Below are 251,600 nucleotides of genomic sequence, written 5' to 3' on the forward strand. Positions count from 1 at the left end.
ATATTATACGAGGTATGTCAAAAAGTTTGAATTTCACTCAAGAGTAAAGTAGCTTTATTTTTCGTAATATTGGAAATTGCTATTATGAAAAGTTGTTTGGAATTAAAAACTATATTCTAATATGCAATTACATCCTTCTAATTGAAAAATTTTATTTTGAAAAATTATGGATAACTATCATTATTTTTTCAGTTATTTCAATTCTGATAAATCTTTTATTATTAATTTTACGAAAAAAAGTGATTCTTTTGTTGCCTCAGTTGCCTGTCACCTGTTGTAACATAATGACCTAAAGTTACCTTTTGACCCACTTACCACGTGTGGGAGTCATATGTTGCCCTAGGGCCGTAGCCATAGGAATTTTATCCATCCTTTGGATTTTGCAATGTTAGCAACTATATAAGACTTTTAGTCTGTTTTTGAAAGGCTTTGACCTTTGTATTTTTTGGTTGGCTCACCATGTTCTTGTAACACTGATGATGCTCTTGTTACAGAGCGAAAACGTTTTGTTTCTATGTTTGTAGCCCTATAGGAGCTTTTTAAACTAATATACCTTTTACCAAGCCAAACATTTTTTATTAAATTTTAAATGAAATACCTTTTAAACTATTTGATCAATTGCTTTGAAATTTAGGGTATGATTTAAGCACCAGAAGTCTCAGCATTCCGTGTAATAAGAACGTTCTAGGTCCTAAGTTAATTTTTACATAAGTTATGAATATTTATAAAAACTCAAAATTTATAATTTATTGTGCAATTTTCTAAGCAACCAATCAGAATAGACATATTCAGCGAACGCCATATTCAAGTTTTTTATACGATTTATGAGTTTCTCACTCCCAAATTTGTTTAAAATACTTAACTTTTTGGTTATAGACGAAAAAAGCGAAAATTTAGCGTTTTTGATCTTCATTTGTTTATAACTATGTATATCATCAAAATCGGCTGCATGAAACATATAGGTTATTAATATAGATGTCCATACTACTCAAAAAATTTGGTTTCGGCCTGGAGGGGGTTGTGTCACCAACAGGATATTTTTTTTCCTTATTTCTCTGAACTAGTAGCGACCATAGCTTAGTATTATGTAAAATAGGAATCATTATGAAATATTTCACACCCAAGAGGGCAGCACCAACACAAACAAAAGTCGAAGACGAAATCCACGGAATACTTATACAGGAAAAGATTATCAGAGAAGATTGTTGACAATGGAATATTAGAAAACGATAACATCGATGAAAGCTGGCAAAAACTCAAAGATAACATAATCAACGCTGCAACAGAATCACTTGAAGAGAGAAAAGTAACGAATACTCACATATTAAAGAAGGAAACCCCGTGGTTTAGAGAGGAAGTTAAGGTAAAATGTGAAAAAAATGAGAAAGCCTTTTTACAATACAGAACGAAACAAACACAACAGGCATACAACCACTACAAACGAATCAGAAACAAAACGAATACTTTAGTGAGGCAAATAAAAAGGGAGCACTGGCAGAGTTTCTCAAAACAGATGGAACACGACTTCTACGGAACACAAAAAGAAGTATGGAGAATGATCAGAGGGCAAAGAAAGGAGATGAACGAATTAATAAAAGCGTAACACATTCAGAAAGAAACGTGTGCAGACTACTTCCGATCTCTATTTGCTAAAGGCGACGATAATGAACCACCAAAACCTAAAGTTACAAAAAACGAAGAAATAAACATCGAGGAGGGAGAGGTAAAGGAAGCATTAAGAAAATTAAAAAATAGAAAATCTCCAGGAGAGGACAGAATATCTAACGAACTCCTAAAGTACGGAGGACAAGATCTAACTAAACAACTATTAAAACTAATACAAAAAATAATAGAACAAAATAGAACAAGAACGGAGATCAAACATCCTAATACAGTCGAACCTTCTTATTGGAATAGCCTTCGGTGCCAAGCAAAAATATTCCTATAACCGGGATATTCTAATACCCGATCATTGATGTTTTAGATTTGATGATTGACGATTGACCAAAGATGTTTTAGATTTTTGATATTTGGCAGTAGTTATACGATTTTAAGAAAATGCCGAAACAGGTAGATTTTTATATTGCAATTTTTTGGCATATATTTCATGCCAGTGACGTCATCCATCTGAGCGTGATGACGTAATCGATGGTTTTTTTTAATGGGGATAGGGGTCGTGTGGTAGCTAATTTGAAAGGGTGTTCAATTCTCTATTCAGTAATATAAACATTGACATAATTATTTATACAGGGTGGCCCAATTTTTTTAATTAAATTAATTGACAAAAAAGAAGAATATATATAATTTATTTAATTTAAAATACATTTTACTGCTGTCAGAAATCAGAAAAAATGTTTATTTCAGAAGTAAACATTGTTCTTCGCTTAAAATAAATGTTCAAACTTCCTAGAGGCAGGTGGATGGCAGGAGCTGGCTTAAACATTGAATTTAAGCGAAAAACAATGTTTATTTGTGAAATAAACATTTATTTCTGTTTTCTGACAACAGTAAAATTTAATTTAAAATTTTTTTTGGACACCCTGGATAAATAATTATGTTAATAAAAAGACTAAGTTTTCAATCTAACAGCACATAAAACAAGATCAAAAATGTTACTCTACATCCTACCAGATTGAAAACAATGGGAACCTTCTCTGGTTACACCTCCGAGGCTTCTACAATTTGCAAGCCATAACGGTTGCTGAGACTAAAGAAGATGAGGGAATTTTACAATTTATAATTCACGTCCCATCTGCTCAGCGCGGTAAAGTTCCAACGAGAATGGTTCCCTTCGTACTCCAATCAGAGTAAACATGTAAATCAAAAATGAATAACCATTTTCAATTTCGTTGCAACACGAAACTACAGCCGCATCATATTCTAGTTCAATCAAAACCGATTTCGAAACTTATTAGTCTCTCATCAGGAGGCACATATGCTGCTCTCTCTGACCCAACCAGGCCAAACCCCGGCGTGCAGTTACGAATTGCAACGAACGAAATGGCAGGGATGCCCTAACGGCAACTGCTAACTGCTTCTTTAGTCTCAGCATCCGTTATGGCTTGCAAATTGTAGAAGCCTCGGAGGTGTAACCAGAAAATGTTCCCATTTTTTTTTTTCAATCTGGTAGGATGTAGAGTAACATTTTTGATCTTGTTTTATGTCCTATTAGATTGAAAACTTAGTCTTTTGTTAGCAGTTGCCCCTAGGGCATCCCTGCCATTTCGTTCGTTGCAATTCGTAACTGCACGCCGCTATTTATCATGGTTGGGTCAGAGAGAGCAGCATATGTACCTCCTGATGATAGACTAATCAGCAGGTTTCGAAACCGGTGGAGGTGCTTGCAGCACTCTGATTGAACTAGAATTTGATGCGGCTGTAGTTTCGTGTTGCAACGAAATTGAAAATGGTTATTCATTTTTGATTTATGTTAATGTTTACGTTACTGAATAGAGAATTGAATACCCTTTCAAATGAGCTACCACTATTCTCATTTAAAAAAATCATCGATTACGTCATCACGCCCTGATGGATAACGTCACTAGTATGAAATATATGTATATCAAAAAATTGGAATTTAAAAATGTTTCGACATTTCCTTAAGATCTAGTAACTACATACATACTGCCAAATATCGAGGTGGACTCTTTTCTGTGGCCCACCCTGTTAATAAAGATATTTTATTGTTTTCACCAAATTTTGAAAAAAATGTGAAAACGTTGAATTATTATCCACATTCGTCTGTCTATCCGTAAACTCAACTCCTACGTCATTATAGCAAGTAGAATGACAAATGAAGTGTCGAATGAAAGCTTATAATCCAAATAAAGGCGCTAAAAGTGAGTAATTTAACCTAGGACTTCCGGTTTTAGAAATGCAACCGGAAGTGTTGTTTTAAAGTCACCGGAATAGTACAAGCGATATATTATTCGACGTGCCTTAGTAGGATAAGAACAAATGTATTCTTTTGGTTTTTATATAATTTCCGGTTAAAAAGTTATAACCGGAAGTACCATATTATAGTCACAGAAATAGTACATGTGACATATCAATCGAAGAGTATTGAAAAGTCAAACTTGGACTCTTTAGTCCCGGTTTTGAAATAATTATCGTTTAGACAATTATAACCAAAAGTTTGGTAAAAATGACTCAAAATTAGTGAAATCGTATATGAATCGACGCAAAGTTACACGAAGAGTTCAAGTATCGATTTCTGGTTCTACTTTCGAATACTTCGGGTGAAAACCTAAAACTTACGAAGTCCAATTACTTGTTAAAAATGTTACTTATTCCAGGTTCCTGTTGAAGACCTCAATGAGTTTTCATATAAATTGCTTCTTTTTCTAATTTTACATTTTCCAATATAACAGCGTATCCCTTTCGCATATTTTCACATTGCCTCTGAAGTTTATCATCCAATTATTCGATTACCACATTCTAAGCTGCTTCTTGGAGCACAGATAAAACTTGTAATGTGGAATTGAAGATTATACTCACTTTATATAATTATTGAAGGAAGTGACGTTAAGATGAAATAAAACTAAATTTATAAAAAATATGTTTTGTATCTTTGTATATTATAAGATTATGGTATTCATCCTGTATGGATGAATATTACAGGATGTAAAAGTCTCAACGAAATAAAAATAATTAAGTATATAGGGTCAATCCAAGCCAAGTGGTCCAAAGGTGGTTGCTTGACTATTTTTTAATATTTTTTATTTTTCTACCTTTTAAACTCCAGTCTATAGAGAGTACAAAATTGCATTAATTTTATTTATATAAAATTTAGTTTGCCGATGACGGCCATTTTTGTTAAAGCGTGTCGATCATTTTCACGGAAAACATGGCTTCGCTCTTTAGCCAATATTTTTACTGAGGTTTGTTCTAGAACAATAAATCAAAAACCAAACTTTTTAGAAAAGTATGCTCTAAATAAATTGCCTGGAGCATTATTTAATTTCAAACTACCCTTAAAGCCTTATGTGAACCTTAAAGTTTGAAAAGGCTGATAAAATTTCATTTTCAGCATTTTTTTAACAGCATAAGGCAAGCCGATAATGGTTTTTAATTTTTTTTCTGGAAAGGACATATGTACATTCTTTAAATAGAAAAAGTTTGAGCTTTGAGACTTGGGTAAATTTTTTCAAAAAAAATCTCAAAAATGTAATTTTTTAAAAAATCTCAATGTTTGACCCCTTATATCCCTGATGGGCACGGATGAAAAAAATTGAAATTTGGCTGAATGTTAGCCCCTAGCAAGTAGACTAAGAAGTAAAAATTTGGAGTTGCAGACTTACGTCATGTAGGAGTTACAGGCCTGAAAAAATGGTCAAAATTTGAGCGTTTGCGGGCAGGATAATTAGAATTCAAATAAACTGTCTAATGAAATCAAAATTAATGTATTTTCACCAGATTTCACAATGAATACAAATTTATACAGCGTGGGCCAAATAAAAGAGTCCACCTCGATATTTGGCAATAGTTACCTATTAGATTTTAAGGAAATGCTGAAATAGATCCATTTCTATTTTTATTATATTGCAACTTTTTGGGATATATTTCATACTACGTGACGTCATCCATCAGAGCGTGATGACGTAATCGATGATTTTTTAAATGGGAATAGGGGTCTTGTGGCAACTAAAAATACATTGTATGTACTGCTATCAGAAAATAAAATAAAATGTTTATTTCACAAATAAACATTTCTTTTCGCTTAAATTAAACCACAAACAGCCTCCCACCTACCTCTTGACAGTTTGAACATTTAATTTAAGCGAAAAGCAATGTTTATTTGCCAAATATTTTTTTTTCTCTTTTACGACAGCCATAAAATGTATTTTGATTTAAATAAATTACATACATTCTTCTTTTTGTGTCAACTAATTTAATTCAAAAATTATTTTTTGGCCACCCTGTATAAATAATTATATTATTAAGATAAAGGCAGTTTTGTTTTTATTTTATTTTAATTATATTATCGTTTATACTACTGAACAGAGAATTGAACACTCTTTCAAATGAGATAACATACGACCCCTATTCCCATTAAAAAATCATCGATTGCGTCATCACGCCCAGATGGATGACGTCACTGACGATGACACGTCATGGAAACGTATGAAATATAATATATAAAAAAATTGTAATTTAAAAATAAAAATCGACCTGTTTCGGCATTCCCTTAAAATATAATAACTGCCAAATATCAAGGTGAACTCTTTTCTTTGGCCCACTCTGTATAAATTTGTATTCATTGTGAAATCTGGTGAAAATAGATTAATTTTCATTTCATTAGTCAGTTTATTTGAATTTTAATTAGCCTGCCTGCAAACGCTCAAATTTTTACAATTTTTATTTTTGACCATTTTTTCAAGGCCTGTAACTCCTATATGAGGTAAGTCTGCAACTCCAAATTTCTACTCCTTATTCTACTTGTTAGGGGCTAACATTCAGCCAAATTTTAAATTTTTTCATCAGTGCCCATCAGGGATATAAGGGGTCAAACTTTGAGATGTTTCAAAAAATTACATTTTTGAGATTTTCTTTTGAAAAAATTTACTCAAATCTCAAAGCTCAAACTTTTTTTACTTAAAGTATATACGTATGTCTTTTGTTAAAAAAATGCTGAAAATGGAATTTTATCAGTTTACCTATTCAAACTTTGAGCTTCATTTAAGGCCTTAATGGTACTTTGAAATTAAATAATGCTATAGGCCGTTTTTTAGAGCATACTTTTCTAAAAAGCTTGGTTTTTGATTTATTGTTCTAGGGCAAACCTCAGTGAAAATATTGGCTAAAGAGCGAAGCCATGTTTTCCGTGAAAATGATCGATACGCTTTAACAAAAATGGCCGTCATCGGCAAACTAAATTTTTGAAGTTATACTTCTTTAGGCGCGATTGAGAGTAAAATTTTTCATAAATCTGCGCGCATGCGCACACAGACAGTATGACGTTTAGTTGCTAATCTTTCAAATTATGTATCAGCGCAAATAAGCCATTAAAATAATATATTCGTGTTTTTTAGTAAATGTATTATTTATTATAATTTTGTGTCTTTGGATTTGTTTTCCTTGGGCGTAAAATAATAAAACATCTATTTTTATATTTCTCTTGTCACCGTGATGTGTAATTATGTATATCTGAAACGTCAGTAATATGCGCCTTGACGGCCTGGTTGGTAGAGCATTGGACCAGAGATCGAGAAATCGCGAGATTGCGGGTTCAAATCCCGGACGATTCATACTTTTTTCTTTTTTTAATATTTGGCATTGTTAAGTTTTGGTTAATTTTTGGTATTGTTAATTTTTTGTATTGTAACTGTTAAGTATATTTATTTCGTTAAAATTATATAATAGAAGTATAACTTCTTACGTGCGTACAAAGTACACACACACATTCTTTTTTAAAAATAAAATGAATACAATTTTGTACTCTCTATAGGCTGAAGTTTAAAAGGTAGAAAAATAAAAAAGAATGTGTGTGTAATTTGTACGCACGTAAGAAGTTATACTTCTATTATAATACAATTTCAACGAAATAAATATACCTACTTAACAGTTACAATACAAAAAAATAACAATAATTACCAAATAGAACCAAAACTTAACAATGCCAAATATTAAAAAAAAAAGAAAAAAGTATGAATCGTCCGGGATTTGAACCCGCAATCTCGCGATTTTTTGATCTCTGGTCCAATGCTCTACCAACAAGGCCATCAAGCCGCATGCTACTTACCTTTCAGATATACATAATTATACATCACGGTGACAAGTGAAATATAAAAATAGATGTTTTATTATTTTACGCCCAAGGAAGACAAATCCAAAGACACAAAATTATAATAAAAAACCTTTTAAACCACCTTTTTCAAATTGCGCAAGTTGTATTATTAATATTAATGTTAATAAATGAAATATAAATATTGTGACGTTTCACAATTTGACAATTCACTTTTAACTGCAGTGCCTTAAAAATTTTAAAGCACTAGTGCCTTAAAGTAGCATTTTTAACGCTCCTATGGATTCCTAGAAATTGCATTTTTAACACGTTTGTAGAAAAATATATTTAAAAACACTAATATATTCTTTCCACACCTTTTCTGGACTGATACATACATAAATTAAAACATTTTGAAGTATAACTTCAAAAATATAATATGAAAACTATTTAAAAAGGCAGTATAACTATTAACTAACCTTTGTTGTTTCTCTTCCCACAAATTTTAAAACGCAACAACCATACATAACCAAACCGTCAACCGTCCAAACCACAGCTGCGCTACAGCTGCCATATTGGATAATTTTTGACATGTCATTTGAACATCCAATCAGAACAAAGTTATAATGCGCATGCGCCCGGATCATAGGTTTTAACATATAAAAATTCACGGTCAAAGGTCACCAAATATAGTTTTTAGCGATTTTCAGCGAAACGGTAAGTTTCATCATAAAATTAGTTCTAACAAAAAAATTTAGATTAGATAATCATCTATAAAAAATGTCTTATTACTTTTTTCCTAAGAGCCACCGTTTTTGAGATATAACGATTCAAAAAGTTGTAATCGTCATATAGGGCTTTTCATTCACAGTCATTTGTTTCGAGCTTCTGTCATGTGTCACATAATATTAATATATCTACGTCATACGTTCTTGGCATATACCAATATACAAACCAAAGACGTATGACGTAGACATATTAATATTATGTGACACATGACAGAAGCTCGAAACAAATGACAATCGATGAAAAGCCCTATTATGCGCACACGTTTCCACACCATCTTTGAGGTAGTGTACTTAGCGCGTTTTTTAACGCGGTTTCCGCAGTAGGCCTATTCCACGGATCTGTTGTGATTCTGTTTAATTTGAAGCTATTAAATAATTGATATTGGCAAGGGTTAAAAATGATAAAAGTCATAAAAAGCGGTATAAATTAAAAAAAGGGAAATTTATCCAACTGGTTCACAATTTTCTAATATTTCTGCTTCCTCTTCTCCTTGTTTTTCTTTTTTTTCTTCACCTTCTAGTTTTTCTTCTTCTTGTTCTTCTTATTCATCCTGGGTGCAAGTAAATTGCCCCAATAATGACACATCGCATAGCTCCTCGATAGAATCAAATGAATCATCAATTGTTGGTGATTCAACATTGGAGCATGACCGGTTTTGACAATTAATGCATTGAGAAGAAAGCTTATTCCGTTGGAAATAACTTATTGTGGAGTTGAATTAGTTTTTTTAAAACTTCAGCACATTCAAGTAATATTATGTTTAACGGCTATTTTCACTCCGGAATAGTACCGAAGGCTAATTAATACCTCGAGGGTGTCATCTACCTGAAGGATTTCGCCACCCAGGAAGATAACGGTGTAATTTGCATAATAGTAAACAAACTAAATTTGCATTAAGTTTATTGTATATTGAAATGTTTATTAGTACTTAGCAATAAACATTTTGCCTAGAAAATTTAGCTTTCATTATTATGTTGAAACCCTTCTGAGAAAAGAATAGGTAGGGTGATTAGATAAGCCGACGTACCGATAGAACGTGTTTATTCCGACAAAACCCATCTTTACAAATTGAATAAGACGCATATGTAAGAAGAATTATTAACCTCAAATGGTCACTTCATATCGATTCGTTAAGTAAGAAACTCGCCTCAGCTTGCTATGCAATAAGATCTGTCTCAAGGGAATCAATTTAGCATCTTCTAAAATAACATATTTTTCGTTGTTCCAGTCTCATCTTCGATATGGTCTTCCTTTTTGGGGTTCTAGTACAGCTGCTCAATTTGATGTTATTTTTAAATTGCAAAAAAGAGCAATAAGATATCTGTTTTGCCTCAGAAGATCTACACATTGCAAAAGTTACTTCAGAGATCACGGAATATTAACACTTCCATCTTTATATATTCTCGGAACGGTTTGTTTAATTCTTAAACACCTTCATGTCTTTCCAGCAAGGCCCAATCATCTTTACTCCACCAGAAATTCAATCTTTGACATTTATTTACCGATTCCATCCACTGAGTTAGTAAAGAAATCTATATTATATTCCGCAAAGAAACTGTACAACCATCTCCCGTTACAACTTAAATCTGCAACATCTTTCCCAAAGTTCCGTAAAATGACAAAAGCCTATCTATCTAAAAGACCATACTATTCAATAGAAGAATTTCTTAATGAATAACTAAGAAAATTGGGTTTTATACGCAGTAGCATAAACTTTAAATAATAAAAACATAAGTTCCTTATGTATTTTATTTTATTTGTTGTAAGTATGTTCAATTTGAAATTTATATAAATTTTGCAATAAATTGTTTTTGTCTTGGCTTTTATATCTTATATTATACTGTATATATATTGACGATTTATCTAATTTTAGTAAATTGTAGTTGTTATTTGTTATTGATATTATGTTTTCTTTTGACTGTATGTAAGCTTTGTCCATAAAATTGTAAAAATTTTCAGGGACAATAAAGCATATTTCTATTCTATTATAAGTTAATATTTTGTCAAATCAATTTACTATTTTTGTTGTGAATAAGCCGTAAAATTGAAATATTAATTCTTATTATTTTCGCGTTACATTCACTTTGTAAAGATTTGTTTGTTGCAGGGCCGTAACTACGATGTTGGGGTCCCGGGGCAAATGTGATCTGGGGGCCCCCTACCGGGAGATCTGGGGAATTTACCCCCAGCGCAAGGGGGTCCGGAAAAATGTTTGATATTTAACCCCTTAAAAGCGCATTTTACCTCTTTTGTGAACACCACACTCTCTTCTTTCTTTTTTTTCAGCGTGTCCTGCAATAACTATAAAATTAGCAGCGCTAATGATTACAGCTTCATCTGAATCTGACATTGCGGACGGATTATCAACGAATGCGTTCGTTCGCTACAATGTAAATGGTCTTACTTTGTACCAACGAATAACCAAGCGAACACCTACGAATTCGTTCCTTCGTTCGTGTTCACTTTGATTTAAAAGCACCTTAAGGTGCCTTAACCCTCGCAGAACCAACCTTTTAGTAGAAACACCGAGGACCAAGGAGGGTCAATAAATGTCCACACATAAATTAATCGCCAGGTGTTGGAAAAAAACTGGGAATTCAACCGCGATGTACTGTACATCGGTGTAACACCAAATCTTCGTGGACTTCAAACAAACTTACGTTCTGTTAGCAGAGAAGCATTGTGGGAGACTATGGTAGAAATGGGAGCACCTGGAAAGCAGGTACGATTAGCAAAGGTGAGCACGGAGAACGCTTCCGCACGAATCAGAATTGGCAGCACCACGTCGGAGGAATTTCTCATTGACACCGGACTTAGACAAGGAGATCCTCTCCTGCTGTTTAACTTCGCACTGGAACATGCAGTGAGGAAAGCTCAGCCACAACTGACAAACGGATTTTCCGCCCAAGGATCAAAAATACTATTAGCCTTTGCGGATGACGTGGACACAATTGCACAATCCACCAGAGATGCAAAAGAAGTTTTCACCCTATTCGAGAACGGAGCCAAGGAAGTTGGTCTTAAGGCCAACGAGGACAAAACCAAGTACATGGTGGTTACGAAGAACCCAAGACCAAGGGTTGGTCAAAACGTAACAATTAATGAATACAATTTTGAAGTCTTCAAAGAATTTAAGTACCTGGGAGCGATCATAACGTCTGAAAATAACTATGAAAAGGACGTGGCAGCCAGGATCATTGCAGGAAACAGGGCATATATTTAAGGACCCTACTTAAATCAAAAATACTCTCAAGACCAGCCAAAATAAGAGTATATAAGACAATAATTCGTCCCACAATAACGTATGGAAGCGAAACATAGACCGCAAGCTGTATAGTAGAAACATTATCATATTTATAATATCTTATATTATTATGTGTAATATAAGTTAAGTTGACCGATAGAATAGAATATTATGTTTACTTGTATTACAGCTTCAGTGACGTACATATATACGTGGTGTACTAATACATATTATGACGATTAGAACTCTTTCAACTCTTTGAATGGTTGTATCTCAAAAACGGCGGCTCTTACTAAAAAAAGTATTAAGATATTTTTTATAGATAATTATCTAATCAACATTTTTTGTTAGAACTAATTTTATGATAAAAGTTTACCGTTTAAAAGATACCGTTTCGCTGAAAATCACTAAAAACCATATTTGGTGACCTTATTTAGCTCGGGTCGGATTTATGAGGACTTTTTAGATTTCATTTATGGATGGTATTTTGAACAATCCTGACAATTTTCAGCTTGATGGTAATTATTGTAACCTCACTCCTATTTTTGAGTCTAACTAGACCGGTCTATTAATGATATATTTGAAATTAAAAATCACACTAAATTTTCTCTTTTTTCAACTCTGTAAAGGGTGTTAACTTATTAAAATAAACATTATAGAAGTTCTTATGGACTTTCGACCCTCGGTAATACTGTATTCTTTCATTCTGCCTTTAAGTTTTTCAAAAATAAGTATTAGTTTTCTCATGATTCGAAAAAAATTAATGAGTTTAAAAAGAATTCGACCAAAATTTTGCGCCTACCTTCTCAAAAAGGATTAAAGTATTATACATTTTTGTAATCAGTATTTCAAAAGCTTTTAAATGAGGTGTCACATGATTTACTTACCCATTTAAAAAAATCAAATTTATGACTGTCACCTGAAGAGGGATCGCGTAAAGTTCGAAACATTGATACGATAATATACTATGATTGTTTTAAAAATCGATCTGTCCGAGCGTTTTGCTTGTGTGCTAAAAATAAATAAGTTAATAGGTAGGAGTAACACTTACTCCAGTGCACTGTTTATAACCTCGATATACATATGGAAAAATACTGAAAGAAAAACTGGAAAAATCTATCTCAAATAAAATCGGAGATCAGGCGGGGTTCACGGCAGAAAGGTCTTGCATAGACCACATATATACACTCCATCAATTAAATGAGAAAAATATAGCAAAAAATAGACCAGTACACATGGCATTCATCGATTTAAAAAAAGCATATGACACGGTAACCAGAAAACAACTATGGAACACGATGGAAGAAATCGGAATAACTCAGAGGTTAATAGAAGCAAAAAATACTGGATCCTTTGAAAATGGAAAGTTAATAGAAGTCGTAAAAAACCTATACAACAACAATAGGGTAAGAGTTTAAACCGACAATAAATATTCTAACGAATATAATACCACAAAAGGCTTATGTGGAGGGTTGATTGGCAAGGTTAGCAACCTACCAATCGGAAAAACGAATACTGCTCAAAGAAACAATGTGAAGCCTCGGAACCGGATTAATCATATGAAGACGACCATGGCGAGAAGTAAGGACAAAAGAAAGACATTGATGAGAATTACCACATGGAACATCAGATCAAGAAATCACCCAAGTATTAAAAGAGAAACAAATAGATATATGATTCTCGTTCTGACCTCCGTCAAGCAAACATATCGTATCGATAGCATAGCTATAATTACGGTGATAATTAATAACCAATTTTGATAAAGTTTAAAGTTTTTACCGCAAAAGTAAAACTTACTGTAGTGAATAAAAACAGTGATTTAATCAAGTTCATCCAGATCAACGTTTGATTCTACAAAAGCTGTAAGTAAACAAAGTTTGTTTACATATATTTAAACAATTATTGTCGAAACTATTATTTCCCAACCTTGATAAGTTGAGATATTAAGTTCTTCAAGGGACAGGACCGTACTTGCCCAATACATATATTATCAATGTGGATTTTAAATAATGGATAACGAAAAACAAGGGGACTATGTCCCTAATTCCCATCTGAGTCTCTCCATACCACATCCAACCCAACAAAATTCCCAATCATATGCATCAATTACAACAAAAAATCAAACATCTTCAAAATTCCCTGATAAACAACAAGCCGTCTTATTTACTTCCATTGACGAAGACTATCTAATAGCCTTGGGTAGTATTGTAAATCCTAAAGATATCATCTTCGCTTCACGAATTTCAGAAAATAGAGTATGCATTTACTTCTACTCAAAAGAACTTGTAGGTAACTTTTTAAAAAATTATGCTTCAATTAAAATCAACAATCAAATCCTCACTGCCCGCAAACTAATCACTCCAAGTCAGAGAATTGTTTTATCCAATTTGTGCCCTAGCATACCATATTCTATTTTAGAAGCCGAGCTGATAAAGCTAGGTCTAAATCTGTTATGTCCTCTCAACTTTCTTAGACTAAATGCCTCTCGTCCAGAATTTAGTCATATTCTTAGTTTTCGCCGACAAACGTATATTACTCCATTAGAAAATATTGCAACATTACCAGCTTCTTTTCTCATAAATTTTGACAATACATCATACAGAATTTTCCTAGCAACCGACAATCTCGAATGTTTTTCTTGTAAACAATCGGGTCACTTAGCTGCAGTATGCCCACTTCCACCACATAACGAGCCAACTTCATCAGATATTCTTACCCAATGCACAGAAGCCATTAACACTATAGGGTCCAATGATGAATCTCACCAAAACATAAGCACAACTCCAGCCAATCAAGATGTCAGTGTACATTCCAAAGAGCAAAACAAAGAGAATACTGAATCCACGAAAACATCTGAAACGTTACCCCAAGAAACTCCAACGGAAAAACCCAAAGCTAAGAAAATAAAACCGGACACATCCATTCACGATGAAATGCAACCATTACAACGAATGTTTGAAGACAATAAAAACAATTTTACACTGAACTTTAACCAGACTTTAAATTTCTTTGAAGCAGCTCCACAAAATGCGAACATACTGGATCTTCTTAAAACATATACAGACAATGTACCAGGTTTCCTGAATGATCTTCACACTATATACCCTCAATGCTCAAAAAAGTTAAAAACAAAAATCACAAACATTAAAAGGAAATTACACCATCAAATTTATCAACCCGATAAACCGACACCAACGGACAACGAACTCTCATCTTCACAAGAATCCTTAAATACTTAACATTCACATCTATAATACAATGGAACCTTAACGGGTACCATACCCGTTGCGAAATGTTACAAAAGCTAATTGCTCAACAAAAACCGTCAGTTATTTGCCTCCAAGAAACTCATTTCAAAGATTCTTACCATGCTAGGTTAAAAGGTTTTAAATGCTTTTACAAAAACAGGACCAATAGAGATAAAGCAAGTGGTGGAGTAGCAATCTATATCAACCAAATTTACGAAGCAGAACCAATACATTTAAATACATCTTTAGAAGCTGTTGCAGTCACTATTAATAGTGATATAAAAATTTCAATATGGCGATATTTGAGATACAACGATTCAAAGAGTTGAAAGAGTTCTAATCGTCATAATATGTATTAGTACACCATCACGTATATATGTACGTCACTGAAGCTGTAATACAAGTAAACATAATATTCTATTCTATCGGTCAACTTAACTTATATTACACATAATAATATAAGATATTATAAATATGATAATGTTTCTACTATACAGCTTGCGGTCTACCGAAGGATGCAATGTATAAGCTGTATTATATTACAGTGCCAACAAACCAGGGCCGTAACTACCATTGGGGCAACCGGGGCAGTGCCCCGGGGCCCCCGACCAAGGGGGGCCCCGTGCATAGATTTTAATGAGGAAAATAAAAATATGTTATTTAAAAGCCGATCCCAAGGAAATATTTTCAAATGACACAATTTTGAAAAGACCGCAACATAGTTTTAATTTTTCACTGGGGAAATTAGTCTTTTAGTAAACTAAAATGCAATTGGAACAGAACAGGGCCCCTGAGGCCTGAGCTAAGCTGGGTCCCCCGAGACCTTAACATAAAAATTTAAATTATTACTCAAGAAATTAGTTATTTCGGCGTAATAAAACCTAAAATGCCATTGGAAGAGGGGGCCCGGGCTAAGCTGGGGCCCCCGAGACCTTTCGTAAACATATAAATTGTGACAGGAAATAGTTATTTTGGCGAAATAAAAACTAAAATGCAACCGGAATAGTGACCCCAGGTCCCAGCTACTTTGTCTTAATCCATTTACCCCAAACCACATCTTGGTCCATCCATCCATCCATCCAATGGCACTACAGCCCAAATCGAGCCTTGGCCTCCTTCAATAAGCTTCTCCAATCATTTCGATTTACCGCTGTTCTTTTCCATGAACGCGTTCCCAGAAAGTTCCTGGCATCCTCATCGACTTCGTCTTCCCATCTCTTTTTAGGTCTTCCAACAGGTCTTCTTCCCTGCATTCTTGCATTCAGCAATTTTCTGGGGATTCTACTCTCATGCATGCGGACCACGTGCCCTGCCCACCGTAATCTCTGCAGTTTAGTGTGTTGTGCTAGAGTTGGTTCGCTATCTTGGTACGTGACAGGAACCACATATTGAAAACAAAGGTATACATTAGATAAAATGAGCACATTAGGATCAGTCCCACCAGTACACTGACCAGCTTCACTGAGTGTGCTTGGCTCACACTGCAGTAGCTTAACCCTAGAAGGACCGGGGAGGGTTAAAAAGTATCCACAACATTGCATTACATCCGATTTTATAAATACCTTTGTTCCTAAAAATCTCAAATAATTAGTAGTTGTCGGCGTACTACTGCTGATTAGATGGCATAATTAGCATTTCTATAATTTAATTCATTTCCTCATACTTTTATACGAACTTGACAGTGGACTATAAATAATCCCCTTGAATACCTTCAACACCATCCCAAAATGGAAAGGGACGATATAATTCATGTGTCAAATTAGCAAAATCTAAAAGAAAAAAGGCCAATAAGTGGGCAAAAACAACCATAGTTTGTTCAAAATGCAAGTATGTATGCGGTAATTACAGCAAGAAGTCAAAAATGTTTCTGTATCCTACGCAGATGCCAATTCCACTGAAGCCGAAGACTCCGGGTAAATTATAAATTCGTATCTTTTAATTGTTCGATTAATGTCTAGGAATAATATAAAAGTGTTATTTTTAAATTAGTTTAAATAAAGAAGCACGTTTTTGATTAATTTATGTCATCATCATCATTTGGCTCTACAACTCTATGTGAGTCTTGGCCGCGTTTACCATTTCCCTCCATTGTTGTCGGTCCTGAGCAGCTATTTTCCATTGCTGTACTCCCATTTTGCGTAGATCACTGGCTACTGCGTCCTTCCATCTCTTTCTTGGGCGACCAACTGACCTTTTTCCATCGGGCCTTTCCCAGAATGTGGCGTTTAGAAGTCTTTCGTCACTTGATCTTAGTACGTGACCCGCCCATCGTATTCTGTTTGCTTTGATGTAGCGTACTATGTTTTCATCTCCGTATATTGTCTGGAGTTCATCATTGTGTCTTCTTCTCCATTCTCCTGTTGTCTCTTCTCTGCAAGGCCCATAGATAGTCCGCAGTATCTTTCTTTCAAGTACCAGTAATTTCGTTGTTTCCCGCTGATTCAGAGTCTATGTTTCGCTTCCATACGTTATTGTGGGACGAATTATTGTCTTATATACTCTTATTTTGGCTGGTCTTGAGAGTATTTTTGATTTAAGTAGGGTCCTTAATGAGTAATATGCCCTGTTTCCTGCAATGATCCTGGCTGCCACGTCCTTTTCATAGTTACTTTCAGACGTTATGATCGCTCCCAGGTACTTAAATTCTTTGAAGACTTCAAAATTGTATTCATTAATTGTTACGTTTTGACCAACCCTTGGTCTTTGGTTCTTCGTAACCACCATGTACTTGGTCTTGTCCTCGTTGGCCTTAAGACCAACTTCCTTGGCTCCGTTCTCGAATAGGGTGAAAACTTCTTTTGCATCTCTGGTGGATTGTGCAATTGTGTCCACGTCATCCGCAAAGGCTAATAGTATTTTTGATCCTTGGGCGGAAAATCCGTTTGTCAGTTGTGGCTGAGCTTTCCTCACTGCATGTTCCAGTGCGAAGTTAAACAGCAGGAGAGGATCTCCTTGTCTAAGTCCGGTGTCAATGAGGAATTCCTCCGACGTGGTGCTGCCAATTCTGATTCGTGCGGAAGCGTTCTCCGTGCTCACCTTTGCTAATCGTACCTGCTTTCCAGGTGCTCCCATTTCTACCATAGTCTCCCACAATGCTTCTCTGCTAACAGAACGTAAGTTTGTTTGAAGTCCACGAAGATTTGGTGTTACACCGATGTACAGTACATCGCGGTTGAATTCCCAGTTTTTTTCCAACACCTGGCGATTAATTTATGTGTGGACATTTATTGACCCTCCTTGGTCCTCGGTGTTTCTACTAAAAGGTTGGTTCTGCGAGGGTTAAGGCACCTTAAGGTGCTTTTAAATCAAAGTGAACACGAACGAAGGAACGAATTCGTAGGTGTTCGCTTGGTTATTCGTTGGTACAAAGTAAGACCATTTACATTGTAGCGAACGAACGCATTCGTTGATAATCCGTCCGCAATGTCAGATTCAGATGAAGCTGTAATCATTAGCGCTGCTAATTTTATAGTTATTGCAGGACACGCTGAAAAAAAAGAAAGAAGAGAGTGTGGTGTTCACAAAAGAGGTAAAATGCGCTTTTAAGGGGTTAAATATCAAACATTTTTCCGGACCCCCTTGCGCTGGGGGTAAATTCCCCAGATCTCCCGGTAGGGGGCCCCCAGATCACATTTGCTCCGGGACCCCAACATCGTAGTTACGGCCCTGCAACAAACAAATCTTTACAAAGTGAATGTAACGCGAAAATAATAAGAATTAATATTTCAATTTTACGGCTTATTCCCAACAAAAATAGTAAATTGATTTGACAAAGTATTAACTTATAATAGAATAGAAATATGCTTTATTGTCCCTGAAAATTTTTACAATTTTATGGACAAAGCTTACATACAGTCAAAAGAAAACATAATATCAATAACAAATAACAACTACAATTTACTAAAATTAGATAAATCGTCAATATATATACAGTATAATATAAGATATAAAAGCCAAGACAAAAACAATTTATTGCAAAATTTATATAAATTTCAAATTGAACATACTTACAACAAATAAAATAAAATACATAAGGAACTTATGTTTTTATTATTTAAAGTTTATGCTACTGCGTATAAAACCCAATTTTCTTAGTTATTCATTAAGAAATTCTTCTATTGAATAGTATGGTCTTTTAGATAGATAGGCTTTTGTCATTTTACGGAACTTTGGGAAAGATGTTGCAGATTTAAGTTGTAACGGGAGATGGTTGTACAGTTTCTTTGCGGAATATAATATAGATTTCTTTACTAACTTAGTGGATGGAATCGGTAAATAAATGTCAAAGATTGAATTTCTGGTGGAGTAAAGATGATTGGGCCTTGCTGGAAAGACATGAAGGTGTTTAAGAATTAAACAAACCGTTCCGAGAATATATAAAGATGGAAGTGTTAATATTCCGTGATCTCTGAAGTAACTTTTGCAATGTGTAGATCTTCTGAGGCAAAACAGATATCTTATTGCTCTTTTTTGCAATTTAAAAATAACATCAAATTGAGCAGCTGTACTAGAACCCCAAAAAGGAAGACCATATCGAAGATGAGACTCGAACAACGAAAAATATGTTATTTTAGAAGATGCTAAATTGAGTTCCCTTGAGACAGATATTATTGCATAGCAAGCTGAGGCGAGTTTCTTACTTAATTAATCGATATGAAGTGACCATTTGAGGTTAATAATTCTTCTTACATATGCGTCTTATTCAATTTGTAAAGATGGGTTTTGTCGGAATAAACACGTTCTATCGGTACGTCGGCTAATCTAATCACCCTACCTATTCTTTTCTCAGAAGGGTTTCAACATAATAATGAAAGCTAAACTTTCTAGGCAAAATGTTTATTGCTAAGTACTAATAAACATTTCAATATACAATAAACTTAATGCAAATTTAGTTTGTTTACTATTATGCAAATTACACCGTTATCTTCCTGGGTGGCGAAATCCTTCAGGTAGATGACACCCTCGAGGTATTAATTAGCCTTCGGTACTACTCCGGAGTGAAAATAGGCGTTAAACATAATATTACTTGAATGTGCTGAAGTTTTAAAAAAACTAATTAAACTCCACAATAAGTTATTTCCAACGGAATAAGCTTTCTTCTCAATGCATTAATTGTCAAAACCGGTCATGCTCCAATGTTGAATCACCAACAATTGAGGATTCATTTGATTCTATCGAGGAGCTATGCGATGTGTCATTATTGGCGCAATTTACTTGCACCCAGGATGAATAAGAAGAACAAGAAGAAGAAAAACTAGAAGGTGAAGAAAAAAAAAAGAAAAACAAGGAGAAGAGGAAGCAGAAATATTAGAAAATTGTGAACCAGTTGGATAAATTTCCCTTTTTTTAATTTATACCGCTTTTTATGACTTTTATCATTTTTAACCCTTGCCAATATCAATTATTTAATAGCTTCAAATTAAACAGAATCACAACAGATCCGTGGAATAGGCCTACTGCGGAAACCGCGTTAAAAAACGCGCTAAGTACACTACCTCAAAGATGGTGTGGAAACGTGTGCGCATAATATGACGATTACAACTTTTTGAATCGTTATATCTCAAAAACGGTGGCTCTTAGGAAAAAAGTAATAAGACATTTTTTATAGATAATTATCTAATCTAAATTTTTTTAATGTTGTTCTGAAGCTATTTTCTTGTGGCATTTTTATAATCAAGTATATTCAAATGGGAAATAAGCCACAATTTTACCTAAAAATGATTTTATTAACGTTTCGACGCCCAAATCGGGTGTCGTTGTCAAAATACAAAATAATACTGAATAAACAAAAATGTTGTTGCTTAGTAAAAAATTCTTCTAATAATTTATTTAATCTGACTCATTTATATCGGCAATTCAGACACATATTATACATTTTAAAGTAGACGACTTTAAAATGATATTGCCAATATTGATGAGTTGCGTTCCTGGGACGACTTTACTAAAAGATAGTTCATTCGATTACATGAAATCAATCCCAACTCACGAATATCCGCCACAAAAAATCATAGCATGTGATCTGTCTTTAAAAAGACAACCAACTGCAACGGTGGCACTGAAATTCTCGCGTTAGAGATTCCATAGTAAATCACGAGGGAAAACCAGGAAAAACCTCGTGATACTATCCCGACATCGTAAGTATTTGGGTTTACATTTAGTTTACTCTCAAAACTAATACCAAATTCTGACTTGATATTTTAAATTTTAAATAATACTAAAATACTAAATATGTACTAATTCTATATGTTACTGATTTACTAATTGTGGTATTTTCTTTCTATTGACTTCCTCCTTTAATATGGGTAACCACATCCTACTGCATTCTACCGAGGAATTTGCGACACAATTGGTTTCATTTAGCATAATTAGAGCCGCTTCTTTGATTTTTCTCTTTTTACTATCTGCTTCTTTTAGGACTATACTTGAATCTCTCCACTGAACTCTATGTTCATTATCCCATGCGTGTTGACATATTTGAGATCTATCAAATTCTGTATTTTTTATATAAGACTGATGTTCATTTAGTCTAACGTCTAATGGTCTTGACGTTTCACCTATATAAAATTGTTCGCATTCACAAGGTATTTTATAAATACAATTCTTTGTTCTTTCTTGTTCACTGTTAGGTTTAGTTTTAGATAGAATAGATCTCAATGTGTTTGTTGTTTTGAATGTTGTTGATATGTTGAATTTATTTCCTATTGTTTTAAGTTTCTCGGATAGTCATAATATAAATGAGTCAGATTAAATAAATTATTAGAAGAATTTTTTGCTAAGCAACAACATTTTTGTTTATTTAGTATTATTTTGTATTTTGACAACGACACCCTATTTGGGCGTCGAAACGTTAATAAAATCATTTTTAGGTAAAATTGTGGCTTATTTCCCATTTGAATATACTTGATTATAAATTTTTTTGTTAGAACTAATTTTATGATGAAACTTACCGTTTCGCTGAAAATCGCTAAAAACTATATTTGGTGACCTTTGACCCCGCGTAAATTTTTTAGCTCGGGACGGATTTATGAGGACTTCTTAGATTTCATTTATGATGGTATTTTGAACAATCCTGCCAATTTTCAGCTTGATGGTAATTTTTGTAACCTCGGATGTGTAAGTTGACCGAAGTATAAAAAGAAACTTTTTTTTCTTTCTCTCTGCGTTTAAATTTTTTAAAAATATTTATTAGTTTTCTCAGGATTCGAAAAAAAAATGAATGCAATTAAGAATTTGATTGAAATTTTGCGCCTACGCTCTCAAAAAGGATTAAAGTGTTATTAGACGAAGCAACGAAGCACTAAAAAGCCCAAAACCTAGGAATTTTGTGCAGTAAGATGAATCGTCATGGAACTTTTTGCATTCGACTAGAGAGAGTGTCAGGCAACTATGTGAACTAAATTCATCTAGGGCAAAAAATTTTGTGCATAAGAAAATGCATTTTAAAGGTGCATCTCGAAAAGGTGAAAATGAAAAATTTAGAACTTGGGAAATATTGATGGAAATGAGTTGACTTTTTATATTCGGGGGTTTTGGGGATCGCTGAGTACGAATTTCATATTGGCGATGGTCTCCAAGGTACCTGGTGCCTAGAGTTTTATGTTATAATCATTAAAAATCAGTCAATATCCATTTGTCGGGGGGTTTTTGGGGTCGTCGGCCACGAATTTAATGTTGGCGATAGCATCCAAGATACCTGGTGCCCAGGGTGGAACTCGTCGCCTAGAGTTATTAGTTATAATTATCCAAGATCAGTCAAAAACTATTACCCTGGGGGTTTTGGGGGTCGCTGAGTACGAATTTTATGTAGGCGTCGGTCTCCAAGGTACCTGGTGCCCAGTATGGAGCTCGTCGCCTGGAGTTTTATGTTATAATAATCAAAAATCAATCAATATCCATTACACGGCTGTTTTTGGGGTCGCTGACCACGAATTTAATGTCAGCGATGGTCTCCAAGATACCTAGTGCCTAAAGTGGAACTGGTCGCCAGGAGTTTTTAGTTATAATTATTCAAAATTAGACAAAAACTATTACTCTGGTGGTTCTGAGGGTCCCTGAGTACGAATTTCATGTCGGCGATGGTGCCCAATGTACCTGGTGCCAAGGGTTGAAACTCGTTGCCTAGCGTTTTATGTTATAACCATTCAAAATCAGTCAATAACCATTACTCGGGGGTTTTTGGAGTCACTAAGCACAATTTAATGTTGGCGGTGGTCTCCAAGGTACCTGGTTCCCAGGGTGCAACTCGTCGCCTGGAGTTTTATGTCATAATTATTCAAAATCAGTGAAAAACCATTAATCTTGGGGTTTTGGGAGGACGAAGCTTAGTACGAATTTCATGTCTTCGATGGTCTCTAAGTTACCTGGTGCCCAGGGTGAAATTCGTCGCCTGGAGTTTTATGTTGTAACCATTCAAAACCAGTCAATAACCATTACTCGGGGGTTTTTGGGGTCTCTGAGTACGAATTTCATGTCGGCGATGGTCTCCAAAGTACCTGGTGCCTAGGGTGGGACTGGCACTGGTGGAACTGACGTCGCCTGCAGTTTTATGTTATATTCATTCAAAATCAGTCAATATCCATTACTTCGCTGTTTTGGGGGTCGCTAAATATATTTTTCATTAATAATTTTTCTTAAAACACTTTTATATTATATCCTAAAAAATTAGCTATTTAAAAATTATTTTAAAATTTTGTCGCTTTTAAAGCAGTCGTCGTTAAATTTTGACACTAATGACATTTATGAAATTTTGACATAATTGGCATTTCAGGGTTAATTAAGTTATATCAGCGATTTTTTGTGTTTTCTGCGGTATTATTTTAATTTTTAGATTTCTAGTCTGCTTTTATATAAAAAAACAGTGGTTTTTAGAACTCTTTAGCGACGTGTTAGTATAATATAATGTTGATGGATTACCGTCGAAGGCCGATATGATCAACCAAAAAAGAAGATGTATATGGTGATTTTTCTATTGACTTTCTTGGGTGTGAATCTGTCTTTTTATTTTACTGCTCCTGGTTTAAAAACAAAGCATAGTATATATGTGAATACCTCCAAGCTACACTTTTATGTAGTTTTGTTCCTTTAAAAATTTTTAATTAATTATAATAAAACATCTAAAAAGTGATACCGTATTTAAAGCAAAGTAAGTTTTTAATGTTGGTGTTTTGAAAAAATCATATATTTTATACTTATTAGTTTTGTTAATTACAGAATAAATAATATTATAATAAAAATACGTTTAAGATTGGTATTAAAGGAATTTTCATAATCTACAGTCTATTGCTGCGCTGTTTTATAATTTTGGTTTTCGAAATTACGGAAGAGAGAAATTTGTGTAACTTCAAGTAAGTAAATATATTTTTTTATTTTATTTTACTTTTTTATTAATTTTTTCATTATATTATACAAATAAATTGATTATGAATACGTGCACTAACATTTAATTTAACACGTATTTTTTAGATTATTGTATACCTACCTTGAAGACCATTGCCAACATGAAATTGGTGCCCAGCGACCCCTAAAACCTTCATAGTAATGGTTATTGACTGATTTTGTATGATTATACCATAAAACTCAAGGCGACGAGTTCCACCCTGGGCACCAGGTACCTTGGAGACCATCACCGTCATAAAATTCGTGTTCAGCGACCCCCAAAACTCCCCGAGTAATGGTTTTAAATGATTTGTAATAATTATAACATAAAACTGCAGACGACGAGTTCCACTTTGGGCACCAAGTACCTTGGAGACCATCGAACACACGAAATTATTGTTCAGCGACCCCCAAAATCCTCAGAGTAATGGTTATTGACTGATTTTGAATGATTATAAAATAAAACTCCAGGCGACGAGCTCCACCCTGGGCACCAGGTACACAGGAGACCATCGCCGTTATGAAATTCGTGCTCAGCGACCCCCAAAACCTCCCGCGTAATGGTTTTAAATGATTTGGAATAATTATAACATAATACTCCAGACGACGAGCTCCACCCTGGGCACCAGGTATCTTGGAGGCCATTGACCACATGAAACTCTTGTTCAGCGACCCCCAAAACCCTCAGAATAATGGTTATTGACTGATTTTGAATGATTATAAGATAAAACTCCAGGCGACGAGTTCCACCCTGGGCACCAGGTATCTTGGAGACCATCGCCAACACTAAATTCGTGGCCGGCGACCCCAAAAACCCCCCAAGTAATGGATATTGACGGGTTTTTAATGATTATAACGTAAAACTCTAGGCGACGAGTTCCACCCTGAGCACCAGGTACCTTGGAGACCATCACCGTCATGAAATTCGTGTTCAGCGACCCCCAAAACTCCCCGAGTAATGGTTTTAAATGATTTGTAATAATTATAACATAAAACTCCAGACGACGAGTTCCACTTTGGGCACCAGGTACCTTGGAGACCATCGAACACATGAAATTATTGTTCAGCGAGCCCCAAAATCCTCAGAGTAATGGTTATCGACTGATTTTGAATGATTATAACGTAAAACTCCAGGCGACGAGCTCCACCCTGGGCACCAGGTACACAGGAGACCATCGCCGTCATGAAATTCGTGCTCAGCGACCCCCAAAACCTCCCGCGTAATGGTTTTAAATGATTTGGAATAATTATAACATAATACTCCAGACGACGAGCTCCACCCTGGGCACCAGGTATCTTGGAGGCCATTGACCACATGAAACTCTTGGTCAGCGACCCCCAAAACCCTCAGAATAATGGTTATTGACTGATTTTGAATGATTATAACATAAAACTCCAGGCGACGAGTTCCACCCTGGGCCCAAGGTATCTTGGAGACCATCGCCAACACTAAATTCGTGGCCGGCGACCCCAAAAACCCCCCGAGTAACGGATATTGACTGATTTTTAGTGATTATAACCTAAATCTCTAGGCGACGAGTTCCACCGTGGGCACCAGGTACCTTGGAGACCATCGCCGATATGAAAATCGTGCTCAGCGATCCCCAAAACCCCCGATTATAAAAATTCAACTCATTTCCATCAATATTGCCCGAGTTCTAAATTTTTCATTTTCACCTCTTCGAGATGCACTTTTAAAATGCATTTTCTTATGCACAAAAATTTTTGCCCTCGATGAATTTAGTTCACAAAGTTGCCTGACACTCTCTCTCTAATCGAATGCAAAAAGTTGCATGACGATTCATCTTACTGCACAAAATTCCTAGGTTTATTGCTTCGTTGCTTCGTCTATATATATTTTTGTAATCAGTGTTTCAAAATCTTTTAAATGAGGTATCGCATGATGTATTTTCCCATTTAAAAAAATCAAAGTTATGACTGTCGCCTGAAGAGGGATCGCGTAAAGTTCGAAACGTTGATGCTATCATATACTATGATAGTTTTAAAAATCGATCTGTCCGAGCGTTTTGCTTATGTGCTAAAAATAAATAAGTTAATAGGGGGGGGATAACACTTATTCCAGCATACTGTATGTGCTTTGGACCATTCATCTCGTATTTCGTTCAGGTTTATAGCGTTACTGAACATTTCGTGTATAATTCTGTGTACTTTGCCTGTTTCGTACTTAATTAGTTCATTAACGATTCCTCCTAGTTCCCTTGATCTTTTGTTCTTTACAGTTCTTATGGCATTTTTACTTCGATTGATGTTATCTCAATATTATGTTCTTCATTCTGATTTCGTTGTTGTTCATGTTCTGTGTCTGTTTCTATGAAATCTGGGCGGTTTGCTGTGAGTAGTTCTTTATAGTAGTCTTCCCACTCTTCTTCTGATACGGATTGTATTTTACCCCAGGCTGTGGGTGAAAAAACGTGATATAATTCAGGAATTTTTGAAACCTATCAGGTGTTGTAAAGGACGATACCAGGAATAACTTCTACTAAAATGTAACCAAAAATATTGTGCGCTTTTTTTATTGCGATTTTCATTTGTTATATTTGCAATTTTTAATGATTTTTAATTTTGCAGCTTAGGATGTTGATTTTAGAGAAAAACTTTTTAATAGAAAGTTGTAGTAAATTAAAAAAACCTACAATTTGAGCTACGGTAAGTTTAATTTCGTTAATTGGTTATTGCAAAACAGCCTGCGAAAGGTCCAAAATGGCCGTTTTTTACAATTGCATTATTTATTGTACAAATATTTTTTTTATTTTTTAAAGCTTTAAAATGAAGATCTTTCAATTCCAAACATAAAAAAAATTGTAAAGCCAGATTAACGAATTTGTTGCTTAGATATTATAAATTGTTTATCCCAAGAGGTCAAATGTCGAAGGCTATAACTTTTTGAAAAAAAATCGTAGAGTTGGTGAAACATCCCATCTCCTTCTAAAGAGTTATATTTTCATATTCTGATGTAAATAAATGCGTAAAACATTTTTAAACCTCTAATTTTTGGGTTTGAAAATAAGGGGGCAAATTTCGTTATAAACATTTAGAGCTGAAGCGGCCCTGTACATCCTATGAGTTTTTAACTTACAGATTATTGTTGCTGAAGATGAAACGCAGATTTATAAAAAAAGAATGTGTGTGTACTTTGTACGCACGTAAGAAGTTATACTTCTATTATATGATTATAAACGAAATTAATATACTTTTTATTTATATTTTATTTAAATATTAAACTAATTTATACTTACTAATTCTCAGACATTTTTATTAAAACAGTGCCAAAAATTAAAATAATAAAAGAATAAAACACACACAAACACATTAAAAATGCCACAAATGATTTCTGAACATTAATTGTCGGAAAATTTTTTAACTAAATACGTATTTTCTGAAAATAAAATTATATAATAAATATACTTACAATCATAAAATGTATAAAAAAAATAAAAAAATAAAAGTTTCTATTGGGATTCGAACCAACTTACCAGCGCGGCTGGTATTGGCGTTGTATTGGGGTTCACTCGCATTAAACGCTTCGCCACGGTGACAGTGTGTCATTATGTGCGAAGATCGACTAACTAAACGGATTAAACTTTTGACATTTTTGAATTATGTAAATCAAATCATTTTGATTTTGAATTGAAATGATTTAGAACTGAAAAAATACAACAAAACATAGAGTAAGAAAACAATATATTAGGTGAATATTGATAGAAATTTTGATGGTAATCAAATTATGTAAATAAAAGTATTACATACTATGTATTTTGGTAGGTTCAAATAGGTACATAGGTGAATAGGAATAAGAAATAGAAATAAGAAAACAATATATTAGGTGAATATTGATAGAAATTTTGATGGTAATCAAATTATGTAAATAAAAGTATTACATACTATGTATTTTGGTAGGTTCAAATAGGTACATAGGTACCTATGATACATTTACAATTATTACGTACCTGTTGCTTTAAAAACTATTTAAAAATCACTACAATTATAAACTTTTTTGTTTCTGTCCTCATAACAATAAAACTAATATATTATACATTTGTTTACCTTCATATTGAACAATTATTTATTATTGACAGATCATTTCAACACCCAATCAGAGCCCGTATAACGACTAATAAATTTCGCAATCACTTGCATCGTGCAAAGTGGCTATGTTCAAATATCATAACAAAATTTTATCAACTATAAAACACTTACCAGTGTAAGATTCTTTAGCTTTGAATAAGCGAGATCGTAGATCGTCCCGGTTGATTGTTGTTATCCACAGTTCTCTACGCCTTCGAGCTAATAGGTTTTTTATCAGTAATTTTGCGGCACTCATACTAGTCACAGTTTGATGGGCTTTCACATTGGCATGCAACAATCATCTCTTCTATGTTAATAAGTCCAAAAATATAATATGAAAACTATTTAAAAAGGCAGTATAACCATTAACTAACTTTTTGTTTGTTGTTTCTCTTCCTACAAATTTTAAAACGCAACAACCATACATAACCAAACCACAGTCCCACAGCTGCCATATTGGATAATTTTTGTCATGTCATTTGAACATCCAATCAGAACAAAGTTGTAATACGACTGCGCCGGGATCAAAGGTTTTAATCCTATTAAAATTCAGCCTCATATCGCGCGTAAAGAAGTATAACTTCAAAAATAAAAAATTTCTACGACCAACTGAAGCCGAGATAATTTTTGGGTTTGAAAATAAGGGGGCATTTTCGTTATAAACATTTAAAGCTGAAGCAGCCCTGTATATCCTATGAGTTTCTAACTTACAGATTATTGTTGCTGAAGACGAAACGAAGATTTATAAAAAAAATTAAAATTTTCTACAACCAACTGAAGCTGAGATAATTGTTTTTTTTTTCTTAATTCGTAGTGCCTTTATTTATAACAATTAAGAAATTATTTTACAGTCATTGACTAAAGAAAGACTTATATTATCTTAAAATAAAAATTATTATAAAATATAATTACACTTAATTATTAAAAATTATTTTTTAAATCGGTGCTTTTGCAAGCGGCCGAATTTTGCAAATCGCCCGGCTCGCTTCAAATCCGCGCGCTCGGAAAATTTTTACGTAACTTGTATTAAATTTTGACAGAAAACAATTTAATAATATTACCATTATAATATACAGTCTATTTACCAATGTATTTGTTTTTCTTGATAAACTTTTATATGTGAAATCCAAAAAGAATAGTCACTACAAGAAGAAAAAGTTTTATATTGTATATTATAGTAAGAAGTAACATTATTATTATATTTATATAACAATGAAAAAATTAAAAATATAGTTATATATTTCATATATACTTTTTGTAATATTATTTCTTCAGAAATGAAATTTCACATATAAAAGTTTATCAAGAAAAACAAATACAGTGGTAAATAGACTGTATATTATAATGGTAATATTATTAAATTGTTTTCTGTCAAAATTTAATACAAGTTACGTAAAAATTTTCCGACCGCGCGGATTTGAAGCGAGCCTAGCGATTTGCAAAATTCGGCCGCTCGCAAAAGCACCGATTTTAAAAATAATTTTTAATAATTAAATATAATTATATTTTATAATAATTTTTATTTTAAGATAATATAAGTCTTTCTTTAGTCAATGACTGTAAAATAATTTCTTAATTGTTATAAATAAAGAAAAAAAAACAATTATCTCGGCTTCAGTTGGTTGTAGAAAATATTTATTTTTTTATAAATCTTCGTTTTGTCTTCAGCAACAATAATCTGTAAGTTAGAAACTCATAGGATGTACAGGGCCGCTTTAGCTCTAAATGTTTATAACGAAATTTGCCCCCTTATTTTCAAACCCAAAAATTAGAGGTTTAAAAATGTTTTACGCATTTATTTACATCAGAATATGAAAATATAACTCTTTAGAAGGAGATTAGATGTTTCACCAACTCTCTACGATTTTTTTTTAAAAGTTATAGCCTTCGACATTTGACCTCTTGGGATAAACAATTTATAATATCTAAGCAACAAATTCGTTAATCTGGCTTTACAATTTTTTTATGTTTGGAATTGAAAGATCTTCATTTTAAAGCTTTAAAAAATAAAAAAAATTATTTGTACAATAAATAATGCAATTGTAAAAAACGGCCATTTTGGACCTTTCGCAGGCTGTTTTGCAATAACCAATTAACCAAATTAAACTTACCGTACCTCAAATTGTAGGTTTTTTAATTTACTACAACTTTCTATCAAAAAGTTTTTCTCTAAAATCAATATCCTAAGCTGCCAAATTATTAATCTTTAAAAATTGCAAATTTAACAAATGAAAATCGCAATAAAAAAAAGCGCATAATATTTTTGGTTACATTTTAGTAGAAGTTATTCCTGGCATCGTCCTTTACAACACCTGATAGGTTTCAAAAATTCCTGAATTATATCCTGAAATCGACCTATTTTTCACCCACAGCCTGGGGTATTTGGACTTTTTCGTTTGTATTTTTCCTCAAAGATTTCCGTATTTTCCAGGATTCCGATTTCCTTGTTCCTCCTATGTATTGTTCAATTTGTGCACATGTTTCTTTCCATTCTTCATTTTTTCTTTTGCCCTTCTTCGTTTTACTTCTCTTTTTCTCTGGTGACACCACTGTAATACAAAATTAAAAATCATGATGTAATTGTTTCTCAGATAGTCCTTTATTTCCGTTTATTTTACATTATTTAAATGGTACAAGAATTTGTTCACCTGAGGAATAAGTTTAGTTTCCATATGATTAATCAAATATGACTACATTTCTCTGCTAATTACAAAAACTTTTATTTAATAACAAATCATAGGTACAGTCACTGGCATATGTTCCATATTTAACAAACAAAAACAAAAATATTTTTAAGTTGTAAGATAAATTATATAGTTCTGAGGTACTCTTTAATGGCAGCCGAGTCTCTATTTAGCCAAGTTGTGTTCAAATTAATTGTCTCGATGGACTGCTGTACAGTTCTCTCTGTACCTGGGGGTTTGTGTTCGGCGAAGAAAGCTTCAACTTCTTTGGCTCTTTCGTCACTGGCGAAATTCTCTGTCAGATACTTGACTAATCTTGTAAGAAGAGAACCGTAGAATCGTTCCCTGATTTGAGGCCAGTTGTCTTTAAAGAATTGCCAAGCGATATCTCTTCCAGTACTGTTCAATCCCACCGAAGCTATTACAAATACTGTGTCTTGAGATCTAACTTCATCCTAAAAACAAAACATAAACTGTTATTAAGATTTTCAGTCTTTTAAAAGACCTATCGTTATCGATAATCGTTAAAGTTAAAAAGTGTACTTATGCGAAATAAAAATAAACTTTAAAGTGTATATAATAATATTTATATTAGTGCTGAGGATAACACCTAACATTTAATGTAAAATGGCCAGTGGCGGAACAATTCGAAAGGAAACCAATAGAAGGAACGAAGATAGTAGAGACAAAGAATCTAAGAATAAAAAATATAAAGGAGATGAATTGTATTTTGGAAAGAGTAACATGACGAGACGGACACCGAATAAAAGCAACGACACAAATGAAGAGATGTTAAAAATGATGAAAGTTATTTGGAAAAATGATGAAATAATGATGGCAGAAATAAGAACCATACGGAAAGACCAAAAGGAAACGATGGAATATATTAAGGAGCTAAAAGAAAAAAACGAAAAATTGGAAGAAGGTTTAAAAATGACAAACAAAAGAATAGAGCAATTGGAAAAAATAGACGGAGAAATAATATAGTATTAAAGGGCCTAACACTGGATCCTAACGACGGAAAGCCAGTAAAGGAGTCAGTAGAACACTTCATAGAAAGAAATCTGAAATTACAGGTCAAACTGAGAGGAGTGGTGAAGATCGGAGACCAAATCTTTGTAGCAGAAATGGAAAACCTTAACGGATAAGCTAAGTGTACTAAAAAACAAAGGAAAACTGAAGAATCTACAGGGACAAAAGGTGTATATAGAATCAGATTTAACAAGAAAGGAAAGGGAAATACAAGCAAAAATTAGGAAAATGGCAAAACAAGAAAAAGACAAAGGTAAGATAGGATATATGAAACTGGAGATTAATGGGAAGGAGTGGAAATGGGACCATAATAATGAGAAAATTATACAAATTCATAGAAATATCGGGGAAAGGACTTCAAAAAAGTAATAGAAAATAATGAGACCGGACCCACAACAATGACGACCAAGGATGAAAATAAGAAGAAGGGGAAAGCTAGATTGCAGAAAAAATGAGAGATAAAAATGGGAACATGGAATGTGAGAAGCATCAATGGAAAAGAGGAACAACTGGTAGAAGAAATGATAAAACAAAAAATAGAAATACAAGGAATAACGGAAACGAAGATGAAAGGAAAAGGTCTTAAGAAAATACACAAGAATATTGGTTACTTTGGGTAGGAGCGGATACAAAAGAGAGAGCAAAAGAAAGAGTCGGGATAATAATTGCACCGAATAGACTACAACACGTTATAGAAGAAACATATGTTAACCAGAGAATATTATCGGTGAAAATGAAACTGATGGACGAAGAAATATGGACAATAATAACAGCCTACGGAGTAAATGAAAATGCAAGAAAGGAAGAGAAAGATAAATTTTTCAAGGAGCTCCAAATGCAAATTGATAATGGGGAAGAAAACATAATTGTAATGGGAGATATAAACGGTAGAGTCGGAAACAACAACAGCGGAATAGAGAAGTGCATGGGAAAAGAAGGAGAAGAAATACTAAACAGAAATGGTGAAAGAATAATAGAAATATGTATGGAGAACAAACTAGTTATAACAAATACAAAATTTAAACATAAAGAAGTACACAAATACACGAGAGTACAAGACAGCAGAAACGAAAAATCAATCATAGATTACTTTTTGGTAAGCAGACGAGTATTCGAAACGAGAGTGCAGGGGAAAAACAAAAGAGGAAGACCAAGAGTTATGTGGGTAGATGAAATCAGAAAAGAAGTCGAGAAGACGGGATTGACATTGGAAAGTGCAAGAAATCTAACGCAAAATCGGAAAGTATGGAGACTACAATGCCAAACTCAACTCCACCAGCCTTACACCTAAAGGTAGAAAGGCTTTTAGGACCAAGTAAGTAAGTAAGTAAGTAAGTAAGATTTTCAGTATACTGACAAAAAAGTATTATACTTGGTTTACCTTTGACGAGAAATTTAAACGAGTATGTATTTTGAAAATTATGGGTTATGTAATAAAGTTTATCCCTTCGTTGGTCGCGCATGAGACTGGCAGTTCCATTGCTTACAATTCTTTTGTTTAAATACAAATGATGTTTAAATACAGATATGGGACATCTTTAAGTGATCTATTGGGAACCCTTTACCTGAGTTTTACACAAAATGCTGGTTTCATTCATTTTGTGTAAAACTGAAGTAGTGGGACACTAATTAGACTTTTTATAGACCTACAAATTTGAGACTAAACCATGGAATTAAACAATATGCAGAGAACAAAATAATTACTTCTTCTTTCTCATAATCCTTAGTGTCCTTCATGGCGTCGTATGTAATAATTACTTAAGAAGGACATATTTAACGACAAACCACAAAGCAAAATTAAAACGATATAAAAATATAACACAAGGTACAATGAGAAATAAGAACAGAAAACAAATGCACCCAAATGCTACCAAAATCTGACGCACAGGAATTGGTAGAAAACAGGCCTCTTAATTGAAGACTATCAGGGAGTGGGCAGGAATAAAGAAAGCAGAACAACTATGTATTTAGAATAGCTCGAGACAGAGACAGTCTCGCCATGTTAATCGCCAACGTCAAGGGGACTTGATAGGGCACGTTACGCAGAAACTGAACAGACACAAATACACAATTACATTTAACAAAAAATCGCCAAATTGATTTACAATTAGAATTAAAAAAGGTAAAAAATTAATGGTTAGACAATTCTCTGTTTTACTTTAATACAAGTCCACATCAATCAATACTTACCGACATAGCAAATTCCAGAACTTTCTTTAACAATTTCGGATCTTTGGTGGCTCCAAATGCTCTGCTAATTCTATCCTTTTCTTCGTGGAGATCGCTAGACCTATACAGCTGCAATAAAGTGTCGTATTCAGCTTCACCACCAGCTCTCAAAATTGTTTTATAACAAGCGCTTCTCAGATCGGCAGGTAGCACTTGCTCAGATTTGACGTGGGTATCAAATATGTTCCTGGCCTCAGATATGGTATGTTCGTGATCTAACCACGCCAATCGACCTAATACTAACCCTCTTAATAGGGTATCGAGATGTGTTTCGCCTGATTTTTGTGTCCATCCCAATCTGCTATACACTTTGCTCAAGAGTCTCTTTTGGAACTAAAAACAAATTTATCATATAAAAAATAAATAATGGAAATTTATATTATAATAATTAGTCAGTATATATGTGAATATACCAGATGGAATATTGCATCATCATATTATGTAGATCATGATGAAATAATATGATCTAATCTAATAGATAGAGATGAAAACAATCAAAATTCTTAAAAACAAACGTGAGATACATTTAGTTAAAAGAATATTTAGATGTGTATAACCCTTTTTACTACAAAAACACGCTTACATCAGTCAAAATTTCTGACGTCAGACCACTGCGAAAACATTAGAATGTGACGTTTCATCATGGCCATATTTTTTGTACAGTAATAAGATGTACAAGGAATTTCATTATTGAAATTCATATCACGTGACTGGAAATTACTGCACAACCAAACATACCTGCTCATAGCCAATGTTATTAATAGTGTGTGTTTGTGTGTTTATGTTTTATTGGCACTGGTTTAAGCAACCAACTGGCCAGTCAATGTGTTTTGAATTCTCTCTTTTACAAAATATATGCTTAGTATCTAAATTTAAAACTATTACTACTACTAAGTTTTTTTTTCTCTGTTTTTTTTTATTATTATTTTAATATATTTTTTAACATTTTTTTTATATTTTTTATTTTTTTTATTTAGTTTTTTTTTTCTTTTGTTTTTATGTATTTTTTTGTATATTTTTTTTACTACGCTAAGACCTAAACCCGATTCAACCTCGCGGAGGTTTAGATCTTCTTAGTAACTTTTTATTTTATTTAATTAATATTTTTTTTATTCTTTTTTTTTTCAGAGCTTTAATTTTAAACAATTAACATGGTTGTATAAAATTTTATAAACATCTAGATTGTTTGATTGTAAAAGGTATATAAGATTAAAAGGAAATTGTACATTAACTTAAACTAGATTGGTAAAAAAGTTTGATATTTCAATAAAACGTAAAGGACATTCTAACAGCATATGTTGTAGATCAGCTAGCTCTCCACATTCATCATTATCTACAAGCCCTATTTCTCTTTTGTGGACTGGAGTCAGACAGTGATTACTTCTTATTCGACAAATAGTTTTGATAAAGTCTCTGTTGGAAACTTGATTAAACCATGTCTTGATGGAAAGTGTAGGCTGGATTTTTTTGTAATAATTTCCTTTGTCTGAATTATTGTATTGTTCCTGCCATTTCGTCCGTTTGATAGATCTCATAATAGAAATTATGTCTCCCATAGGAAGTTGATAGGTATGCAGAGCGGATTCCTTCCGTTGTTGCTTTTTTAGCCAGATCATCTACTATTTCGTTGTTTTTTATACCAATGTGTGCTTTTATCCAACACAATATTATATTTTTGCCCGATTTCAAAGCTTCACTGTTCATTGCTATGATGTCACTAATGATATAATTTTCTGCAAAATTATGTACATTATATTTCAATTTCTTTACAATGCTTTGGCAGTCTGTAAATATAACATAATTGAGTTCTTTTTGATTAATACATATTTTGTATGCTTCTTTGATTGCAATGAGATCAGCTGTGAAAATTGTCATTTTATCAGGTAATCTGTTGTTTATTTTTATACTTTTTTGTGGGTAATATATAGCATATCCAACTTTTCCTTCCATTTTTGAACCATCCGTATATAATTTCTGATAACTCCCCAGTTTTTTTGTACACACTGAAGGTGGTCTATTTTAGTAAGGAAGTCTGTCGCACGAATATTACTTAAATGACAGTTAACTGGAGATAAATAATCTTCATAATTTAGCTTTCGAGACGAGCTTTGTTCTATTTGGTGTATGTCGCCAATGGAATTAGAAACGTTGAGGAAGCTTTCCACAACTAAAAGCAGTTTCTTTTTTTCCCAGTAATAATGAGTTAGGTATGAGGTGGTTAAATGAACAATTTTATTTAATAGCAGGTTATCGTTAACCGCTATTTTAACTATAAATTTCTCACTTAGGTATTCCCTGCGTAATGAAAGTGGAGGTTCATTAAGCTCACATTCCACGACCAATATAGGTGTGCTACGAAGATAACCAGTGCATAACCTAAGTGCCTTATTTTTATTATTGCCTTATTATTAAAAGTAAACAGACATAAGTAACATAAACCTTACGCCTATCAATAATTATTTATTTACACTGAATTTTACAATTTAAGAACTTTTTAAATTTTAGAGCTGTTAATAATTTCATGACAGTGATGACAGATGACTTTTGCAAGATGGCCGCCTTCGATTTTTAATCGATAGTTATCAATATTGAATAATTACTAAATCGGTAAAGTTTTAATTTATTTTATATGAGTATAATTACAAAATACTACAGAATTTCACTTACGAATTAATTTTATTAATAATATCGCAAATTTTGCACAATATCTATATAAATAAAAATGAATGTTTGTATGTATTATTGTATAATTTTTTTGGGAAAAATTTAGTAAATTAATTTATATCAGATACCACGAAATTATAGATTTTCATCGCCCTGTATATGACCAAAAATTGTAATAGGATAATTTAGTTGGTAATCAGTGTTTTCGCGGAAAAGTGAAATCGTTAAGAAGGTGGTTTTCTTAATAAGTTTTTGAACGGACTTAAACAATGGTGCGGTCAGATTAGACAATACCGTTTATTTCGCTTTGCAATGGACAATAAGACATTTTATAAAAAATTCGAAGAAGGTTAAGCGGTAAACAAATTTATTGAGTTTAGAATGTAAGGTTTTTTGTTTAGCAGTTTGAAACAACGAAAGTAATTTGATGTCTCCGGGAATTTAACAAAATGGAAAGTTGTATACAAATTAAATTGGTTCTTGAGAAATGATAATATTGATAGTGGATAGAGAGGATGTTTTGTGATTGGTGGAAAATGATGGATGGAAGGGATGAGAGTGTTGAGTCTGATTTTGACGAGAGAAAAAAATGAGCACCGTGTAATGAATATCTGGAGACAGCAGTCCAGTTTTTGAAAAGTGAGAAGTCAGTGTAAAGTGGTGAAGTTGGCCTTTGCGAGCAGAATCAAGTTGAAACGAAATCGTTGACCGAGTTGAGAAGTTAATTTTCCTGGGACCGAGGAAGATTCCTGTTTCTGTCTAGAACGAGTAGCCGATTGGTATCCATTTGCACAAGATATAGAGCAGAAAGAAAACTGAGTCGAGAATTCGAGCGAGTCCTGTTTGTTTGTTTGTGAAGCAGTTTGGACGAGAGGGACCTTTAGCAACATCCTGAGAGTAGGTGTGGGAGAATCGAGGACGACGCAATCAGGGAAAAGAAGAAAAGAGAAGAAACAAAAAGGTTAGTCAAATCAGTTGTGAAACGGAGAGAGTTTGTTTATATCCACACCATATTTGCTTAATTTTTGTATTGAACAGTTCTACAACATAATTAGTCATTCCAAATTTTAAAGAAGAAATAAGTAATCAATTCAGAAGGAAAAAAGTAAAATTTATTAAATTTTGTAAGAATAAATAACGAATTATTTAAATATTTTTTTTTGTTAAAACAGAGGAGATATCAGAATTAAAGCTTATTTTATTAGAGGAGAAATAGTTGCAACAAATCTAAATTTTAGCATATTTTAAAATCTTATGTTTATGGTATATTGGATAAAAATAATATTTTTTAACATTTATATGACATTGAGTGTGTTTAATTTCCCTGTTTTGTCCTGGATGGAGTAAGCAACTAGAGATACCAGAAGCCACAAACCAAAGGTAAAGCATCAAAAATAAAGTAGTCCTGAGAATAAAGTTTATTAGAAAATTTAATTTAAATTTGGTTTTGTTTTACATAAGCAGTAATTAAAATGTAATGGGGTGTAATGCTAGTTCGCCTCCATGTGGTGCACCCTGGGTAACGCTAAATGAACTAGCAAAAATTTGGCGGCAGACGAACGAAAAACAAAAACAATATCCTGCCAACATCACAGATCACAAACAGAAATCTTATCTATACGTAAACATACGATGGGAACAAATAAAGGTTCTTCTCAGAACCAACTGACTAGAGATCTCGGACCGTGTATCCGAGTCTGTCACCTTAACATCGAGGGCATAAGCCAGGCAAAATGCCAAGTGTTGCAAAAAATCCTACACGATAACGACATTGACCTGGTTGCCATACAAGAGACCCATACTGAAGACAAAGTCCAGCTTGATTTAAGGGGAAAGATACCTGGCTACGATTTACTGGGAGCCACCTATGATAAACATTACGGCGTCGCAACCTACATTCGCTGCAATATAGAAAATGGTTTCCTACTTTCTGCTTCCAATGAAAATAATATACATGAAGTAGTCACCAAGATTGGAGATATTACCGTAGTTAACATATACAAACCTCCAGCCACTACATGGAACCCAGAAGTGCTAAAGACTCATCCACATCCTACTATATACATCGGCGACTTCAACAGCCACCACGAAATGTGGAAGTACACCACGAATGATGAAAATGGGGAGGCACTAGTAGAATGGTCCGAAGAGCAAAACACATACCTAGTTTTTGATGCCAAAGACAGAGGAACATTTAAATCAGCTGCATGGAGAAAAGAATATAACCCAGACCTATGTTTTGTCTCAAAAGATACCAATGACAGACCACTAACAACTGCGAGAAGTGTCCTTGCAGACTTCCCACATACTCAACATCGTCCGGTGCTTATCACCATCGGAATATCAATTCCAATAATTAGATCATATCCTCGACCCAGGTGGAATCTTAGAAAAGCAAACTGGAAGAAATTCTCTGAACAACTAGACCGGACCTTGAGCTGGGTCCCTCCAACCAGCAAACATTATGAGAGGTTTGTGGGCGCAGTAATAAGCACTGCCAAGAAAACCATCCCTAGGGGGTATCGCAAAGAATATGTGCCTGGATGGACTGAAACATGTGAAGACTTATACACGAAGTTTCTCGAAAGTGGTGACCGAGAAATAGCCGATGAGCTTTTACACAACATCGATACAGCTAGACGCCAAAAATGGATAAAGACTGTCGAAAACCTTGACTTCAAAAAATCAAGCCGGCAGGCATGGTCCTTGTTGCGGAAAATTGGAGGAGCTAACCAGCTGGAATCCAGAGAGTCTAAAATGTCTCCTAACAAGGTTGCCTCCCATATAGTATCTCTATCCAGAGCTCCACGAGATCGAACACATACTACCAACGTGAAAAGAGACTTAAGGGCATTAAAACAAATGAACAGAACGAACTCCGAATATTCAGCAAGAATACTTATTTCTGAAATCACACATGCGCTGAAAGAAATGAAATCAGGTAAAGCACCTGGGTTTGATGGTATCCATCCAGAGTTCTTGATACACAGTGGTGCATACACGAAACAGTGGCTTGCAATGTTCTTTAATGATATACTTCAGTCAGGTAACATTCCTTTCTCACTTAAGCGAACAAAGATAATTGCAATTCCGAAACCGGGCAAATCAAACGATAAGCCAGAAAACTACCGCCCCATAGCTCTACTCAGCATGGTATATAAACTATTAGAAAAGCTTCTCCTCAACAGAATTAGTCACAGGATACTAGAAAATGTCCCCATTGAACAAGCTGGCTTCCGCCCTCATCGAAGCTGTACGGACCAAGTGCTGTCATTAACAACTTTTATAGAAGCTAGTTTTCAAAAGAAACAAAAGACAGCAACAGTATTTATAGATCTAACAGCAGCATATGATACTGTTTGGAGACAGGGATTAATATATAAACTGGCCCGCATTATCCCCTGCAGAAAGATAATTAACCTCATTGACAACATGCTGACCAACAGAGCCTTCCAGGTTATAATGGGAAAGGAGACGAGTAGACAGATGAAACTTAACAATGGTCTTCCACAGGGTTCTGTCCTTGCCCCTTTACTTTTCAGCCTCTATATTGCTGACATGCCTGAAACCGAATCTCGGAAGTTTGGATATGCTGACGACTGGACCCTTGCAACAAGCCACCAATCTTTAGAAACTACAGAAATCACTCTCACGAATGACTTATCCATCCTCAGCGAATACCTTAAGAAATGGAGACTACAGCCAAGTACTACAAAAACTGAAGTATCAGCTTTTCATCTAAACAACAAGTTGGCAAACAGAGAATTGCGAGTGTATTTTAATAACAAGCTGTTAAAACACAATAAATACCCGAAATACCTTGGGGTTACTCTAGACAGAACGCTCACATTCAGAGAACACCTGACGAAAACAGCAGCAAAATTGAAAACACGCAACAATATAATACAGAAACTCTGCGGCACTACATGGGGGTCCACAGCATCAACATTAAGATCCTCTGCTCTTGGCCTGATATATCCGGTGGCAGAATACTGTGCTCCAGTGTGGCTAAATAGCAGGCATACCCACCTGGTCGACACCCAACTAAACCGTACTATGCGTATGATAACAGGCACAATTAAGCCCACCCCTACAATGTGGCTACCTACCCTTAGTAATATAGCACCACCCAACCTACGCCGCGAACATGCATTGGTTAAAGAATATAACAAAATAATGGACAGTCGACAGCTTCTAGTCCACAACGACATCCCCGATATTCTTGGAAACCGTCTCCGATCCAGGTTACCCCCTCTACAATCTGCTCAAGCGCTGCAGCAATCCAACTTTGACTTAAATACCCGATGGAGAGAAGATTGGGAAAGTAGGACAGATCCGCATTACCATAGTCTACCGGACATCATAGGGAAACCTGGCGAATTTGAACGTCCCCGTAAGATTTGGGCAGCCCTTAATCGAATTCGAACAAACTGTGGAAGATGCGCCGACTCCCTCCACAGATGGGGTAAACTCCCCTCGCCTTCTTGTGACTGCGGCGCTGCAAGACAGACGATCAGTCACATTGTTCAGGACTGCCCACGCAGAGCATACACAGGCGACCCTATAGACTTTGTAATGGCAACCGAAGGGTCAATCGAATATATAAAAAAATTGGACATCTGTTTGTGATGCATTGTATAATGCATAAATCTAACTATATTCTGTGATATACTTAAGCCATACGCTAAATAAATAAATAAATAGTAATTAAAATAATTGAGTAATTAATTAAATTAAGAATTTGCTCATCAATCTCATACAAGAGAGAAATACCGAGCATAACAGTATGTATGTATGTATGTATGTATGTATGTATGTACAGTAGAGCGTCGATAATCCGAACTAATTGGCACAGCGGTAGTTCGGATTATCAAATTGTTCGGATTATCGAACATATGTTCAAAATACATACAAAGCTCATTAAACATAGTACATATGTACCTGTATTTTACGAGGAATAAAACAGGCATAATAAACAAAAAATATATTGTATGTATTTCCACAGATTAACATAACATGTTATGTTAATCTGTGGTATTTCTGCATAAACAAAACAAAAATCCGCGGTCATATTTTGCCCATATTGTCATATTAAATCCAAAAATTCGGTCCGCGATCATATTTTTTAATTTTATATTTTTTTTTGCGTTCGGATTAGCGAACGTTCGGATTATCGACGCTCTACTGTATGTACCTTAGCGTGTGCTCACTACGGAGACCAAAGGATGGTATCCTAGCCTAGAGCATAGTATCCTACTCTTCATATTCGTGAATTCTGGCATTCAAAATAATGCACTTATTTTACATAGCGATCGATAATATAGTTTCAATCGCCAGGTAAAATAAATACATTATTTTAAATGCGAGAATTCACGAATATGAAGAGTACGATACCATGCTCTAGGCTAGGATACCATCCTTTGATCTCCGTAGTGAGCAAACCCTTATAGACTCACAATCTATGCATTTCATCATATCGCACCCTCAGTGCAAGACTGCAGTAACTCAAAAATTTTACGAAAATGAAGTAATCATGGAATTCGATTGTAAACATGCATATCTATCCCCTGTAAAACTTTAGTAACTTTCAAATGCTTAACCAGCTAAATATTACAACAACAACAGTTTAACTTTTTTGCGTTTTTGAATATAAGTTCCGTGCAAAACTGTTGTAACTCTAATGTAACAGAATTACAACAGTTTTGCACGGAACATTGCAATCGCTTCGATAACAAGCAATGAAAGGCACAAAAAAAGTAAGGTATTTGTTATTATAATATCTATATCTGTGGTGTTTAATTTTAATATACAGCATGTCTACGTAATCCATTAACGGCCGAGGCAATAAAAAAGATTTACGAGACCAAACTATTCATGTAAGTTTTATGTCCTTTGTGTGACATTATATTTTCCATAAGATGTGTGCGATGTCGTTTGACCATTTATTTGTTAGATTGAATTAAAAACACATAAATTTAGACTAATTATTTACGACCAAAAAGTATTTTTCTCATGAAAGGAAAACAGTTATCTTAAAACTTGTGTATTGACAATACTGACAGGTCAAAAATATCTATTCTCAGAAAACTTGCCAAGGAACAGCCAAAAATTCAAATGGCCAAAAAGAAAGATTTGGTATACTTATGCCATTCGGGTATGATACCAGAAGCCCACCATAGTTTTTATAAAAATATTTTGGCACAAGATGATGTACGAGAAGAGGACAACAACTACGGGAAAACCTGTCAGTAACGGCCACTAAAAATGAAAGAACTATTGGCCGATATAAAAAGGTGGCCGGTATTGCCAGTTTTTGTAGTCTAGATATACATAATTGGTTTGTTGAATTTTTAAACTGGCCGTTAGTACAGGTGTCCGATGTTGGCAGGTGGCCGGTAACACAGGTTTTACTGTAAAAGTAAATGGGTCTACACTTTTTACAATTTTCTCCGTGCAAAACTGTTGTAACTTTGAAATTCTAATACTAAATGAGTAGTGATTAACAATTTTTTCCGTGCAAAAGTGTTGTAACTTTGAAATTCCTAATTTGTTTTGCATTAATATTATTTCATTTAAATTTCTATTTTTGGTTAATGTAATATAGGCTGAAAAGCATGCAAAATCATAATTAAATGTTAATTTTTCTTAAAACTTGTGTCTTATTTCACCGATATTAGCACTAAAATAAACAAAATCGTCTTTATCTCGAAACTTACTTATTTTTACTTACTGCAGTCTTGCACTGAGGGTGCGATATGATGATCTTAATGAAAGTTGTTGTGCATGAACCCGGGAAGGTTTTTGAGTTGGTACGACCAACCTAAGTGAAAATGGGGCTTGCCCCCCGATAATTAATTTTTATTTTTTTGGACAAACTGTTCTTTTTTAATTTTATATGATGTATAACAAAAATATACATTCAACCGTAAATTTTCACTTTTCTAGCACCAACCGTTATTTTTTAATAGCCATCTAAATATTAACTCGTCTATATAAATAAAAATGAATGTTTGTATGTAAGTACCTTATAGACTCGCAAACTATGCATTTCATCATATGATGCCATTAATGAAAGTTGTTGTGCATGAAGCCGGGAAGGTTTCTGAGTTAGTACGACCAACCTAAGTGAAAAGGGGGCTTGCCCCCCGATAATTATTTTTTATTATTTTTTACAAACTGTTCTTTTTTAATTTTATATGATGTAGAACAAAAATATACATTCAACCCTAAATTTTCACTTTTCTATCCAGGGGCGTCATTTGGGCGTCCAGGGGGGGCATTTGCCCCCCCCTGGCCCTAAAAAATGACTGAAATTTACAAAAAATACATCAATATTCATCATAACATCATATATAATGTATAACATATATAGTGCTTGCCCCCCCCAAACAAAATTTCAAATGACGCTCCTGTTTCTATCACCAACCGTTATTTTTTAATAGCCATCTAAATATTACCTCTTCTATATAAATAAAAATGAATGTATGTATGTATGTATGTATGTATGTATGTACCTTATAGACTCGCAAACTATGCAGTTCATCATATGATGACCTTAATGAAAGTTGTTGTGCATGAACCCGGGAAGGTTTCTAAGTAGGTACGACCAACCCAAGTGAAAAGGGGGTTTGCCCCCCGATAATTATTTTTTATTTTTTTAAACAAACTGTTCTTTTTTAATTTTATATGACGTAGAACAAAAATATACATTCAATCCTAAATTTTCACTTTTCTATTATCAACCGTTATTTTTTAATAGCCATCTAAATATTACCTCTTCTATATAAATAAAAATGAATGTTTGTAATGTATGTATGCATGTATGTATGTATGTATGTATGTATATACATACCTAATAGATTCGCAAACTATGCATTTCATCATATGATGATGACCTAAGCAAATTTGTCATTGTTGCGAGGCGGGAGCGGGAGGAAATTAACGAATTACAATTAAATAAAGTGTGCGATATTGTAAGATTTGTTAAAAGTCTAAGACTGCCATAGCTGTCATATGTCTAGAGACAAGAAGATACAAAAACACTAACGAAAATATTACAATAGACGCTGACAAACTGACAAAAAAAGGAAGGTCCAAAACGAGGTGGTTGTTTGATGTAGAAGACGACCTGAAAACTATGAATGTAAGACAATGGATAAGAAGAACATAAAGGAGGTCTAAATGGAAGGACATAGTCAGGCAGTCAAAGTCCATTCATGGTTAAGATGTCAAAAGGAGAAGAATCGTGTTCGATAATTGACCAATTATTACTAGACCAGTTATCCCCGCCAGGCGTCTACCGGTGGCACTTCTTACTCAGTAAACAATAATATATTTTGTTTATGTATGTATGAAGCGTAGTAGTGACGTTTATAATCGCAAGTTTGTTGGGAGTTTGTGGAAAACTTTGAGTGTCCATGTTTCTGACAAGGAAAATTAATCGTGACTTGAAAAACCGCCATCGTTTTAGATTTACGCACCACAAAAAATATTACCTATCAGAATGAATTAAATTGATACTTTTACATTATTAGGTAATACATAATATTTTTTAAGTATTTTTTGATTTTCTGTTAATTTTTATATATTGAACTTTGACACATTTTATTTTATTTATTTAGGTTTATTTCTAAGGCGGTACGAAGTTCGCCGGGTCAGCAGTTTTTAATAATTATTATTAAAGTAAATAAATGTTAAGTTAATCCAAATACATAATCGATTACTGCCATCGACCACTTTACATTCAATCTCGGTTAATTTGATTAATAATCGCGGCAGGTAAAGTAAAATTCGTCTTTCAGTACAATAAAGTGTTACTTTACTGTCGCAAATGAGTACAATAATGAATGACGTTAGTAACGTTGGCGACAAAAATATTTTGTAGAAATAAACTCCACAAAATTTTATGAGTTTAGTATAGACTCCCACTATTTCCAATAATTCTTCTTTTTTGAATGAAAGATTAAGTTGATTTGAGTAGTTAATAGTGTGAGGTAGGAATTTTTGTGTTGTATGTTTCCTATTCCGAATGTGTCAAAATGAATCTCGGCTGAGCGAATTCAGTTTAATTAGATTTACACAAATTATCTTATATTAATATTTTTTAGTTTGACTTTGACAACATATGACGGTTCTGTCAAAATAAACAAGTGCTTTATTCATACGTTAGCAGATGGCGTTAGGAGTTTATTGAATTATTTTAAATTATTAATGAAAAATAAATATTATTTAATATTAAGGTTTAATTATTATATAAAATAACTACGATGTTTAAAAATACAATTTAAGTATAGTTTGAAAGGAATTACTAACATCTAACGTTAAAAAGGTTGGTAGAAATATATTGTTTTTGTATTTGCTGCTCCATTAGTATATAAAATAAATAAATCTTTCGCATAATTGAAAAATATATTGGTTACTCTATTAAGAAAAATTATTTTAGATCATTATGTTGCCTAATATTTATTTGGTTTACATGCAATACTTTTATTATTTTAAAAATGTATTTTTTAATTCTTTTGAAAGTTAATTAATTTTAAAATTTTGAAGAAATTGAGTGGAGTGACTATAGACGGCCAGTGATTGGATCCCCCGACGCATAGCGACGGGTAAACTTACTAGTGTATAATATAAAGATAAAAAGAAGTACAGCTAAAATAATTATAAGCATGTGTCACATGAACCCATTCGCCATTAAAAAAAAAAATGAGGATACGGTCTTCACATAATGGGACTAATCGAAATTCTGAAACGTTTGATACCATTAGAAAATTAAAACAAATTTAAAAATCGAATTTTATTTCCGAGCGATTTTATTTTATCTTTAAAATAAACGAGTTGACAGGAGAGGGGTAAGATTTTATCCTTTCACTATATGTTTGTTCGAACCCGTCACAAAAACCGTTCTTGAACGGTTACGAGTATGCGTAGTAACGAAAAAGGTTTTTACTGCACATAATTATTCGTTATTGCGCATGCGCGTAACGATTCAAGAACAGCTTTGTATCGAGTTGGAACAAACCTAATATACTCGTATTTGGCACTTGTTTAACCTAGAATTAACAGTTTACGTACAAATATGACTTACCTTGTTGTAGTCTGCTTCATATTCTGTATGGCCCAAAAGTTGTCCTAAGCGTCCGAGAACATTTACAATCGAACACCAAACGTTGTAATCGGGTTCGTCTTCGTATGCGTTAAGAAGCTTTAAAACTTCAACAGTACTTGTATGTCCAGCTTTAACCATAGCAAATAAGTCGTCTAATAAACCTAACCTAAAAGCATAGTGAATTAAAATCAAGAAGTCTACAATAACTATGATAACAAAAGTTAACCCTTTAAGTAAAAGTTAAAGTAATACGAGTCCCTCCTTGGTTAAGCTAGCGAAGTGCTAGTGGAAACCAACTGGGATGAGACGTAGTGAGTCGAAGTCAGCCGCGGAGCAATTCTGAATTGAAGAATTGCTGACTCCGTTTGTAATCGCGTATTGAGCGATTGCTCCCATCTCCGGTGTGGGGTTTAGTAGTTGTATGTGTGTATGTAAATATTAATATCTTGATTTCGGATTGACGAGTTATTGTTATTGATACATTGTTACCCCGTTTCGATATTAGTAAATACAACTTTGTTTTTCTTTTACAGAGAACCGCCAAGGGGGCTCTCTTCCTTTCTTCGAAGCGGAACGAAGACTAAAATATTGTTTTTATTTTGTTATTTTTGATTTTATTTTATACTGGGATAATAAGAATATATTGTAATTTTAAGTGAACCTGTGTCTTACTGAGTTTGTTGTCCGAAAGAACTTCCCGTTACAATGGAAAACTAATTGATATCCAAATAATATCAGGAGTCGATGATAAGGATAAGACTAATCTGAAACTTACATCTCCAACAAAAAGCAACAGTACTGTCACGATCCCAGGCCGACCCTGTCAACACCAGAAGCTTCTGGCGACGAACTGTCTGAGACCCTTTCCGTGGGCGAGACACTTGTTTACAATCGGCGTATCTAGAAGGCCATCGAATAAACCTTTTTTTTTTGCTCTGTAAATAATATTTACCTTTAGATATTTTTGGAAATCAGTAGACTAATTGTACATAACTATATAAATAGACATTTTTGGAATTACGAGTTTAGTTGTGAATTTGAATACGTCGGTGTACTTGATATGTGTCGGGCGCGATATTTTTGAACTTGTAATTATGTAAATAAATTATTAGATTTGGTGTAATAAATAAATTAGATATCGTAGTTTGTGAAATAAAAGATATAAAAAAATAAAAAATGAATAACCACTTTCAATTTCGTTGCAAAACAAAAACACAGCCGAACCATATTCTAGTCCAACCAGAGAGTGCCGCAAGCACCCCTACCGGTTTCGAAACTTATTAGTCTCTCATCAGGAGGCACATATGCTGCTCTCCCTGATCCAACCCAAACAAACCCCAGCGTGCAGTCCCGGATTGCAACGAACGAAATGGCATAGATGACCTAGCGGCAACTGTTAGCAAAAAGACTAAGTTTTCACTCTATTGGCATATAAAACAACATAATGCTATTCTACATCCCACCAGAATGAAAACAATGGGAACCTTCTCTGGTTACACCTCCGAGGCTTCTACAATTTGCAAGCCATACGGATGCTGAGACTAAGGAAGATGAGGGAATTCTACAATTTACAATTCACGGCCCATCTGCTCAGCGCGGTAAAGTTCCAACGAGAATGGTTCCCTTCATACTCCACACAGAGTAAATGTAAATCAAAAATGAATAACCACTTTCAATTCGTTGCAAAACAAAAACACAGCCGAACCATATTCTAGTCCAACCAGAGAGTGCCGCAAGCACCCCTACCGGTTTCGAAACTTATTAGTCTCTCATCAGGAGGCACATATGCTGCTCTCCCTGATCCAACCCAAACAAACCCCAGCGTGCAGTCCCGGATTGCAACGAACGAAATGGCATAGATGACCTAGCGGCAACTGCTAGCAAAAAGACTAAGTTTTCACTCTAATGGCATATTAAACAACATAATGCTATTCTACATCCCACCAGAATGAAAACAATGGGAACCTTCTCTGGTTACACCTCCGAGGCTTCTACAATTTGCAAGCCATACGGATGCTGAGACTAAGGAAGATGAGGGAATTCTACAATTTACAATTCACGTCCCATCTGCTCAGCGCGGTAAAGTTCCAACGAGAATGGTTCCCTTCATACTCCACATAGAGTAAATGTAAATCAAAAATGAATAACCACTTTCAATTTCGTTGCAAAACAAAAACACAGCCGAACCATATTCTAGTCCAACCAGAGAGTGCCGCAAGCACCCCTACCGGTTTCGAAACTTATTAGTCTCTCATCAGGAGGCACATATGCTGCTCTCCCTGATCCAACCCAAACAAACCCCAGCGTGCAGTCCCGGATTGCAACGAACGAAATGGCATAGATGACCTAGCGGCAACTGCTAAAAGATATAAATTCATTGTTTTTCATTTGTTTAGTTGTAAGTTATTAAAAATAAATAAAGTCAACTAAAATTAAACTTAGTGCCTAAAAACATAAATAATAAAATAGTAAAGTCAACCGCGTAAAGTCAGTTTTGTAACAGTACGATTCGGAAGTGAACTGTCCGAGATTTTCACAGTAGGAATAGGGATAGGTTCGTTAGAGTTGCATACTGTCACCAGTATTATTTAAGGCATCAAGTCTAGCACCAAAAGATGATGGATAATATTACGAGTTTAGTTGTGAATTTGAATACGTCGGTGTACTTGATATGTGTCGGGCGCGATATTTTTGAACTTGTAATTATGTAAATAAATTATTAGATTTGGTGTAATAAATAAATTAGATATCGTAGTTTGTGAAATAAAAGATATAAAAAAATAAAAAATGAATAACCACTTTCAATTTCGTTGCAAAACAAAAACACAGCCGAACCATATTCTAGTCCAACCAGAGAGTGCCGCAAGCACCCCTACCGGTTTCGAAACTTATTAGTCTCTCATCAGGAGGCACATATGCTGCTCTCCCTGATCCAACCCAAACAAACCCCAGCGTGCAGTCCCGGATTGCAACGAACGAAATGGCATAGATGACCTAGCGGCAACTGTTAGCAAAAAGACTAAGTTTTCACTCTATTGGCATATAAAACAACATAATGCTATTCTACATCCCACCAGAATGAAAACAATGGGAACCTTCTCTGGTTACACCTCCGAGGCTTCTACAATTTGCAAGCCATACGGATGCTGAGACTAAGGAAGATGAGGGAATTCTACAATTTACAATTCACGTCCCATCTGCTCAGCGCGGTAAAGTTCCAACGAGAATGGTTCCCTTCATACTCCACACAGAGTAAATGTAAATCAAAAATGAATAACCACTTTCAATTCGTTGCAAAACAAAAACACAGCCGAACCATATTCTAGTCCAACCAGAGAGTGCCGCAAGCATCCCTACCGGTTTCGAAACTTATTAGTCTCTCATCAGGAGGCACATATGCTGCTCTCCCTGATCCAACCCAAACAAACCCCAGCGTGCAGTCCCGGATTGCAGCGAACGAAATGGCATAGATGACCTAGCGGCAACTGCTAGCAAAAAGACTAAGTTTTCACTCTAATGGCATATTAAACAACATAATGCTATTCTACATCCCACCAGAATGAAAACAATGGGAACCTTCTCTGGTTACACCTCCGAGGCTTCTACAATTTGCAAGCCATACGGATGCTGAGACTAAGGAAGATGAGGGAATTCTACAATTTACAATTCACGTCCCATCTGCTCAGCGCGGTAAAGTTCCAACGAGAATGGTTCCCTTCATACTCCACATAGAGTAAATGTAAATCAAAAATGAATAACCACTTTCAATTTCGTTGCAAAACAAAAACACAGCCGAACCATATTCTAGTCCAACCAGAGAGTGCCGCAAGCACCCCTACCGGTTTCGAAACTTATTAGTCTCTCATCAGGAGGCACATATGCTGCTCTCCCTGATCCAACCCAAACAAACCCCAGCGTGCAGTCCCGGATTGCAACGAACGAAATGGCATAGATGACCTAGCGGCAACTGCTAAAAGATATAAATTCATTGTTTTTCATTTGTTTAGTTGTAAGTTATTAAAAATAAATAAAGTCAACTAAAATTAAACTTAGTGCCTAAAAACATAAATAATAAAATAGTAAAGTCAACCGCGTAAAGTCAGTTTTGTAACAGTACGATTCGGAAGTGAACTGTCCGAGATTTTCACAGTAGGAATAGGGATAGGTTCGTTAGAGTTGCATACTGTCACCAGTATTATTTAAGGCATCAAGTCTAGCACCAAAAGATGATGGATAATATTGTATAAACATATTACAAATACGACCTAAAACTAAATTGTAAGAACACAAAAATAATGATCATTAGTAAGAACACCAACGTAAACGTCCAAATTACATTAAAGGATAGAAAGAATGGAGCAAATATGCTATCTGGGTTGCAATGTTAAGGAAACCTGGGACCATAGCTACGAAATAAAAACCTGTATTGAAAAATGCAGAAGTTCTTTTAACGACCTTAGGAAGATTCGCTGCACCGGTTAAAGGCATTTGAAATGTGGTGCTACCGAGGTTTGTTAGGGGTCTTATATATACACAACACAACTACATATAGATAATACAGAAACCCTTTTTTCAGTGGGTTATTAATTTTGACGTCATCTACGATTTTAAGAATGTCGCAAATCATTACATGACATTTTAGTCAAGTCTGACACTGATAGTTGTTAGAATATTTAATTTTATATAAACATCAGTATTTAGAGTAAAAAAAAACGATACATTCCTTTAGAAAAGGTATATTTGTATACCCTATAATACAGGGCTACATCACAGAACAGAACTAGTTTTCGATCGGACAACCAATCATCATCAGTGTTTAAGTGAATCTAACATGCTAACCACCAGTGTAAAAAATATGTGGGTAAAAACCCTTTATAACATAGAAGTAAAATGTGAAATTAAACATGGATGTTTAAAATATCCAATGTTTCATGCTCTAGGTACCATTGAGCTCGAATCTGACTTGTTCACATCATGACTGTAAGGTGGCAAGTATTTAGAATATTTCCCTGATGTAAGCTGGGCGAATTATCCGAGGGATATAACCCAATAAAGGAAGAAGAAGATGAAGAACAGCAATATTGATACAAATATTTGCCAGAATATTAATATTTAAAATATTTTAATGTAAAAATAAATATATATAAAATCAAATTTCACTATACAATGTCCGAATATACCAATGACATAAAATATTTATATTTACATCGCTGAAAAATACTAACCTAGAAATTACAATTGTCATTTTACCATATGATTTGTGAAAATACGATCACAATCGATTACTTTTGTGTCAAATTATCTTTATTCGCATCATTGATTGGTTATTTATTTAGAGTATTGTAATCGCCAACCAATTATACATCTTTAAGTATAAGTCGTTTTAATATGCAAATACCCATCAAGGAATACATAATTTTCTAGGTTCAATGTATAATATGCAACTAATTGTCAGTGATGAATCAATAACAAAAGTTAACCATTTTAAATACCTAGGATGTTGGATAAACGAGACACTAAATCCGGATGAAGAAATTAAAACTCGTATAGAAATTGCAAGAGGAGCATTTATGAAACTTAAATCTATTCTAAGCAACTCTCAGCTGAACTTACAACTAAGAATCAAGTTCCTAAAATGTTATGTGTATCCTGTATTACTATATGGATGTGAAACCTGGATCATGAAGGTTAACATGATGAACAAATTAGAAGCCTTTGAGATGTGGTCATATCGTAGAATGCTCAGAATATCTTGGGTTCAACGCATTTCTAACAGAGAAGTCTTAAACAGAGTAGGTCAAGGCGAAGGTGACTTAATGAAGATGATAAAAAAGAGAAAACTTGAATATCTGGGGCATATAATGAGAGGTAGCAGATACAGGATGCTGCAGTTAATACTCAATGGAAAGATCGACGGAAAAAGAGGAATTGGTCGAAAGAAATATTCATGGCTCCGAAACCTTCGTCAATGGACTGGCTTATCAGCAGATCAATTGTTACATGCCGCACAAGATCGAGAACGATATCGGCAAATTGTTATGGAAGCTACCCACGCCTAAAAATTTGGGCACGGTACTTAAAGAAGAAGAATGTATAATAATCACAGAGGTACGTTTTTTCTGTTACTTCCAACTGTAATGCGTTAGAGAGAATTCGATAATCTGTGACGCACTGAAAAAATCGTTTAGGATCATCTATAATAAAACTATTCTCCAGAGACTTAAGAAAAGACAAATAAATTTTTAACATCGTAAAAAACAGAAGGTTTGCTTACTTTAGCCACAATATGCGTAATAATAAACACTTCTACAGTGGATTCTATAAGAGAAGATGTATATCGTGGTTGGCCAATCTTAGGAAACCGACTGGTGTAACGCCAACTGATCTATTTTCAACTGCTGCGAATAGAGTAAGATGGGTCAATGTGGTAGCCACTATCATTGGAAGATATACACCTTAGAAGACACCCGAGAAGGAGCTATTCGAAGCCATAACAATGAAATTGTCATATCAAGTATGGTTTTATAGTTACAGCACAACCAATGTCACTTTGTATTTGATATTTGGATGCAAACTAGTGTTGATGTTCGGTTTTTCCAAATTTTTTAAATTTTATTTTGGTAACGTCTGGCCAAATAAAATACCTGCATGGTACGAAAATAAAATTTAGAAAATATGGAAAAACCGAACGTCAATAAAAGTGCGCATCCAAATCTCAAATACAAAATGAATCAGGTCGTGCTGTACACGACTGAGGTGTCATTTTATTGTTAAAAAATTGGCATCCAACGATCCAGAAGGTTGCTTTGTTGTCATAAGATTTGTTAGAAGGGCATCGAGTTGTTACAATTTTAAATTGATAAGATTTTATATGACAAATTTAGATCTGCCATGACACATTTTTCAAATCAGTAGATAAATACAATATTTACCTAAAAGCATAAAACAATAGACATACCTATCCAATGGCGGTAGAGATCTATCCCTAATAGCAGGAATAAACTTCTCCAACATTTCTGGGGTGTATTGGGTTCGATAGAAGCCAATAGCTCCTGGATTAACCTTAATCCAATCCGATTTTCCAACTTCAGGTACAACGATTTCTGCCGTTCTCGTAGTGAGAACAATGCAAACTACTTCTTTGGAAGGATGTTTGGAGGTAGATATGGAAATTGGTATCATCCACAGATAATCTTCGTCCGCTGGACTCGATCCATCTGCGGTGAATTTAGATTGCGAGAGCGTTAGTTTAACACCACCACCGTCACCTAAAATTACATTTTTTTAAATTAACGTAAAATTTTTATGTAGAATAGAATAAAAATTAATTTTATACCAAAATACGGTTCGCTCAAACTTTTAATAACAACATAAATATACGCTGAAAAAATTGGGTCAAACCTATGATCAAAACTACTTGTAAACTACCTTGACCACATGGTCCTACACCAATATTGAAGGCGAATTTTGTGTAGATAGCTATATACAGTGATGAGCGCGCTAATAACTGACAAAACAGCACAAAAGATGGAAAACATATTAAGTTGTTAGATAAAAAGCAATGAAACTAGTCGAGCTGGGAAATTTAGCGATATTAACCTATAAATTTACATTATACTGATTGTTTCCCACCTTTATACGTATCAGAGGAGTATGTCCTAAACTAAAACTGTCACTGTGGCAGTGGTAATTGCCAAACTCGTGCGATGGGTCTAAAGGTGGGAAACAATCAATATAATGTAAATTTATAGGTTAATATCGCTAAATTTCCCATCTCCACTAGTTTCATTTCTGTTTATCTCACAACTTAATACGTTTTCCATCTTTTGTGCTATTTTGCCGGTTATTACTGCGCTCATCACTGTATTTATAGTAAGAGTGTATCAAATAGTTACGACATTTTGATTGGCAACGATCCAAAAAACTTGTTATTTTTTTAAACTCTATTTAATCCAGAAAGCAGTAACTTTTATGCAACCTTGTATAAATGTTCCTACTAATGTTTGATATGTTTGAATACTGCGTTTTAAATTTATATATTCCATCGATAGTTTGTTATTAATGCCATCTTAAAACTTCGACAGAAAACACCGGTTGTTAGTGAAATTAAAGTATTTGTTTACAATGAGATTCATGAGATGGAAATAAAATAACATCCAATATTTATCACAGCACAAATTGCGTCTGATAACTTTCTTTCTGTTGGCCTAATTAAATAGTACCATATCTCCAGGCGTGAGATCCTGAGAAATATTCATTGCTGGCTTGAAGATATTAAGATCAGTGGGATTTTGCCTGTGGTGAGGCGGGGTCGGAGATTTTTGCCACTCTTATGAATTCTCAGATTGGCAATGAAGGGAATCAGACCTACATTCTTTTTTCACCGATAAAATATAGTATCACCAGTAGAATCAAAAAATATAGTTATACGAGGTAATCAAATAGTGGCAAGTTATTTATCAGATATCTATGTAGTTCCAGTCTGGCGATCAAAAAGTGTTATTTGTAGTAAAAGTTGTATGGAGTTTGTGATAAAAACTGGACAAACTTTAAGTTTTTTTTTTCTTTTTGATGAAAAAAATTAATAACTGTAATTTTTTTGTCTATCATCGTTGATGAACAACACTAAATTAAAGGTATCGAATTGTAATGTTTTTGTTTGTAACATTTGGACATTTTTCTGTTTGTAAGATTTGAAATAATCTGTATATTTTTTTTCAAGAAGGATGCAATTATATATTAAAACATAGTTTTTAATTCCAAGCAACATTTCATAATAAAAATTTTCAATATTGTGAAATACGATGGGCGAAATTCATATTTTGTGACACGTCGTATAAGATTGATACAATTTGATATCTCATGGTTGCATCTTAGTTTTTAGACCAGGCAGAGGCTTTTATGAAGAATAACTTTTTCCGTCAACTTAATAATAAAAGGGTTATCATATTGGTAATAAAATAAATGATGTTGGGTATTCGTAACTTGAGAAAATTTTGCAATTTTTTTAAAATTAGAATGATGTAAATACATACATATTCAAAACATAGTTTTAAATCCAAACAACTTTTCATAATACATATTATGTAAGAATTTTCGATATTGTGAAATATAATTGTTTACCTACTATAAACTTGACTCTTGAGCAAAATTCATATTTTTGACATATATCTCGTACAAGATTGATAAATAACACCAAAACATTTTATACAGGAAATCACCGAGGAAAAATTCAATGTAGAATCACTGTGGAACGATTCTACAAGAGAAATGTACCAAAGGAGGCTAGCGCAGAAGATACAGCTGAAACAAATAGACGGCATCGAAGATATAAACGCGAGCTGGGAGAAAATTAAAAACAAAATTGAAGAGGCAGCAACAGAAGCTCTAGGAAAACGCAAAGTCATACTAAACAAAAGAAACAACAACAATACACCATGGTTAAGAAGAAAAATAAAAGAGAAAGTAAAGAGAAGCGAGAGGCCTACATGAAGTATAAAACATCAAACACTCCAGAATCCAGAGACACCTATAGAAGAATACGAAATGAAACAAAGCAATTGGTAAGAAGAACAAAAAATGAACACTGGGAACAGTTTACAAAAAGGATGGAAAGCGACTTCAACGGAACACAAAAACAAATATGGAGATTCATAAGAAACCAACGGAAAGAAAGGGCAGAATTGAAGGAATACAATAACATACCAGCAAAAGAATGGGAAAGATACTTGACGGAACTGTTTAAAGGAAAAGAAAATAATAATCAAAACAATAACCTACCTGAATAAGACACGAAATAGAAATCAGTTTTCAGGAAGTAGAGATAGCCATAAATTCACTCAAAAAGAAAGTCACCAGGACCAGACGGAATAACCAACGAGCTTCTAAAATACGGAGGAGAAAGTATAACCCTAGAGATGACAAAACTTATACAAACACTAATATTGCACTGCAAGATCTACCAGACACATGGAGAAACAGCATAATGATACCAATGTTCAAGAAAGGAGACAAAGAAGACCCCAACAATTATAGAGGTATAAATCTACTGAACACCGCACTTAAGCTAACCACAAAAGTCCTAACCAACAAAATCAATAAACTAACAACTTTATCAGATGAACAACAAGGATTCAGATCCGGAAGATCCTGCGTAGACGTCGTATTTGTACTGAGACAAATCACAGAAAAAGCCATTGAGTACAATAAACCAGCATATCTATGTTTTATAGACCTGACAAAGGCTTTCGATCGCATCCAAGTAGAAGACGTCTTACATTTACTGTATAGAAGAAACATACCAATCAATATTATACAAACCATCGAAAACATCTATTTTCATAATCGAATACAGGCAAAGATAAATGGCAAACTAACGCAGTTTATACCAGTACAAAGCGGAGTCAGACAAGGTGACTCATTAAGCCCACTGCTCTTTAATATAATAATGGACGAAATAATAGAAGCAGTACGTAAAGTTCATGGTTACAGAATGGGGAACAAAGAAATTAAAATATTATGTTATGCAGACGACGCCGCAATAATCGCCGAGACAGAAGACGATCTCCAAAGATTAACACATATCTTCAATACAACAGCCAAGAAATACAATATGATAATATCAGCAGAAAAAACCAAATGTATGACAACATATAAATACCCACTAAGATGTAAAATCGAAATTGATGGGAAAATAATAAAGCAGGAAGCAAGGTTTAGATATCTGGGAATAGATATAACCAGTTACGGAGATGTTGAAGAGGAAGTACGACAACAAAGTTTAAAAGCAAGTAAAGCGGCGGGATTCCTTAACGACACAATCTGGAAGAACAAACAATCTGGAAGACAAGACACAAAAGCAATAATCTATAAAGCAGCAATTATACCTATATTGACATACACGGCGGAGACAAGACCTGACACATCTAAAACGAGACGACTACTAAATAGAAACAACAGCGATGAAAATACTCCGACGAATATCAGGGGGAAAAGTCTGTTGGATAGGGAGAGAAGCGAAGACATAAGAAGATCATGCAATGTAGAAGACATAAATGGATGGGGGACAAAACGGAAACAGTAGTGGAACGAACACATTAGTAGAATGGCAGAGGATAGGATAGTACGAATAGTACGAGATAAGTCACCAAATGGACGAAGAAGTTTTGGCAGACCAAGAAAAAGATGGTGCGATAACTTAAATAATTTAGGAGGCTAATATTGAAGAAGAAACAGGCTTTAAACATATCCCTCCAGGGTCACCGGTGACTGTATATGAAGAATTTTCCTCGGCGGCCTCAGATCTTGTGGGTGTTTATACAAATTGTGAATTTGTGATTTGCGGTGATTTTAATTTACCACAAGCTATCTGGGTCAATTCCGAGGATGGTTTGCAGGTTGAGGGAGCAGCATCTATAACATCCGCTAATATTTTGTGTGCCTGTTGCAACTATCTTAACCTTAAGCAGGTGAATTCCTTATCAAATAGTTTTGGTGTGTTTCTAGATCTTATTTTTTCAAATATGTGTAGTGTTGTAGTTAATTATGCTTCTGAAAACCTGTCCACCATAACAGAGCATCACCCAGCATATGAGTTTATCATCCCTCTTAAAAGTGATTTAGATTTAAAATATGACGTTTTTACTACGATTTTAAGAACTGTGATTTTAATGCTATTAACAACTATTTAGCTAGCATATCCTGGGATCATGCACTTGATCATGGTGACATTAACAAATGTGTGGAATATTTTTATAATGTTTTGTACTCTGCTATTGATTATTTTGTCCCGATTAAACATTTTAAGTCATCTAACTTTCCATCTTGGTTTAGCAGGGAATTACAGAGGCTAATCATTGATAAGAAAAAAGCACATTGTAAATTTAAGCAGACTGGGAATTATGAGGACTATCAATTATTTTCACAAAGTAGAGATAAATGAATGTCACAACAACTACATAATGAGAATAAATACAGAATTGTCCGTTAACCCTAGTCTGTTCTATAACCATGTGAATAATTTACGGAGATCAAGTGCATATCCTAATAGTATGTTTCTTGATAATGAGACTGCCGACAGTGGTCAAGAAATTGTAAATTTATTCTAAAAACATTTTGCTTTATCACATAAAAACAATGATGGGGAGATTCCTGACTATAACTTTAATTATAGTTTGGATCTTAATACAGTGCAATTTTCTTTAACAGAGGTCTTTGATGGTATAAATAGTTTGCAGAGTAGGTATTCACATGGCCCAGATGGTATTCCCTCTGTGCTGCTGAAGAAATGTGTTTGTACGTTGAGCCAACCCTTGCTGCATGTGTTTAACTTGTCCATTTCCACTGGTATTTTTCCCGACTTTTGGAAAGTCAGCTTTCTTACACCTATCCATAAAAGTTGCAATAAGAGTGACGTTCGTAACTATCGAGGGATTAGCATACTATCAGCTATTCCTAAGCTTTTTGATAAATTATTTTCCACCCATCTATCCTGGCACTGTCGCAAAATATTAAATGACGAGCAGCATGGATTTTCTCAAGGTAGATCCACCATGACCAACCTTTTAACGTATCAGTTTGACCTGTTGAATGCCTTTGAGAGCTCCAAACAGGTAGACAGTGTTTACACGGACTTCTCAAGGGCATTCGATAGAGTTAGTCATAAACATATTGTTGCCAAACTAAGTGCAATGGGTTTGGGTGAGAGCCTTGTAAGATTTTCTTATAGTTTGTTAACTGGGCGTACTCAGTTCGTTCGGATTAACAATTACTTATCTAGCGAGATTCAGGTGCTTTCAGGTGTTCCACAGGGGTCTCACTCAGGCCCTGTCTTGTTTAACTTGTTTATTAGAGACCTGAGTACTATAATATTACATGCTGCACTGCTGGCCTTTGCGGACGATTTCAAATTTTATAAGGTTATTGAGTCCGAACTAAACACTGTACTGCTACAAAAGGATCTAAATAACTTATGTGTATGGTGTACTGATAATGGTCTAGAATTAAATGTTAAAAAATGCTTTAGTATTACCTTCAGTCGCTCTAACAATACCATTGAAAAAACGTATATATTGAACAATACTGTTATTGAATCTGTGGACTGTATTAAGGACTTAGGTGTTTTGTTTGACAGAAAATTAACTTTTATACCACATATTACAGACATGATTAATAGGAGTATGCGAAATCTTGGATTTATAACACGTAATAGTTCTCAACTGTCACCGAATTGTTTTTTAAGGTTATATGTTTCTTTTGTGCGCTCATTGCTGGAATATGCCTCAATTATATGGTCACCTTACTATGATTGTCACATTAGAAATACCGAGTCCGTCCAGAAACCATTTCTTCGTTCTTTGGCATTTCGAGCTCATACAATATTTGTCAGGGTTTTAACATTAATTATGATCTGGTTAATCAAACATTTAAATTGGATAGCTTGGAAGTAAGAAGGGCTAAATCAGATTTAACAATCATTTATAAAATATTAAATGGTCTATATCATTGCCCAACTATCTTGCAAGCTATAAGCCTCAATACTGTCCAAAGACGGGTTTCCCCAATTTTTCGCATACCTTATCATAATACGAACTATTGCTTTTACTCCCCATTGTCACGCACCTTGCGTCTAATTAATCATAATCAAAACAGTCTTGATCCATTTGTGGACAGTCTTCGTGTATTTAAAAGAAGCATACATAATTCAGTAACTGAAGTAAAGTACTAAGTTCCTATAATTTATTAATTATTTATTATTGTTACTAATTTAATTTTGTTGGTTTTTATTGTTGTCTTTGTTGTCATTTTTATTATCTTTTGTTATTTGTTATTTTAGGTTAAAAATGGTTATCTTTACTGTTTACCATAATATTTCATTTTTTTTTATACATTTTTTGTAAATTGGCTCTGCCGTTTATTGAATGAATGAATGAATGAATGAATGAAAAAGATGGTGCGATAACTTAAATAATTTAGGAGGCTAATATTGAAGAAGAAACAGGCTTTAAAGCGTACATACAAGAAGGAATAAGAAAGAAGAAGAAGACAAGAATGATAAAAAGTTATAAAACCGTAAGTTTAGCTTAGGTCATGCAAAACTTTTTATGAAGAATAACTTTTTTTCGCAAAATTGATAATAAATAAGTTTCCCATATATAGTCCATTCTTTCACGGTTTTTGCTCTAAATTTTAAAGAACCGCTTGGATTGACATGAAATTTGGCATACGCAAAGCTTACATGTCAAAGAAAAAAAGTGATATTGTGCCGATGTGTGCTTTTGCCCTGGGGGTGACTTTCACCCCCTCTTAGGGGTGAAAAAATATAAGTCTAAAATAAGTCCGGAAATGGATAAACTAACTAATTTTAAGTAACTTTTGTTCTATAGAGCTTTTTCGCCAAGTCAACACTTTTCGAGTTATTTGCGAGTGAATATGTTCATTTTTCAACAAAATAACTACATTTTTAGACGGTTTTTCGCAAATAACTCAAAAAGTAAGTATTTTGTCGAAAAAAACGTTCTTAGCAAAAATATAGCCTGTAAAAAAGTTAAAAAATGGTGTACGCGTTAGGTCTCTAGACCTCGTAAAACCAGAGTTTTAGCCAATGAAAAATACACTTATATTCACTAAATTTCAAATAGAATACTTCGAAGTAAAATATCCAAAATATTAAGCACTTTTTGGGGAAAACCCCTTATAACTTTTTTAAAGTGTTTAAAAAAAGCTTTATTTCTGTTTTTATAAAAAGTTTCGAGCATTAAATTTAAGCAAGTTACGCTCAAAATAAAATTGGTCGCTTTTGTTTTGGCAAAAAAAAAATCGGGAAGACCACCCCCTAATTAGCAACTTAAATGAAATTAATCGTTACCGCTCCACAAATTATTTTACTTATGTTGTGTTTATATGATCTGTAAGTTTCATCGATTTAAAGTGCTTATTTTGGAAAAAATTTGGTTTTAAATTAAAATTTTTAAAAATTTTAGTTTTGAAAAATATGCTTTTTTTCAAAATAACTTAAAAATTGTTAGAGAAACCAAAAATCTCGAAAACAAAAAAAATCAACATTGCTTTTCTGAATATCATGTATTTTTTTGTTTTTCTAGACAAAAATTGATTGAGATTTGGTGTTTTTAAATTTGCATACATTCGTGATGAGTGACTCGTTCAACCCCTTTTAACTACAGTCCTTTCAAAAATAAGGACTTTGAACCGATGAAACTTACAGATCATATAAACAATATATACACGGGTCAAGAAACTTGTAAAGTCGTAACGATTAAGTTCATTTGAGATACTAATTAGGGGGTGATTTTCCCGATTTTTTTACCAAAAAAAAGGGACTAACTTTATTTTGAGCGTAAGTTGTTTACTTTTGATGCTAGAAATTTTTTTTAAAACAAAAATGAAGCTTTTTTAAACACTTTAAATAAGTTGTAATGAGTTTTCCCGGAAATGTGCTTCATTTTTGGTTATTTCACGTTAAAGTATTCCATTTGGAATTTGACGAATATGAACCTATTTTTAATTAGCTATAACTCTGCTTCTACTGGGTATAGAAACGTGATATATACACCATGTTTTAAAATTTTTTACAGGCTATATTTTTGCTATTAATGTTTTTTCGACAAAATATGTACTATTTGAGTTATTTGCAAAAAACCGTCTAAAAGTGTGGTTATTTTGTTGAAAAAATGAACATATTCACTGGCAAATAACTCGAAAAGTATTGACTTAGTGAAAAAACTCTATAGAACAAAAGTTACTTAAAATTAGTCAGTTTATCAATTTCCGGACTTACTTTGGACGAATACTTTTTCACCCACAAGAGGGGGTGAAAAGCACCCCCGGGGCAAAAGCACATATCGGCACAATATCACTTTTTTCTTTGACTTGTTAGCTATGTGTATGCAAAATTTCATGTCAATCCAAACGGTTCTTTAAAATTTAAAGGTTTTGCAATATTTTACCGTTAAAGAACGGACTAATATGGCCAACTTAAGTAGACACGCGGTATACGCTATACACGGCAAGATAGCTGGTTATAAAGATTAATAAAGACATATCTAAAGGATGGAAAACAAAAGATTACAAATAAATACTCAATTAAAATTAGCAAGAGGCAAAATAATATAGGAAGAGTGCGAAAAAGACATCATAATATCATCGCGAAGATGAAACAGGCCAAGCCTAGTCCTTGTAGTGAAGACAGAGATTTCAACTTTGTTTCATCATTTTTTGAACGGTTATTACAACAAACATAAATAATAATAAATTTACCAATATCCTTTCAACATCATAGCCTTGAAACGCCGCAATTCAGATAAATTTTAACATAGTATATACGTGCAAACCTATTAGTCACGTGCAATATTTAATTGTAGTATACATATGCATAGTTGCAATATAAACTTGTATAGGAAATTAACGCATTACTTTGTCTATACATTTTCATAAACAATTTATAAACAGTACACAAGGACTCAACTACACAAATTCACAGAATCACAAAGAACTAGCTTGATGGACTGAGAAGTCATCCAAATGATCAAGTAAGACTGCTAAACGCCCCTCCTAGATTTGCAAGACGACTGAAGAAACTGTAACCAACAGAGACTTAATAAATTAAATACATGATTAATAGATCTAAAGTAAAAATATAATCTATAATAAATGGGTTGCCATAGGCAGCTTCTCCCTTATGTATTTAACACTCAAACCATTTACTTATAGCTTCGATGAAGCAGATTTTAAATTAAAATATGTAATATAAAAAAATAAACAGTTATTAATAAAGGAATAACAGGGGGATAAAGGGGTAGAATGCGAAAACATGGAGTTGATTCCAGTTTACTCTTCTACTCAAATCCGACTCTCACCTTCACCCTGGTGCCCCCTATAAACCGAGCAACCCAACTGGTGATCCGATATCCAAGCCCGGGTGGAAAGTTGGGTCGAGAACTGACAAGAGCGGGTGAAATGGCCCTCCGAAAAGGGGGTTTGGCGTTGGGTTAACTAGCCAACCCCGTAAAAACACAGTTACGAAATCGATAGTCAAAAATGCTGGACGGAAACCTCGACGACTACCTATACAACGAAATAAGGAAAATGATCTTTACTGGAACGTGGTACACTCAACGAACCGGGGAACATCCGCAAACTGTGTGAGATATTAGCACAATATTTCGTTTCTCCACTAGAGACCTATCGAATTCTATTATAAAAAATGCAGGTGTATTAAATTCCAAGAGCAAGTTTACAGAAAATTGATTTATTTTAGAGATTAAGATTATATGATGTACATCTACTATATAGGAGTGTAGTTAATTTTATTTTGCTGAGATTGTGGAGATACTGTTGGCATGTTACATTAAACATGATAGCAGAATTCCAGTAGTGCTGTTTTTACCTAACCTCGGGCTCTGGAGATTTAGGGGCCCCCTTTATTGCTATTCGTTGTCAGTTTTGTAACAAGAAAATACATGTTACATATTGACTAAAAAATATTCCAAAAAATACATTTAAATATATAAAAAAAACAGAAAGATCTAAAACAAAAAAACATTCTAAAGAATAAGCTGTCATATAATACTATCACAATTCAGTTGATCCAGTTCTTCATTTTCTACATACAATTAAGTTTTCTTGACTCAAATTTGACCTTAAATATGTCTTTATTCTTTTTAAAGCAAAAAAAGACCGCTCGCCTGACGCATAACGGTATCACCGGTATCGTCAAATAAATTTGCAGTTAAGTTAAAATATTGTTAAAATTTTTCATAAATTGTATGTTTATTTAAGTTTATTAGGGAACTTACATAAAATTTTAAATTCGAAAAAAATGTTATAAATCGCAACAGAACATAATTTAAAACATGTATCAAAGATAAAAAAGTTTTGTTTGTTTTTCGTTTGGCCCCTAAAGACGATTAAAAATTCAAATTATACCAGCCAGCCCAAAACGCGTCGTGACGTCATCGGGCTATATGTTAACATTCTGAACCAACAAAGTAAACAAAATTGTATATAATTTTAAATTAGACATTATAAACGTCAGTAGAAAATGCAGTTATGTGACGTTACAAGTGTTTTTGATCGTTTTAACTATTCATAGAAAATTTGTACTTTTACAAAATGGTTTTATTTTCCATAGTAAACCTTCTTTCCTTTCCTTCAATAACTATATCAAACTCCAATCTTAAAAAACTGGTATATATTATTACAATGACATACGATAAATGTCATTAGAATATAAATATTTTTCCTTTATTCCGCGACGACGAGCTGACCAAATACCCAAGTAGGTGGAGGCCAATAAACTAAAGAAGAAGCAGAAGAATACCTATACCTAAATATAACCATAAACGGAACCATATAGTTAAACTATGTGACGTCACGGGTCGTGAACTATATTAAAATACAGAAGACTTTAAATTTGTACTTCTAAGTTATTATGAGTTTTTGAAGCGTGAAATTTCGGAAATTTCATTTTTATACAAAGCTGAACATTATTATGTAATAAAGAAAAATGTGCAAGTTCCCTATTGTAAGTTCTCTTTGGTTTCATTAACATCTTATTTATATTTCTGGCACAAAGTATTAATTGACGTCTTGACTTCTTCTTTATCTAGCGTAAAAAACATCTAAAAGTTGATGTTACATCATTGGAGCCTTCAATTTCCTTTAAAAGACCTTGAGTATCTAATATTATCACATAACATTAAACACTTTAAATCTGAAATTTACTATTTTACTTTAGAAATAAGCCACAATTTAAGTTGGAAATTAAATTTATTGACATTTCGACTTCGGGAATCGTTATCGAAATACAAAATATTATTAAATTGATAAATATTAAATTATAAATAATTTCTATTAAGATTTCCGAAGTGGAAGTCGAAACGTCACAAATTTAATTTCCAACTTAAATTGTGGCTTATTTCCTAAGTAAAATAGTAAATTGCATAAGGTGCCACAAAGAAATAGCTTCAGAACAATATTTTAATTCTGAATCTCTCTTGTCCCTTTAAAATTGTTTCACTTTCACCTGCTTCATCGAAAAATGTTTTTCTCTTCTTTGAAAGTAAGTTGTAGAGAATATGTCTTAGATACCCTCGCCTTCGCAAAAGAAAGTTTTCACTTCTAATAGTTCAAATTTCGCTAAACTTATTTCTTACGTCTCCAACAAAGGTCAAAAGGGATGTTATTAGATCTACTCCAATTGACATGTTCACGTCCACATTTTCTAACGTTTTGCTTGTTGCATTCATCATCATCACCCAGCCCTTTGCGTCCACTGCTAGACATAGGCCTCACTCATTTTTGTCCATTGTGCTCTATTTTGAGCACTTTGCATCCAATTTCTTGACATTTCCTTGAAATGTTCAGAGATAGGTCCAACGAGTAAGAGAGCTTCCTGTACTTCTTTTGTCTAATCTTGGCCTCCACTCAAGTAATCTCTTCGTCCATAGTCTAAGAGCTAGTGAACCCTCCGACTAACGGTCTTCCTGTAAGGCTAGAAATTTGTATAGTGATAATCCATAGCACACCAAGGCTAAAAACCATGACCTGGCAGGCATCAGCCCTGCACGTGTATCTACCAGGTGAATCGAAAAGTGCATAGTTTAGGGGAAAAACAAACTTTCTCCTGTAAGGTTTAAATTTAAGTATGTGTTTGAGTAAGTCATTTAGAAGAAATGTGTAGAATGCCAGACGATTCTGAACAGCATAAGACCTTGCCAGGCGAGGGAAAAGATTAGTGGATTTTCCTAAAATTATTTTTTTTGCATCGAACAAAGTTTTTTATGTTTTTTAAATCATTCCAAACAGTCTTTAGTGATTTTTCTCTTAGGTTAATAGTTTTTGTTATATAAGCGATTAAACATTTTGAAAATTGCGAAACCGGCCATTTTTAACCCTAAATCGGACATTTACCTGAAATTTTCAATGTTGCCAAGCTAGGTAGATATTCTTTAATCATTGATTGATCAAATCCCGAAGAGTTTTTTTCAATACAATATGGAAAACCCCGTTGTTTTTTAATTGCTAATCAAGCGGGCGCGACACTGTAGTATAAGTGAGGACGTTTGAGTTTGCATAAATTCATTATCTCGAGAATGGGCAAATTTGAAGAGAAATCGTCAGATAGGTCGATTTTTATTCTTAAATTAGGACTTTTTGGCATATATTTAATACTAGTGACGTCATCCATCTGGGCGTGATGACGTAATCGATGATTTTTTTAAAGTATAGGGGTTGTTGATAGCTCATTTGAAAGGTTATTTAATTCTCAATTCAGTAAAATAAACATTATTAAAATTATTTATACAGGGTGTACACAAAATTTTTTTTATTAAAAAATTTAGACAAAAAGAAGAAAAATTTTTTTGTATACCTTGTATAAATAATTATGTTCATGTTTATATTACTGAATAGAGAATTCAATAGCCTTTCAAATGAGCTATCACACAACCCCTACTCTTATTTAAAAAAATCATCGATTACGTCATCACGCCCAGATGGATGACGTCACTAGTATCATATATATGCCAAAAAGTCCTAATTTAAGATTAAAAATCGACCTGTCTGAGAATTTATGCAAACTCAAACGTCCTCACTTATACTACAGTTTCGCGCCCGCTTGATTAGCAATTAAAAAACAAAAGGGGTTTTCGATATTGTATTGCAAAAAACTCTTCGGCATTTCATCAATGAATGTTTAAAGAATATCTACCTACCTTGGCAACATTGAAATTTTAGTTAAATGTCCGATTTAAGGTTAAAAATGGCCGATTTCGCAATTTTCAAAATTTTTAATCACTTATATAACAAAAACTATTAACCTAAGAGAAAAATCACTAAAGACTGTTTGGAATGATTTAAAAAACATAAAAAACTTTGTTCGATGCAAAAAAAAATAATTTTAGGAAAATCCACTAATCTTTTCCCTCGCCTGGCAAGGTCTTATGCTGTTCAGAATCGCCTGGCATTGTGCACATTTCTTCTAAATAACTTACTCAAACACATACTTAAATTTAAACCTTACAGGAGAAAGTTTATTTTTCCCCTAAACTATGCACTTTTTGAGTCACCTGGTAGATACACGTGCAGGGCTGATGCCTGCCAGGTCATAGTTTTTAGCCTGGTGTGCTATGAATTATCACTATACAAATTTCTAGCCTTGCAGGAAGACCGTTAGTCGGAGGGTTCACTAGCTCTTAGACTACCATCTCCCATCACTGATTCGGGCGACGTGTCCGGCCCAGTTCCATTTCAGGGTGGCAATTCGGGAAATTACATCGGTAACTCCTGTTCTTCGTCTTAAGTCTTCATTTCTAACTCGGTCACGAAGCGATATACTCAGCATTGACCTTTCCATTTTCCTCTATTGCATTCACTCGTACCAAAATACTTGCCCAAATCAGTGCCAATAGAGCTATCTCAAAGATATAAGATCGAACATGGGCAAATTTATGTATAGGCGTGAAGAGATGTAACAAAAGAACATAGGCGTTCGTAGTGTATTACCGCATCTGCGTATGAGATTATTTTCAAAAAATTTGTAGATTATTTAGCGGACATTATTTTTATTATTATTAAAAGGAACGGGTCCCTTCGGGCCCCTCCGGGGTCTGTACCGCTGGACGCCCGCCCCAAGCGTCCACAGAATAAAGAGGCACTAATTCCAGTACTACATTTATTATAATTGTCTCCACAAATGTTTCAAAAGTTGCACTACAGCCACAATTTTACAGCACGGAGTCCCGCTGCAGATGTAATAAATCACGATGTTTTGACCATCGTCAGATGCAACAGCCAATTTTCAAATCATACCTAATTATTTATTTTATGGTGTTGATATTGATAATTGATCTTGATTATAGTAATAAAAAAATCTTACCTGCCGGTTGCTGTGTAACTTTAACAACGGGAAATCCTTTTTGTTTGGTCCAAAAAGACATAACGTCCCCAACTGGTTTTTGACTGGCTTCCTCTAAAGCAGCCCACAAGTTTTCTGTGAAAGTATTTTTGTACTGATGTCTGGTTAAGTACAAATGCATGCCTTTCCTGAAATCCTCATCTCCGATATAATGATGCAACATTCTTATAACAGAAGCTCCTTTGTTGTAGCTAATGTCATCGAATATTTCGTCAATTTCGGAGGGGTTTCCAACAGGTACTTCGATGGGATGAGAATTTTTCAAACTGTCTAATTCTAGAGCTTTGATGTACGAATCATTAACAAATTGAGTCCAGATATCGTACTCGGGGAAGAGGTAGTTGACGCAGAGAAATTCTACAAATGAAGCGTAACCTTCATTTAACCACAGATGGGTCCACCATTCCATAGTCACAAGATTTCCGAACCACTGATGAGCAAGTTCGTGACCTACGACTAGCGCAATCCATTGTTTGCTAACAGCCGAAGTGTTTTTAGGATCTACGAGAAGACAGGTTTCTCTGAAACAAAAAACAATAGAATGAAACATAGGAATAGAAATAGAAGACTCACTAAAAATAAGGTTGTGTTACATTTACCTATGGTACTGTGTATTGGTAAGGTTACTATTCCATTTACCTGTCTAGTAACAGCGATTATGTCAAATAATAAGGCTATAACATATTCAAAAATCACTTAAATCGGACAACAGGTTTAGGAAATTCGAGACATCAAAATTGACCCATTTTTAAGGTGTCCTGTTAATTTTGAATCCCAGTGTATTTTTGATACATAGCTATAAGCATATAGCTATATAGACGAAGGGATTGTATGGAGACAGTTTTGTATTCTAAAGGTAATTATTGTAAATATCTCGCCGAAAGGTAGTAATATAGTCAAAATCTTATAAAATGTTCATAATTGACTTAAAAGCTTTTTTTAATTTTCTCTTAATAATCCTCCAAATTTCTGCAATTTCAAGTAGTAAGTCTCAGTCTCATTCAGCACTAGTCCGAGTACTAGTCAGTCTCTTGACAAGAGATGGCGAGTCCAGATTTCTCGAGAATAACGTTATTTCATATTTAAGCAGAGAACGATGTTATTTTAAGTTTAAGTTAGTTAGACAGCATTCCGAAATGTAAAGTTGTATAAATAAATAGTCGTATATAAATTCGAACCGAGTTTTATTTTAACTGTAAAACCGCTACATTTGGTGTTACGGTGTGAGGTTTCAATTTAAATATAAATTAAAAGTGATTTTAAAAGACTTTTGGACTTTGTTCGTCGGGAATAATCTGAGTTTGTTAATTGTTCGGTCTTCGAAAATACTTTTAAAAGAAAATTTGAAAAGTACGTGTGTGCGGACCAAAGATTCTGCTAGTAGAGCTTTCCATAAAACAGTTGCGTGAGAGAGATGTTCTCAGAAAAAATGGAGATGACCCAGAGACGTTCCACTTCCAGTCAGCGGAAGAAGCAGTCTTATTGAAAATAACTGTTGAGACTGTTTCTCAAAAGACCGATGAAACTTATAGAAAAAGCGACAACAAATTTGAAACTGTTTCTCAAAAGATCAATGAAACTTCTAGAAAAAGCGACGAGAAATTCGAAAATGTTGCTAAAAGATTTGACGAGACTTCTCATGGATGTAATTAAAGAAGTTTGTAGACAGAACTACGAGAAATTTGAAGAAGTTTCTAGAGCATTCGATAAGATATAGAAAAGTGTAGACAACAATGTAGAAATGTTAGAAGGAGAAGATCAAATAATTAGAGACTATGGTAACCATACAAAAGTTCTACCACCAGTTAATGCAATAGCTTTAGATCCTGTAGTGAAAGAAGAACCACCGAGAGACGAAACGTCGCATCATATGAGATTCAAATTGCGACCCTTTGATGGAAAGTCTTCTTGGTCCATAGCTCTTACGACCACCAATCATTGACTGCTGCTCTACGAGGTGATGCTGCAAATATATTAAGGTCAATTCCTAAGGGCCAAGAAAAATGTTACCAGACCTGGTTCACTCGTCTGGAAAAACGCTATGGAGATGCCCATCTATAACAAGTATACAAAGCACAACTGCGAAGTGAAATTCAACGAACAAGTAAGTATCTGCAAGAATTTAAAGCAGATATTGCTCGTGTGTTGCGATTGGCTTATCCGGAGGCGAGAGACAGAATTTTAGAAGAATTTGGTGTAGATACCTTCGTGAATGGGTTGCGAAAGAGTGAACTGCAGAAAGCTTTACGACTAGTGAGACTGAAAGTTTTATATGAAGCGCTCGCTATCGCCTTGGATCACGAAGTAGCTAGCCAAGCTTCGCGGAACAATCGAGTACTAACCGTGGAAAAAGGCGATAAACGAAACGATGAACGTTTGGAGGAAATGGTATGGAGAGTGTTTCGTGAAACGATGCCGAAGAGACGCGCGAAGAGGGCTAGAAGAGTTTGTTCAAATACAGATGCTCCCTCGAGACGGCCATGCGGTTAAAGTTGTAATCACCGGCTTAAAGTAGAGGAACAACTTTGCCCTGTAAGAAGAACCACCGTCGTTAATATGCAATGGCAGCCCCAACAGTTACAAGACGCCCAAGATGATCCATGTATAAAAAGAGTGTCGGAAGAGTCGGATTGGATGCGTCGAGGTGAGAGACCTAGTTGGCAGAACATTAGTGCATGTGGTCCAGAAGTCAAGGCCCACTGGAGCCAATGGAATTGCCTGCGATGGAGTTAGTTAGACATAATTCCGAACTGTAAAGTTGTATAAATACATAGTCGTGTATAAATTCGAACCCAGAGTTTAATTTTCACTGTAAAACAGCTAAAATCGAAAACTATTAAAGGACATGGAACAATGGGTATTCTTATGGCAGGAACATCTTAAAAAAAAACAATAACAGTGAAATTTGTGCACCCCTTAAAAAATTTATGGGGGTTTGGTTACCTTAAACCCCCCCAAAAAATATTGGTATACAAACCAATTAAATTATTATTGTGGTGCCATTAGTTAAACACAATGTTTTTAAACCTTTTTTGCCTCTTAGTACTTTTTAGATAAGCCAGTTAGTATCTTTTATCTTTATAGCCAGAGATATTTTGAACATTTGTAAAATCCACATCTTTTTAACTGGTTACGTCTAAGATTATAGAGACCTGGTAAATATATTATGAAAATAATATTCTATAATCTTACTTAACCATTTACAAAGATGTGGTGGATTTTACAAATAATGTTCAAAATATCTCGATAAATCTGACCTATCGAAAAAGTACTAAGAGGCAAAAAGGTGTAAGAACATTGTGTTTAACTAATGTTACCACAATAATAATTTAATTGGAACGTACACAAATATTTGAAGGGGTTTAAGGGAACAAAATCTCCATAACATTTTTATTGGGTGCACAGATTTCATTATTATTTTTTTAAGATGTTCCTGCCATAAGAACGCCACATGTCCATTTTCAATAAAAAATCTCTAATAGTTTTCGATATACACTCGCGATCATAAAATTCGGGTCACCTTAAAAACCACCGATGTTTCATTTTTAACGAGCTTTACCGTAAATAATAATAACACAAATACAAACTAATATATGTTTCTGACAATTGTTATCGGCTTAGCGATTTCCTTTGTAACAAAGAATTCCTATATTGCTGATTTCGCGGAAAAGCGCAAACGTGTCAAAATGAATGGTATCTATAACTGTCAAACGTAGCGAACACCGTTTATTATTGCCGTCATAATTGTTCATTAGTGTCATTATTAGTGTTTAATATTGTTTATTTTTTGCCAAAAATACCTTTGACTGTTGTTGAAACGGCACGAATTGTTGCGCTTTTGGAAGACGGTCACGCTCAACGGCAAGTCGCAAGAACTGTTGGTGTAAGCCTTTCTACGGTGCAACGTGTACTTCAACGATTTCAGGAGACGGGTTTGCTAACCAGACGGCCTGGCTCTGGACCAAGAAAAAAAGCCACGGACGAGAGACCGTTTCCTTGTGAGTCAAGCTTTACGAAACCGGACCTCAACTGCAGTTATGCATCGAAATCGTCTACAGGAAGTACGAAATTGCAACGTTAGCGTTGCAACAGTCAGGAGAAGACTTCGCTCTTCTGGACTATCTTCTCGGATAATGGCTACAGGACCGCCACTTCGCCGGGAGGAACGAGTTGCACGACTAGCTTTTGCTCGACAATACGCGCATTGGGGAATTAACGATTGAAGCAAAGTGTTATTCTCAGACGAATCCCGTTTTTGCCTAACTGGATCCGATGGACGTGTAAGAGTTTGGAGGAGAACCGGCGAACGATTTTGACAAGCTTGCATTGCTCCAAGAATGCCATTTGTTGGTGGCTCGGTTATGGCTTGGGGAGGTGTGGCTTCCGACTTCCACACAAAGTTACCTTTTGTCGAAAATGGGTCCTTAACTGCACGAAGGTACATTACGGAGATTCTGGAGGAACATGTTATGCCTGCCATGGTGGGGCTTTGGAGAAGATGCCGTTTTTATGCAGGATAATGCGCGACCGCACGTTGCCAGGAACAGTATGTAATTCTTGGACGAGGTTGGAATTACGAGGTTACCCTGGCCAGCTAGGTCTCCGGACATAAATCCTATCGAACATATCTGGGACGATTTGAAAAAACGTATTCAAACCCATATACCTTCTCCTAACAACGCACAGGAGCTTAATGATCTGTTAGTTAGAGAGTGGAATAACATACCACAACATGTAATCCGGAGTAAAATTGAGAGTATGCCCTGTCGCGTCGTCTACATGAGGTTATTAGGGCAAGGGGAGGCAATACACGATATTAAACATTGAAATTTCACTGATGTTCTACCACGTTCTGTACTTTCCATTTTTTTTCGTTTGTCTGAATTATCAACAATTTGGTTTGTTATCTGCTGTTTCAATAAAAACAATAAAAAACCGTTTTTTTTTCAAACAATGTTCAAGAAACTTGAAATTTTCAGGGTGACCCGGATTCTATGATCGCAAGTGTATGTATTGGAAAAAATTTATTTTCATTTTGCAACTTTAAAGAGCTGTAAGTTTTCTTATGTGCACATTTGTACTAAGATAAGTTCAATCGAACTGTTTTTGGTCCCAGAATATGTGATTTAATTTATGGCCTGCCTCTTTGTTACTGCTTCGTTTGTTTTTTGTATAATAAAAAAGTTTTATATAAAATAAATTTATATTTTCACTAAAGAAAATTATTTAAATTTTATTAGTTTTTATTTTCAAAAGAAACTATATTTTGTATCATTATGTCGACACTACACTCTACACTGATTCATCCGACAAAACTGTCATCGTTGATATGGTTAGGAATCGCTATGAAACATTCAGTTTCAAGTTGGTACAACTAGTCCACATTTCTATACTGTAGTACGGAAATTGTGAATTAAAAAATAAGTAAATCAGTAATATAACGAATGGCTCAACTAAAAATTAAACAATGCTTTTTAATATCAAACTCTGATAAAAACAATTCAACAGTAACTGAAATAAAAATAAAATATATGACGCAGTTAAAATAATGCACGGTTAAACATTATCATAATTAAAGAGATAAATTATTCAACGTTGATTGAAACACACCTCCAAAATTAAATATAATAGTCGTAATAATGCGTTCTTTTTGTGCAATTCTATTCTAAGAACACTAAGACAATTGTAAATCTTCCTACGGTACCGATAATTGCAAGAATACGTAACATTTTAATTAGATGAATAACAATGATTAATTCAAATATGCAGTATTATAATTATTTTCGATGTAAACACCTGTAAATCCTACCTACTTTTGCAAATTAATCATGTAAGAATATAATCGAAGATAACCGTTTTCCTGTCAGTATAATATCATCTATTGTAATTGATTCCCATCATCAGAGACGGCTCTCTAATTTATTACGTTTAATTCCACAAGGTTCCGTACTCAGTACAACCTGGCCATAAATGACATTGTTCGAGTGTTTGTCTACCAGTCAAATATGTAATGTATGCGGATGGGCGGAGGTAAATTCCTCACCAACCAGTAAAAACATATAATCCGACAGGTATTTTCCTCACCAAATTTAAAGGTTCCTATTAATCCGGTAGGTATTTTCCTCACCAACTCACTCAGGTAATAAAATAAAAATATAGGTTTAATTTAAGAATGTCTATTATGAAAGCATGCGAAATCCGAATACAAGACATTAATTTCCTTACATTATAATAATAGTTTATAATATAGATAATATGCAAGACGTATAAATTATTATTTATTATTTACTATAATAAGACAGACACTTTACAAAATCCATTCTAGTCATTTGTTTAGACTGATATCTTATTAATAAATTTACTATATTTTTCAATTTCAGTTTAACTTGTTTATATTTGATAGGTTTTGCAATATGCAAACTTTAAATTTTAACATACGTATCTACCTGAAATTGTTTAATTTTTTCAAAGAAAATATATATGGATGGATGCGTATTACAAAACGATAAATTAAAATGCGAATGAAAAGATTCGCAAGCATTCGTAATACGAATAACAAAAGAATTTGCCTCTGTCCACAAATATGGGGAGAATATGGCATTTTCGTCTATATAAGTTTAAAGTAAATAATCAACATATCTATCTTAAATTTCATTTGGGGGCGTTCAAGTATTACGTAACGCAGTTTTTGAAGATTTTTGACCCCCCTCCCCTATCTAACGCGCCGTAACGTTATGCAAGACCCCCTCCCCCAAGGTGCGTTACGTAATACTTGAACGCTCCCTTTCCTGGTTTGCATGACATTAATCAAACACAAAACAATCTGATACGTCTTCTGGTTTTATATGTAAGGCCAAAAGTATGTTTGAGCCACTTGCCTCTTTCAGAATCATTTTTATATTCTGATATCAAATTAAGAGACCAAGACATTTCTATACCAAGCTTAGTGTAGGTGAAATTTACAACCATGTATTTCAGTGTTCGGACAAATTTCAATAATTGCATTCCTTTTTTAAATCTTCAAAAATTTACTAGCATTAAACTCAATTTAGAGGCTTTAAAAATTTCTGATTTTAACAAATAAAAAATATTGTTGTAAATTTCTGTTTTTTGTTTGGCAGTAAACAGTATAATAAAGAAATATAATGCCCATTAATTAGCCCATGAATAATGAATAATTGCAATGTGCCATCCATATAATAAAATTCAATGTGGCTAAAAGTCTTATATTTGTTTCACAACTAAATACAATTATCCTACTTTTGACACAGTTTATAAAGAGAAAATTTTCTTTCTTAGTTGTTTTTTGAGCACACCCCGTCAAAAATTCTTGAACCTCATCAATATTGGAAGGAAGTCGACCAGGCATCATTTTTCGTCGATAATTATATATTTTTTCTTATGTAACTGACAACAATCGTAGTAATTGTTTCAGACAAATTAGCTGCAAGTGCTTGGCGTATAATTTTTGCTGGTTTTTCAATTCTCTTGGGCTTAACGTTTACAATAGTTATAAACAATTTTTCGATCTAACTTCTGACAATCTGGTTCATGATTATGTTGTCGGCTACTTCTAGATATTGTAAAAGTTGCACCAATAGGAAAAAATTTCGCACTACAAGTTGTTTTATACTCCAGAATACTTCTTTACTTTTTAAAACTTTCACTTTATAAAAAATAAAATTTTCAAATACCAATACCGCGTAAGGTTTACCGCTTTCACTTTCTATTAAACATTCCATTTTTGTCAAAATTCCAATTGTGACTAAAAATAAAATACTATAATTAATTAATCAATTATTATAATTATAGGTACCTACTGTAATTTAATAGTAGATAAATAATGCAATTGAATGCCTTTTAGTAAAATCTACCTGAAATAACCATTTTGGTTTTGGTGGGGAAAATACCTGTGGGATTATGACATACCCTTATAAACGCAGGTAAAAGATTATTTTGGTGAGGAAATTATTTACACCCGCCGATGCGGATGATCTTATTTTATATTGTCAAGGAAAAAATTCAATTGCCATATATGTAACGTACTGCAAACCGCCATAAATCAACTCAGCAAATGGGCTAAAAACGCAGGGTTAATACTATCACCTTCCAAATGAAAATTAATCCGGTTTAGCAGAAGACCTTGTTTTCCAAAATACCGTTGCAACCTGCTACACAGTACAAAATACTTGGTTTAACTTTTGGTAGTAGGGTAACTTGGAAGCAGCATATAGGCGAACTAGAAGAGCCTCAATATAATCAAGGCACTGTCACAGTATACTTGGAGTGCGGACGAAAGTATCTTATTTAATGTTTATATATGTACCTTAATTCGCTCTAAACTGGACCACGGTAGTTTCATATACATGTCTGCATCAAATTCTGACTTAAAGTTACTCAACTCTGTGCATAATACTTCCATTATCTCTGTGCATAATCCAGTTCTGTAGAGACCCTTTATTGCGAGGCTAATGAACCACCCCTCTGGATTCAAAGAGAGAATCTCCTACAATCTTACTTTGCTACAATATCTGCAAATCCATCTAATCCCGTCTACCGTTTAATAAATTCAACATGTCTCCCAGATCTTCCGAGAAAGATCCAATCAATTATTGAAACCCAGAAATCAACCTTAAGAAATGCCAACGACCTTACAAAAACAATTCTATATCCAATTCCAGATAATCCTCCTTGGAACAGATCAATCCCACATTTAAATACTTCTCTGTTGGCCTACAACAAACACGAAACTCCGAGCATTCTAATAAAGCAACTCTTTGAAGAAATCCTACAGAAGAACCAATTCCAAAAAAATTTATACACAGATGCTTCCAAAAGTGAACTAGGCATAGGCACTAGAAGTGCTTATACCACAGTTGATGAGACAATAAAAATAATTTTTATTAAAAAATATAGATAGCGTATATACTGAAATTTGAAATGTGGACCTATAGAAGAATTATGAGGGTTTCCTGGGTAGATAGAGTTACAAACAATGAAGTACTGAGAAGAATAGGTAAAGAGAAGGAAGTTGAACTTACAATTAAAGAAAATAAGCCACATCATCTCGGGCATGCGATGCGGGGCGAGAAGTATGGCATCCTACGACTCACAATGCAGGGAAAGATATATGGCAGAAGAAGCATCGGAAGAAGACGAATTTCATGGTTGAAGAACCTGAGAGAATGGTTTGGATGCAGCTCAAAACAACTATTTAGAGCTACTGCCTCAAAAATTAAAATAGCTATGATGATTGCCAACCTCCGTAGCGGAGATGACACCTGAAGAAGAATATACTGGAGAAATATTAGAAGCTTTTAAATCCCTAAAAATCCATAGTAAAAACCAAGCAATTTGCATAGATTCTTATCGTCACTCTTCTCCATAAAAAGTTTATATGTTCAGCATTCAAAATTTAGCTCACGAAATCCATAACATACATGGTATACTTGCTTCTCATGGTGTAGTTGTTATTATGATATGGATACCATCCCATATCGGCATCCCCGGTAATCAAAAAGCAGATCATGCCTCCAAACTAGCTTCTACCTAAATGGCCAACAGTCAAAATTACATGTTCAAATCCGTAATGATGTGAAGCAGAGGTTTAAGCAGCAACAGCATATCTCTTGGTCGATCCACTGGAACACAATCAAATGCACGTCACACGAAATCCGGCAGACTGTCAATATATTTGAATTTCTTTTCCGAATGTGATGTTTTGAAGTATCATATAAATGGTAATATAATCGGATTTAAATTTAATACGGGCTATATGGTGGCCAATATAATTTTTAGATTGAATCTCATCAAGATAAGTATTCACTATTCAACCGACATAAAGACCTTCGTTATGGTGCATTAACACGAATTTATTATCTAATATGGCCGGCAAATGGCAAAACATGATCGTCTAAAATGTTTTTAATGTACCTACGTATCAGCTGTCGTTCACCCAATCACCTCCACAAGTTCAGCATCTCCTTTCCAACAAATACCACTCCATAGTACTATGCAGCCACCACCAAAATTAACACTCTGCATGAACTTACATCTAGCGGCATAGCGTTCATCATATGGAAGCAAGATTTACAAAACTTCGTCTACAGAAGATTTGACGAACAGTATGTCAGTTGCAACCTCATACAGAGCGTTAGTTTTGGTGGTGGCGGCATAGTGCTACGGAGCGGTATTGCTTTGAAAGGAGATACCATATACCGAACACGTGGAGGTGATTAGGCGAATGCCAATTGATATGTACATTGAAAACATTTGAGAAGATCATGGTTTGCCATTTGAAAGCCATATTTGATATGACATAATGGTGCTAATGCACGTCTTCATGTCTATAGCATGGTGAAGACTTACCTTGATGAGATTCAATTTAAAAATTATAGTAGCCTGCATAAAGCCCAGATCAGATTTAAATCCGATTATAGCATTTATACGACACCTTAAAGACATCGCATTTGGAAAAGAAATCATATTCCTATGATACAGAGGGGCTAAGGATAGCAGCACAAAAAATTTCATTCCACATGCATTATGCAATATTTTTGTCCGTGAGTATATATATTATATTTAAAAATCGATTTATTCCGGTGTTTTTTGTTGTAAATGCCCTGATTTATAATTACTAAAATTAAAAACTGGTGCATTGGAAATATTTTGTTATATTTTTTTTAAACAGATTGATTTGTAGAAGACTACAGTAGGTAGCAGTCAAAACTAGGACACAAGGAAAAGCTTACTGACGAATTAGATCCATTAATTGAAGAAACTAATTGATTTGATATTTACTCGATATTGCAAAGACTTATAATGTTGTCCGCGCCTACACTTGTCTTGCAAACGTAGTCGCTGAAGTACGGCAGAAACAATGGCCACTTTTGTAAATACGTAATAAGTGGCATTTTGAATTATTAAAGTATTTGATGTAACCATTCTTAAAACTTACGGCACTTGTTAGTGAAGCTTGAAACACGCTGAAAGTCCTCCGTCTAAATATTTAAAATTCCGACACAGTAATACTTTCGCTACGCCCTGTATATCGATCTTCCGCATAGGCAGAGTATGGCGTTTTTCAATTCTCACGGGATTTGGATGTTTATTTCGGTTTTTGCGATTCTTTGAAATTTGGTGTACAAAGGTGCCCCAAATTGTTTATATCCTACAAAATTGTAAACGGAATATTTTTCAAAGAGGTTCCACGTTAAGTAGGGACTCAGAGTATTAAAAGGTTTTTATGATATTTACAGTTTTGGTTTGTCGGTTATATGTTCGTCGGTATATCCAAATAGCTACAGGAAGAACCCCTGCTATGCTGTTAGGCTGTTGCAGTCTAGAAGATGAAAGATTTTTATGATATTCACAGACAAAAATCCTATTGTGTGTGTATTGCGACAGGAAAGGCTTAACCTAAGCCGAGGTTTTTAGTAAAGCTCTGAAATATTGGTTCTCAAAACTAACTGTAATATATTGAGTCACCGCATTTCGTGTAAACTCAAGAGATTTTGTTGTTGCGAAGTTTAAGTAATAGTAATTGGTTGAGGGTAAAACCATCATGGCGTTCGAGGGATGTCTTGAGAGTTTTTCTGACCATTTGATTGGTAGAGAAATATCTGGTATGATTCCTATTGGTCTAAGTGAGAAGTCACCTTTTTTTGGGAGAGGAACCCAAGTTTTAGAAGGATCGAGTTAGCGGTCCTAGAAATCAGTTCCGTATCAGCTATCATCATGTTCAGTTGAGTTCCGTAGAAGTCACCATCAAGTGAAGTTGAGTTTAGTTTTGGTTCCTTTAGGGCCATCATCATGGAGAAGAGTTCCACCAGGGCCACCATCGAGTTGAGTTTAGTTTTGGTTCCCTTAGGGCCATCGTCATGGAGTTGAGTTCCATTAAGTGTTTCGGAATGTAGTTTTCCAGTTTCCCAGCCGGCTAGGTTAATTCCAGCCCGGCGATGGTGATGGTGTATCGTGAACTCCGGCGATTTTCCCGCTGTTTCTAAGCAAATCGTCGTTATCATTTTATACCAATTTTGGTATCCATTAATTTCATTTAAGCAGTCAGAACCAGAAGTAAGAGAGAAGAGTTTCAATTTTCTCATTACTATGTTTAACAGTGCAGTTAAAACATGTAGTATGCTCACATACTTTATTTTGGTCAAAGTTAATGAACTTTCAATAATCATGTTCGAGTCTAACTAAATAATTTTATTCGAGTAAAAGTAAAATTTGATCCAGTTTAACGAACTTTTAAACTATTTATCTTCAAGTGAAAGCTGAATTTTTCTATAATAATGTTTGTTTATAAACAATGTACTGTTTGCTGTTTGCTGTAATTAACGACAGTGAAGTAAGTGTTTCGCGAGTGCAATAGCGCCTTGGACTTTCGAATCAAGCTACGAGGAAGAAGCCAGGACACTAATTGTTAAGGTATAATTTTTATATTTGTAAAACTGTTCGTTTCATCTTTGATTAATTGGTAATCTGGTCTCTAATTATAACAGAGAGATCAGAGATTAATTTTTTTGTTTTTAATAAATAATGTTTGATTTTCAACATATAATTTATTTTCTTCCCTTCTCTCTTGAATCGTAAGAACATTAAAAATTGACTGAGTATAGAATTCTGAATAAATAAGGTAAGTTACGTTATAATATTCTGTATATTATGTATATTTTTTTATTTGACTATGTTTCTTTGTTTTATTTTAATTTATCTTTCTTTGTTTTATTTCTATTTTTTTTGTATAAAGTTTGGTTTCCCTTAGGTAACCAATGGCGCACAATATTTTATTTTTTGTATTTTTCTTTATTTTTTATTTCACATCCTTATTTCGATTTTTCTATCTTTCTAATTTTTCTAAGCTAATAAGAATATATCATAACATCTATTAAAGAATCCACTCCCTAAAATCTCTGAGACAGTAGCAACCGAGGTACTTAATAAATTATGTAGCACGAATTTTGTCCAATTCTTAATTAGTCATGTTTCATAAAACAACAGGGGCTATCTTTTGTCTTACATTAAAATGGCCCCATATGACTTCCATTCTTTGTCGTGTTTCATAAAATGGCTTCCATGCGTGGGGTTGTTTCATAAAATTAATTGTCCTACATAAAAATAGCACCCTAGAACGTGGGGCAATCTCTTGTCTAATTCTTATTAGCTTGTCTTACATAAAAATGTCGCAGCCAACCTGGGACATCTTACTCTTAATTAGCATTCTATAGTATTTTCTATCTATTTTTTAGCATATTTGATTCTAGTTACATTTTATTTGCCTTCGTTCGATCGTAGTCCAAACGATCAGCTGTAACCCATATTTTTCCGGCGCGAGAGAATTTTGAACTCTCCGCATTTAGCGATCCCGTCAGCCGATGGATGCTCTGGCCGACCGGTGAAAACCTTTTTTCGATTACGAGGGTATGACAAACAGTTGTTGAATTTTTACCCCGTTGCATTTGGTATAATTTTGTGTTTGATTTATGAAAATAAATACAATTATTTTCAAATTTTATTATTTTTTTGTTTGTAACTTACCTACTCAGCAATGTCTTACGATCAAGAGAAAGGATAATTTATTGTTTGTGTTTATGTTTTACAATGTTTTGTAAAAAATGTTTTTTCGTTAAAATAACGAAGAAAACTAAAACTTTTTTTTGTAATTGATTAAATAGAAACATTCAGCAATTTAAATTTTAGACAATAACCTTTTTTGTCTAAAACAACGTAATTCAAATTAATTTTCATTTTTTTGTCGTTAATATTTTCATTTTCGACTTTAGCTTATTTTTAAATAACAATTTTTAAATATTTTCTTATCATTTAACAGATTAACTATTAGGTAAAGCCTATATATTTTGTTTTGCCATTTTGTTTTCGTATTTTTGGAATCTGTTGAGATGTTCGACGGATTAATAATCTGTTAGGATTGAAAATTATTTTTTTTTGAGTTATTGTGTGTTACGGTCCGAAATTTTTGTTTATTTTTTCTTATTTTTTGTAGGAGATTAGCTTGATAAACGCGGTGTTTGTCTTTGATTGCGAACTTTCCTATAAGTTAAATTTTTTAGTATGGTCGATTGTAGTACTTATTTTATTTTTTCTTACATCAGTATTTGTGGTCTAAATTTTTGTTTTCTTAAGAGATTTTCTGAAAATTTTCAGGGCTTACAGTCTTTTAAGTATTATCTTCCGATGGTATGGTAAATACACTCTACACGTTCGGTATATTAGTTTCGATGGTGAACTTTCGAAAGAAGTCTACACGTTCGATATTTTGGTTCGATGCAAGTTCGTCTGACGTTCTTGGCAATCGATTTTGTTTGAGTTGTTATTAGAACAAATTTTTGGGTATAGCCCACAGCCTATGTTCTGTTTGTTTGTTAGTCAACTCACCTTATTGTTAGACCACATTGTTATTTTTTGTAATACATTAGATTGACCCATTAAGAACATATTATGGTTCTTTATATTATTTTACGTTTTTTTTTAAGTTTTGCCGACGGATGGTAAACATTTTTTTTTGCTTTTGGTTTGCTTTGGTTTGCTATTGCCTATGGGGCCTATGAGTTCCGATTTTTTTGTTGTTAGGAGTTGTTGTTTGGCAGTGTGAATGACCAGACACTGGGGAAGCTTAGGGTTTTGATTTGGGATAAACTCGGCAGTTGACCCGTCGGAATGAGAAGTCATTCATGATTGCAATTCAGCAATAGATCCAGCGCTTTTCGGAATTCTTGTGCTTTGTTGGTAAACTTATCACAAGCATGTCTTTGAATCCAACCAGTTTGTGAAAATGTTTTGCTGTTCAGTTATTTTTTGTATGTGTAAAATCACAATTTTTATTTTTGGACAGGACCGTAATCGACTATTTTAAATCTGTTTTGTTGTGAAGAATAGTTCTTAAAGTATTCTTTATTTCCTTTTAGTTTTTGATTTTATCGTTTCCTTTGACTGCTTGCTTAATTCTTTCGTTTATTTTCTTTTTTATTCTGTTTACGCCTTTGCGTACTTCATCTTCGATATTTTTATTTGTCCGTGTTACAGGAAAAGTTACGCTTATGTGAACTTTGTCCTATTTTGTGTAAATATTTGTATAATATAATTTAGTCAGATTTTAGTTCTTGCTACCCCGACCAAACTTTTTGTTGATTTTAAGGGTGTTAGTAAAACTTGGTCTCATTTTAATTTTCTATATCTTTGATGGAATATGGTTTTTTTTTTGGTTGTGTAGACCGGAATATTAGACAATACTGATTATGACCCTACCCGATTAAGACTTACCGAAAATGTACCTATTATTAGGCGTCTGATAACGCGTTAGATATCATTTATTCTGGTTATCACAACTAATCTAAACATCCACCACCAAAATTGTAAATTTTTTGTCTAGTTGCCAACGATAGTTTAGCTTTGAAGAACTAAAATGGTTCGTAAACTATCGGTAACTCTTTTTTTTGTGTGTATGTGTGTTTGTTTTTTTTTGATAACAGCTTATAGCGTCATCAAACTATGTTGTCCCTGGTGTTAGTCGTAAATGAAAGACTTTACGCATCCAAACAACATGGTATTTTTTTTTTGGTGTTAGTCAGGGATGAGATACTCCTATGCATCCATTATATGTTGTTCTTGGTGTTAGTCGTAAATGAAAGACTTTACGCATCCAAAACAACATGGTATTTTTTTATGGTGTTAGTCAGGGATGAGATACTCCTATGCATCCATTATATGTTGTCCTTGGTGTTAGTCGTAAATGAAAGACTTTACGCATCCAAAACAAGGACAACATGTTATTTTTTTTTATGGCGTTAATGATGTATATCATCATTATTCGTATGTTATTCGTGGTGTTAGTCAAGGTTGAAAGAAACCTCTGCTTCCGAAAAAACGATAACATACCTTGGCTAGATTTTTGTTGATGATGACGCAGAGCGTCGTCGTCGTTTTTTTGTGCGTTATTTTGTTAACGATGACGCGCAGTGCGGTCGTATTGTTCGACAGCGTTTGAGTTTTATTTGAGCTTAAGATGACGTATAGCGTTATTGTATTTTATGTTTTCGTTTTTGTCGATGAGTTGTGTAGTGTATTTGTTAGCGTGAGCCTAAGGTCTCTGAGCAATTACACGACGAATTAGTTATTTGTGTTTTGGGACAACACTGTCGTGTTGTCATTACTGAAATATTTTAGAGGTCTTGAGCCAACGAACCGTTCCTGGAGTCGACTCGTCAAGTCGAATGTCCAGTTTTTTTTTTGTTTTGAGATTGCATTAGGTTAATCTTCTTTTTTGTTTTGACCGTTTCAGTTTTTTTTGGAGATCTTGTTCCGATTTCAAACTGGTTTGCACGACGTTGAAATCGTGGGGGAGGCAGTGAAACACGCTGAAAGTCCTCCGTCTAAATATTTGAAATTCCGACACAGTAATACTTTCGCTACGCCCTGTATATCGATCTTCCGCATAGGCAGAGTATGGCGTTTTTCAATTCTCACGGGATTTGGATGTTTATTTCGGTTTTTGCGATTCTTTGAAATTTGGTGTACAAAGGTGCCCCAAATTGTTTATATCCTACAAAATTGTAAACGGAATATTTTTCAAAGAGGTTCCACGTTAAGTAGGGGCTCAGAGTATTAAAAGGTTTTTATGATATTTACAGTTTTGGTTTGTCGGTTATATGTTCGTCAGTATATCCAAATAGCTACAGGAAGAACCCCTGCTATGCTGTTAGGCTGTTGCAGTCTAGAAGATGAAAGATTTTTATGATATTCACAGACAAAAATCCTATTGTGTGTGTATTGCGACAGGAAAGGCTTAACCTAAGCCGAGGTTTTTAGTAAAGCTCTGAAATATTGGTTCCCAAAACTAACTGTAATATATTGAGTCACCGCATTTCGTGTAAACTCAAGAGATTTTGTTGTTGCGAAGTTTAAGTAATAGTAATTGGTTGAGGGTAAAACCATCATGGCGTTCGAGGGATGTCTTGAGAGTTTTTCTGACCATTTGATTGGTAGAGAAATATCTGGTATGATTCCTATTGGTCTAAGTGAGAAGTCACCTTTTTTTGGGAGAGGAACCCAAGTTTTAGAAGGATCGAGTTAGCGGTCCTAGAAATCAGTTCCGTATAAGCTATCATCATGTTCAGTTGAGTTCCGTAGAAGTCACCATCAAGTGAAGTTGAGTTTAGTTTTGGTTCCTTTAGGGCCATCGTCATGGAGAAGAGTTCCACCAGGGCCACCATCGAGTTGAGTTTAGTTTTGGTTCCCTTAGGGCCATCGTCATGGAGTTGAGTTCCATTAAGTGTTTCGGAATGTAGTTTTCCAGTTTCCCAGCCGGCTAGGTTAATTCCAGCCCGGCGATGGTGATGGTGTATCGTTAACTCCGGCGATTTTCCCGCTGTTTCTAAGCAAATCGTCGTTATCATTTTATACCAATTTTGGTATCCATTAATTTCATTTAAGCAGTCAGAACCAGAAGTAAGAGAGAAGAGTTTCAATTTTCTCATTACTATGTTTAACAGTGCAGTTAAAACATGTAGTATGCTCACATACTTTATTTTGGTCAAAGTTAATGAACTTTCAATAATCATGTTCGAGTCTAACTAAATAATTTTATTCGAGTAAAAGTAAAATTTGATCCAGTTTAACGAACTTTTAAACTATTTATCTTCAAGTGAAAGCTGAATTTTTCTATAATAATGTTTGTTTATAAACAATGTACTGTTTGCTGTTTGCTGTAATTAACGACAGTGAAGTAAGTGTTTCGCGAGTGCAATAGCGCCTTGGACTTTCGAATCAAGCTACGAGGAAGAAGCCAGGACACTAATTGTTAAGGTATAATTTTTATATTTGTAAAACTGTTCGTTTCATCTTTGATTAATTGGTAATCTGGTCTCTAATTATAACAGAGAGATCAGAGATTAATTTTTTTGTTTTTAATAAATAATGTTTGATTTTCAACATATAATTTATTTTCTTCCCTTCTCTCTTGAATCGTAAGAACATTAAAAATTGACTGAGTATAGAATTCTGAATAAATAAGGTAAGTTACGTTATAATATTCTGTATATTATGTATATTTTTTTATTTGACTATGTTTCTTTGTTTTATTTTAATTTATCTTTCTTTGTTTTATTTCTATTTTTTTTGTATAAAGTTTGGTTTCCCTTAGGTAACCAATGGCGCCCAATATTTTATTTTTTGTATTTTTCTTTATTTTTTATTTCACATCCTTATTTCGATTTTTCTATCTTTCTAATTTTTCTAAGCTAATAAGAATATATCATAACATCTATTAAAGCATCCACTCCCTAAAATCTCTGAGACAGTAGCAACCGAGGTACTTAATAAATTATGTAGCACGAATTTTGTCCAATTCTTAATTAGTCATGTTTCATAAAACAACAGGGGCTATCTTTTGTCTTACATTAAAATGGCCCCATATGACTTCCATTCTTTGTCGTGTTTCATAAAATGGCTTCCATGCGTGGGGCTGTTTCATAAAATTAAATGTGCTATAAGCTAAGAATTCTTAGCTTCAAGGCATATCATCAATGTTTTATTAAGGTAACAGTAAATAACAAAACTCATATAAGGTAATGTTAACAAATATAGGTAAACCATAAAATAATTTTAATGATACTCTACAGTAGGAAAAATAATATAGTAAATATTTATTATCCATTGTACGTTTACAATTAAATATCGGAAAAACCCAACTGCGATTAAACGAGAATGAAAATAACTCAAAATAGATTTTGTGTGGGAAAACTATTTATTCTTTATTTTTATTTACAATGCTCAACAACTGATAAGGATCATAATTATTAGTTCAAATAGTTTAAAAGTTTATTGACGGCGCAGTATTTTTTCGTTGGTTATAGTTAGAAAATATTTATATTTTTTGGAATATAAATAATCAAAAGCAAACAAAGTTTTTTAACAAGAAAAATAATTTATTGAAATAAAGTAACAAAATTGTGTTCTACAAAATCCAAAATAACGAGATAATTGACCTACGCACACATCTTATGGAAAATATAATGTCACTCAAATTCAATAAAATTTATACGAATAGATTCGTTTTAAATTAACGGTCAAATCTTATCATTGCGCCAACTCTTAATTATGATTAATTACGGCGCAAATTGCAATTAAAGTTTATCGAAATCAAATTTTTTAGTCAGTAAAAGTGTCAGTTACAATCACTATTGCTCTGGGTGCTATTCAAAAGAGCTTAAACCCCGCTGGGCCTAAGCGGATTAGTGAAACTAATCCGCTGATTTATGGAGTACCGACAATTTGGGTATTATAAAGTATTTTTTCTCTCTCTAACTTATGTACGTATCCATTTGATTTCAGATTTATTTATATCAATTTCTGCTCTTATTATTGGAAATATGGAGTTGGCGCAATGATAAGATTTGACCGTTAATTTAAAACGAATCTATTCGTATAAATTTTATTGATTTTGAGTGACATTATATTTTCCATAAGATGTGTGCGATGTCCTTTAAATAAAAAATTCTATAATTTTGTTGGACTTCCTCGTGAACGAATTAAACTTCTCTATTAGGAATACATACTCTCAATAATTATTACTGAGTTCAAAAAAAATTGATCCAAAGTTGCACATATGTGCTTCACAATCACAACTTGACTTAACTGTTGAAGCGTAGTCACAGGATTTTCTAACATATTTAGTTGTCGTATTATAGCGGTCCAGACGTGTTTTATGCAGTTCGTATCTGGTGACCGGGCTGGCCACTCCATTCTGCCAATACCGTGATGCCGTAATATTTCTCTCACAATTCTTGCACGGTGGGACGGGCATTGTCGTCAATAAGGACAAAACTTTCTCCGATTGGACCCGCAAATGGTACAATAATTGGTTCTACAACCATATCTCTATATCTCTCAGCCTCCATCGTAGCATTTGTCAGAAACACTAAGTCAATCCCATCAAAACAAATACCACCCCAAACGCAAATAGGCCTCCCCCAAAAGCAGATGTAGGCACCCTATAATGTTCATTATACGCCTATCCTCATTCTCCAAACCAAAATACGACCATCGGAATTGTTTATAAGAAATCTAGACTCATGTGTACATAAACAGTTTCTCCATTCGTTGATTGTCCTGTTGTGGTATTCTTCAGCCTATATAGTCTTCTCAATCTGCGATGTTCTCTATTTAGTACTGGATGAGATGAACGTCGCCTTCGTCGGAGATGAACGTCGGATGAGATGAACCTTATTCTAATGGTTTGGTTTGAAATTATTCTTCCAGTCGCGTTACGCAATGTTCTGTTGATGCGAGAAGCAGTATATATGTTGGGTTCCGTCTAGCAATAATTCGCATACAGTCGAACCCGCTTATTAGAATACCTCTTAAAGGAATACCCCGCTTTAAGGAATAGAAATTTGAGGCCCTGAAACGTTTCTACTAGCCACTAATGATCGGTTATTAGAATATCCTGGTTATAGGAATACTTCTGCTTGGCACGAAGGCTATTCTAATAAGCGGGTTTGATTGTATATCGGTCATCAACAGGGTTGGTACTCAGTTGTCGCCCTCCACCATGAATATTTGAGGCTACACCATTTGTGACATAACGATTCCAAGCTCTATTTACAATGCTTTGTGAAAACCCCAAACATTGAGCCACTTCACGTTGCGTTGACCCTTTGTTGATCCACCTCGTAACCTGGGGCATTTGGAAAATATTTAAACGTCTTCGGGCATAGTTTATAACTAAGTATTAAAAATACTCCTCTATTTAAAATAACTAAACCCAAACTATGTTAATATCAAATGAAAATATACGACTTTAATATTCAACATTTTGCTGACGATAGTAAAAGAAGAAAAAAAAAAAAAAAACGGATGGCCATACTATACACTATATACGAATAAAATTTATTTTATTTCGTTTAAAATTTATACCTAATTGATCAAAGAAGACTTTTTTGCTTGTCAATGGCAACGAAAAGTTGACGTTTACTGAGTACCGTCACTTTATCGCTCTAGCGCGTAAAAGCTTGATAAACGCGCGCTGTCCGTAGCAACCATACAATATAAACAACTTGAACATTCAAACTGACAGATATAAAAGTTTGCTTAAAATTAAAATAATAGTTTCACTTTGAATTTGTTGCCAGAAAAATCAAAGACATTATACCAAAAGCAATATAATTTCTTCGTAACGTAGTGTAATAAGCAAAAAATGTGCAAATACTCTGAAAACGTATTTGTTGCCTATTTTTCTGAAAAATCCAAGACACTAAAATCGTCATCACTGTGGTCTATTTACTCAATGTTAAAAATGGCATTATCTACAAAAAATGATATTGACTTAAGTCAGTTCAAAAAGTTGACTGCAGGTTCTACCTAGTCTGCCACAAAGAGACTAGATAGAACCTAGCCTCAGGACCTATTTAAAACTTAAACATAAATAGAATAAGATGAGACATCATTGGAAGTCTCTTCTTCGTGCCCAAAAACATGGAACAAATTTATTTAATACTCTTTTAATGATGTAGATTGTAAATAAACATAATACATAAAAAAATTAAAAAAAAAACAAGGGATTGGATATAAACCCAAAAAGTCAAAAACCTTTTCACAAAGCGAAATATGCAGATGTTTATGCGAAGCCCTTGACGAAATACACTTATTAAACAAGGTAAATTTAACATGCTGATTATTGTCAATATTGTAGTTTAGTGGAGGATTATTTTTTATAGGTTGTTCTAATTATTGGAATTGTTGGTGCCTGTAGATGTGATGAATTGGTAAAAATGAGTTGTAAAGATATTGAAGATAAAGAATCTCTTTTATTAGTTACTATTCCTGATTCAAAGACACGAAGGACTCGAGTTTTCACCGTCATAAATAACATACAAGAAAATTCTATTGACTATTTAAGTTTTTTTTTAGAAAATACGTTGCCTTAAGAGGAAACAGTAGCGATCAACAGGTAGCGAAAACGCGTTCCAAAATTGCGGCTGTAATTTTGAATATTTTTTCGAGATATTTGGCACACGTGTTCGTAATATAATAAAGAATGACGGTACAGAGCCCAATTTGAAAAATATATTAAAATGTGGAAATTACTTTGTAATTAAAAACAATATTAAAAAAACGAGCCTGTACCGCCATTAAAACGAACAAAAAAATGCACTTTCTTCAAATAAACTTTTTTATCCGATGCCTAGATTTTGTGTCATTTTGGAACTACTAAAATTTTTTATTTCATTAGTAGTTCCAAAATGACACAAAATCTAGGCATCGGATAAAAAAGTTTATTTGGAGAAAGTGTATTTTTTTGTTCTTCTTAATGGCGGTACAGGCTCGTTTTTTTAATATTGTATTTAATTACAGAGTAATTTCCACATATTAATATATTTTTCAAATTGGGCTCTGTACCGCCATTCTTTATTATATTACGAATACGTGTGCCAAATATCTCGAAAAAATATTCAAAATTACAGCCGCAATCTTGGAACGCGTTTTGGCTACCTGTTGATCGCTACTGTATCACCTTAAGACCTAGCAATGAAAATACACCGCCCGATATTTCTTAAAATATACCAAGGAAAAGTGTTTCAATCAAGTTGTGGGAATAACACTATTGCGAAAATACCGAGCGAAATTGCTAAATATCTTAATCTACAAGACTGCCATTTATACACAGGACACTGCTTCCGCCGATCATCGGCTACTTTACTGGTAAACGGTGGAGGTGACATCACACAATTAAAGCGACACGGGGGTTGGAAGAGTTCGACGGTTGCTGAAGGCTATATAGATGATGATATTAATGAAAAAATTGAAGCTGCAAAGAAAATTTTGCCTGGGTCATCGAATGGACAGATAGGGGATAATGCCTATCATAATGATCAAGAATATAGACCTAATATTCCTTCGGGGTCTGGAATAATAATTAAGGACTGTACTCACTGCTTTTTCAATTTCCAAATTACAAAGTGAATTACTATTAATATTTGTTCAACTAGTTATAATAAAGTTAATGATTTTTTAAATAGTTACAATAAAGTTAATAATTTAAAAATAGCTTCACTTTATTAAGTGATTCTAGAAAAAATATTGTATGTATTACAAGCATAAAGTGACATTATTAACAGTAGCGATCAACAGGTAGCAACAAACGCGGTCCAAGATTGCGGCTGTAATTTTGAATATTTTGTCGAGGTATTTAGCACACATATTCGTAATATAATAAAGAATGGCAATACAGAGCCCAATTTGAGAAATATGTTAGTATGTGGAAATTACTCTATAACTAAATAAAATATTGCAAAAAGGAGCCTGTACCGCCATTAAGAACAAAAAAATACTGTTTCTTCAAATAAACTTTTTTATCCCATGCCTAGATTTTGTGTCACATTGGTTCTACTAAAAATTGATATTCTATAACAAGAAATAGAACGTAACTGACTCAACAACATTTAGCGCGCCTATGAGTATAAAAATTATTGTTTTTGATAGTATAATGTCACTGTCAGTGTCGAATTACCGACGCACTGTTGCCTCACTGTTGAAAGTTCGCAGAACTTTCGAAAAACCAAAATATTGATGACGCGCTACTGTTTATTTTTAAGATTACTTTCAAGCAATAATGTATCACTTTTCGCTCCTAATATGTACATAAATAACTATTTAAGTATATTAAATTTTTACAAACTTCGACTATTTTTGGCGTAAAATATTACTTTGATCCTGGTCAATTGTTGAGCACTGTATTTGGAGTACCTAGTATTAATAAAGCTTTAATAATATTTGATTGCTAAAACGATTATCAGCGACTTGAATCAATCAAGCAGTGTTAATTATGGGTAAGTCTATTTCCCATCAATTTTGCACATAAACGTGACGTAAAAAATAACGGACTTTTTTATGTAAACCTTGACATTGAATCACATGTATGCTCAATTAAAATAAATTACAATCTACATCGTAAATCCTTAGAAAAAATGGTAAATAAATAATGTACATTATGTTGGTTCGGACTTAGCTTTTTCTTTAACTCTTTTTCGTGAAAATTAGATGTATCTTGTTTATTGGTTTTTCTTTATTACTCAGCATTCTGGACTCTTTTTGTTTTCTGTGCATTTGTTTGTTCAATATGAAAATAATTTCATTATCGAAATGATACATACAAAAGATCTTTGAGGCTGCATTGACTTGTGATACTCTAGTAATAAATAGAAATGTACTGCCGACTGGACCTTCCTACAATCACATGTATGGCACGGAGTATCCCCATCTCTGGTGGTTTTTCTTTTTATATGTGATAGTCCCACTCCGTGGCATAAAAGAACAAGGTTTGTGGCGCAGGCGTTACAACTTTGAGTTGTATAGAAATTTTGGAGAACCTGACGTTGTACAATTCATTAAGGTAGCACGCCTTAGATGGATAGGTCATGTAATCAGGCGAGAGGAAGATGCCATAGTCAGAAAAGTTTTTGACTGAAGAGGGCCGACAGGAAAACGAGCAAGAGGAAGACCGAGACTTAGGTACCAAGACAACATAGAAACTAAAATCTATTGGAATTAGAGCATGGAGAAGAGTTGCCAGAGACAGGGGCGAATGGAGGATTGTTCTGAAGAAGGCTTTGGCTCATAAAGAGCTGTAACGCCACTGATGATGATGACGATGATAGTCCCACTCCGTAACATGTCAAGAGATTTCCAGATGTCCCATTATCACGACCAGAATTGGTCAATTGAACAGAATAAAAACAAATTAAAAAAAACGTAAACCATATCTAATTTTAACAAAACAAATGTGAAAGTTTACATCTGAGTGACATCCCTTTTATTTTTAATTAGATTCAAAATTCTTCGAGGCATAGTTTTTACAAATGTTCTGGCAACACTCTTGTGTAAATGAATCCCATATTTTTTGCAAGTTTTGTTTCAATTCTTTGACGGACCTAGCAGGATGTTTCCCCAATGTTTTTTTTATTTCGCGCCACAAAGAGGCGTGAAAGTTTCTCTCAGGGACAAGTCGGGACTCTTAGAAACGTATTCCAGAAGTAGAATATCATGGTTTCCAATTCAGTTTAAACTCTTTTGGCTTATGGCAACCTACGCCATTCCATTGGAAGAAAAAATGTTTCGCTGATTTTAACTTGTTTAAATGACTTTGTTCCAAAATCGGTAAGAGATTATTTAAAACCTTCAAATATTATTTGCCCGTATTTAAAATTCTATCGATATGGGCGACGTGCGTCCATTACCGATAAAATGCAACTTTTCCACAGCTTTCGCCGACATGCTGCCCCAGACCACGATAAACGTAGGAAATTTGACTTTTCTGTTAAGACAGTAAGGCTAAAAATCTTTATTTTTCCTGCGAATAGCTCTACTCCTACTGTCTCCAATTCGACTCCAACACACACTTCAAATCTGGATTCATCACTCCATTGTATTGCATCCATTAGTTAATTTGTCCTGCCTCAATGCTCTTTTGACCATTTTAATCTATTTTTCTTGTGTTGTAATGTTAAGACTGGATTAGTCTGAGATACTAAAATGAAATTTTTCAAAAACCATTCATATTGAGTTTTTCAACTTTATCAATTAATTTGTAAGTAAGCAAATCTTAATTTGTGGGCCTCTCGCTGATATCTTGATCTAGAAACGTGTCTTCCAACGAGGTTAATCCACAAAACACTTAAATCTAGTTAAGTTGCACGTCGTTTTTTCACTATAATGCGTCTTAATTCCCTTCGATCTGCTTCGTTTATTTTAATTTTTCCTGCATTTATAGTTTTGGTAATACCAAAACCTGAGGTTTTGTATCTCCTAACTATATTTCTTACACTATACTGTGGCAATTGAAGCATATTCGCGATTTCCGAATTGGATTTTCCAGAATTAAAAAAATCTATTGATGATTGAACAAAAATGTTTTCATTCATCACTTTATCTCCACCCATTCCCATTGATAATTTTATCTCGACAAACGGTAGTAGGCTTTATAATATTACAAAATCTATTTGACATTAATTGACAATTGTTTTGATATAATTTAGCGATTTATTATTATTACTGTTTGAAACAAATAAAAAACATCACAAGGGTAACGTTTTCAATAAATATTATAACGTTTAAGTTTTCCCAGTGTAGAATTTAATTCAGTTTTCATTGCTACATGGATTTTAACTTATTTCCCTGTAGACTTCAGAATCTCTAGTGCCGTGTTTTTCTTAGAAACACATGTGTGCTATCGATAGAGTCGAATGTTAGACTTTAATAGCTTTCTGGTGAATGATATGGGCCTTGCATCCCATAACTCATTTTAAGTATTAGGCTTGCTAAGCCCTTTATAGTGTTAATAAGGCCCTTTTTTGCATTTTTGTGGCGACCGTTGGCAAGTCGCGTACCCCAAGCCGTCAGTCTTATTTAAGCAGAAATCTGAGATATCTTGGCATTCGTGAGTTAAACTTTGTGGCAGTAAGTTAAGCCGTGTCAGTCATGTAGTGGACGTTAGTTGTTTTGTGATGGACCAGCCTAGAATTTTCTTCTGGTAAGTCTTTACAAAACCCTTTTCTTTATAGAACACTCGCTGTGAATACTTAATTTTGTTCACAGGGCTGGTCCCTGGCCCAAGTCCCAGTTATCACCTATCGCTAGCACCTGAATCCACATTACACTGTGGCCAAAGCTATTCTTTGTCGTTCCTTTTATTTCGACTTCGCCGCTGGGTAAATGACCTGGCCTAGATAAAGAATGCCTCTAAGGGCATCCTCTACATCTGTTTCAAGTAAGTTACGCATCCTTTATTAGAAGTATTGAGATGTCTTCTCGCGTGTCCAGAACAAGGAACTTATGTTTGTGTTTCTTCCGTGGGATAAGTTCATTGACTTACAGTTTTAGCCCATTTTTAGTGTTAATAGTGACATTTACATATATGCCGGTCACTTGTTTTTTATTTTTAATATTTAAATAAAAGACATTTTCACCACGTAAATTTTTTTGAGTATCTTTAGAGTATTATTATTGAGTATTATTAGATTTATATATAATATATAAACAAAGAGCTCTTTCTTTTTTGTTGTAAGTGAACGGTAAGAATAAGTTTTATTTAGAGTATCGATTTTTTATTTTTTTGAGTAACTTCAGTTTATTTTTTTTTTTTTGAGTTAATAAGAGTTATATTCGTTCACTTACATTATAGGTACATCTCGTATTTTGTTAGTTTTGCGGTGTTGGTGAATACACCAACGTATATGCAATTTGTTAACCATTTTTAAATAATTATTGAGTAATTTTTGTTTTTGTGGTTGACGTTTTTACGTTTTATTTGCATATATTATGTGAGCATTATGAGATTTCATTGAGTATTTTAATAAATGTTTTGTTAAAGTGTACGATGTCGTTTTTTATTTATTATTTACAGCTCAAGACTAAGAACAATGTTGTTTTGTCGTAGCATTCTTGCTAATTTGTTATTGTTGTGTTATGTTTCGTTAATTATTGTTCCTTTGAGTATTTTTTGGTCAAAATACCTGGCGCCCTATATTTTCGTTTGAGTATTAACTATTTCCGTTTCCTTAGAGTCCAAGTGTCAAACCATTAGTTAATGTTATCTATTTACCTTTGTCTATCTTCGTTTCATTAGCTCTATTCGCATACCATTGTTTATTCATTTAACACCTTTCATTGTAACAGAAGCCCGACCCAAAGAACCATGCCCACATCTCTTCCGACTGAGCAACGCGGCCTCTGTTTCGTCAATGTAGGCGAAAGGACCTTTCCATCTTTGGTCATTCTTTATTCCATCTAAGGATAACATCGTCCAGATCCTTCTGGTTCAGCCTTCATGACCTCTTGTCCATCTGATCGTTATACAAAATGGCGCCCCTCTCGTGGAGCCTTATACAAATTACGTGGGACTTCTTCTGTTACCTATGGTTGCCTTATACATAATTTCGTAGAGCTTTGTCAATTGCCTTTTCACGGGCTATATATATTTTCTTGTCTATGCGTGAAGCATGATTTTCTTTTTTATCATGTTCCTATTAGACCTGATTTTCTTTTTTTGTTCAAGTTTGGCTAATTTGCAGCTATTTTTATTGACAATATATTTTCGTGTTATTATTTGCTAATAGATAATAATAGTTTGACACATTTTAGTTTGTTTGTTTCCGCTTATTGTATTTAAATGTCAGTGTAGTACCTTACACTTTCATTTCTGCCTTTTCGAATTCTAGAGTATCATTTTTTGAAGTATATAGTATAGTATCGATCTTTTTTCTTTAGATATATTTTACTTGAGTAAATTTGAGCATTTTTATTACTTTTCCTTATGTCAAAGGGATACGTCTTTTGCTATGTATCTAATTAAGGTAAAGGTATCTAGATCTTGAGCTGTGTATTTTTTGTAGCAAATCACAAAGAAGTTGTAATTGTTTAACTTTTTGATTTTTACGTTAATTTTGTGCCGTACTTTGCAACTTTTGTGATTTATTGTAGTTTGCTTTATATCGTTTTATTGTGCATTTTACTTTTTATATTTTTTGTATATGTATTGTGTTGCGGTATATTTTTTGTACTGTATTGCGTTTATTTTATTGCATTTAGGTACCGTTTTTGAGTTATGAAATGCTTTGTAACTGTTTTTAGAGGTAGCAACTATCGCTATTATTATTGCGTTGTCTTCTAAATTTTCGGGTACATGCTTCTTCGTCGTTCAACGATATTGTTCTGTCCGGTTTTATGACCAATCTTTTCTGACCTCGTAGAATAGTATTGTTGTAATGATTTCTGTGCAGTATATTTTTGGATTTTTATGTGGTTATGTATTTTTGATGATATCCTATTTGGTTGATATCGTATGTTTTTCAGTACCAGAATGTTTTGAGTGGTTTTAGAGAGTTTTTAGTCATGGCGTGGTGTTAGTCTGGAGAATGAAAGAGTCCTGCAGCTTTCCGTCATGCTATTGTTTTAGGTTTGTGATTTAAGTCTTAAATGAAAGAAGTTAAGCTGTCCATTCCAGAAATTGTTTTTTACAATTAGCTATTAGTCGCGAGTGAAAGACCTCGGCGCATACTGTTGTGAAATATGTTTGAGAAATTATGTTTTACCATTCCAATATCAGCATTCTAAAATCTATTCGGTACAAAACTACTTCCAGTCCAGAAAATATTCCTTTTTTCAGTGTAGAGTCTTCGTTTACCGTTGCGTAATCTTAATATTTTTCGACTAGCCTACGATAAGGTGGTTGACATTTCAAAATTCTTGTCCCACCCCCAATAACATCTGTCAGGGCTAGAGGTATTTAAGTGTGTCTTTTGACCCTAATTTCAGATAAAGAGGCGTAATGTTTTTATTAGCTTTTATTTAGCATATGTTGCAACCGCAAAAGCTTGTAGATACACTTATTTTGATAGTAGATATTTTTAAAGGGCTATGACCCTATTTTAGGTATTAATGAGATGTAAAAAGTAGCATCTTATTGCTTGTTTATATTTCACAAGTAGTTTGACTCGTGAATATAAATTTTCGATGTTTAGTTAGCAGATAATGCAAATATTTTTTGTTTCGAGTAAAAGAATTCGAGTAATTATTGTTAGTTCTGTCGATAGTTTGGGTGAATTAGGATAATGTCTTGGCAATTTTGTGTCGGCTAATAAAGGGTGAAATTTTTTTGTTAAATACAGGCACGTACTAGGCCCAGATGTATTTACAGAATCAATTTTATTCTTGCGGCTTTCATAAAATAGTATTTCGATAAAATGTCGTATCTATTTAGGACCTAAGTCCCTATTAAATTGTGACACTTCCCTACCTGTGAGCTACCTGTGATTTAACCTAACGATTTAAGTACCTTTATAATAATATATTATCATATATATTATAATAATAAGGCGTCTAGTATGCGTAATTACTTCCGGTCCTAATTAAAGGTAGATTTCGACAATTATCTGAACTTTCCTTTGTTCATTTCTTTCTATATTTCTTTGTTGAGAACTCCTTGGCATGTTTTACTAACTTCTCTATTCCTTTTGTTTGAGTTCGAATTTATTCGTTACGTGAGATAGTAATTGTGCTTTGGTAATTTTATATGTTACTCGTGTTTATTTGCTTTTGTATTCTGTTTGCTGTTTGAATTTGTTTAGGCTCTTCCGGTTCATGTTATCGGGATAGCAGTAAATATTTTTTTGAGCTAGTGTTCTGTGAACATTATACTTATTTTAAGAACGTTTGATTGCGAAATGCTTTGTCCTAGACCGGCAAAGTGAAATCAAATAAGCAAACCACTAGCAATAACTAGTGCGTCTGTTATTATTAAAGTCCCGAATGAAAGATTTCGTGGCAATTTTTGAGTGTAGCTCATAAAGTCCCGGATGAGAGACTCCAAGGCACCTATGCGTTTAGTCGAGTTTGTTAGAGCTCGAGTTTGTTTGTTGTTAGTGGAAGCACTATGACAAATATTTTTGTATTGAGTTTGCTTGTGCTAATTTTGCGTTTGGTTTTGAGTTAATTCCAATGGAGTTGATTTTATTTTAGTTGAGTAGATATTAATAAAGTTATTTATAATAATATCTTATAATGTATTCAGACATATCTTGTCCTGATTACATTCCTTGTTTTTCTGGGAGTTTCTTGATTGAAAATTTTCCGCCGTGGTTAACCCCACAAGATTTTTACGGAACTTTTGGCCAACTTGTTTTCTTTCCCTGTCTTAAAATTTCGACCAGCTGTTGAAATTTCGACATTTTTTTGCTTTGATCTTGCAGTCAAAATCTTAGCATTGCTTGACGATTACCTAGTCACCGGTTGAGGGGACAACCATAACGAAGTTTGCCTACGTTACCTTGTTGGCTACTCGCCTTTGTTGAGCTGGAGCAACTTTGATTTTCGCGTCCAAAACTTCAACATTGGTATGTTCCACCTTCTTAGTTTGGCTAGAGCCATTTGTGTAGATATCTGCCATTGGTTGTTGTACCTGCGAGTCAACGAACCATACTTTGAGTCGACTTCGAGTTGAATGTTTAGTTTTATGTTAAGGATTTAAGCAACACTGTAGGTGTTTGCTGCCTTAGTCGTTTAGAATTAGAGTAGTCCTTGTATATATAGTTCCTAGTTTTTGTGTTTTATTTGCGTTTAGTTTATCATAGAGATAACCCTTTTTAGTTTGGTGTTTGAGTTTTATTGCTTATTAGCTTTTTCCGATTTGGTCACTTGTGTTCAAGCACCTCAAGTACCAAAATTTATTTTAGTGTGTCTAGATCATTACCAACTGTGTCAGGCTACTGCTTGATGGTCAGTCTTTTGTTTATGGTGCTTACTGCAGACTCCGATTGTAAACAGTGGTATTACACCACGGTTTAAATCGTGGGGGGAAGCTGTATAACGTTTAAGTTTTCCCAGTGTAGAATTTAATTCAGTTTTCATTGCTACATGGATTTTAACTTATTTCCCTGTAGACTTCAGAATCTCTAGTGCCGTGTTTTTCTTAGAAACACATGTGTGCTATCGATAGAGTCGAATGTTAGACTTTAATAGCTTTCTGGTGAATGATATGGGCCTTGCATCCCATAACTCATTTTAAGTATTAGGCTTGCTAAGCTCTTTATAGTGTTAATAAGGCCCTTTTTTGCATTTTTGTGGCGACCGTTGGCAAGTCGCGTACCCCAAGCCGTCAGTCTTATTTAAGCAGAAATCTGAGATATCTTGGCATTCGTGAGTTAAACTTTGTGGCAGTAAGTTAAGCCGTGTCAGTCATGTAGTGGACGTTAGTTGTTTTGTGATGGACCAGCCTAGAATTTTCTTCTGGTAAGTCTTTACAAAACCCTTTTCTTTATAGAACACTCGCTGTGAATACTTAATTTTGTTCACAGGGCTGGTCCCTGGCCCAAGTCCCAGTTATCACCTATCGCTAGCACCTGAATCCACATTACACTGTGGCCAAAGCTATTCTTTGTCGTTCCTTTTATTTCGACTTCGCCGCTGGGTAAATGACCTGGCCTAGATAAAGAATGCCTCTAAGGGCATCCTCTACATCTGTTTCAAGTAAGTTACGCATCCTTTATTAGAAGTATTGAGATGTCTTCTCGCGTGTCCAGAACAAGGAACTTATGTTTGTGTTTCTTCCGTGGGATAAGTTCATTGACTTACAGTTTTAGCCCATTTTTAGTGTTAATAGTGACATTTACATATATGCCGGTCACTTGTTTTTTATTTTTAATATTTAAATAAAAGACATTTTCACCACGTAAATTTTTTTGAGTATCTTTAGAGTATTATTATTGAGTATTATTAGATTTATATATAATATATAAACAAAGAGCTCTTTCTTTTTTGTTGTAAGTGAACGGTAAGAATAAGTTTTATTTAGAGTATCGATTTTTTATTTTTTTGAGTAACTTCAGTTTATTTTTTTTTTGAGTTAATAAGAGTTATATTCGTTCACTTACATTATAGGTACATCTCGTATTTTGTTAGTTTTGCGGTGTTGGTGAATACACCAACGTATATGCAATTTGTTAACCATTTTTAAATAATTATTGAGTAATTTTTGTTTTTGTGGTTGACGTTTTTACGTTTTATTTGCATATATTATGTGAGCATTATGAGATTTCATTGAGTATTTTAATAAATGTTTTGTTAAAGTGTACGATGTCGTTTTTTATTTATTATTTACAGCTCAAGACTAAGAACAATGTTGTTTTGTCGTAGCATTCTTGCTAATTTGTTATTGTTGTGTTATGTTTCGTTAATTATTGTTCCTTTGAGTATTTTTTGGTCAAAATACCTGGCGCCCTATATTTTCGTTTGAGTATTAACTATTTCCGTTTCCTTAGAGTCCAAGTGTCAAACCATTAGTTAATGTTATCTATTTACCTTTGTCTATCTTCGTTTCATTAGCTCTATTCGCATACCATTGTTTATTCATTTAACACCTTTCATTGTAACAGAAGCCCGACCCAAAGAACCATGCCCACATCTCTTCCGACTGAGCAACGCGGCCTCTGTTTCGTCAATGTAGGCGAAAGGACCTTTCCATCTTTGGTCATTCTTTATTCCATCTAAGGATAACATCGTCCAGATCCTTCTGGTTCAGCCTTCATGACCTCTTGTCCATCTGATCGTTATAATATTAATAAAAAGGCAATAATAATTAATATGGGAACTTATACTGCAAATTCCAAAGGTGGGCCAACTGAAATGGGAAGGGACTCGTATTTATCTCTTAATTTAGATGTAGTTTTCAGTTGCTCCGAGAAAACTACGCTGTGTTTTAGCTTAAGTGGAGCTGGTTGGATACCGTTTAGAGAGGGTGTTGGGGCGCCATCGACTTTATTCTCTATTTGTTTATTTCTTTGCTCTGGACAAAATTAACGCGCCAACAATAGTATATTACTTTATGAGGCGGAGAAGCATGACTTTTCTTGACGCGCCCGATATTACGCGCCGAACGAAGTGAGGCGCGTAATAGAGGGCAAGTCAAGAAAAGTCGCTTCTTTGCCGAATAAAGTATACTATTTTTTCTTCAAACGTAGCAATTTTCAACCATAAATAGTACAATTCATACGCTATTTTTACTCGAAATTAACTGTGACAACTATCAAAGTCCTCATGATTCGCCAACATCGGGAATGATTGCTGAAAGTTGTGCTCTACCATCAGTATCATCAACAATTACCAATGCGTATCAAGAGTCGGGAACATTTTTGCACGGTTTCAATTTTGAAAATGCCTCATTGACTAATTGTACTTTTAATATTACTATAAATAAAAATGATGTTTAATTGTTGTTAATGACATTTGTATTGTTGCTTTGTGACATGATTCATATTGTTGCCATGACAACATTTTTCCCTCCGCCGTAAAGAAATGGGAAAAAAAAACTGCTGCCGGCGGAGACATCAAACTTTGACAGGATCAAGTTAGATAAGTAATGTCATCATTATTTGACGTTTGAAGAAAAAATAGTTTATCACACGTTTTATTCAGTATTGGCAGTGAGGGAGGGCTACGGTACGCCGCTCTCTCCAGGAAAATGATGCACAAAAAATAATTATTATTTGTTTTTCATGCTTCATAGAATTTACTATTTATAGTAGGAATAAAGCACAATTATATTTCGGAAATCGTTCTCAAAATACAAAAGTTCAGAGTTCATATTCACATTTTTGCTGTTGAAACTTCATTCTCTTTTCTGTTGAAAGGTTTATGCGGAAGTTTATAGTTGTGCGGATGTGAAAAAAAATGCATTTTGTTCTGTTGGCTTGTTATTTGGTGGGGATGAAAGAAGGTGAACGTGATTAGAAACATCTGGGCGAAAAAGTATAAGCACTCGAAAAGTCGACCAAAAATATAAACCATATTGTAAAGCTTCCAACAGGGAACTTGCATAAAATTTTAAATTCGAAAAAATAGTATAAATCACAACAGAACATAATTTAGAACCTGCATCAAAGATAACAAAGTTTTGTTTGTCTTTCGTTTGGCCCCTAAAGACGACTAAAAATTCAACTTATACCAGCCACTCCAAAACGCGTCGTGACGTCACAGGGTTGTATGTTTACATTCTACACCAATTGTATATATAATTTTAAATTAGACATTATAAACGTCAGTAAAAAATACAGTTATGTGACGTTAAAAGTGTTTTTGATCGTTTGAACTATTCATAGAAAATTTGTACTTTTACAAAATGGTTTTATTTTCAATAGTAAACCTTCTTTCCTTTCCTTCAAAAACGGTATCAAACTCCAATCTCAACAAACTGGTATATGTTATTACAACAACATACGATAAATGTCATTAGAATATAAATATTTTTCCTTTATTCCCCAACGACGAGCTGAAAAAATACCCAAGTAGGTGGAGGCCAATAAACTAAAGGAAGAAGAAGAATATACGTAAATATAACCATAAACAGAACCACATAGTTAAACTCTGTGACGTCACGGGTCGTTTGAACTATTTTAAGATAAAGAAGACTTTTTTGTACTTCTAAGTTATTATGAGTTTTTGAAACGTGAAATTTTGTAAATCTCATTTTTATACAAAACGAAACATTATTATGTAATAAAAAAAATATGTGCAAGTTCCCTACTGTTAGGCACAACTAATATCGCTTCTGATCTAAGTATGTACTGCATTTGCCGAAAACATTCGTAAGGAAATCGTATTAAATAACCATTGCGTCCTGTAAAATGGAGTTAGGCAAGGTATGTAGTTATTTGGATATTGAAAATGGAGGCAAGGTGATGCCTTATCAACAACATTTTTTAATCTAACTTTGGAAGCTGTTGTTAGAAAATTTGATATGAACGGCTGTATTAATACAAGATCTATGCAAATATGCGCATATGCGGATAATGTTGCCATAATAAGTCACAACGAAAGGGTATTAAGCAAAAAAGCTATAGAGCTGAAACGAGAAGCTATTCCGTTTGGTCTATACAGGGTAGCGAGAAAGTATGGAAACACGGTAATTCCTCGGAAACCGCTGAAATAATTTTTATACATTTTGGTGGGTAAGGGTTTTCTAATACGGCCGATATTATAGTGGTAATTACATTGTTGTCAAATCTTCCGTTTTTCTGGAAATCTAATGAACTTTCTTATTTCAGAAGGAACACCCTGTATATTTTTTGCGTTTTGACGACCTTAAGAAATACTGATTATTTTTTATGTTATATTCCCTATACCTAAATGCCATAATTTCGGAATTATTACTACATTTATTAAAAAAATTGAAACAAGTTTTAAAAATCAAATTTGTCAGCCCGGATAGACATTATTTTAGATTCTTTATCATTAAAAGGGCCATTCCATTTCAAATCACTCAATTTTGGAGCAAAAAAAATTTTGGACCTCCGATTTGTCTGAAAATTGGTATATAGCTTCTACGGGACGTAAAAATAAGATATTTAAGGTCAAAAAATTTTCTTCTTCTTTTTTTCTCAAAATGTTATTTTATGCGATTTTACAGTGATTTGGTGTTTATTTATAAAAATTTGCATTTTCTATCGTAAAGTATCAATGGAAAACATAATATTTTAATAGAAGGGACTCAAAAATGTCATTATATGGCATTATAACAAGTTACTTTGATTCAAAACAAGCTTTTGATCAAATTTTATAGTGTAGAAAACGTTAAGAGGATCGGTACGTATTTTCGGCTGCAATGCTATTCAAATGGGGATTCATTTTTTTCGAACCCTGAGAAAACTAATAAGTATTTTTGAAAAATTTAAACGCAGAATGAAAGATTACGATATTAGCGAGGGCCGAAAGTCCCTGAGAACTTCTATAATGTTTATTTTAATAAGTTACAGGGGTGAAAAAACTAAGAGAAAATTTAGTGTGATTTTTAATTTCAAATATCTCATTCAAAATAAACTTTTTATTTATTCTAAGGGACTTTCGGCCCTCGGTAATAATTTAGTCTTTCATTCTGCGTTTAAATTTTTCAAAAATATTTATTGGTTTTTTCAGGATTTGAAAAAAATGAACACAATGCCGTGGTAATATTTTCCAAATCTGTCTTTGTCTTACAACGCACTCAACCGAATATAATATTGTCAGCATATATTGTCAGTCAGACACTGACAATTAGTGACAATTTTAAATATTTGACATTGCATCGGGAATATTTTGAGAAATTGATTAAATATTATTGATATATAGTGTATTTGATAAATAATTGATTTAAGACGTGAACTTAATAAAAAGTTATTTATTGTGTATTATTTGTGGAAGATCCAAGCAGAGAATACATCAGATATATCCAGTGATCCAAGTATTTTGTTGTTAGAGATGTTCAAAATTGTAAGCGTTCCAAAATAACAACATATTTTATTAAAAAACCACTTTAACACTTTTCCTCTTTTCTCGATTGATTATTAGTTTTTTTTGTACAAATAAATGATTACAATCACTGAAAACATAGTTAGTGAAAAAATTATCACATTTATTAACTGAATTAATAATTTGCAATTATAAAAATAACAGTTATCCAAGAACATTCAAAAGCCATCTCTTTAAATTAATTATGACATTTTCAAGTAGAATGACATTCTAGTAATGTTTACATATCCACACCAGTGTGAATTTTACTACACGTAATTTGCCGTGTAAAAGACAGAAAAAGTAGGGATACACGTAAAATATTTGCGAATTATGTACCCATAGCCTTAAAATACATCATAATCGATTTGGCTGAAAATTTTCCCATAGATAGACAAAACATAGGACTTTAAGTGGTGAGAAGGATTTAATTATATTACAATACCAAAAAAGTTACATGCAATATTATAGTCAAAAATATAGGCGTCTACTGTAAGTACAATTAACTCGAAAATATCGACCTCACGACAAAAATTGTTAAAAAGAAATTGTAATAATTGTAAATACGATTTATTTGGAACAATTTCAGTTCCTACCATTTTTGTCGAAAATTTAAAAATGGCGGAGATATTGAGCAAAACAGGTTCTCCTTTAAAATCAAGATGGCTGCTAACGTAACGGAGGAATTCATTTGTGATTTTAAATTTAGGCTACTATTGACTCCCCTAAAGATCAGAAAAATAAAATTTTGGGCAGCTCGGCATTCAAGGTCAAATGCTATCCCGACTGGACTAATATATACTTTTGAGTCTGATATTACTGCATGTAACTTTTTTGGTATTGTAATATAATTCAAATCCTTCTAACCACTTAAAGTCCTATCTTTTGGCTATTTGTGGGCAAATTTTCAGCCAAATCGATGATAATGTATTTTGGGAATGGAGGAAAATGCAAAAAACGGTATTTTAACGTTTTTTACACTATAAAATTTGATCAAAAACTTGTTTTGATTCAAAATAACTTGTTGTAATGCCATATAATGACATTTTTGAGTCCTTTCTATTAAAATATTATGTTTTTCATCGATACTTTACGACAGAAAATGCAAATTTGTTTAAATAAACACCAAATCACTGTAAAATCGCATAAAATAACATTTTGAGAAAAAAAGAAGAAGATTTTTTGACCTTAAATATCTTATTTTTACGTCCCGCAGAAGCTATATAAAAATTTTCAGACAAATCGGAGATCCAAAATTTTTTGCCTGAGTGATTTGACATGGAGTACCAAAAACAAAAAAAGTATTTTGTAATTTTTGCCCAAAGTTAATCGTTTCCTAGTTATAAACAATGTAAAACTGAAAAAACTTGAAAAATTCGATCGATTCGAAAATCGACGATTTTCTAGGTTCAAAAACACAAGTAAAGAATATTATTTTTTATCCCATTTTATCAGTTATTGATAAGTAATTTGGGCTTATTGCATTTTAAAACACCCTTTTCTAGTTGTTAATGCAGCACGATCGCCCGTCCTCTCATATGCGCTTCATTAACAATAAAAAAACAATGTTTTAGAACAAAACGTGCCAACAATTCTTATAGGGAGCTGATAAAAGAAGGTTTGAGCTTGAATTAAGGTACTTCGTAATTTCAAAAATTATTTTTTTACGTGTGTTTTTGAATCTTGAAAATCGTAATTTTTCGATTTTTTTCAGTTTTACATTGTTTGTAACTCGGAAACGATTGACTTTAAAGAAAAATTACAAAAGATCTTGTTTGTTCCCGATCATCCAAAAAACCTAAAAAATAATGTCTATCCGGGCCGAAAAATTTGATTTTTTTAATTTGTTTAAATTCTTTTTTAATAAATGTAGGATTGTAAATATTTTATCTTAATTTTTAAGATACCCTGTATATAATATTTCTTTAATTATTCGTATTTACAAACACGAAACGAGCGGTGGTCGGCGAGGCTCTAATGCACAGATGTGTGGGCGTATCTAATCGTTGTGTTTATTTTCGATCGTTAAAGATCAACAAGTAGCGAAGTAGCTAGCTTGACTAATTTTGAATTTTTATGTTATTGGAAGATGTCGGTAGATGCTTTGAACCAATTTTATTTGGGTTGTTTCACAGGAAAAAGGAGATTAGCCTAAGAGGGATTGTTTTATCGTAGGGGTAGTATAGTCAATCGATATTAACATCACAGCGACGCAAGACGCATAGGGATAATACTTAGACGGGTATCATATTGATTAGACGCAAATTATTCTATAAATACATTTCCCTTTTGTAAGAATAAGAACACGTAAGATTTTTGGTCGCAATTACACAAGTACTTTTACATTTCGATAATTTAATAGTAACAATAATTTAGTCATCTATTTTATTAATTAAAACTATTAAACCTCAAACGGACTTTTATTACGATCGTCTTTAAAGAAACCTACATAAATATAGCAATAACTCCGAAATTATGGCATTTAGGTATAGGAAATATAACATGAAAAATAATCAGCATTTCTTAAGGTCGTCAAAACGCAAAAAATTTACAGGGTATTTCATTTGAAATAAGAAAGTTTATTAGATTTCCAGAAAAACGGACTATTTGACAACAATGTAATTACCACTATAATATCGGCCGTATTAGAAAACCCTTACCCACCAAAATATATAAAAATATTTCCAGCGGTTTCCGAGAAATTACAGTGTTTCCATACTTTCTCGCTACCCTGTATATAAATGAAAGTAAAACAAAATATATGCAGTGCACAAAGTTGAATCAACATGAGAAACTGAAGGCAGACAACCATACCTACGAATATGCCTCCACTTTTCCCTACCTAGGCTCAATCATAAATGACAACAACAGCACCAGTCAAGAAATACAAGCACGGATTCTTAGCGGTAGTAAGTGCTTTTACGCATATAAAGACTTAAAAGTAAGCTACTGAATCTTGAGTCTAAGCTTAAAATCTACAAAACAGTAATTAGACCAGTGATCACATATGGATGTGAAACGTGGACCCTCTCAACCACTGATGAAAATCAAGTGAGAATATTTGAGCGCAAAATACTAAGGAAGATATTTGGACCAACCCACTATAACGATGGTTCGTGGAGAATTAAAATGAACCACGAGCTGGATGAACTAATGCCGAGCGCAGATAAAGTCACAAAGACTAAACTGACTTGGTCACTTAGAAAGAATGCCAGATAATCGGGCTGTAAAAATAATCCAGAGATGGAAGCCCCAAGGAAATAGAACAAGAAGAAGGCCCGGTAAACGATGGATAGACGAAGTAGAGAGAGATTTTAGAACCATGAACATTAGACAGTGGCGAAGGAAAGTATCCGATAGGGAGGGCAGAATGAAAGAACATTGTTAATCAGGCCAAGACTCACAAAGTGTTGTAGCGCCGTTAGAAGAAGAAGACGTCCTGTACAAAATTATCGATATTTTAAAGTTGTGCGACAAATACGATCCTGCCCTACATGGTGATAATGAGTTTAAAGAATCGATTAATAAGGGTGTGTTTTTAGAACTAGTTTATTACACTAAGAAAATAGATTTCACACTGTGGATTTACTTAAAAGAAGCTAAGGACTTGAAGGGATGTACTTCAAAAACTATACAAAATGAAGTATTTCTTCAGATATGTAGGAAGCAAATACTAGGTGGGATAAAACAGTCTTCATTTCTTTCATTAATGGCAGACGATACTACAGATAAAATAGGATATGGTTGAATGCTCGAGTGTATGAATTTTGGAAATAAAAGATATCGAGCCTGTCATTTATTAAATCTTGCTTAAATATACTTTCGCTCTCAGAGCATCATCAGGGGCATTTCGTCAGAAAGGAAGATATCCCGGAATGTCGTAAACATTTGCTTAAAATTAACGATAAAACTAACAAATAACACACACTGGACAAAGGACAAACATATTAAAATTTAAATGCTGCTACATTCTTCGAAGTTGGAGGTACAAATTTGATGTATGCATAAAACATCCACCCTCATACCTTTTCAGCCAAATCATGACTGTTGCCTACAACACCATAGGTACTCAAACCTTAACAACAACAACTGGCGATTAAACACACCTTTATAACAAATTTTCTCAATAATCTTTTAGAATTTTTCCGGAATGGAAATCGAAACGTCAAGTATTTTTTAGGTTACTTATGATTACAATCTAACTGTAGCTAATCTCAGAGTGAAAACTTGTGTGACATCTGATGTCAGAACAGCAGATTCCCGACAACAAGAATGCCTACACGGTACATAGTGTGCGGCACCAAAAGAAGAAAATACAGTAAATTCTAATTCATAAACGGTTACAAGAAGACGTTGAATAATCTGCGGTTGATTATGGATAAGAAACTTCGATACATGAACCTATGCTGTAAATAAAACTAAAGATTGTCTTAACTACAAGAGCAATCTGATATCATATACTAAAAATAAAGTTGGATTCTGCTAGTGAAAGAAGAGGTATATTGTACCTGTTTTTAAGAATGGCCAGAAAGATAACATTGACAATTATCGCAACATATGCATTCAATATGCAATATCAAACTTACTGATAATCTTGTGGCTAAGCAACTCTATTGTCTATGTATGGATTTAATTTCAGATTCACAGCAAAGTTTATACATGAAATCTATATTTTTTTCTATTCTCATACTTTACTAGGTATATCAATTATGATTTTAATACCTGTATCATAATGAACTTCATTATGATACAGATTTTCGTTACGATACAGATTTTCAACCAACAGAATAGCGAGATGACGTTCTGCGTGGCTGTGGCACATGCGCAATGAGTAATGTCAAGTGAAATGTCTAGGGATATTGAAAAGGCTATAGCGTGATAAGATGGTAAAATCTGCACTCGGCTGGATTCTTAGTTGGGGTTGGGCAATCGAAAGTACATAATTCAAAAACCCCCTAACCAAATTTTTAGCTCCCTATGTGACCCCAGGTGTCCCCTATCGAAAAAAATGTGTTTTTTCGAAAAACATTTTTTTGGAGCGATCTTTTGCTTTAAAAAATGTGAAAAAAATTGTGAATGTACATTATTACACCCTAAATCCCACTGATTTTTTTCAGATTTTTTGGATCAAAATTGACGCCAGAAAAAATTTTTGAAGTTTTCAAAAAAATTTTAGGTTAGGTAGGTAATTTTTGGCTAGCTCCGACAAAATTTTTTTTAGTGTATTTTTTTCCGTTCTTTTGAATGGCAGGGATAGTTTTACCATTTTCTCGCCGGAAATTACTCAAAATTCGAAAAAACCCATTTTTTTGGTTACCCCCCTCATATTTTTAGTGTTTACTGAGCGATCTTTTCTTTAAAAAATCTGAAAAAAATTATGAACATACATTGATGCCCAAAAATATACTATTTTTTTTTCAGATTTTTTGGATCAAAATTGAAAAATTTTGAATTTTTCAAAAAATTTTTAGGATATGTAGGTAATTTTTGGCGAGCGCCGACATAATTTTTTTTAGTGTATTTTTTTCCGATCTTTTGAATGGCTGGGATAGTTTTGCCATTTTCTCGCCGGAAATTGCTCAAAATTCGAAAAAACCCATTTTTTGGTTCCCCTTCACATTTTTAGTGTTTACTGACCGATCTTTCCTTTAAAAAATCTGAAAAAAATTATGAACATACATTGATGCCCAAAAATATACTGGTTTTTTTTTCAGATTTTTTGGATTAAAATGAAAAATTTTGAATTTTTCAAAAAATTTTTAGGTTATGTAGGTAATTTTTGGCTAGGACCGACATAATTTTTTTTAGTGTATATTTTTCCCTTCTTTTGAATGGCTGGGATAGTTTTGCCATTTTCTCGCCGGAAATTGCTCAAAATTCGAAACAACCCATTTTTTTGGTTCCCCCCCTCATATTTTTAGTGTTTACTGAGCGATCTGTTCTTTAAGAAATCTGAAAAAAAATTATGAACATACACTGATGGCCAAAAACATACTGTTTTTTTTATCAGATTTTTTGGATCAAAATCGAGGCTAGAAAAAATTATTGAATTTCTCAAAAAATTTTTAGGTTATGTAGGTAATTTTTGGCTACCTCCTACATAATTTTTTTTAGTGTATTTTTTTCCGTTCTTTTGAATGGCAGGGATAGTTTTGCCATTTTCTCGCCGGAAATTATTCAAAATTCAAAAAACCCATTTTTTTGGTTACCCCCCTCATATTTTTAGTGTTTACTGAGCGATCTTTTCTTTAAAAAATCTGAAAAAAATTATGAACATACATTGATGCCCAAAAATATACTATTTTTTTTCAGATTTTTTGGATCAAAATTGAAAAATTTTGAATTTTTCAAAAAAATTTTAGGTTATGTATTTAATTTTTGGCGAGCGCCGACATAATTTTTTTAGTGTATTTTTTTCCGTTCTTTTGTTCTTTTGAATGGCTGGGATAGTTTTGCCATTTTCTCGCCGGAAATTGCTCAAAATTCGAAAATACCCATTTTTTGGTTCTCCCCTCATATTTTTAGTGTTTACTGACCGATCTTTCCTTTAAAAAATCTGAAAAAAATTATGAACATACATTGATGCCCAAAAATATACTGTTTTTTTTTCAGATTTTTTGGATCAAAATTGAAAAATTTTGAATTTTTCAAAAAATTTTTAGGTTATGTAGGTAATTTTTGGCTAGGTCCGACATAATTTTTTTTAGTGTATATTTTTCCGTTCTTTTGAATGGCTGGGATAGTTTTGCCATTTTCTCGCCGGCACAGTGCGCAGCACGTGGAAAATCGAGCACGAATTGTCTTGTGCTTACCTATAGTATTATTGTATTATTATTCTATATATGTATATCATGGATTGAAAATATAAATGTGTAGATATTCACATACTTATTTATTAAGCTACATTTATGGAAATAACTTGATTACGGTGCAAACGTGTTTGCTTATTTAAAATGTAACTTTTAACGAATAATTTTATTTACTTTACACCTTTGAAAAGTAAAATTAATAAACCAAATAAAGTTGAAAATAAACGTTTGCCTATAACTGTATGGCATATTTCATGCTGTGAAAACGTTTTTAATAATTACTTATTACTTATTAATTACTTATTAATTACTTATAATTACTTATTAATAATGTCTATATATATTTAAATATTTTTAATATTGTTATATTTTTTAAAATAGGTACTCTAGCGTATCAAAAAATTAACTTTCAATTACCTTAACTTAATTAATAAATACGCAAAACGTAATATTAATATGGTAATTTCAATTGAGAAATCGGAAAACACAACTAAGACGAAGAAATATCTATGAATTGATCTATACATAATGTAATTAAGGTAGCCATGTACCTATAGTTAAGGGTTAAGGTTGTCTACTAAAAACATAGGAAAAATATCAACAAAGGGAGTTTGTCGTATTTTATGCATATTCTCTTCTCAAAATGGCTACCTTCTCTTCTCAAAAAACCTGATCACGCTATTCAAAATAACGGAAAATCGTTATTTATTGACATCAAAAATCGTTATTTATTGACATGCAATTGAGTTTATGTGTACACATAGGGGGACACAAAGAAATGGCTCTTTTCGAATTGTGAGGAAGTCCCGGAGAGAAAATGGCAAATCTAACCCAGTTATTCAAAAGAACGAAAAAAAAATACACAAATTATTTCGAAGTCTGTCAAAAATGGCTTAAATAAACGATTTTTTTGAAAAATTCAAAAAATTTCCCTGAGTAAAATTTTAATCCAAAAAATCTAAAAAAAAATCAGTATGTTTTTGGGCATAACAATGTATGTTCATAATTTTTTTCAGATTATTTTAAGAAAATATCGCTCAGTAAACACTAAAAATATGAGGGGGGAAAACCAAAAAATGGGTTTTTTCGAATTTTGAGCAATTTCCGGCGAGAAAATGGCAAAACTATCCAAGCCATTCAAAAGAAGGAAAAAAATACACTAAAAAAAATTATATCGGAGCTAGCCAAAAATTACCTACATACCCTAACAATTTTTTGAAAAATTCAATAATTTTTTCTGGCCTCAATTTTGATCCAAAAAATCTGAAAAAAAAGTATGTTTTTGGGCATCAATGTATGTTCATAATTTTTTTCAGATTTTTTAAAGAACAGATCGCTCAGTAAACACTAAAAATATGAGGGGGGGAAACCAGAAAACGGGTTTTTTCGAATTTGGAGCAATTTCCGGCGAGAAAATGGCAAAACTATCCCAGCCATTCAAAAGAACGGAAAAATATACACTAAAAAAAATTATGTCGGACCTAGCCAAAAATTACCTACAGACCCTAAAAATTTTTTGAAAAATTCAATAATTTTTTCTGGCCTCAATTTTGATCCAAAAAATCTGAAAAAAACAGTATGTTTTTGGCCATCAATGTATGTGCATAATTTTTTTTCAGATTTTTTAAAGAACAGATCGCTCAGTAAGCACTAAAAATATGAGGGGGAACCAAAAAAATGGGGTTTTTCGAATATCGAGCAATTTCCGGCGAGAAAATGGCAAAACTATCCCAGCCATTCAAAAGAACGGAAAAAAATACACTAAAAAAAATTATGTCGGACCTAGCCAAAAATTACCTACATAACCTAAAAAAATTTTTGAAAAATTCAAAATTTTTCAATTTTGATCAAAAAAATCTGAAAAAAATACCAGTATATTTTTGGGCATCAATGGATGTTCATAATTTTTTTTCAGATTTTTTAAAGGAAAGATCGGTCAGTAAACACTAAAAATATGAGGGGGGAACCAAAAAATGGGTTTTTTCGAATTTTGAGCAATTTCCGGCAAGAAAATGGCAAAACTATCCCTGCCATTCAAAAGAACGGAAAAAAATACACTAAAAAAAATTATGTCGGCGCTCGCCAAAAATTACCTACATAACCTAAAAATTTTTTGAAAAATTCAAAATTTTTCAATTTTGATCCAAAAAATCTGAAAAAAAAAATAGTATATTTTTGGGCATCAATGTATGTTCATATTTTTTTCAGATTTTTTAAAGAAAAGATCGGTCAGTAAACACTAAAAATATGAGGGGGGAACCAAAAAATGGGTTTTTTCGAATTTTGAGCAATTTCCGGCGAGAAAATGGCAAAACTATCCCAGCCATTCAAAAGAACGGAAAAAATACACTAAAAAAAATTATGTCGGCGCTCGCCAAAAATTACCTACATAACCTAAAATTTTTTGAAAAATTCAAAATTTTTCAATTTTGATCCAAAAAATCTGAAAAAAAAATATTATATTTTTGGGCATCAATGTATGTTCATATTTTTTTTTCAGATTTTTTAAAGAAAAGATCGCTCAGTAAACACTAAAAATATGAGGGGGGTAACCAAAAAAATGGGTTTTTTCGAATTTTGAGTAATTTCCGGCGAGAAAATGGCAAAACTATCCCTGCCATTCAAAATAAAGGAAAAAAATACACTAAAAAAAATTTGTCGGAGCTAGCCAAAAATTACCTACATAACCTAAAAAATTTTTGAAAACTTCAAAAATTTTTTCTGGCGTCAATTTTGATCCAAAAAATCTGAAAAAAATCAGTGGGATTTATGGTATAATAATGTACATTCACAATTTTTTTCACATTTTTTAAAGCAAAAGATCGCTCCAAAAAAATGTTTTTCGAAAAAACACATTTTTTTCGATAGGGGACACCTGGGGTCACATAGGGAGCTAAAAATTTGGTTAGGGGGTTTTTGAATTATGTACTTTCGATTTCCCAACCCCAACTAAGAATCAAGCCGAGTGCAGATTTTATCATCTTATCCCGCTATAGCCTTTAACCTCAAATTAATAATCTTAATATTCAAAATAGAATATTCAAAATTGAATTTATCAACAGATAAATTAATTTAATCATATAACTACTTAATTTGTTTGTGTTACAAAATAAATAAATAAACGCTCGTTTCGTATCGGTCATACTCGCATCATAATGACCATCATTAAATGCTCGTTGCATAATATACTAATTTATGTTTATTTGAAATATGGATTTGATATATAAATAATCCAATAGATTCTATTGTATTCTATGAAATACTCTTTACAAAGTATGGCTTTTATTACATATTATACTGCCTTGCTTATATCATCAAAACCTCTGTTAAAATACTGCTAATATGCATAAAAGCTATTATGCAAATAAGAATACATCACTATCTATCATTTAATATTAAACTATAATTTAAAAAACAGTAATATTGTTGCAAAACCCGCGTGAAAAATGAGTTTGGAGTCATTTTAATGGTCCCCTTATGTAATTTAACTGTTATAACAATGTAACACTGTATAACAATTATCTATGACATTTCAAATATTAATTACTACAATTAAAGAAATTACCGCATCGGAAAATGACGATATCGAGCAATGCGATAGATAATATTTTTGAGCGGTTGCTGTTAGTTATTAATCAAAAAAATAATAAAGTACATAGTTAATAAACTCAACGGTATTAATTTTACTGCAAATAGAATGTAATTAAACAATAATTACGTAATATTTCTTTTAACTAGAGAAGATGTGTCTATTAAGACGGCGAATTTTGTTTGCCTCTTATATGTGGTTTAGGATGTTTATATTATTTATAGTTCTTGATATCGGGCATAAAACAGTTTGTTCAGGACAGTTTTTTTGTGTATAAGCCTGTTTTTTCTTTTATTTATTCATTATAGCCATTCCAGAATTATGGAACCCTGTACCAGCCTGAACGGGTCTATGGTATTGGTGCATGTCTTTGGGAATCACTTGAAAATCTTCCGAAATATATCTGTTTATACAGAACCTGCAGCTGTCTTCATGAAACAGCCGAATTGTATGCAGGTTTCGCTTGACTGGAGCATGTCCAGTAAGAAAGCATGTTGTGTCTCCGCTTCATGAGCTGATTCCTGCTTGCTGCTCTTCCGCCTTACCTCAGTTGTCTTAAGGTCCTCGCTAAGTTGTCCTGATCAGCACGTAACACGACGATCGTCAATTTAATATCTTCGTGTATTTATTAACCCTTAGTCTCCCGACGGTACTTTTAAGTACCATTAAATTCGGGTACCCTTATATTCCAAGTGTTGAAGTAAATTTTTTTAAGAATGGTCTGTTAAATATCATCTATTAGTTATCAGCTGATGTTTAATACTTTAAGTGGCATTCAAACGATTTTGTGTTAAATACACAATAAGATCTATAGGTACTTTAAAGGATAGTTGAAAAAAAAAACTAGCTTTTAGCTTATTTTAAAAAGTTATGACCGAAAAAATAGAGCTGACTTAAAAGTACCGACGGAAAGTAACTGTCAAAAAAAAATTAAAGCACTCGTGGGAGTGCCGACAGAAGTGAAAACTTAAGTAAACTATTATTATCTTAATTTTGATTAATTTTAAGCAGAGTCAAATCACTTACCTGTAAGTCACAAGGCCCCAATTTTCCATAGCACCAGCGCAGAAGTCCGCAATAGCGATCAAATCAATCTTAGGTAGTGGATAAGCTATATTAAAATACTCTTTGTAATAAGGCAATACTTTTGTGGCTACTTCAAGAGCGAACAGTCCTTGTTCTTTTTTTCCTTTTGGAGTATACACCCTAACGAGTACACCGTCACTCGACTTGTCCTCAACATAATCGTATTCTCCGATAACAGCTGCTACTAAGTACGTTGACATAATGGGGGTTTTTTCAAAGTCATATCTGAAAATTGAATAATAGGTAAATAACTTCGTTAAATAAATACGATTTATATGTCAATTAAATATTCATGCACAAACCCTTTTTTCAGTGCGTCATTACATGGTGCGAACAAGTCGCGAATCATTACATGATTTTTTAGTCAAATCTGAAAGTTGTCAGAATATTTATGTTTATATAAATATCAATATTTATATAAATATTTGCCAGAATATTAATATTTAAAATATTTTTTCTACAAACGTGTTAAAAATGCAACTTTTAGCACTCCATAGGAGCGTTAAAAATGTTATTTTAAAGCACTAGTGCTTTAAAATTTTCAAGGCACTGCAGTTAAAATTGAAATGTCAAATTTTGAAAACAAACGTCAAAATATTTTTTATATTTCATTTATTAACATTAATATTAACAGTACAACTTGCGCAATTTGAAAAAGGTTTTTTAAAATTTAATTTAAACTGCATTTTTAACACGTTTGTAGAAAAAAACTATTAAAATTTGTTAGAATATACAACAATAAAAGTAGATGTTATTCTATAGTTGTTATGATTTACGTATTGACAGTATAGGCAGTTTTGATGTAATGTCAAGAAAAATATAAAAATGGAATGTCAGTCAAGTTCAAGTAAAAGTTTTTGTAGGTATTGTCCTGTAATTGAAAATGAATAAATTATAATTGTTGATATAATAGACGTTTGTAGAAAAAATATTGTATGATATACGTGTTAAAATTACATTTTTAAGGCACTCATGTGAATTGCAGAATTCGCTTCGCTCATTCTGCAAACCTTCACATGCGTGCCTTAAAACTGTATTTTTAACACTTATATCATAAATAACTATTAAGGAAAAAATATATAAATATAGAATACAATTATTTCACTATTTATATTTACGTCGTTGACAAATTTCTAACCTAGAATTGCAAGTGCCATTTTATCCGTTAACACTGAAATTACTGTCACGATAGATTACTTTTGTTTCATATTATATTTATTCGCATCATGGATTGGTTATCTATTTGAGTATTCTAATTATCAACCAATTATACATCTATGTACAAGTATACTGCCGTCCTCAAATAAAACGCGGTATGTGCAGCCAACTTAAATCCGAGAAATCGGCTCTCAAAGTTATTTCTCAGGACTTCATATCGCTGGTACCTATGATTTATGTGATTCCTAATACATTTCCAGTGAAAATAATAACTCTTTGATAAGTGTTGGCGATACAATTTTTTTATATGCGTGTCCGCGAAGATTATATCTCCCAAAATATTTATTTATTTATATACGGTTACAACCATTTACAAAAAAAAACAATACGTTAAAATATAAATTACATACAATAAAGAAAACAAAAAATACAAATTATCAATATAAGTAAGTTACTAAAACAAATTACAACAATCATACCTAAGAACATTAATTAGTGTGGTCGGCGGACAAAAGCAGACAAGTCACTTTTGAGTTTATTATTATTATTATTTTTACAGAACAATAAGTCTTAGTCAATGTTTACTAAAACCTGACTCAGGAACTTGCTATAAGTTTGGAAAAGGTCAATGTTAAGGTGCAGGTTTGCTAGTCTGGCAGTTCTAGAGAGGAAGTTGTTAAGACCATAGTTAGTACGGTGGATTGGGTAATGGAAACTAACTGTAGCCCTGGTTGTTCTTAGTGGGACATGAATATTAATTTTTTGAAGAAGCTCTGGAGTTCCACTTTTTCCATGTAGGATGTTGTAGAAAGTGATGAGATCCCTTCTCTTATGACGAGCAGTGATAGGTGCCATATTTAGGAGATTAAGAATATCTGCATCACTGTAATTGCCCAAGATACCAAGTCTATACGCAATTTGCTTTAAAAATTTATGTTCAACTAACTGAAGAGCATTAGTATGTACTCCATAAAAAGGAGACCATACACAGGAGGCATACTCAAGATGGGGACGGACCAAGGCACAGAAGAGGGTTTTTAAAGCTGTAATATTTGTGAAGTCCTGGGTGTATCTTCTAATAAAACCAAGCATCTGGAAAGCCTTATTAACAACATTCTCCAGATGATGAGAAAGCTGTAAGTTTGTATCAAGGGTGACCCCCAAGTCCTTAAAAAGGGAAGTTCTTTCGATACTATAGTGACCAATATTGTAGTCAAAGACAATAGCATTTCTGGAACGGGAAAAAGTCATAGTTTTACATTTAGTTGGATTAAGTTCCATGCCATTTCTTTTACACCACTCTAGCAAGTTATTTAAATCGTACTGTAGTTTTTCACAATCCTGTGGGGATTTAATCACACAGATTAATTTTAGATCATCAGCAAAGAGCAAAAATAAACTGATTGCGAAGCATTCATTTATGTCGTTTATGAAAATATTAAACAAGAGTGGCCCAAGGTGAAAGCCTTGAGGCACTCCTGATGGAACTTGGATAATTTTAGAAAGAAAAGTGCCATTTTAACAATCAGTCTACGATCAGATAAGTAGCTTTGGAACCATGACAATAAAGGCTCATCAATCCCAATCAGTTTTAACTTATGCAACAAAATATTGTGTGGCACCCTGTCGAATGCCTTGGAGAAGTCAGTGTATATCGTATCCACTTGATACCCCTTCTCCAAGGCGTCTAGCAAGAAGTCCACCTGACTAAGAAGATTTAATTCTGTAGATTTTCGTGGTCTAAACCCAAACTGTTGTTGGACTAGTAGAGGTTCAAACAGAGTGGTTAGAATGTCACATAACAGACTTTCAAATACCTTGGGGATTGCACTAATTATACTGATGGGACGATAGTTTGTTACACAGGTTTTGTCACCGGATTTAAAGATGGGCTTTAGAAAGCTCTCTTTACAGTATTCAGGGAAGATTCCAGTTTGGAGGGAGAGCTTGAAAATGTGGTGCAGAGGTCTTGAAAGAATAAAGGAGCATTTTTTTAAGAATAAGGTAGGTAGCCCATCTGGTCCAGGCCCTTTGTTAACATCCAAAGAAGAGAGTTTACTAGATATATCTGATATTTTAATATCAAGGTGTGGAATATGGTTATTGGATGTGGATATTTCATGAGTGGGAATATTAACATTATGATGTGAGTATACTGTCGAAAAATAATCAGCAAACATGTTCGATATTTCCTCCCCAGAACAACTAGTCTTATCCAAATATTTAAGTGTATTTGGAAAAGAACTGCTTTTCCTTTTATTGTTAACAAATGACCAAAATTTTATGTTAAAGCTAATAGCTGTTTCAGTACAGTGCACATATTGAGCATAGCATTCCTGCGTCAAATTTTTGCATCTTTGTCTCGACCTAGAAAACTCCCGATAGTCATCCGCTGACTGTTTTTGTTTATACCTTTTGTGCAATTTTTTCTTTTGAATAATACAATTTTTTAGTTCAACTGAGAACCATACCGGGAATTTTCTGGCCGAAAATTTCTTTAAAGGAACAAATATGTCCACTGCAATAAAGATAATTTCATAAAAAATGTTTTAACATTGTTTCAAGAGGCTTACCTAAAAGTAAAAAGTCCCAGTTAAATTGATTCAGAAACATTATAATATCTTGAAAATTTGCAGAGTTAAAATCTCTATAGAATCCATCAAACTCAAGACCATCTTCACCCTCTACAACACCAATATTTAACTTAATACGTAGTGGTGGGTGAACAACTGGAGGAACCAAAAAATAGCCTGCTTGTTTGACCTCGATAGAGGAATCCTGTGTCATTACCAGATCCAGAAGGCTGTTGTGTGAGGTTAAGTGTGAGTTAAGTTGGAATAAGTTGTGGAAATTACATGTGTTTGACATAACTTGTACACATGACACTTCTTGAGGACGTGCACCAATTGTAGTTACTGTCGAACTAAGGCTGCCAGTTTGCCATATACCATTTGGCAAGTTGAAATCACCCATAATATGCAGGTTAGAATAAGGCATTTGAAGAGCGAGTGAATCTAATGTTTCAGAAAAAGTGATGTATGAATGTGCTGATGAATTTGGAGGAATATACACTGCTCCCAAGATAATATTCGATTTAACAGATCCAACTGTGACAAAGACATGTTCAATACTATCAGGAACTAGGAGATGTTTACTAGGTATTGATTTGCGTACAGCAATTAAGACACTCCTCCTCGCTTAAAGGCACTAGTGTTAGTAGAACGATCCTGGCGATATATGTTAAAATCCGCGAAGCCAAGTTCTGCGTCAAATATGCCACTGTGCAACCATGTTTCTGTCAATACAATTATGTCATATTGACAAGCTGGCGAGTTATTTTGAAGTACATTCAATTTAGTTCGTAAGCCTTGGGTGTTCTTCCACAAAAAGCTTTTTGTGGAATTTGGGCTGCTTAGTCTTTTTGGAAAATTTTGGTAATAAATATTGCGTTCGTTTGAATTGACACTGACTAAAAGTTTTTTGGAACAATTTTTGGAATATTGTTTACATATCTTATGATTAAGTTATCCTCACCTTGATCTTGGCGTAGTTTAAGTTTTGCTTTGAGATCTTTATATTGTTTTACCTGCATAGGAGTTTGGTCCACGTTAACGAAAATCTTCTTGTCATTATTTATATTCTTTTTATTCTTAATAACAGCTAGTACATCATGGGTATTCGATAAGATTACTTTCAATGGCCGCTTTTCATTTCTATTATTTTTCTTTCCCATTCTGATTGCCTTTATAATCGGAATTTCTTCATCTGAAACTTGCTTGAAAATTTCTTGGACAGAGTGGATATCATCAACCGCATTGCTGTTCTCAGGTAAATTGAAAATCATATTTTTCGATCTAATTTGCCGCTCGTTCAATTCACTAATTATTTCGTCAGTATTTAAGTTTTGAGTCTGCATAAACTCATTACGAAGCTCATTAAATTGTAATTGTAGATCACTCACTTTTTTAATAAGCTTTGGAACAAATAACAACCCTTCCTGACAATCGTTGCAAAAAAATTTCAAAGAACGCTGCTTTTTTAGCTCCATTACTTTGAACTCTGTTGGAGAAAGGTCACTAATTTACGATGAATAAACCTGCTAAAGCTATCACAACTTATTGAATTTTTTTCATCACAATCCATTAAATCACATTTATAACAATTATTCATGTTTGGAAATAAATATCAGACTGGTTCTTGATTATCTTGTTGGCTTTTTGTAATACTCCTTAATGACTATTAAATTATTTTTATTGAAAACTAGACGAATTATTAAAATTTTTGAGAATATGCTAAGAAATTTTAATTACTACAATACATCATTGAATAGGCTGCTTTTTGAGCTTCATGAGGATACCAAATAACACAATAAATTATGCTTAAAAAACACATAAAAGTCACTTTTCAGAGAAACAAACAATAACGATGTGTTCAGTTTGAAGTCAAAAACTCAACATGTGTTGTATTTATAACGAAATTGTTGTATTTATATATGTATTTATAACGAAAAGATATAGTTCATAATAGATGCCGACGAAAACAATTATTTCTGAGAATTTTTTAGTAATTACAATTTTCGTGGACCCACAAACAGAAATGATGTTTTTTGCTGCTACTCCTCAAAAAATAAATTTTTTCATTAACACTTTATTAGGGATTATAATTTTCACAATCATATAATCGAACATAATATTTTTCGCAGCGTTCATTCAAAGTTCTACTCTTTACGGCATTTTTCGGAGTTATACTTTTCGGAGGCGGCGGATATGTTTTGACAACTTTTTAACGCAAAACATGTTCTAATGATAGTTAAACATTATTTAAAAATATATTCTTAAAAAAATCATGTTTTTATCAAAGCTGTAAATAAAAAGTCATATACCGCGTTTTAATTGGGCAGCGGACGTATTACTGGATCAGAAATAGTGCCGTATCTGCATTTTATTTACAAATAGGATTTTTTATAAGGAAGAATAGTTACCAAAAAAGAAAAATAAATAGCTTATATTTATTTATTATATACGCAAAATACCTACATCTCATAAATGTTCAAAATACGAGGTCGCAACACGAGTCTCGATAAAGCGCGGTAAATACGATGTGCTCAATTAAAACGCGGCAAGTACATGATACTCGCTAGCACATCCCGCTTTTTAGTTGAGTACTCTGTAGATACCGCATTTTAATTAAGCAACTATTGAAATTTATCACATACGGCATAATCCAATTTGTTTATTTTGTTAGTAAATAAAATGATACGGCTTTCAGACATTGCAGAAGCATAAATAAGGTCACAAGGAAACCACATATAGCAAAAACTCGATTTTCAATTTTTTTGCAGATACCGCGCTTTAATTAAGGACGGCAGTATAAGTCGCTTTAATATGAAAATACACTTCAACGAATATTTTCATACATAATTTTCGAAGTTCTATGTCGGACGTACGTTTTTTTCATAGACTTATATATTATCATAGACAGAGTGTCATTCAGAGCGAAGTGACGACACCATCTTTTTTATTTGGATCAGTGCTGTTTCACTCTTAAGCATAGTAAAGTTGCGACAGTAGTCCTCCCCTTCCGTGCCTATACTCACACTTAACGTCATCTTAGGTTTCTCGATACAATATGCTAGAAAGAGATACCGCAAAACAGTCCAGAGATCTTGTCGTCACGAAGCGCGGAGGGTAGGCTCACTCTATGTTAAAATATACCTCTATGGTTTTTTTCTGTTATCTCGAGCTTAATGCGTTAGAGCAAATTCCACAAACTATGACGCACTGAAAAAAGGGTTTGGGATCCACTGTACCCATAATCAATAGTGAGCGCGACTGCAACTTATTGATGTTGAAAAAATGATTCAGTTTAGTTTTCTCGTAGGATGATAAACAGGTTATCTACTGTTGTTGGCAAAAAGACAATTAGAAGGCAATTAAAGATGTTTATCCATCTAACAACCCTGCGAATAAAATGTAAAAATATTGGGCCTTTAATTTACCACAATATCAAAAAAAAAAATTGGCGCATCAGGGAGTAATTCATAATTCATATCATAGCCTAATTCATAGATTTTTGCCATGGCCATGGATATTGCACATGTGTGCACCCTTGCATTGTCCTGATGGAAAAGAACTGCTCTTGGCCAAATGCGGTCTTTTTTTAATTCCTCATTGAATCGACCAAATAAGTTAGTATAACATTCGCCATTGATTATTTTCCCTTTTTGAAGGTAGTCAATATGGATTATACCATACCGCGTGCATGGAAAAAACGGTCGACATGACTTTATTGGCTGCCAAACCCACCTTTTCTTTCTTCGGCAACGATTCACCCCGAGAGACCCACTTGGTAGGGGAGCCCAAGCGGGGATTTTTGCAGTTACTCGAGCGCGTCAGATTATCACATACATTACCTTGTACCCTGCAAATGTACCCCTACCATATTTTGGATCTTAATACAGGGGAGTTCGTTAAGGGGGGCACAAAAAAATTTCTATCCTTAAAAAAACTCAAAATCGTCAGATTAAGATAAGATAAGTTACATGTAGAAAAGTGTATATTTCAAAAATCTGACCGTTTGAGCGGGGCAGGAAATGGGGGAGTCTAAAAGTTTCACACGAAAAAAAAAAACGAATATTTCGAGAAATAAACGTCAGATCAAAAAACTAAAAAATACGTGTTTAATATTTTTCAAAAATCTATCGAATGATTCTAAATACGACCCCCCACGAAGAGGGGTGGCGGTAAATTTAAAATTTTAAATAGGAACACAGCAATATTTTGCGAAATGAACATCAGATAGAAAAACTGCGAAATACACGTATTTAATATTTTTTGAAAAAATTATCGAATGCCACCAAACACGACCCCCACGGACTTGGGGTGGGGGTTACTGTAAAATCTTAAATAGGAGCCCCCATTTTTTATTGCACATTTGGATTCCTTACGTAAAAATAAGACACTTTTATTCGAGCCATTTTTTCCAATTATGGATATATAGAGCTATAATCGGAAAAAACGATTGTTGGAAATGGATAATTAAATTAAAAAATAGTAAGTCCCCACTTGAATGGAAAACTTTACAAACTTTTTTTGGTTTTAGGACCTAATCTTCACAACCCACTAGGTCCCCATAACGCTCGAATAACTGCAAATTTAGCATACTTTCCTCCCCTACTTCTGTTTTAACTGCCGTTGTGCTGTAATAAGAGAGAGAAAGATTTTCATCAAGTATCAGAAGATGAATTAATAATAAATAATGTCCAATATTGAACTGGGTCAAGATTGTGTAATATCGACTAACATTTGCATTCATTGTTTATTTAAATATTAAGTGTACGAATCCTTGAGCCACGGGTGCAGAAGAAGCAGCCCGTGCTTTGTAACAATAACACACTTTGATTATTGAAAACAATATATTAAAAGATCAGAATAAACTTGGTGTTCGTCGAATAAATATGTTTCATTCTCCCTTAGCTACTTAACATTGAAAAGAACCTGAACTATGACCACCCTTAGCTCACAGGGTGGCCATCTCATATATCAAGTTATATGAGATGGCGATCCTGGCAGGGATGACAATATAACTGGTATATATTGTCACCCTGTGAGCTAAGGGTGGTCATAGTTCAGGTTCTTTTCAATGTTAAGTAGCTAAGGGAGAATGAAACATCTTTATTCGACGAACACCAAGTTTATTCTGATCTTTTAATGATATTCTTTTCAATAATCAAAGTGTGTTATTGTTACAAAGCACGGGCTGCTTCTTCAGCACCCGTGGCTCAAGGATTCGTACACTTAATATTTAAATAAACAATGAATGCAAATGTTAGTCGATATTACCCAAACTTGACCCAGTTCAATATTGGACATTATTTAATATTAATTCATCTTCTGATACTTATAAAAATCTATCTTATTACAGCACACGTTTAATCTTGGGTGTGTTGTAGTGTATTGTAACAAAATAATTAATGAACGACCCTCGTATAACAGATCCGATCTCCACATACACATTCCACGTTGATCTTTCTAGATAAGACGCGATGTAGCGGGACGGAAGACGAGAAATTCTCCGAATGTCTGGGCGATAACTAGAGATGAGCGTCGACGTTCCAGAAATATCGGCTAGGTATATAAGGCATAATTTTTGTAAATAGAGTTAGTGTATAATATAAATTCGTCTGTACAGTTATATAAATAAAGTCGTATATAAATACGAACCGAGAGTATTATTTTAACAGTAATAACCGTAATCACGCTACAGTTTGGTGTCGGTATTCGGTAAAACTTAGTACAGTAAACTTAGTGCGATATAAATAAGTGAATTCGGAAAGACTTTAAAAGACTTTTGGACTTTATTCGTCGGGAATAGTTAAAGTGCGTTGATTTTTCGGTATTCGGAAAGACTTTTAAAAGACAATTTTAAAAGTACGTGCGTGCCGACCAAAGATGCTGCTACAAGAACTTTCCGTAAAACAGCTCCGTGAGCAGCTAGAGGAACGGGATGAAGACAGCAGTGGGTGCAAGATAGTCCTAAAAGCACGACTCAAGGATGTCCTCACGAAGAACGGAGATGACCCAGAGACGTTCCACTTCCAGTCAGCAGAACAAGTAATCTTATCGAAATTAAAAACTGTTTCTGAAACGATCGATGAAACTTATAGAAAGAACAATGAGAAACTTGAAGAAGTTTGTAAACAGAACAACGAAAAACTTGAAGAAGTTAGTAGACAGAACAACGAGAAATTCGAAAGTGTTTCTCAAAACATCGATGAAACTTCTAGAACGAACAACGAGAAACTTGAAGAAGTTTGTAGACAGAGCAACGAGAAATTTGAAAGTGTTTCTAAAGTAATTAAAGAAGTTTCCAGACAGAACAACGAGAAATTTGAAGAAGTTTCTACAACATTCGATAAGATACAGAAAAGTGTAGACGACAATAAAGAAATGTTAGAAGAGAAGATCAAACAACTAGAGACTATGGTAACCAATACGAAAGTTCTACCTTCAGTTAATGCAGTAGTTTTGGCCGTAGAAGAGATCAAAGAATTAGAGAGCATGATAACCAATACAAAAGTGCAACCGTCAGTTCATGCAGTAGCTTTAGATCCTGTAGTGAAAGATGAACTACCGAGAGACGAAATGTCGCATAATATGAGATTCAAATTACCACCATTTGCTGGAAAGTCCTCTTGGTCCATATACCTTAGACAATTCGAAGCTATTGCGACCGCCAATCATTGGAACGAACAAGAAAAGGCTGTTTCCTTGACTGCTGCTTTGCGAGGTGATGCTGCAGATATATTAAGATCAATTCCTAAGGGTCAAGAAAAATGTTACCAGACCTTGTTCACTCGTCTAGAAAAACGCTATGGAGATGCCCATCTACAACAAGTATACAAAGCACAACTGAGAAGTAGAAGTCAACGAGCAAGTGAGAATCTGCAAGAATTTGAAGCAGATGTGGCTAGTGTGGTGCGGTTGGCTTATCCGGAGGTGCCAGACAGCGTTTTAGAAGAAATTGCGGTAGATACCTTCGTCAATGGGCTGAAAGATAGTGAACTACAGAAAGCTTTACGACTAGCAAGACCGAAAGTTTTAGATGAAGCACTTGCTATTGCATTGGAACACGAAACGGCTAGTCAAACTTCACGAAGCCATAGAGTAAGAACCATTGAAGAAAGTGACGAACACAACGATGAACGTCTGGAGGAAATGATATGGAGAGTATTAAGTAATCAGATGCCAAAGAGACGCGACCCTAGATGTTTGAATTGTGGAGACGTAGGCCACATTCGTCGTAATTGTAAGATCGTACAGCCGTCGGAAAACTAGAGCGGGTCGACACCAAGGGGCAACTGCCGACCTCGAGAACTAGAGCCCCCATAGTAACTGTCAACCTTACGTCCTCCAGTGGAATCCACAACTTATACATCGAAGGTCGTATCAGTAATAGATGTAGATCATTTTTGGTGGATACAGGTGCAACGAGAACTATCGCACGTCCAGATGTAGTACGAGACCATAATAAATTATCACCTGCAACAGTAAAGCTTAGAAGAGCGACTGGTGAGCTAATTAATACATATGGCGAGGCTAATATGTCAGTATCCATTGGCCAGACCACAGTTGAACATCAAGTATTAATTGCCGAGATCTCCGACGAATTCATATTGGGGATGGACGTACTAAGAAAAGTGGGGGCAATATTGGATGTTCAAAATGGAATTCTCAGGATCAATGGTGAAGAGTTGCCCTTTCACGACGACAAAGAAGATGTCATCCGCTTACTAACTACATGCGACGTAACCATACCCGGTAATAGTGAGAAAATTCTGATGACCATGCTTGATGGACACTGCCGAGAGGGAAGCTTAAGGATGGTCGAAGATGTGGAAAATGTCGAGTTCCTAACGGCGAAAACTTTGGTAAGAGTTCGAGACGTCATCCCTGTAAGAGTTATGAATTTAAGGGAAACTGCTGTCAAGTTAAGTAGAGGAGCTTTGATCGGGCAGTGTGTTCCCGTGGCTTCAATTTGCTCTGTGAATACCAATGAAAAATCATCGAAGGCGAAGTATCCAAAGGAGCTTGTTGAGATGATCATTGAAAGATGCCAAGATCTTGATCATGAACGAACGGAAAAAGTGACGTCTATGCTGATAGAGTATCAAGATGTTTTTGCTATTGACAAGAAGGATAAGGGCAAAACAAGCATAGTAACGCATAAAATAAATACCGGAGACGCTCAGCCAATCAGACAACGGCCTAGACGACTTCCATTTGCGAAAAGAGATGAAGCCGAAGAGATTATCAAGGATATGGACAAACAAGGGGTAACTGAACCATCGAACAGTCCATGAACATCACCAGTAGTTCTGGTAAAGAAGAAAGATGGTTCAACACGTTTTTGTATCGACTACCGCCAGCTCAATGCGGTAACAAAAAAAGATAGTTATCCTTTGCCCAGAATAGACGATACATTGGATACTCTCTCCGGTTCTCGTTGGTTTTCCACACTTGATTTAAAAAGTGGATATTGGCAAGTAGACATGGAGCCAGCCGATCGGGAGAAAACCGCATTTTCGATAGGATCAGGGCTTTGGCAGTTTACGGCTATGCCGTTTGGTTTACGTAATGCCCCTGCCACATTTGAAAGATTAATGGAGGCAGTTTTAAGAGGTCTAACATGGAAAACATGCCTGGTTTACTTGGATGATGTAATTGTGGTTGGAAGGTCCTTTGATGAACATGCCAAGAATCTTGTTTGCGCCATCCCGTATAAAAAGGTAGAAATGTGTGTGTGCGCAGCGAGCTGCTACTTGATTGATTGCAGAAATCATTATTATCGACCTGTGTAGGGATCTGCATGGTAGCGTCGCGCGCAGGCGCGATATGGGAATGTAGACCTTAATATCCATTAGAGAATTGTATGTACTTGTAACCGCTAAAAATGTAACCAAGTTTGTGCTTAAAATAAATTGTGTTTGCATCCGGATTTTGGTAATAATACACCCTACCAGTGCACCCATCCTTCCGTCGACGAAGTTGTTCAAGGGAACCATCCATTTGACAGTCCACTGCCTCACCATTTGGTCATTCGAAGCCGTATCTTTTGAACGCATCGCCGGCAAGCTTTCGCCATTGTGGAATTCACGTTTGTAAATAGGTGAGTACTTGTCTCAGCTAATGTTATTAAATGATCCGAGTGTTTTATTACCATATCCATAATATCCTTTGCTTGTTGATATCCACTGTAACCGTATTTAATACCCAACCAACCTTTTTTCCAATTTATTTATTTTATTCCCGCCATTTTAATACCAGATTTTGTCCTAGTTCATTCCACCAAAAATTTATTACAGCAATTTTAATATTCCAACAACAATTTTGATAAATGCATAGAAATTCTTGTTTAAGCTCGAGTTGATTCCACCAAAAATTCCTATTTTAATAATTTAATTTTTAATGAAAGTTTCGTAGTATTGCAGTATTATTTTTTGATTTATTTGCAATTATGGCTGAAGCAGAACAAAGTAATGTTAATTTATCCGAATTAAATAATAAAAGAGGTTCTGCCAGAAGGTTTTTCACTATTTTAAGTAATACCATTGAGAAAGATCCACAGAATGTGCATATAATTTTAAATTCAATTAAAAATGCCGAACGAGCTTTAAATTCATTTTTTCTGGCAATTGAGAGTAATTATGTTGAAGAATTTGATAAGGAATACGCTCCTTACTTTGAAAGTCATGCCGAACTAGACAATAAAATTCTTAAAATTAAAGATGGGTATTCTTCATCCTCCCGCGAGCCGGGGTATACGGGTTCCGGAATTGGATTGCCAGTTCTATCCTTGCCTAAATTTTCGGGAAAAATAACCGAGTGGGCTTCCTTTAAATCCAGATTTGACACACTAGTAGATTGTCGTGGTAGTTTGTCCGAGATTGACAAGTTGCAATATTTGCTATCCTCCCTTTCCGATGTCGCGCTAGACGTAGTTCGTGGTTTAGACGTTACTCCTGGTAGTTACAAGATTGCGATGCAGTCTTTGATTGAACGTTTTGACAATGCCAGGGTCACAGTGTACGGTCACGTAAAGGCAATATGTCATATCCCACCTATCCAAAAGGAGTCATATGACGCCATCAGATATGTGTTAGATACTTTAGTTCAAAGCCATAGATCTCTTAAAAATTTAAAGCGCCCAGTAGAGCATTGTGATGATTTTATTATCCAAATTATCCATGAAAAATTTCCTCGTTCAATGCAGAATGAATGGGACGCCACCTTGAAGGGTAATGAGTTTCCTACCTTTGAACAGTTGAGATCCTTTTTAGTGAAAAAATGTCAGCTCCTTGAGACTACTCCAACCCACACTCGTGACAATAGTACTAAAAATTGCAAGTCTTTAGCATGTATAAATTCCGATCCTCCCAGTGGGAAAATTAAATGTGCCGTATGCATGTCTCCTCATTTCACGCGTTTATGTCCTGATTTGTTGAAATTAAATCCAAAAGAAAGAGTTGCTTTAATTATAAGCAAGCGTGTTTGCCTAAATTGTTTTAATGCAGGACATTTTAGTAAAAACTGCAGAAAGTCAAAATGTACTATATGCAGTGGTCGACATAACACGGTACTGCACGTAGACAGAACTCCGCCGGTTAATTCGAACACGGTTAATTCCAATACGGCCAATAATGATGTGAATAGTACTACACCAACCCCCGTAAGTAATGTTTTATCCAGTCTTGGTGTACCAAATCAAAACATACTCCTCACCACTTGCATAGTCGGGCTAAGGGACCACACCAGTCAAATTCACGCTGCGCGCGGTCTCTTGGATTCCGGTTCACAGGTAAACGTGGTCACTTCCAGATTAGCAAATCGCTTAAACTTATGTCGCCATCCTGCGAAGCTGTCCATACAGGGTGTTGGAGGTAAAGCTGTTACTGCTGCTCAAATCATCAGCGTTGAAGTCTCATCCTTTTCTGAAAATTTCTCTTCCTCCTTGAATTGTTATATATTAGATCACATCACAGATTGTATTCCTGCTAAACCAGTGGATCGCAGTGTATTTAATATTCCCGCTGAAATAAGGCTAGCAGATCCTCAATATAATTTATCCAATGAAATTGACTTATTGATAGGTGCTCAGTTATTTTGGAGATGTCTCAAACAAGATAGACTCGTTATCGACCCAAATTTATTACTTCAAAACAGTGTTTTTGGCTGGTTAACTAATGGTGCTGTGTACACTGAAATTTCCCAATCCCATTCTAAGTGTCACTAAATTTATCTCAAGTAGAGAAATCCATATCCAGATTTTGGGAAATAGAACATTTCGTTAACGCAAGCCCTATCTTAGCCGTTGAAGACAAGATTGCTGAAAGTCATTTTTCCTCACATACTCATCGCGATGATTCCGGTCGGTTTGTAGTTGCGCTGCCCTTTGTCGAATCCCCCGAAAGGTTAGGAGATTCTCTTACTGGTTGTAAGAAGAGATTTCTGAATCTCGAAAACAAATAAGAGCGTAATCCGAGTCTTAAGTTGCACTATGACGAATTTATCCTGGAATATTTAAAACTTGGTCACATGTCCCTTTTATATGACATTTCGTGTGCGAGTGATTCTGGTTATTATATTCCACATCATGCTGTCTTGAAAGACGGTATTGAATCCAAAATCAGAGTTGTTTTTGATGCTTCGTTTAAAACCTCCAATGGTGTCAGTTTAAACGACATATTGTTGAAAGGTCCTGTAATCCAAGATAATCTATTTGTATTATTTTACGTTTTCGTTGCTACAAGTGGGCTGTGACCGTAGACATTCGCAAAATGTATCGACAATTTTTAATAAGAGAAGGCGACCGAGTTTTCCAAAATATTTTATATCGATTTAATACTGACCAACCAATCTCAGTATATCGATTGAATACCGTAACTTATGGTACCAAGCCCGCTTCATTTCTTGCCACAAGGTGCTTAAAGGTCCTGGGTGAATCTGTTCTTCATTCTGACGCTGATCTAGCTAGATTAGTCTGTAATGATTTCTATATGGATGATGCTTTAACCGGCTCTGATTCCGAAGAGGAATTAATCTCTTTGTGTAACCGTTTGGTAAGTTTATTCTCCACAGCTGGTTTAGAATTGAGTAAATGGTGTACCAATTCCACCAAATTTGGTGAAGCCATACCCTCCAGCGATCTAGCTACCGAAAAAATGTTGGATGCGTCGGAAAATGAATTACCGAAAGTCTTGGGGGTATATTGGTCGAATCGTGGTGATCATCTAAAATACCATTGTGACATAAATTCCAGATCTGCTCGTACAAAGCGATGCATGTTGGCCGAAATATCCCGACTGTTTGACCCTCTTGGGTTAATCGGCCCAGTCATTGTTCGTGCCAAGTTATTCATGCAGAAACTTTGGAAATCTAATTACTCATGGGATGAGGTATTGCCTGAAGATTTATTATCCGAATGGTCAGATCTAAGTCTAGATTGGTCTTCAGTAAGTGAAATCACGATCCCTCGATGCATATCTTGTTGCTCCAGTACCTATGATTTAAGGGGGTACTGTGACGCCAGTGAAAAGGCCTACGGTTGCTGCATTTATCTTGTTTCCTGTATCGCTGACGACGTCACTCATAGCCTTGCCTTGCCATATGCGGCAAATCGCGCGTAGCCCCACTTAAAACTATCTCCGTTCCCCGGTTAGAGCTCTGCGCGGCAGTACTGCTAGCTGACCTCATGAATGTAGTCTCTAACGCCTTACCCTTAAAAATATCGAGAAAACGTTATTTTTCCGACTCATCAGTCACACTTTCTTGGATTCGCTCTTGTCCAAGTCGTTGGAAAACTTTCGTTGCTCATAGAGTAAGCCATATTATTGATTTATCCAACCCAGATGATTGGTTTTTTGTTCCCGGTTCTACTCGGAACGTATTAAGAAACTGTATCTCCTGTATCCGTTTTCGTCCTCGTTTCACATATCCTATAATGGGACAATTGCCGCTTGAACGTGTCAGTCTCACCAAACCCTTTACTAATATTGGTATCGACTTCTTTGGTCCCTTTAATGTAAAGGATTATCCTAAATCTAAGCGAATTTATAAAGTTTATGGCTGTGTCTTCGTTTGCTTAAGTACGAAGGCTGTACACTGTGAAGTGGTGGACAGTTTGTCCTCGGACTCGTTTTTAGCGGCCCTCGGAAGGTTTTCCTCTCGACGTGGGTTGCCCTCGTGTATATTCACTGATAATGCGACTAATTTTGTAGGTGCTCGCCGCATTTTGAATGAAGCCTACCGATTCCTATTAGATAATTTAACGCTTTTAAGGTCGGAAGTATCACGACTTCGTATAGACTGGCAGTTCATTCCTCCCCGAGCCCCCCATTTCGGCGGAATTTGGGGAGCCGCCGTAAAGGGCTTTAAAAATATTCTTAACAGAAAAACTGGTACTGCAACATGAATTGCTGCAACATGAATTGTGGTCAACCTGGAGCCAACATTACCTGACTCAGCTACAAGTTCGTCCTAAATGGCGAACATCCAAAGGCCAACCTGTGGCCGTCGATGATTTAGTCTTGATCCATGAAGACAACGTACCGTCCCGATTATGGCATCTAGGCCGTATTAAAGCTGTCCATCCTGGAAGGGACGGCATAATTCGTGCTGCCACCGTCAAGGACTCCAGTGGCACCTTATTCAAAAGACCTGTGGTGAAGTTAAGTGTTTTGCCTCTTGGCGATAATAAGGTGTAAAGTGTTTCCAAGTGAGTCGCTTATAAAGGACTAATACTTACAAGCGTCTCTGAATGTACTTTTAATGATAATTTAATGTTAATTTTGATTTTTATTCAGGGGTATAAATCCAATTTAATTTTTTCTAATTTTTGGCTAATGTGACAATTTTGCTGTATAATGCCCAAGTTTTTTGTATTTTATTGATATGCGCACATTGTTAGTTACGATTTGTCTAGTTTTATTTTTTCTGAAAAATGTACGACATATCAACGTGGGGGCCATGTTTGCGCCATCCCGTATAAAAAGGTAGAAATGTGTGTGTACGCAGCGAGCTGCTACTTGATTGATTGCAGAAATCATTATTATCGACCTGTGTAGGGATCTGCATGGTAGCGTCGCGCGCAGCCGTGATATGGGAATGTAGACCTTAATATCCATTAGAGAATTGTATGTACTTGTAACCGCTAAAAATGTAACCAAGTTTGTGCTTAAAATAAATTGTATTTGCATCCGGATTTTGGTAATAATACACCCTACCAGTGCACCCATCCTTCCGTCGACGAAGTTGTTCAAGGGAACCATCCATTTGACAGTCCACTGCCTCACCAAATCTAATATAAGTCTTTCAACGATTGAGGGCAGCGAACTTGAAGTTAAGTCCGAAGAAATGTCACATGTTTCGACGAGAAGTTAAGTACTTGGGACATATTGTATCGAGTAATGGTGTAACAGCTGATCCCGAAAAGATTGAAGCAATTAAAGATTGGCCAGTACCAAAAGATAAACATGAAATTAGAAGTTTGCTTGGCCTATGTACATATTACCGACGATTTGTCAAAGGATTTGCCAATATCTCCAAGCCTCTACAAAGTTGACGGAGGAGGGCAAAGAATATACATGGAGTGAAGAGTGCCAAAAAGCTTTCGAACAACTACAAATGGCTCTGATCAGTGCACCGATATTAAGCTACCCGGGACAGGCAGGAAAATTTGTTTTGGATACCGATGCTAGCAACAGTGCCATAGGAGCTGTTCTCTCCCAAATCCAGGATGGACAGGAAAAAGTCATCGCTTATTTCAGCAAAGTCCTGTCGAAACCAGAAAGAAACTATTGCGTTACCAGAAGAGAACTGCTGGGTGTAGTGAAGGCTTGCGAACATTTCCATAAATACTTGTATGGCAGAAAGTTCGTTCTTCGAACAGATCACGCTGCTCTAAAATGGCTCATACAATTCCGTAATCCAGAGGGCCAGATGGCAAGATGGTTAGAACGATTACAAGAATATGATTACGAGGTAGAACACAGGGCCGGAAGAGTTCATTCAAATGCTGATGCCCTTTCGAGACGACCATGCAGTGCAAATTGTAATCACTGTGCCAAATTAGAGGAACGATTTTGCCCCGTGAGACGAACCACCGTAATTAATGAGCAATGGCAGCCCCAACAGTTACAAGACGCCCAGGAGGATGATCCATGGATAAAAAGAGTATTGGATTGGATGCGGCAAGGTGAGAGACCTAGTTGGCAGAACATTAGTGCATGTAGTCCAGAAGTCAAGGCCTACTGGAGCCAATGGAATTGCCTGGTACTAAAAGATAATCTTCTGTACAGAACCTTTGAGAACGATGATGGTACAGAATCAAAGCTTCAGTTGATTGTACCTAAAAGTAAAGTGTCAGAAGTATTGCGTCAGTTGCATGACGGTACATCAGGTGGACACTTTGGTATTACGAAGACTCTGCAAAAGGTTCGAGAACGGTTCTATTGGGTGAACTGTAAAGATGATGTAAGAAGATGGTGCCGGAAATGTGAACTGTGTGCATCCGGTAATGGTCCAGTTGGTAAAAAGAGAGCACCCATGAGACAGTACAATGTTGGCAGTCCTATGGAAAGAGTAGCAATCGACATTGCAGGTCCATTTCCAGAAACCGATGCTGGAAATAAATACATCCTGGTAGCCATGGATTATTTTACGAAATGGACCGAGGCCTATGCATTACCGAATCAAGAAGCTGCTACCGTTTCCGAGGTACTTGTTAGAGAATTCTTCAGCCGATTTGGTGTTCCCTTGGAGATCCACTCCGACCAAGGGCGAAACTTTGAGTCAGCTCTTTTCCAAAACGTTTGTAAATTGATTGGTGCCAATAAGACCAGAACAACACCCCTGCATCCTCAATCAGATGGAATGGTCGAGAGGATGAACCGAACGATGGGTAAACACTTGTCCAAAGTTGTATCTGAACATCAGCGAGATTGGGACCAACACATTCATTTATTACTGATGGCCTACCGCTCGGCCGTGAATGAAACTACAGGTCAAACACCAACCTTTCTGATGTTGGGTCGTGAAGTTCGTTTGCCCTGTGACCTAGAGTTTGGCTGCAGACCTTCCGGGGAAGATGTTGCAGGCGAAGAATACGTCGACCGCCTGAAATTACGAATGAACAACATTCATGAACTTGCCCGACAACACATCCAGATAGCCAGTGACAGAATGAAAGATCAATATGATTCTCGATGCAAGAATGAAAGCTTCGAAGTAGGTGATCTTGTCTGGCTGTATAATCCACAACGTCGTCGAGGCTTGTGTCCTAAATTGCAAAGACAATGGGAAGGTCCGTATGAAGTTAAGAAGAAAATAAATGACGTAATATACAGAATTAAGAAGTTGCCAAACGGTAAACTAAAAGTTATTCACATAAATCGTCTTGCACCATATGCTGGCTCAAATGAAACAGAAGAAGCCCGAGTCCTCCAACAGGAAATGAAAGATGCCGCACAGCCAAATTTTAAGGAATTTATGTCAAATTACGCAGAGAGAAAGAGTGCTAGATTCGGCGTGACCACAGAAGTTCAGCAAGATCTGTTTGGTGTTCCAGAAAACGTCTCTCTAGCCCACTGTGTTGCCCAAGACCTCGAGATGACTAAAGGAATCTCGTCCGTATTCAATAGAAAGTTCGGCCGCCTGGAGAGTTAAGAAATCAGCAGCCTAAAATTGGAAGAGTACTGCGATTGGAAGATGGTCCTCGATCTTTGCTGTATATGGTGACCAGGAAGTCTTATACGGACACGCCAAGCTACGAGAACATATGGCGTGCTCTAACTAATTTGAAGAAAATCGTGTGTAATTATGACATCAAAGATTTGGCTTTACCAAAAATAGGTCATGCAGTAGAAAATCTGGATTGGAAGATTGTGAGAAGCATGCTTGAAGTGATTTTCAGAGAAACTGGCGTACGAATTACTGTGTGTTGCATGAACCCGAAGATGTCATATCCTTCAAAGACAGTAGACTGTTACTTCTTTTCTAGGGGTGTATGCAGAGCTGGAGAATCCTGTAGATTCCGCCATCCTGGGCCACCTAGAGTTGCTGATCGGGACGCTCAGATCTTAAGAGGGGAGCAGTGTAACAAAATAATTAATGACCGACCCTCGTATAACAGATCCCATCTCCACATACACATTCCACGTGGATCTTTCTAGATAAGACGCGATGTAGCGGGACGGAAGACGAGAAATTCTCCGAATGTCTGGGCGATAACTAGAGATGAGCGTCGACGTTCCAGAAATATCGGCTAGGTATATAAGGCATAATTTTTGTAAATAGAGTTAGTGTATAATATAAATTCGTCTGTACAGTTATATAAATAAAGTCGTATATAAATACGAACCGAGAGTATTATTTTAACAGTAATAACCGAAATCACGCTACAGTATCAACATTTCGTCCACGGTTACGAAACGGCACAAAAACCCGCCCTTATTGCGATTGAACAACGCCAAACATTCCTGCGAAATTATCACACGGTTGCGATTGTGAGCAACTCATCTTGCAGAAAGTTTTCTCATGCCCAAATAACCATTCAAAATTGAAAACAATGAGCAGGCTTGGTTATGGCCTCCAGAATCGCTCTCACTTTCAATCTCCGATCGGTTAAAACCATATTTTTGAATATATGAATTTTTCAATTGTTTCGGATGTAGAGACCTCAACTGGGCGTCCAGAATGTTCGGCGTCTTTCGTGCTTGTATGGCTACATAGAAATTACATAGAAAATACATAGAGTTCCCATAATATTTGTCAAGGATAGCCTTGGTTTGAGTAATGGTTTTTTTCCGCAAAAAAATGATACTCAATGAACACATGAAATTCAGTTTTTTCCATATTCTTCTCAAAACGAGCGTTATTCTGTTATCAACGGCTGACAAACACAAACTAAATGACGCAGCTTCTTCAAATTTGGACCAGAGTGAAGTGAGAGTTGCCTGTTGACAGGCACTAGTAAAAAAAACTTAATGGTCCAGCTACATCAATTCTGTGGTGCTAAGGCAAAACCCGATATGTCAAAAAAACGTGATTTTGCAGCAGATGAGTTTAAAAGTTCGCGGTGTTGTTGTAATAGTTTACATATCGGAAACTAATTTAATCATCTACTGTTTACATGGATGCGTTTAGCCATATAGGGTTTTGTCATCATATTCTTCATCGCTCAATGTACATATTAGCATTAAAAACGAAAAATCGATCATTTTTGCCATATCGGGTTTTGCCTTAGTATGTACCACAGAATTTATTACCGATATCGATTAAAATATAGCTCCTAAATGTAAAAAAAATCAAATAAAATAAAATTATAACTATAGGACTAAACAAAAACAAATACGTTTTCTCAAACATCTTGTGGTATTCACAGGACCCTTAATACATTAAAATCCATAGATTTCTTAATGCCTAGGGTTGATGGCTGGTGATACCACACCTCATTTTTAAAATAGGAGAAGTAATTCAAATTTACCGCGCTGTAATGCTTGTTTTTAATTGGTCCAACCGCAGACAATAGGCCTGGATCCCACGTACCAAAAAAAGTGTATTAATAGCAAGCTGAAAATTTGTTAATAGCTTAACGGTGTCTAGTCGGACAAACTTTGATGTATGGGAACACTGGAACATGGGAAGTTTTAATTGTGGAAGTTTATGATTGTGCAAATTAGCACGTTGTTTTTAAGTTTTATTCAATAGCAAACTTTATATAATATATGAAAAAATGTTTGTCCGAAAAATATGTTGGGCATTTTTGAGAAATAAGTCCGAGACGTAGAACATGTTAAATGACAGCAATTATGTTGGTGATAAATAGCAGTCTAATTTTTGCATGAGAGTTTAATGAAAGGATAACAAATCAATTGGAAGTTCTGTCCGACAAAATACATGGGACGTTTTCGTAGTCTGACGTTCAAAACCTGTAACCTGTTCCACAATTAAAACTTCACCTGTTCCAGTGTTTCTGTATACCAAAGTTTGTCCGACTAGACACCGTTAAGTTATTAACAAATTTTCAGCTTGCGGATTGCTTGCTTTATTAATATTTTTTTTTGGTACGCGAAATCCATACGCGGGATGTACAAGTTTACACCACTAAATTATGAAAATTTGACACTATTGACATTTCAAATTCATAGGCTAATTAAGTTATATCCGCGATTTTTTGTGTTTTCTGCGTTATTCCTTAAATTTTTATATTTTTAGTCTGAATTTATATAAAAAACTGTTGTTTTTAGAACTCTTAGCGACGTATTAGTGTTATCAGATCAATAAGTTGTCCGATACCTACTAACTGATTACTGGATTACCTTCGAAGGCCGACATGGTCAACCAAAAAAGAAGATGAATGTGGTGATGAAGGTGAATGTTTTGAGTTTACTCCTCCTAGTTTAAAAACAGGGTATAGTTTAAGTTTAAAAAGAAAACGTTCTACAAAGTTTCAAAAGGAAGGAAAATTTTGAAGTTATTACCATATTAAACTCTCTAAATGTAACAAATTAAGTCTTATAGTGATTCGTAGGTTCTATTGTATTACTTTTACTAAATAGGATTTTAATACTTACTTAATGAGATCACCTTCAGGTTGACTATTTTTAACTGGCATATTTGATAAGGCAACTAAGTTCTTAGGTACAGTAAGGCTTATTTCAAATGTGGCTTTATGGGCAGGCTCGTCCCAACATGGGAAACAACGACGAGCATCTGTCGATTCGAATTGGGTTACTGCTGCGTATGTTTCCTCTCCTTTTTGGTTTACATATTTACTTCTAAAAATACATATCAAAAATATAAATAAGAGTTTTGTGTTGTATAATATGTGATTTTGTGTTAAGAATGATTATTTTAAATTAGCAATTAACTATTTTGATTGGGAAATAAGCCACAATTTAATTGAAAAAATAATTTTATCAACGTTTCGACGCCCAAATCGGATGTCGTTGTCAAAATACCGATTTGGGCGTCGAAATGTTAATAAAATTATTTTTTTAATTAAATTGTGGCTTATTTCCCAATCAAAATAGTTAATTATAAAAATGCCACAAGGAAATAGCTTCAGAACAACTTTAAATTAGCAGACAAAAGCTATATATGCCAGCGACACGCACCCCCAAAATGACCAGGTACAGTATAACAGAATTAACTGAAACCGTCAAGGTCACTTGCACCGCATAAACGAACGTCTGTCGTCTCTTCTCCTCGCGGTTGTAGATAAATCGGTTTTGCTGTACTTACCACAGTGAGGTGAATGGCTAATTTTGGTCATAATTTATGTTTTTGATGGTGCTGAAAATGAGGTTTATTTTGAATTTAATTTTGCGTTTAACTCACTCCAACTATTATTGTCCATTTTAATATTTTTTATGAAATTTTTTTAGCATATATTTCTCACCTTTGTGAAGACTATGAGACCTGTTATAATATTTTAGTCTTATTCTTATAAAATTTATAATTTTTTTAAAATAAAAGGCGCAGATTCGAGAATTGCAAAGTTAAATTGCGAAAGTTGTGACAAAATTTTACATTTAGCTTTTGAATCACGTTGATGTTAAAACAGAGTCCAAAGAAGTTTTCAATCAAAATATCTTATAGAAAAAAATTATGCAAGTTTTAATTTTAAGAAAAACGATTAATAAGCGATTTTGACAACGTTATTAAAAGTTGCACCATTTCTTTTTCTATAAAACATTTTGTTCTAAAACTTTCCAAAAAACTTTTTTGTACCATATGTTTTAACATACACGTAATTAAAAAGCTAAATTTCAAATTTCGTCACTCAACTTTTGCGGATAAACTTTGCATTTCAGGAATCTGCACCTTTTACTTTAAAAAATTCATAACTTTTATTAGAATAAGAAAAAGCTTGAAACAGTTGTCTTCAGAAAGGTGAGAAATATATACTATAAAAATTTCAGAAAAAAATATTAAAATGAAACAGAACGGAATGGAGTTGTAGCGAGTTAAAGACATAAACACGTGATTTCAATTTTTTTTATTTTTAGGGTAAAATTGCGATTTTGACAATGTTTTTCCACATAAAATTCAAAATAAACCTCATTTCGATTTTTAGAACCATCAAAAACACAAAGTACGACCAAAATTAGCCAGTCACCACACCGTGGTCATTATTAATAGTGGTCCGTCGCCCGTCTAATAGGAATTCTTCTATAAATACGTAGCATAATAGATAGATCGAGTGAATTTGGAGGATTCATCTTCATCATTCTCTAGAATTATACGTAGTAAATATGACAGTATATAGCGATTTATCAATTAGTCTGTGTTTGGTAGTTTGCCAAATCGAATGTCCTGTAAAAAAAGTCAGTCTAAGTTCAGCTTAACATTAAAACTAAAGGACATCGCACACATCTTATGGAAAATATAATGTCACTCAAATTCTATAAAATTTATACGAATAGATTCGTTTTAAATTAACGGTCAAATATTATCATTGCGCCAACTCCATATTTTCAATAATAAGAGCAGAAATTGATATAAATAAATCTGAAATCAAATGGATACGTACATAAGTTAGAGAGAGAAAAAATATTTTATAATACCCAAATTGTCGGTACTCCATAAATCAGCGGATTAGTTTCACTAATCCGCTTAGGCCCAGCGGGGTTTAAGCTCTTTTGAATAGCACCCAGAGCAATAGTGATTGTAACTGACAGTTTTACTGACTCCAAAAATGTGTGATTTCGATAAACTTTAATTGCAATTTGCGACGTAATTAATCATAATTAAGAGTTGGCGCAATGATAAGATTTGACCGTTAATTTAAAACGAATCTATTCGTATACATTTTATTGAATTTGAGTGACATTATATTTTCCATAAGATGTGTGCGATGTCCTTTAATGAAAAATTCGTCTTGGTAAAAGGTATATTAATTTAAAAAGCTCCTAAAAGGGCTACAAATATAAAAACAAAACGTTTTCGCTCTGTAACAAGAGCATCATCAGTGTTACAAGAACATGCTGAGCCACCCAAAAATATTAAACCTTTTAAAAATATACTAAATGTCTTATAAAAGTGTATACATACCTAATTAAATCCAAAGGATGGATATAATTTCTCTAGGAAATAGCTAGGTAATAATGATCTAATTAATTATTACCTAGCAGCTCACGTACCACGTGTGGGAGTCATATGTTGCCCTAAGGCCATATCCATAGGAATTATATCCATCCTTTGGATTTAATTATGTATACACTTTTATAAGACATTTAATCTATTTTTAAAAGGTTTTAACTTTAGTATTTTTGGGTGGCACAGCATGTTCTTGTCACACAGCTAGGTAATAATGACCTAATTAATTATTACCTAGCAGCTCACGTACCACGTGTGGGAGTCATATGTTTCCCTAAGACCATATCCATAGGAATTATATTCATCCTTTGAATTTAAATATGTATATACTTTTATAAGACATTTAGTCTGTTTTTAAAAGGTTTTAACCATATTATTTTTGGGTGGCTCAGTATGTTCTTGTAACACTGATATATTTGTAGCCCTTTTAGGGGCTTTTTAAATTAATATACCTTTTACCAAGCCAACAATTTTTTATTAAATTTTACTTGTAATTAATGGTATACAGCTCGTTATAGGAAATTCTTCCTTGTGGATATTAACATTAAAACGCCGAATAAAACCATAGAAACGCCAAGAAAACTGCAAATACAGCAATAAAGAAAACGGCAATAAAGAACGTATAGATACCAGATTTACGCAGGGAATAGTTTTTTTTATTTATTTAAAAGTCCTTTGCAATCTATTGAGTGTCAAAAATAAACAAAAGTATTGACATTGACTAAGGACAAGATGGATTTTACGCACTGGTAAAATCAAAGTACAATTTTTATAAAGTTGTATAGGAACATGTTATAACTACTATGTACCTAATTAGAGTTTTTTAACTACATGGTATATAGCCAAGTCCCGGGAACTCTCCCGTTTTAGTACTAACTAATTAGTTCACAAGTTTACTCTAAATGGCAAGTCCAGCGGCTTGAACTTCTATAACCTACGCTGTTCTTGGAAATTGTCAAGGAGGTTAAGTGCAAACTGGTTTTCATTGGTTTTTTAATGACTCCCTGTACCATATACATTTTAAGGTCTTGATGAATAATTCTGTTGTTGATGTACTAAGGTGCATTAGTGATGGTTCTGAGGGTTTTTGATTGGAAGCGTTGGATGATTTCGATGTTGGAGTGATTGGCTGTTCCCCATAGCTCCAATCCATAATATGTCCAAATTGGCGTAAGTATTGCCTTATAGAGCAACAATTTGTTATCCAGAGATAGTCTTGATGAACGGCCCATTAACTAAAACATATTTCTGAATTGGAGACATAGTTGTTTTCTCTTGGTCCAGATATGTTTACTACCTCCCACCGCCAACAAAAACGTCAATTTTTCGTTTTTATTTTTTTTGAGGTAGGATGAAATTAATTCAAAAAATTTGAAAAAAATCACGGGCATAGTTGAGGCTTTTACAATACATGTATAGTTTTATAGACCCGTAAGTTGAATGTACACAACCTCAAAATGCTTTTTTTTTCATGCATTAAAATCAACCGAACCCTACTTTTTATCACATATACCGTAAAAAATTAAAAAAAAAACGGAATTCTGGGAATGATTGCATTTTGCCAATCTTAACGGGGAGTTCCCTTTTGAGAACTTAAATCCATCGTCCTTTAATTGAGGCTTGGGAATTGCTATTGTAATATCATAAGTATCCTAAATAATATTGCAGACTTACCTGTATAGCCCTTTCATTTTGTCGTTAATTTCACCTGTAAATGCTATATCTAAAATGTAGGAGCCTGGGGTCACTAAAGAGGGAAATTTTAAAGTCGCAATTTCTTCTTCCGCACATAATTCTACTTGACCAGGTTTTAGGGATTTATCTCCTTTTAAAGTAACCTCGTTTAATTTTAAGTCTAATGAATTAAGTACAACTGTATCCGTGTTGCTAACAACCTGAAATATAAAAGGATTATGAAAAAATTGTTACGAAACAAAAAAATCTAGACTTATTTCTTTTCACAATTAGACTGAAAGAACACGAATTACACATGTCAGTTTTAAGAATAAAATAATATTTACGGAAAAAAAAACACTTTAGTCATTCAGATTTATTTAGACAGGTAAGTTATGTCTGTTTGGATAACCTTGATCAGGGAGATAAAATGTATTTTTTAAACGCAGTCCACACTCTCGCACAGATCGAGGTTCAACAAGTACGAGAGTGTAGAAGGCCACCTTGTCTAACTTTGCCTAACTTCGTTCTACCTCCGAAATCTGTCGGTCTGATGCGTCCCAGTCAAAGGGATCTTTGTCGGTATCGCACCGCTTGAATGTGTTCCTCGCGAAGTAGAACGAGTGTGTAGAGAGGCACTTCAAACTTCGGTCAACTTTGGCGAAGTAACTTCGCCGAGAGTGTGGTGCCCTTTGGCGAAGTAACTTCGCCGAGAGTGTGGTGCCCTTATAAGAGTAATCTACAATGTAATAATACAATGATTTGAGGCTATTAAGGGTCTCAAAAATGACTCATCCACTATCCCATTGACAGCGCCAAATACTATTTTTCGATTTTATAAAAATACTTCATCGACACAAGAACATCAAATCAATTATTATAATAAAACTACCAGAATAACAGACTATCCTGGCAAAATAGTTGATCAATTACTACTGTGTTCTGTAATTTAGAAATAGCACAGAGAAATAAGGTTTTTGTCGGTACACTTGACCAGCCAGGTTGTAATGTTTTTTTTTGGAAACTATATTATACCTAGTACAAAAGTGCCCGTCACAGTTCGGACGAGAATTTTAGTTATTAACAAATAAGGGTCAAAAATGACAGGTTTTTCGTTTAAATCGCTACAGAAAAAAATAGGACAATTAAATATCTTATTTAGAGTGTTCATCTTTCAGTAGATGAGCAAAGGTTTAAAATGGCGGTTTTTGACTTTTGGTCCGATCATTTGTTGCTTCGAAAATTGCAAAATAAGATTAAAATTTCGAAAATCAAAAATTTGCTATATATTGGCGAAAATAAACAAAGGCAGCCAAAGTCCAAAAATTGAATTTTTTAAGTTTTTTTTGGGTTAGGATTGAAAATTATTCTCTGAAATCTTCTCTTTCCAGTGATCATCATCATCATCAACCCGTACTCGTCCACTGCTGGACATAGGTCTACCTCAGCTCTTTCCATCTTTCTCTGTTTTGTGTGGCTTGCATCCAGTTGCCGACAATACGCTTCAGATCGTCAGCCCATCTGGTTGGTGGTCGTCCTCTGCTCCGTAGTGCTTCTTCTCGTGGCCTCCACTCGACAATACGTTTTGTCCATCGGTTGTCTGACAATCTGGCGACGTGTCCTGCCCAATTCCACTTGAGCGACGCGATTCTTTCGACGGCGTCCGTTGTTATTGTTCTACGACGTATTTCTTCGTTTGTGATTCGGTCCCTCAGGGAGATACCCAACATCTGGCGCTCCATAGCCCTCTGAGTTATGCGAATCTTGTTCACTACCTTTTTTGTGAGTGTTAATGTTTCCGCTCCATAAGTGAGTACAGGCAATACACACTGGTCAAAGATTTTCCTTTTAAGGCATATGGGTAAGTCCGATTTAAATACATAGCTCAGTTTACCAAACGCTGCCTAGGCTAATCCTATGCGACGTGGGAGCTCTCACGTCTGGTTATCTCTTCCCAACCGAATTTCATGTCCCAAGTACTTATAAGATGCAGTCTGCTCAATATCCATTCCACCAACAACAATATTACGATTTGGCACCAGATTAGTCATTATTTGCGTCTTGTTGATATTAATCTTTAGTCCAACCTCTAAGGAAGCGTGATATAACTTGTTCAACATTATTATTGCATCATCCATACGGTCGGCTATAAGGACGATGTCATCTGCGAATCTCAAATGACTCAGCTTCTCTCCATTTATATTGATACCATATTCGTTCAGATCTGCCTTCTTAAAAGTATGTTCTAAAAGGGTTGTGAACAGCTTTGGTGAGATGGTGTCTCCTTGCCGTACTCCTCGCTGTATACAGAATTTATTAATTTGTTGATCAGAGAGTCTTACGCTAGCCGTTGCATTGTGGTAGATATATTTTATCATGTTAGTCTAGCGATGGTCTATTCGGCATTCTGTCAATGCTTTTAACATTTTCTGCTGGTTTATGGTATCGAACGCTTTCTCGTAGTCCACGAATATCAGTGCCAATGGTTTGTTGTATTCCGCCGACTTCTCTATCAAGTTTTTTATTACCAGCAAGTGGTCGTTAGTGCTATATCCGGATCTAAACCCAGCTTGTTCTCTAGGCTGATAGAAGTCTAACTTAGCGTCCAGTCTTTTTTTTGATAATTTTTGTGAAAAGTTTATATATGTGTGATAACAGACTGATAGGACGGTAGTTTTTTAGATCTGTTATGTCACCTTTCTTGTGCAATAAAACAATGACTGCATTGTTCCACTGAGAAGGGGTTTTTCCTTGGTAAATACATTCGGTGAAAAGTTTGGCCAAAACCTGGATAATTTTATTTCCACCTTTTTTTATTGCCTCTATCACTACTCCGTCATCACCAGGGGATTTATTATTTTTCATTTCTGAAAGTGTCTTTTTAACTTCGTATGGTGTTACTTCTGGCATTAATTCTGATCCCTGGTTTGTGATTTTGGGCAGGGGCTGATCTTGCCTTGCGTTGGTGCTCTCATACATTTCGCGATAAAACGATTCGACAACCTTAAGGATTTAGGCTCTATCCGTAGCAATGTTGTTGTGTTTGTTTCTTATTCTGTACATATTTTTGTTGCCAATGTTATTCGTAGTTCGCCGCAAAACTTTTAAACTTTTGTTTTCTTGAATTATTTGACTTATTTCTCTTGTATTGTTTTCTCTTATGTCTTTTCGGATTGATCGGTGGATATCTTTATTTAATTTCTTCAGTGTTGTGTACCTGGAGTCGTATTTTTCCGTCAGTTGTCTTCTTTTACTTAGTAACTCTTTGGTATTTTGGCTTAATTTTTCTTTATGGGTCACGACCGTCGAGCAGCACTCCCTTTCGGTTTCTTTTAGTGCCTTCGTTATAAGATTATTTGCTAGTTCGATGTCTTATATTTTGTTTTCTAAGTCTTGTATACGTCTGGTTAGTCTATCTTCATAGAGGTCCTTGTTTTCTGGGGGAATCCATTTCATCTTTCGTGTTTTGAAGATCATCATTGTTCTTTCTAAGTTGACATTTAATTGTATCCTTGCTCGGATTAATCCAATGATATATATAACACATTATAGTAGAAAATATCCATGGTTACAAAATTATTTGCTTTTTGAGCATCCGTACTCAACTTACCGTGTACCAGTCAACGGCGTAGCCAGGATGATCCTAAGGGGGGGTTACAACAACTGGAGGGTATGGATAAAGTACATCCCAATCCCAAAACCCTTCCTGGTTACGCCACTGGTACCGGTAGCTTTCTTTATAACCTATTAGACTGTTTTATGTTTTTGCGATTTCCCGAATATTAGGTTTTTTATTAACTTTTGATGTCAAATATCTCTGGATATTTAGTTGATAGAAGGTCCAACTTTTTACAGTAGTTGTAGATACAGTATTCTTTTTCTCATGATCATCTTTCAGTGCGTCACAGTTTTTCGATTTCTCTCTAACGCATTAAATTGTATGTGACAGAAAAAAAGGCACGTCTGGGAATACTTCGGTAATTATTCTAGTTCGGTGATTATTCTAGTTGTCGATAGATGGCGCCATAATCAAAAAAGAATTATTTATTAAATAAAATAATAATATTATCAATATAATCTGTACAATTTATAAGACTATACAAATGAAAGAAAATACCATTTTATAAATGCAATAGACACAATTGATTTGGTTTTATTCCAAATTGAAAATAAAATTTGACAACTGTCAGATTTAACTAAAATGTCACGTTAGAATAAATGTCATAAATGTGTATTATCACGGACTTACCTTTTTTTCTATAATTTGTGACGCACTGAAAAATGTTCATGAAAAGGAGAATAGATGTACAAATCAAGTAAAATAAAATCTAAACTTTTTTGTGTTGTTTTATAAGAGTATTTTAACAAAAATTTAAAATGAATGTTTGTTTCACTCTAACTTTACAAAAATCTACGCGGGACTAAACAATACATATAGTTTCAAAATAAAAAAATTAAGTGCTTTGGTTACAGAGCTATGTGACTTAATGTTAACATAGTCGTTAAATGGGAGCCGACCCCGCATAGGGTAAGGCAAAGAGAATGATGATTGTCGTTAAATGGGACTTCGGGTGCCCTTAAGATTTTGATATTGCATGAAAAGTTTAATCAAACAGTCCATATAATGCACACAAAATTTCAAGACGATTTGTCAAGCCAATTAGTTTAAATATTCAATTTGTGTATCCCACAGAGCCTTTTTTGCAATGTTATTGCTCAGAAAATAATAACGATACAGCGATTCTGCGGGTACCACATGAAACACGAAGACTTATATTTTCAGTATACATATTTAAAGCCATTTTTACCCATGCAAAAATATTTTACTACAGTATAGTCATTTTTCGCTTATAAACAATTTGAATAACTTTGTTAATATTGACTGTACGCTAAATCCACTTTGATATACAAAAACCTGGTATTTTTGCACGAATTTACTGAAAATTTTTGCCTAGGTCAATTAGGGTCAAAGTTAGCCACTTTTTTTATTTAATTCACAGCTACTTTGTTTATAAAAACTAAACAACCTAACTAGCGCCATTTTGAAGTTCACGGTTTATGGTTTATGTGTTAAAGTTTGAGTAAACTTTGAACTACAACAGACTGGTCAGTAAAGGTTTGCAAATAAATTTCTAACGAAATCGACTCGCGGCCGGTGTAGGGGAATTATAATCCGTGAACTTAAAAAATGAAATTGATTCTTCAAACATTTGCTGCGATTAATATCTACGGAACTTGTTAATGGATTTTGATCATTATTTTTTAATTTGTATATTATACTAGTAGTCTCGTAGAGTACATTATGTATATATATCACCACCTAACAACAAAATGTTAGGGGGGTACCCCCCTTATTAGTCAGGGGTATGAAAAATATATTATGGTAGGGGAGCCCAAGCGGGGATTTTTGCAGTTACTCGAGCGCGTCAGATTATTATATGGAGAAAAACCTGGTACCCTGCAGATGTACCTCTACCATATATTGGCTCTTAACACAGGGGAGTTCGTTAAGGGAGGTCCGAAAAAAAATCTATCCTTAAAAATACTCGAAATTGTCAGATTAAGATAAGGTAAGTTAAGGTATATTTAAAAAATCTGACGATTTGAGCAGGGCGTAAGGAAATGGGTGATTCAAAAAGTTTCACAAAAAAAAGCAAATATTTCGCGAAATGAACGTCAGATCGAAAAACTAAAAAATATGTGTTCAATATTTTTCAAAAATCTATCGAATGATATCAAACACGACACCCCACGGAGAGGGGCGGGGGGTAAATTTAACATTTTAAATACAAATCTCACGATATTTCGCAAAATAAACATCAGATCGAAAAACTGCAAAATACACTTATTCAATATTTTTGAAATATCTATCGAATGGTACCAAACACGACTCCCCACGGAGGTGGGGTGGGGAGTTACTTCAAAATCTTAAATAGGAGCCCCAAATTTTTATTGCAGATTTAGATTCTTTACGTAAAAATAAGCAACTTTTATTCGAAACATTTTTTCGAATTATGGATAGATGGCGCTATAATTGGAACAAACGATTGTTGGAAATGGAAAATTAAATTAAAAAATGGAAAGTTCCCACTAAAATGGAAAATTTTACTTAACGTTTTTTGGTTTTAGGACAACCCAATAGGTCCCCAGTGACTGCACATTTAGCATACTTTGCTTCTCTACCATTACAACCGATTCTCAGACCTACCGAATATACATATACAGGGTGTTTGGTAAATAATGGGCCACAGCTTAACCTTAGATTCCTGAGGTTAAAATAGGTCGATTTAAGCTAACTTACCTTAGTTGCCTTAGTACAAAAGTTAATAATAACCGAAATACAGGGTGTCAAAGTTAAACTTTTATTTTATTTATTCTTGAATATTTCCTGACAGGCATGGGATAACAACACGAAATTTGGTAAGCGGAGGTTTTTTGGGATGAGAAATCTAAATTCGTCACCAAAAATGATGTATTACCCAGAGGGCTCCACATACGTCTTTCAGTGCTCATTTAATACGTTCAGTTTTTTTATCCCCCACTCTACATACTTTTTGAATCAACATTTTTATTCTCCTAATATTTTTACTTAAAAAAGGCATACTACATTCATCTCGCTAAACTCAACCGTTTTTGGGATAAACACATTTTAAATCTGCGAGGCAACATCATTTTTTGCATATTATCAGTAGTAATTGCACAAGAGCTCTAAAATTCTATATTCATTTTAGAGATCGAGTGCAATTTGTTGCACTTAATTCTTGAATAAAACTGTTCAAAACCAAAATTTTATTGTAATTAATTTATGTAAGTACAAATTAGTACAATTAAACACACAGTTGTTATAAATATTTGACGGTTGGAAGTCATCACTTTTATAATTTTTAAAACATTAATTGTCATTAATGTCACTGTATTTTTTCATAGCAACGAAGGGCATCTGACGTAATATACTTGACGATGGGCAATTACCAAAAATCATCGGGTATAATATCACAAGAGAGTGAGAATAAATTGAAAATAATGCGACAGTTTTTCGAAAATTTGTTGTCTGGCAATAGACACGAGAGCCCGCAGGGCTCGAGTGGCTATTGCCCAATGACAACAAATTTGAGTAAAAATGAAGCATTATTTTCTTATTTATTCTTACTGTCGTGTGATATTCGTAAGATTGTTTTTTAATACGTATATTATGGATATTTTCTTAAATGTGACAGTTGTCAAAACTAGGAAACTGGTTGCCATTAAAGAGAAACAATCTACTTAAAAAAATTCTATCGGTAATTTTCTACAGTAGATAATTCTCAGTATAATTTTAATCTGATTGGACAGAATTAAACACGTGATCAAAAATCTTACTATACTATTGGAAATTAAAATCATCAAAAAATAATCAGTTTAATTTTTATTTCTGTAGCTTTCTATTGGTCAGAATCTCCTAGGAATGAAATAATCATTGTAGTTATACCAGAAAAATAACTTAAAACCATAAAAATTTACAAAAATGTATCGCAAATTTCTTCAAATGGAATTTGCGATGCAATGACATAAATATGAGAACTGGCACAATATTATGGTTTCAAGTTTATTTTTCGGGTCTAACAACAATGATATTATGCACAAAAATATGTTGTATCGCAGATTTAAAATGCGTTTATCTCGAAAACAGTTGAGTTTAGCGAGATTAATGTAGTACATATACCTTTTTTAAGTAGAAATATTAAGAGAATAAAAATTGTGATTCAAAAAGTATGCAGAGTGGGAGATAAAAAAACTGAACGTATTAAATGAGCACTGAAAGACGTATGTTGCGCCCTCTGGGCAATACATCATTTTTGGTGGTGAATTTAGATTTCTCATCCCAAAAAAATAACGCTTACCAAATTTCGTGTTGTTATTCCATGCATGTCAGGAAATATTCAAGAAAAAATAAAATAAAAGTTTAACTTTGACACCCTGTATTTCGGTTATTATCAACTTTTTTACTAAGGTAAGTTAGCTTAAATCGACCTATTTTAACCTCAAGAATCTACGGTTAAGCTATGGCCCGTTCTTTATCAAACACCCCGTATATAATTTAAAAAAAAATCGGTTAAGCCGTCACGGAGGAGTATAGCAACTAACACTATGACAGGAGAATTTTATAGATGTAAATATATAGATGGCTATTAAAAATAGGGGTTGGTGATCGAAGGGTGAAAATTAGGGGTTGTAGGTATATTTTAATTCTACATCATAGAAAATTAAGGTAGACAATTTTGTTCAAAAAATAAAACAAAGTCAGGGGGCAATCCCCTAATCACTTATGGGTGATAAGGGGGGTTGTGATATACGTGTAAAATTTGATAAAAATTTGTAACGCCGTTTCGGAGGAGTATGGTAACTAACACTGTGATAGGAGAACTATGAAAAAATTAATTTGCAACCTGGCTGTTCAAGTGTCCCGAACATGGTATATTTTTGCCTTATTTCCCTGGAATAAAATGTCATCTTATTTATCGACACAAAGCAATGCGTGACAAATTCCACAGCAATTCTTTGAAAATAATCAGAACGTATAATTTCATTACTCTTTAACACTTTGCACAATGTATAACTAGATAATGGATAATGGTTTTCCAGCAACTAGAATATTATTTACAGTTAAGGAAAACAGATACAATTATGAATTATGATTAGTGAATGCACTTTGTATGCGTTTAGAGTACTTTATTCTAAATGTTAATTTGTTGCACTGATTAATGAATAAAATTTAAATAGCTTTGCATATTTACACAACCTTAATAAAATAGCGACATCATCTAAACACGCATTAATTATTGTATATGGTATTGCATGTAATACATCAGCAGTCAAATTAAAAAAATATGAATTATGTAATCATTGTGACTAAATTCCTTTTTGGTTTACTCAGCAGGTCAGTGCACTAGATATCTTCTGGAGATTTATGTTACATCTAGAAATATTCAATTAAATATTATAATGTTTGTCTTCAATACTTTTTCGTTAAACTATACTCTGTTTTTAAACCAGGAGAAGTAATTCAAATTTACCGCGCTGTAATGCTTGTTTGTAATTGGTCCAAACACAGACAAGTTTACTCCACTGTTACGAAATTTTGACACTAATGACTTTTATGAAATTTTGACACTATTATTGGCATTTTTCATAAGTTAATTAAGTTATATCGGCGATTTTTGTGTTTTCTGCGTTATTCCTTTAATTTGTAAATTTTTAGTCTGCTTTTATATAAAAAACTGTTGTTTTTAGAACTCTTAGCGACGTTATATAATTATTAGTATAATACGTTATTAGTATAATATAATATTTATACATTACTGTCGAAGGCCGACATGATTAACCAAAAAAGATGTATTTGGTGATTTTTCTAGTGACATTATTGGGTGTGAATCTATCTGTCTTTGTAGTTTACCCCTCCTGGTATAAAAACAAAGAATAGTAATAAATTATTTTGATTTCCATAAAAAATATTGAAAGTTTTCTAAAATAATCTGATCCACTTATGTCTTATTATTAATAGATCTAAAAAAAGTAAGTATGTCACTTTATCTTGAAGATAAAATTCAAAATGAGACGATTAAATTATTAGGTGAAGATCAGCCAATTAAAAACAAGAATTAAAATTAAGTGAATTGCTTCTTTGCAGTGTAGACCAGGGCATTTAGCACAAAATAAATCGACTTTTAAATACAGCACCTAGAAACTTACAACTTTTTGCATTGTGTTCAGGATGATACCAGGAAAAAAGTCTACTATAAAAAAATGGGTGAAAATGCATAATTACAATTTAAACTGCATAAAATGCAACCAAAAGTGCATAAACATGTCAAAATAAGTATATTAAGGGCCAGATTTTTTTTGTTACTTGGGGGGTTTTTGGGATCGTTGAAGACGAATACGCCATCAGAACCGACTACCGAAGCACCTGGTGCTCAGGTTCACTGCTAAGGCATGCCATCTCAAGTTTCAGGGGTTTTCGGCACCAAATTGATGCAAACAGATTACTAAGGGTTTTTTGAGGTCTCTGAACAATAATACATCATCAGAACCGACCCCCCGGTACACCTGATGCCCAAAAACCCTCCAAACTCCAAAATATTGCTTTAGCAGTGACCTTGGGCACCAGTTGGTCCAGAGATCGGTTCCGATTGCGTATTCGTATTCATCGAACCCAAAAACCGCCTAGAAATCTATTTGCGCGCATTTAAGGCTGACTACCTTTGAAACACCAGATGCTGACGTTCCTCAGCAGTAACATTGGGCACTAGGTGTTCCGGAGGTCAGTTCTGATGGCGTATTAGTGTTCAGTAACCCCAAAAACCCTTTGTATAATCTGTTTACATAAATTTAGTGCCGAAATCCCTCCAAACTCCAGAAGATTACTTGCCTTACCAGTGACACTGGGCACCAGGTACTCTGGAAATCGGTTCTGATTGCGTATTCGTGGTCAGTGATTCCAAAAACCTCCAAGTAATGTACCTGTATCTTGGAAAAATGTAAATAAAGAAGCCGACTCCACATACAGATAAAGCCAAAGAGGCCTTAACTGGCCATTGTCAACTAAGCAAACATCTCCACACACTGGGGCTAGTAGACACACCTCTATCTAGGAAATGTGAACGAGACAACGAAACTGTCGAGAATGTCCTTTGTGAATGTCCGGAGTTATTGTCAATACAACAGTATGCGTTAGGCGAGCTCTGGTCTACTCCTGCCGACCTAAGAGAGATGTCCCCTGGTGATTTGTCCACCGTCCTGGAAATGGCAGGATGGACAATGATCTAAGGACGACAGCTCTCTGGGAGGATGCACAATGGCTGAATTATGGCCTAAGTGTTGTGGGACTTGAGTCACCCTCCCAACTCTACAGATATAACTCAGCATACTTATTCTCTACTACTTATAAGTTTACTGACTGTTTCAATTTGTTTACTATCATTTAGAAGTGTGGCTGATATCGTTTTGTTTCTTATACTTTCAATTATTTTATTCTTTACCATTCTAAAGCATGATTTAGAAATAAAAATGGTTTTTGGAATCATTATTGTTCTTTAGTGTTTTTCATTTGGTATCAATTCAATTGGTGTTTTGCACATATTATGTCTTTCAACTGTTACCAAAAAAAGCCAAACCCACAACACTGCAACAAGTTCCGTCTGATAAGCCTTATGAGTCATTCAGTAAAAGTCCTATTAAAAGTCGTACATAATCGAATCTATAGAAAGTGCGAAACAATAATCGCAGACGATCAGTTTGGATTCAGAGCCGACATGGCAACGAGAGAGGTCCTCTTCAGTTGACTAATAGTTCTCGACCAAAAATCCTGCGACCAACAGAAAGATCTATAATGCTTTATAGACTTCGAAAAAGCATTTGATAGAGTAAGACACGATCTACTATTAGAACGTTTGCAAAAAGTCGGTTAAGGCCGCACCTACATTGGATCCGATTTTCTCCGATCAGATCAGATCCGACGTCGGCCGACGTCGGAATAGAAAATAAACCCATAGTATTAAATGGGGGTGCCTACATTGGATCCGTTTTTCTCCGATCCGATCAGATCAGATCCGACGTCGGAATAAAAAATAAACCCATAGTATTAAATGGGAGTGCCTACATTGGATCCGTTTTTCTCCGATCAGATCAGATCAGATCCGATATCGGCCGACGTCGGGAGTAGCTTCTCCTATTCTCATCGAGAAGTGTTTGATTTCATTCCGATTGGTTGCAAGTTGAGTTGCAATTTTAGTTGCAAGTTGGTTGCAAGTTGGTTGCAAGTTGGTTGCAAACTGGTTGCAAACTGGTTGCAAGTTGGTTGCAAGTTGGGGGTTGCAAGCTAACATGTTTAAATAAATTCAATGTCATCATCTCCTTAACACATCTTCATCGGAACTCATTGTCGGTGGTCGGAAGATTACTGAACCAATGTAGGCACCCTCGCCGGAAAACCGGTCTGATCGGATCTGATCTGATCGGAGAAAGACGGATCCAATGTAGGCGCCGCCTGTCGGATCGGATCTGATCTGATCTGATCGGATCGGAGAAAAACGGATCCAATGTAGGTGCGCACTTAGATGGAAAAGACATCAAATTACTAAAAAACTTGTACTGCAACGCAAAACGCCAGAGTTAGGATCGAAGGTTCCACATCCGCAAAGTAGAAATTAGCAGGGGAGTTAGACAAGGATCTGTTCTGTCTCCCCTGCTGTTTAATCTTTACTCCTAGTTTCTATTTAAAGAGGCACTGGAGGATTCCAAGGATGGAGTCAAGGTGACAAGGTAAATATCAACAGCATCAAATACATCGATGATACGATGTTGATTGTGGATTCCGACTTGGTTCTACAACGACTCATCGACACGACCAGCTCAACCTGTAAACAATTTGGTACAAAAATAAACATTAAAAAAACCAAAGTGATGTCAGTCCGAAAAACCAAAACATACCTGAACCTGCCTGAACCTTGATTAATAAATGAGCAATAGATTTAAGTACCTGGGATGTTGTATCGATAGCAGCCTAAATCCTGATCTAGAAATAAGATCGACAATAGAAGAAAACAGAAAATCTTTCGAAAAAATCAATAAACTCCTTTGTTATTCTAGAATAAAACTTGAAATTCTACTAGGTTTATCAACATGCTACGTCTGGTCGACTCTTCTCTATGCAGTTGAGTTATGGACCCTTAAAACATAAAGCGTAAATAAATTGGAGGCCTTTGAAATGTGGACCTACCGGAGAATCCTCAAAATTTCATGGACATCGCATACCTCAAACGAAGAAGTGCTGCATAGAATAGACAAGGAAAGACAACTTTTCAACACATTGAACGTTATAAAAACATCATACTTAGGCCATATACTGAGAAATAATAAGTACGAATATGCTCAACTTATAGTTAAAGGAAAGATCGAGGGAAAGAGTGAACTAAGATTCATCCGACAATGGACAGGGGTAAATTTTGAACAGCTGAAGGCAGAGAAGAGTTTGCAATTGTAGTAGCCAACCTCCATTGAGGAGAGGGAACTTTAAGAAGAAGACTGTTAGCACTAAATGAATGCTCGTTTCATGAATAATTTTCTGAAGAATATCATTGAGAATATTTTCGCTCTCTTCGTCACTTCGTCTAATGTCACTCTTCGTATCCATGATTATATAAGTTTTTTTTAGATTGAATTTTATATTACTTTTATCATTGATCTTCTGTCATGTTATCGATATACCATGTATTCCGTTTCTACAACACTTGCCAATTATTATTTTATAGTCTCTCTGGTGTCATCAATATATTTTTGTTGTATAATTGTCTATAAATATTAAGCCGGGCCGAATTTTTTTAAAATTTTTCTACACGGCTAGTTGCCAAAAGTTGGAACCAGTATTTATACAGTGAGCACGTAAAGGTTGGAATAAATTCATTTTCTCGAGAATGGACGATTTTGGAAAAAAATCCCGAAACAGGTCAATTTTTATTTTTAAATTACGACTTTTTGGCATATATATATATATATATATATATATATATATATATATATATATATATATATCTTACTAGTGACGTCACCCGTCTGAGCATGATGACGTCATCGATGATTTTTTTAAATAAGAATGGGGGTCGTGTGCTAGCTCATTTGAAAGGTAATTCAATTCTCTATTCAGTAATATAAACATTACCATAATTATTTATACAGGGTGCCCAAAAAAATTTTTTTTTGATTAAATTTATTGGCATAAAAAGAAGAATGTATGTAATTTATTTATTTCAAAATACATTTTACTGTTTTCAGAAAACAGAAAAAAATGTTTATTTGAAAAATAATCATGGCTTTTCGCTTAAATTAAATGTTTAAATTGTCACGGGACTGGTGGGTGGCTGTTTAATATTTGAATTTAAGCAAAAAACAATATTTATTTGTCAAATAAACATTTTTTTCCTGTTTTCTGTTAGAGGTAAAATGTATTTTGAGTTAAATAAATTACCCACATTCTTCTTTTTATGTCAACAAATTTAATTAAAAAAAATTTTTTGTACACCTTGTATAAATATTTATGTTAATGTTTATATTACTGAATAGAGAATTGAATTACCTTTCAAATGAGCTATCACACGACCCCTATTCTCATTTAAAAAATAATCGATGACGTCATCACGCCCAGATGGGTGACGTCACTAGTATAATATATATGCCAAAAAGTCGTAATTTAAAAATAAAAATTGACCTGTTTCAGGATTTTTTCCAAAATTTTCCATTCTCGAGAAAATGAATTTATTCCAACCTTTACGTGCTCACTGCATAATCCTATACCAAAGGGCCGGTTTAAAAAATATTTAACCGGGTCCCCCGACCCTTCAAAAATTTTTATTGTGTTAAAAAATGTTTGGGGCCATTAAAAAAGCTTGTGTTGTCACATTCTATTGTTAAGCAAAAGAAAGATAATACAGTCGGCAGGAAAAATACTAAAGGTTTTAAATACCGCTTTAGAAGATCTAAACTTAATTTTCAAAGATAATACCGCGCTGGTCATCGACAAAATTTAAATTCGGAGAGGAGTTAACGAAAACAGACGGGAACTCAAGCATGAGAATAAAAATTGAAATAAGTCAATTGAAATGCGATACTTTGATGAAAGAAAAGATCAAACCATGGTCTTCGGAAACGCAAGCCGAATTATGAAAACTGAAGACCATATTAGCTTTAATTGAAGAACCCGGTGGTTTATATTTTGGGTACTTAGCTCTTAGCCAGTCTCGTGTCGTAGATATTTTCGAAGGAATATTAGACTACTTAGAAAGCCATAATATAGATCTAAGCAAATTGTTATGGGATGTGATGGTACAAATGTCAATACGGGCTGGAAGGTGGAATCATTCGAATTATAGAAAAGCGAGTAAATAAACCATTACAGTGGAGTGTATGCCTGTTGCACGCTAATGAACTTCCCTTGTGATATTTGCTGCAAAAACTAGATGACCACACAAAAGGTCCCTATTCATGTTCTGAGCCGATTGGATCTCTTCTTCCCAATTGCGAAAAAATGCCTGTTATTAAATTTAAACCCATAGAAGCTGTCCTGCCTCTTGTAAATGAAAATAACCTAAGTTCAGGTCAATCGTATTTATTTGTTCAAACTATCTAAAGCAATAATTAGAGATGGAATATTATGTTCTCAAAGTTTGGCAGAGAGAAGTCTAGGGAAGATGGCACAATAACGTTGGTTCACGACAGCTAACCGCATTCTTAGAGTTGATGTAGCTACAACTGATCCTTGTGAAAGCTTAAAGATTTTAGCTGGGTTTGTAATACAAGTATACTCTCGTATGAGGTTTGAGATAAAAACACAGCCAAGATTGGTATGGTGCCAGGCATCTATGGAAATTAATGCAGGCATCGAGAGATTTTCCGAATACAATGTCTCATCAATTAACAATAAAGTTATTCAAGACAATGCTTAATTTGCGCACCCGGAAATCATTCAAAGGACCCCGCAGAAACCTTATGGGAAATGGCTCTCTGTCAAATGCTCCGAAACTTTGGGTTCTAGTAGTCCTTGATGTGTAGAACAAAAGACTCACTGGGGGCGTAGCTCCAAAAAATCATGGTTTTAAGATATAAGCCTCTGAAGTTATAGCTACAGTGAATACGTTTGAGTTGGAATAAATTCATTTTCTCGAGAATGGGCGACACTGGAAATAAATTGTAACTGGGCGTGATGACGTAATCGATGATTTTCTTTAAATAAAAATAGGGGTCGTGTGATAGCTCATTTGAAAGGTTATTCAATTATCTATTCAATAATATAAACATTAACATAATTATTTATACAGAGTGCCAAAAAAAATTTTTTTTAAATTAAATTAACTAAGACAAAAAGAAGAATGTATATATTTTATTTAATTCGAAATACATTTTACTGTTGTACGAAAACAGGAAAAATGTTTATTTGATAAATAAATATTGTTTTCGCTTAAATTCAATATTAAAGCTGCCACCCACCTGCCTCTTAGCAGTTTGAACATTTACTTTAGGCGAAAAGCAATATTTATTTTTCAAATAAACATTTTTTCCTGTTTTCGGACAACAGTAAAATGTATTTCGAATTAAATAAATTATATACATTCTTCTTTTTGTATCAGTTAATTTAATTAAAAAAAAATGTTTAGGGCACCCTGCATAAATAATTATGTTGATGTTTATATTATTTAATAGGGAATTGAATAACCTTTAAAATGAGCTATCACACGACACCTATTCTTATTAAAAAATCATCGATTACGTCATCACGCCCAGATGGATGACGTCACTATACTCCATCTACCGAACAGACGGAGTAATCACGTGAATAAATCACAATTTTTTTTTCAAAATACCTTAACTCACGCCCTTGTACACAATACCGATAACAAGGTATTCGGTATTGGTGTTATGGGAACTATGTTGTACAAGGGCGCGAGTGAATGTATTTTGAAGAACTTTTTTGATTTATTCACGTGATTACTCCATCTGTTCAGTAGATAGAGTATAGTATGATATATATGCCAAAAAATTATAATTTAAAAATAAAAATCGACCTGATTCGTAATTTATCTCCAGAGTCGCCCATTCTCGAGAAAATGAATTTATTCCAACTCAGACGTCCTCAAAGTACCTTAACTTCAGAGGCTTATATTTTAAAACCATGATTTTTTGGAGCTACGCGCCCACTTAGACTTTTATTCTACACATCAAGGACTACCAGAACCCAAAGTTTCAGAGCATTTGACAGAGAGCCATTTCCCATAAGGTTTCTGCGGGGTCGTTTGTATGTTAACAGATTTACTTAAATGTATTAGAGAGGTTGCTGTCCGAAGAATTTTAAAATGTAGAAAGGCTGGTATAAAAATTGCATTTTCATAGTACCCCAAATCCCTAAATCAATTTCGATGCATAAGATTACATAAATCTGATAGACTGGATGAATAGTAGGTACTGTAACAGATCCTCCTCTAATACAGCATTTGGTCGACGAGAAATTGTGGGATATGGTGAAACAAGTTCCAAAGTTTGACAATTTTCCTTGCCATACTCAAGCGGTGGAGAGGTGTGTGAAGATAATTACTGATGCGTCAATAAAAGTGTGTGGTGAAGAATCTAGAGATGGTTACATCCGAGCTAAACTTGATGCCAGAAAGAATTAGCCGATATTTGAAAGTAAATGTCGATAATATGCTTCAAGAAATGAGTAAGTGAAAATGTTGAGCAAAGGAGGGTGGGCGGGTGGAACTCGCCGTGCAGCTACCTCATCGTGGTGAGATCTGGGTTAAATGAATATACGAAATAAGGGTCTATGACGTTTCATCGCCGCCAGTTCATCGCCACCAATTCATCGCCGGCCGATTCATCGCCAGTCAGTTAATCGCTAACTGATTTATTTCCGAATTTCCTACCAATTTTCGACAGTTTAATATTAATTAGGAATTCTAGGAAATGACCTAACCTAACCTAACCCAACCTAACACTACATAAATTTGAACATATTATTTCTACAAAGGCCATTTAACACAACAAATTTAGTACTATTTAGTATAAAATTTAGGGGAAGTAGAAATAGAACAGTAAATATAATAATATTTTTTATCTGTTTAATTGACATTTGTTTTGAACTGAATTTATGGTAGGGGAGCCCAAGCGGGGATTTTTGCAGTTACTAGAGCGCGTCAGATTATTACATGGAGAGAAACCTGGTACCCTGTAGATGTACTTCTACCATATATTGGCCCTTAACACAGGGGAGTTCGTTAAGGGGGGCCCGAAAAAAAATTCTATCCTTAAAAAACTCGAAATTGTCAGATTAAGATAAGGTAAGTTAAGTACATGCAAGAGTGTATATTTCAAAAATCTGACGATTTGATCCGGGCGTAAGGAAATGGGTGAGTCCCAAAGTTTAACAAGAAATAAGCGAATAATTCGCGAAATGAATGACAGATCGAAAAACTAAAAAATGTATGCTCAATATTTTATAAAAATCTATCGAATGATACCAAGCATGACTTCCCACGGAGAAGGGTGGGGGGTAAATTTAATATTTTAAATACGAATGAACACTCTACTATATTTCGCGATACTATATTTCGCGAAATGAACATCAGATCGAAAAACTGTAAAATACACTTATTCAATATTTTTCAAAAATCTATCGAATGGCATGAAATACGACCCCCCCCCCTCGGAGGTGGGGTGGGGGGTTACTTTAAAATCTTAAATAGGAGCCCCATATTTTATTGCAGATTTGGATTCCTTACGTAAAAATAAGTAACTTTTATTCGAAACATTTTTTCGGATTATGGATAGATGGCGTTATAATCAGAAAAAACGATTGTTGGAAATGGAAAATTAAATTAAAAAATGGCAAGCGCCCACTAAAATGGAAAACTTTACTTAACTTTTTTTGGTTTTAGGACCTACTCTTCACAACCCAATAGTTCCCCATAACGCTCGAGTGACTGCACATTTAGCATACTTTGCTCCCCTACCATAACGTCGTGTCGAGTTATCTCCCATAATACAAAATCAACTGACTAACTGGCGATGAAAAGGGCGGCGATGAAACAGACGGCGATGAAACGGACGGCGATGAAATGGACTGGCGATGAATCGGCGGCGTCGAAACAGCGGCGATGAAACGTCCCATTCCGACGAAATAATGTTAATATGTGCATAATAGTTCAATATAAAAACCTTTCGTGCCGAATATTGCTTCAAGCAAAGAGCTGCACAGTTCACAGCGCAAAAAATATGCATTGTTCACCCCCTTTTATATTTTTAGCCCTGGGGCCGGTTAAATTTCTTTAGATCATGATGAAAATTTTTTAACGAGACAGTAGCATCGATATTAATATTTTAGACACTAGCCCGCCCCAAAAATAAAGCAAAAAAATAATTTTTTTAGGCCCCCGGGGCCCGGTCAAAAATAATTTAATTCGGTCTATGTTTGGTACACAGTATTATGACTACCATACACAACTTTTTTTACTAGCCCGTTTAAAATTTCCCAAAAAAATTGTTTTTGTCCTTTTTAGGCCCGGCCTAATAAATATCATTTGAAACCTTAGTACTTTATATATGAACTATTTGATTTCGGATGAGCTACTATCATGTCGTTTTGTTTTATATCTGTTATCAACATTGTAGTGTATTATTTGTTAATAAAGACTGATAGCACATACTAAAATACTATTAGATAAGAACCTTTTACAAATTACTGTTTAAACAGAATTATTTCGGCTACATTAAAATCACTCTTTATATGGAGAATGATAATGGAAAAGCATAAATATGTAACACGTAACATCTGTTACATTAGTACATGAAAATTAAAATTTAACTCTAAAATTGCTGCCAATCACGTTTCGGTATTGTTTTTAAGAAACAAAGTGGAAAATGATTTTCCAGTTCCACATGTTTTTGTAATAAATTTAGTAGATACCGACTAAAAAATTGTATGCTGATGCGGTCCTCAATTAAAACGCGGTATCTGCAAAAAAAATTGAAAATCGAGTTTTTGCTATATGTGGTTTCCTTGTGACCTTATTTATGCTTCTGCAATGTCTGAAAGCCGTATCATTTTATTTACTACCAAAATAAACAAATTGGAATATGCCGTCAACACATATAGAGTCCTGAGAAAAAAACTTTGAGGGCCGATTTCTCGGGTTTAAGTTGGCTGCACATACCGCGTTTTATTTGAGGACGGCAGTATTTCTCAAAGAAAATCAAAAGAATGCACCTGTTTTAAAGTTGAAGAGTGCAGCTTTTAGTCGGAGAGATAGAAGCGGATTTTGTGCGTGATAAGTAATATGGAAAAACTATACGGGGATATGTTGAATTAGTTGTGTACATGACTTTCACCAACGGCCGGAAACCAAAGTGGGGGCCGAGGGTAGTTATAAGGGGTCAAAGTCGCGGTTTTTATTATTTTTTTTGTGACGCTCATGATCGAGATAGTGCACCAAAATTTGGGAATAAGTAGGTCATGACGTAACTAAGTATAATCTCTATTGGCGGAACGCTGCGTGGACGACAAAGGGGTGGGGGTAGGGGTGAATATAAAAAATATAAAGGGTTTTTTGCGACGTTCGTGATTGAAATAGTGGACCAAAATTTGGGAATAAGTAGACCATGACATTACAAAGTAAAATCCCCAGAGCCGGAAACCAGAGTGGGGGACGAGGGTAGTTATAGGGGTCAAAGTCGCCGTTTTTATCATTTTTTGTGTGACGCTCATGATCGAGATAGTGCACCAAAATTTGGGAGTAAGTAGGTCATGACGTAACTAAGTAAAATCTCCAGGGGTGGTACGCTGCGTGGCCGACAAAGGGGTGGGGCAGGGGTGAATACAAAAAATATAAGGGATTTTTGCGACGTTCGTGATTGAGAGAGTGCACCAAAATTTGGGAATAAGTAGACCATGACATAACTAAGTAAAATCCTCAGAGCCGGAAACCCGAAGTATAGGACGAGGGTAGTTATAAGGGGTCAAAGTCGCCGTTTTTATTATTTTTTTTGTGACGCTCATGATTGAGATAGTGCACCAAAATTTGGGAATAAGTAGGTCGTGAGGTAACTAAGTACAATTTCCAGGGGTGGAACGCTGCGTGGCCGATAAAGGGGTGGGGGTAGGTGTGAATATACAAAATATAAGACCATGACTTAGCTAAGTAAAATCCCCAAAGCCGGAAACCAGTGTTGGGGATGAGGGTAGTTTTAAGGGGTCAAAGTCGCAGTGTGTATTATTTTTTTTTTGACCCGGCACAACATTTGTCCCCCACGCAGCGTTCCGCCCCTGAAGATTTTACTTAGTAATGTCATGATCTACTTATTCCCAAATTTTGGTGTACTATCTCGATCACGAACGGCAAAAAACCCCCATATATTTTTATACTGACCACTGCCTACCACCCCTTTGTACCGCAAGCAGCGTTCCGCCCCTGGAGATATTACTTAGTTACCTCATGACCTACTTACTCCCAAATGTTGGTGCACTATCTCCATCATGAGCGCCACAAAAGAAAATAATAAAAACCGCGACTTTTACCCCTTATAACTACCCTCGTCTGCCACTCTGGTTTCCGCCACTGGGGATATTACTTAGTTATGTCATGGTCTACTTATTCCCAAATTTTGGTGCACTATCTCAATCACGAACATCGCAAAAAACCTCTTACATTTTTTTATATTCACCCCTGCCCCACCCCTTTGTCGGCCACGCAGCGTTCCACTCCTGGAGATTTTACTTAGTTACGTCATGACCTACTTATTCCCAAATTTTGGTGCACTATCTCGATCATGAGCGTCACAAAAAAAATAATAAAAAACGGGAGTTTAACCCCTTATAACTACCTTCCTCCCCCACTCTGGTTTCCGGCTCTGGGGATTTTACTTATTTATGTCATGGTCTACTTATACCCAAATTTTGGTGCACTATCTCAATCACGAACGTCGCAAAAAACCCCTTATATTTTTTATATTCACCCCTACCCCCACCCCTTTGTCGGCCACCCAGCGTTGCGCCGCTAGAGATTTTACTTAGGTACGTCATGACCTACTTATTCCCAAATTTTGGTGCACTATCTCGATCATGAGCGGCATAAAAAAAATAATAAAAACCGCGACTTTAACCCCTTATAACTACCCTCGGCCCCAACTCTGGTTTCCGACCGTTGGTGAAAGTCATGTACACAACTAATTCAACATATCCCCGTATAGTTTTTCCATATTACTTATCGCGCACAAAATCCGCTCCCAGCTCTTAGACTATTTCGTGTGCACTTTTTGCATTTTGCCACAAATGAAGTCTGTTTCCATAAATGTGTTATAACAAAAAAATGTTGCCCGATTTTTGCCCGAGCGTACGGACTAGAGCCTTTGAATGAATCAAATAACCGAATGAGCCGAGCGCGCAGAGACAAGCGAATGACCAGGTTATTCGAAGTGTTCGTTCTATTTGCCGCGTTCCCATGTTCTGCTCATTTTATTTTAGTGTTCGTCCCATCTGTTGGGAGATCATTATTGGATCTCCCTCCTTTACATATAACAATAAGAGGTGAGGCGAGAATGGGATATTATAGATTGCGAGAAAACCTGAGCAACGTACCAGTTAAATCAGGGCATAGTAGTATAATACATGAAACTAATAATGCCGAATGGGTGATGATTTTTGACCATATGACATCCAGATACAAGCCTGAAGTACCTTTTCAAGTGGACATTTGCCCACGAGACGAATGGGATAGAGGGAACTCTCAGCCCAGACTGCAGGGTTACACCTGGTATACAGACGGGCCTAAAACTGCAGAAGGTTCGGGCGCAGGAATATTCTGTAGTGGTGGAAATTTCAACATTTCTATTCCACTGGGAGAGTATACCCGGTCAAGCACATGACAAGATATACATCGGACGGACATGTGCTAGTAGGCTGAACTACATACTGCTGAAAACAAGCAGGAATCAGCTCAGAGTCATAACAGGTTTCCGCACTGGGCATGCGCCAGTTAAGGGTCACCTGAATATAATGGGGCTGTTTCATGGAGACTTGAGCTGCAGACTCCGTAACAGAGAAGCTGAAACAGGCAACCATATCTTGCATGACTGTGAGGCATTGGATAGGAGGCGGCAAGCATTTTTCGGAGACATCGAAGTGACTTTAAATATATATGACATTCACCCACTAGACCTGTATAAGCTGGTACAGGGTTCCAGAATTCTGGAATGGGTTTCATAAAGGAATGGAAGATGTATGTACAATAAGCCAAGTAGCTGCAGTACGGCCGGTTTACAACAGACGGCTTCCAGAAAAAAATCTGTTGGGAGATATGGACTGTTTTCATTTTAAAAATTTCACTGGAATGTATGCAGCAGACTTTGAAAAATTAACATGTCTAGTAGGTCCTACAATTGCAAGAAAAGATACAACGTTTCGAAAAGATAGGTCTCTTCAAGATCGCTAATTTTGAGGTTTTTAGCGACAGGAGACTCACATATGAGTTTACAATATTTATTTAAAATTTCTAAACAACGTATTTATGTCATCGTTGTAGAAACATGTTAAGCGTTAATGCAAGACGTGAGGGACAAAACAAAGGTAAAGTTATTGTCCTGTACCCGTGGTTTGGTACTTTTGCCTTTTCTCTGTGGAAACTGGCAAGCAAACTATCAATCTTTTCCTTTGCTTCTTCGGAGGTACATACTACTTTTTCAGATATCAATATCCATGTCATTTTTGAAGTTATACTTCTTTAGGCGCGTTGGGAGTAAATTTACATGTGCGCGAAATCATCAAAATCTTGGTACCCGGCGCAGCTTAACGTTATACGTCCTCTGACTGGGCAATTACAATGACCTGTCAACAATTGTTCAATATGTCGGTTATTTTATTATTACGTCAATGGTTATGGGTAAACAAATTGTATGTAGGTAGTATATTAGTTTTTATTGTTGTGAGGACAGACACAAAAAGCAAGTTTATAATTGTAGTGACTTTTTAAATAGTTTTTAAAAGCAACAAGTACGTAATTTTAAATGTTTCAGTATTGTAATAAAAGATTAGGACCTACATACCTATTTGGAAAATGTAGGTAGCTAGTTAAGTAGGTAATGCTTTGATTTACATAATTTGATTACCAATACAATTTCTACCAATCTTCATATCTAATAATAAATTGCTTTTTTAGTCCATATTTTGTTGTATTTTAATATTTTATTTCCGCAAGAATCAAAATTATTTGATTAAACTAAGAGAATAAGCAACTGTCAAAAAAAAAAGTTTAAAACGTACAGTTGCTATATCTTCCCAAATCATTCACATGTCTCGCTAGCTAAGTTCTGCGTGCGGTGAGTTCAAAATCGAACAACCTTATAGACGTAGGTTCAATTCCCAATGCAAATTTTTATTTTTTTAATTTTTTATACATTTTATGATTGTAAGTATATTTATTATATTTTTTTTCAGAAAATACGTATTTAGTTAAAAATTTTGTCAACAATTATTGTTCAGAAATCATTTGTTTGTTTCATTTTTCAATGTGTTTGCGCATGTTTTATTCTTTTATTTTTTGGTATTGTTTTAATAAAAATTTTTGGAAAGTAGTGAGTATTAAAATTAGTTTAATATTTAAATAAAATATAAATAAACTGTTTAAAGTATATTGATTTCGTTGAAATCATATAATAGAAGTATAACTTCTTACGTGCGTACAAAGTACACACACATTCATTTTTTTTTATTTTATTAACCCTCGTAAGGCGGTGCGGTGTGCAGACGCACCCCAGACCTCGTTTTTCGCACCTATCGTTTTTAATAATTTTTTTTTTTTGATTTTTGTCCATTTTTGTATTCGCATTAAATTCAATTCTAAATGCATTCCACCCATTACAGCATTTAAAACTCGATGATGAAAACTCATATGATGAAATTCATAATATGAATTCAAAATGATGAAAAATTCATATCCTGAATTTGACGTTTCTGATGTTCCACCTCGAGCTGACAGAGCTACGGGACAAGGTCGGTGTTACTTATGTCAGAGAAAAAAGACCGAAAGTCCCGGCATAACTACTGTATTGTGTGTAAAAACTTTGTGTTGCTCACTCTGTGAAAAATTTCATGTGTTTGTCTCGCAACAATATTTTTTTTAAATAAGAAATGAGTACTTTGTAAAATTATGTTTCATAGTATAATAAACAAGTCCTAGTTATCTTCAAATCAATTTCCCCTTCTTTCACATATAAAAAAATGGATATACGAATGGGGTGCAAATGCACCTCGCACAGTTGTTTACTTAAGAATCTAAGCACCGCCTTACGAGGGTTAAAGTAATATTGCCCGTGTTTTGGATTCCATAACACTGGAGAGCATTCATATAAATCAATCAGATCTAAATTTTCTCTGTTCGATTCGATTTTTTTTTAAGTGCAGAGCGAATCAAAATTCTTTTTAACTAAATATTTGCGCGAACAAACGAATACACTAAACGCCCGTACCCACTGAGTATAAACGAACAAATGCTCGCTTTTGATCTTTTCACGGTTACCGAAACTTCCGAAAATAATCAGCTCATTCGGTTCGGCAAAATTTTGCTCGCGAACACGTACTGACTAGAGCAACTTGTTACAGCGCGCTCTGCTCGTTTGGTTCGTTCGGAGAAAAATGTTCAAGTACGCAGCGTGATGAGATCAATAAAATTTAGTCCAGAGAAATAAGGATTTTCTCGGGACACTCAAAGATCCAGGTAGCAGACTCTTTTTTTTGTTATTGTAGACCTATAGGAAGAAAACCTACCTGTTTTCTTCCTAGAGTTCGCGTCCGTTTTTTAATTATTAACAATTTAGTGTCAAAAACGCGACTTTTTCGATTTTTTGCACCCCATTCAAAAGCTAAATAGTTGACATAAAACTACAAAATTTAATTTTTTAGAACATTGAAAAACCTTCAAAATGTCGATTTTTTTAAAGTTAAAAAGTTAATTTGTTGCTACGCAAACTGCTAAGTTAAAATCGTTATTTGTTAATAATTTTTTTAAAACTACCATACAACTTTGGTGTTTCACCCAAAGTTGGGTATTATGGTGCTTAATAAACCCTCAAAATTTGAGACCGATACATTAATTAGTTTAAACGTTATTCTATTTGTTTATCCCAGAGACCTTTATTTTGCAATAACATACGACAGAAAATAATGAAGATAGGGCAATTTTGAGTATTCCAAATGAAAGTAGAAGAGTGATAGTATCAAAGAGTATTAAAAAAAGAAAAAAAAATTAATTAATATAGTCAAAAATAATAATGCCAAATTTTTGAATTTTTGTATGTTAATAAACATTTAGAATAACTTTAAAAATGTTGTCCGTAGAAATAATCTTTTTATATATTCGAAAAGCTAGTATTTTAACACGAATTTTCAAATAAAAAAATTTAGTTTAGGTTCATTTGGGAAAAAGTTAGCCATGTGTTTTTTTAATTCACAGCTAATTTGTTTAATAATAATTAACGAATCTCATTAATGCCATTTTAAAGAATGGGATTTGTATTTTTTCTTAAAAAATGTTCACAAACATTGTACCTTCACAGCACCCTCCACGATTTTTCAAAAATGTAGTTCAAACGATTACTAGGGGAAACCTACACCTACAAATCCACCAAGTTAAAATACCGAAAAAGCAATTTCAAACTAATACAATTTTCTGTATCTCCGGATCAACTCAATGGATTTTGATCTTTCTTTTTTTAATTTGTATATAATTTCTACGTACATTACAAACATGCAATTTGTTTATAAATGTATTAATTAATAAACAGTTTAATTTGCTTAAACAATTCTTGAAAAAATATTTTTTTTACAAAAATCCATTTTATTAATCATAGTATCACTAATGATCATAGAAAAAGTTAAAGTACACATTAATAAATAAATTATTTTTATTAGAAAATTATTTATTGAAGAAAATTTATTTATTAAAGTATACCTTAACTTTTTCTATGATTAATAATGATAGTACGATTAAAATCATGGATTTTTGGGAAAAAAAATTTTTCAAAATTTTTTTAAACCAATTAGATTGTTTATTAATTAATAAATGTCTAGACAAATTGCATATTTGTAATGTACAGAAAAATTACATGCAAATTAAAAAAAAACGGTCAAAATATATTTAGTAGATTCCGAGATATAGAAAATGATAGTAGTTTTAAGTTGCCTTTTTTAGTTTTGGAACTCGTGCATTTGTCGGTTCTCAGCTCCCCCTTCACTTACCACGACTAGTCACCAATTGAACTGCATTTTTAAACATTCGTGTAAAATACCAGCTTTTCTAATAAGGATTTTTTCTAGGGACATTGTTTTTAAAGTTATTCTAAATGTTTATAAACTACAAAATTTCAAAAATTTGCCATTAGTATTTTTGACTATATTAGATAATTTTTTATCCTTTTTTAGTACATTTTGATAGCATCAGTTTTCTAATTTCATTTGGCATACGCAGGATTGCCCTATCTTCATGATTTTCTGTCTTATGTTATTGCAAAATAAAGGTATCTGGGATAAAAAAAATAGAATAACTCTTAAACTAATTAATGGATCGGTCTCAAATTTTGAGGGTTTATTAAGTACCCCAATACCCAACTTTGGGTGAAATATTAAAGTTCTAAGGTAGTTTTAGTAAAAGTTATTAACAAATAACGATTTTCACTTATTTTGCAGTTTGCGTAGCATCAAATTAACTTTTTAACTTTCAACAATCGGCATTTTAAAGGTTTATCAATGTTCTAAAAAATTAAATTTTGTAATTTTATGTCAACTATTTAGCTTTTGAATAGGGTGCAAGAAAACAAAAAAATCGCAAAAATTTTTGCACTAAATTGCTAATAATTAAAAAACGGACACGAACTCTAGGCAGGAAACAGGTAGATTTTCTTCCTATAGGTCTACATTAACTAAAAAATTAGTCAGCTACCTGGATCTTTGAGTGTCCCGAACATGGTCTATTTCTAGCTTATTTCCCTGGAGTAATTTAGCACTTCCATTAACCGGTCGCTATGGAATTTCCATTGTTAGAGCCCAATCTTTAAAATTCATAACATGAAATTTCGATTTTGAGTTTTGGCAACAAATATGAGACATTTGAAACATGCCTGAATTCCACATTACAAATGATCTCACGTCACAGGAAATGCTTCCACGAGGAAGGCACTGGGTGGAATTGGTAGCTGAAGTTGTTTAATTTCTAAAAACGTACTTGTGCAACCGATAAGCAACAGTTTTAAACGTTTTAGATCGATTGGAATGTGAAAGTTTAAATTCAGGGTTTTTTATGCATATTTCAAATGTCTTATCGTTGTTGCGAAAACTCAAAATCGAAATTGCATGTTATATGTTTTGAAGTTTAGGCCCTAACAATAGAAATTCCACAGCCACAGCTCAATGGAAGTGACAAATTTTATTGTTCTCATGAGAATTGTACGACAATAGCAAAAATCGTGCAACGTTTATTTATTTACCAGCGTCATAGAAACTGACTCCATTTGCGGCAAAATGCAAAATTTGCATACGAAAGCTATACTCTTCACCTTTAAAAGGCATTTTAAATTTTTGTAGATAGCATTTTGATTTCTGATCAAAAGATCGAAATTTTACCGTCGAGTTAAACAAATTGAATTTAAAAAAATTAATTAAATGAATTAAAGAAATGAATATATTGTAAAAGCCGGAGATACGGGATGCAGCCAGAGAGCAGTTTCTTAACGAAAAGTCTTGGATTTAAATTATTGTTTAATATTTTTATTTCAATTATTTTAATTGTATAAAAGTAGCAATCTTTGCATCTGAGGCTTTTCGTCTTCCTCGTATTACGAGAGATGTCGCTGTTTTGCGTCTCAAAAGGTGAATTCATTGCATCGCGATGTTTTCCCTTAAATAGGCAGGGTTTGTCGATTTTGCTTTAGAGTTGTGACTGCATAGCTCCACTGAGATGGTGGTTTAACTCTGAATCAAATGAAAACAAAAACTGCCTTTATCTCTTAAAAAAAATGAGTTCGCGCACCTATCTGACCTTCATAATCGCCGGTCGTGTCAAGCATTGTTTCTGAGAGAATGATTCATTCTGCACAAAAAGTGCTAATAAACATTTCTGTTTCTTAGATTCTTGGATATGATTCGTAGTAAATCGATGTTTTCCATTTTCCCCTTACATGGTGGGTTTAAGGGTGAAGCACGGGGGTAGGAGTGGCAAACTTTTTGTATATTCTTGAGGTCCCAAAATTGACATTCTCATCAAAATTCAGCTTGTTCGTTGGTTTTTTAGAGGTTCAGTGGAATTTTCCTGTCTGACGACTAGACTATTTATATTAATCATCATTCTCTTTGCCTTATCCCTATGCGGGGTCGGTTTCCCTAATTGCATTTCTCCACACAATTCTATCTTGGGTCATATCAATGTTAATCCCCTTTGTCAACATGTCCTGCCTTATCGTCTCCCCCAGGTCTTCTTTGGTCTTCCTCTCCTACTCCTTCCAGGAATCTGCACTTCAGCTATTCTTCGTATTGGGTGATTAACGTCTCGACGTTGAACATGACCAAACCATCTTAACCTATGCTCTCTCATTTTGGCATCAATTGGTGCCACACCTAGACTTGCCCTAATATACTCATTTCTAATTTTATCCTTCTTTGTCACTCCACTCATCCATCTAAGCATTCTCATTTCCGCCACATGCATTCGTTGTTCCTCTTTATTTTTCACTGCCCAACATTCAGTTCCGTACATCATAGTCGGTCTTATGGCTGTTTTATAGAATTTTCCCTTCAGCTTCATTGGAATTTTTCTGTCACACAACACACCACTCGCTTCTTTCCACTTCATCCATCCAGCCCTAATTCTACTGCATGCATCTCTATCTATTTCTCCATTACTCTGTAATACCGATCCTAGGTACTTAAAACTATTGCTTTTCACAATCATTTCACCATCCAAAGATACCATTTTATTTGTAGTAACTCCATCTTTAAATGAACATTCCAAATACTCTGCCTTTGTCCTACTAAGTTTTAAACCTTTTTCCTCCAGAGCTTGTCTCCACTGTTCCAGTTTTTGTTCTAAGTCTCTTTCACTATTTCCCATTAACACCACATCATCAGCATACAATAGACCTGCTATCCAACTTATTCCTGTCTCTCCCAATGCTCTCCATACTTCCCCAGGAATGTCATCTGGTCTGACTGCTTTTCCTTTCTTTATTTTTTGAAGCGTTTGAGCCACTTCCTCGTTTGTTATTTTGGTGACCATTGCTGGTACTATCTCCGTTGACTCTACAGGCTGTCTGTCAAATTCTTCATTTAATAAGCTGTCAAAGTACTTTCTCCATCTCTTTTTGACATCCCTTTCGTCGTGAACTAGTATTTTATTATTTTCATCTCGGATACATCTAATCTGATTAAAATCTCTTGCTTTCTTTGCTCTCTGTTTGGCTATTTTATATACATATATCTTTGCTTCGCCTTTCCTGGTATCAATTGATCGTATAGGTTTGAATACGCTTCTGCTTTAGCTTTTGCTACTGCTACTTTCGCTTCCTTTTTGGCGACCATATAGTTTTGAAGATCTATGTCCGATCTGGTTTCTTGCCACTTTTTATATATTTTCCCTTCTCTTTTATTTTCCCTTGTACTTCATTTGACTCCCACCAAGTCTCTTTATCCTCAAACTTCTTTCGTGACGTTTTCCTAAGTACATATTTCAATAGCCGTCTCTCTAATAATATTGGCCATTTTTCTCCAAATTGTGTTAGGGCTACGTATCATGTTCCAACATATTTTTTCTACTATTCTTTCCCAGAATAGACCTTCTTTCTCATCTTTTAGCATCCACCATTTGAGTTTTTGTGGTCCTCTCCGATATTTTTGTTTAGTTTCGCTTTTTACTTCGATGTCCAGAACAAGCAGCTTATGTTGTCGGCTTACAGTCTCACTAACTATTACCTTGCAGTCCTTGCATTCACGTAATAATATATTTAAAAATTGTGACTCAAGATTAATTATGAAATATACTAGAAACAATTTTAAAGTTTGTTTGGGTTTATATGAAATTTTAAAGTTACATAACAACACGACCTTATGTAGAATATAATACAATACTGATAACAGTGATAACATTGTTCAGATTATTAATAATATGAAATATTTACTTCGATTCTATGAAATCGACTCACAGGATTTTCCACAATATAATGTTCAACTTGTTTATTTTATTATTGCATAGATAGCATTGTATTGATATTGTCAATTGCATTTTATTTACAGAGAACAGATAAAACGTGTGAAACTGATTGTGTGTGCATGATAAACTTCAGTATTCGTCAAAATAAATAGTATCTAAAGTTGAAATTGTATTTATTGTTTAATTTACATAATTGACATGTTGAAAAATGTGCAGCATTGCGGCACAAACAAGCTTCCTAAAGATTTCGGAGATTATTCAATTCAACATATACAGTAAGTGCCACTGTACTAGACACCTAAATTGTTATGCTTATGGGCTAATCCGGTCCGTTCTCAGAGGTGACTTTCATCCTAGTCATGTTACTGTCAAGAAACTATTCAAAATAATTGTTTTTCCATACAAAAAATACATTAATTATTAGTATTATTACTCTGCTTTAAAATAACTTTATTCAAACACCAAGAATATTACAATATGTACTTTAAAAAATTTACAACTTTACCAAAATAACAACTATAAACGTCAAAATTAGATCAGCTGTATTATTTGTCAACTTTCTAAACGTCACTACACATAAAAATAAACATTGCAACAAGTGAAGGGTCCAGGAGCTCCGTGAAGTTAGCCCGAAAAAGTCGGGAAAAAAAATGCGATTGATGCCATTCGTTTGTCCATTGATTGTCCACGTTTGTCCACCATTTTATTTCGTTAGTCCACCCATCAATTCTTTTTTATAAACAAAAATTTTTTTTCGGGCTAACTTCACAAGTCCACAAATTTTCGAAAATTTAAAAAAACTCTTGCTATATTGTTTGTCCATCGTTTGTCCATGTTTGTCCACCACATAATTTTTTTTGTCCACCCTCTGAAACAACCCCCTCTTAATTGTAATTATTTTTTTATTTCTTCATTCGGGCTAACTTCACGTTCTCTTAAATGGGCATTTAAACGTTAATTCGGGTGCCGAATCACAACTAAGCGTTTGTCCACCCCTTTGCAGCGTTGGTCCAACCCATTAAAGTGCGAAAGAACCCCCCTGTTAATTGTAATTATTTTTTTATTTCTTAATTCGGGCTAACTTCACGTCCGTTTAAACGCGTATTTTAAAGTTAATTAGGGTGAAGAATCACAACTACCCGTTTGTCCTCCCCTTCGCAGCGTTTGTCCAGCCCCTTAAAGTGCGAAACAACCCCCTAGTTATTTGTAATTATTTTTTTATTTCTTTATACGGGCTAACTTCACGTTCTCTTAAATGGGCATTTAAACGTTAATTCGGGTGCAGAATCACAACTGCCCGTTTGTCCACCCTTTCGCAGCATTTGTCCAACCCCTTAAAGTGCGAAATAACCCCCTCCTTAATTGTAATTATTTTTTTATTTCTTTATTCGGGCTAACTTTACGTTCTCTTAAATGGACATTTAAACGTTAATTCGGATGCAGAATCACAACTACCCGTTTGTCCACCCCTTCGCAGCGTTTGTCCAACCCCTTAAAGTGCGAAACAACCCCCCTGTTAATTGTAATTATTTTTTTATTTCTTAATTCGGGCTAGCTTTAGGTTCCCTTAAATGGGCATTTAAACGTTAATTCGGGTGCAGAATCACAACTACCCGTTTGTCCACCCCTTAAAGTGCGAAAGAACCCCCCTGTTAATTGTAATTATTTTTTTATTTCTTAATTCGGGCTAGCTTTACGTTCCCTTAAATGGGCATTTAAACGTTAATTCGGGTGCAGAACCACAACTACCCGTTTGTCCACCCCTTCGCAGCGTTTGTCCAACCCCTTAAAGTGCGAAACAACCCCCCTGTTAATTGTAATTATTTTTTTATTTCTTAATCCGTGTTAGCTTTTAAATGCCCATTTAAGGGAACGTGAAGCTAGCCCGAATTAAGAAATAAAAAAATAATTACAATTAACAGGGGGGTTGTTTCGCACTTTAAGGGGTTGGACAAACGCTGCGAAGGGGTGGACAAACGGGTAGTTGTGATTCTGCACCCGAATTAACGTTTAAATGCCCATTTAAGGGAACGTGAAGTTAGCCCGAATTAAGAAATAAAAAAATAATTGCAATTAACAGGGGGGTTGTTTCGCACTTTAAGTTGTTGGACAAACGCTGCGAAGGGGTGGACAAACGGGTAGTTGTGATTCTGCACCCGAATTAACGTTTAAATGCCCATTTAAGGGAACGTGAAGCTAGCCCGAATAAAGAAATAAAAAAATAATTACAATTAACGAGGGGGGTTGTTTCGCACTTTAAGGGATTGGACAAACGCTGCGAAGGGGTGGACAAACGGGTAGTTGTGATTCTGCACCCGAATTAACGTTTAAATGCCCATTTAAGAGAACGTGAAGTTAGCCCGAATAAAGAAATAAAAAAATAATTACAATTAACGAGGGGGTTGTTTCGCACTTTAAGGGATTGGACAAACGCTGCGAAGGGGTGGACAAACGGGTAGTTGTGATTCTGCACCCGAATTAACGTTTAAATGCCCATTTAAGAGAACGTGAGCCCAAATAAAGAAATAAAAAAATAATTACAATTAACAGGGGGGTTGTTTCGCACTTTAAGGGGTTGGACAAACGCTGCAAAGGGGTGGATAAACGGGTAGTTGTGATTCTGCACCCGAATTAACGTTTAAATACCTATTTAAGAGAACGTAAAGTTAGCCCGAATAAAGAAATAAAAAAATAATTACAATTGACGAGGGGGTTGTTTCGCACTTTAAGGGGTTGGACAAACGCTGCGAAGGATTGGACAAACGGGTAGTTGTGATTCTGCACCCGAATTAACGTTTAAATACCTATTTAAGAGAACTTGAAGTTAGCCCGAATTAAGAATTAAAAAAATAATTACAATTAACGAGGGGGTTGTTTCGCACTTTAAGGGGCAGGACAAACGCTGCGAAGGGGTGGACAAACGGGTAGTTGTGATTCTTCACCCGATTTAACTTTAAAATACACGTTTAAACGGACGTGAAGTTAGCCCGAATTAAGAAATAAAAAAATAATTACATTTAACAGGGGGGTTGTTTCGCACTTTAAGGGGTTGGACAAATGCTGCAAAGGGGTGGACAAACACTTAGTTGTGATTCTGCACCCGAATTAACGTTTAAATGCCCATATAAGAGAACGTGAAGTTAGCCCGAATTAAGAAATAAAAAAATAATTACAATTAACAGGGGGTTGTTTCAGAGGGTGGACAAAAAAAATTATGTGGTGGACAAACATGGACAAACGATGGACAAACAATATAACAAGAGTTTTTTTAAATTTTCGAAAATTTGTGGATTTGTGAAGTTAGCCCGAAAAAAAATTTTTGTTTATAAAAAAGAATTGATGGGTGGACTAACGAAATAAAATGGTGGACAAACGTGGACAATCAATGGACAAACGAATGGCACCAATCGCATTTTTTTTCCCGACTTTTTCGGGCTAAGTTCACGGACCTGGGTCCAGGAGTGTAATAGCTCAATGTTCCTATGTATCTAGTACGGTGGCGCTTACTGTATATTTATAATGAGTGGTTGCTGTAGTTGTTGAAAACAGGTTATTACTTATAAGCCGGGTCTTCACTGGGAAAAATTTGAGTGCTCGAAGTGTACTGTTCTTATTTTAGTGGGTAATATGACAGATTACCAAAGTGAACCAGGAACGTCTTCATCTGCTAATGGAAGAATCGCTAGTTGATAACATCAAAAAAACGATAACTTTGGATTTTTTAGTCGTAAAAAATGTAATACATTTTTATGCTTGAAAAATGTCATAATAAGTGAAATAAATAAACTATTTGTTAAGTGTAATGTAACTAAGTTGTCCTAATGAAAATTGTGTTGTTATGTTAATGTTGTACTTTAAGTTGAAAAGCATTTTCACTAGTACTTTCAAGTTGAAAAGAGAATGATTGTATTATACAGGGTGTCCCGAAAAGATTGGTCATAAATTATACCACAGATTCTTGGCTCAAAAATAGGTTGATTGAACCTCACTTACCTATATACAATAGTGCACACAAAAAAAGTTACAGCCCTTTGAAGTTACAAAATGAAAATAAATTTTTTTTCATATATCGAAAACTCTCAGAGATTTTTTATTGAAAATGGACATGTGGCATTTTTATGGCAGCAACATCTTAAAAAAAATTAAAGTGAAATTTGTGCACCCCATAAAAATTTTATGGGGGTTTTGTTCCCTTAAACCCCCCCCCCCCCCAAACTTTTGTGTACGTTCCAATTAAATTATTATTGTGGCACCATTAGATAAACACAATGTTTTTAAAACTTTTTTGTCTCTTAGTACTTTTATATTAAGTCAGTGTTTATCGAGATATTTTGAATATTTGTCGAATCCACTACCTATTTGTATATTAGTCCAGGGTAATAAGGTTTTTTCCATGACACTCGAGCAGCCAGGGTACTGAAGCGTTTTTTCGACAGGTAATACCTATAATAGTCGAGGAAATAAAGCTGGAAAAATGGCAAAACCTCGAAATTTTTTCGTCCAGCATCGATTTGTACAAAAATTTGGGATTGGGCTCATTTCACCCTCTAGTTCATTTTGTATATTGAGCCGTTGTACGCTTTTGGTTTTTTTAAGGGTGAAAACCACCCCTAATTATAAAAAATTATAAAATAACATTTTAAACTTTAATATTGTCAACATTTGCTTCTTATTAGTTACATAATGATTGTTTTGTGCTTCAACATATAATATCACAATATTTCAACCCTTAAAACCACCCTTGTTGGAGCTATATATGAAAAGTTTACTTATCCTAAAAGAATAATTTCGGCTTGCATCAATTTACATAAAAATTTGGGGTTAGGATCATCTTACCCTGTATACCTTACCCCTTCATATTCTATATCATGCTCAAGGGCGTTAAGGGCTCAAGGGCTTATTGTCAAAAATTGTATAAAAACACTGTAAACTTTAATGTAGGTAAAATTTGGTTTTGACTGGTTAAATAATGATTGTTTTATGCTTTAGGATATAGTATCATAATATTTCAACCCTTAAAAACCACCCTTAATAACATTGCGATTTTTATAAGTAGACAATTTAATAGATCTATACAGAAAAAAAAGTAGAAAAAAAAAGAATTACAAAAACATTTATTTACACAAAAATACGAATTTACAAATATATAAAAATACACATATACCCTATTCCACGAACATACGCCTGTTTTGGATTACTTCGACAACGAATATTTTACTGTGCAAAATAAGAAGAACGAAAGTAAATTGCAAATTACATTGTTGTTTATTGGAATAATTATTACCGCCATTTACTTTCGTACTTCTTATGTTGCACAGTAAAATATTCGTTGTCGAAGTACTCTAAAACAGGCGTATGTTCGTGGAATGGCCCATACAAATAGTTTTTTAGTCATCCAGGCTCTGTGGTATTATATAGGTACATTGAAAATGCTCTATAAAGGGACTATTCGAATTTTTCGAAAAAAAAATAGTTTTATAAACATAGTTCCTTCATTTTTGGCGATAAAAACTTATTTCAACAATAATTTTGTAGGATTTTTGAAGAGTAATAAGACTGTGTAAATTAAATTCCGTAAGATCTCTTAATTTTTAATTGAGGTGGGTTTAAAGGGCTCGAATAAGAGGACGTTTGCTCGTAAGTAGATGTTTTAAACAGCTATATCTCGTTAACTGTTCACTGTAATGAAAATCTATGCACAAGGAAATTTTAGCTATTAAAAAAGCTACAATTTAGTAGTGTATCATTTTTTTCGTATCTCCAGTATTTTCGGAGATATTTTGAAGAAAATGATAAAAAATGCAAATTTGCAAAAAATCAATTTTTCTTTAAACTCCAATTTTTCTAAAATTAGGCCTTTTAAATAGGTCAAACTTCTTGGGTGCACTCATAATATAAATATAAAAGGAATTACAGAAAGGCGAAGACCAATTTTTAGTTACAAGGGTAGTTAGGGGGTTGTTTTCACTGTTTTTTTCGTAGAGAAAAACAGGTACCGACTATTTTTTGATCATAAGTTGCTTAATTTTTATGCTAGAAACTTATTTTTTTTGAAAGATATTATTGTATGCTTGCAAAAATATCATGTAAGTTTTCCTGAAAAAATGCAAAGTTTTCCCGTTATTTGGCTTTGATTATTTCAAATTATGCATTTGACGAAAAAAGCTAACCTTTAACATGCCGTATCTCGGTTTGTATTGGTCGTAAAAATATTATAGAAAAACAGTTTCGTTTGTGTTACTAAAAGATACAATTTTGGTATCTACAGTTTTTTTGATTAAATGCATATTTTTCGAGTGATTCTCAAAAAACCCTCTAAAAAAGTTGATTTTTCCGTCGAAAAACTGTTACTTTCAACCACGAATAACTCGAAAAATATTAGTTTTACAAAGAAAACGTAAAAAACATTTTTTTCTTAAAATTACTTTTTACATCGATTTACATGGTTAAAATGTAATAAAAAATTCCCACCCCCGAGATGGAGTGGCAACTACCACCAAGGTTTTAGCGTACAGCAGCATGATATAGAAAATGATCCTTATACTATTTCCTACCTTCTGTGAAAATTTCAAGGAAATCCATGCTGGACGAAAAAATTGCGAGCCAAAATGCTTCATTTCCTCGACTATAAGAGCAAATTGTAACTATTTCCTGCGTAGGATCTGGCGGCCATTTTTATTTATAAACAATTAAGTGTCAAAAAATTACATTTTCCCCTTTTTTTTCAAATCAATGGAAAACACTGAAATTTATGGTTTTTATAGTACAAATATCTTTGAGATTATGGAAAAAGCTTTAAAATGACGTATTACAAAGTTTGATATACTCATTTATTGTTAATATAATTGCGAAAAAAGGTCGGAATTGCAAAAAAAAATATTTTCGCAATAACTGTTGTAAAAATTAGTGTATAGGTTTGAAATTTTTGTCAATTGAGGGTTCTTTGGTTCTTAATATGTGATAAAAATTTCAAAGCGACTCATTCAATTGTTTAAATTTTATTCAAATTGTTTATCCCAGAGAGCATTTTTTTTGCAATAACATAAGTCAGAAAAAAATGACGTTAGAACCATTCCACAGGTGTCAAATGAAAGAGCATGTGCTATATATTTTCAACTTGGTTTAAAAAAAGCGAATAAAAAATGCATTTATTAGTAATAAATAATTATGCAAAAGTATCGTAAATCTTTCCTTATAAACTTTTTATTTTGTTATATAAGAAATTATATATATTTATTACAATTTTTTATCAATTATGATATAAATAACATTACTTGACAGTTGTGCACGTAAAACAGGGTAAAAAAGTTAATTTTTTTGGATAAAGTTATTCAAAAGTTTTATAAGGAAAGATTTACGATACTTTTGCATAATTATTTATCATTAATAAATGCATTTTTTATTCGCTTTTTTTAAACCAAGTTGAAAATATAGCTCATGCTCTTCCATTTGACACCTGTGGAATGGTTCTAACGTTATTTTGTTCTGACTTATGTTATTGCAAAAAAAAATGCTCTCTGAGATAAACAATTCGAATAAAATTTAAATAATTGAATGAATCGCTTTGAAATTTTTATCACATATTAAGCACCAAAGAACCCTCAATTGACAAAAATTTCAAACCTGTACACTAATTTTTACAAAAGTTATTGCGAAAATTTTTTTTTGCAATTCCGACCTTTTTTTCGCAATTATATTAACAATACATGAGTATATCAAACTTTGTAATATGTCATTTTAAAGCTTTTTCCATAATCTCAAAGATATTTGTACTAAAAAAATCATAAGTTTCACTGTTTTCCATTGATTTGAAAAAAAAGGGGAAAATGCCATTTTTTGACAGTTAATTGTTTATAAATAAAAATGGCCGCCAGATCCTACGCAGGAAATAGTTACAATTTGTTCCTATAGGTATTACTTGTCGAAAAAACGCTTCAGTACCCTGGCTGCTGAAGTGTCACGAACAGGGTATATTTTTGTCTTATTACCCTGGCCTATATGGTTAAGTACGATTATAGAGACCTGTTAATAATCTGAAAATTTATTTATAATTTACATTTTTAGGTATATTTTGAAAAAGAAGCTACATCTCGATAAAAGGTAACTTATGAAAAAAAGACTAAGAGGCAAAAGTTTTAAAAACACTGTGTTTAACTAATGGTACCACAATAACAGTTTAATTGGAACGTACACAAACATTTGGGGGGTTTAAAGGAACAAAACCCCCATAAAATTTTTACGTAAATATATTGAAAAAGAAGTCGCATCTCGATAAAAACTGGCTTATCAAAAAAATACTAAAAGGCAAAAAAGTTTTAAAAACGTTGTGGTTAACTAATGGTACCACAATAATGAATTAATTGGAACGTACACAAAAATTTTGGGGGGGGGGTTTAAATGAACAAAATCCCCATAATTTTTTTATTGGGTGGACAAATTTCACTATAATTTTGTTTTAAGATGTTCTTACCATAAGAATGATACATGTCCATTTTCAATAAAAAATCTCTAATAGTTTTCGATGTATTGAAAAAAATCGATTTTCATTTTGTAAATCCAAAGGGCTGTAACTTTTTTTATGAGCACATTTAGTACTAAGGTAAGTTAGGTTCAATCGAACTATTTTTGACCCCAGAATGTGTGGTATAATTTATGACCAATCTTTTCGGGACACCCTGTATAATTAATTCTTTACACTTTCAGTTTTTGTTGGATTATCTTTTTATTATTATGTATTTGAAAATATATTATTTTTATATGGAATATAACTTATCTATAATTTCCATACTGGTTTTTTGTTAACCAAGTCGCATTTTGCTATTAGTAACAGTTTGTTTCCAGAAACCCAGTAACAGTTTGTTTCCAGAAACCCAGAATAACAGTCTGCATTAGTGTTCCATAAATAGGTGCGACTACTGCAAGCCATATAGGTGTGACTCCATGGGCTTGCAGCATAAACAATTTGTAAAAATAGAAGCGAGGAAATTTTTAAATTGATGAAAATGCAATGAAAATTACTTTTCCGTATTATAATGCATATACGGTTAATTTTTTTATTCACAAACGTCTATGTCAAATTGGAAGCGTTAAATTTTGACTGTTGTTTTTGGGATAGTGTCTTTATTATTTTTTTGTGTGGGATGTTCGTTATTCTTAATATATTAAAAATAATACTGAAAACAAAAACACGTATGTTGATCTGTGATAACACGGTAAGGTACAGTTGTTCCACTGAATCTTCGCACAAACGTAATGATTCATTGGCAAACAAGTTAAATCAAAGAATTAAGTGAAACGTACGTCGACATGTACTGTCAGTGTAACTATTAGCCAAGCCGCACACCAAAGAAACATAAAACGTAAATTACGTTTCATGGAAATAAACCACTGCTAAACAAATATATGTCCGGCCATTTATGAAACTCTCCGAAAATAAAAATGTGTCATGAGTATGAATCACACTCGTTTCATTGGTAGGCGGACTTTGAGATTTGTTTAGCAGTGTTTTCTTTTCATGAAACATGTTTTTCGTTTCATGTTTCATGTTTTTCGTTTCATGTTTCTTTGATGTGCGGCCTGGCCTGCCTTATAGTGTAGGAAACAAAGGTTGAACCTTACAAAATGGACACAAGTCCGGTTTTTTTTTTCTGGTATATCAAGGGGTGTTTATTATAAGACTAACTTTTTCTGAAAAAATTTCGCCCCGGAACCCCCCTTTTCACCCCTTTAAAGGGGGTAATTTGTGGTTTTTGCGGAATGTAGCCCTTCCTGTACCCTTTACAAAAAATTATTTTATAGAAATATGAAGAGGACTGTATTTTCTACGATTTATTATCCGACAGCATCTGTCTATCATCCACCGTTTAGCGGGGGTGGCGCCCCAAAGTTGACAAGTATTTAAAAAAGATGTTTTTAAAAAATATATATTTTTCCCTAACTGTAAGGGAAATTAAGAAGAAATCCTGTGGCAATTATTCACAAATAATTGATTGATTTTTTGGTATAGGTTTCACTTAAGGGTAATTGCCCTTTTTTTAATTACAGGGTGTTACATTTTAAAAAACCCCTTTTTATACCATCTGAACCGTTTATGCTAGAGTAAAAAGACTTTCAGCGATTACTCATGTACTAGTGCTATTTACAAATTTGTATAATGCACCCCCATTTTTTCCCCGGAACCAGCCAAAAAAAAAGAAGAATTAATAAATAAAGTGATTTTCTTGGAATCCTTCACACACAATGCTCTTTATTAATATGCTTCATATATCATTTTGTGCAAGTTATTATTACCCATGCATGGACACCAAAAGCGATTTCCCAGTGCAACCCCTGTAGCAAAAAAAAATAAATAAAATGGGGGGTTGAAATTTTTTTTTCGTTTTTTTGCTTTTTGATCCATATGGGCATATGCTTCATCAATAGTGCTTTTCAAAAATATATATGGTTATTGCAACATCCCTGCGGAAACCACCCCTATCCTTGAAAATATACTGCAGAAACTACCCCTATCCCTTGGCGAGCATGTTTTTACGATTTTCTCATTACCTATGCATTCTTTTTAAACAAAACTTATACAAGGTTAAAGACTAGTTAAAGACACTATTTACTCTAAAAATTAGGTCCTATTCATTTTTTTCGTATAAGCAACCGTTACGGCACAGTGGCGCCGTAAACCTCATATATGCTTTGGCGGGCTCCAGTTTCTGTTTTTTTTTTGTCATCTGTTCCTTTTATTGATAAAGTACTTATGTAAAAAAAAACAACACAGTGTAACCTACAAATTATGACTTATGCGCATTTTAAAATCTTTGCGACCCAAAGCCACAGTGGTGGCCCAAAATCAATTTTTGCATATTTTCGCCACCTACACGCATTTTATTGCATTAATGCTACCTTAATAGCACAATAGTTACCCTTAGGTGGTCGCTAAGCAGTGGCGGATCCAGGGAGGGGTGATGGGGGTGATCACCTCCCCCCCTCTCAAACCAAGTGATATTATATTCAAAGATTATAAAAATATTCTTTTATTTTTTATAGAAATTTAGCCAATTGGCACCCCCCTCTTAACGATGCTGGATCCTCCACTGTCGGTAAAGCATAAAAAGTACGCCATTCTTATAAAAATAATGATATAATATAAGTATTTCTATAAAAATAAATGAATATTTTTATAATCTTTGAATATAATATCACTTGGTTTGAGAGGGCGGGGAGGTGATCACCCCATTACCCCTCCCTGGATCCGCCACTGCTTAGCGACCACTTAAGGGTAAATATTATGCTATTAAGGTAGCATTAATGCAATAAAATGCGTGTAGGTGGAGAAAATATGCAAAAATTGATTTTGGGCCACCACTGTGGCTTCGGGGCGCAAAGATTGTAAAATGTGCATAGGTCATAATTTGAAGGTTACACTGTGTTGTTTTATTTTACATAAGTAATTTATCAATAAAACGAACAGATGACGAAAAAAAAAACAAAAACTGGAGCTCGCCAAAGCATATATGAGGTTTACGGCGCCACTGTGCCGTAACGGTTGCTTATACGAAAAAAATGAATAGGACCTAATTTTTAGAGTAAATAGTGGTCTTTAACCTTGTATAAGTTTTGTTTAAAAAGAATGCATAGGTAATGAGAAAATCGTAAAAACATCCTCGCCAAGGGATAGGGGTAGTTTCTGCAGAATATTTTCAAGGATAGGGGTGGTTTCCGCAGTGATGTTCCAATAACCATATATATTGTTGAAAAGCACTATTGATGAAGCATATGCCCATATTGATCAAAAAGCAAAAAACAAAAAAAATTCAACCCCCCATTTTATTTATTTTTTTTTTGGCTACAGGGGTTGCACTAGAAAATCGCTTTTGGTGTCCATGCATGGGTAATAATAACGTGCACAAAATGATATATGAAGCATATTAATAAAGGGCATTGTGTGTGAAGGAATCCAAGAAAATCACTTTATTTATTAATTCTTCTTTTTTGGGGTGGTTCCGGGGAAAAATGGGGGTGCATTATACAAATTTGTAAATAGCACCAGTACATGGGTAATCGCTGAAAGTCTTTTTACTCTAGCATAAACGGTTCAGATGGTATAAGAACGGTTTTTTTTTTAAATGTAACACCCTGTAATTAAAAATAGGGCAATTACCCTTAAGTGAAACCTATACCAAAAAATCAGTCACCTATTTGTGAATAATTGCCGCAGGATTTCTTCTTAATTTCCGTTACAGTTAGGGAAAATATATTTTTTTAAAACATCTTTTTTAAAAACTTGTCAACTTTGGGGCGCCACCCCCGCTAAACGGTGGATGATAGACATGCTGTCAGGAAATAAATCGTAGAAAATATAGTCCTCTCCATATTTCCATAAAAAAAATTTTTTGTGAAAGGTACAGGAAGGGCTACGTTCCGCAAAAACCACAAATTACCCCCTTTAAAGAATGAAAAGGGGGGTTCCGGGCGAAATTTTTTCAGAAAAAGTTAGTCTTGTAATAAGCACCCCTTGATATACCAGGTAGTCCAGAAAGCCACTGCGCATCCGCTAGGAAAAATATTCTAATTCGGATTTTTTGCACAATCTTACTCAAAAAGGACTCCTTTTAACAAATTTGCATGTTGCCAGGACCAAAAGGTGGTCAAAAATTTTTTAAACGTTTTTTTTTTGTTTTTTTCCTAAAAATATTTTTTTTGCATGGAAAAAAGTTTTTTTAGGTTTTTTGGATCATTCCAAACAGAAAAGGTCTTTAGTAACTTTTCTCTAAAAATGATAGTTTTTGACATATAAGCGATTAAAAATTGAAAAATTGCGAAATCCATTTTTAACCCTCAAAAACTATGTGAAAAACTGAAAATTTGAATGTTGCCAAGGTACGTAGATATTCTTTAAACATCGATTGATGAAATCCCGAAGAGTTTTTTGCAATACAATATTCAAAACTTCTATTTTTTTTAATTGCTAATCAAGCGTGCTCGACACTATTTTCCACCGACAGTATGGTGCAAATGAAAGGAATAAATTCGTTATTTCGTAAGCCGGCGACTTTAAGGAAAAATCCCGAAACAGGTCGATTTTTATTTTTAAGTTATGATATTGTGGCATATATGGTATACTAGTGACGTCATCCGTCTGGGCGTGATGACGTAATCGATGATTTTTTTAAATGAGAATAGGGATCGTGTGGTAGCTCATTTGAAAGGTTCTTCAATTCTCTATTCAGTAATGTAAACATTTACATAATTATTTATACAGGGTGTCCTTCTACTTCTTTTTTTGTCAAATAATTTAAATTAATAAAATTTTTTTGGACACCCTGAATAAATAATTTTGTAAATGTTTATATTAGTGAATAGAGAATTGAAGAACCTTTCAAATGAGCTAGCACACGACCCCTATTTTCATTTAAAAAAATCATCGATTACGTCATCACGTCCAGATGGATGACGTCACTATTATATCATATATGCCACAATATCATAACTTAAAAATAAAAATCGACCTGTTTCGGGATTTTTCCTTAAAGTCGCCGGTTTACGAAATAACGAATTTATTCCTTTCATTTGCACCATACTGTCGGTGGAAAATAGTGTCGCGCACGCTTGATTAGCAATTAAAAAACAAAGAAGTTTTGAATATTGTATTGCAAAAAACTCTTAGGGATTTCATCAATCGATGTTTAAAGAATATCTACCTACCTTGGCAACATTCAAATTTTCAGGTTTTCACATAGTTTTTGAGGACTAAAAATGGCCGATTTCGCAATTTTTCAATTTTTATTCGCTTATATGTCAAAAACTATCATTTTTAGAGAAAAGTCACTAAAGACCTTTTCTGTTTGGAATGATCCAAAAAACCTAAAACAACTTTTTTCCATGCAAAAAAAATAATTTTAGGAAAAAAAACAAAAAAAAAAACGTTTAAAAAATTTTTGACCACCTTTTGGTCCTGGCAACATGCAAATTTGTTAAAAGGAGTCCTTTTTGAGTAAGATTGTGCAAAAAATACGAATTAGAATATTTTCCCTAGCGGATGCGCAGTGGCTTTCTGGACTAAGGTCCATTTTGCAAGGTTCAACCTCTGTTTCCTACACTATTAGGAATTGGCTATTTTCCCGGTGGATGTATTTTATAAAGTTATTTTATTGAAATGTTTGATCTTTTTTACTATTGAGGAGATTGATGGACTTAACATTATACCGACTACTACTAATATAAAGATACAATAAAACGGTAAGAAATAAATAAAAAAAAAATAGTTACAACAAGTTCATGTTAAGAAGAATTAATATTAGCTAAAGTTGAGGAACACAAAATTATCGAGTGAACTGCATAAAAAACAATTAATATTTTTAATATACACTAAGCAGCAAAATTAATACACAACTTTAAAAATGGGACATTTTTGATGTCTTAAATTTCCTAAACGTGTTGTCCGATTTTAGTGATTTTTGTTTTAGTGATTTTAGTCATTTTAGCCTTATTCTTTAAGAATATCGATATAATAATATTGTTGCTAGATAGTTAAATGTCATTCTATACCGGGTGTAACAATCATACATCATACTGTGTTTTTTCCTCAAACTTTGGAACATCTTCGTCCGAACGAACCCGAAGATGTTACGAATTTCTAGTACCGAATGGAATATTCTAACACAGTGGTTCTCAACCTTTTTAAGTCATTTACCACAAAACACTTTTAATTTTTTTTGTACCACGTAATTTAAATATTTATATAACGACGTAATCTAATTAACTATAATAGTGGTGTTGATTTTGGCTGTTTTTGCGTACTACTGCAAATAATATGTACCACCAGTGGTACATGTACCACAGATTGAGAACCGCTGTTCTAACACATATAAAAGATTGAAATTAAAACTCAATTGTAGCCTTACGCTTTCTCAACATTTTGTTTTTTGATTTATTCGCTTATGTTGGATAATAAAAAAGTTATGTACGTTAACAACAAGCCATGTTTTTCATCAATAAATCCTTATTTTCTGCTTAGTTTAATAAACAAACCTAAAGTAGGCTATGAGAAATTAACAATTTGATAGATGTCAAATTTTTAATATTCTAGCATATACAGCAGCGTGTCTACTTAAGTTGGAAACATATGGGAAACTTTTTTATTATTAATTTTAAGAAAAAAAGTTATTCTTCATAAAAAGTTCTGCATGCTCTAAAACCTAAGATTCAATCATCATATATCAAATTTTATCAATATTGTACGAGGTATGTCAAAAATATGAATTTCGTTCAAGGGTAAAGTACCTTTATTTCTCTGAATATCGAAAATTCTTATTATGAAAAGTTGTTTGGAATTAAAAACCAAGATCAAATATGTAATTACATGCTTCTAATTGAAAAAAAAATATTTTACAAATTTTTCTCATTATGAATACCCAACGTCATTTTTATTTATTATAAATTAATATGATAACTCTTTTATTATTCATTTTACGAAAAAAAGTTATTCTTCATAAAAAGCTCTGCATGGTCTAAAACCTAAGATGCAACCATCAGATATCACATTTTGTTAATTTTATACGAGGTATACAAAAAATATTAATTTCGCTCATGAGTATAGTACATTTATAATATAAATATTATTTCACAATATTTCAATTAGAAGGATGTAATTACATATTGAAACATAGTTTTTAATTCTACACAACTTTTTTAATAACAATTTTCAATATTGTGAAAAATAAAGGTACTTTACTCCTGAGTGAAATTCATATTTTTTGACATACCTCGTACAAAAATTAACAAAATGTGATATCTGATGGTTGCATCTTCGGTTTTAGACCATGCAGAACTTTTTATAAAGAATAACTTTTTTTCGTAAAGTTAATAATAAAAGAGTTATATTATGGGTAATAAATAAAAACGAAGTTAAGTATCCATAAATTTGAGAAAAATTTGGATTTTTTTTTTCAATTGGAAGCATGTAATTGTTTGATCTTGGTTTTAAATTTCAAACAACTTTTCATATTAAGAATTTTCGATATTCAGAGAAATAAAGGTACTTTACCCTTGAACGAAATTCATATTTTTTGACAGACCTCGTATAATATTGACAAAATTTGATATATGATGATTGAATCTTAGGTTTTAGAGCATGCAGAACTTTTTATGAAGAATAATTTTTTTTTCGTAAAATTAATAATAAAAAAGTTTCTCATATGTTTCCAACTTAAGTAGACACGTTGTATAAAATATTGAAATTAAAACTCAATTGTAGCCTTAGGCTTTCTCAACATTTTGTTTTTTGCTTCATTCGCTTATGTTGGATAATAAAAAAGTTTTATATACGTTAACAACAAGCCATGTTTTTCATCAATAAATCCTTATTTCCTGCTTAGTTTAATAAACAAACCTAAAGTAGGCTATGAGAAATTAACAATTTGATAGATGTCAAATTTTTAATAACAGTCAAAAAGTGTCTGGATTGTTGTGAAAATTAGTAGATTTATTATTTAAAGTTTCAAATGACAGGAATTATTTAATCATAACAGGTGAGATGAAAAGTTCGTAGGCTGACACATAGATGGCACTACTGAAATCCATATGATTTTTATTCATCCCTAACCTTCAAAGGATGCGTGTATACATTTGATAATTGTCGAACTATTACTTTATGATATATAGCATTTTGAGTGAAGCAACTTGTGTTAGTTTTTAAAATATGTGTGTTAAATGAAGCAACTTGTGTCTTAATAAAGTACTGCTTTTTGGCGAAAAAATACTGTTGAAGCCAAAGCTTGGCTTGATAAACATTATTCGGACTATGCACCAGGAAGATCTGAAACAGGCTGGAAGAATCATAATCTAAATATCGCAAAAGTCCGTCTCTGTCGTTATAGATAGAAGTAAGACGAAATGTACTTCCCAACGCGTTCTCTTGGGCCACCCACAAGAAAGCGGAAGGATTAATATTTTAAGAAATTCTAGACGCCTAAGCTGATAATTTAGCTATTGCAGGCAGTAAAATTACAAAGACACTTTAGAGCTCGAAGACAGCTTTCCTAAGAATTATTTACTTTGCACAGGATATGCCTCATAAAAAGAAGAATAGGAAAGATTGCTAAGTGTTTGAGTGATAGAAATCTCAGAATTCCACAAGGTTACAACGCAGTAACTTTCGTGGGAATCCTTAAACGGTTACAAAAAGGACACTCGTGGTGATTGGCCGAAAAAGAAACGTATGATCATAATAAGGCTGGTCTAAACATTATTTCCCAGCTATGTGATTGGTACGAAAATTTCGGAATGATGATTATTGGTCAATTAGGTGATAGCTGTGAAAAAGGGAGGTGAATATAGAGAGCAGAGAGGAATCTTGTCGGAGATTAGGACAAGAAGGAGAGGATTGAAGTTCTAGCGGTCATGCAGTAAAGACCTGCATTTTTTCTTGTCTGTGCCTAAATAGGCAAAATGGAATCTTAAAGATTCTGTAGTGAAAATCGCAAGTGCGATATGTTGTCTTAAATACCATACCGGTATATTCTCTGTGTTGTGTCCGGTACGATAAAATAATAGTTTTCTTAGTACAGCGTGTAATATTTTTCGTTCAAACAGAATTTAGTTCAACATTTGCGGATAAGACTTCCGTTTAATATGTCTCATATAAACCGCACTTAATTCAATCTTCGTGGAACGCCGTTCCATTCTTTTTTAAGACAATGGTCTAAATAAAATATGTTTCATTATCAAGTCAGTGAGAAGTATCACTCATAATCATGAATACAGTTATTTTCTTTTCATAAAACAAAAAGAACTATGGAATTTTTATTTTTCGTATAATATAATAACAACCATGTAACAGTACTTTAACTCAAAAAATGAAAGTGAAAAGTGAAAGTGATTTCGTCGTATCCACAACTCTGGCGAGCTAACCTGATTCCAGCAATTCAACAACAATGGATCATCACCAGGTATTTTGCAATAAACTGTTTCGTTGCTTTTTCTTTTTTTTTGAACTTTTAAGATGAAACGCGAAAGACTTATTTTTTTATTTTTCTAATCAACTCAGTTTAATGACTATTTTCTATCTAAATAAATGGTAACTATGTTAAAACTTATTTCGTCTTTTTCTGTTCGCACAATCCATCTATGTATCCTTATTGTATTAGGAAACGCAGCCTACTACAGACAACAAGGGTAAGTACCATTAGTAGTCAAAGGGATACCATTTTTTTCGTAACATTTTTGTAATTTTTATATAGATAAATAGTAATAGATTCTGATCTATTAATGGCGCCCAAAAAATTAATAATTTCTTTTCTCTAGCATAAATATTATTGTATGAACTCACACCCTAAAATCTCTTGATGATTAGAGCCGCCGGTGCGATTTTAAATTATGTAGCACGTATTTTTTTAAGTTTATGTACATCACATGTTTAGCTAATTTGCCGTGCTTCATAAAATGGCACCCTAGAACGTGGGGCTATCTTTTGTCTAATTCTTATTAGTTTGTTTTCTTATTTTGTCCACGTTGTTCTGCTCACTATTGATTCATAAAATAACGCTAAGTTTTTCATATAACTCTTAATTAGTAATGTCACAAAAAGGCTTTTTTATTTTTAACGCAACCTAAGTTTTATTCATAAAACGGCGACCGCACCTAGAGGTTTCTGTCATTTTTTTGTTTCTTTTTGCTCCGTGTTAACGAGTACTTAAAAACAACGTCATTGCATTCCTTTTTTTGTTTTACACGTAAATGGTATTTTTCCCAGCACTAATTTAAAATGTGGCTCCTTGTTGTCTAAAGGTGTCTGAATAGAGATTTTATACTGTTTATAAAATTTCGATGGATGCGCAGATAAGAAATAAGATAGTAATGTAAATACGAAAAGAGAAAATTCCAAAGGTAAATAAAATAATAACTGCTAGTTTCCAATTCCAAGTTTACAGTAAATTTTGAGTTTAAATATTTTTGTTGAATTTTTTTTGCATAATTTTTGAAAGAATATAATTCAAAATGGAATCCTCCGTGGTTCAATACTTAAAAAATGACGAAATTGATTATGAATTGTTTATACGAGGGGTTAAGACTAAGAAAAATCTTAGTGACAAAAAAACAATGCTTCGTAAATTATTTAGTAAAAAGGCCGTTATTGATTTAGAGGAAAATAGGTTAATATTCAACGATGAGAAGAAGCAGATAGACGAAACTGCTGTTGACATTCGTAGTTTAATTGGAGATTTCGAAGGAGACGTTAGAGATTCGGTCTATCGTAGGGCAAAGGCTCATCTTACGCATTTATCTTTTAGAATAGCTAGGTTACCCGTAGAATTTGAGGAAGAAGAAGAGTATAGGGCAGAGGCTTCTGCAGATTGTTTACTTTTAGAAGGGCAATTAGATGACAAAGTCGTTCCTGTTGGGCCATCAGTTTCTTCGAATATAATTCCTTCACAGCCGGTCGTTAATATTCCAGCTCCCGTCGTTCAGGTGTCGCATCCAACTAATTTAGCTGATTGGAACATTAAGTTTAGTGGAGATTCTAAAGGAGTTTTCCCTTTCATAGAAAAAGTTAGAGACCTGGCTGAATCCCGTAATGTAGGACAAGAGGTTCTTTTCAGATCAGCTGTCGAGTTATTTACAGGTAGCGCTGCTGTGTGGTTCAGGAGTGTTCGTAGTACCGTTTCTTCATGGAACGAATTGATTGGTCTTTTGAAGGCTACGTTTCTTCCCCAAGACTACGACGAGGATTTATGGAACCAGATAAAATCCAGGAAGCAGAAGAAAAATGAGTCGTTCGCTTTATTTCAGGCACAGGTTATGTCTTTGGCAAAACGACTGACGGTGCAGCCTTTAGAGAAAACTATCGTGAAACACTTGAGGCAAAATATTATCCCTGAATATATTCCGTTGATTGCATTAGTCGATACCAATACTGTTGAGGAGTTGTCTGCTGTTATTCGTAAACTAGAGAATAATGTGGTCGTGCCTAGTGTCAAGAAGGAAACGCCCGTCGCTTATGTTAATCATGAGTTCCCCGGTCCCTCCAGAAAAGCCAATGTTCCTAACGGAAAAACAAATTTTAAAAATAATGACGATCGCTCGGCTCCGCGAAATTCTGAGGCGAAAAACCCTAGTAAAAGTACTTCGAATAAATCGAAGATGATCGTTTGTTTTAATTGCCGAAGACGCGGGCACAATTTCAACGACTGTAAACAGCGTTTTGATAGATATTTTTGTTTCCGATGTGGCGCAGATAATGTTACGGTAAGGACATGCCCAAACTGTGTCAAACCTTCAAAAAACGAATAACCAACACCCTTAAGTTCGGTAAGAGTGTTCACAATAAAATTTCAAACCCCGAACATTCATGTTTTGCGGCCGATAATAAGTTTCCAGAAAATTTTAATGTCTCTGATTGGTACAAATGGCTAGGTACAGTAAAAAATTTTTATAAACATTCGTCAAAATTATCTCCGGTCATTGCTTCAAAGCCATTCGATAACAGACCTTACTTGGAGGTTCAAATTCTTTCGCAACCCTTTACGCTTTTATTAGATACCGGGTGTTCCACTACTGTAGTCGGATCCAAGGGATTGGATTTTCTTGAGAGAAACAACATTGAGATTGATTTACCGTGTAGTCAGAATGTGTCTTTAGCCGACGGATCGAGTAAAAAGGTTTCTGGTATTGTAGATTTGCCGTTTGTGGCGAATGGAATTTGTCATGTGATTAGTTGTCTTGTAGTGCCATCGCTACCAATAAATTTTATTTTAGGAAGTAACTTTATTTCAAAATTTTCTTTAGCGATAAATTTCGAACAAAATAAATGGAGTGTCAGAAATCCTTGTTGCGAGATAGTAACTTCAAAACCTGAAGGCGATGTTTCGTTCCCACAATCTTTGTGTTCGATTGATTCTCTTGCCGCCGAGTTAAGACCTCTAGCGGATGCTGCCATCCATAGTTTTCAGGAGGTAGACAAAAAGAATGGTATAGGAAGAACAGATATGATCAAAATGACTATCGATACGGGTGACGCAAAGCCTTTTCGACAACGTCCTTTTCCTATGTCACCATACATGTCAGATATTTTAAATCGCGAATTAGATGAGATGCTCAAACTTAAAGTTATAGAACCGAGTAACAGTCCTTGGTGTAGTCCAGTCTTGCTTGTAAAAAAAAAGACAGGCGAGTTTAGGTTTTGTTTTGATGGCAGGAATCTTAATGAAGTTACTCGTCATGACACATATCCTCTCCCCAATATTGACCGAATTTTGTCATTATTGCGTAACGCTAAATATATAAGTTCGATAGATTTGAAAAAAGCTTTTTGGCAGATCCCTCTTGATCCATCTTCGCGAGAAAAAACTGCTTTTGCTGTTGTTGGCCGTGGATCTTTTCAATTTACTGTGATGCCTTTTGGTCTTTGTAATAGTGCTCAGACCCAGCAAAGATTAGTAGATCAGATTTTTGGACCAGAATTCGAACCTTTTATTTTTACTTACTTGGATGATATTATTGTTTGTTCTTCCACTGCTGAGGAACACGTTGGCTTGTTAGGACAAGTGCGAGATAAACTAAAGGATGCTAACGTTACGATAAATGTAGACAAATGTGAATTTTTCAAAACAACTTTGAAGTATTTAGGCTATATCGTTGGTGATAACTCTCTTCGGTCGGACCCCGACAAAATTTCCACTATGGTTAATTATCCCCGTCCAACTAACACAACAGAGATTAAACGTTTTATTGGTCTTTGTTCTTGGTATAGACGCTTCGTCAAAGATTTTTCTACCCTTGTTTCCCCTATCAATGATCTTTTGAAAGGAAAGAAAAAGAAAGAACCTATAGTTTGGACATCAGAAGCTGAGAATGCTTTTATCGCCATAAAGGAAGCTTTAGTATCTTCCCCAGTTCTAGTACAACCCGATTATTCTCGTCCCTTCACTATTCAGTGTGACGCAAGTAACACCGGTCTAGGAGCTGTATTGACTCAAGAAATAGACGGTGGAGAAAAGGTGATTTCCTATGCTAGTCGGTCTTTGACAAGAGCAGAACGTTCGTATGGAACCACCGAGAAAGAGGCCCTTGCAGCTTTGTTTGCTGTTGAAAAATTTCGTCCTTACGTAGATGGTGTTGAATTTACTCTCATCACTGACCATTATTCGTTGTTATGGCTTAGAAATTTAAAAAATCCCACAGGCCGTTTAGCTCGTTGGGCTATGCGTCTCAAACAGTTTGATTTCCGAATCGTCCATCGTAAAGGAGCATGTCATAAGGTGCCTGATGCACTTAGTAGGATTCATGAGAATGATCAAATTGCTTATCTTGAAGTTGATACTGATCGCATCGATCCTTGGTACGATGATTTGCGTACAAAGATTTTGTCTAACCCAGAAAGTTTTCCACAGTGGAAAGTAGAGAACGACCTCATATACAAATTTATTCCGGCTTGTCTTCCTTTTAATTCAAATTTAATCGAGTGGAAAGTCCTTGTTCCCAAACCTCAACGTGAGGATGTTATTAAGTCGTGTCATGATCCTGCAACTTGTGCCCATCCTGGTGTTTATAAAACTCTTGCTCGAATCCAAGAAAATTATTACTGGCCAAAAATGCGAAGAGATGTTGTTAAATATGTCCGTGCCTGCAAAACGTGTGGAGCACAAAAAGCACCAAATATGGCGCAAATGGGTAAAATGGGTAAAGAGAAAAAAGCCGAATACCCATGGCAAATTATCGCCGTTGATTTAATAGGCCCTTTAACCAGAAGTAGAAACGGTTTTACGTGGTTGCTGGTGGTCTCAGATTGGTTTTCTAAGTACACTTTGTTACATCCTCTTCGCAAGGCTACTGCTTCAAATATCTGTAAATTTTTAGAGGAACAGGTGTTTCTCATATTTGGAGTTCCACAACATCTTATGTGTGATAATGCCTCTAATTTAAATTGTAAAATAATGAAAGATCTTTGTGAGAGATATGCAGTCCAAAAAATCTGGTTCTCTGCGGTTTATTCTCCCCAAGTAAATTTTGTTGAAAGGAGCAATCGTACTATTGGTACGGCAATCAGAAGTTATATTGACGAACATCGCGATTGGGACAAACACATACATGAAATTCGGCAAGCCATGAACACAGCGAAACATGAAGTAACCAAATTTTCACCGGCATTTTTAAATTTTGCTAGACACGTACCGTTGTCTGGAAATTACTACGGTCAAATACCCCATGATTTTGTTGATATAGAAATCCTACCGGGTGATCGCGATAATTACGCGTCCGAAGTAACGGGAATAAAAGAAGTTTTCACGGCCGCGCGTAAAAATTTGTCTCGTGCATATCAGAGAAATGCAAAAACATATAATTTGCGTAAACGCGACGTACAGTTTAACGTTGGCGATCAAGTTTGGAGAAAAAATATGGTTTTATCTAGCGCCCCGAAACATTTCATGGCAAAATTGGCTCCCAAATATATTTTATGTACCATAATTAAAAAACTATCCTCGTTAGTTTACGTTCTTAGGAATCCAGATGGTTCCAATGCTGGAAATTGGCATATTAAAGATTTAAAAGCTTATTCATCCGTCAATGTTTCGTCAGATGCTTCAGATTCGTCCGATAGCGAATAGAAATGTATGTTCCGTTATTTACAGGGCGATAAGAACCAACTTTAAATATAATTTTTTAGATATTTTTTATTTTTTTTTATTTTATAGTACAGGTGCTTAAAGTTTTTTTGAGAGAAATAATTTTTTTGTTTTGTGCACCAAATTTTTTTATTAGTCGAAATTCTTAAATTTTGGAAAGTGTGATTTCAAATAAATGATTTTGGACATATGAATTTTTGATCTGAAAGCCTATTATAATCTAAATACTTCGGTAATTTTTTTAGCGACACCCCATTTCCTCCGTGGTCCGTGTTAAAGGAAAAGTCGCGCAAATTGCGAACTTTTTCCTGGAAGGGATTTGTTTCTCTTCCAACAAATTTTGGCGTGGGATCAGTAATGCACTGATACCCTAGTACGTAGTACGTTGAATACAACTTTGCTTCGGCAAAACCGTCCCCAAGTGCCTCGTTCCCTTCAGGACGAGAGACGCGCATTAATTTTTTTAGAGCTGTCTCGACAACCTTTTTTTGATGTGTGGTGTAGACCAATAGTAGGGAATTATCCCGCTGCGGTCAATGTTTATCTATTTGATATATATTTTTTTTGATGTTGTCGCGAAGGAGACGAGCCTCTGGAAGTAGTGTAGGGGATTCCGCACGTTGATCTCCAGAGCAACTCAGTTTGGCTCACACCCCAGTTCTTTGAACTGTTTTACCTAGTTATAAGAAAAAATTTTTTTGTTTTGTTGAAAGGAAATATTAAAAATCCTTCTTCAAATGTTTTTATGTCGTGCGTTAGTCCGATATAAAAGTAAAACTTTTTTTACATAATAAAAAGTTTGAATTTTTTAATTTTTTATTTTTTTTGTATCCTTCCAGGATATACTACCTTCGCTTATATGCAATCCAGCTTAAGCTTAGGGCAAATGTTTTTTATATTTTTTTTGAAAAATGTTTTTTATTTTTTTTGGTATCTAGATTGATATCAGAAGTCCTTAGTACAGTTACTAGTGATAGTTCGTAATAGAACCTATTTGTTTTGCCTAAGTTTATTCTTACTTCAAGGACCTATGAATTCCAACCCCCTCTATTAAAATATGTTGTCTAACCCCTTTACGGTATGGATGGCCAGACACTGAGAAAGGCTAGGGATGAAGTGAGCGGATTCCCGCCAGTTGACTCGTCGGAATGAGAAGCCATTCATAATCGCAATTTAGCCACAGACCTTAGGTGATGACTTCCTATGTCATTTCCTAAAAACTTCCGTTTGGTTGTGTAACTTTGAATAATAGACTCTACCGACTATGACCCTACCTTAAGTTGACCCCACCGAAAATGTTCCTATGATAGGCGTATGATACGCGTTAGTTATCGCTTGTTCTGGTTACCACAACGAAGTTAAAATATCAATATTTTCCTAATCCCCCCTGTTCTTGAAAGAGTAGTAAGTTTCTGAAAAGCAATGTGTCCATTTTTCCACAATAAACTAATTACAGGCTTATCTTTATAGAATTACAAGGTCCAACTTAGAACTATCAGTAACTCCTTTTTTTTGTTTTTTTTTGTTCGTAAATAATAACTGCTTATGGCGTTATTATATTGTGTTATCTCTGGAATAAGTCATGAATGAGAGACTTTATGCATCCAAGTCAAGGATAACATGTTAATTTTTTATGGCGTTAATGATGCTAAGACATCATTATTCTTATGTTATTCGTGGTGTTAGTCTAGGTTGAAAGAAACCTATGCATCCGAAAAAACGTTAACATATCTTGCCCTATTTTTGTGTTTTTATTTTTTTTGTGTCTACGATGACGAATTGCGTCGTTGTATTCTTGTGAATTTTTTGTGTTATGATTAACGCGTCCATGTCTAGATTGTAAGACATGTATTGATCGTTAGAGAAAGCCTAAGGCCTCTGAACGATATTACGATATGGTGACTAACAAATGTTGGTTTTCATTTTTTTTTGCTGTTTCATTTTTTTGTTTGTTCCTTTTCCGATTTCAAACTGGTTAGCACGAAGTTGAAATCGTGGGGGAGGCAGTGAAACAGGCTGGAAGAATCACAATCTAAATATCGCAAAAGTCCGTCTCTGTCGTTATAGATAGAAGTAAGACGAAATGTACTTCCCAACGCGTTCTCTTTAGCCACCCACAAGAAAGCGGAAGGATTAATATTTTAAGAAATTCTAGACGCCTAAGCTGATAATTTAGCTATTGCAGGCAGTAAAATTACAAAGACACTTTAGAGCTCGAAGACAGCTTTCCTAAGAATTATTTACTTTGCACAGGATATGCCTCATAAAAAGAAGAATAGGAAAGATTGCTAAGTGTTTGAGTGATAGAAATCTCAGAATTCCACAAGGTTACAACGCAGTAACTTTCGTGGGAATCCTTAAACGGTTACAAAAAGGACACTCGTGGTGATTGGCCGAAAAAGAAACGTATGATCATAATAAGGCTGGTCTAAACATTATTTCCCAGCTATGTGATTGGTACGAAAATTTCGGAATGATGATTATTGGTCAATTAGGTGATAGCTGTGAAAAAGGGAGGTGAATATAGAGAGCAGAGAGGAATCTTGTCGGAGATTAGGACAAGAAGGAGAGGATTGAAGTTCTAGCGGTCATGCAGTAAAGACCTGCATTTTTTCTTGTCTGTGCCTAAATAGGCAAAATGGAATCTTAAAGATTCTGTAGTGAAAATCGCAAGTGCGATATGTTGTCTTAAATACCATACCGGTATATTCTCTGTGTTGTGTCCGGTACGATAAAATAATAGTTTTCTTAGTACAGCGTGTAATATTTTTCGTTCAAACAGAATTTAGTTCAACATTTGCGGATAAGACTTCCGTTTAATATGTCTCATATAAACCGCACTTAATTCAATCTTCGTGGAACGCCGTTCCATTCTTTTTTAAGACAATGGTCTAAATAAAATATGTTTAATTATCAAGTCAGTGAGAAGTATCACTCATAATCATGAATACAGTTATTTTCTTTTCATAAAACAAAAAGAACTATGGAATTTTTATTTTTCGTATAATATAATAACAACCATGTAACAGTACTTTAACTCTAAAAATGAAAGTGAAAAGTGAAAGTGATTTCGTCGTATCCACAACTCTGGCGAGCTAACCTGATTCCAGCAATTCAACAACAATGGATCATCACCAGGTATTTTGCAATAAACTGTTTCGTTCCTTTTTCTTTTTTTTTTGAACTTTTAAGATGAAACGCGAAAGACTTATTTTTTTATTTTTCTAATCAACTCAGTTTAATGACTATTTTCTATCTAAATAAATGGTAACTATGTTAAAACTTATTTCGTCTTTTTCTGTTCGCACAATCCATCTATGTATCCTTATTGTATTAGGAAACGCAGCCTACTACAGACAACAAGGGTAAGTACCATTAGTAGTCAAAGGGATACCATTTTTTTCGTAACATTTTTGTAATTTTTATATAGATAAATAGTAATAGATTCTGATCTATTAATGGCGCCCAAAAAATTAATAATTTCTTTTCTCTAGCATAAATATTATTGTATGAACTCACACCCTAAAATCTCTTGATGATTAGAGCCGCCGGTGCGATTTTAAATTATGTAGCACGTATTTTTTTAAGTTTATGTACATCACATGTTTAGCTAATTTGCCGTGCTTCAGATCAACCATTGAGAAATGGTCTGCTAAGTTTAAACGAGGCGAAATGAGCACCGAGGACGATGCACACAGCTGACGCCCCAAAGAGGCTGTTACGGACGAAAACATTTAAAAAGTCCACAAAATAATTTTGGATGACCGTAAAGTGAAGTTGTTTGGGAAAGCTGAGACTCTAAAAATATCAAAGGAACGTGTTGGATATATCGTGCATGATATTTGGGTATGCGAAAGCTCTGTGCAAAGTGGGTGCCGCGAGAGCTCACAATCGATCAAAAACAACAACGAATTGATGATTTTGAGAAGTGTTTGAAGCTCTTCAATCGTAATAAAACCGAATTTTTGCATCCATATATAACAATGGATAAAACATGGCTCCATCATTCCACACCGGAGTCCAATCGACAGTCTGCCGAGTGGACTGCACGTGATGAACCGACTCCAAAGCGTGGAAAGACGTAACAGTCGGCTGGCAAGGTTATGGCATTAGCACAGTATAAAGAGGGACGGTAGAACCACTCTCCGAAAAATTGGAAGTAAAATCTGTAGTCGCGCATGGCGACCGCGCAATGTTCTTAGTCGCTTTTGCGGGCACCATTGAGTTCACTCCCGTCTTGAGCAGGTAGTTATTTTATTAGTCAAGTTCACTCCCGACACTATTCGAATTCACTCCCGAGCGATTTTACAATAAAGTATGATTTAAGGATATTATTTTTCTGAAATTTAAACATTGTTGCCAAATAGCACTTTTATTGTAAAGCAATTCGAGAAGTTTTTCCAGACACTAAACTTAAGGGATGCCTGTTTCACTTGAGTCAAAGTTGGTATAGAAAAATTCAACAGTTGGAACTGTCCCACGAATATCAGTGCAGAAACAGATATAACTAAATATATACCTTATATATTTGGTTTAGCATTTCTCAAAGCAGAGGACGTTGGGGATTGCTTTGCCATAGACATTGTTGCAATTCAACCAGAAGATGAAAGAGTGGTTAAGTTTAGTGACTATTTCGTTGAAACCTATATTGAAGAAACATCGACATTTCCTACTCACATATGGGCTGAAAATTCTTCGTCTTTACAAAGGACAACAAATGCATATGAGTCTTTTCAGTCTCGCTATAAGGCTTCATTATACAACACATCCAAATTTTAACCAGTTTATTTGTTCTTCAAGATTTTCAATTATATACTTATTTCAAAGTATAGATACCGTTGTGAAAGTGTACGATAGAAAAGTGATATTAAAAAAAAACTTAATAATAATTTGAAATAACTACAAAATAACGGCCTTACCAATTTTGAATTTATAAAAAATATATCACATACGTTGTAAAAAAAAGTAAGCGGGGCAGTTATAACAATTTCATATTTACTCTATCTAATGTATGTATTCAATGAAACTTAGTGACCAAATATTAACAAGAACATAACAATGAAACTTTGTTTTCTTGAGTTATTACCAAGTTGCATTTTTAAAAATCATCCCAATTAGATGTAGATGTGCAAGAACGTCTAATAAGAAATATACTTTTAAACGAATGCTTTGTCAACAGTGTCCAGATTTTAAGGTATAATAATTACTTATATTAATGACGGCTTAAAATCGCCTGGGAGTGAATTCAAACATTACCTTTTACGTAGTCAGGTAATATTCATATTTTGGGAGTGAACTCAACTCGTCCCGCTTTTGCCCCACTCTTGCATTGCTAGTCGCATAGAAACGTACGGATTTTAACAGGGAAAACCCGCATCCACCACTGGTGAATTACCAATTGCGTACTGCCGGTATTACTTCTTGAGATCAAAGCGCCGACAGAGAAGTGTTTTACTGTGGAACTTCTATATACTGTGGCATTAGTATTTTGGGATGTTCATGGTATAATATTCATCGACTATCTTGAAAAGGGAAAAACCATTAACAACGACTATTACCTTGCGTTATTGGAGCATTTGAAGGACGAAATCGCGAAAAAAACGGCCCCATTTGAAGAAAAAGAATTGGCTATTTCATCAAGACAATGCACTGTGTCACAAATCAATGAAAACGATGGCAAAATTTCATGAATTGGGCTTAGAATTGCTTCCGCAGCCACCATATTTACCAGATACGGCTCTCAGCGACTACCACCTGTTCGTGTTCACTGACCTCAAGAGAATGCGAGCTGGAAAAAAAAATTAGCACAAATGAAGGGGTAATCGTCGAAACTGAGGCTTATTTTGAGACTAAAGACAAATTGTATTATAAGCAGTGTTCGCGCAGTACATTTCGAACGTATTCAGAGTAAGTTCGGGATTAGTTTCCAATGCGCAGGCGTCAACGTAAACTTATCCTGGACATGCTCAGGATTTTTCGCTCCGCGAACAATTTTCGGATTCGTAATGTAATGACGGGTTGCATACATTAAGGTTCGAGAAGGAAGCCTTTTGTTGTCCCTTTCTTATTTCGAAATCAATGTCAAAAAAATGCAAATGCAACAAATTTGTATGTCAACAAAGAGAAAGAGAATAAAAGCAACAGGCAAAGGATTAACTTTCTATTCATCAATGCCTTTCTTAGAAGTTAGAAATTTGATTAGCGTGTTTCTTTATTATTTCCACATTATTTCGATAATTTGGTATTTCCACATTTGGTATATCCGAAATCCGGCTTACACTTTTGTAGAGAGTAAAAGATTGTTATCGCACTAACAGATACAATCCATGTTAGAACGGGCCTACGACAGGGAGATGCCCTATCCTGTATTCTATTCAACATCACATTAGAGAAAATAATTAGAGAGTCAAAAGTCAACACCAGAGGAACAATAATAACAAAAAGTGTACAAATATTGGCATTTGCAGATGATGTTGATATCATAGCTAGAAGCAAAAGAGAAATGATAGAAGCATTTAATGCTATATAAAGAGCGGCACAAAACAGTGGCCTAAATATTAATGAAATGAAAACCAAATACATGAAGGCCAGCAAATCGACAGGTCAAAGAAACCTGCAGAATCTGACAATAGGAGACTATAACATCGAAAGCGTAAAAATTTTTACATATCTAGGTTCACTAGTTACCGCAGATAACAATGTCAGCGAAGAAGTTAAGAGAAGAATACATATTGCTAATAAAACATATAATGGACTCATTAAACATCTAAGATCTAACAACATCACGAGAAAAACCAAATGCAAAATATACAAAACCCTGATAAAACCGGTCCTTATATATGGATCAGAGACATGGACACTGACGAAAAGCGATGAGAACTTATTAGGTACGTTTGAACGAAAAATCCTTAGACACATATATAAGGGGGTGAAAGAAAATGACGTATGGCGCAGAAGATATAATTTTGAACTATACGCAGCATACAACGAACCCGACGTCATAACATCCATAAAGATCGGACGTCTGCGCTGGATGGGCCATGTTGAACGAATGTTGGAGACCGAAACACCAAAACACATAATGAAGCAAACACCAGTAGGGAGAAGGTCAAAGGGAAGACCCAAACTTAGATACATGGAACAAGATCTGAAAACACTTGAGATTACCCACTGGAAGAACAAAGCAAGGAACAGAACAGAATGGCGGAAAATCCTAGAACAAGCCAGGACCCAAAAAGGGTTGTCGAGCTACTGATGATGATGAAAAGATTGTTATGTATTACTTGGAAATGGCAGCTTGATATTTAGATATAAAAATTACCTTTAATAACTTCCTGGGGGTTTAACATTATCTGAAGGAAGGAATAATTTAGTAAAGCAATCATTTCCAATTTTGATATAATATATGTATTGAATTTGATAGGTTGTGGCATTGTGTTGTGGTTTATTACACCACAAAAATAATGAAATATAACAAGACACAAGAAAAAGTTTCAGAATAAGTTTGATGTGTTGTTTATGTTTCATTATATTCAATAAGAGACTAATTTAACTCATAAATTAAACTGAAAAATAAACCACAAGAATATGTAGGTATGTACATACTTATAAGCTCATCTAGATATAAGAAATTAAGTAAAAACAGAGTACAATTTATTGTAATACATACTACCGTACCTAATAATAGATAATTATCGAACATCGAATGAAAATAATACTAGAAAAGGTACCACTTATTTATAAACATACTAATGGAAAACATTGCCAAACACAACTAAAAAAGCTTTAATATAAAAAATATTAAAATTTGTTTGAAGAATATTTAAATGATACAACACTTTACATAATTTTAAAACTTTAAAAACCAGAATCTACATCTACAAGTTGTTTAAAAAACAATATTTTAGGTTAAGAATTGGAAGGAGTAAGAACATAATGTCAAGAAATTCTTCCCAAATATTTTGTGCGCCTGTGCGAACTTAAAATCCGAAACAAAATCCACAGCACACCCCCACACAACCCTGTGGGGTTGTGCTGTGAACAAAATCCTCGAACGTCGAGAGCGTATCCCGGACACGTTCAGGATCTTTTTTCTGTACTGCGCGAATACCGAATTAAAAATCTGGAGGGTGTTCAGAGGGAAAGATTTGAACTCCGCGAACGCTCGATTTTGTAATGCGCAGGCGTTCTCCCTCTGGGTATACCCAGGACGTACAGCGCGATCAAAACTATAAAAATGATATTGAAAAGTTGTATGACCGCTATAATCGTTGTACCGTGTTCGCAGATAACTGTACTGAATAATAAAATCAAATTTTATCAAAAAAATTCTTTCTATGTTAGCCTACGAACTTTTCAGCCCACCGATTAATTCCTGTAATTTGACATGTTCTACGTGTCGGACTGGTTAAAATACCTAACATTTTTTTCGGACAAATATTTTTTCGTTTATTATACCGGGTGTCCACTTATATTTTCCCCCATTTTAACTGCCTATAACATCTAAACGGCTCAAGATAGAAATATGCGGTTTTCGCTGAAATGTTTTATTTTAGTAAAAGTTTTGTCTGAATGGACTGAATTTTTTATATCGCTTTTAAATACGAAAAGAAAAATGGTGGATTTTTGAAAAAAACGTTGTTGACTTTTTTTAATGGAACACCCAGTATATTTTTTTGTAAATTGAAAGAAAGGTCATTCACCTATCCAGCGATATAAAGTTTTTCAAAATCGGTTGTCAAATCACTGAGTAATTAATTTTTAAAATGAGAGGTGCAACGTGGATGTCATATACCTAAATAACATAACTAAGCAAATTAATATTATGTTACGTGATTTCCACATTGCATCTCTCATTTTAAAAATTAATTACTCAGTCATCTGACCACCCATTTTAAAAAAATTTATATCGTTGGATAGGGAAATGACCGTTTTTCCAAGTTTTTAGGTAAATGACCATTTTTTATGTCGTTTTTAAATAAAAAATGGCGGATTTTTGAAAAAAAATAACGTTGTTGACTTTTTTTATTGAAACACCCAGTATATTTTTTGTAGCTTGAAAAAACGGTCATTTACCTATCCAGCGATATTAAATTTTTTAAAATCGGTTGTCAAATTACTGAGCAAATAATTTTTAAAATGAAAGATGCAATGTGGAAATCACATAACATAATATCATTTTGCTTAGTAGTCAAGAAAGCCACTGCGCATCCGCTAGGAAAAATATTCTAATTCGGAATTTTTGCACAATCTTACTCAAAAAGAACTCCTTTTAACAAATTTGCATGTTGCCAGGACCAAAAGGTGGTCAAAAATTTTTAAAACGTTTTTTTTTGTTTTTTTCCTAAAATTATTTTTTTTGTCTGGAAAAAAGTTTTTTTAGGTTTTTTGGATCATTCCAAACAGAAAAGGTTTTTAGTGACTTTTCTCTAAAAATGATAGTTTTTGACATATAAGCGATTAAAAATTGAAAAATTGCGAAACCGGCCATTTTTAACTCTCAAAAACTATGTGAAAAACTGAAAATTTGAATGTTCCCAAGGTAGGCAGATATTCTTTAAACATCGATTGATGAAATCCCGAAGAGTTTTTTGCAATAAAATATTCAAAACTCCTTTGTTTTTTAATTGCTAATCAAGCGTGCGCGACACTATTTTCCACCGACAGTATGGTGCAAATGAAAGGAATAAATTCGTTATTTCGTAAACCGGCGCCTTTAAGGAAAAATCCCGAAACAGGTCGATTTTTATTTTTAAGTTATAATATTGTGGCATATATGGTATACTAGTGACGTCATCCATCTGGACGTGATGACGTAATCGATGATTTTTTTAAACGAGAATAGGGGTCCTGTGCTAGCTCATTTGAAAGGTTCTTCAATTCTCTATTTAGTAATAAAAACATTTACATAAATATTTACACGGGGCGCCCAAAAAATTTTTATTAAATTAAATTATTTGACAAAAAAAGAAGTAGAAGGACACCCTGTGTAAATAATTATTTAAATGTTTACATTACTGAATAGAGAATTGAAGAACCTTTCAAATGAGCTACCACACGACCCCTATTCTCATTTAAAAAAATCATCGATTACGTCATCACGCCCAGACGGATGACGTCACTAGTATACCATATATGCCAGAATATCATAACTTAAAAATAAAAATCGACCTGTTTCGGGATTTTTCCTTAAAGTCGCCGGTTTACGAAATAACGAATTTATTCCTTTCATTTGCACCATATTGTCGGTGGAAAATAGTGTCGCGCACGCTTGAGTAGCAATTAATAAACAAAGGAGTTTTGAATACTGTATTGCAAAAGACTGTTCGAAATTTCATCAATCGATGTTTAAAGAATATCCACCTACCTTGGCAACATTAAAATTTTCAGTTTTTCACATAGTTTTTGAGGGTTAAAAATGGCCGATTTCGCAATTTTTCAATTTTTAATCGCTTATATGTCAAAAACTATCATTTTTAGAGAAAAGTCACTAAAGACCTTTTCTGTTTGGAATGATCCAAAAAACCTTAAAAAACTTTTTTCCATGCAAAAAAAATAATTTTAGGAAAAAAACAAAAAAAAAAGGTTAAAAAATTTTTGACCACCTTTTGGTCCTGGCAACATGCAAATTTGTTAAAAGGAGTCCTTTTTGAGTAAGATTGCGCAAAAAATCCGAATTAGAATATTTTTCCTAGCGGATGCGCAGTGGCTTTCTGGACTATAGTTATGTTATTTAGGTATGTGATATCCACGTTGCACCGCTCATTTTAAAAATTAATTACTCAGTGATTTGACAACCGATTTTAAAAAACTTTATATCGCTGGATAGGTGAATGACCTTTCTTTCAATTTACAAAAAAATATACTGGGTGTTCCATTAAAAAAAGTCAACAACGTTTTTTTCAAAAATCCGCCATTTTTCTTTTCGTATTTGAAAGCGATATAAAAAATTCAATCCATTCAGACAAAACTTTTACTAAAATAAAACATTTCATCGAAAACCGCATATTTTTATCTTAAGCCGTTTAGAAGTTATTCTTAAGCCGTTTAGAAGTTATAGGCAGTTAAAATGGGGGAAAAAATAAGTGGACACCCGGTATAACGTTGGCTATTGAATAAACTTAAAAACAGCCTGCTACTTTTCACAATCATAAACTTGTCAGGATGACACGTCTATCACGTTATACAATATTAAAACTTCCCCTGTTCTATTGTTCCCATACTTCAAAGTTTGTCTGACTCGACACCGTTAAACTATGACCAAATTTTCAGCTTGCTATTAAAAATCTTTTATTTGGTACGCGGAATCCAGGCCTATCACTTATGATATAAACATTTTACCTGGCAACCTAACTAAAGATTTTACCACGCGTTCCGAAGATTATGATCCCTAACGGGATTTAAGATTAATTATACCCCATATTCTTTATCAAAACATGAGGCTTTAAACCCACAATTTCGTTGTGGTTGTTTCTTTCTATTTCGACATGAATGGATAACAAATCGGATTGAAAGTTTAACGGTACTTTTAAATATTCTAAGACAGGTAAAGAATTTAGTTTTGAACCGTAGTAGGCCCATTGACAATTTTCATTCAAGACATCTTTATTCAGTTACTTCTGATTTCATATATCATATTGAAAACTTAAGGGAATGGATCCGCTGCACAACTATAAACAAAATTAGAATAGCGTTGATGATATCCAACCACCGAGAGGAGGGGAACGTAAAAATGAAGATGTACCTATCATGTATAATCACAAGTATTGAGGAAATAGCATGTAATTGTTTATGTGCAAATCAAATCAAAACGGTAAACAACCGTCCAAATTGAACTGCGAATATCCTTTGTGTTTGTCCCAAAAACCGACAGGCCGTGGTGTGGTTCGTGACGAGCGACGAACGAACAGCTCGCATGCGGTGTGCCCTGCCGTACAAATTGTACGAAGATAGCGTTCTCAAGCAGTTCGGCTCGCATATGTGTACCGACACTACCGACTTTCAGGTTGTTCGGTACTGATAAAACACTGCATCTGCAGACATATTTTTTTTTTAATTTTTAAGCTATTACACTTTAAGCTAAGCTAATAGGCTAAAACTCATACAATCCTCAAGTTCTCTCTCTCTCTCTCTCTCTCTCTCTCTCTCTCTCTCTCTCTCTCTCTCTCTCTCTCTCTCTCTGCTATATCACTGTTCCACTCTTTTCACTTGCCCCTTACTGTCCATTCGTGTTATATGACCGAACCATGCTAATTTTTCTCTTTTATTGTGTCAAGTAACGGTGTCATTTTAAGTGTGTCTCGTATTTCTTCATTTTTGAGTATGCCTGTCCTTCTTGCCCCTATCGTTTTTTGAAGTATTTCATCTCTGCTGCTTGTATCCTACTGTGATGTCTTCTGTTTAAAATCTATTTTTTTGCTCCGTATGTCAACGTTGGCCTATATATTGTTTCATATTGTCATCTTCTGTTTCATTATTGTTCTTCTGTCGTATTGTTTCATATGTCATATTTCTTTGTTGTTGAGGAATCCCCTATTTAGTTCCTGCCTACTAGTTCCCTGTACTCTCTAGTATGTTGTTTAGATCGTCTTCAATGCTACCTCTATTAGCCCAATAAATGACCGTTTTGGAGTGTAATTTCCAGGGGCAACTCCGAATTGCATGAAAATTTGGATTTATGTTCTACTTACCCTCCACTTCAAAGTTGAATTTGTGCCGTTGGTTGCTTTTACTTGGGGGGGGGGGGGGTGACATTTACCCTTTCTCGGGGGGTGACAAACGCGTGTTTAAAATAAGGCCGGAAATGGATAAATTGACTTATTTTAAGAACCTTTTGTTCTATAAAGTTTTTTGCGTAAGTCAATACTTTTCGAGTTATTCGCGATTTAAAATGTTGATTTTTCGACAAAAAACTACGTTTTTAGACCGTTTTTCCCAAATAACTCAAAAAGTAATAGTGTAGGAAACAGAGGTTGAACCTTGCAAAATGGACACAAGTCCGGTTTTATTTTCTTTTCGTTATATCAAGGGGTGCTTATTATAAGACTAACTTTTTCTGAAAAAATTTCGCCCCGGAACCCCCTTTTCACCCCTTTAAAGGGGGTAATTTGTGGTTTTTGCGGAACGTAGCCCTTCCTGTACCTTTTACAAAAAATTTCTTTTTTAGAAATATGAAGAGGACTATATTTTCTACGATTTATTTTCCGACAGCATCTGTCTATCATCCACCGTTTAGCATGGGTGGCGCCCCAAAGTTGACAAGTTTTTAAAAAGATGTTTTTAAAAAATATATATTTTTCCCTAACTGTAACGAAAATTAAGAAGAAATCCTACGGAAATTATTCACAAATAATTGATTGATTTTTTGGTATACGCTTCACTTAACGGTAATTGCCCTTTTTTTTAAATACAGGGTGTTACATTTTAAAAAACCCCTTTTTATACCATCTGAATAGTTTATGCTAGAGTGAAAAGACTTTTCCCCGGAACCACCCAAAAAAAAAAAGAAGAATTAATAAATAAAGTGATTTTCTTGGAATCCTTCACACACAATGCCCTTTATTAATATGCTTCATATATCATTTTGTGCACGTTATTATTACCCATGTATGGACACTAAAAGCGATTTCCTAGTGCAACCCCTGTAGCCAAAAAAAAAAAAATAAATAAATAAATTGGGGGGTTGAAATTTTTTTTTGTTTTTTACTTTTTGATCCATGTGGGTATATGCTTCATCAATAGTGCTTTTCAAAAATATATATATGGTTATTGCAACATCCCTGCGGAAACCACCCCTATCATTGAAAATATACTGCAGAAACTACCCCTATCCCTTGGCGAGGATGTTTTTACGATTTTCTCATTACCTATGCATTCTTTTTAAACAAAACTTATACAAGGTTAAAGACCACTATTTACTCTAAAAATTAGGTCCTATTCATTTTTTTCGTATAAGCAACCGTTACGGCACAATGGCGCCGTAAACCTCATATATGCTTTGGCGGGCTCCAATTTTTGTTTTTTTTTCGTCATCTGTTCGTTTTATTGATAAAGTACTTATGTAAAATAAAACAACACATTGTAACCTACAAATTATGACCTATTCACATTTTACAATCTTAGCGCCCCAAAGCCACAGTGGTGGCACAAAATCAATTTTTGCACATTTTCGCCACCTACACGCATTTTATTGCATTAATGCTACCTTAATAGCACAATATTTACCCTTAAGGTGTCGCTAAGTAGTGGCGGATCCAGGGAGGGGAGATGGGGTGATCACCTCCCCCCCCTCTCAAACCAAGTGATATTATATTCAAAGATTATAAAAATATTCATTTATTTTTATAGAAATACTTATATTATATTATTATTTTTATAAGAATGGCATACTTTTTATGCTTTACCGACAATGGAGGATCCAGCATCGGTAAGAGGGGGTGCCAATTGGCTAAATTTCTATAAAAATAAAACAATATTTTTATAATCTTTGAATATAATATCACTTGGTTTGAGAGGGGGGAGGTGATCACCCCCATCAGCGCTCCCTGGATCCGCCACTGCTTAGCGACCACCTAAGGTTAAATATTGTGCTATTAAGGTAGCATTAATGCAATAAAATGCGTGTAGGTGGCGAAAATATGCAAAAATTGATTTTGGGCCATCACTGTGGCTTTGGGGCGCAAAGATTGTAAAATGTGCATAAGTCATAATTTGTAGGTTACACTGTGTTGTTTTATTTTACATAAGTACTTTATCAATAAAACGAACAGATGACGAAAAAAAAAAACAAAAACTGGAACCCGCCAAAGCATATACGAGGTTTACGGCGCCACTGTGCCGTAACGGTTGCTTATACGAAAAAAATAAATGGGAGCTAATGTTTAGAGTAGATAGTGGTCTTTAACCTTGCATAAGTTTTGTTTAAAAAGAATGCATAGGTAATGAGAAAATCGTAAAAACATGCTCGCCAAAAGATAGGGGTAGTTTCTGCAGTATATTTTCAAGGGGTGGTTTCCGCAGAGATGTTGCAATAACCATATATATTTTTGAAAAGCACTATTGATGAAGCATATGCCCATATGGATCAAAAAGCAAAAAAACAAAAAAAAATTTCAACCACCCATTTTATTTTTTTTTTGCTGCAAGGGTTGCACTAGGAAATCGCTTTTGGTGTCCATGCATGGGTAATAATAACGTGCACAAAATGATATATGAAGCATATTAATAAAGGGCATTGTGTGTGAAGGATTCCAAGAAAATCACTTTATTTATTAATTCTTCTTTTTTTGGGGTGGTTCCGGGAAAAAATGGAGGTGCATTATACAAATTTGTAAATAGCACCAGTACATGGGTAATCGCTGAAAGTCTTTTTACTCTAGCATAAATGGTTCAGATGGTATAAAAAGGGGTTTTTTAAAATGTAACAATCTGTAATTAAAAAAAGGGCAATTACCCTTAAGTGAAACCTATACCAAAAAGTCAACCAATTATTTGTGAATAATTGCCGCAGGATTTCTTCTTAATTTTCGTTACAGTTAGGGAAAAACATATTTTTTTTAAAAACATCTTTTTTAAAAACTTGTCAATTTTGGGGCGCCACCCCCGCTAAACGGTGGATGATAGACATATGCTGTCGGGAAATAAATCGTAGAAAATATAGTCCTCTTCATATTTCTATAAATGAAATTTTTTGTAAAAGGTACAGGAAGGGCTACGTTCTGAAAAAACCACAAATTACCCCCTTTAAAGGGGTGAAAAGGGGGGTTCCGGGGCGAATTTTTTTCAGAAAAAGTTAGTCTTATAGTAAGCACCCCTTGATATACCAGAAAAAAAATAAAACCGGACTTGTGTCCATTTTGCAAGGTTGAACCTTTGTTTCCTACACTATAAATATTTTATCGAAAAAATATTTTTAGCAAAAGTGGAGCCTATAAAAAAACGAAAAAAAAATGGTGTACCAGTAAAATCTACAAATTGAGTAGAAGCAAAGTTGTAGCTCAAGAAAAATACGTTCTTATTCGTCTAATTCCAAATCGAATAATTCAACGAGAAATCAACGAAGAAAGAAGCGTTTTTCGGGAAAACCTTATTATATTAACATTATTAAAGTATCGAAAAAAAACTTATTATTTGTTTTTTACAAAAGTTTACAGCATCAAAAATAAACGAGTTACACTGAAAAAAAAGTTGGCCCCTTTTTTTGGTAAAAAAAAATCGTGAATACCTCCCTCTATTTAGCACCCTAAATGAAATTAATCGTTTGGCTTTATATATTTTAACTGTATGTGTATTGTTTATATGATCTGTAAGTTTGATTGGTTTGAAGTGCTTATTTTTGAAAACATTTGGTGTTATAGTAAAAAAATTCTAAAAATTTTTGAAAAATTTCCTTTTTTCTAAATAACTTAAAAAGTATTAGTGATAAGAAAAATCTTAAAGAGTAAAAAATGTAGGTTTTGCTATTATAAATATGCTAGTTTCATTTTGTTTTTCCGTAAGACAAAAATTGGTTAAGATATGGCTGTTCAAAATTTGCATACAATCGTGATTAGTGACCCATTCAAGCTTTCTCAATTATAACCCTTTCAAAAATAAACACTTTAAACCGGTGAGACTGACAGATCATATAAAAAATAGACAGGTAAGTAAATTGCTTGTAAAGCGGTAGCGATTAATTTCATTTGGAGAGCTAAACACGGCGAGATTTTCATGATTTTTTACAAAAAAAAAGAGGGCCAACTTTCTTTTGAGCGTAACTCGCTTATTTTTAATGGTAAAACTTTTGTTAACAATTAAAACAAAGGTTTTTATAAACACTTTAAAAAAGTTTAAATGGGTTTATCCCGAAAAGTGCTTAATTTTTCGGTGATTTCACCTTGAAATATTCGATTTGGAATTAGACGAATAGGAACGTATTTTTCATGAGCTACAACTTTGTTTTTATTTGATTGATAGACTTTACTGATACACCATTTTTTGGGTCTTTTATAAGCTACACTTTTGCTAAGAATATTTTTTTCGATAAAATATTTACTTTTTGAGTTATTTGCGAAAAAACGCCTGAAAACGTAGTTTTTTGTGGAAAAATCAACATTTTCAATGGCAAATAACTTGAAAAGTATTGACTGTAAAAACTCTATAGTACAAAAGTTGCTTAAAATCAGTCAATTTATCCATTTCCGGTCTTATCTTGAACATATGTTTATTCACCCCCGAGAAGGGGTGACTGTCACCCCCCAAGTAAAAGCAACCAACGGCACAATTTCAACTTTGAAGTGGAGGGTAAGTAGAACCTAAATCCAAATTTTCATGCAATTCGAAGCTGCCCCTGAAAATTACACGGTATCGCCGAATTTCCCGTTCATTTACTGGGCTATATTATCTATATGTTCGCAGGTATTTGTATATTTTTTGTTTGCTTTATTTTTTGTTCATGTACATCCACTTCGATTAGGTCATCCGTGTCCTTGTTCCTTGTTATTTCAATAAATATTCATTGTCATTAATATTTTTTGTCTCATTATCGTTCTTATAAAACTTATCTTTCCAGAATTTTAACAGGGTCTCCTTTTTCCTTTTTTCAGTTCTGCTACATAAACATATTCCGATTGAAGCCATATGGGTCACACTCCCTATAAAGTGAAAATTCACTCATCTCAGAAACCTATGGTATCAAAAAAATTGAGCTCTGGTGAGACTCTTTCCATGTTATCAAGCCCTCAAGGTAACGTGGTATGTTGAAGCATCCCCCAAAAAGTTTCGTGCGCATCTGGATGTCGAAGATAGTACCTACAGCTTTCTGCATGGTCTTATAAAAACCAGTTGTTTTATGTTTTCTAGAAAGTCTTTCGAGATAAAACCGATAGTAGAGAGAATAATAGGACTGACTGGGTCCGTTCCATTCTCCTTATTTGTATTTCTAGATATCTGTACTTGGCGATCTTTTAGTGTGCGTTTTACACTTTAGGTATCGCCAGAACAATTTGCTTTGTGTCTAGTTAACTATTAATTAGTATGGGATCTGGTTTATGATGAGCCACTGGTTGTTGCTCTGTATTCTGTGAGCAAAGTGCAGTTCCAATCTAGCTTGTAGTTGCCATTATCAACGATACTTTCAGGAACATATTGATAATGTGGAATATGGTTGGCTTGGAGAAATCCCAGTTTGTTACCTATAGCTTAAGGAAGGATCTTTCCTGCCGAGTCATGCCGCCGTTCCGTATATTCAGTTATAGCAAATGTCTGACAGTCCCGGATAGATATTGGGATGGTTTTTTGGACATGACAACTGACATTTAGCGTTTTGTGTTTTTGACGATATATTTTAGTTAACTTTTGATTGATATAACATGATTCTGAATGGCGAATGAGTAAGGAATCTTCTGTTTCAGGGAACGTCTTTCCCGATGTCAATCAATAGTTTAAAGCACTATTGTCGACATAGCCTTGGTTGACCTGCATTTCCGGCGCGGAACATGCGTAAATACCTTAAACAAATTTTTAATTTTAAAATATGAAGGAAGCAGCTGTTTTACCTTTCGTATGAACTCTGAAGTAAACTCGATTTACTCAGCGATATTTATACATACACACACCGGCAAAATTAAAGGAACACCTTAAAAATGGGACATGTTTGATGACTCGAATTTCCTAAACCATTTGTCCAATTTGAGTGATTTTTTAAGTACGATATAGCTTTATTATTTACGAATGTCGTTGTAATGTTGCTAGACAGGTAAATGTTATTTTATACCGGGTATAACAATCATACTGTGTTTTTTCCTTAAAGTTCGGAACACCCTGTGGAATATTCTAGCATATAAAATATTCAAATTAAAACTCAATTGTAGTCTTAGACTTTCTTAACATTTCCTTTTTTGATTCATTTGCTTCTGTTGGATAATAAAAAAAGTTAGGTACGTTAACATCTAGCCCTGTTCTTCATCAATAGAGTGTTTCTAAATAAGTGCGATAAACTTTAAGGGGTAATTCTACATGAAAAAATAATGACCGTTTGCTTTATACACATATGTCCGCAAATGTTTCGTTTCCGAGATACGGGATGTTGATTTTTTTCTTATCAACTGACGATTTATTTATTTATTTATTACGGGATGTCCCCATTTTACAAAAATTTAACAAAAATAAAGTATCCTAACCATAACACAAATACTAAACTAAGTATTAGTTATACTATAGAAGCATAAGACAGGATGCTACGGACGAAAGTAAAATATAACATTCTATATGTGGGTACGGAAAGATCTCGAGAGTTTCTTGTGATAAAACCTACAATACGGTATGCTTTATTTGTTAATGTGTGGGATAAATGACAAGGAACTGTCAAATAACACCCCCAAATCTCTTATTTCAGTCAATCTTGATAGAAGACTTGTATTAATGTGATAGTCAAACACAACATTATTTTTAGATTTGCTAAAGGATATAACAAAACACTTATCTTTATTCAACTGAAGACAATTAAAAAGAGAACAATTGTATAGAGAAGTCAAGTCTTCCTGGACCCTTAGACAATCAGACAGATTTGAAACTTTGAAATATAGCTTAACAGTAAACAGTAGCGATCAACAGGTAGCAACAAAATATAACTTCGGGAGATAGTATCATAAACTTTGGCAACAGTGGTAATCTTTGACATTATCTAAGATTAATATTTTGACAATATCATAGTCGCGCTAAATGAAAGTAATAGAAAACGATTTTATTATTAATAAATAGATATTTATAAAAATAAACCAAAATGGGTGAAAATTTTAAGTTAAGATAGGTATTTAGAAAGGTATTTGCATGGAATATCTAATAATAAAACAATAATAAATATTTTTTTGTTGTGAAGCGAAACAAATTTTGATTTTCGCATAATTTTGGCACGGTTTTTAATGGACTTTTTCTTGGAAGGTTTCACTTTATTTTTCGTTTGATTTATTTTTTCCATTTTGTTAAACTATTGATAATATTTTTAGAATAAAAAATCCTCCTAAAACTTTATATACTCGCATTAGAATTCAAAATATTTTTAAGTAAAATATACTTACCTACCTACATATAACTAAAACTCACAATTAACAACAATCTATTCTTTCAAAGAGGCCAACAACTTATACAACAACAAATATATAATAAATTAACTATCAATAAACACCACTTTCCTATGAAACAACAAAAACGAATTCTTAAATTAACACACTACTGCACTGAACAGATATCGATAAAGATGACAGAACAGATTATAGAAAATCTGACGCAGGTTTGTCAAAATGACAGTGATAATTTCTCTATGTTGCCTAATTAGTTATTTAGTTATATGTTCGAGCTTTTGTTAGAAATAAAAAAATTTAGTAGTTCCAAGATTACACAAAATCTAGGCATGGGATAAAAAAGTTTATTTGAAGAAAGTTTTTTTTTTCTTCTTAATGGCAGTACAGGCTCCTTTTTTCAATATTTTATTTAGTTATAGTGTAATTTCCACGTACTAACATATTTCTGAAATTGGGCTCTGTAACGCCATTCTTTATTATATTACGAATATGTGTGCCAAATATCTCGACAAAATATTCAAAATTAGAGCCGCAATCTTGGAACGTGTTTGTTGCTATAGTCCATTTGGTATAACTTTTCCCATGCGGTACGATTAATTTTCAATCAAATTAAGTCAAAACATAAATTGAAACGAACGTCAATGTGTATATACATTTTGTATACTGTATACTATATACTAAACATATCGGCGTACGTTTCACTTTCTGCTTTGACTTAACTTGATTGAAAATGAATCGTACCGGATGGGAAAAGTTATAGCGGACGGACTATACCTGTTGATCGCTACTGTAGCCTCTTAAGACAGTTTATTTTGCAAACATCTAGTCAGTTTTCAGATATGGTATTATTTTCTGGGGCAGAGGAACTGATGTTGATAGAGTATTCATTGCTCAGAAGAGAGCAATAAGAACAATGCTCAAGATAAAAGCTCGAAGGACCTGTAGGGGAAAATTTAAGGAGATAAAATTATTAACAGTGGCAGGGCTTTATATGTATATGTATATGAGTGTTTACTGTTCCTGTTCAAGAATAGGGATAGGTTTACACATTCTGAGCCAAAACACAGCATACCCACTAGGTATGTAGGGCGCAATTTTCCTATACAGAGGCTAGTCACAACAGAGAGAGGACCTACATATTCGTGTATAAAATTTTTCAACAAATTACCTGTTAGAATTAAATTGCAACAGAATTTTAATATATTCAGAACTGAAATAAAAAGCATTTTATTGGATTTAGAACCATATTCTGTGTATGAGTTTTTAAATCACACATTTTAACTTTTAACTCATAGTAGTTGTAATTGTAATTTTGTATGTATATTAGACACTTATTATTCAATTGTGACAATTTGCAATAAGTGTGTTGTTTACAATTTTTTTAATAAAAGATATTTTGAATTTGAATTTGAGATTCATAGCTGACATAAGTGCAGTGGCAGGTAAACAGTGGATTAGATTGGAGCGAGTTAGAGAAAGATTTAAGCAATTGGGAGAGACCTATTCAGAAGTGGTACTACAAAAAAAAACAGATTTTAATATACCTATTCAAACTTTTCAAGCAAATCAAATAAATAAACAGTAACCTATTTGGTTTGCAGTAGCATATAGTATTACAGTATGTAAGTCACATATTATCACATACTATCTTCCGAGAATGGCTGACGGAAGGTGGGCAAGGGACTTGCTGCTGAGAGGGGAAGGAAAGAGGAGAAGAGGATGACCCAGGAAAAAGTGGCTAAAAACATGTAAAGAAGACCTGGAAACAATTGGGATATCAAATTGGAGAACTGCGGCCATAGACAGGAGAAAATGGAGAAAAACTGTGGAGAAATTCCAAGCCATGGGCCTTTAAGGCCTGTTGAGCTATATTAAATATATAAGTCACATAAAGTGAAGCTACTTATTCTTTGCTGGATAGCAAACGCTGTTGTAAAATTCATGAACCATTTTAAAGGCTGTCAAAACCAAAATCTGTATCAAAATTTCTGAATTGTTGAAATTTGAAATGGCAAATAACTTAGTGATGTATTTACTTTGTACTGTATCAAAATGCAAGGTGAAAAATTCCCAATAAGACTTGGTAGCATATCTAGTAACATAAGTTAGTAGGTAGATACAAAAATTGTATTATGTACAGTATTGTAGGTCAAATAAAATCTATTTACAAAAATAGAGCAAAATGAAATACAAAAATAGAGCACTAACAAATCAATATTCCTAAGAAAAATATAGTTTTAGGATTACTCAATCCAGTGAGATTAGTTCCCCAATTGTTGAAATTCAAATTCTGAAGGATTATTTAATGGGCATTTAGGCCTTAACCAAGGAATATAGAATCTATATTCCTTGCTTCTTCTTCAAGTATTAAATATTTATATTATTCCCTTCATAAATAAAACCGGCATATGGTAAATAAGGACCTACCTCAACTTCTATAGAAACATTTCCTTGGAAAGTCAGGGCTGTAAGATCTGGCACGAGGGACAGGCGGTAGTTTTTAGGTTTAACATTTTGCGGCAACCTTTCGAAAGGTTTTCCTTCAGGCATATTTTTCGATGTTTTCTGAACTGAGAGACGTCTCTTACTATAACTTATAGAACTTAACCACTCACTACAACAATAATGTTGACTTCGCCCCACTGACACAGCAACCGATTGCGGCAAGCGCAGGAGATTGGTGCGACGGTTTTTGAAGGGGACTGAACCAGGGACGTTTCTGCTTTCCTTTCCTAACGGTAACGGTACTTTAGAAGTTCTACTGAACCAATTTTTATTTCTGTTGTAAGCTAACGGTTTATGTAAAACGGTTAAGAATTTTTTGGCTTCAGTCCGGAAAGCTAAAGTCACTATTTTATTTGACATTAAAATAGGAAATATGCGGTGACTTTTAAGTTTAAGAAAACATTTTTGGAGAAGGTTAGATCGTGTAAATGACAGAAGCACATTAGTTTTATTTACGAAATTTGCGACAATTCGCCAATATGCAGGCAACCGATAATTCTCCAAGTAGTAGATTCCTGTTTTTAAAAACTGGATTGCATTGGCGTAATAGGGCTTTTCATTCACAGTCATTTGTTTCGAGCTTCTGTCACATGTCGTATAATCCATGTATATTAATGTTATATACGGATTATACGACATTTGACAGGAGCTCGAAACAAATGACAGTCGATGAAAAGCCCTATTGGCGAGGAACCGCAAAGTGGGCGACGCCTGGTGGCGAATTTGAAAAGCATCAACTCAAGAAAGAAAAGAAAACATTGACTTTGCCATTAATTTGTGTACATATTTGCGGTCAGTTTATGTTGTAATTAACAATAATTTCGACTTAAAAAAACTATTGCAGTGTTCCTCAGCATTCATTCCTATTATACTCTACGTAATGACCTAAATTAACCAATGTCAAATCACACATCTTGTTAATTTAACGTTTGTATTAAACGTAGTAGGTAAGTTAATGTTAAGGCGACTGCAAAATTAAATAAATAAATAAAATGTAGTATATATTCTGTACATAGAATGTATATTGTTATGCAAAATATCCCGACCACTTCGTAATTTCCAGAACACAATTATTATAAAATAAATTCACCTACTTAGTTTCCAAGTTTCCAGTTTTTATTTAATTAAAAATTGTTATCTATTGGTGTAAAATAAACTGTAGTGCACCTATTAATTAAATTAAAAACAAAATTCGAAATCCTAAGATAGATTAATAATTTTTAGAACGCTGTGTGATTATCGGGTGGCCAGATTTTTTTTATGAAAAAAAGGTAAAAACAAATCAGTAGTTAGCATCAAATTTTAATGAATGCATACAGATTAAACATAACTTTGATTCGTCTTTAACTTATAAGATGTCTTAGTTGCAAAACTTAGTGGCTACTTTGGCAAAACACTCCTGTAAATGATTTTAATTTAACGTTTTAGAACCAAGGGCGGATCAAGGACCGATTTTCGGGAGGGGCCATGAACTTTTTTTGGGGAGGGGTACCGGGGGGCCAGAAAGTAATTTTAAAAAATTAGGGTTACAATGGTGAGTTTTAAGGCACTTTTCACACACTTTTGAGTTGCATACAGACATTCAAAAGTTATCGTTATTAAAGTATTATTAAGTCAGTACCGATCCCTCCACGTTTCTTCGGATCCATAAGTGCAGTTCTTTCAACAAGTTTAATACTATTTTTCAGAATGCTTCTCCTGTCAGGCCTTGTTCTTCCCCTCTTTCTTGATTTTCACTCATTGTTTTTATGTCAAGCCCAAGCATCGATGAACTTGACAACGTTTTCACGAATGTTGTTATTGCGTATGTATTTCAAATTTAGAGACAGCTGTTCTATGTGGGATACGTCGGTCGTTTCGTCAAATATCACAGAGTAATAATTTGCATTTTGAACCTGATTCATTATTTTTTTCAATTATTTCTTCACCACAACATGTTATCAATTGATTTTGACTGATGTTACTAATGCATATTGCTGCGGATAGGTGTCGATTAATAGGTGCTTATCTCCTGATGCGATTTTAAACCTTGACAATTGCCCCTGGACTCCTCATTGCTAGGTCCAGCATCTTCGTCCAGAAGCAGAAGGCCATCATCATGATGGCCTCTTAGAGGAATATTTTGTCGACCTAAAAATACTATAGACTCTACTATTAGTCGTAGTCTTTCTTTATTTTCTTATATCTGTTTAGACCTTTGAGAGTCTATTTGGCTAATGACTGACTTTTGCGGGTTGCGATAACTTTGTAGAAAACCCACCTCAACTTCAACGCACTCATAACATTGTGGTATTATGTTTTTTCATGAGATTGTATGGCTTTGTCTTTGCCCATGAATTTGGCGAAAGATTTTGAAGGTTTCATGACAAGGCTTTGGGCTGCCATCCCTTTATTGTGAGCATATTTTTCATTAGATAAATAAAACGCAATACTTATAAAACAATCCCTTTTAACTGTGCGAAAACACCCACCAACCCCTTTGTTTTAAGTTCTTGTGATCCAAGTAACGCTTCATTTCTTTTTTATTCTTTGTGTGTATAGAATACGGGAATTGATAAGATTTTGATGGCTGCCAAGGTCGTTCTAAAAATTGGCACTTTGTAAAATTATCTAAATTTTGATTTATAAAACATCCTATGTCATTCTTAAAGCTTCCGTTACTGTTTTTGTTCAATTCTAGTCCAGAAAACATATTTAAATTTATTTTTTTTTAATTCTCGGAGGGGGCCATGGCCCCCTGGCCCCCTCCCTGGATCCGCCCTTGTTTAGAACTGTGAATGTGAATTCAAATTACAAATGAATTGTTTTCCTAGAGTTGTCGTCCATCTTTGAAATTTTGAGCGCCCTCTGTTGGAAATAGTTGGAATTTAATTTTGCGAATTGAATTTATTATGTACATTAAGAAAAGATGTACACACAACCAAACTTATATGGAATCATCTGATATTATTTCTCATTATTTAGAGCGAATTTTAAAAAGGGAACACACGAATTCAAACCATATTTATTTAAAAGCCATTAAATCACTACGCTTTGTCTGTGGCTTTGTTTTTAAACCAAGAGGAGTAAACTAAATTAAAAAGACAGATTCACACCCCAAGAAAGTGACTACAAATATCACCAAATACATCTTCTTTTTTGGTTGATCATATCGGCCTTTGACGGTAATCCATAAATATTAATTGAAACTTTAGATTATAAAATTAGTCGTGTAAATTAATAATACCCCGTATCCCTACTTAGTATGTGATTAGTCACCCTGAACGATCTAGGTGCGAAAAGTTTTTTTTCCTTACCTACCCTGGATTGTTTTTGTAATGGATTCGGAAGATGGATTCGTAATGGTCTTGGTGTATGGTGAAGCGTCGATTTCAAGAAGTGTTGCTGGCTAAATGAGCGCAGTTCCCAGAGGCCGTAAAAGAAAAAAAAACCTATGAACTGCCAATAGGGCTTTTCATCGATTGTCACTTCCACTTCGTTTTTTTGGCTTCCACATCGATTGTCATTTGTTTTGAGCTTCTGTCATTTGTCGTCTAATATTAATAGATCTACGTCATACGTTATTGGTATATACCAATGATACAAACCAAAGACGTATGACGTAGATATCTTAATATTAGACGACACATGACAGAAGCTCGAAACAAATGACTGTGAATGAAAAGTCCTATAGTGTCAAAATTGTATAAATGTGATTAGTGTCAAAATTTGATAACAGTGGAGTAAACTTACCTGAGGAGCCTGAGCTGAGGTTGGTTCAATTACAAACAATCTTTACGGTGCAGAAAATTTGAATCACTCCTCTTCCTCTTGGTTTAAAAACAGACTATCCGCTCAAATCCGCTGTGACCTCGTATGCAGAGGGGGTATTTAAAAGGGACGTGCGACTTTTCCCCAACACGACTCTACCTTATCGGCAGAGTCTACGAGAAGTGTACGGTAAATTGAAGCTGTAATTACAAAATTACAAAGAAACAAATATGTATGTCTTTGTACTCACTTTATCACGCTTAACGAATAGGGCTTTTCATCGATTGTCATTTGTTTCGAGCTTCTGTCAAATGTCGTATAATCCGTGTATAATATTAATATGCACGGTTTATACAACATATGACAGAAGCTCTAAACAAATGACTGTGAATGAAAAGCCTTATTACGGAATCTGGATTTCAATTTAAAAGCTCGTGAGCAGGGCCGGCGATAACGGGCCTGCAAGGGATGCGATGCAGGCGGGCGTCCCTGTTTGGTGGGCGCCAAAATGAGCTTTTTTTCTGCTGGTATTATACTTACAAAATACTAATTTAAAGAAACCGAAGGGCGCCCATGCTAGTTTTGCAGGCGGGCGCCTTATACCCTAGCGCCGGTACTGCTCGTGAGCGCCAGTAAAGACAAGTCAGTGAACTTTTTCACGATCCGTTAAATATCGCTATGAATTCCAAGATTTTATTGGTTAGAACTACTGACGTCATATCTGTGTTCGTAATCAGAGGATTAAGACTGACAGAGCGGGAGTTTTTGTTGTGGTTGTGGGTGGTGTAAATTGCTTACTTGCTTACTTCGAGTATTTTAAAACATTTGTGATCTGTTTACTTTGTGATAAATCCTTTAGTTTAATCTGAATCCAGCTTTTAATCTAAATCCAGTTTAATCTGAATAAACATAGTCGAATTAACCATAATATTAATATTAATATTAAGAAACAGCATTGGTCGCATTCGAAAGAATTTCACAGCATAGAAGATAAATAAGTTTATTTATTTAACAAACAATACCTACCATCGAGGACCAAAATAAAACTTCTTTCAAAAGTAAACAGTAAAGTAACTTTTTAAAAGGACACAACATGCCCTATATTTCACAAAATTTGGAAGAAGATTATAGTTATACATAATAGCTATAATTTCCTCTAAATTTCTTACTCTCTGTTGCATAATCAGTTAAAGTGGACTTTAAATTTTAAGTTGGTACCTTTACCAATGCAATTCATATGGGTAAACAGTAAACTAACTTTTTAAAAGGATACACAACATGCCCTATATTTCACAAAATGTGGAAGAAGATTATAGTTATACATAATAGATATTATAATTTCCTCTAAATTACTTACTCTCTGTTGCATAATCAGTTAAAGTGGACTTTAAATTTTAAGTTGGTACCTTTACCAATGCAATTCATATGGGTAAATGTCAACTTTAAAGTGAACTTTAGGTGCTTTAATTAATGTTCACTTTAAGTTTATTATGAAACCGGGCGTTATCCCGAACCGGCAAAAGAAATATGTCCACTTGGAAAAACAATTGGAGAAGACAGTAGAGTACAGGAAAACAAAAATAATGCTACGAAATTTAGTCAAAGATCTCCCATGGGAAGCCCAAGCACAGAAGATAATATAGCAAAAATAACAAAGCTAAACAATACTCCAAAAAACTAGGAAATAATTCAGCAAATGATAAAAAACAGGAACGAAAATTGGCTATGAATAAGGAAACGGTTGTAAGGAGTATAATAAGACACAAAAAACAAAAAAAAATAGAAGTAAAAGAAAAACTAACAGGATAAGAATAGGAACATGGAACATTAAGACTTTATTAAGAGCAGGGAAAATGGAAGAGCTCGCGAATGAGATGGAAAAGAACAAGATCGAAATCTTAGCTTTACAAGAAATTCGATGGAAAGATCAAGGATTAATAGTAAAAAACAAATACACAATGTTTCATTCCGAAAATACCAAACAAGGACATAATGGTACAGTCTTCCTAATTAGCAGTAAATTAAGGGACAAGGTGATAGATTTCAAAGCAATATGTGGAAGATTATCTTATGTCAGAATAAAGAACAAGCAATCTAATTTAACATTCATTAATGCATATTTATGCTTCCACTGAGAATGCGAAAGAAAAAGTCAAAAACGATTTTTGCGAGAAACTCGAAGAGATATATGAAAATATACCCAAGAATGACATATTAATTTTACTAGGTGATTTCAACGCAATTATAGGAAAGGAAGATATAAGGACGTCGCTGGTAAGGAAACTCTCCACACAATTACGAATACTAATGGGAGAATGCTTTGTAACCTAGCAGCAGCAACAGACACATTTATAATGAGCACACACTTCAAACACAAAAAAGAACATAAGGTAACGTGGCTAATACCAGGATCAACTGAGGGTAATCAAATCGATCATATTTTGATTTCAAAAAAGTGGAGGAGAATTTCAAAAATACACGAAAAGAAAAATTGGAAAACTAGATTCGGATACTGTTCAGAAAGATTATTCTAAAGAGTTTAAAGCAAATTTAAAAGTTACGAACCCTAATAACATAGAAGAAACGTGGAAAGAAATAAAAGGTCACATTTCGATAGTAGCAGAAAAAGTAATTGGATACAAAGAAATAAAAAGGCAAAAAGAATGGTATAACGAAGACAGCGAAACAGCAACCAGGGAAAAAAATCTAGCTCGAAAGAAATGGCTGAAGACAGGTAGAGAAGAAGATTTGGAAGAGTATAGGAGAAAAAAGAAAGACTCAGACAATATGCTTGAGTAAAATGAAACAACGATTAGATATAAAAAATCACAAATTTGATTAAATTTGGGAAAGTTTTTGGGTAATTTTTTCTTTTAATCATCCATCCTTTTTGTACATTTCATATTTTTATCTTGGTATCAGAGCTGATGGGCAGTATTTCAAAATGTAAATACTTTTTTGCAGGGCCGTAACTACGATGTTGGAGGCCCCGGGGCAAACGTAACCTGGGGGCCCCCTACCCCCAGCGGAAGGGCGGTCCGGAAAAATGTTTTGATATTTAACCCCTTGAAAACGCATTTTCCCTCCTGTGTGAACACCACACTCTCTTCTTTCTCTTTTTTTTTTCAGCATGTCTTGCAATAATTATAAAATTAGCAGCGCTAATGAATACATCTTCATCTGTATATGACATTGTGGACGGATCATCAACGAATGCGTTCATACGCTACAATGTAAATGGTCTTACTTTATAGCGAACGAATAACGGAATAACCAAGCGAACTACCAAGCAAACGTAAATGCACCTTAAGCAACTGCAATGTGAGCCAAACACAGTCAGTGAAGCTGGTCAGTGTAGTGGCGGTGGGACTGATCCTAATGTGCTCATTATATCTTAACCTTACCCTTCTTTTCAAAATGTGGTACCATGTGGTTACTTTCACATACCAAGATGTGGGAAAATTGGTTAAGACAAAGTAGCTGGGCTGGGACCTGGGGCCCCTATTCCGGTTGCATTTTAATTTTTATTTCGCCAAAATATCTAATTTCCTCAGCAACAATTTATATAAAGAGTCCAAGCTGCCAAAAACCAGTTACCTTTACAAACAGTTCTCAGAGCTCCGATCTCAGTCCCAGATACTTGCCAAGCGTGACTATTTAAACTTTACATTGTCTACTGAAAACTCTCTTCCCGGCGGTCTGAATAAGTTTTGGTCTTTTATCAATAACAAAAGAAAATCAAATGGAATTCCTTCTGAGTTATCTCACAACGGTAAAACTAGTTCATCTGGTAAAGATATTGCGAATTTATTTGCTGTTTTTTTTTCATCAGTTTACTCCTCTGTTGTTGTTGATTTCCCCGAAGACATCACTTCTTCACCCTTAAACCTATCATCATGTAAACTATCCATTTCTGACATTTACTCTAAATTGTGTAACCTCAATCCTTCTAAAGGCCCGGGACCTGATGGCATCCCATCAAGCTTGCTCAAGTACTGTGCATTTAATTTGGCTCGGCCATTATTTCTCATCTTTAACAAGTCTTTAGCTAGTGGAAGCTTTCCAAATGTTTGGAAGACCAGTTTCCTATTGCCCTTACACAAAACAGGTGACAAAAGTCTTGTGTCCAACTATAGACCTATTAGTATCCTAAACTCTATTCCTAAACTATTCGAATCACTTGTCTGCGATTTCCTTACACTCTCCTTGAACGGTGTTCTTTTGGAACAGCAGTTTGGTTTCAGGCGCCATAAGTCAACTGAACTCAATTTGCTGACATATACTAACTTCTTACTGAACGCCTTGGACGAAGGACTACAGGTGGACGCCCTGTACACCGACTTCTCTAAGGCTTTCGACAGAGTTAATCACAATATTCTATTAGAAAAATTGCAGCGATTAGGGATACATGGTTCACTTCTGCTGTGGCTTAGGGAATATCTTCTGGACAGAAAACAAATCGTCAAGCTCTACAGCTATTTTTCCTACGAAATAGTTGTCCCTTCGGGCGTACCGCAGGGATCTCATCTTGGACCTTTGTTGTTTAATGTTTTTATTAACGATATAAAAGACTGTTTCCAATATGCGAAATTTCTTTTATTTGCTGACGATGTTAAGTTTCACTGCCACATTAGGAATCCACTCGACTGTTTAAGGCTTCAGTCCGATTTGAATCGGTTGAATGAATGGTGCAGCAACAATGACATGGTTCTCAACTCCTGCAAATGTTTTCACATTTCATTCACGCGTTCGAAAAGTCCTATCTCTTTCACATACAAAATAGGTGATATAAATATCACAACAGTCACATCCATAAAAGATCTTGGAGTTACACTTGACTCTGGACTATCTTTCAATATTCATATAAGCAATATCATCTCAAAATCGCTTCAACTGTTAGGTTTTATTAAAAGATGCTCCCAAGACTTTAAGCAGTTGAGATCGTTTAAACTGTTGTACTGTGCAATGGTGAGGCCAATCGTGGAATATGCATCTTGCGTCCGGTCACCCGCCTATGAGACATACAACTGTAAGATTGAAAGGATCCAGCACCTATTCCTTAGGTTCGTCGCATTCAAAACAAACCGTAGAGACTGGAATTATATGGATCTTGAACTAGAACTTAACATTGACACCTTATCAAGCAGACGGAAAAAGAAGGACATGTACATGTTGTATAATATTATAAATTCAATTCACGACTGCCCTGAGCTCCTGGAGGAAGTAGGTTTACATGTTCCCTCCAGAATCACACGTTCAAGATCTACGTTTCATACTCCCATCAGCAGAACTAACTTCACTGCAAATTCTTTCATCTCGAGGGTTTCTAGACAGGCAAATGCTTGCTCCAATTGTGTGGATTTCTTTGCGGATAATTCGCGATTTTTAAAAACGCTAAAGGATTGCACCCTCTAGTTTTATGTTCTTGAATATTTTAAACTTGTGATTATATATCTTTACCTGTTATTTTTACTTTTTGACTTGCTTTATTGTCGTAGTGTTTATTGTATCTTATTGTATTTTACGTATATTTGTAATATTTTGTTAGTTCTTCATATCTTCTGTAATGTTTTATTGTAATGAGCTTTGCTCGTAAATATATATAAATAAATAAATAAATATCTTTACGAAAGGTCTCGGGGGCCCCAGCTTAGCCCGGGTCCCCTCTTCCAATGACATTTTAGGTGTTGTTACGCCGAAATAACTAATTTCCTAACTAATAATTTAAATTTTTATGTTAAGGTCTCGGGGGTCCCAGCTTAGTTCAGGCCTCAGGGCCCCTGTTCTGTTCCAATTGTATTTTAGTCTAAAATACTAATTTCCCCAGTGAAAAATTAAGACTTTATGTTGCTGTCTTTTTAAAATTGTGTCATTTTAAAATATTTCGTTGATATCGGCTTTTAAATTAGGTACATATTTTTATTTTCCTCGTTAAAATCTATGCACGGCCAACCAAAAGGAGGCCTCTGTGGGGCCCCCCTTGGCGGGGGCCCCGGGGCACCGCCCCGGTTGCCCCAATGGTAGTTACGGCCCTGCTTTTTTGTAAGTATTTAAATACTTCAGAGTTAATTAGGGCCGGTACTTTCGGTACGGTTTAATCGGGACAGAAAATATTGGCCCTAAGAATAACAGACTTAATAAATGCAATTATAATTATTATTATAAATTATAGGCAATAGTTATAATTGCATTTATGAAGTCTGTTATTCTTAGGGGCGGTATTTTCTGTGCCAATTAACCTCGGTTAGATAACCGGGGTTTAATCGGGACGTAAAATATCGGCCCTTAGGTGCAAAGGTAAATATACAAAGTATTTAAATATTATAAATAAGTACTTGGTATTTAAATGCTCTAAAGTCTAAAGTATTTAAATACCTACAAAAAAGTATTTAAATTTTGAAATCCGGTCCATCAGCTCTGATACCAAGTTAAAAATATGAAATATGCAAAAAGGGTGAATGATTGAGAACACCAAGAACTTGGGTATCTACATTTTTAGTATTTAATACATAGTATTTAAATACTTTTCAACATTGGTATTTGTATTTATGGTACTTTCCCAATTTACTAAAATTTGTCATTTTTTATATCTAATCGTTGTTTTATTTAAGTCAAGCATAGCCACCGTTACATGAAACTACAGATCACTCTTTGATAACTCTTCAGTTTCATTTTTAAATACATCTACAAAAAAGGTCAGCCAACAAAGTTAAGATTGCTGTGATGGTAGCCAACCTCCGATAGGAGACGGTACTGCAAGAAGAAGACAAAAAAGGTACTACATATTTTATTCATTCATGCCTTACAATGTGAACTTTTTAAAGTGGTTTATAGTAAAACTTTATTATTTATGGGCTCATTTCGCCCATTTAAGTTCGTATAGGCAATCCGAACTACACGGCACAAAGTAGTGGCGTCGCGAGTCGGGCCATTTCAAGACTTTGACGTTTATGTCACCTCCCAATAGGGCTTTTCATCGATTGTCATTTGTTTCGAGCTTCTGTCATGTGTCACATAATATTAATATATCTACGTCATACGTCTTTGGTTTGTATCATGGGTATATATCAATAACGTACGGCGTAGATATATTAATATTATGTGACACATGACAGAAGCTCGAAACAAATGACAATCGATGAAAAGCCCTATAAGTGTATTCGCAGAGACAATCAGGGACTAGTCGACGACAAGTGGAGCATGCCATGACTAAAAGTCCGCGTCAAGGTCTGCGAATGAACATATTTTATTTGTTTATATTTGTTGACAAAGGTTTGTTCCAACACAACGAAAAACCGTCATGAAACGATCACGAAACTGCACAGTAAACAAAATATCCCATGGAACGTATTATTTTGCTATCTGCTCGCAGTTTCGTAATCGTTTCATGACGGTTTTCGTCGTATTGGAACAAACCTATTGTGTTTCTTAAATTTTTTACCCCTCTAATAGTTTTTTAGTTGTATTTTGCGAACATTTTGTGGTTGATTTTGTGTAGATTTTACGATTTTAGTTGGAGAAGTACTTAAATGACTTTATTTAGTTTTAAGCAGTGAATAAATAAAGATGAGTAAATATTTTCGAAGCAGACAATAGAAATGTTGCTTGTAGGTACAAAAGTTAGTTATTTAGCATTTTTATAGTGAATTTTATAGCTTTATTGTTATATTTGACCATTGCTTATATCTCTCAGATCATAACTTATTTAGTTCAGTTAGTTTTATCCTTTAAATAAAGCACTGACACAGTATAAAGAGGGACAGTAGAACCACTCTCCGAAAAATTGGAAGTAAAATCTGTAGTCGCGCATGGCGACCGCGCAATGTTCTTAGTCGCTTTTGCCCCACTCTCGCATTGCTAGTCGCATAGAAACGTACGGGTTTTACCAGGGAAAACCCGCATCCACCAGTGGTGAATTATCAATTGCGTACTGCCGGTATTACTTCTTGAGATCAAAGTGCCGACAGAGAAGTGGTTTTACTGTCCCTCTTTATACTGTGGCACTGATGAAGGTAACCGATAAAACTGAATTTTATCAGGATTACTTCGCATTCTACACTTCAAAACACAACAGAAATGAAGCATATTATCGATTATTCTAATAAAAATGTTAAATTAATCCTTGTACAAAACAAAATTACAAATAAATGCAACTAAAATTAAAACTAAAATGTAACACATTAAGAACTGATAGAATAACATTTATGTTTCCCTTCCAGTCGCCATATTGACATAATCTTGACAGCATGTTGGAATGGTCTATAGTCTATTCGCTCCGAGCGTTAACAAAGTGTCGAAGCAAAATCGACCGACCTGCTCATGGTGGCGGTTTTTTGAAATTTTGTAAGGACGCTTTGTGTATGTTTAAATGGGACATTTCAAAAAAATACCGTGTCACGCTAGTGATATGATGTATTAAGTATTAATATAAAAAGAAAATAAAAACGCACTTAATCTGATATAAATTCTTCACTCACCAACAGTTTAATTATGTATACATAACCTCACTATCGCAGTTTATGTCAATAAATCTTTATTAACGAAAAGAAAATATTTTTGTTGTACTATAAATTACACTATAAATTAATAACTAATGAATTCTAACAATTGTATTCGGTTATTATCACTACAACATAAACTATTCAAGTTTAACAAAATAATCCCATAAGAATCAATGGGTGCGTTCGGACGACCATAGCGGCTGGCTGCCAGCAGAAATCGGCTGAGTGGTTGCATCCAGCCGTGATAGGGAAAGCTTAGTAAATCTCTCAGCTGCTGGCTTCCAGCGGTGACGTCTGACAGCTACTGCTGGCTCAGCTGTCCAGCCGCTGTGGTCGTCCGAACGCACCCAATGTTAAAACGTCCTTAAAAAATCTGACAGCGTGTCACGTGACTGTAAATAGAGGGGAGACGCACGGGGCGAATAGACTATTCGCTCTGAGCGTTAACAAAGTGTCAAAGCAAAATCGACCGACCTGCTCATGGTGGCGGTTTTTTGAAATTTTATCAGGACGCTTTGTGTATGTTTAAATCATAGAGTTATATATTAGCATAGAGAGAGTGTCATTCAGAGCGAAGTGACGACACCATCTTTTTTATTTGGATTAGTACTGTTTCACTCTTACGCATAGTAAAGCTGCTACAGTTGTCCTCCTCTTCCGTGCCTATATTCACACTGAATGTCATCATAGATTTTCGATACAATGTGTTAGAAAGAGATGCAGCAAACCAGTCCATGAGATATTAGAGAGTTATTGGGTGCGTTCACCAGACCAGTGCGCTACGTCAGCGCTCTGCAACTGTTTAAGATTTTTCGGGTGAACGTCATGTCAATTTAGGCTAAACTTCAACGTGTTGACGAAGCGGTCGCCATTTTATTGAACGTAGTATTTGTATCGCTTCAATATTGAACGTGTTTAAGAAATATATTGTAATGGCGCGATTATTTGAAAATATTTATTTTACAATGGTTTTAATTATAAAGTAATTGAAAATTAGGAGATACATAATTGTATATGCTCACGAAATTGTAAATCTGTGTATTAAGGAACAATATTTTCAACATAATTCATATTTACGTGATAATTATTATTTATTTATGGTGGGTCATCCAATGGTTCTGCTCTGCCAAGTCCAGCACAGCCAGCAGCACCAAAAATTATTTCTTGTTTATTTCATTATCAAACATCAATAAAGGTAGTATATTATCCATTTTTGAATTAAATTTGTTTAAGATACGTCCAATTTATCGTTGAAGGATAAGTATAATAAATCAACAAAAACAACGAATCTCGTTTTAGGTTAGGTTCATACATAGAACAGGTGGGAACACAAAAAAACCAACTATGAAAGTGTCAAACGGAAAAATACCATTCACCAGACTAAACGTAGTTTTAAAGCGCTGCAACATAGCTGTTTAGTTGAAACTTAAACCGATTATTTCTGGTGAACGCAGCCATTGCCACCGGGAAATAAAGGATCCTTTATTACAGGATACTTTAATAAAGGACAAATACAGGACGGGTCTAAATTGCAAACGCAGTTAAAGAATCTTTTATTTTGACAAATGACATGAAATATTTTTGTAAATATAAAAATAACCTATAAAATTCCATTTGTCGATATAAATTAAAATAAGATAATTGAAGAGTAAAACGTTAAATTTAATTATTTTGTCATTTAAAGATGTTTAGAGAACAACATAATATATCCCATAATACTCATCGTTCAATAATATGGAAGTGCAATAAATTGGAAATACTATTTTAGGAGTTTTTAAATACTTTTGCATTATGGGTATATGTAATGGGGAATTTCTGGAGAATATATTATTAGGGAATAGTGGATATCCATTCCTCAACTACAACTACCGAATGACACCATTCCAGAATTTTCAGACAGAAGTTGTGATTTTATAATCCATCACAAATCCCTTCAAGAATTGTTATTGAAAGAACATTTGGTATTGTGAAGAGATTTCCCATTTTACCATATGTAATGAGATGCAAGTTACCTTTTATTCAAAGAATAATATCAGCTTGTTCAGTTTTACATATTGCAGTAGTACATAATAGAGAAAACGTTGAAATACTGGCAAATGAGTGTGCTGTTGATATTGGTATAGAAGCTGTGGCAGTACATTTTCAACCAGGAGCTAATCTAATGCGACTAAATTGTGTGTGTGTTTGTTTAAAATTATTGTTCGACATTTAAAGCTAGCGCTTAAACTAATTTTATTTTTATTGGACTGCAGTTTGTTAATAAATTTATAAATAAATATAAATATTATATTGGTGACTGATTTTAAGTATTTTATGATCATTACTTACTTACTTTTACTTTACTCCTCTTGATTCCATTTGGAACATAGGGCCTCTACAGTCCCCCTCCATTCATCTCTGTTTCTGGCCAGGGCTTTCACTTCTTTCCATGTTAACCCATTGTCTTCTAGCTCTCTGGTAATATTTCTTTTCCAGGATGTCATTGGTCTGCCTTGTTTTCTTTTTCCAGTTGGTTGGTAATCCAGGGCTTGTTTGGTTATATCATCTTCATTTTTCCTTAATGTGTGTCCAATAAACTTCCATTTGCGTCTGTTTATCGTTTTGGCTATCGGCTCTTGATTAGTTTTTCTCCAAAGTTCCTTGTTACTTATCCGATTTGGCCAATATATTTGCAATATTCGTCTAAGGCATCTATTTACAAATGTTTGAACCTTTTGTATAATCTTTTTCTCTATTTTCCAAGTTTCTGCTGCATATAGCAAAATGCTCTTTACATTTGTATTAAATATCCTGATTTTGGTTTTGGTTGTTAATTTATTGGACTCCCATGTTTTCTTCAGCATATAGAACGCATTTTGGGCTTTAGTTATCCTTCCATTAATTTCCTCTTCTATTCCACCGCTAGCGTCAATTATGCTTCCCAGATAGCAAAACTTCTGTACATTTTCTACTTCTTCTCCTTCAATAAATATACCCATTTCTCTTTCCGTATTTATCTTCATAAGTTTGGTTTTTCTTGTGTTAATCTCTAGTCCTATTTTTCTTGCTTCTTTTGTCACCTTTTCTGTTTTTTTCTGCATATGTTGTCTTTTTTCGGACACCAGACATATATCATCTGCAAAGTCTAGATCTTCAAGCTGACCGAAAGCATTCCATCTAATTCCTGTTTTATTTTTCGTTGCCTTCTTCATGACCCAGTCAATTAAGATCAAAAATATGGTTGGAGATAGAATACACCCCTGTCTGACTCCACTGTCTATGTTGATTGGTTCTGTGAGTTTCCCATTGTGCATGATTTGTGCGGTATAGTTTTCATAGAACATTTTGATAATTCTTATATATTTTAATGGAATTCCATATCTCTTTAGTATTTCCCACATTTTTTCTCTGTTAATCCGGTCAAAGGCTTGTCTAAAGTCAATGAAATTTATATAGATTTTGCTCTGCCATTCTATTGTTTGTTCTACAATGTTTCTTAATGTGTTAATATGATCTGTGCATGCTTTATTACTCCTGAAGCCCGCTTGGTTTGGTCTTAACAACTGGTCTATAGTTTCTTTCATTCTTTCTAGTATCATCCTTGTCATGACTTTACTCACTGTAGAAAGTAGTGTTATTGCTCTCCAATTGTTGCAATTCGTTTGATCTCCCTTCTTGGGTATCTTTACAATTATACCTTTTTTCCAATCATCAGGTATTCTCTCCTCCTGCCATATTCTGTTTATTAGTACATACAGGATTTCTTCCGATGTTTCTCTATCTGCTTTCAGTAGTTCTGTGGTAATGTTATCTATTCCAGCTGCTTTCCCTCTTTTCAGCTGTTGTATTGCTTTACTTACTTCTTTTTTTGTGAATTCCGATTCGGTGCAGCTTAGTTCTTCCTTTATTTCTTCATTTTCTATTATTCTGTTGGCATATACTTCTCTAAAATGTTCGATCCATCTCTCAACTATTTCCTTTTCTTTCTTCAACATTTTCCCGTTCTTGTCTTTTATATGCTCAACATTCATTTTTCCGCGCGAGCTTAGTTTTTTCGTCGTTTTATATAGAGTTCCCATGTCGTTGTTTTTTGCTGCTGTTTCTGCTTCTATTAACAGTTCTTCGTTATATTGTCTTTTGTCGTTTCTCGCACTTTTTTTAACTTCTTTATCTTTCTCTCTATATTCTCTCTTCATTTGTTCCCTATCTCTTAGATCATTTTGTAGCATTTTACATTTAAGTAGTTTCCTTTCGTTTATTTTTTCCCACGTGCTTCTCGATAGCCATGGTTTATTACTTATTTTTTGTATTCCTATCGTTTCTTTTGCTGCTTGTGTATATACATACTTGCATTTATCCCACAGCTCTTCTATCGTGGCATTTTCTGTGTTGTAAGTTTTATTATATAATTCTCTTAACTTGGTCTTATATTCTTCAGTACTTTCATTTCCGTCTTTGAGCCACTGAACGTTATATCTTTCTCGTTGTTCCATTGGCGTTTTCTTGCTTCTGGCTAGTTTGAGTTTGATTTTGGCTCTAATCAACATGTGGTCGGACCCTATGTCTGCCCCTCTCATTGCTCTAACATCTAAGAGTGAGTGCCTCCATGTCTTATCTATGGTTATGTGGTCAATCTGATTGTGTGTTTGTCCATCGGGGGATGTCCATGTTACTTTATGTATGCGTTTGTGTTGAAATATACTTCCACCTATGACTAAACTATTTTGGGTGCAGAAATCTATAAACATGTTACCATTCTCATTAATTTGTCCCAATCCTTCTTTCCCCATTACAGTTTCTCTTCCACTATTATTCGTTCCTATTTTGGCATTCATATCTCCGATTATCATCACAATATCTTTTTTATATTTATTTTGTATTTTATCGTATGCCATCTGCAGCTGTTGGTAAAACTCATCTTTTATGTCCTGTTCTTTTTCATTTGTTGGTGCATATACATTAACAATTGTTAGGTTTTTATATCTCGCTTTGAATCTAGCCATTATTATTCTATCTGAGATGGCTTCCCATTCTATTAGGGCATTTGTTGCTTCTTTTGAAATCATGAATGCAACACCACTCTCGTGTCGGTCTTTTTCGCCACATTTTCCCGAGTATATAACCGTTTTGGCGTGTTCAATTCTTGTTTTTCCACATCCCTTCCATCTAATTTTAGATAATCCTAATATACTAATGTTATTTTTATCCATTTCTTTTGCCACTTGATGTGTTTTACTTGTTTCAAACATTGTCCGGACATTCCAACATCCTATGTACGTTGTTTTTCTCAAATCCATTTCCGTGGCCATTTTCGTCGTCGCGTTATCCGTCCTATTTCCGAGGCTTGTAGAGGTTTCTTTAGCAATATTATTTTTTTATGTGGTGAGGTCGCTAACCTCACGCACAACCCTCCTCCTTTCTCATCCTGGGCTTGGGACCAGGCAATGTGTTTGTTTAAAATTATTGTTCGACATTTAAAGCTAGCGCTTAAACTAATTTTATTTTTATTGGACTGCAGTTTGTTAATAAATTTATAAATAAATATAAATATTATATTGGTGACTGATTTTAAGTATTTTATGATCATTAGCAGGTTTTAAATAATAAATTTATAAATATATACATACATGCTATTGGCGTTTGATCTTTTATCCATTATGGCCCTCTCTTATTTCTTTTCACCTCTGGATAACTAGTTATCAGGAAGTTTATCTGACAGATTAGATACTAATAGATATCTGACAGAGAAAAACTTCCCGTTAACTAGTTATCCGGAGCTGAAAAGACAGATACTAAGGATACTGTTATATAAACTTCCCAATAATTAGTTATCTGAAAATGAAAAGACCTCTAATCTGTCAGATAAACTTCCCGATATACAAAAAGATAATAGAAGAATTAAGCTTTATGCTGGTTTTTATTAATTTTTTTGGCAATGTTTAAATAAACAAATACTGATGGCATGAAATGGATCACGAACAAGGAGGAATGAAGAAGGAATTGGAGATTGTGTTTACCATTAAACGCATAAAACTGCAGTATCTGGGACATATATGATAAATCAGCACCGTTACTCCCTGCTGCAGTACATATTGCAAGGTACAGTCAAAGGTAAGCGAAGACCTGGTAGAGGGAGAATATCAATGGAACTGTTTCGAATCGCAGCTAGCAATGTTACGATTGCCATATGATTTCCAACATTCGAAACGGATAAGAACCAAAAGAAGAAGATGGCATGAAAATGAAAGTGTATTAATACTTTTGATTAAAAACTTTATAGATTCTAATCTATAAAAGATTAAATTTTCAAAAATAAATACTTGAACCTTTGTTTTATTTTGTTAACCTGTTGTTATATATCTCTTGAATAGAACTCTATTTTGAATCTAGAATTTTAACAAATCCTAACTTTCATTAAAATGTATTGATCTTATATCTTCAATCTCTTATATCTTCAATAAATATTTATTTCTATAGAAAAATGTAAAATATATTGAGTTTAATAAATGAGTTACTGATATTTTAAGTCTTATCATTGTAATTAGTAACAATTTAAAATTATTTACCTAATATTCCTTTTTACAACTTCTTGTAATAACTCAAGCTTCAATAAAATGTTCTTTTCTATATTCGTTTGGGTCAAAACATCAATAATCTATATCTCAGAATATTACTTAGAGTTGTTTTTAATAAATAAAACCCAACATACAACTTTAATGATGAAAGTTTAATCAAATATCAATCCCACAATACATAAATTATCAATCCAAAGAAGCGACAAGATAAATTCAAAATACAAGTGAAGTTACACCTTTCTTCACATTTTTGACACGTCCTCTAATTTTCCTTAAATACAGGCGGCCTGTATTTTATTAAAAGACAAAAATAAAAGACGCAATACTGCGCATGCTTATATGTCAAAATAAAGGATCTTTTATTACAGGTCGACTTAAAAGACGTTGGCAATAACTCGGGAGAGATTAAATATCCAGCACGCAACCGCACTGTTGCCAGATTTACTTCTTTTCTTTTAGCGGGAATTTTAAAATATCTAATGTCAGTTGGTTTAAAATTTGACAGTTGTATTTTTTTGATTCCGAATCTTAACCTTACTTTACAGGTGATTTGATTATGTACAAAAAATGTACAATGTAAATAAATTGAACCAAGTAATGTACTAAAATATGCAATGTTATAATTTAAAACTCGTTATGTTAGTCTTTTGAAAAGAATTAAACTCAAAAGAGATATACTTGTTTACAGTGCAAATTAATGGCAATAATAGGGATTTACGATTTAATTTGCAGGAAAAACATGGGCAACCTACCCAGTTGGTAAAATTTGTAGGTATGGAACAACTTCCACATTATTATTAATTTTTTTGGGTATTAAGGTTGATATTGATATCAAAGGTAGTTTTATGTAGGTAGATACTAGATAAATGTAAGCTATAAGTAGTATAACCAATGAATATAGACTGGTATAACTTCCCATGTAATCACCTGTTCTGTTTTTGTAGATTTTACTGTGTGGATGTCACAGAAAGAGAAACAAAATAATATTCAGTCACAGGAGTACAAGAACATGAAACATCTTATTATGTATGTATGCCATTCTCAAACAATTATTGTACAAAACAAGATAGAGAAGAGCTTTAAAATCCCAAGGATCCTGCGAAAAGAAAAGTGAAAATGTTGTCTCAATTAATGTAGTATAGATAGACATTTTTCTTTATTTTAGTATTAAATAATTATTTAGAATATTAATAGGTATTAGTTTTAATAGTATTAATATGTATTGTATGAATAATTCCCATCATATAACTTCTGGCTAAAGTTACAAAATAAATAAGAATGTAAAAACATTTAAGTGGTGTAGCACCTTTACTTTACCTGGGGACGAGGTGAGTTATTAGGTAAATTCTATTTTCTTACATAATATAGGTACATATATAATATACTTAAAAATGAATGGTGGTATTATTGTGGTTTATATTGAAAGCCAAAGCAAGTAAGAATAAGAAGATATAGGTAGCAGTATAAGAAGACGTGGCTACAGGCGAAGCGTGTTCATGAATGTGTTAATAATAATAATTTTATATCTATTTTGTTAATACATTTTACTATTAAAAACAATTATTAAAATATGCCAAAAACGCCCACAAAGTGGCTTTAAGTTTTAATACACAGTATGTGGACTTCAACTAGGAAGATTATGTTAAGTATGAGCAGAATAAAGGTTAACAATTTTGATGTTAATGTTTTATTGTCATAGGTTGTCTTTTTTTATTATATTTAATGCATCTTTCTTCTTTACCCAGTGCTTCCATAGTTTACCTTTTATTAACTTTTTTAAAATTCAGTAATCCATGTATTTCAAATCATCTAACTGACCAGCAAACAGAGTAACATCTAAATGAGGTGTTTTTTTAGTCTTAATTGATCGGTGACATAAACATGACCGAAATGTCAGGTTTAATAACCAATTTGCCATCAATTGGGCTTTTCATCGATTGTACTTGTTTCGGGCTTCTGTCACATTTCGTATAATCTGTGTATATTAATATTATACACGGATTATATGAAATCTGACAGAAGCCGAAACAAATGACTGTTGATGAAAAACCCTATACATCACATGGAACTTGAATGACATTAAATTGAGCAATTTTATATTTAACGTTTTATTGTGGTAATTTTGTGACATAAGACATAATAAATGACGTCTTTAGGCTGACATTTTGACCATAGAAAGACGTCTTTATGACGTGGATTTGTCATATTCAATTGACGTCTGTATTACCTCAAGCTAGTTTTTGGGTGTACACAACTAAACAACAGTTTTTTGACTGATAGGTTTATTTCATTAAATCAAAACTTAAATGAATATAATTAAAATAAGATAAGAATAACAAATATGATTTGCTACATACAAATGTGTTAGGGTTAAAAAATACATAAAACATGACATTACACACTTTGACCTAAATCTAAACTAAAAAGTTATTATTGTTATAATCGGAATTAAAAAATATAGTAACAAAATTTATGAACAGGTTTAAGACCATTTAATAAAGTAATTCCTAGCTATAAAAATAGTTTTTACTTATGTATAATAATAAATATTATATTAATAAATGTAGTAGTTTTTACTTAATATGTCATACCTATACAAAAAAGAGGCAATTAAATTCTTATAAATATATTTCCGAAAACATTTGTTTGCTGTGCTGCATATGGTTAATTTATTAATTTTCATTATAAAAATAAAATAAGTACATAATTAAGATATTTAATACAAACAAGACAGTTCGAGAATTAATTACTAGACTAGATTACCTAGAGAACGAGAAGAGAAATATGATAATGTGATTGTAACAGGTTTGGATATAGACGTTGAGGAACCGGGAGTGTTAAAATTGGCTATGGGAAAAATGATAAACTTTACAGATACAAGTAGAGATTAAATCAGCTCTTAAGATAGAAGAGAGAACATGTCTGCTGCATTTCGTGTACTAATCAAATACTAGTACATATCTAAAAATATTCAAACTGATTGTTGTGCAGTAACATTTATTATTTTAAAACACATTATGGGCATATTCAAAAATGTAAGTAAAATATTTGCATATACACAATATAATTTAAAACAAAAATGTTACCACTAGTCCATTTTTTAAATATTATTGAGAGCTGATTTACTTACAAGACAAGATAACACGAACATTAAACACTCCTATGACATTGATTTGAAAGATGGATGTAGGCGCAACCAGTGTTCATTTATGGGTAATTGAATGCTTACAGACTGGGTCATGTCCAATATTATTTTACAACCAACAGGGCATACTAATTGATAATCATCCCGAATTTAACAATAATGATTTTTGTCTTAAGTATTTCCATGAATGCTGTGCAAAAGGAAATATTAATTAAGTTTGGTAAATCGCAATTTATGGAACTCATGGGCTCATTTCCTATCACTTTGAACTTATGACAGTATGAATTTCCCATTGTTTTCTTATGTTCAAATAGAAAAGATACTTTTATTTACCCACTTTTTTTGAAAAAATACATGAGCGTTCTGGTATTATATAGTCAAATATTTTCATGTCAGACATAACACTTTTTACAATGCCTGAACGTAATGTTTTCTGTTCCTACTAGACTGTTATGTCCCTGGTACATAGAGAGGGCATGGCAAGTAAATCTTAATGAAATTTCTGATGAATGATGCAGATACATACAACTTTGGTAAGTATTTCCAGCAGAACTAGTGCAATAACTTCCAACAATGGGACTATTGTTATAGGAAGGGTTATGGAATTAATACCAATAATATGGCCATTGAAACATCGGTTGTTATTGTTTATTTAAGAAATAAAACTGTCGAAAGAATTATAAAGCTTAAAAAATGTCTAGATATCGAACTGTATTAGCTTGCTATTTTACAAGATAATGTGTATATACTAAAAGAAAAAACTGAATACCTCATTGAAACACAAAAAAAACTTGCTGCTCCATTAAATGCACTTTCTGCAATATATGTATACATTCATTTAGTTGGGCCTGTATAGATTATTCAATAAAAAATACCATATCTAAACACATTCATTATGTAGCAATACTACAGATCGCATTCAACCTGAAGACTTTTCATTTTCTAAAAATTAAATGGTGTCCAGTGATGTTGAACAGCTTTTTTATTATATCTCTACTATGTACTCCTGTGACTGCAGTACAGAACATTATTTTGTTTCTCTTCCTGTGCCATCCAGACAGTAAAATCTACAAAAACATAACAGGTGATTATATGGGAAGTTATACTACTTTTAGCTTACTTGTATCTAGTATCTACCTACATAAAACTACCTTTGATATCAACCTTAATACTTAAAAAATAAATAATAATGCGGAGGTTACCCATACTTACCTAAAGAGTTTTTGAATTGCAATTTTACCAACTGGGTAGGTTGCCCATGTTTTTCCTGCAAATGAAATCCTAAATCCCTCTTGCCATTAAAAAATCATTTGCACTGTAAACAAGTGTAGTTTTTTGAGCTTCATTTTTGTTAAAAGACTAACATAAATTATTTAGAGTTTTAAATAATAACAGTATATACAAACAAGACTTGTTTCAATTTATTTACATACAGATAATCACCTGTAAAAGTAAGGTTCGGATTCGAGAAAACACAACTGTCAAATTTTAAACTTCCCGCTAAAGATGTAAATCTGGCAACAGTGCGGTTGCGTGCTGGATATTTAAATCTCTCCCCAATAACTCTCTCTTGTCCTTGTCGTCAGGAAGCGCGGAAGGTAGGATCCCTCTATGTCAATATTTACCTCTATGGTTTAAATGAGACATTTAAAAAAATGCCGTGTCCCGCTAGTGGTATTATGTATTAATATAAACAGAAAATAAAAACGCACTTAATCTGATATAAATTCTTCTATTTCCAATATTGGGGGCTATGCTGTATCATTTACGTAAACTGATTACGTACGGTAAACTCGAATTACAGGCTGTAATCTTGTGTGTAAAATCGGTATGCTGTATCAATGATATCCAAGGGGTTGCCTACCTTCGTATGTAATTTCTTTTAGGTAAACGCACGCGTAAACGTAATTTTAAACTTTTCTAAACAAAAATTACTTGCCGTTTAGTTTGGTTATGTGAAAATGTTTATGTTATATTAATAAATATTGTTATTTTTATTTGTGAAACCAAGTTGTTTGTGTGATAGACTTTATTTGATTTTTAGTTTAATTGGTTTAGTGTTTAATTTTTAAGTGATTTTTTAGTTGTTTAGTACTTCAATATATTATATCATAAAATGAATTTTTGTTTTTGTTCTAAGTAGCTTTCACTATTTCCTACTAACACTACATCATCAGGATACAGTAAGTACCAGGAAATGTAAAGTTGTGCTCACAACGAGGCGCCGACCCTCGCTCCCTGGTATCCCTCGTACCATATCATGGATCGCCCGATGCATTATGTTAAATGCGATGAGATCGTTCACGATAATGAAGAGTAGTAGGATACTCTGTTCTAGGAGAGGATACCATCCTTTGGTCTCCTTAGTGAGTGCACCCTTACCCTGCTAGGCCTGGATCCCACGTACCAAAAAAAAGTTGATTAATAGCAAGCTGAAAATTTGCTAATAGGGCTTTTCATCAATTGTCATTTGTTTCAAGTTCCTGTCATATGTTATATAATATTAATATAGGGCTTTTCATTCACAGTCATTTGTTTCGAGCTTCTGTCATGTGTCACATAATATTAATATATCTACGTCATACGTTATTGGCATATACCAATGATACAAACCAAAGACATATGACGTAGATATATTAATATAATATGACACATGACAGAAGCTCGAAACAAATGACAATCGATGAAAAGCCCTATACACGGATTATACGGCATATGACAGAAGCTCGAAACAAATGACTGTGAATGAAAAGCCCTATAGCTTAACGGTGTCTAGTCAGACAAACTTTAATGTACGCAAACACTGGAAGTTTTAATTGTGGAACAGTTTAAAAATTTGGAACGTAGATTACTAAAACTCATGTGTATTTTGTCAGACAGAACATCCAATTGATTTGTTACCTTTTCATTAAACTCTCATGCAAAAAGCAGACTGATATTACTAACCAACATGATTCCTGTCATTTGACATGTTCTTCTTGTTCCACTCATTAAAATGCCCAGTTGGTGATAAACACCAGTCTGATTTTTGCATGAGAGTAATGAAATGGAAACAAATCAATTGGAAGTTCTGTCCGACAAAATACATAAAACGTATTCAAAGTCTGACGTTTCAAATTTTTAACTTATTCCACAATTAATACTTCCCCTGTTCCCATACATCAAAGTTTGTCTGACTAGACACTGTTAATCTATTAACAAATAATTTTCAGCTAGCTATTAATCAACTTTTTTTTGGTACGCATTATCCAGGTCTATGCAGTTCCCTTGTTTACTGATCCAAAACTAATGAGTATAAATAAGAACTGAGTACTTACTGTGCCTCTCCCATATTTTCATGAAGTGTCTAAGTAGTTTTATGACTGTAGTTTGTTCATTATTGTATTTTTTTTTGTTTTTATAAACGGGTACAAATATACTGCTTCTTCATTCGTTTAGCATTTGTCCAACTTCCATAATTCTATTAAATAAACGTATTAGCCAACTTATTCCTGCCTCTTCTAATGGCTTCCACATTTCCCCAGGAATATCCCGATTCCTTTATTTTTTGAAGTGCTTGAACCACTTCCTCATGGTCAGTGCGAGTTGACAGTAAAATCAAGTAGGAAGTATATATCAGCACGTCTCGCAACAAGGATGGAAAAAATACAGTATGTTTAAGATATACTATGTGAAGACAGACACATGTCTCTGACTCATTAGCTATCATCAGTACAGTATAGCCAAATTAGAATAGGTCTGCGTTAACCTTTCCTTGTTTGAAAAACTCTAAACATTGATTGTTTGAAACATTCCGCATTCCTTTCCTCAGGTAGCTGTAGCTTCCTCCTTGGATGTGTTAGTTGTTGCTCTGGAATCGTTAGGATCTTCTAACATTTTTGTCACAAATTGGTTGCATTGCTCCTGTAGTGATCTTTTCCCAAGCTAGCATACACCTCTAGTAGGTATAGCGGTATAGCATACAGAAATGTAGATAAACTGATAATGTTGATTTGTAAACAAAACATCTTCACTAAATGGGTGAAAAAGCTGAATTCTTAGTGTCTGTTATCTGTATTTTGAGGTTGCAGTCATTAAGTTAAGGGGCAGAATAAAAAAAAACTCTGTAGACACATTAACGGACACACTTCACATGTAGTCACATCTTCTTAAGGAGTGACTTCATATGTAGTTGTGTCAGTGAATGTATTAATATCAAGCTTTCGCAAAATTTATTTGTTTCATCAAGTCTAAAATAAATTTATAATTCTTTTCTCAGTAAATACAATGAAATTAAGACAAAAAAGCATTGTATTAAAGAAGCATAAAAACTTACAACATGAGCTTAGTCCATTAAATTTTAAACATTATCACTAAACATAAAAAATATAAGATTGTTAATCTAGTAGTAATTACAATGTTTTATTTAATTTTATATCACAGTAATAGTTTTTGGCACTGAAATATCTCATAAAAACGGATTACTGGTTGTCTCGTAACTGAAGTCACTCTAGATTTAAATTATGTCTTTCTGCCACAGCATTTAAGTACATAAATAACCGATTTACAAAATTCATCTTTTCAAAATATAAACATTAAACTTAAAAACAAGCAAAAAGTTGGGTTAACATGAATTAAATGACAGTCAGGACATGACAGAACCCTAAATAACATGATACGTAATTTTTTTGATACAGCATACCACTTTATACACTTATGTTTTGACGACTGTAATCTGATGTACGTAATTCTGAACTTAACACATGTACGTAATCACTTTACGTAAAGGATACAGCATAGCCCCCATTGATTATCAGTTTGATTTTGTATACATAACCTCACTATCGCAGTTTATGTCAATAAATATTTATTAACGAAAAAGAAAATATTTTTGTTGCACTATAAATTACAGTATAAATTAATAACTAATGAATTCTAACAATTGTATTCGGTTATTATCACTACAAAATAAAATATTCAAGTTTAACAAAATAATCCCATAAAGGCCCCGTCTCACCATCAAATAATTGACAGTTATTTGATCAAACTTGACAGTTAGTGACACAAAGTGACAGTTAGTATGTATAGTTTGTGTCACTAGTCAAGTTTGATCAAATAACTGTCAATTATTTGATGGTGAGACGGGGCCTTCAAGTTTGATCAAATAACTGTCAATTATTTGATGGTGAGACGGGGCCTTCAAGTTTGATCAAATAACTGTCAATTATTTGATGGTGAAACGGGGCCTTAAGTAGAGGGGAGACGCACGGAGCCAATACAAAAGCAACAACAAAATGTCAAAATACAACTCAAAAACTATTAAGGGCGTAAAAAATTGAAGAATTATAATGTCAAAACATATAAACAAATAGAATATGTTTAGTCATGGCATGCTCCACTTGTCGGTATCATGGTATGCATTCACGGTCATTGTAAGTTCTGGCCAAATACCCAAGCAGGTGGAGGCCAATAAACTACAGAAGAAGAAGAAAATTTAATTTTGACAGCACTGTGGCAGTGGAGTGGAAACAAGATTCTTTCGGTGGCAGTGAAAGGTGACGGATGTGATTCGCATCAGGAGGCAAATTTGAAACCTGTGGTGAGATCTACTAACCTTTCCTCTGTTAATAAACCTTTTCTTTTTTAATATTATTGGTATATTACATTTATATTCTTAAATTTCATTTGTATTTAACACGCTTAGATAAGAGTATAAAAGGTAATTAATAATGACCGAGGATTCCGGGGGGACAGTCCCTCCTGACCTTGAAGGTTTTACTGGTTTTAATAGTCAAGATGTTGATATGAACTTAATGGATACGAATAAAAAAACCGAACAAAAAGATACAAATAATAAAACGGAGACTTTTTTAACTAATTTAAGTTATAATAATTCTGCTATAGGGCCATTTATTGTAATTATTGAAGGAATTGAAAAAGGGCATGCTGTAGGTCGCTATAATCATCTAAAAATTGCTAAAGATATTTTTCAATTAAAACTTAAAGATGTTTTAGAGGTTAAAGAAAAAGGTAAAAACAAATTAGGAATAATATTTCAATCTGCATCAGCAGCAAATAACTTTGTTAAAAATAATAAATTAAATGACAAATACAAAATATATATACCAAGAAACTCGGTAACTTGTAAAGCAAATAGCTAGGAATATAAACCCAATATTTACAGAAGAAAACATCAAAAATATGGGCGAAAGCCCTTTTAAGATATTAGATGTAAAAAGATTTACCACGAAAAAAGCCAATGAAGACGGAACAATCGAGTACTCTCCAACGGGGACCATCTTAATAACATTTGAAGGGGTAATAATCCCTAGAAATATAAAATTATGTTACATATCAATTCCGATAATTCCCTACATACCACGAGTCACCCAATGTTTCAATTGCCTGGCTTTTGGACACACAAAAATGCAGTGTAAAAGCATAAAAAAATGTCACAACTGTGGCAACCCACATGAAACCGAAGAAAATGCACAACAGACATGTAGAATATCTTGTTACTTCTGCAAATCGACAGAACACCAGGCTACCAGCAGAAAATGTCCCGAGTATGAAAGGCAATGCAACATTAAAAAGACCATGGTATACGAAAATATAACACATTATGAGGCCAATTTTTTGCACCCTAAGTCATATGTACCTAATACATCCAATACAGCACAAACATTTAGATTCTTGCAAACAGAATTCCCCAGTCTACAAAACAAGGGGCAACAATCGGACAATCATATACAGATAAATCAAAGATCTTATATCAATAGCAGTAACATTGTCAAGTCAAAAAGAACATACGCAAATGTATCAACGACAAACGCCTCTCCTCCAACAAAGAGAGTCAGTTTTGACAAAACAGCACATAACAGAGTATTATCATACCCCAATGGAAGACAGGAAAGGGCAGAACACAGGCCACAATTTCAAAATTTTCAATCTAGTCCATATAGAAACATAGATAGAGAAGAAGATCCTGCTGGGTCAGGTACACAGTCAATAGAGTCAAATAATCTGAACAGAGTTGAAGAATATTATAAAAAATTTTTAATTACACCAATAGAACATAAATGTCAAATTAGGGATCTAATTAATACATACTTTGAGTTGTCCAAATCTTCGGAAGATTTGGATAGGCCAGAAAAGTAATCAAAATAACAAGTTATATAATCAGATCAACAAAAAATGCAGTTCTCATCTGCAAGTAACTAACACATTAGTATAAAAATGGATAACACAAACCTTAACATTATTCAATGGAACATACGTAGTGTAAACTCTAATTTTAGTAATTTAATATCACTAATCAGAGATGAGGAACCAGATGTCATTTTACTCAATGAAACCTTTCTAAAACCGGTACATAAATTTAACATTAAAACCTATAATATAGTCAGAAATGATATGAATGAAGGTACTAGTATAGCAACACTAATTAAAAAAAATCTAAAGTACGAAATTTTAAAATGTGGAAATAACCTAGAAACCAACAAATTTAGAATAATAATAATTAAAATTCAAAAATATAATATAGTAAATATATACTCTCATCCCACCAATAAAATAACAAAAAACAAACTATCTAACCTAATTAAGGTGCTACAAGGACCGATCATCATTTTGGGAGATTTCAATGCCCATCATGTTGCTTGGGGATGTGAAATATCTGATACAAATGGTAACAATATAGAAGAATTTGTTGATGAATACAATTTTTTTATACATAACGATGGGACTCCAACAAGACTCACCAGACCAGGACAAAGGAGAAGTGCAGTAGACCTGACGATGACCTCCAGTAATCA

General features: G+C 34.1%; 2 protein-coding genes and 1 long non-coding RNA gene across 3 annotated transcripts; 1 reads left to right on the forward strand and 2 right to left on the reverse strand.

The window, feature by feature from the left end:
- Positions 1–31,042: 31,042 nt before the first annotated feature.
- Positions 31,043–222,284, reverse strand: LOC126885884 (puromycin-sensitive aminopeptidase). Its single transcript, XM_050652678.1, has 9 exons — positions 221,780–222,284; positions 144,920–145,140; positions 140,719–140,922; positions 117,372–117,656; positions 69,078–69,637; positions 54,141–54,450; positions 47,162–47,348; positions 34,372–34,743; positions 31,043–31,604 (listed from the first exon to the last, which is right to left on the reverse strand). The coding sequence occupies exons 1-9, from the start codon at positions 222,215–222,217 to the stop codon at positions 31,275–31,277; spliced, it is 2,907 nt and encodes a 968-aa protein (XP_050508635.1). The 5' UTR covers positions 222,218–222,284; the 3' UTR covers positions 31,043–31,274.
- On the reverse strand, positions 173,927–175,550 carry LOC126885885 (uncharacterized). The gene has a single exon (XM_050652679.1). It carries the CDS (start codon positions 174,751–174,753, stop codon positions 173,935–173,937), a length of 819 nt encoding a protein of 272 aa, XP_050508636.1. The 5' UTR covers positions 174,754–175,550; the 3' UTR covers positions 173,927–173,934.
- An 18,944-nt stretch (positions 222,285–241,228) lies between the features above and the next one.
- On the forward strand, positions 241,229–244,143 carry LOC126885886 (uncharacterized). Its single transcript, XR_007698479.1, has 2 exons — positions 241,229–241,434; positions 241,607–244,143. It is a non-coding gene; the product is annotated as an uncharacterized LOC126885886 (long non-coding RNA).
- The last annotated feature ends 7,457 nt before the right edge of the window (positions 244,144–251,600 follow it).

Source organism: Diabrotica virgifera, chromosome 6, assembly GCF_917563875.1.
Source record: "Diabrotica virgifera virgifera chromosome 6, PGI_DIABVI_V3a".
NCBI lineage: Eukaryota > Metazoa > Arthropoda > Insecta > Coleoptera > Chrysomelidae > Diabrotica > Diabrotica virgifera.

What these genes read in the sequence shown, in the direction of transcription:
- LOC126885884 (XM_050652678.1), bottom strand. Translation starts at nt 222,217, where the DNA reads ATGTCAAATAAAATAGTGACTTTAGCTTTCCGGACTGAAGCCAAAAAA. An exon ending in TCTCTACCGCCATTGGATAG is followed by an intron (nt 47,349 to 54,140) that starts GTATGTCTATTG and finishes CTATGCTTTTAG; the next exon opens with GTTAGGTTTATTAGACGACT. An exon ending in ATGAAGCAGACTACAACAAG is followed by an intron (nt 34,744 to 47,161) that starts GTAAGTCATATT and finishes ATTTGTTTTTAG; the next exon opens with TTCCAAAAGAGACTCTTGAG.
- LOC126885885 (XM_050652679.1), bottom strand. Translation starts at nt 174,753, where the DNA reads ATGGTCACCAAAATAACAAACGAGGAAGTGGCTCAAACGCTTCAAAAA.